Below are 288,358 nucleotides of genomic sequence, written 5' to 3' on the forward strand. Positions count from 1 at the left end.
CACTGAGCCCCCCAGGACTATAGACTCCATGGCTTAGGGAGAGAGTGGTATTAATTGAGAATGATCAAAAAGTACTGCCAATTTGCTCCAGGAAGTCAGAGAACTTGGAAAAAGCTAAAAAGCCTTTTCTCCTTTGTATTGATCCTTATATGAAGCACAATCACAGGTCGCCAGCAATTTTTCCTTCTCTTGTTTAAAATCAGATGTAATTTACTGTTGACAAACAGTGGTGCAAGATGTGTTCGATTTGAGGTCACTTCTCCCTACTCTCCATGTTGATCCCATATTGAGGACCCTAGAAATGTTCAGTTATTTTTAGCTGACTAAGTTTATGCCAGTTAGTTACTGAGGACAGGCAGTTCTACCTGTGACTTCTAACATCTATCTACCTCCGAATCACAAAAGACAACTGCAACCCAATCAGCAACCCAAAGGAAGCAAAAACTTGAGTATGCAGGAAAATAAAAGCTATGTAAGTTCTGGATGGCATAAAAACTAACTTCTACTCTGAAATTTGCATAGAATTAAGTCACATGATGATGATCATCATTTTATAAGAATAAAATAATTGAGAGAAGTTTGTTCTTGTGTAATCATGCATTCTCTGTGCTAAAATAATTAGAAACCCAATTGAAAATTAATTCTAATAATTAAGGTTATTAGTTCATTATAAAATAAGTGAGTGTAATTGGATGAGACAGAAAATAATTAAAATATTTAATTATTTAATATAATAATTAATATAATATAATATAATATAATATAATAATTCTGATTTAACATTATTCTCCAGAATTATCTTCTGCTTATTAAATGGAACTAAAAAAACAAAACAACACCAACAAAAAACCCTCCATCTGCTTAATTTCTATTGAAAGGGACAAAACCAACAATAAAATTATATGTATAATGTTACCAGATATGGGATACCAACATGAGTAGAAATATAATGTCATATATAAACTTAACAAGAAGTCAAAAAGTCCATTGTGAATATCTATGCACTACGAATATGGATACTTTTAAAGAGAGGTGGAAAATCTGTTCATATAGAATATCTATTTAGAACATTACTTTTTAAGTCCCCAAGTTTAAAGAGAAACTAAGAAAGATAAAAAAAAAAAAAAAAAAAAAAAACTACTGAGGAGGAACATTATCTTTATAAAGGGTAGACTTTAGAAGAAGAGAAGTAAATGAAGGGGAATTGATCATATAACATAATCCAAGATCTGAAAGTAATAAGCTGGCTACTGTCAGAGTCCTGGGAGGCGAGCACTGGGACGCGAGAAAAAAATGCATCCTAAGGTAAGTGGGGCTTCCTGGAGGGTTAGTTGGAAAACTGCGGGACTGAGGCTTGAATGATGATGGAGAAGGCGCCATCTTCTGGAGAAGAATACTTAATGCAGCCGCAGGCTTTCCTGAGTCGTCCAGTTCCCATGGGGACAGGAAACGCATCAAATGGATGAGTCTGATTTACCCAGGTAAAAGTAGAGGGTCAGTAGCAAAACAAACAAATAAGCAAAAGTGGAGATATAATCTGAGGCCGAGCATGCATTTTATACACATAACAGAAAGGAAATTTTAGTTTATCTTGAAAGTTTATCTTGAGGGGAGCCATAGAAGACTTTGATTGGGTAATAACATCCAGCCAGTGCTGAACAGCGGTATGAGCAGCACCGTGCTAGGTTTTTTTTTTTTTAATTCATTATCTCATTTAATTCTCACATTAACCTTATGAAGTAGGCATTATGATGGTTCTTATTTGGTAAGGAAGTGAACAAAGAGAGTAAGTAATTAACTTGTCAAGGTCACAGAACTATTAAGTAGCAGAACCAAGATCAGAAACATTTATTCCTGAGACTTCACATTATTAATCCCTTTAACTGCTTCCTAACTGGGGAAATAACATCAGATTCATCTTTCAGAAACATCGCTTTGGAGACAGTACAGTTATTATATTGATGAAGGGAAAATTAATGGCATGATATCAAGTATCAGACATAGGCAATTAAGAAGTTATTGTAATAACACAGGTGAGAAATAATAAGGACTTGAAGCAGAAAAATGACCACCGTAAGTGATAATGCTTAAGTAGAAGCTTGGAAACGACATATAATTGTTATAGGCTGGGTGTGTCTTCCCAAAACCCATATGTTGGTCCCTAACCCACAATGGAACTGTATTTTGAAGGAAGGTCTGTGAGGAAGTGATGAAGGATAAATGGAGTCATTGAGTTGCGCCCTAATTCAGTAGAGCTTGACCATGTATAAGAAGAAGAACAGGAGACGGTGGTGGAGGACTCTGGGTGCCTTGGAGGCGGGTGTGGAGTGATAGCAGACACTTAGAGATTGTGATCGTGCACCTCTGAACCATATCCAGGGTGGCAAACTAGTGTTACCTCAATCAAAAATATATTAAAAAAAAAAAAAAAAGGAAAAGGTACCAGAGAGACCCCTGTCTACCATGTGAGGATGCACTGAGACGGCTGCCCCCTGCAGGCCATTAAGAGACCTCACCGGCACTGAAATGGCTGACACCATGACCTTGAACTCCCCAGATTCTCCAACTCTGTCAAGCCAAATTTCTGTTCTTTGAAGTGCCGCATCCAATGCTGTAGAAGCCTGAGAAAACTAAGAAAACAATCTTTTACACGTGGAAAAGGGGGGCCAGTGACTCAAGTTTCAATCTTGGGGATTTGCCATTTCCTGAGTATGGAACATAAAAAAAAAGTGAAAAGGGAGGTTAAAAAAAAAGGAAGATGTGTAAATGTGAGGGCTGGACAGATGGACACTGGGTTGTGACTGTGGGAGAGGCCCTACTGGTCACAAACTGTTCTCTGAGATGATGACACAGCATCACAGACCAGTGATATGTATGGGAAGTGCCTGAATTTGTAGGATAACTTGGGGGAAATGATCAGTAGGGAGTTGATGGGAATAGAGACATTTGGGTTAGAAAAATAAATTTGTGAATTGTCAGTATGTACAATTAACTATTAAATGATGGTCCTGGGAGAAAGTGTGGTATGTTATAAAATAATTCCAAATTTTATTTAAATAAAAATAACTAAAATCTAATGTAACATACATTTTAGATCACTTAAAATTATATTTAATATTTTGGAATACACTCTGTATATTATTATCCAAATTGTAGATAGAATCACATTTAGAAAAAAATAACTTACTTAAGATGTTTTATGTATGATAGCTTAATTTTATAATTTTATAACTGTTCTAGTAATTTTTCTTTTTTTAAAGATTTATTTATATAAGAACCGGGGTACAAGCCAGATGCGCAGGAGGGTGAGAGGATTCACCAGAGACAGAGTGGGGAACAGAACAGGCAGACTGACTGAAATACACTTCTGAGGGGAGTAGCAGGCGAGACAGGAGAGGTCTGTTGCACCATGTGGGAACCTCACCGGCCGGCTGGGATTGAACCAGTGCTGCAGAGGCTGCAGATAGCTCAATTGCCTGCACCACCAGGGGAGGCCGTTTTAGTAATTTTTCAAATGACATATTTTTATGTCTCAATTTGCTTTGTTTGTATTTTCCAAATATGTAAATAAAACTTACACATCATCAGTTTATCCCTGAGTAAAATGCTGTTTGATTTCTTAACTTCCCAGTAGTATGGATGTCAATAATTTAGAATCACATGATCATACTTTGAAAATTATAGCCTCTCCCTTGCTGTTTCTGTCCCTCTCAAGGTTATCACTGCTCTGTCTAAGAGACCCAGGAATCACTTGCTAATCTCTCAAATTAAGTTCAGCCATTTGTCAATCCACTCATATTTCTTACCCCCCATTCTTCAGGGCGACCCTCCACTTCCCAAGAGAAAAGCCTTTAAATCAATCTTCTGCTAAATCATAAGATTCTGTTGTTGTTTAAATAAGGAATTTCAGTTGCAGACTCGTCTTCAAAAAAAAGCCATGGACATCAAGACTCCATTCGACAGTCCCTTCCCCTGAACTCATTTTGTTTTAATTTTAGGGATAATCAGAGCAAAACAGCATTATTTTTTGACTGAAATAAGAATCGGAGAGAAGGCTGTGGCTTCATGGTTCCCTAATAGCGCGGGACCTAGACTCCCCACAGGTAAACAGCCACCAGAAGGCGGCAGGTGAGCAAGCTGGAGCAGCACGCATCTCATTAGTGTCTGAGAAAAGCATTAACATGTTGCAGTAAACACAATGCTTGACTTATTTGTTTACTCAGGGAGTATAAATATGTAAGAGCTGGGTAGAAGGAAATGAGCCCTCGATGGATAGGGAAAGTTATCGATCAGAATAAAAAGATTGATTGAACAGAGAATAGAGCCCTGAAGGAAATCTGGGGAAGGGATTGGCCAGTGGTGACCACTGCTGCCAAAAGGGCCAGATGAGAGAAAAAGTGAAAAATGCTCATTGACTTAATTAACAAAGAGCCTGTGGAGAGCTGGGAAGTATCACAGAAGGTTAAGGTGCAAAGTGAAATGGACATGAGGAAGAGGAAGGATCAAATGAAAACCTTTCAGAGCGCTACTAAGACAGAAAGGAAAGCAGTTGCTTTGGTAATTAAGGAATTATTTTTTTTTATGTCATACAAACGTTTAAAATTGTGATAGAATAAAATAGTGGAAGAGAAGTTGAAAGTACAGGGGAGCTGAAGCTAATTTAGGGATGAAATATTTAAGATGAGAATGGAAGATAAGCAACATTTGTTATCTGGTCCAAGTCAATTCGATCACACATGATTGAATATTTTGGGAATGTGACAGGTTCAGAAATCATGCATTGGCGAAAGGTTTAGCTATTCTCCCAAGGCTTCACCACTAGCTTATCATAAAAACAAGTCTCAGTCCAAATTCTGCCATACGTACAAACATCTGTTCACACATATTTTAGCAAATTAAAAATGCTTTATTCAACCCATTCTGTAAGTGTGGTGAAGTCTCAGGTTTCTGCCTTCTGTGATGCACCAGCCACTACTTTACCAATAAAATTCACTCAGGATCACTGTGAGGATATTGCAGAAAAGTATTTGCTCATGCTTGGTGTTATCATGTGGCAAGCAGGAATTCTACCTTATGTGACTGGACTCAGCCTGCTTAGGGCGAGGGCTCAGGTGCCATCTTTAATAATAAAAGTTGCAGGGCTCCCTAATTCTTTGACCTTGATCATGCAAGGATTGGGCATTTAGCTACAGTATGTAGCCAATCACAATCTTAAATATCCTCCACTTCACCAGTGAGATCTAAAATTTAATATTGATCATACTAAGAAGACATGGAGCTCACTATTGGAAACCCATTCTAGATTATCACTTGTAATATGATGGTTTTCAATGTGTGACTGCTCAGGATGCAGATAAGAGGGAAATGCAGCCCTTTTGAAGGCTCCTGGTATATACACTTTCCTGACCAACACCGGTCAGTCTAAGATAATTTTCATAAATTAGCACATGTGGGTTGCACAGTCCTTTCAAGTAAATGACAGACTATTATGGCATATGGATTTTGGCAAAAAGTTAAGGAGTCACCTAAACTCAGTACTAATGGAAAACGGAGGAATATTACCATGGATAAAAATGGAGGGCAAATAATGAGGTTTTTTTTTTTAATCATTTGATGATGTCCCCTCAATTGTCAAAGCAGAATGTGAGTGAGCTGCACAGAAGCAGAGGTAAATGTCCTCCAATTAAAAACAGAGCATCCAGTCTTGGAAATATAAAGAAAGCAAAATAAACAGCCTGCTTGGACTCTTTTCTTTCTAAATCCCTCTACAGGCTTTTATTTTCCTATTCCAACATTAGGGAAAACCTGTCTGAAATATTTCTCTCAAGTGAAATTATGAGCAGAGCTGGCTTGGGAGACTGGGATGCACACCAACAGAAGGTTCTCTTCGGCCTTTTTGAGAGAGAGCTGGCTTGGGCACTCCAGGCCAGTCTCCTCCAGCAGATGTAGTCAGTGCCTCAGTCAGTAGCCAGGTGGAGCTGGTGGGTCACAGGGGATAGAATTCCAGAGGTGAGCCTTCTGGCTCTGTGACTTTTCTCTAATTCAGGGCAACATTTGCAGTAACCTGTTCCCTGAAGGTGAGCAGACAGCCTTAGAGAGGTCTGGGAACTATTCTTAGTGAACACTAGCCCAATAAAAAAGTTCAATTTGAGAAACCAAAATCAAATTTATTATGTTGAAGGAGGTCAGTAAAAAAAGGAGCATAACATGTAACAGAGTACAGAAAATGAGCCCAAAGAAGTTTTTGCAAGACGTTATATAAAAGAGAAATATAAAAATGGAAATAAGAAAAAGAAAAGTTTACATATTTCTGCTTAAATAGAAATCAAACTCCACAACTTATCGTTATGATGAAAATTCAAAGAAATGGAGACAGAAAGATGAACATAAAGACAACAGAATAGCAGCACAACCGAGACAAGGACAGAAGTACGTTGCGTGGCAGAAATTCAATTTAAGCAAATGTGGAAGGGGTCCCCAGAGCCAAATACTTTTTGCAGATAAGACCGCTACACCAACCTGGAACCAAAGCGGATGACATTCTCACTCAGGCTTGAGTCTGAGTCTGATGTCTGATATGGCAAAAATAGAATAAGCAAAACAGGTTTTTGTGGGTTATTTTTGTTGTCTTAATTGTTTAGAAAATGTGTACACAGTTCACCATAATGTAATTTTGCTGTCTTCAATTCTTTTTTTCTAAGATTTTTAAATTTTTTTTAAAAAGATTTATTCATTTTTTTATATAAGCACTGGGTACAGTCAGAAGCATGGGAGGGTGAGAGAATCCACCAGAGCCACAGCGGGGAACAGAACAGGCAGACTGACGAAGTACACTGCTGAGGGGAGCAGTGGGCGGCAGGAGAGGTCTGCGCGCCATGTGGGACCCTCTCCCGGTGGCCAGGGATCAAACAGCGCTGCAGAGGCTGCGGGCAGCTTCACAACCCAGCGCTCAACTGCCGCGCCACTGGGAAGGCTCTATTTTTTTTAAAGATTTTTTTATTTTCCCAGGGGCATGGGAGGGTGAAAGCATTCACCAGAGACAGAGCAGAGAGCAGAACAGGCAGACAGGTGGAAGACACTGCCGAGGGGAGGAGCAGGCAAGACAGGAGAGGTCTTCCGGGCCATGTGGGTTTCTCCCTGGCTGGCTGGGAATCGAACTCACACTGCAGAGGCTGCAGACAGCTTCACAGTGTGGTGTTCAACCCGCTGTGCCACCAGGGAGGCCCAACTGCTGTTCAATTCTTAATTATTTCCCTTATAATTACAAATATTATATCTAAATATACATATATATGGTGAGTTATTATTCAGTTGTGAGAAAAATGTACATCTGCCATTTGCAACATTATGGATGAACCTTGAATGCTGTCATTGCTCATCAACCAATTGTATATCTAGGGCTCAGTGGAGAACTGTGAGGTTCCCCTAGGGGATGCAGTTAGGAAGGCTCCTTTTTGTAGGGGAGCAACACTGAAGATGCACCTTAATTGTACTGTACTATGATAATGATTTGACTTACCAAACTGTGCCTGGAAATAAGTGCAATGTGTGAAGAAAAAAATTAGATTAAGAGTCAGAGATTCATGGTCTCATTTCAGCTGCTCACCACGATTTCTCTGGCTGTTTAATGCACTAATAGTCAGAGCCTGCCTCTCATAGCTAAAGTGAGTATCTGAAGTGGTCATGTGTTTTAAACTCATTAACCAATTTTTAAGGAGTAAATTCACATAAAGCGATACTCTTCATGTATATTAAACCTTTAAGAATACACAACTAAGCAATAGGGAAAATAGATAATAGGAAGCTTCTGGGATCAATCCAGGCATCACATCCAAATTTTTCTGTTTCTGAAGATTTTTTTAGCATATTTATGTTAAGTTAAAATTAATAACTTAGAGTCTATGTATAAGTAAAATTTTTTTTGAGCTGGCAGGAATACTTCTTTTACATCTCAAACATGTCCATTACTTTACTCAAACAGAGAGAATTAAAAAGAAAAATAAACAGATAAAATAATCCAATTTTTGCTGATGCCATTAACTCACACAGCTTTGAAGACACAAGGATTCAGCTGAACTTCATATCATATTCAGTGTCAAGGCTGTGTTGCATAATGATTGAAAATATAGACCCAGAAGTCAGACTGCATGAACTTGAATTCTGGAATAGCCACTTATTAGCTACAGGACCATGGACAATTTGCTCTTTCTCTCTTAGTTCCCTGAGGGAAACTCTAATCATAATTTCCATGCAAAGGATTGTTGTGGATTTTAATAAAAGAACAATTCCAAAGGACTTGGGATAGTACCTGTAATACTGTCAGCTTTTGATGTAATTACAAATTATTATAAAATTATTATACATATATATTGTAAATTATTGTAAAACAAATTTTTGGTTATACAACATAGAACTCATGCACAGCTGCCTCCTTCTTTGTTATGTTCTGGCCATTTAATTTTTACCCAAGAAAACCAATCATTTAGGAAAGAATTGGAAACAATATTTTAGAGGGGTTCCAAGATGTGGCTACAACAAATTCGATAAACCTGTATGAAAGCTGAATCATCACAATAAAAGAAAATAAATGTCTTTTAAGATTTATTTATTTATTTATTCACAGAAAAACTGGGTGTAGCCCAGAGGTGTGTGGGGGTGAGATGATTCACCAGAGACACAGTAGCAGATCTACTAAAATACACTGCTCTCCTGACTCGCCTGCTGTACCATATGTGGGCTAAAGTGTCATAGATTTGAGACTTAACCCCTACACCAGCAGGGAGGTTCCCCAAAAAATTCTTCAGTGTCCTTGGTCATTACCAGTACAGTAAAACTAGTTTAAAAAACAATCTATTTTATGAAGGTATAAGCACACAGAGACCAAAAATGGAGTTAACTCGATTCTACATAGTATCACTGATTGAAATGGTTTTTGTTTAACCCCTGCCTGTAATAGGAGGAGCCAGCAAGCTTGAATCAGAATCTGTTTATTAAAACACACAAGCACAGGCGCATACACACACCCACACACAAGTAATCTGTGTAGACCGCTCCAGTGAATCACTCCAGTACATCACAAGTGACCTCAGGAGGATACGAAGGGAAATGAAAGCATTAACAGACTTCAGTGACCTCTGCCTTACAGTGTATATATATAAGAATTGCATTTAGACTTAACTGGCATATTTGAATCAAATCAAAATATTTCCAATCCAAATGATTTTGGTATATTGAGAGGATGATAACTGTGAAATTTTTGAGATTTTATTTTGTGTTCATAATTAATTAATGTCATGTAAATCAGAAAAATATGATTTTCTGTTCACATCTGCCTTGGGCACGATCATATTTCAAAAAATAACTTGGGCTCTCCTGTTGGCACAGGGGGTAGAGACACAGGGCTATCAAGCTATTGCCAGTCACTGCAGCACAAGGTAGATCCCTGCCAGTACGCTAAATCACATGGCACAGCATACCTCTCCAGTCTTGCCTGCTGCTCCCCTCAACAGTGCATTTTAGTAGATATGCCTTTCTTCTCCTGACTCTCTCTGGTGAATCCTCTCTCCTCCACCACCTCTGATCTACACCCCAGTTATTGTATGCATAAATAAATCTTTCTTAAAAATAAAAATATCTTTCATAAGTACGTTGCGCTCAGCACATGTAAAGTTTTAGAAGCAAGATAAATGTGAATGACCTCAGATAATTTTCAAAATTTGTTTCAGAAGTAACTCAGGATTATATCAATTTTTTTTTAACAGCGTGCATATCTGTGCATTAGTTTAATAATTAAAGCACCTATGTTTCCCATAATTTCTATTTTTCCATTTTCTTTTTTTTTAATTTTTTTATTATTTTTTTAATATTAAATTTTATTTTTATATTCCCCCATACAATTGCAAACGCCCCATTCTGACCCCAATCCTTCCCCTCCCGCCCCCCACCCCCAAAAAGTGTCTCTGGTTCATAGTTTTTTGTTGATTTTGATTTTCACTTTCTTATATTCATTTTCCTGGTCCCTTATTTAAGTTTTCTAGAATCTAGGATCATATCAATTTTAACCATTTTGAAAAGTAAGTCCTAAACTTTAACATAGTTTTCAATTGTAGAATCACACATATTTGTATGTTGGTTGAGAGCACACTTAATATTTATTTAGTTTGATTTTAACTTACTGCAGTGAAGTGCATTTGGTAATTACAACTAGAAAATTCTTATTATTTCATTAAATAATCAGACACATATACTTACTTTATAGCTTGCCTTCACAAATCATTATTGAGTACAGACAAGCTCAACATGTCATGGTATCCATGGTTTTATAGTATTTGTGATTTATTTTGTTTCAAATTTATCTCTTCTGATAATAACTGAATATGAAATTCTCACACTGCCACTGTATAACTCTTTTTCTTAAGAGTTTTAGCCAAACAAGCATATAAATATATTTAGCAGAGGAGAAGCTACTTTCTTTATTTGTCTCTAACTCCTTAACAACCTAACAAATCATTTGAAGTATCAGAGAATTGACACCAGAGAATACTCAACTACAATCACTTACATAGTCTTTCAACTCTTATTGTTTTGGAAAAAAAACACAGTGCTTGTTAACGTGTCTGTTCTACAGTAAAAAACCAGTGGAAAATGAGAAAGAGCCTATAAAATGTGGATATCCAAATAAAAATTCAAAATATGGTATTTAAACTAAACTCCAGTAATTATGGCAGTCCCATCTTCCCATGTGACTTTCAGAAGACTCTAAACTAAAAAAGGCTGGGGATCTTTGGCGCTACTCTAGAAGAATTATTTGACCCGATGAGGGAAAAAATGTGCCAAATATGAGATTTGCTTTCTTTTCCCGGTAGCTAAAGTGTGATTAAAATAATCTATTGCATAACCTTTTTAAAATTATTTTTTCTTATTGTTTCACAGGGCTTAACAATCCTGTCTTTCTTACTGTGAGTGGTGGATGTGACAGGTAATGGTAGCTACTGAGGGCTCACTTCTGTTCAATGCATTCAAACGAGGGCAAGATGGCTGCCAGCTGGAGAACAGGAAGGCTTTGTTTCTTGTGATTCTCATGGCACATGTAAGTGGACTTTTTTTGTTGTTGTTGTTGTTCAGCCATGCTTTCTAATTACTGATTTGAATGGTTCTGTAGATTAAAAATAAAGTTCTTAATTGACTATAAATGAGTTTGGAAAATATCCAACTGGCAAAGCTTTTCTCTTCTAACATTTTTTAGAATCAAGATGTTCCCTAATTGAAGAAGCTGTAACATGACTTTATCTTTTAAAATCTTATATGTTCACGTCTTATGGGGAAAAGCACTGGGGTTTCACTTTTGCGTGGTTTGGGAGTTACATTAGGATGTATAAATATATTAAAATGCCCTCAGAACAGATTTTTTATTGAATTAACTACTTCATTTCTAGGAGACTCTTGAGAAACTTCGCACCAGCATGACAACAGCTGCCACAAGCTTTTTGTTCTTAAATACATTTAAGACAAGTAATCATAATACTTTCCATAGCTTGGGGCAATTTGTGCACATGTTTTAAAGAGATGGCGCCACTGAACAGTAAGCATCCAATGTAGACCCAAATAATGCCTCATTATAGGTGCACAGACGCCCCCTACCCACACTGCTCACCCAGCAGAGAATATGCAACTAATTCGTTTTGCTTTCCATACTTTGGGACTTCCCTGGACTGAACTTTCATCAGCTGTGCAAATCATTGCACATATTTCCATGAAAATTGTTGTGAAATGAATTCTTTCATTATTATTTTTTATTATTTAGATTATTTAATGTGAATGTGTATAATATATAAATGTACATACATTTCAATATACTATATATTATCATTTCATTATTTTATATATGTAACATATGCAGTTAGTCTTTTCAAGTACGAAAAGCAAGTTTTAAAGAAATGAGGTTATTTGTCCAAAGTCATATTAGCTAATGACTAATAAGAGAACTAATGAACCAAATAGAACTACAGTCCAGCGCCTGTTGCTACAGGCAACGCTTTCCATGCTGTGCTGCAGCCCCGTGCCCCTTGCACAGAAGCTACTAGGATATTTACTGGCCGGGCATAACTTATGATGGCTCATGTCTCATCTGCAAAATGTGGTGAATTCAAGGCCCTCAGTGAAACTCACATGCTTTTGGTGAATGATTATTTTTTATTTTTTAAAATTTTTTAAAGATTTATTTATTTATACAAGAACTGGGGTACAGGTCAGATGCACAGGAGGGTGAGAGGATTCACCAGAGACAGAGTGGGGAACAGAACAGGCAGACTGATGAAATACACTGCTGAGGGGAGCAGCGGGCGAGACAGAAGAGGTCTGCTGCGCCATGTGGGATCTTCGCTGGCTGGCTGGGAATCGAACTTGCGCTGCAGAGACTGCAGACAGCTTCACAGTGTGGTTCTCAACCGCCTGCGCCACCGGGTGAGGCCCTGATTATTTTTTAACCGTATATTCTTTGCAGGTACATTTTTTTACCCATACTCTGGTTTTTTAACACTCACTCAATGAAATCTAAGATTGATACACAAGAATGACCACAAGAGTGACTGCTTTTCAGATCAAGAAAACATCTCAGAAAATATGGTGAAAAGCAATAGATAATTAACATGGAAAACCTTTGGAGTAGACCACAGGTAGATGGGGGTCACTAAGGACTAGTGAGTTGCTTGGAATGAAGACCTTCAAGTACACGCAGGAACACTGCTTGTCCATACCTGTATTACAAAGTCACACAATATCTGATGTTTTCACTAGATGATTTACAAAATTCCTTCAATTTCTAAATGTCTATCTATTCATATATATATGAATGTTCATGTGTTGCACTTTCCATGTTTATCAATTAAAACGTACAGAGGCATGGGTTTTTGCTATACCACTTTTGCTATTTCATCATTTTTTTCATATTGCTTTTCTTTCAAAGGAATTTTAAAATTTTGGAGAGTGCATGTGTTTATTTTCAAGCATATGAAAACAGAAGCAAAAGCCATACTTAAAAATGTCATGTTATAGAATGAATTGATGAACTGGTTATTCTTTAACTATATCATTTTCTTTTTTAAAACAAAGACAAAACTAATCTGAATATATAGGTTATAATTAAATGTATCACAAGCAAACTAGTGTAATATTTGGAAAACTTAAAATGCAGTTTGTCTTCTGATGACTTCACTGGATTGCATTTTGCCTGCCAGTTCCTCTGCACACCTTGATGCTCTTGGAATGGTCTGTCCCCTGGCAGGTAAACCTGCTCTGTTAAATTTTGGCCAGTTAGTGTGCTAGCTAGGTGGCAGTATGCCATGTTCAAAATGAAATGAGCCCCTGAAGAAGAAACCCCACTAAAAAGCTTTTCTTTTCTTTTCTTTCTTTCTTTTTTTTTTTTTTTTTTTTTTTTTTTTGAGCCTAGCCACAAATCAGAGGCACAAAAATAATGTCTGGCACTGGGCTACCTCCAGAGAGGAAATTCTGGGTAAACATGGCACATAATTAATTCAAGGTTTTCAACTACAAGAGAATCTTTGAAGAGATTCTTATTTCCCTATTTCTATGTAATATCATTAGCATACTGTGACAGTGAAAACCATTACAACTAATAAATGAGGTCTTAACTGTAAATGATATTCTAGCAAAAATTTGAAAAACAAAGTGTTTCTGATCTCACTATTGTGACGTGCATGTTAGCAGCTATATAGACCAAATCAATATTAAGTTGTTACTCAGCAATAGGCTTGAAAATCATCTATACCATTATTATTATTATTTTGTTGTCTCTTGTAGGGACATCAGACATCTGGTTTCAACGATAATGGCAGTAACAATTATTTGCATCATAGCCCCAGCTAACTAGATAGCTGAAAACATCTGTTATGATCCTCAGTTCCCCTAACCTGTCCCTAGAGAGACTTTGCTGAAACATTCCCCTTTTTTCATTTCTTTCTGCAATAATCATTTCTGCAAAATACATATTACTTGATATTTAAGAAAATTGACTCTAATGCTGCCTTTGTTTTCTCATGTCTAAAATTGGAGAAGAGAGGCATTAAGGAAAACTTTTGAAGAATATTATTTTGCCAAAGATAAGATCTTGGAATCTTACTCTCACAGCTATATTATGGTCCCCTGATAAATTACAGTCATTGTTTTACTATGATATACTAAACCCATAAAAAATAGAGGTGCTGCTATTTGAAGTAACACATCAGAGATTCACTCAGCCACTGTCATTATGATCTATTGAAACTCATGGGTAAAATTATTTTTTTTTAAATTGGGGTCACTTTAATCAAATTTAACTAGGAAGCTTGTGTGACAGCATCATGTGTGAGCAGGAAACTAGCACTAGGATCCCCAGTGCACACAGCATGGTCCTCTGGCTTCCCTCAACACCTAGATTCCAACCTCATGGAAGAGATTTAAACCATGAATGAGTGTGACAAAACCCAAATCCTAAACTAAAGAATAGACACAGTGGTGATCAGCAGAAAGAAATCAGTGTGGGCAGAGGAAAGCTGAGGGAAAGATCACAGTTGCTGGGTCAGCACAATTCATGGCAGCGCGTCACGCTGGGTCACCGGACCGGGCGCTCTGTTCATGTTAGTTGACTGACTGAACAAAAGCAGCTTGAATGATGAATGAGACAGGGAGTGTTTTAAAACAGGGAGTATTTTATAGTTTGAGAAGATATGAAAGTGAGAGGAGTGGTGTGGCCAATATCTTTGAGGATGGTAAGAATGAGCAAAGAATGAGAGGGTATAAAGAGGGGCCAGGGGTGTCCCTGAGGCTGGAGGGGCCTGGGGTATAAAGAGAAAACTGCTTAGCTGTGAGACTCATATGCAGCCTAATGAGAAAAATTTTCCATGATAGCCTGAGAGTGGAATATGGAAGACTGTAAATGATGGGTGTAAATGAGGGACTGACAAATTTAACTATAATCCATTTGAAGAATTTTTCTTAAGCAAAAATAAATAAAACATAAGGAACACACTGAGAAAACATGAAGAGAGAGAGTGCTCTGACCAACTGGTAAGAATCATAATGGTTTACACGAGTGTGATTAAAGTAAAACTGAAGAAATAAAATGTCTGAGCAGTCTTAACAAGGTTGATTTAATAAGACTTCATGACTAATTAGATGTTTGGCACAAAGAGGAGAAATAACCAGGGCTGGGAAATGTGGAGACTGTTCATGAAAATAAAGGTGCTATGTAGGAGTATTGTGTTGAAATGAAACTCCCTTCAGTTTTGAACTCTTGGATTCTGACAATTCAGACAAGTATTTGAGTGGAAATATTAAATAAGTCCTGGAAGTACAGGATGGGAATTCTATTGAAAGATCATCTTTAGAACTACTGAATACATTTATCCAATAAAGGTGGATTTTGGAGAAAATATAAAAGGGTCACTTCTTAGAGTGAACAGTGTTTATATTTGCTTGAATCATAAATCACTGTTGGAATGGTTCCTAACATATTTGCCTGATATTATTATTATTATTATTTTTGCTCTAGCAGTGTTCTGGATATTTCTGGATATTTAACTGTAGTCTTATGTGTATGTGATCTCCTTTTTATAGAGACATCCTATACCTGGGATCAAATAGTAAATGTCATAACTCCATTATATTACAGGTAATGAAGCTTAGAATTTAAGGATCAATTTGTGCTAAAGGCTGTATATTAATGTACTGATATGTTTCTTGTAAAATATGCTTTCAGTGTGCATCATAGTAAAATTTACAAATAATTCTTTGATGTAATAAAACTAAAGCTATTTCTCTTTTCATATTTCCCCATCTATATCAGTGTTTCCTGACCAACTTTTCTCATCTTTCAGATCTGTGAGATTTGGATGAAGCTCATTCTCTTTTTATAAATGTTCTTCAGTTGGAAACTTCTGTGAGCCTAGGTTAGTATAATTGAACACAGGAGAATATTTTAAAGTACAAGAAAAAATGAGGACAGCAAGAAAACATATGGTATCCTAATGATGTTGTAGATTTTTTTTTTTTAAAATCTCTTTCTCTCTCATGATTTCTGTGTACAACTGGGCTGTCATGGATAAGTTTTATAGATGGAACATCAGTGTCATACATCTCCTGGGGAGAATGGCCATTCAGTCTTTCAATTGCATCTGTTAGTTAGAAAGTTTGGAATTTGCAGGCCAATATCTGCACAGACATTTTGCTGTCAATTGAAGAATTCAGAGAGTCTCAATATGGAAGGTCGTTTACCATAAAAACCATTGCACTAAAATAACAAGCTTTCACAGTGGACTTTGTAACACTACAGATGTCTATGTGAGGCTCTTTATTACTTTTTAAATTAACTATTTTTATTGAGATAACATTGATAACAGCATTGTGTATGATTTGGAGGTACAGGATCACACCCCTTCAGGTGTATGTTACTACCATACCTCACCCACCCCCAAGGCACCCAATGTCCTCCCCCACAACCCACTGAGACACTCTACTACACTTTGCTCACACACCTGTTCCTCTCCCTCTGGGTGCTCTGATAATGAGAAGGAAGGGGCCTCAATAATTCCCAGGAATATTTAAATGGATAAGAAGTTATCTTCTACTAAAGTGATTTATTGTTGTTCTAAGTCCTCTTCACACTTCTATGGATATTATTAGTGTTTCTCTGTCCCCCATAACTGGCCGACTTTGTCAGACTCTTTGCTGAGTTCCTGGCCTGCAACAGTGAGTAGCACGTGCCCGATGCCCTTTGTGGGCCAACTGACTATTTGTACTTTAGAATATCTCTATAAAAGCAGAGAAGAAAATAAAAACTGAGTGAGAATTTAAGCTTAGATTTAAAATATGTTTACCATAAGAAATATATTCAAAGAGGCTTATTTACGAAAATGAAGTCAGACAAAATTCATTCCCACAAAGAAAACAACACACCTGACATGCTTGGCTCTGACAACATGAAACAAGTGAGGATGGAGGAAGACAACATGAAGACCATCTGCAAATATCATGAAAGTTAATCTCCATGCCTCCTTCTTACCTGTCTCCTAACAGACATAGTAACAGATATTGATAATGGAAATGATCAATTAAATGACTAATTTTACTATAGTAACACTGGTTCACAACACTGTAGTGATTCGAGGTACAGAACCACACCTCTTCAGATACAGGTCACCCTACACCCCCAGCAAGACATCCTGAATCACTAAAATATTCATATCAGAGAAAAACCTGGTAGGTAATAAGCCTTGGTGATCAATCACTTAAATTATTGACCAACTTCTCTTCTAAAACTGAGTATCTGTAAGCAAATTGCAGTATTTAATGATCCAGGTAAATGTTTTACATTTGTTGATCAAAAGTCAGGACTTTCTCACTTAATATCTGGCTATCTATGCTGAAACTTTTCTCCCTCTTCTCCATGGCATAATTTGTTCTTTACATCTTTCTCCTTATGATACTAACTTTTAGTATAGCAGTGCTGTGATGTTTATTTTTTATCCCTCACAATGGCAAGATGTCAGTGTGAAATTTAAATTCTGTGGGGAAAAAAAAACAACAAAACCCTTGACTATTTCTGCTGTTTATGTGTATTGCATAGAGTAAGAATCTGTATGCATATTCTTTTTTTTTTAAAGATTTATTTATTTATTTATTTATTTATACAAGCACTGGGTACAGTCAGAAGTATGGGAGGATGAGAGAATTCACCAGAGCCAGAGCAAGGAACAGAACAGGCAGACTGACTAAATACACTGCTGAGGGGAGCAGCGGGTGGCAGGAGAGGTCTGCGCACCATGTGGGACCCTCGCCGGCGGCCAGGAATCGTACTGGCGCTGCAGAGGCTGCAGGAAGCTTCGCAGCCCAGCACTCAACCGCTGTGCCACCAGGGGAGGCCCCTGTACGTATATTATTATGAAATAAGTAATTTCTTATTTTTGCTTTCTTCTCCATACATGTACTTAGTTTTTTTTATTAACTGCTGAATAATCAAATGTGAAGAGAAATTTAAAGTAAGGTTGTGCTTCATGTAGTTTTGTGGCCACTTAAAATGCTTAACACTATATCGATTTATCTTAGAGAACCATGTTAGGTTCTGTTTAATAGGGGAGAAAAAACACATTTTTCATCATCTCCAACCTTTAGATACTTTACATCTACTTCATCCTCATGATTACACTGAGAGACTGAGATCTCTAAATTACCAAGAAAACCAAGGCCTAGGATGCATCAACAACTTTTCAGTTAAGGAGAGCTTTACTCATTTCTCTTTACTTTCAATGTTCAAATTCTCCCCAAAATATATAGTCCACAAACTTACATCTTTTATGTAATAATAACAATTATTTTGTCATATCCACACTGAATTATGTTATCCACTATTTCTGCACACACCTTACTCTCCTTACCACTGTATTTTAATATCTTCAATAAATGCACTTATTTATAAGTCAAACTTTATCATTCTCATAAATTCAACAAAGATCCTCTTACAGGCTGTAATCCTAACAGCAAATTTAATGTTGAAATGCTGCTGACTGCCAAATGCTTTGAGCCCCAGAGCTTTGTCAAAAATGAAGATTACAAATGATAGAGAAATATTAACAACATATTAGCCCCAAATGGACTTTCATATTTGAATTAATCATAAAAGAATAAGTGAAACTGCTAAAGGAATACCTTTTCCTTAGGTCTTGTTTTTGTAATGATCTTTAATGGCCTTTCCATGTGCTGCCTAAGTTCATCCAGAATCCGTAGTGTTTGTGTCTCACAATTAAGAAATGCAGCACTAAGCCCTAAGCTTCAGGCGGAAACAAAAGACCTTCGAGTACTCCCTTCTGGAGTTCAGAATCAAAATTGCCATCTCTCTTGGTAAAATTATTTGCTACATATCTGCAAGACAGCGATTAGACAATCAATACTTGATATAGAAAGGGCTCATGGCAAGTGCTTCTATCCATTAGCAATTGAGAAAAAATGTTATGCTGTATTGGAGTGACTGCACATATTAATCCAATCCAGTGGATTTTCCAATAGTAGGTGAAATAAGAAATTTTTGATATGTCCCTTCTATTTTCCCATCATAGTTCCATGATAATCTATTAGCCCAAATATGAGGGTCTCAAACAGAGATTCCAGTGTAAAAAGATATTCCTGGAAATTTAAAAGTGATGAAGCTTATAGATTATGTAGTATAATCCCCTGTGAAGAAAGATGTGAAAACTAAGCTATAAATAGATGATGTGATTGTCCAAGGTCACGGGCTAATTAGCAGCATAATGGTAACTGGAGATTAAGCCTCATTATTTATCTAGGTCTTTTCCCTGTATTCTTCAGGACTATGCTTATTCCTTGGATAAAGAATAGATGCAGCTATTACAATAAACAAAATGTTTGGCTTTTTTTAAGGTCAAATTGTCTGATAAAACTTGAGAATTGTCCACGTGTGTCTACCAAATTCCATTTACATAAATAAATATGTTGTTTCTCAAAGTTTCCTTTTATCCTTCAAGATATATATTATATATTCTATTATATATATATTATATATAATATTATATATAATATTATATATTATATTTATATTATATATATTATATATATATATATTATATATAATAGAATATATAATATATAATAGAATATATAATATAATCTATTCTTAAGGTTTTATCATTGAATATGTTGTATTGCTTGTTAATTGCAGGCCCAGGAATGATTAAAGTAACTAAACAGATTTACAAGTGCTAAGCAAATGGGTTTTCCTGCTAAAAGATTTTAAAAATTATCACAAACCATAGGGGTATTGCATACATTTTTGAAATTGCTGTCCAGCACCATTTTGAACCATAACTTGGACTTTAAATGTCATTTGATACTCTGAAGATAACTTTTTCAAATACAGCTTCTTAATTAAGTCATATTTTATACAGAACGTAAAGAGACACAGGCTGAGTGTACACAGAACTGCTGAATTGACTTCCTGGGTACACTGTGGGGAGGGGGTGCTATGTATCATAATAACTGCTTCTTCAGCAGCCCATCAGATTGGCTGCAGGCCATGTTAATTCAAGCACCAAATCAGCTACATTGGTATTAGCCAATAACTGGTGTTAACCAGGCACATTCAGATCCATGTGACCATAAGTTATAGTGATTTTCAATTATGTGATGAGTTTTTCAATACAAGGTTAAGCAAGCACTTCTATAAGTCTTAAATGTGTGTGGAATATCTTAGTAAGCTATTGGTTCTGCTTTTTATTTTATATATATCTACAAATTTAGAATGGTTTCTTAGATAAAATTTCCATTGATTTTTAGTGCATTAGGTATTTATTTCACTTTTAAAATAATTTCCATGTATGTGAAGAAAAAGAGTCAGTGTGAAGAGACTGATAGCATACACTTAACTGGTATGTGTAGAGAAGAATTGGCAATGTTCAAAAGCCAGTAATATTTTTCATGTTTTTTTATTTCTCCATGAGAATGTTTTAGCTTCCCTCACATAATGCTATAATTATGTAATTATATGTAAATTAATTGTAGGTTTAAGCATACTTTATATAAAAGAAGAAGATAAGAGAGGAAATCTTGTTTTGTTTCACTTTTGAATTCTTTTTTTTTTAATTCAACCAGTGTTGACTCCATTCAATGGAGTTAATTCTGGGAAGGTCTTTAAAAGGGCATATGCCTCTGAACCTTTTTTAAAAATGATTTCATTATAACTTATACATAGAAATATATCATATATATTAAAATATTCTAAAATTTACATAATCAAGCATTCATGTGGAATACCCCAATGTGAAATATAAAATATCTCATAATGTATGATGTTGAATCTCTTGATTATCTTCCCTACTTATGTCAAACTTCTGTCTCCCGATGCACTTTTTCTCTTTCCATTATCAAATTCTGAAGCACAGTTCTTAGATAAGATCAAGGCCAAGAAAACAGAATAGGAGTACAAAACAATTAATCTCTTGATAAAAAGAGAGGGCAAAGGTATTAATATAATACCATTGAATATATTTTTATCATTTAAAATTTATTTTAAGAAAAAAAAGGTAGCACTGAGGTTAGTAGCCTAATGTAATTATTACTTAATTTTCTCAGAGGTGTTAGCAAGTTATTTTTGCCTTAATGCCAGCATATTAACATGTCTTAGTCACCTTAGTAAATTAGATAGAACTATGATTTATTTGGGCAGAAATGTTTTGATGCGGCTTTGGAAAAATACGTAGTTATAGTTTTTATAGCTCTTTTTTAAAATGACAGAACACAGTGATCAATCTCTAAACCAGATACAAAGCTTACAATTTGTGTTTTTTAATCTGATATCACATTTCTATCAATTTTATACAACTATGATTCACAACATGTGTTTGATTATCAAAACTCCAAATGTTTCCAATTATCTTATAATGAATACTAAGTGGGGAATTGGATTGCTAACACCTAAATACACTGGGAAAAAATGTAATTATATATAACATTAAATTCAAATTCTTCCAGGCTAATTATATTACATAGGCTCCTAAAGGCAGTAAAATAATTTTATATCTGTTTTATGTAGTATAAGAACATAGAAAATAATTACAAAATGTTTACATGTTACAGAATATAAGAACATTATATCAAGCCAATCATTCTTATTTGTAGCACACTGGATTTGGCTGTCATTAACTCCGGCAATATTTCTTGCAGCAGACACCTAAATAATATCAATATTGTCAGTCCTTGATTCACTGCCTAAAACAAAGATCTAATCATGTCATGTCCCTGATTTCAGAGTAAAATCAAGACCTACCAAGCTCTAATCTGATTAATTCTTCAGCTGCATGCCTGCCTATCATAAATCCTAAAATCCCCATAGCACATGCCTTTCACTGAGCATCTGTTGCACTTTCATACTTCTCAGTCACAATTAACTATTCATTCATGCTCTTATCTCTGCCTCTAATGCCATTATCTGCATCTCTGTTGCTGGGACCTCATCCTCTGCACAATGAACCAACAGCCTTTAATGTATACTTGGAGTGCTTTCCCCAAGTGGTATGGAATTAATCAGTTAATTCTATGTTCCCAGAGTAATTGTTGGCACTGCTACTCTGGCAGGTAAGAAAGACTGCTTTGGATTACAAGTTACATATTTGTCTACTTGGCTAGGTTATCAGGTCCTTAAGGAGAGGAATAACAACAATTTGAATTCCTTAGAAGCTTTGTACATGGTGCTTGGTAAATAATGCATGATAAATGACAATCATTCTTGTTCCTATTTCAAATTCTTCCTCTGTTCTTTATTTCTTCTCCATCTCTTTAAGTACATTACTTATTTACACTATTTTAAGGAAAATTTTGAGTCTATCACACTGTGGGGGAAATATCGAAATTAGTGTCTTCATTTCTTCAGTGAAATTTCTATAAATAAATCTTGATGTGATAATGTATTAAAAATTAAAATTCCACCTTATTATAGTCAACCTTTTTGTTTGTGGAAGATAACATTTGGAAGGAAAAACTATTTTGTTTCCCTAATAAAATAAGCCAACTTCTGATCAATTTATTTAATATAGACAAAGTGTTTATTAAAGATGTGTGAGTTGAATTATTTAATATTCAACCAGTTATCTTTGAACCTTGAAAGGTTGCCCCATTAGCATATGATTTTTATAGTGGATTCTGCATATTTTATTTACTCATGAGTACATTATCTACAGTCCACCATATTCATAATTTATTTTTAATTGCACACTTCTATTTCAAAGATGACCTAAAATGCCTGATATGGAAGATTTGGATATATAACAGAAAGGACAGAAAGTTAACACTAATGGAAGAAAACTAATAGAGAAGGATGAGGAGAGTGAATGGAGAGTGGAGACAGAGGGTCATCATGGACTGTGTTTAACAAAAGACTAAGGCAAGTTTTGAATTATAAACTGACAGAGGTCAAAAAAGTGTTTACAACTGATATGAGGAGTTGGGGATCAATATATGTTGAAGAGAATGTTGTGAAAGGACATGTTTGGTAACACTGATATCTACTTTTAAATGACTTCAAAATGTGGCAGTGATTTAAATTTATTTCCAATGTGTCATGAGCATTGAACTGTAAAGTATTTTCATTGAAATAGTGAACTGAACCATGACTCAGCTTTATACAAGTTACATAAGCTGATTCTGGAATGCCTTCATCTATCTAAGGCTTCTAAAGTTTGGCTTAGTTTAGTTTGTCTATGTGTTTTAGATACCACTGGTCCCACATGAGCACAGATAGGTTGCAGCTAATGGGCAACTATTAGTTTACTGTATACTCAAGTTTACACAATATCTGCTCTTCTACCCTTCTTATAATTTGCTTTCAAGTTACTTTGGAAATCAAACATACATTGGAAATCCTAAAACCACACAACACTGGAATAATGTGCTATGAATATCACAAATTAACAAGAATTGAACCAAGATGGGAGTAAAAGATATATGTTTGCTGTATATTGTATTAGTTTCTTATTACTGCTGGTACAAGTGACCATAAACTTGATGACTTAAAATAGCATGTGTTTATTATTTTAATACTCTGGAGGCCAGAGGGCTGAGAAATGCTTCACTGGTCTAAAATTGACACATCAGCAGGGCTGGTTCTTTCTGTAGATTTTTGGTGAGAATCTGTTTCCTTGCCTGTTCTAATATCCAGAAACTTGCAGAATTTCTTGGTTTATGATCCCTGCCTAGCATCTTTCCAACTTCTATTTCATTATCCCATCTCCTACTTCCTCTTCCGTGATTAAATCTCCCACTCTCTTCCTCTTATAAGGAAGGCATTTTTTGGCATTTATAGTGTTTTATTTTTTATCAGTTAGGATGACCATAACAAAATTCATAAACTGGATAACTTAAACTCCAGAATTTTATTTTTTTCCTCACAGCTCTGGAAGCTTGAAGTCTGAGTTCAAGGTGCCATCAAGTTTAGCTGCTAGTGAGACTTCTCTTCCTAGTGTGTAGGTGGCTGTGTCCTAACATGGTGTCCTCTGTGTGCATGTGGATAGACAGAGAATGAGCACCTTCATGTCTCTTTCTCTTCTTATAAAGACACAGTCAGTCTTATCAAATTAAGACTTTACACTTATGGCATTATTTGATCATTATCCACTCCTTATGTGTCTTATCCCTAATACAGTCACATTGGCAGGTTAGAGCATCAACATATCAATTTTGAGGGGACACAATTCAATTTATAGCAGGGGACAACAGAGAATATTCAGGATAATCTCATTCTCTAAAGATCCTTAAGATAATCACATCTTCAGAATTCTTTTTGCTACATAAGGTAATAATCACAGATTTCACAACAAGACCATTATTAAGTGGACCACATACATCTATGTGTTGACTCAACATGGTGTTAATTGAAGTTCAAATGATCTAATGATATACAAGAAAAAAATTGGTGACTCATTTTTTTCAATGTTGAAATCCCCAATAACAAACAAATGTAGATGCACGCAGATGGCAACAGGATTTCTGCCATTTCAGTCATATTTATATCATGGTTGGATATATTACACAGACTCTTGTTTAATAGATGCCAACATGCTACAGTCCATATGTGTAAATGTAATCATATTTAAAGATGTTTCCAGAAAGGTAATACTTATTTTATTGCATTTTCTTGGGACATTTTCAATACCCTATACAGATCTTGATTCAATAAGGTAATGTTTTCCTTAAAAACTAGCTCATTATTCAATGAAAAAGAGTCATTTTCTTTAAAACCAGACTATCAGATTAATAATAAATGTGACCAAAAAATGAAACAATACTTGCTAACCACATCACTGATAACTTTGTGTCATTGCCATCATATTAATTTTCTTCCTAATTTCTTCTTACATTTAATTTTCAAATTTATTTTGATTTACATTGGTATATAAAAATAGATCTATATGGGTTTTATATTTAAATTTGTCTACACACACATATATTTATAATAAAATAATATCTCAACACTAAGAATCTTTGTGAAACACTACCTTACTGTATACTTTGGCAAAACCAAAACTTAAATAGAATATAGCTATAATTATTTTTAAAGACACATTATTAACTGACAGATTAGGCAGATTGGATCCCAATGATGAACTGATCAGAACCTGGTGATGTTCTGCTCCCACGTGGGTCACACATAGTGGCTGGCCTTAATCAGTCATAGGGACCACACAGCCACTTCTGTACATATGATAATTTATAGGTGGTGAAAAGCAAATGAAAATGTGACTTGGTTACCATTCATGTACTTAACAAAAAAATAAATGAGTAGGCACGGATACCTGCTGAAAATGTTGGTGAATACAGCAAGAGCAGAAAATGAAAGAGAGTGATTTAAAAAAAAAATTATGCCTTACTTTTTACTTTTAACTTTGACCTCAGGAAAAGAAAGATTGGCTGGCTGCCTTAACACCTATGAATAAGAGAAATTCTTTTCATGATCACTTCTCTCAGCACTTATTAGTAATCTTACAGTTAAAATTAAGTCAAAAACATTTTTTGGATTCAGTTGCATGCAGGGTAGTTTGTGTGATAAAACACAATGCTAGTATTTTACATAATTATAAATAATATTCACTGAAATAAATTGAGCCCTAAAATCTCACTTTTCCCCAAAATTGTCCTCACTATCAAGAATATCAGAATGCTTAGTGACATTAGTTTTGCATTATACTAGAACATTGAAGCATTCCAAATATACAGCTGTAAGGAAAAGTTAAAGGAAAATAGATCTCTTATTTTCAACTAAATTGAACAAAATGTCCTGTTTAACCTTCTTAATAGCACCCTCCCATGTTTTAAATTGAATCATTTTGATTACCTGAGTTTCATGTTTTATAGTTTTATAATTTGTAACGTCTGGCAAAGATCAAGGATTCTCACTTTCCACCTCACAGATGTCCTTGCAAACTGGAACAAGATTTAAATGGTTTACATACATATATTACTTCATTAGAGCCTAATTAAAAATACGTCTGACAGCTGGCAGACAATGAGGTGCTTCAGATAATCCAAGTGAACTGATAAAGGATGGAAAATTGTGCTTGTACCACTTATATGCATTCATGCCATTCATTTACCATTTTTAGATAAGTTTTTATTCTGCACTGACTTTATATTTTGTATACATGTTGTTACTGAAATATCCATGCTGCATTCAAATTGAATGACATATTTTACAGATATATGTGAATTATTTTTTCTGTTAGAAGTTCCTCAATTAAGATGAAAAGTCTTTTTGAACAAGTCATGAATTGGATTTTGATTGCTGATAGTTAATATTAGCTACATAAATATGAGTTTTTTTCTATGTTGTTAAGATTTTACGTGATCCAGGTCCTCAAATAGTTGTATAGCTGTGCCATTATTGAACTAAATAGGGAATTATCAATGCACGCTGTATTAGTTACAATTCACGAGAGATTGAGATATTTTCAAGGAGTTGACTCACATAATTATAGGTACTAGAAAGTTTGGTATTACTGGGCTAACAGCTAGAGATCCCAGTAGGAGTTGCTGTTACAACTCAAATCCATAGGTACTGTGGGGCTGAATTCCTTTTCAAAACTCAGGGGATCTTACCTAGTGTCTTCTTTTAATACTTTCAACTAATTAGATGAGGTCCGCCCATATTAAGGAGAGCAATCTGATTTGTTCATAATCTATTGACTTAAATGTTAATCATATGTAGAAACTGACTTCACACAATTTGTACAGGTGTGTATCCAAAATATGCCTACTAAGTTGACACATAAAAATATGTCATTCTAAGTATGTTTTATGTTACAAATTATAACAATTGTATATTTGTAGCATTATTTTACAATATATATCAGTATGTAACAATCACTGACTCATAGAGGTAATAATGACTCAGAGGTAATAAACATATAAAACTCAAAAGTAATATAAATAAAACCTTCAGACTGGAAAAGTTATTTTAGGAAAAAAGCAGATTGGAAAGAGAAAAAGTATAAAGAAATATGTCACAATAATAGAAGAGATTTTGAAAGTAAAACATATTAGAATCATTGTTAGAAAGTTAAGTCAATTTTCTTCTTGGGTCTGGGTTCCTCTTTCTACTCTTTTCTCTAGTAATTACTCTAAATACTGCAATCCAAACTGCCATGATTCCCTGGGGAAGTCATTTGCAGGTAAAAGTCTACCTACTGCACTATTCCTGTAATAGAGGTATGAATGCAAATACTGTAATTGTCAGAGAAAAAAAATATCCTTCAGTGATATGCAGAAACACCAGTAGTAATTAGGAGCTAGAACTCTTGGTTGTTCAGCTTGGCCAGTGTGTTCATGCTGTTTATTGGCTCTATTACTGGGAAGCAGGATATGAAAGTATAACTGATATAATTGGTGAAAATCCAGCTGGATCACAGGCTAACCTTTGGTTTGCAAACTGCTAAGTTTAAATACATGTGAATTATTATCTATTCCACTAAACATTTTGATAGCTAAAACAATGAAAGATAGTAAAATATATTATTCAAATCTGCTATTGTATAACATTCTTAGCCAGTGGTGTGTTGGAACCTGTTCAGACAAACTGGTGAGTTCATAACTTGCTCAATTATCATTCAGTTAAAATGCTACTAATTTGCTTTCCGATGAATGTATGCAGATATAATTACATAAAAGCATTTTTTTTCCTGTTGTATAACAAACAATTTATCTGGCATTTGTCCATGGTTCCAAAAACTTTGAAATTTCCTGAGTAATAAGGGTGTCTCTGTTATTTCTGATGGGCCCTTCAAACCACACCTGAGTTTGTGCTAAGTTCATGCCTCAGAAAGGGCAGAGACTCTATTTGTATAGTGTTGTTGTACGTGACTTATTTTCCCCCTGAAAGATTGAAAAACATGTTATGAATTGTGTTTTCTTAAATAATAGCATGGCTATATTAATAATGGAATGCCTTATAACATTATCTGTCAAATCCTAACACTCCTCAACCTTTACCCTCTACTTCTCAAAATACTGTATTTTTATTTCTAATTCTATTTCCATTTATTAGAGTATTGGGGGATAAATCCATCCTGCTGTGTTCTTCTTAGGCTGGACAAGTAATCTAAACAGCATTAGGTCAATTAGCAAAAGGAAAATCAATTAAATAATATACATATTGAGAATTTATATAACTTTAAATTCTAAAGTAAACTTTAAATTCTAAAGTAAACATGATGTGGAGGGAATAACCATCTTTTACTCTGGGAGTAAAAAGATGAGACTTTCAGAGAGGAAATGTTTACTGATAAACCTATACCTGGATGATACCCGCTGAAATATATTCTTCTAGGCCATAAAGATAATCAGGGGCGGCTTCTTTAGTTGGAAAAAGGGTAAAGGATTGTGACAAGGACAAGAGATATTTTTGCTGGAAAACACCCTTAACTTAAAATAATCTTCATCCTTTAAGTAATGTTAACACTTCTGAAGTCCACTGGGCCTGGATTTACTTAGCTCCCCCCCTCCCGCCCCCCCGCCAAGGTGACACTTATTGGAAGAGGCCTACTCTGGGCATATTGAGAACAGACGATGAGACACTTTTGGGGAGACTAAACTTGCACGTTACTGAGACTTTCTGACTTTCTTTCTGATACATGATTTTCCTCCCACATTTATTACTAGCGATGCATCCTTTTTCTCATTCTATATTTTGCCCTGTTATATTGATCTTATACTGATAAAAGATACAATATATTTTCACAAAACAAGGATATATATATTTAGCATATTATTAGTTAAGTTTGCATTCTCTGTTTTGTTTGTTTTAACTCCCTGAGATATATGCCAATGTTGTGAAAATGGAAGCATCCAGTGACTTTAGCATGGAACATTTATATTTTCCCTTGGACCATGACACTAATTAAAATAATAGATTTTCATTGATGACTTTTAAATTATGCCTATGCTTATTCCTAGATTTTCACTAATGAATAGAACAAAGGAAATTATTTTCAGATTGGCAAATAACAGTAATGATTTTAAACACTCTATTTAGTGCTTGCTGCAACTATTTATCATTTTCTGTGTATACCCTCATACTATTTTACAATTTATTATTTAGAACAGTAGGTTGCCCCCTCCCCTCAACTAGAATAAACTAATTTAAATTTGCCTTCTAACTAGAAACAACTGCTAATAATATGGAAATTTAATGAACACCAGGCAAGAATCTTTCACAGAAATGATTTCCATTATAGTCACATAATATTCTTTAAAAACTACTACATTTCAGAGTTCTTTGGTAATGTAGGAAACAAGTCATCATAATTTCATGTAATCATGCTGTTTTTCTAAATAGTTTGTGATTGTGACAGGTCATTTTTAATCCAGCTAGCTGTTTACATTATATTAATACAAAACCCAAACTACAAATTTGTAAACTCTTCATGCTGAAATAATGTTCTGTCCTTAAATAGCTTATTTCTTGATCCACCAGCAAAACAATTTTAATCAGTTTATTGCCTACATCAATGTTCAATAACAGCAGAACGGAGTCAATTTTAGTAAGTAGAATGAAGTTTTCTTTAGTTTATTTACTGCAATGGCTTCTCTAACACCTATAAAATAGGGTCATGAAAGCTTTGTCATAACATGACTAACCAGGGAGATGGCATGAGAGCTGAGGCATCTACCCAGGACTAGGAACAATTCTGGATATGGATTTGCATTGCCATGGCTGGGAAACTTACTGGATTTACATTGTTCAGGAGGAATTAAAAACAGTGGGGATACTATATTTGCCTTAGTCAAAAATTTTGATAAGACATGTTGACCTCAAACAAAACCTCCCAATCAGTTAATACCACCATAAAATGGGGTTTATTCAGAAATGACAACAAAAATGTGGTTTGGTATATAGTCTTATGATGGGGAGACTCATGTGCCCTTCCCCCTAGATCAGCACTGGTTGTATAGTCCTTGGAGAGGCTCCTGAGTAAAGATGCCTTCTCTTTCCTTCCCTACAGCATGGGAGCAAACCACTTCCTATTGGGATTACAATGCCTATTGAGTCTTGTGGTTTGCTGATTATACATGCATGCAAACTCTCTCCTAGCTCCTTAAATAGGGTTTAACCTCATTTAAGTAAGGTTTCTGTACTTTAATATGTACAGGACAAGCTTGATTCCTGTAAAGTTAAGTTTGAAGTAGGAAAACATGCACACACATGAACATAATTTGATTATTTACCATTGCATTCTAAAATTGTGAAACATATCATGGGTCTTTATAAGCAAACCCAATGAATCTGTCCTCTTGGTGGGTGGGTCTGTGGGTAAAATAAAATAGATTGCCAAGATAGAGTGCATAAGGATAAGTATTTTCTTGTGATAAGAAAAGAAGACAGCTTAACTAGGGTTTCCAAAGAAACTGTCCCATAGAGGGGACAGTGAGTGGAAATTATATAGTATTTAGTGTGGGATGGGGTCTTCAGGAAAGTCTTAGTTCCTGGTGCTGGTGTCTTCTTCCACACCCCTTGTACCCAGTCTTGTCAATCATTCTTTATCTTCAGCTATGGAGATCTGAAAAAACATACCTTCAGGGAAACATAAAACTTTATCATAGATGTGAACCTCATTTCATCTAGTTTTCACTTATGAGCAAGAAGCTTGTGTACAAGGTGACCTATGCCTAGTAACATAGGCCCACAGGGAAGATTCCTTAACTTTTACTGTGCTCACCAATTTCCTCCTTTGAGTATTCCCATACCTCATACTTAAGGGGGCATGGGCCGAGATCTCAACCTTCTATAACTACTTTCTGCTGATTGCATGTAAATACCTTCTACTTGAATTAAAAGAACTTTGGAGGAAGATTGTCTTAGTTTCTATTGCTATTGAAGGGAAGCAAGATATGCCATCCCCAAAGATGACTTCTTAAAATAAAAAATATTTTTGAACTGATTATTTTTAAAAACAGTAGACATAAGGAAAATTCTGCAAACAGTAGAAGTTACCTTTTATAACAGACATTTATATTTGTAAGGGAAAATGAATTTCTAAGAGTCTCTCCTTCTCTGTACCAGGAAGTAAAAGATACCTCTAGATCTCTAGAAACTCTTATCAATGGAGAAGGCACCATTTAAATATGCCTACCACCTTACCCTTGTTTAATGAGCTTTGCCTGGTAACACCCCCAATTTTCCATACCCCATCTTCTTTTGTCTTTAGCTGAAGATGGTATTTAAGGTGGTGGTTTGGACCATTTTACGGAGTTATTCATTTTATCTGTGTATCTCCCATGAGCACATCAGGTATACATGATACTAGGGCAAAGAAAACATTTCTGGGTTCTTTTTGGGCTGGTATAGCAATCAAAACAGCATCAGAAGGGGATAAATACCCTGAACTAAGAAATGGAGTAGTGAAGGAGCTGGGGACATCAAGCAGAGGGGCATGGTCACGTGACAAAGAGAAGGTGATTCATAAAACCAGATGCTTTGCAGATAAGTGTTTGCCCTGCCACAGAGATAGGTTTATTTTCTTTTCTCCTGATAATGTCAACTGTTATGGGGGGAGGGCTCAAAGGGTGGAGATCTCAGTCATGACCTAGAACAGAATAGAGAAAATTATTTTCCCTTTCCTTCACTCTGTCACAAACCACCTGGAAGTTAAGGGGCATCAGATATTCATTGTGCTATACTCTCAAACAATGTGATAGAAATTTTGCACAAAACGTACTAGGAACGGCAGGAGACGTTGTCTGGACTTTAAGATGCTGGGGACTCTAATTGGAAGACTGAAGTCTGAAGGGGAGTCACATGCAGCTTAGGGGCTAAATCATCTGAATGGTTGCTCCTTCATTCACACATGTTGCAGCTGGACAGGCATGATCAAATGGTGCATCAGTCTAGGATGTAAACTGGACACCTATACACAGTTTTCCACATGGCTGTAGCGTGACAGCTGGTTCAAAAAGCATACAGAGTAGAAAGTTGAAGTTGTGTCATCTTTTCTGACCTGTCAGTGAGATTCAAAAAGTGTCATTTCTGTTGGTTATAGTAACAAGCAATATGAAATATTCTGGAGTCCTCTGATTCTGGGTAGTTCAAACAGCAAGGAGACAAAGTTTGGGCCCAAGTAACTTCCACACACATCCACCTCTAGGAAGGAGCTGAAAAAAGCAGTTACCACAGACAACCAACCGAGGAATACTAAACATCACCCAACTAACCTTTCACCCAAGTTGCATGCTATTTGACCAACTGGAACTCAATTGACTTATAGTCGAATTTGAATAGCTGACCTTAGTGAGAATTACTGTGGGGTCAGTCTCCCCAAATTCAGCCAGATCAGTGCTCTCCAAGATGTCCAGAGTGTTTTACAATACATGTGACCTTGATATGTAGAATTAAGGTCAGTGGAGGCCCTGGAGGCTAAAGAGAACCTCTTGCCTTTCTCCTAACCCCTTTGTCCTAAATTAAGAGAAGGAATGCCCACTGCTTCCTCAAATGACCCACAGAATGTAGTTTAGGGGCTATCTTCCAGGTGACATTTACCAGTGAACACATCATCTCTCTCTTAGAAACTTCTATTTTTATCCTTAGTGCGAAAATTAAGTTATCCTCTCCTGGATATGTAAAAACCCCTCCTCTCTTCTCGAAGCTCCAGGTCATTTTGCATAGGAAGTGAATTGTTGGTTCAGCCCATTTTACTTTAGAATTTATAGTCATGTAAATTTTCCATACACATGCTATTAAATTTTGATTCTTTTCTCCTATTAATCTGTCTGATGGTAATTTGTTCATGTTTCCAGTCTCAGAAGAGCCCAGAGGGGTGTGGGAAGTTTCCCCTGTGTTTCAACACAGTCTTTTTATGTGGATATAAGCCTTGCCCATCCAGGCCACTCTGAACACATCCAAAAGTTTCATTAATCATGTCTCCTGGGTTGCGGACCTAATAAAAGACCACATAAAGGCTTATATTTCGCTTCTACCAGGTCTCCTTCATTCCAGGATGACACAAGCAAGTAAGCCTCAAGTTCAAGGACAGGAAATAAGTTTTGGCAGTGGTGAGCTGTTATCCACAGTCAACTAGAACCTTAATTGTCTTGAATTCAAATATAAATATTTATTACTTTAAAACAGAACAAAAGTAAAATTGTGTTAAACACCAATAGCAAATGTTTCTAAACTGAAGTTTAATAAAGAAGGTAAGCTATTTAAAGGTGTTCATTTTCTTTTTATATTATTCTTCTAAGAACTTTTTCAAGAGTAACCTTGCTTCAATCCTGCTCTTAAGCAGCTCTCTAAACTTTGATCCAGTACTTTCTATTAACTCAAAATCTGTGGGGCCATCTCAACAGTAGAATGATCTTCTGAACTAGCTTATGAACAGGTCCAATTCCTTGAACATTAATAACCTCTCTACTTAGAGCTACATTAATAGTCTTTCTAACAGAGTTGTGCCTTTCCACTTACATACTTGAAAAGCTCCAATAATGTTTTTAGGAGCTAAAAGTCAGGTGAGAAGAAATATATCATCAAGCACTAACTGCCTTGAAATCGCTCAGTAGGATACAAAGTTTCTAAGAAAACGTCTGAAGTTAATTGCACATTTTTATTCCCCATTACAAAGAGAGGTAGTGGTACCTACAGTAGGTTAATACTTCCACTTGAGAGCTAAATAAAGGGAAAATCCTTTTGAACTCAGCAAAGCACAGCAATTAATTTTGTCTGTCGGGATATAAATTAAATGTCCAGCTACTAGTTAGGACTTTGAAAGCAAACACTAGCCATCCCTAAACCACAAAAGGATACGCACAAAGGGTCAGATAAAATGAGATCTCTCCATTAACTGACTTAAAATCCATCTTAATCTCTTTCAATCTTATCAACACTACAAAGTCCCATTTAAAAGTCAACTACTGGGCCTCCTCTGGTGGCGCAGCGGTTGAGCGCTGGGCTGCGAGGCTGCCCGCAGCCTCTGCAGCGCAGGTTTGTTCCCGGCGGCCGGCGAAGGTCCCACAAAAATAAATAAATAAATAAATAATAAAAGTCAACTACTATATGATACCTTCCACATTATATCTGGTGGTAACTTTGTTTCTTTTATCTTCATTTTGCATCAGATATATGGGATTTCTTACACAATACCTGTATGGCAGATACTGTGTGTCTAAATAAATTGTATTTCCTTTTAACATTTAAACTGGTACAGCTTTCCCAGTTTTGGAAGGCAACAGCTACACTAGTTAAGTTTAATAAGTGCTTTTGTAATACACTTATATGTAAATTAACAGGTATTATATTTGTTGTACAGAAAAGTAACTGCATTTATGAAAAATAAATAGCATGGAAAGACCACACTTGTCCTGTCTCTCTCATGCCCACACCCATGTTCCCCTACAAAATTTGTATCGAACTCTGTCATGGACTGAAAGTTTATGTCCCTCTCCCCCAACACACATATTGGAGCCCCCATCTCCAGTGTGGTAGTAATGGACATGGGGTATTTGGGGTGTATAGTCATGTGCCATTTAATGATGTTTCAGCCACTATGGACCATCATCAAGCACCTTATAGCCTAGGCGACTACTAGGCTGTCCTGTGGTTTGTGTAATTACTCTCTGATATTAGCACTCGGACAAAATCCCAGTGACGCATTTCTTTTTTCAGAAAGTGTCCCAGTAGATACCAACACATGAATCTCATAAGGTCACGAAGGTGGATTCTTTCCGATGGGATTAATATCCTTCTAAAAGAGAGACACAAGACCTGCCTGATGAGCACAAAGGCCAACCTGAAGAAAGTACTCACCAGACTTCCAGTCCGCAGACACCCTGATTTTGGACTTTTCTGCCTCCATCACTGTGAGAAATCAATGTTTGTTGAAACTACCTAGTGTAGGTTATCCTATAACAACTCACACTAAGATACACACACACACACACACACACACACACACACACACACACACACACTATTGTCGCTTTCTCTCTCCATAGCATAACTATTTCCTCCATTACCACTCATGATAAATAAATTCATGATCATTCCTGGAGTATTTTCTTTAAAATCCCCTCTTCTTTTTTTTTTTTTACTTGTTTTCTAAAACAGCTACAATCTCTGTCAGTCTGTCTGTTTCTCCCCTCCCCCACCTGTTTGTCTAAGTTTCATCTACATTTTCTTTTTGGTTTATAATACTTTCTCTAAAACTGAGTATTGTTACAAATTTCATAACTTCCCTATACCAGAGAGTTTCAATTTTATGCTATTTTCAGTAAACTATATATATGTTCTTTATCAGTTTCTGCCTTATCACATCATTTGTTCCAATTCTTACAGTAGCTTTTTATATTAGTATTATTTGCTAAAAAGTAGATAGAATCTTATATTAGCCGACCACAATCTTATGTGACATTTAACATTTTTATGTTCAATTTTCAACTTTTGTATGTTAGGGAGAATAATATCTAACACAAAAGCTATGGAAAAAAATAAATATGAATATATGTGGGCCTTATTTTTAAAATTTCAAATGATAAATGCCTGAATGTCTATATGTGATAACAGCCTGGCTAACTTGCTTCTTGTATTGTCAATTATTACTTCTCTTCATGCCCTAGTCATATGTTGGAAATTAGCCCCCTAATATCCTATGTGTCACTGTTTATAATCTAAACTTCTCTATAATTTATTTGTGTTTGGTTTATTGAGATCTCATTAATAGTAAGATCCATGTTTTACTGGGACTTTGCCTTCAATTGCCAATGTGAATGAAACCTCAAACTTTCCTAAAATTTCTAAACTATGACTTAAGGTATCCAGCAGTTTGTTCATCTATGTTCATGAAAAATTTTCCTACCAGGAGCCCAGGCTGCATGAGTATCAGCCTGCCAGCCTGGACCCCCAAGTCCAAGTGTGCCCCTGTGTCTGCATTTGCTGCAGCAACCCAGCCCCACTGTGGCTCAAGACTCTCTGCTCACACCCAGCTCTCAGGCAGCGACGCTGCATCCTCCAACAACCGGAATCGGGAAAGGAGGGAATTAATTACTGTTTCAATAATTCAAGTTTTGGTATTTTGAAACAAAGAAGAATATTCAAAAATGAAATATTTACTTGAAATTAAAATTTTAACTGCTTCACTTGTCTTGAGACTATGAAGTCACTTAAAAGATATAACAGTGTATGTACATTTTCTGATAAGACCCCTTTCATTTATTTGTAAGATGTCAAAATACCTGAGAAAATAGTCCATTGATCATATGAATTTTACTGAACTTCAAAAGAATTAAAATAGCATGAAAAATGAAAATTACACTTTAAAGGATAGTAAAAGATAAAAAAATAAGGTTATCAATCTCATATCAGCAAACCAAGTCTGATTCACCCTAGACATGCAGGAAAATGCAAAGACCCCAGATCTCATGCTATTTTGGCTCTGAATTTTTGTTAATAGATGGCAACTTCAGTGCTTCCTACCTCAGGAATACCTTGTCTCAAGAATCCCTGTTATGACCATCAACACAATATATAGTAGTACATTTTTCAGCACATCAACTCTATAATATGATTGTATGGCTTTTGGAAAATTATTTGTTATGCAATCTAAAAAATGAGAATGTTAACTTTTCTTTGTAAGATTACCATAGCAGTTGAAATAGGTTGTCAGAAAACTCATGACACATTTTTGCTTGAAAAACAGAGAAAAAATATGGTATGACTTTTCTGACAACTCAAATATTTGATCCCTTTAAATCTCTATTAGAATATTTCACACGTCTACATGTTGTCTCCCCTTCCCCAACCTGATTTTCTCACAATAAAATTCACCTTAACCCGGTTTTTTTCAGCTTTTTAACACATAAATACATGGTATCGACCATTATTTTAACATATAGTCTCAGGCTGAAGAATCAGGCTCAATTTGGTTAAGGGTTTTTTTTGTTGGCCTAACAACAAAAGACAATTAAACAAAGCAGCATTCAAAATGAGGTCTCTGTGATTCTAAGATATAGTATTAGTATTTAAGTGTTGCAATTCCTACAGCATGTGCTTAATATTTGACTCTAATCATCAGTGATTTCTAACTTCTAGATAGAGTAAGGTCTCATTGCTTTCTAAATTCAGTGATCCTTTGAAAAGGACCTAAGCTAAAATTGACTTAGCCTATTCTTACTTTATAGAGAGATCAGATTAATACTGAAGAAAACTTTTATAGGAATAATTAAGAATATAAGAATATGTCCTTGAGCTATGTGAGCACTTCAAAAGCACATAGTACATGTAACCATAGAAAACTCAATTATAATTTATTTGGATATAATCATAAAGTAACTTCCCCTAGAGGTTTTCTGAAGTAACATTTTTATGGCTTGTACTTTAAATATAATGTAGCTTTTATTTTAAAATAATCATGATCATAGCCATTTTAGTAACTTAGATTATCCTAATTATTGCATATTTCCCTACATTATAGTTCACCTGTGACTTATACAATGTCATCTTATCTGGTAATGCTTACTTCATGCCTACTGAATTTCAGACACACACATGCACACACAAATGCACACACAGACACACTTATTTTTCTTAATATTTAATTAATGTCTGCCTGGTCCTCTAGCACATAACCTTCAGGAGGACAGGGATCATATTTATTGTTGATGTATCCTCAACAACACAAAACTGAAATGTATCGATAATGTGTTTAAAAAACATGATAAATTAATGAAATAAAATAATATCATTGAGATTCCTTTCCATCAAATATACTCCTTCTGAATTTAAATTTAATAAGCATGACTTGAGTTCTTCGCCACTCACTAGACTTATAAGCTTAGAATTTTATCTGGAATTAATTACTAATCACAAGAGTCCTGTTAGGCAAGATGGCTTATAGTCACAACTTTATTCATAAGGGTAAGGACTGAAGACCTAACTGATCCTAGTGCTCTTTCCACTAAACTCCAAATCCTGATTTTCATGGATAATTGAAAGCATGCATAAGTGTTGTTTTAAGTAGCGAGTCAGCATTTACAGTGCATTGCTATTAAGTTATATGCCATGAGGATTAATTTGTCTTCTAGTTAATTATCCCTTTTTAAACCAAAAACACCATTATAGATCACATAGTCCTATGGGATCCTTAATTTACAAAGCAGACAAAGGAAAAGGACTTTGGTTGCAAAGGATTTAGGAGATAGAGCCTAAACAGCTGACTTCTCTTCATTCTCAATTAATCCCTGAGAGATCTTCAAAGAGCTGAAGAACTCTGCAGAATACTGTATGCCAACCATGAATTTTGTCCAAACTCTCAAAGTTTCACAGGTGGCCTAGACTAGAGAAGTCATAGTTAACATTGGCATGAGTGATTTCTTGGAAAAATAGAAAACCTAATATGAGTGGATTCAAGAGAGATGAGCTAGTACAAGCAATGAGAAGTCTTTGATGGGTTGGTCAATATGCCCAGGCCCTCTGTTCACTAATCAATTCTCAGGGGAGGTGGGAGGCTGTTGGTGTCCCACAGAGTCTCTTTCCTTGATGATTACATTTGAAAGGGATAGCTCCCAGGTCCCTGAGGAAGACATTTCTAGGTAACAAAACTGACAAGAGGCTGAGTGACTTACTGTAGGGTAAGGTAAAGTATCAGGCTTTTCGGCCCTCCTGCCATTAGGATTGATGATGGATCTGTGGTCCTGAATGCATGCCTGATGGCGGACACCTGGAGTAGGGTGTGGGCAGTTGTAGGTGGGTACACCTGGGCTGAGAGTCTGAGCTTATAAGGGCGGTGTTTCAGGGATGCCAGCAGAGCAGGGAAAGAGCGAAACAGCAGAGCAAAAGAGAAGAAATGAGGAGAGAAGCAGAAGCCATGAGAGAATGCCGGAAAGCCCAGAAAGAGTGAAGATTTGCTGGGGGTTAGGAGACCTGTCAGCCTCCTGGCCACTCAGCACCCCTGCCTGCCGTGTACCTGGTGAATCCCAATAAAACCCTGAAAAAGCCGGCGAGGGCTCCAGGACTCTCCTTCATCCGTCTGCTCGAATCATATTGATCCTGCTCCGTCCCTTCCTGCCACTACACTTACACTCCAGAGGGACAGAGAACTTCCAATCCCAAGTGTTCTAAAGTAAATGATCTAAGAAAAGGAGATGAGCGGTCTAGTTTCAGAAAGAAACATGTCAGGATGCAGCCAAGCTGAGGGGAACATTGAGGCTCCCTCAGTCATGTGGAATCTGGGCAAGAATGGAAGGATGTCAGGCAACACTGGGCAGATGCATAGTAAACATTATCAGGATCCATGGGTTCAAGACTAATAAAAATGGGTAATGGTGAGCTGGGAAAAATAGAAACTGGTGGTTAGGAAACATTTAAAATTGAGGGATTGTTACAGTAAGAACTATAAGGTTGTAGGCTATAAACATGCAAGCGGGACGCTGAGGTAAGATGGAGAAAAGTTATGTAAAAGATGAGGTGCTTTGGATATCTGTCAATCGGAGGCTTGTCATCACGTTAAAGTAAATAAAAGTGAAGATGGGGATTTTCATTGAGATAAATCGCATGAGTCTAGTGTGAAGGACTTAAAATCTTTGATGTTTAAGAATACCTGGGAAATGTATAAACAACTATAAGGGAGTGCTATGACCTCACCGCCATCAGTGAAAACAAGTTTTCTTTTTTTTTTGTTTGTTTCAGAATGGAGGGGCAGAAATGATCTGGGTGTGGAAAGGAGGCAGAAACCAACTCCAGACTCCAGGCGCTCAAATGGGAGAAGAAAGCAGCCACAAATGAGGGGCTGTTTGTTGTTTTTTTTCTTCCATGTTTCAGTTGGAATAAGTTAATATTTTTTTTTTTTTAGAAAATGATGTCTTCAACTGATTGATTCATCCCTGCAGGAAAGTCTGTTTTCTCCCACACACAAATCTTTTGTATATTATGTTTCGAGTTAGTGTTTAACAGATATATTACATAAGACCTAAAGACATGAATTCTCTAAATCATTTAAATATAATAGAAATCACATTGACAAGTAACATTTTGCTAGCATTTAATCTATGGCAAAAATCCAGACATCCCTCATGCCATATTTATGTTCCTTAAAATATGTTAAACAGATATTTTATTTTGAATGCAAAAAAAAAAAAACAAAAAAGATGAAAAGTATGTTCCAATATATCTTTGAAGTTATGGAAGATTTGGTTGCAAGTTCTAGAAGGTATAAAATTAAAAGTATTCGTGGGGTTTGGATGAGATGGGAGCCTAGATCCAATCAGAGGACAAAAGAAAACATCCAGATGAATGAGCATCTGATGATGGGTCACCTGAAAGTTTTAGACTGAGGGTAAGGGCTGAATAAATAGGGTTTCAATGGATGGTGTTATCAGTACTGTTGTTCACTTAGGGTAATCAAAGTCATCACTGCGAGCATTGCCGTCTTCTAGGAATTAATCTCGGGGGCAGTGTAAGTCATGAAGCAGATGGCGTCTTGGCAAAGGGAAATGATTTGCCAGGAACAAGGGAGGGGGATCTGCGGGCCTCCCTTAAAACTCTCAACAGGCAATGCCTGGCCTAGGGAAGGAGCTTTATCAAGGCCACTTGATTATAGTGATAGTGATTGCTTCCATTAACATGAAAACTTTGAGCATTACAATGAAATGATTCATGATGTCATTATGATAGCATTAAAAACACATAATTGCTTAGTCCTTCACTTACTGTTTAACTAGAAAGACTGACCATTTGTGGATAATCACCACTGGGTAAAACACTCATGCTCACATTTATTCCATGAATCAGATTAAATTGTATTTTGGTGCACTCATTTATTTTTCCACTTGAAGGTGAAAGAAAAGAAAGTCATTCAATAAAGAAAAAAATCTCCTTTATACTATTTACCTATAAATCTATCATTGTGATTTTTTTTTTTTGGTGAACTATCATAGAAGGTGATTTGCTAATACAGAGGTGAGTGATCTGTAGAGCAAATGGCATTTTTCAGAGGCTCTCATTCATTCCTGCTACACTTCCCTTTCTTTCCAAACCCTGTCAGTCCCCAGCCACTGCAGTTACAACTCACTGTGAGACACCTTAGGAAGAAATAGATTTTATGAGATTATTCTGCTCTCCACAAACCTACTATTTAGTCAATGTTGTCAGGTTCTTGCAGCTAACAAGCCACTGTGTCAAAATGACATTTCTTCATAACTCGTATTAATGTTTTACAATTTGCACTCCTGAGGTATAGCCTGCTTAATCAATTTCGCAGAGACCATGCACATTTCTCTAAAAATGCCAACTATGAGCCTGTTTTGTTTGGACTGTACAAAAGGAAATGGAATTTCAAAACAATCTATTAGGTGGTATGTGTGTATGGTGTAAAATTTTAATTATAAAGAAGGGGTCTTAGCTTGGGTTCCTCCAGATGCTGACTCTAAGATAAATATTTGAGTAAATCATTTATTTACGAGAAGAACTAACACAACAGTTTAGATATAAAGTCAGACTCACAGATCTTACACATTATCAAGCATTATGATAATGTTAAAGAATAAAAGCTGTCAAGACCCAGAGGTGAATTAAGGAGATGGTCCAGGTAGCTGAGAGCTGCTCCTCCTGAAAACTGTCTTTCAGATTTTGTACACATGCTGTCTAATCTAGGGCAATAAAGGAAGTCACCTGAGAGATGTTTGGCTTCTACCAAACAGCAGGAAGAGCTTGGATAATGAAATATACCCAATATATCTGTGCAAAATAACATAGGCAATGGAAGATGATGAAAGTGATACAAGGATGCACAAAAGAAATTAATTAATACTCGCCACATAGTACCAAGCATGCAGTAGGATCTTTAGCAATATCATATGTGTGACAAGAGCATTTTCTCTCAGTAGCATAAATGCTACCAATGAAAATAAGCTCTAGCAAGTTTTGGTCTAGATCAATTTATTGCACTCTGATTTTCAGTCAAATTTCTTCTCTTATCCTATAAATTTGAATAATTAGACGGTGGCTGTTGTCTTCCGCCTTATTATTTCTAGAAAGCCTAGAAAAAAACCCAGAATTTTCAGATTTACATTTGTCATGCAGACAAAATGTGCATTTGTTCTTATGCACTCATGAAAGGTGATAGATCCTGCTCTGTATGCCTATTTTTCACATGCGGAGTGACATTGTATATTGATGATGGCTGTCAAAATAAGATGATTTCCATCGGAGTCAATTTTGATGATGTGTTCTCCAAAAAGAGAATGCATTCCTTCAGTGTAAATTGTTAGACTGTGTGTGCAACTTAGAGTATTCCAATATATTACAATAGCTTTTGGCAAAGTAAAACAAAAAACAAAAATAAAAAAAAGGAAAGAAAAAAAGAAAGGAAATACTTTTAGATTTGTTTAAAGAGTGTGAGGTTGCTATTGTTACTTAGCAATTTTTGAGTAATTTCAAGTACAGACATTAAAATGTTGAATATATCCAAAATTTGCTGACTATATTCCCATTCTAGATATTTCTTCCTTATTGCAAAGGTAATTGTTAGCATACTAGAATGACTCTGCAATCACATGTATTGTTTTGTAAGAAAGGAAGGAAGATACTCAGGAAATGTTAGTTTATTTCTTCAGTTGCTAAATGTCACCTTAAATTTAACCCTGTTTAAAAATTATTTGAAAACATACTTGATTATTTTTAAAGGAGTTTGATTTTTTTTCACAGCATAACTTTGCTCAAGTGTTAGTACTGTCATATTCTTAAAATTCATAAAGCAATCTGGTCTCCCAGGTAATAAAACAAAAAGCATATCCAAAAGCTTAAAATTCATAGAAAGAAAGAATGTCTTGAGTTGCAAAACCTGGTGGAAGAAGACATGAAGGTCAATATTCTTTCTCAGTTGAGCCTGCAGCTTACTGCTTTGTCCTCCCAGAGTCCTATCCTGTGCTTGTTGGTCACTTTCTCCCAAGAGAATCTCCACAGCCACCTTCAAAAAAAAATATCCACAAATACACCCAAGAATGAATACATTCAGTAGTTTTAATAGTTGTCATATTTGAAATTAGAAAGGTTAATTTTTCGTTTTCTGGTCATGACTATATTTTCAAAGTAGAATAACAGAAAATGATTTTTTAGCAGTGTTAACTTAGATTCATATGTTAACTTTGACTGGGGATTTTGGAATGTTGTCTGAGCCTCCACAAAAACTAAGGGAAGATTCAAAACAGGTGCATAAGTAATAGAGAGAAGTTAACATTGAAAATGTGCTATTTCATAGATAATGAAAAACTTTCATAAGAAGAAAACCAAATTTTAGATGGCCTCAGCTGTTAACATCTAAAGTAAATTAACAATGCACATCTCCTTCCTGCTTGGATAAATTTGACTCTCAGTAATTCTTTTAGGTGAACAAAATGACTGAAAGACAGGAGACAAGAGAAGGCCACATAAAAACTTGATAAGTTCATAGGAATAATGAAGTCTAAAAAGAACTCTGTGCTTTATGGGTATGACCACTTGCACTTAATTTGAGTGGGATCAAGTAGGAATCAAGCAAGGACTCTGTAATGTTGTGTTCTAAAAAGAACCTGAGACTTGGATCAGAAAGATTCTAATAGTTCAAGAACCAAAAAATACATTTCAGTCTGCAAATCTTCCTGGGTAGGAAAAAAGGACCTCTTCAGATGTGACTCAGGGTAATAACAAAGAAAAGATGTTCCAGTGTGCACATCTTAGAGTTATGGAGAAGAGACCTCAGAGTTTATATCAGTAGAACTGTATTCTATCAAAGAACACATCCTCTTTCTGTAAAGGGGAATCACAGAATACTTGTCCTTAAGTATTTCAGAATTGCTGTTAAGTAGTAGTTGCTATGTGACTTTCATTCTTTTTCATTCCAAATAGTATTTGCTACAGGATATCCTGTTCCATTTTCACCATCATATGCTATTTGTTTCTATTTCATTCACGGCCTCTAAATAAAGGGGATCACATCTGATGATGAATAGCCAACATAGGATCCTAGATTTCAAATCTAATCCATGTATGTGTAAAACCAAAGCAATACCATCATTGCAGAGGAGAAAGTGTTTTTGCATGCAGAGGGGAACAATCAGCATTACCAAGGAATGTACTTATTACTCTGTTATTGTCAACATCCTTCACTGCCTCCTCTTAAATACATTTTATAACCAAACCCTATGCCTTACGGCTTCCTGCCACATGGACTTTGCTATATGATCTTCATTAGCCAATAGACTGTGAACAAAAATGTCAATGAGTCAGTCCAAACAGGTTTTAAGAGGCACTCCATGTACTCATCAGTCCTTTTTGTTCTCCCATGCCCTGCCATGAAAACAGTACAACCCAGGTAGTGATCTTTTCCTGCATTCTGTGTCCCACAATGAAAAGATCACCACACCCTCCTGCACCAGTCCAAGGCAGTGAAGCCCAGAAAATGTACAGCTGCAACCTTGGAGTTGCTTGTTGCTCTAGCAAAAGTTGAGTAATAGAATATATATTTAAACTTAATCAAGCAGGAAACACATTTGAACATGCAAAATATGAATCCAGCAATATGTGTTCAATAAGTCTCTGAAAATAAATTTGCAATTTGGAATCTTCAGTTGAATCTTCAGGTGAATTGAGAAATTAAAGCATAATAATTTGTGAAATGCATTTCAATGCATTTAATAAAAAATCTGCAACAAAACAGAATGTGATGTAAATGCAATCAACCCTGAAAACCCATAAGTAATGCAGTTAATAATATTTAAAAGAGAAAGGGGAAGAAAAGTTTTGAGGTTGTGAAATCACATTGATTATCTCATTTGAAACTGGTAAACAATTCTTAAAAATGAGAACATTCGAAAGTTTAAGAAGAGTAGCTTAAAAATAATGGAAAAATATTAGAAAAAATAACCATCAAAAATAGGAGGTAGGGCCTCCCAGGTGGCACAGCAGGTTGAGCGCAGCACTGTGAAGCTGTCTGCAGCCTCTTCAGTGCAGGTTCGATTCCCGGCTGGCCAGGGAGATTCCCACATGGTGTGGCAGACCTCTCCTGTTGCACCTGCTGCTCCCCTCAGCAGTGTATTTCAGTTTATCTGCCTGTTCTGCTCCCTGCTCTGTCTCTGATGAATCCTCTCACCCTCCCACAGCTCTGACCGGTACCCCAGGTCTTGTATAAAAATAAATCTTTAAAACAACCAACCAAACAAACAAACAAACAAACAAACAAACAAACAAACAAACAAACAAACAAACAAACAAACAAACAGGAGGTATCTGATGATTGTAATATGCTGCCTGGAACCCCTTTCAATGAAGGACATGTGACATTTGATTAAAAGCTGAGAATATTTTAGATACTGTTAGCTGTTTGCATCTTCAAAGGTGGCCTCAATGGCAGTCACTTAGTCCATCACACTCTACCGCTTAGCAGAGTACAAATAATTGGCCATTCCAGCTCAAATCATGTGCTCTCTGAGGGATCTCTGTTCCTCCAGAGCTCCTAGACCATCTATCTCAATTATTGTTGAGCTTACATTCCAGATCAATTTCTTCCTCTGTCCAAATATGCTTCCTGTTCCTCCAACCCACAAATGTGTATACAAAGTGCACTTCTTAATAAATTTCTTACAGTATATGCGCCCCAGAGACCAATTTCCAACACGAATATGTGGAGGTTGGCTTTCCTGCACCAAGCAGCAGTTCTTGGACAAGTGTCCAAGATTCCAACATAATTCTAATGCTATCTACCTTGAGATAGTGTCAGATTCCACAGCTTACAAGACTCAGTGTCCCAAGGCCACTTTCTACTTCATATCCCAACTTCAAGTCGCAAACAAGTCCTCAGTGGCTGCCAGTGCTTCTGGCCAACAAATTACAGATCAGAGATTCCCGGGATACCCTCCTCAGTCTTGATCAATTTGCTAGAAAAGCACACAGAACTCAAGAAATGAGTTTACTCACCAGATCATGGATTAATTAGAAAAGATATAACTCAGAAACAGCCAGATGGAAGAGATGCAAAGGGCCAGGTATGGGGAAAAGACAGAGATTCCATGCCTTCTTCAGTTACCCCACTCTCACCAAATCTCCACATTTTCACAAACCCAGAAGGTCTCTGAAGCTTCTTTTGGATTTTCATGAAGGCTTCACTTCACAGACATAGTTTATTTATTAACTCTTTAGCCCTTGGCAATTGAACTGAACCACCATTCTACCTCCCCCGCCAGGAGGATGGTGAGGACTGGATATTCAGACCAGCTAATCACTTGGTTGATTCCTCTAGCAACCAGTTATCATCCAAAGGCACCTCCCCAAAACTCACCTGATTAACATAAGAGACACTTATCACTCCCCACAGGTAGGAAATTCCAAGGCTGTTGGGAGCTGTAATGGACGAAAACCAAATATATTTTGGCATCTAAATGACTAAATAGATTATCTCCTATAAATCACAACATCACACATGCCAACTTTATCACAGAACTTCCTTGCTGGGAACTCAAGCTACAACAGAAGGTAAAGGGAAATGAAAGTGTCTTAACCCAGGTTCCTCCAAATGCTCACTCTAGACAAATATTTGAGTCAGTAGTTTATTTAGTTGGAGAATTAACACAAAAGTTCAGATGTAAAGCCAGAGGCACAAGAAATAGAGATCTTATCCATTATCAATCTTTATGAAAATTTTAAGAATATAAGCAATCAATACCCTGAAGTGAATTAGGGAGAGGTTGTGGCAACTGAAAGCTGCTCCCCAGTGATCCAATCTAGGTAAGAGAAATTATGAGCTGGTAGAATGAGCTGTCCCAAGTCCTATTTGAACAGGTGAACCTGAAACTGAGCAGGGAAGATATCAAGACTGGTGGGTTCTCATCTGTACACTCACAATTCCAAGTCATGACTCAGGCTCAGGATGCAGCAACAGAAGTGTTTATTTACAGAGGGGTGACTGAGATAAGGAAAGAGTTCTTCACGTTGCAAATGATCGACTGTCCTACCCCAGACAATGACCGTGGTGTCCAGCAGTCCACACCAGAGGCTGCTTGTGTAAGATGGTGTTGTCCCTTTGACCAGAGCCTGGAACTGGTAGTATACCAGTAAATGGACCAGGAGCCAACTAATCTGTGGGGACTGGAGGTAGTCACAGCAGCAATCAAAGGTGGGGCTGAGCAGTGCCAGGCGCCCAACTGGACAAGTCTTTGGAGGTGCTGAGCATAGGCAAGTGCACTCCTGATGAAGGAAGGTGAAGTGAAGGTGTCTATGAAGGTCTTCCCAGAACGGAGTCCAGATGAGTCTGTCCTGAAGTCTTTCCCAAGCTCACTTAAGCCTTGACTTAGACCTCCCCTCACCACCCAGACTACCTGCCTTTCAAACCTGATTGGTCCATTTTCCCAAACAGCTGTTTCCAAGACTAGATTGTTGAGCCTAATTGGCCCCATTGGGAGCCTGAACTTGAACCTGAGCCTGGGATGTGCTGTACCCAGCTGAACGGTGCCGACAGGTTTAACCCCGAACAGTGCATCTCCAAAACTGCATTAGCTTTTCTGTCTCTCTTTTTTTTTTTTCTTTCTAAAATCCAAACTGGGCTATAGTGGGGTTTCCATCAATCCTGGCTGCTTTGACATAGCCCATGCTTAAGCCACTCAGCTGTGGGCCCCAGAACCTTCAGAGAACCAAGAGGTGAGAGGGATAATCTTATAGATTGACTCATGGCCTGGTCCAAAAATTTGGCCCACCACATTGACCATGAAGCACTGTAATATATAAAAAAAAGTTAGATCCTAACTTTGTGATTATCTCACAATTCCCTGAAGGGAGAATGTGACCCACTTACGTATGTCCAGGTGTAACACAACACAACCTAGAACAAGCTACTTTGCTGCTCTCCTTCCCCTCACCTCGCCCCCCACCATGGATGTATCCTTTAAATATCCCCTTCTAATTCCTTTAAAGAGGCCAGTCTTATTGTTTCTTGTCCTGGTTTCCTCACACATGAATCTCTAATAAAGTCTTCCCTGTTTCAATGACAACTGTTCTTTTTGGTGACTTATTTCCCTAGTGGGCAAAGGACCCACGCTTTTGGGTCAGAGTCAGTGACACCCCTACTTTATTTCATATTTTGTACACATGCTATGTAGTTACATTAATAAAGGAGGTCTCCTATGAGATATTTGGATTATATTACACAGTAGGAAGTGTTTTGTTTATGAAAAAAATTTAATAACCTATATCATTATGTAGCTTATGGTGCATTTTTCAGGGAGTTATAACATCCAAAACCCATTGATTGTAGGTTTGTTCACTGTAAATAAATATAAGCCAGGGACTTTTCTGCTTAAAGAATTCTCCAAGCACATGTTATTAGTATAGTTTGTAAAGACAAGAGTTCTGGTTATCATCACATTTATAAGGGGATAAGTTTGGTGGAGCTGTGTTCTTCCTTTTGCTGGGAGTTTTCCCATTCAAATATCTGTTGCTTTAATTCCTTCCTCCTTAATAAAACTTGGTAGAGGGTGTGACAAAGTAGGAAGTTAATAAGGGAAGTAAAGAAAATCAATAACAAGCCTACCAACCAGAGGGGCACTAGCAATTTATTCAGTTAAGGAACCTCTGAGAAACTATGAAACAAATCTCAGCACTGTTTCAATAAATAAGAAAGTGAGATAATTTCCCATCCATTCTATTTGCCTCTCTCTGGTTGACTGGTATTCCAGGAGGTCTTAATTGGACACTTGGATGCAGAATGTTCAAGTAAACCAAGAATATCCTCAGATATTAAGAAACAGATTCATGGTGTTGAACCTCAGGGTATGAGAATGGTCTCCTGGCCCCCTGCCACTAGGCTAACTTACACAATTAGTGAAGAGGGTATGGAAAGAACAATGACACCACCTGTTATGCAATACAAAGACAAGGATATTAATATGCATTAATGTGATTTCCATAGTTAAAAGTCAATGTAAACTTTTCTAAATAAAAAAAGCACAGTATATAACCAGTGAAACAAAAATGAAATCTTCCTAAATGTTGGAAGAAGCTATAATATCAAGTAAAATAGAGAACACGATGTGACAAATTAAGAAGCGATACTAAAAAGGAAACTGAACCTAAATTCACATCATGGAACTAAAAATCAAAACACACTTGCCACATCAATCAATGCAAAAGGATCACAACTCCACCATGAATTGTATGTGGAAGACAAACTGTAAGGTTAGATATAAAAGTGGGATCTATAAGACAGAATACAAACAAAAAGAAAGTAGGTGCTCCAGTTTATATTTAGACAAGTATATTTTATATGAGAAGCATTAAATGAGATAAAAAGGAAACGATCAATAGTTAATTCTTCAAATGAAAATTCTAACAATTATAAATATCTACACACCCAACAAAGCACACATTCTTTAAAATCACACACAAAGCAGTCAACCTATACTAGGCTATTTTCAAAGTAATTAAATCATTCATAGTGCGCTCACTGAGCAGAGTAGAATTAAGTTTGAAATCAATAATAAAAGCATAAAAGAAATTCCAACTTCAAGCAAGTTAAACAATAGTGTTAACTTATACTTGAGTCAAATAAGAATCTTTAAGATTTTAAAAATGCATTTAATTTAATGATAATGAAAATATTTATGTCACAACTGAAAATCGGTGTACCCAATCTGATCTATGAATTTAATGGAATACAAATAAAATATCACAGCAGATTCCCCCCCCCTTTTTTTTTGGTCAAATTAAAGAAGCTTATTCTTCAACTTTATGGATATTCAAAGGACAAAGAGCAGTCAAGTGATTTGAAAAAGAAAAAAAGTAGAGGATTTATTCAGCCAGATATTAAAAATACCAGATATTAAAGCCGCAGTAGTTAAGACAGTTTTGTATTGATGCAAGGAAAGGGAAATAACAAAAGAAACAAAAGACAGATGAGAATAGGCTTGAAACTCGTACATCGATGGTCAGCTAGCTCACTTAGGTAGTCTTTGCAATGCAGTGATACAAAGATAGTCTCCTTAGTAAATAGTTTGAGTGAAAACTTCGGAAAATATTTTCATTCCCTTGAAATCAGCAAACATTTCATAACATGATGCACAATGAATTAACCACTATAGGAGTGGAAACTTTTTTCCCTTCTCTTCCAGGTTCTTTAACTGGTCTAATAATTAAAATGAACAAAAGATATCGATAGATGCAAAATCATACCTATGGGAGCCTTATATAAATAAGGGACATGAAGGCAGTTAGAAATTGAAAATTATATGCCTTCAGAGCTAAAGAGAAATGAGTATCTGGAATTCAAAAGGGCAAGAGACAGTTCACAGGAAAATAAGATAGAAAATGTTTGGTGAGCAACTTTGCCCTGCCATACCGATAAGTCTTTCTGATATACAAAGTTATCTGTGGTAATAACTCTCTTGCTGGTATAGATTCTATATCTAAATTCTTTTAGGAACTTAAAAGAGAAGTAAAAAGTTTTTCCTAAGTCTTTTTTGACTTTAGCTCAAAACAATTTACATACCAAAATGACATATTTTGTAGGTGTATATTTTGCTCTTTCTTACCACAAAAGGAATAATTGATAAATTAGTCTTCATTAAAATTAAGGAAACCCTGCTCATCAAAATACATTATGACAAGAATGCTATTGAGTATAATTTTATTACTTAATTACCAAATTTGTTGGGGTGTTCAGCTTCTATAATTTGATTTGCTTTATTTGTTGTATGTGTCATAAAAACATAAATCACAGTTTTGTTTTGTTACTTACAGTGTGGTTGAAAAATCCTTCTGATTTGTAAAAATCCAATGTCTTGGGCCAAAATTAATAAGCTACTGTGTGGGGCTCTTGACATGAATAGAGAGATTTTACACTGAAATATGGAAAAGATTATGGGAAAATTAAATATTGGAAAGACAAAATTGTCAAGAGGAAAGTGCAGGAAAAGAGAAAAACTTAGAAGGAGAAGGAACCCTAAGAATATATCTTGATCTTAAAATTTGGAAAGGAAATTTTCTAAAATTGACAACATATTTCTGATATATAAAATGTTGGAAGACAGTACTCTCTAAATCTTGGCTGCTTTTATAAACTTTGAAAATAAGCCTCAGGGCCAGAGTCCACAGCTGCCCTGAGTTTCATGTTGTAGTATTTTAAGCACATTGATAGTTCAAAACATGGCCTCTCACTTCCCAGAGAGCATGAGCAGTATGTGTGCTTACCCGCACCTGACTTAGCCTTTCCAATACGATGTTAAGACTGACTTTCATTGTGGCATCTTAATATAATTAGTGCCTTATTTATGTATCCATAGATTTCTATTTTTTCTTCTAATTCTTATTTTCTTCTTCCTTCCCATAGTCAGTTTGTGTAATGATTTATTTAACCAAAATATAGTAAATGTTAAATATAACAATTTAATAAATTTCTGAGGTCATAAATGGCCATCTATTTAACCTCAATGGCAGTTTAGATATAGTGTAGGTGTAACTGAAGTGTTCAGTAATTCCTGAAAAAAAATTAAAAAAACAAACTAAGGCAGTCTTGCCTAACCGTTACCATAGACTTTTCTCAGTAGGCCCAGAGAAGACCGCTTGTCACCTTGTATGGGAATGAGAGGTCAATCAAGGCCCTTTGGCCCTCAGGAGATATATTACCATTGATAAAAGAATGCAAACCAGTTTGAGTAAGGGCCCAGAAGGCTAGTAGAAGCTTCTGTTCTTGCTGAAGTCATTTACTACTCCCTAATCAGAGAAGAGATCAGTTTTTCCTAAATATCTCACTCATCCTTACTCTCAAAGTAAGGATGCAGTCACCCCCACATTGCCTGTCATGTGAGCCTCCCCACTCTGGACTTGAGGCCCAAGGTCCCAAAACATAGGATAAATACTCCTGCCCTGCTCCATTATTTTTTAAAATTTGCAACCATGAAATTTTCCCATAGGTATGCTATTGATTATTTTTCCTTTGCTAATCTATCTGTTTTGATGACTCATCCAGCCTTAGAAGAACCCAGAGGGGTATAAGATGATTTCTTTTGCACTACTGGCTCAAACAATAAAAAAAAAAATCAGGAATCTAACTATTCCTCAAATTATTTCAAAGTAAAAAACAATGAAATCCTTAGCACTTACGTTACTTTTGATCTTTTGAAAACTCATATCCTATCTATTGTTCCTTGTGAAATGCATTTATCAATTGAAATAAGAATGAACACAAAATTTTTCTGAAGATTCTGAGTAGTTTCTTCTGAAAAGCATCATAACACACAGATATTCAAGGTAATATACATGTAAAAACAAAAACAAAAACAAAACAAAGGTAGCAGGATTGGCACAGTTGAAACGTGGTTGAACAAATGCAGTAAGTCTATGAAAAAATGTAGTCAGTTTTGCCCAAGGTCATGTAAGTCCCAAAGTGTATGAACTAAAATACCCTAAAGTATCTTATATTATCAATAGAAATAGTAATAGTAATTCCTATGTACCATCACCAGAGTTTATGTTGCAGGACATTTGGGATTTGTCCCAAGAATCTGTGCTTTCAACATAGCCCACCAAGGTGACTTGCACTGCAGGTGATTCAAGAATTGCACTTTAGTCACGTGGATAAACCTTGGGCATATGACTGAAACCACTGAGTTCTAATCAGAGACAAGGAGCTGAGACACTGTCAAGAACAACAAATGTTATCAATAATAAAACCTTACATATCTGAATTCAAACATTTAGAAGTGGAAAACTGAGTCAAACTGCAGTATCATAAGCACTGTATCTGCTTTGTTGTCCTGCAGAAGGCAGGATCTGTTCCCTATTGCTTTGAAAGTCAATATTGATGTAGCCACAAAAGCAATGAGGGACTTTTGTGTACACCAATGAAGCCAACATGATGTCAATAAAAATTAATAAATAATAGTAAGACTTAGTAAGTTCTGAGATATGATTTTGGCTGCCTATAATCAGTAGGAATATCTATTTTCCTTTATAGTTACCTGAAGTTTTAAATAGAGGAGTCAGCAATTTCTTAGCTTTAATGATGCTCACAGTATTATCTCAAACAATTTCCAATGCATAAAGTGTTTATTTTTAAGATAAAAGTATTATTTGGAAAATACTATTCTATACTAACCACTTTAATTGTATTACTTGAGTTCTGTCAGCTGAATAAAATAAATTTCAATTGAAAATTCAATAAGAGGGCCTCCCCGGTGGTGCAGCGGTTGAGCGCTGGGTTGCGAAGCTGCCCGCAGCCTCTCCAGCGCAGGTTCGATCCCCGTCTGCTCCCCTGTCCCCGGAGGAGGGTCCCACATGGCGCGCAGACCTCTCCTGCCGCCCGCTGCTCCCCTCAGCAGTGTACTTCGGTCCTTCTGCCGGTTCTGCTCCCTGCTCTGGCTCTGGTGAATTCTCTCACCCTCCCGCGCTTCTGACTATACCCAGTGATTGAATGAATAAATAAAAATAAATCTATAAAAAAAATTCTTAAAAAAAAAGAAAATTCAATAAGAAAAAGTTCATGATTAACTCTATCACATAGCAAAATGATATAACACTCATTACCATTAAATATATATCAATCTTGTAAATCTATTTAAAACAAATCAAAGGCAGTTTTTGTAATGTGGTTATTATATTATGGAAATACTCTGTTGTAGCCAAACTCCTTCAGAAAGTGGATTCCACAGCAAGACTTCAGAAATTGGCTCAACAATAAAAAGCCAAGTAATGACTTTCACTTTCATGTATTTTTGTAATTTTGAAGGCATTAGGGTAACATGTAGAAGATGAGAAAAAACTATTGGCATATAAATATCCAACCAAGTACTAAAGTTTAGCAAAACCAAAGTGAACACAAAGATAAATACCCAGAAATTGCTGTTAAAAATATTTTGTGAAGATTATAATTCTAAATATGGGAAAAGCAAAAATGATTTCTTTTAAAGAGTAAAGTAAGTTATAGCTGACACTGAAATAAAGCCTTCCCACCTACCTGTGAGAACAACTTTTAGCTGCAGGTGAGTAAGTAAACAAGTCCTAAAAAGCTTTCAGAGGAATAAAACAACAAGGAGTAGAAATGGACAAAAACATATTCCAGGGAACAAAGAAGCCGGTCATTTCTGTAACTTTGCAGAGATGGCTGGTGAGCTATGTCTGAGAACACAGCAGCCGGGAAAAGCAAGACCTTCTCCTCAGCTTTTCAGGTACAAGGAGTATTTTGGTGACTATTCTGACCAGTGCTTTTTAAAATATTTTTTTAAAAATTTATTTGTTATTTTAATTTCTATTTATTTATTTGTATTTTTTTATTGAGGTAACATTGGTTAACCCCATTGTATGTGATTCAGAATTGCAGGGTCAGACCTCCTTAGATGTATGTCACTACACCAAAAATGATTAGATGATACTGCCTTTTGTTAATCAGAAATAATTTTATAGAGAGTTTTTGCTGGCACATCATAGCACCAGATAGGCAATAAAGTATTGATATTTGAGTCCCAATTTGAAAGAATAAATGTATCTACTGAGCTATAGAGAGACCATTTATCTTCTGAGTTATTAAAATCTCCTATTTCAGCTTGATACAAGAAGAATAAATTCAATGAACCAGTAAATTAGAGGTTTAAGTAAGCCCAAAAGGAAGAGATGACAAGTGATACCACAGAAAAATTATGGGCTTTGAAGTCACACAGATCTGGATTCAATATTTAGTTAGGAACTTAATCACCTCATAACCTTGTAAAAGACACTGTGTCTAGATCGTCATGCTCTTTATATAAAAAACTTACAAAATGATGGTCATGATTTGAATTAGTACATGTGAACCACAATGCCCAGGAACAGCATCTGTCATGGAGTCTGTTCAAAAGTCAATATCTAATATGTAACAACTATAGGATGATTTAAATATAAAATAACAGCATTTCCTAAAGCAAGTTGTGCTTAATTCTGGTCCCTTGAGGTCCACAAGAAAAAGAAGAGTCTTCATTGTCAAGATAAGATCAAATAGCAATGTATCAGAACAGAACACTCAGCCATTGTTTTATAGATGATGAATTGAACAGATTCATGAATAGCATGATAGATTACATTTGTGTACAGTCTAAAGTACAGAACATGGCAGTCACCTCTGCTAATGCCATTTTGGAAAATCAAAATGATGATTAGCATACCATAAGATGTAAAACAAATTACCAAAGCTCTGCGTGTTTGTGTGTGTAATTACACATAGCTATGTGTTACAGAACTGTATTTCTTAAATCAACATTTAGAAAAAGAATAAATATTAACATAATTATCAGGCACATTGAAGAGGATTGGTTATGTTAATCTTCAGGTAGAAATGGACTAAGATTTTACCCCCAAATACCACAGATTGGTAGGCTTAAACAACAGGAATTCATCCCCCACATTCTTGGAGCTGGAAGTCTAAGATCAGGGTGTCTGCTGGTAGTGTTCAGGTGAAAGTACCCTGGTTTGCAAGGCTGTGTTCCTATACAGCTACACATAGTGGATAATAAAAAGGTCTCTTCTTATAGGGACATTAATCTCACTGTGAGGACTCCATGCACTTGACCTCATTTGAGAACTTCCAAAGGTCCTGTTTCCAAATATCATCACATTGGGAATTGGAGTTTTAACATAAATTTGGGGGAAGGGACAAACTTTTAGTCCATAATGTTAGGGTGAAAATAATTGAATATTATACCTGCTTAACTTAACTTGTATGAACCTCAGTTTGTTTATGTGTAAATGGAAATATCTACTATTCATGACCATGGTGAAGGTCTGAGATACTATACATAGAATATCTATTTCTGTGATCATTAGAAGGTAAACCCTTAATACATGATAGTGAATGATAATGATGATAATGGTAATTAATATTTTGATATGGCTGTAATTAAATATTTCATTATTTATCCCCTATTTTAAGTAACTTTGGAGTTGCTCTAATGTATTCATTTTAAAGATTTATTTTTAGCGACATTTAACTTCTTCAGTTCCATTTACTAAATGATACATCCATCTTTTCTTCCCCAAAGGATTATAAATCCCACTGTCTCCCACTCTAAAACACACATTCTTCTTTTTTCCTTATCTTCATCAGCTAATCTCTTCTCTACCTTCTTTCATAGCCCAAATTCCTAAAAGAGTTGCCTATACTGTCTCAACTTCAATTTACTTTTACCCTATTGCATTTCAGTTTCTGTCCATCCCACTTCACTATAAAGTGTGTGCTTTTTTTGTTTGTTTTAAGATTACCAATGAGCTAAAATTTTCTGAAGGAAAGAAATTTATTTTATTCACTAACTCAGAGAGTTATGATTTCGTTGATACTTTTCCTTCTAGAAAAAGTTCATTTAGTTGGCTCAGAACACCCACAATTTCTCTCTTACTGATTCATTTGATAGTCCCTTCTCTGCTGTACATCTACATAATGGACAACCCTGTAGCCTCCTCACTTACATGTGATCTTACTTGTCCATGACTTTAAAAATGCTCCATATGCTATTGGCTTCTCAATGTATTTCTGTAGCTCAAACTCTGCTCTGACATTCAAACTTATACTTCCAGTGCCTGTGTGATCCTCCTTTGTAAACCCAAGAGGAATTTCAAAATTCACAGGGTGAAATGGAACTTTTGAGTCTGCCCTACCAACACCATCACAACTGTACATATTTACAGCCTCCCCATACCTACCAACAAGTTATCATCTTGAGAAGTGTTGCCAGCATCCACCTGCACCCTTTGGTTACTGCCTCACTCTCATTCACTTTGACCAGTATTTTTCACCATAAGGTTCTGTAATTTCTATTTCTATGTATCTGTGATCTGCCTATATTTTTTCTTTACTTCTATTACCTCCACACAATTCAGAGGTTCTATATATGGGGTCCAAGGACAGCCAAAAGATCCATGAATACAACTATTTTTAAATATAACTGGTTTCCTTTAAACTCTTAAGGGTATGTGTCACAGATTTACCATGATATTATATTGTTTATAGGAGGCAGTCTTTTATATTAGGATAGAGGTTCAACATATTTTGTATCCAGAGGGTTGGATCCCTATTCAAAAACCACTCAACTCAATCTCCTTGAAACAAACTAAGGATCTACAATATTAATTCCTCACCAGAGTAAGAATGCAGTCATAGGTGGATCTCTGAAAGCAGCTGTCATTGGAAACAAACTTTATGTTCACTTCCTGAGGAAGAGATTCATGTAGGCAAATTTATTGCTAAAGCTGCTAGTTACTGCAGTAACTAGATTTATAACATATGACTTTGTCTGCATGTATGTTGCAAATACTACTTCCTTGTAGTTGGAATAAACCTTTAGATATGATACAAAGAGTAGATATTTTAGGTTAATCATTTTAAAATCTGGACTATTCTTCCTCAAAATCTATGTGCATATCTCACAGATTTCCACAATTCTCCCACTAATTAGATTCTGAAAAAGCACAATTAAAAATTAATCTAATGGCAATAGTTTGAAGAGAGTTACTAATTATATAAAGTCATATTTGGGATACATAAATGATTTTTGTAATTAAGAAAACGGGTATTACACCCTCAATTTCCTATCACATTGGCTTCTGGGATATTTCTGATAAAATGAAAAGAGATTCAGTCAGAAATTTATTTCTCACATACAGGAATAAAAAGTATGGTCTTAGCTTCATAGTGGGTCCCACACAATATTGTGATTGACTCTATTAACTTTGTGATTATATATTTCAACTTTCTTGGATATCTTTAGTGAAAGTCACAATTTCTGATCATTATAATATCTGTTCTATAAGTCAGTCAATTTATATTTTCAAAATCATCTAAAATATTAAGACCCTTCTTAGGTGTGTGATATTTGAGTGAGAAAGTAACAACATCTGAATATACTGTGGTAAAATAACCTTTACGTTTCTGTTCCAATTCCTCAAGTCAAACTTAAGGATTTGACTGAGTGATGTTTCTTTTACTGCAAGTATTTTTAAGTTTAAAGAAAATATCTCTTTAATCCAACAAGGATGGCCTTCAAGAAATCTTGTTTACATATGCTAATATGAATGCTAATGATGCAAGCCAATACTTTAGCATGCCAAGTGTTCTTCCACCTTCTCTATTCCTATATTCACACAACACATCTTTGATAGCGACCATTCTGTTTTCACATCCAACATTGGCTTGACTTGAAGCCCCTAGTGTAACTCTTCTCAAAAGCCCTAATGGTTTTTAGAACAGGAATCATTCCAGCTCAGAGTGATCTTAGAACTATGGATTTTGGTTTCTTATATTAATGAGACAGATCATTAGTCAGTGGAAGCATCATTCCAGATGGTAGGTGATAATAGTGCATTTAGGGAGATGTGCTGAGTTAGTAGAAAAGTTTACTTGACTCATGGCCAAGACTTTCTTTTTATCAAAGAAAATGTTTTCATACTCTGAATTCATGTTTGCTGCCACTTATAAGAACAAGGCCTCAAGGAAGACAGAATCCTTGGTGGTGGGTGTGGTGTGGTAGCATATACCTGAAAGGTGTGGTTCCATATTTTTAAATCATATAGAGTGTTGTAAATCAACACTACCTCAATAACAACGACAATAAAAATAGAGCAGGAATCTTTAACAATATATTTATAATTTTCTTGTCAGCCTATTATTTTTCTTGTTTTTAATACTGTGTTTTCCTGGTTATTATGAAACTGAATGATTTTATCACTCTCTGTCATGATATATGTCACTTAAAATTAACTATGTCGTAATCTGTATAGTCAATTTCTGATGAATTGTTGCTACAGAGATCATGTACAATGGTTCTTAAACTGTATGTCTTGATTTTAAGAGGAAGTATGATCTAAAACTTTAATTGCATGAATATAACATCCCACCATAGCCTTATATCAGCTTTTTCATGTGTGGTGGTTGATTTGCTTTCCATGCCTGTGTTGATCATTTTATGCCAAAAGCATAACTCTCTCCAGGATTAGCGTATTTAGGATGAATAGGTCAAGCTGAGTATGAAAGCCAGAACAATAAAATTCCTTATCATCAGTGGCACAGAAGGCCGCAAATCCTTCCAAAAAATAGGTGCTTACAGATATTTTGTGAGCATCTTCCATGGCCTTAAAAAGTGCTTTTTAGTGCATGACAGTGAAATTCAAACAAGGACGTTCTATGTTACACTCCAATGTGAATTTTAATTAAATTAATCATTTAATCTCAGTTTCAATAATTCTTGGGAGGAAAAGATACAAATCAATGAAATGTCAAGTATTTTTTTTTTTGCTTCAACTTTACAGGAAATCAGAGGAACTGTAAATTATGAAGAGGGATTCAATTTTTTTACAAATACAAATACCTACATTTTGTTTCTCCATGATAAGTTGTTTTTTTAAAACTTTTCTGATGCTGTGAAATTTGTCCCTTTCTGTGTATTTTATTAGATTTATAAATTTAATTTACAGATCAATGGCATTTTTTAGCAAAATATACTGATATGTTTATGTGTATATAAAGGCATTTCTAAACAAATATTATGCATCTGTCAATATATAAATATGTCAAAAGCAGAAGTGTTCTAATTAACATTTAATAGCACTGTATTCTTAAGTATTCTTTAATAGCACTATATTCTTATTTACATTAAGTTATGTCATGGAAAGAAACAAAATACAAGTGCTGTTTCTTAATTTCAAAATTAAGTTGCATTATCTTCATATGTGCCTTAAATAAGATTTTTAAAAATGCTCTTTTTAAAAATTTCATTCCATTATTTTAAGGAAATTTTTTTGATAAAATGAGTGGGTATATTTACAATTTATATGAGTTGATTTTCTTTTGCTAAGTGTAATTCTAATAGCATTTTTTTGTAAAATTATCTCCATTTAATTATCAATTTTAAATATGGAACAGTATGTTTAAATAAACATATACTTTTAAGTTACACTTAAATAATGTATATGCTATAAGACCAGTTCTCTAGTAGTTTGCAAACTATTTGGAGAAAAAAAAAACAAATCTAACAACATTACAATAATTAGAAAACAATACAGGCTCATTCAATCAATGAATTGAGAGAGGATGTTAGGGTATCTCCGAACTGAAAGTAACCAGCCATCTGAGGCTAATTTTAACACCAAACAAGATGGGCGACTGATCACAATCATGCTGGTCTTCTGTTTCCACATTTTGTTATCAGCAGTGGGACAAGAATCGAACTACTACCTGAATTCCAAAGTTCTGTGATTGAATTATAAGTGAAAAGAGCATTGTGATTTGAAATTATCAGGAAGGTCTTCATGTAGGAAATCTGAGGAACCATAATAGTTGCCCATGGATGGTTAGGCAAAGAGAACAAAAGGGGCACTGTTCACAGAGCTGGATAAGCAGAGAAGGGGGCAGGAAAGAAGGGAAGAGAGGATGGGGAGGGGCCTGCCTTACTGGGAAAAAGGCCTCACAATCTAGACAGCAGGTGCTTGGCTTACCGAGTGACTTACTGACAACATGAATTTTGGGATGAAAACCGTAACCCACACTTGATGTGAAATAAGAAACTTATGGAGCAGCCGAAGTGCAGAAATGTTTTATTGAAATACACCTTTATGACTTGCCATTCTGAATGAACTGGAAGGTGGAGATAAGGATGCTCATGAGGAGGTTAATGCATTATCCAAGTAGCAAGCTCTGCAATCTTAGCGTGTTGGCAGCTGACAGCAAAGAACATGAGTAGCAGCAGTCATTTCAAAGAAAAACTGAGGAAATTTGAAGATGGTTAAACTTAACAAGAGGTGCTAAATCGTGAAATCTATTTGGACTCCTTGAATTCTATAGTTTATTATTGCCCCTAACTCTGTAATATTTATATTTCATCTTTGTAAATGTCCTTACATTTGAAGAAAATTTTCTTTAAAATTTTTATCTTTCTGCAACATGATTCCCTGGCGATCTGCCATTGAGGACATGAACCAGCATTGAATTCATTAAGTTCACCAATGTGAACTTTACCTGAGCCCACAAATTATTGATTGTGAGTCTTTGTAAGTCTGAACTCTTCACACTTACATTCATGCTCCCGAGAAGATTTTCCAGCACTATGTGTGTGTGTGTGTGTGTGTATACACACACACTTAATTTTCCAGCACAAAAATATATACCAATAACAACTGCCTGAATTGTTCAGTAGATTTAGTTTATGTGTTAAACCTAAATTTTCCATCTATAAATAATAGGGGACAGAAGAAAAGCTGCAACACACATACACATACACACACGGCTAATCCCTGACTATTGTTAAAAATCCTTTAGCCATCGGCCTCCCCAGTGGCACAGCGGGTTGAGTGCAGTGCTGTGAAGCTGTCCATATCCTCTCCAGCGCGGGTTCGATTCCTGGCTGGCCAGGAAGAAACCCACATGGTGCTGCAGACCTCTCCTGCCTCATCCCCTGGCTCCCTCAGCAGTGTCTTCGGTCCGTCTGCCTCTTCTGCTCCCTGCTCTGTCTCTGGTGAATTCTCTCACCCTCCCATGCCTCTGACTGTACCCCAGTTCTTGTATAAATAAATAAATCTTAAAAAAAATCCTTTAGCCATTTCTGAAAGGGAAGATTGACTTTTTAACCTGTTTTCCAAAACCAGGTAATGTGATTGTTTTATTTCTTTCTTGTGATATTGCCTCCTCCTTCTAAATTAATCTTGATACCTACTGTTCCTTCCCAAACCAACAAAATAGCTATCAATTTATCCACAAACTAGAATAGCCATCATTTTCAATTCTATTCAATTCTATTATATCTATACCTCAATATCTTCACCTACATTAAACCAAATACAACTGCTGAAAAGAATACGAAAAATAGAGACATTTTTTTCTAAGACCATATGTTAGAAACTGGAGTTTAGGAAATGAAGAATGTGTTGTGGGATAAGGGCATAAGAATGTGTAAAGATTTGAGAAACAAGGAAAAACACACTTCACTCAAATGAGCAGGAAAAGGAGTCAATATTCTCAACTTAATTCTGTCGAGATGCATTTAAGTTTGGGGAAACACCAGCTTGGACGAGGTTACTAGAGGACATGACCACCAGCTGACAACAGGACCTGGGCCCCAAACTGGAGACTATTTATTCCCATCCCCGTCCATAGAATTTACATTCTGCCCTCTGTTCCCACACTAGGAACCACTTCAAGGATGTGATCTCAAGAAAAAGCTTTCACCAAGACCCTCTGGACAGTCCACTAGACCAGACTCAGGATGGTCTTTCTACAAACATATGATTCTGGTGGGGCAGTGTAGAGGTGCCCAAGATAAGCCTCCTGTGTGAGCTCCCATGGTTATTAAAGTCACCTGCCAAATAGAGAGAAACCAAACGAAGAGTCAGATAAAGACAAATTTAAAAACTAAACCATGAAAACTGACTATGAAATTGAAACATACTGGGGCCTCGCTGGTGGCACAAGGGGTTAAATCTCAGCACTATGAAGCAATACTCAGCGTCTGCAGCATGGCCAGTGAGGTGACCCTCATGGCGCAGCAGACCTCTCCTGACTCACCCACTGCTCCCCTCAGCAATGTATTTCAGTAGATCCGCCTGTTCTGCTCCTAACTCTGTCTCTGGTGAATCCTCTCACTCCCTGCAACTCTGGCCTATACACCAGTTCTTGTACAATAAATAAAAATAAATCTTAAAAAGAAAACAAACTGAAACATACAGAGTGGGGGAGAGGGCAGAGGAGGGTAAGACAAAGAGGGGGAAAAAGGCACAAAGAACTATGGTGGTGGACTATTTGGTTGGTGGGTCCACTACTGTGGTGATACCTGATGGAGGATCCTAATATCACCTCAATTTAAAAACTTAATTAATTAATTAAATAAAATCTCCACCTGCCAATCTTGAATTATCTGTCAATTTTTTTTTTTTTGGTCTGTATTTGCCTTCTCTGTATAAGGGCCAATTTCAAATTTCACCAGGGAACTCCTGAAGCACAGGAGAAAACACATCAAGAGAAAAGTTGACCTGTACAAAATGTTACCGAACAACCTTAAAGGAAAAGCACAGAAAGGAGAAAATAAAATATTTCAAACATACAAATTAGTTATTAAGAGGTATAGAATCAGATTTTATAGTTCACTAGTTACTGAGGATAAGAGAGATGAAAACTGGCTGGCAACATGTGTGGCCAAGGATGTATTTATCAGGACTGGGGCTTCAATGTGGTGAACATAGAAAAATCATCAATCAGAATATAAAGTGCCAATAATGAGAGAAATGATTTATCTCTGTTAACAGTAGGGAGTCTTGACTCATAGAGGCAGCTGACATAATAAATGCCAGGTGTAAACAAGATGCTAAACAGGATATAGATGTATCAACATCTGACAAAGATAAACTTAGTCTTGTTGACATCTTGGTATAAATTATATTCGAAAGAGGAAAGCAGCCTGGGACATCTGGGAGCGAGCTTGGCACTATCAGCTCTCGGTGTTACAACAAGCTAGTCTGACACTCACAGATGGGCTGTGCTTTTCTTGAACATTTTCACAAAGAACCAACATCAGACAAGGAGACAAGGAAAATCTGTGATTATGATGAATTGAGGCAAAAATAAAACCACTTATTCATAATCATTTCTGAACACAGGATAAAGGAACACTCTAGTCCCATCCCTATGAATGACCAGACATGTCCCCTGTCTGGTTAATATATATGACTGTCGCATAAAAAAATATATATCAGAAGTATTATCCTCACTCTATTTTTACCTTCTCTTAAAGAATAATTATTAATTATAAGACTCAGTCAGAATTATCTGTTTCTTGACAACATCCAGTTCAGAGTTAAGTCCTCCATCAACATCCTTCCCCAAATCACCAAATACAAATTCAAATCTTAAAAGAAATTTTCCACATTCCTTCTAGTGAGCCTTCCCTTGGTTCTGCAGGGTATACCCTTGCTTTTGTGAGTAAATAGCCCTCATTGTGTTTAACTACAGACGTGTTCCTCATTGTTTGGGCTATAAGACACATACATAGTAAGTGGTGCGCACACACACAGAGAATATATCCTTATAGAATATATATGTGTGTGTATATATATGTATATATATATATATATGTATATGTGTGTGTATATATGTGTGCCTATATACACACACACACAGAGAATATATTACTTAGTAAGCATCAACATCATGTTGAGTCTAGAATGTCCACAGAAAGTTCAACTTTTTCATTTAACAATGGTGGAAATCTCCAGTGAGAAAACTTGTGAGATGGCCAGGGTCCAGGATTGTGAGCAACAAAATCCTGCTGAGCATAGATAGTTTCACAAGGTCACTGAGGACAGAACATGTGGCTGTGCAAAGACACGCTTAGCAGTTCCTTGCTGAGGTGTGCTCAAAAAGTTTAGCTCTGATGATCTAGCTGAACCACGTGAATTTACAAAAAATGTGTCTTGCCAAGACATGTAGGCCGAAGAATAAGAACTAAAACATCATGTAGTTTCCATTTCTGCAGTTTCTCCTAAGCAGAAATGTATATATATATTTTTCCTTTACTATTTGAACTTCAGGAAAAGGAACACTGAAGAAAAAAGAAGGATACCCCCTTAAAAATGTACAGGATATGTTCTAATGTAGTCATTCTATGCCCCAAAATAGGATAGAGTCAATTATTGTCCAATTTCCGTCACAGCCTCATCTTCAATTATAAACACTTCTTTGACTGCGTGTTAATGGGGATGTGGCAGGTCTTTGTAGGGAGTTTTTTTTATTTCTCTAACATAATTTTTGTTGATATTAGCTGCCTAAAAGAATTTTTAAAAACACACTACAGCACTACAGCAATGAATGTGGGGGGAGGGGAAAAGGTATTAGGGTCAAAATAAGGGGGGGTGGGAATTGTATGGGGAATATAACCAAGATGAAAATGCATACATTGTGTAAAAATGAAAAATGATGTAAAAATATATTAAAAATACTGCTATAACATTTGTACACACACACACACACACACACACACAATGTCAATGCTCTGAGACTAAATGAATTATACTCTCAGTGACCAAGTTCTGGGCACTGTTCTTTTAAAAGAACTCTCCCGTGAAGGAAAGTTGATAAACAATGAGGACACAATGGACTTTTCTCACATTAATCAGCAGAGCTGTTACTTTGCTTGAAGGAGGTCAAAGGAATATCCATCAGAAAAACTCGCCTCACCCTTTTATGGGGCCATCCCATAATCTGTGCCAATACTATATAACTCTCCAGGACCAAGAAAAGACTAGGAGTTAAAGCTCCCAATATTTATAATAATAAATGTTAGTTACAAAAATCCCTCCAAACCTCTGAAAAAGTCAACACATTATTTCAATTACATTTACCTAAAATTAATGCTAAACTTCAAGCCAACAGTTTCTCACTATTCCATTTCATATTTCAATTTTGCCTCATCTACTATGTTGTCTATTTAAGCTTACTAGCACAAAATAACATCACATAAATAAAAAAAAATAAGTAGATAAGTAGCAATAACATAAAATGCACTAGATTTTCTTTCACTGTCAAATAACTATTTAAAACACTCAATAAGAGCTGCAAAAGTGGCAGAGTAAGGACCTTCAAAATTTCCTCTCCCCATAAAAGAAATGAAAAAATGGGCAACAATTGTTGGATTCAGCTTTTTCACGTCTCTGGAAATTAATGGCTTGCAAGGATTCAAAAAGCATTTATTCAAGAAAAATGACTAAATCGTCAGTAAGCTTTGTGGCTTGACATTCCACTCTCAGTTGTGGTAGTCTTAAAAACCAGCAGTTCCTGATCCTTCTCCCTCCTCCTCCCTTACAGAATGTCTCTGGTCTGTGGTTGCCTGCTGATTTTGATTTTTACCTTATTATAATTTTTTCCTTGATCCCTGTAAGTGATCAGGACAGGGGAGGGAAGAGCACAGGGTCTATAGTGATGGTGCAGGGGTGAACTGCTAATGGGAATTTCACAGGGAAATCATACATTGTACAAAAATGAAGGATGATGTAATAAACATATATATATGTGTGTGTGTGTGTATACATATATGTGAAATGGAACTTGAAAGAAAATATGCAGTGGAATGATTCAATAAAACCCCACTTCATAAAAAAAGCAGCAGTTCCAACATACAGTGAAAACCAGAAACCAGCAGAGTGGCAGCTACTAGAAGGGAAAGAACCATTTGGAGCTCCTTCAGAGATGTACTCCCAAGCAGAGTCATTATTTGTCATGTCTGGCAGTTCCCTGCAAGACCATGACTTAAAGGGCAGTCTTAAATATCTCAACTCCAAGTTCACCCATTATAGAAAACCCATTACTTAAGGAAATTCACATAAAGAAATAAATAGTTCTAGTGAAGTTAAAACCATGTACATATACAGAATGATACCCATGTATTTTCTGTTAGTAATTCTTTTTTTTTTCTTCCTACTTAACTTTTTCTTTGGTCCCCTGCAGCTCTTTGAGCCTTATAATTTCCACTCATGGCAGGCTAGAATCCTTTGGTAATTACAAAATGACATCAGAGGTGCACAAATTCAGGACCAGCCCACAAAGTGAAAGGGTGATGTTTGTATCTATTGGACCAGACACTAGTGGTTTATAAATATGTATGTATGTTGAATGCATTTGTTGCCTTTTTGAACTTTTTTTTATTATTACTAGTTTAAATTTATTATCCTGTTTAAACAGAAATGTGAAGCTAAAAATAACAGAAAATATGAAACTACATATGCCCTGAAGATTTTTTTTATCTACAGAGTTTTGGAAGTAAAAAGAAAAATGAAAAAGTTAACGGTCACCTTGTGGACTGCAGAAAACATAAGTAGGAAAGATGGCATTGGATTCTAAGTTCTCTGTAGCCCCATTACATTTTTTTATTTTTATTTTTTTTCACCACCAGCTAAAGAGGATAGATAACTCTAAAGCACTACAAGAACAGTTACCAAATATGAATTACTGAATCTTCAGCTATTTCTTTTCCTCTGCAAAATATTTCTGCATAATAAGAATACCAGTAAGATCAAATATCACAAAGATAAAAAGTGTAGCTTTCCTCATATGTTTATTCATTCATTTCAGTAAAAATGTATTGAATCCCTCCTAGGTGCCTAACACTATAACAGGCATTGGAGAGCAATTGCAATTACGGTTTGGGCCACCTTCATCACTCAGGTAGCTTACAGATCAGCGGGGGGAATTAATCCATATTATAAAGTGGTAAGTTCATTGTAGAGCAGTTTTGCACACAGAACAAGTTAGGTTTTTCACCTTGGTTTCCACACATCACTTGTAAGACTGGTGTATTTAATTTTTATATTGATATTTTTTCCTTACCCCATATCCCTGAAGTCATATCCACCACAGTCAACTTATAAATCTGATGCTAACTATCATATGATTTGACCTTAACAGCATAGTTACCCCAGGCCTCCCGGGTGGTGCAGCAGTTGAGCGCTGGGTTGTGAAGCTGCCCACAGCCTCTGCAGCACCAGTTCTATCCCAGGCCACCGGGCGAGGGTCTCACGTGGTGCACAGACCTCTCCTGCCGCCCGCTGCTCCCCTCAGCAGTGTACTTCGTCAGTCTGCCTGCTCTGCTCTCCCCTCTAGCTCAGGTGAATTCTCTCACCCTCCAGAGCTTCTGACTGTACCCAGTGCTTGTATAAATAAATAAATAAATAAATCTTTTTTAAAAATACCATAGTTACCCCTTATAATTCCTATACATATTTCTATTATTTGTGTTCTTTTCTTTATATTCTGCCTTAATTCCCTTCATTTTCCAGATTTAATTTTTAAAATACCTCTATTGAGTATTTATTCATTGCTTATATGTGGGGATGTTTATATTTCCCCTTGCAATTTCAAATTTCATAATTATTTTCAGCGGTTCAGTGGTTCAAATTTCACATATTTTACATGATATGTGAAATATGAAAGTCATTAAGTTATTAAACCCACTATCACTGGGCTTAGATGTATTTACAAGTAGTAATGAAAACAAAGGTATTCTGAGTTGTGTATTTAGACTTTTCAATAGTTTCTTTACTTTTCAGCATTCAATACGTCCAGTTGCAAACACACCCAAAACTTCTTTAGAAACTTTTCCCAGATTACCTTCTACATGCAGTGATATGATACCATTAATGGAGATGAATGAAATGTTAGTTCATTCCATTTCTTTCCCTGAGGAAAAAGAAAATCCAATAAGTAGTTTTAAATAAGTTCAACTAAAAATCTTTTGAAAAATGTTCTAGTATATGTTGTTGGAATTTTTGACAGAGTGACATAATCATGTTTAACAAGCCCATGGAAGTATGTAGAAAAAGGAAGAAAAGAAAACAAAGTTTTGATTAAAAATTATAAGCCTATATGTTCCTTGTTGGCAGTGGTGAGTGTAATCAAATATTAGTATTAAATTTTATTTGGTAAAATATTTTTCTATATTTACAGAACTAACATGGTAGATAGAATATTAGCTTTCTTTCTCACAGGAAAAATATGCTTTGTATTTTTATGATAAAATCTTGTGAAAGTTTGCAATGCTTAGTTAACCAAATAGCTTCTGTATTTTTATGTAAAGAGTAATGAAAATATTTTTATAGAAACACAAATTTATAAAAAATCTTGATTAATTTATACCCATGAGGGAACAATTATAAATATTACTATTTGTCTCCCTGCTTATGAGAAAAGTACAATATTTTTTTTAAATTTATGGTAAAACTTGATTATTAAAAATCTGTCTTTTATTGTGCTCATATTATTTGCGGCATACATTTTCTTAGAAACATAGTCAACACAGTATGCAAAGGTACATTAAGAAGACAATACCTGAATATATTTCTGAAAGTAATTTTCTAGTAATAGATGTATTACATGCTGGTTGGTAAAGAAATTTAAAGGCACACCCTGATGTGTTTCTCCATAACTATCATGTGTAGTTGAAATTTAAATATTTCTCAAATTCTATAATATATTTTAAATAATATCACTAAGTTTTAAAGCAAAGGATCCTATTTCAATTGAAATAACTATATTTCAATTATTTCTTATGACTTTTTTGGTGGAATAGAGAGAATGCTATAATTTGAGGATTTCTGGTACTTAGCAATTATTTCTGAAATGAATGCATTAGATCACCAAAATATTAAACATTATATATAATTATTAATACTGGATTTATACATCTTAACATATCTTATATTACTTTAAGTGTAACCATGTACTCAGCAACACTATAATGTATAAAATGTATATTTAGCAAATAGTTAAAGAGTTGGAATCATTCTTCATGCAGATATAACTTTTCCTTAATAATATGTATCAAATATTGTACTAAAATATATCTAATATCAATGGATATCATTTGGATAAATAGATGTATTTTATGTAAGTGCAGACTACTTGTTAAACCGTGTGCACATGTCAGTAGTAGTTAATAGTAAATAACAATGCTCCTTCGAGATTGCATGGCCTAGAAACACACTATTGCAGCTGCTGCTGAGGATGGACCCTTGATCTATGGACTCTGAGAGCTAATTGGGCTTGCATTTAAGACTCCCACAACTGTACCAAAGAAGCAATTCTAATGGGTTTATGTACACTTGCAAGAGGACAGCAATCTCCCCCACTCCAAGTCTTCAGCACAGAAGAGTGCAGACAAAAATGCCCATCCCCCATTCTTTGTCTGGAAGGATTTTGATATCTTATTTACAAAAGCTGCTGCCTGAGGGTTTGGATCTTAATTAGCATGCATGGGGTAGCCCAAAGAGCCTTCCTCCCAAAAGGGAGGACACCTTGCTTCCTTTTGTTCCCCATGACTTGTTTCACCAATAAAGCCAAATTCCCAGTACTTCCCTCAAAGGAGTATGTCCACATATTAGTGTCCCATCTTTTAAGGCTGTGATCAAAGAATGGGTTCCTAAAATACCTTGCTACGATAGTCAATGGGGATTGCATCCATGAATCCTGGAGGATGACATAAAACAGAGGCATTTATTAAGTGGGTACAGGAATATCCCCACCCCATGGCTAGATACCTGAGGGACCAGAAGAAAATGCCCATCTCCAGTATCTCCCTGGTGGGCCCTTAACTACATATTCTTCCAGCTGCTCCCTGGGTTTTAATCAGTCTGTATCTAGGTGCTGACTGTGACTCTCCTTTGGGACACTGATGGATCTTGGCACACCCTCAACTATCGACAATCACCAAGAAAAAGTTGAGAGACAACTCACAGCTGAGATCAAGATGGTGGGCGAGGTTCATCTCCTACACAAGACCAATGCATCAGAGGGGAGGAGGTAAATGATTTTGCTGGCCAGAAAACAATACAGAGCACTGTGTATAATTATAGTGTACTAGAGAGTAAAACATAAATATTTTCACCAAAAAATTAAAAGGTAAATATGTGAGGTGCTGGATGTGTTAATGAATTTGATAGTGGGAATCCTTTCACAACATATACACATATCAAATCATCACATTGTACACTTTACATATCTTACAATTTTATTTGGTTATTATATCTCAATAAAACTGAAAAAAAGCTTCCCTTAAGGGATGTAGCTTTTCCTCACTTGAGAATTGTGCTAACCATAGGCATTTTATTTTCCATATGCAAGTAAAAATGCAAATTTTAAATTTGTATGTTAGTATGCTACAAAAAGTAAATGTAAAGACTTTAGATTTTAGATATTAATTTTTATTAAGAATTTTCAAATACAGGGCCTCCCTGGTGGCGCAGGCAGTTGAGCACAGCACTGTGAAGCTGTACGCAGACTGCAGTGCCGGTTCAATCCCCACCGGCCTCAGAGCAACCCACATGGCAAGCAGACCTCTCCTGTCTTGCCTGCTGCTCCTCTCAGCAGTGTGTTTCATCAGTCTGCCTGTTTTGTTCCTCACTTTGTCTCTGGTGAGTCCTCTCACCCTCCCATGCATCTGGCCTGTACCTGGTTCTTGTATAAATAACTCTTAAAAAAAAAAAATTTCAAATACAAAAGAATGTTCCCTGTCATTCAGAACAGATTACAATAGTAACCTAAATTAAAAGGAGGCTTAAAGTGACAGGGGAGTGTTGCCGATGTTGCTATCAACAAAGAGATAAAATAGTAGAATTTGTATTTTCAGTGCAGTTTATATTTCAAAAGCACTTTACATTCTACCAATACTTTTTTCCATTCAATTTTTCAAATTCAAGTTAATAAGCATGAAGAAGGGTATCTTGCCAACATTTGAATTTAATTACTATAAAGATTTGTGTGCAAAGTCATATTGTCATGTTTTGCTGTCCTCTGTTTCAGTGGTCTCAAGCCTACTTATTACTGTCTGTTTATCTCCTCCCTCAGTGCTTCCACTCTCATTTATTCTACTTAGTCTCCCTGGACTTCAGTTTCTCTGTTAATACCTATGCCTCACAATTTCATATTCGTTGAGCTATATATGCCAAATGTTGAGATTTGTGATCTGGTTATTATAAACACTGAACAATGGGCATCAATGGCAGTTACAAAGAGGGGGGAGGCTAATAACAATGGCATCTGGTTGAATCCATAGATTAACCATTGCTTTAATCATTTAGGCATTGAATTGTCTAAAAATACTCATTTCACTATTATTTCAAAATCAGTTGTCTGAAACCCAAAGCAGACTCTTAGAAATAGAAGTGAAATGTGTTTCTGTCTTGAAGAATACCGCCTGCTCATAAGTGTGTACAGTAGTCAAGAATTCAACAATAACACACTCTAAGCAACAAATGATAAATTGCATAGTGTTTTCTGAAAGTACAATAGCTCAGAGAAAGAAGAAATTTGAGTTCACTGCAGAATTGAAAAAAGACTTCTTAAGTTACTAGGACCTAGAGAAGTCTAAGTAGGTAGAATGGAACATGAAGTTACTATGAATGGAGGGAACAAAAAGTAAGGTCAAGGATTTGAAGTCAGAAAGAAGTGTGTATGCTTTCTGTCTCAACCATTTAGTAGCTGCAACAACAGAAGAAGTAATCAAAACTCTGTTTTAAAGTTACATGGATAATTGCACTATGCAGTGGTGTCAAATGGTACCAAATGTTGTTTGTACTGTGGACAATTTGGATAGACTGAGAACACAAAAAATTTTATATCATGTCCAGAGCAGGAATTTGACTTATAAAAGCATGTCTTTAAATATTAATGTGGCTCCGTTCCCATCTTAATTGTGCAGAAGTAGAGGAATCCAGGGTTCCTTACCTGTCCCAAATGAGTGAATTTCTCACTCTTATTAAAAATGAACATAAGGGGGGAAAGTCAGTTTTCTATGACTATGCAGGTGCCTTCCTCTTTTCCGTTCTCTTCCTAATATACCTGTCCTAAAATGAAGGGGGAAGAATGAACATAATGAGTATCTTGACGAGAAATTAGGAAGGCAGTGGAGGTGAAGGTGCTTTCTCATTTGCATATTTAGTCACACTTTATTTTTTTACGTTGCATCTGTTTTGTTATGAAGTAGTAGATTTCTTTTTATCCAGTTTCTAAGCATGTCATCAACTAGAATTATCTGTGGGTGTTGTTTGTATTCTCTTTCTTTATTCTTATAACTAATTTTGATAGGATATAAACTTGATCATTTTTGGTTGCTCATTTTTTTTTAATATTAGTTTCCTCTACTTTAAGAAGAAACTGTACTTTCAGAGCTTATCTAAGTTTATACTATTCCCTCTTCTGTGTTTTGGGGTTGTGCTTAAATTATGGTGACTTACTTTGTGATTATTCTCTGTTTCTCCCCCTACTTTTAAATGAGTCTTCTCTTTCCTTCCCTTCAATTAGTCCTTCTCAGCTCCAATTTTAAACTAGTCTTTGAAGTTACTTCTTAATTAGGTGCCTCTTCATAAAAGGGAACTGGGAATGGTCAAAAAATTCATCAGGGATAGACTGCCTCGGAATTTTCTGATCTTACTATAGAGCACTTGAGTTCATTTACTTTATCTGGGAAAAGAAAGTCTTCCCAGTTCAGGTCGTGTTCTCAAGCTGACCTTCAACCCCATCTAATAAATCCTTGAGAACTTTCTTGAGCTTCTCTTGTTCTCAGAGCCGGCAGTGTCTCTACTGCTTTCCTCTGTCTCTTCCCACATCAGTGCTGACATCATGTAATATATTGTGTTGCTTTTAGCCCTTGTAGGGATTCAGGGGACATCCCATCAATAAGTTTTGTTGCAAGTGTACATAGTTTTCCTTCAGTTTTTATATGGTAATTCACTCCCTTGCTCCCAGAATCTCCTCTGTCACATCTTGTTCTGGCCAATCCAAAGTCAGGATGCTTAAGTGCTGTAATTGGGGAATGAACACGGTTCTGGCATAGGACTGCAAGTAAGGAAACATTCTTACAGATTTATAACAGCTGCTGACAGAAATATTAGAAGTGGCTGTCACCAAGATAAAGAAATGAATGTGGGAACATATATCAGCTGTAATTAAACTCTGAAAATTCTCATTCTGGTGGTTCCCACTATAGGAATATGCAGGATTGAATCTTAATGCCCAACCTGAGCAAATCACAGCCAGTAGTACGCTGACTCCACGCGGGAGATAAGGATAGTGTAACTTAGTCCTCCTCTCTGATCTGAGGGGTTAAAGATGAAGATGGGACAAGTCGTTGTTATGGAGAAGTGATTGTAACGTCTGAATTATTACCACATGAGAAACCAAGAGATAGGGTGAGGTTAATATGATAGCTTCTCCTGTAGAAACTTGCTGTAGGAACGATTTAATAACTAACTTCTTCTACATAGTTCCCTGAATTAGCATATGTTGATGGGAGAAGGATGGTACTGGCTATTCTGGGCATGCAACATGCAATAGACTGAATGTTTGTACACCCCCCTCTACCCTCCCTGTTGAAATATTAATCCTCACTGTGGAAACATCACAGAAAGAGCCTTGGGAGATGACTAGGTCATAAGGCTGGAGCCCTAATTAATTGGATTAGTGCCTTTATATCCTCTCTGGATATCCCAAAGAGAGCCTTTGCCTCTTCTCACATGGGAGAATACAGAGGAAGAAATTCAGCCATCTATGAACCATGAAAGGGGTCCTCAGGAGACACTGAATCTGCTGGCACCTTAATCTTGGACTTCCCAGCCTTCAGAACAGTGGGAAATAAATTTCTGGTGTTTATGGGCTTCCCAGTATATGGCATTTGTTTTCGAAGCCTATACTGATTTACACAGGGCTAAGACTTTTTGTTGCTATCCACAATTTATTACCATTCTGAGGAACATGACAAATCTCTACAGAATAAAGTCTGAAAGAACTGAAAGAACTGCAGATTAAGGAAACTCTGACATCCAAAAAACCAGAAGAGTCAACTGGAGGTTTGTATTATTGATAAGCTAATCAAGGTGGAAGTTTGCCTCGTGATTTGTACCACCTGTTTATTATGGCAACTGTGTGCCAGGTTAAACATTTACATCTGTTCTCATTGTCCAGAATTATTAAGTATTTACTAAATAAGGAATGGTCCCAGGAACGAAAGAATAGATTATGGTGAACAATGTCCAGATTTGCTCTATGCCTAAGGCTCTTGCAAAAAACTGAAGCAAGGACTAAGTGTGTAGAGTAGCTTAGGACATTTATTTATTTACCATGTGCAGATGATAATTTGTCACTTCCTAAAATATAATAGTATAATAGGAATAAGTTCATAGGTCTCATGGTCATTCAACCTTGACTAAGTGGATTAACTGGAGTAACTAGAGAAATAGTGGGTGCTATTTTGCTATTTTCATATTTTTATTTGGCTTCTTGTATCACGAGTTCTTTACTGTTTTGTTTTCATGCAAGAAAGTAAAACAAAGCAAGAGCTGCCCAATTTGATTCTGAGTCACCATTCTTGCCAGGATCTGAACGTTGTCCTTTGCAGTGTAACCTTGTATAGTTGGCATCAACTGTTTACTTGCCTATATATCCTACTGTCCAAATTTCAATCAGGAATGACTTTTATTTGTCACTGTAGCTTGCCAGATTGGCATCATCCTCAAGTGTGGAGTAAACTTATGAATGAGTCTCTCAGATGTATATGAAATGGATTTACAAATGAAGAACCCCATATGCTTGATATTAATCCAATATTAAATCCAATGATACACTTTCAATAAAATAATAATGAAATGCATATTGAATAAGATTCCTATTGAAGGAGGAAGCTAGGAAATGGGTATAGGCATCAGTTAGGAACAGGGTGCCCCAAACCCCCAAGTCCATTTACCAGCCTGATTGAGAAGCAATCAGTTGGAGCCAGGAGGGTGTGCTACACCCCCTTTGCCCAAGCCCAGATGCTGTAGGTCCATTTATCGGTCTGATTGGAAAACAATCCAGAACCAGGAAGCTGCTCCCCACAACCCAGTAAAGAGTGGAATGCCCAGAACACCGACATAATAGCATAGCTCTAAATCAACAGCCAAAGAAATTAGTTTCAGAAAGGTAGGCCAAGTAACCTGGGCAAACTCAGTGGACCTCATTAACCTAGGAGCCCCCACAGATCCAGCCAATTAGCAAGCGACATAACTCAGAGACTTCCAACAACCAAACTCCTATTCCTTGCCCACTAAATCCATATAAACACCTGCTTGTAGGCCCCTCAGTGACTACCCACTCAGGACCCCTCTCTGTTTGGAGATTTTCCTGTCCTTCTGCTTTGCTACCTTTCAATAAATCTCTTTCTTGTCTGTAATTTTGGTTTTGACAATGAATTCTTTCCTCGCCAAGGACTAGAAGCAAGAAATTGCCTATGTGGGGTCCTCAGACTCTGAGCCAGCTCCCCAAATCTTGATTCACTCTAAATGGAATTTGAAAGGTATTTCCACAAAAAAAGTTTATCTATAAAATTTGTATGCAGCATAGAAAGTCATGAAATCAAGAAAGTTGTGAATCAGAAATGACTTTGGAAATAGGGCATCAGTATAATTTCTCCATACAAGATAGAGGCGCATTTCCCCTTAGTGCCTATAATAGTACACATGAGAAGAGAGAAATCCCTCTCTCTAGATTTCTAATTTAGATGAATTAGTGAGAACATTTAGTATACAAAAGCTGTATTTTTACTGAAGAGATGAACTCAACCTACAATATTCACAGTGAGTGGATGACACACATCGATTTTAAAAGGTCTTCATGATAATCATTATTATGCAATTATAGTAGAAGAGACAAAGTGAACTTCAGCTGCATTAATTAATTTAGCAACCTGTCTAAAGTTCTTGAATGATGCAAGGACAATATTGGGATTTTTGTTTTTTTTTCTTTTTTAAGATTTATTTATGCACACAAGAACTGGGGTACAGGCCAGAGGTGAGGGGAGGAGGTGAGAGGATTCACCAGAGACAGAGTTGGGGAGAATAACAGGCAGATTGACTGAAGTACACTGCTGAGGGGAGCAGCAGGCAAGACAGGAGAGGTCTGCTGCGCCATGTGGGTCAGCTCCCTGGCCAGCCAGGGATGGAACACCTGCTGCAGTGGTTGGTGATAGCTTGATAGCCTGCCTTTAACCCCTGTGCCACCAGGGAGGCCCTGGGGTTTTGTTCTTAGAGGTGCAGATATACCACTGGTCAGGCCAGATGCTTTCATACAAGCTTCCCACTACAGGAATTGTTTCCTTTATTTTTTCTCTGCTGGTACTCTCTGTGTGTAGGTCTCAGCTCATTATTTTTTACTTCACTCCCCCCAAATTATTTGCGATTATTCTCCTTCTGAGTTTTGTAACATTTCATCAATTTGGGGTATAGATATGTGAAAATCGTTTGGAGAAATTCAGAAGAAATACTCAAGTGAATTTTATACCCACAACAAAACCAGCAATGATATGTCAAAATTTATACTAGGCCAAATGCTCTTAATTACCCTCCAGATGTAATTGTGCATATACACAGATGGCAGGTAAAGCAGCTCAGTTACATAAAAGAAGGTACATGAATAATTGCTGCAGTTTGAACAACAAAAGTTAAGTTGTTTTACATGTAAAATGATAGCATTAAAGATGTAGTGAATTCTTTATCTACCTTAGAAGGAAGGGATCTGATGGACATGATAGTATAAATAACACAAAATGATGATGAATGACAGAGAATTAATGGTGGAAAACAAGTCCAAATAACTGCTTGTAATTGCAGAATGATGCAACCTGTCTCCTTGAAGGTCTTGGGGACAGCTGAAATATTCAGATAAAAAAAAAATATATGAAGGAGGGCTGGCTAGAAAGCCCTACTGAACACTTAGGATATCATAAGAGGGCAGGCATTCAGGAATGGCTATTGTGTTCTAACAAGAACAGCCAATGAAACAAGTAGTTAAAGCTACCTAGTCATTTGTCATCTATTTTCTTAGGACACAGAAGACCACAGAATGTAATTGTGGATGCTTTATATTTTTCTATTAAGTACATTGCTTATTCTTTTTTCTCTTCAAAGCTGCAGGAGTTCTGACTGCCTTTAATTATCAAACCATAGGGAAGAACTTAATTTCAATTACAGTAGAAATAACAATCCAGTTAAAAAGAACAACTGGGTTAAACTTCATAACTCAAGCAAGTAGAATAGGACTATTCCTTCTTGAGACTCACTTTATACAGTGTCTAATAATTAAATAGTTGTTGGGATATTAATGAATATTGATGCAGGAGCATATTGGCAATATGCTGTGTGGCTCCTTTCTAGTAGGCTTATAATGTCAAGATGCTGTTGTTCTAGGGCCTCCCCTGGTGGCGCAGCGGTTGAGCGCTGGGCTGCGAAGCTGCCCGCATCCTCTGCAGCACCGGTTCGATCCCCGGCCACCGGTGAGGGGATCTCTCCTCTCCTGCCACACCTGCTGCTCCCCTCAGCAGTATATTTCGTCAGTCTGCCTGTTCTGTTCCCCGCTCTGGCTCTGGTGAATTCTCTTACCCTCCCACGCTTCTGACTGTACCCAGTGCTTGTATAAATAAATAAATGAATCTTTAAAAAAAAAAAAAAAGATGCTGTTGTTCTAGTCTCCCAGTCCCTTTAGACAAATTTATTGTTGTTTGTTTCCTTTTTATGAATGGACAAAATAATCTTCCCTATGACATGTTTTAGTTGTCACTTGGATTATTACTGAGCAAGAGACTTGAAATTTTTTTTAAAATATTGATTTATTATATTATGAAAGGTAGAAAAATTAATTCTATTTCAAATTTTTCATACATTTTACATTCTTTTTTAAAATTTAATTTTATTTACTTAAGCATAAACGAATGGGGTGAAGGCCAGAGGTGCAGGTGGTCAGAGGATTCACCAGAGACAGAGTGGGGAGCAGAACTGGAAGATCTACTGAAATACACTGCTGAGGGGAGTAGCTGGAGAGGCAGGAGAAGTCTGCTATGCCACGTGGGTTAGCTCCCTGGCCAGGGATCAAAATCCTGGCAGCAGCTGGCCATAGCTTGATAGTGCTGACACTTTAACCCCTGTGCCGCCAGGTAGGCCCACATTTTACATTCTAACTATATCTCCAGGTACTAAAACAAGATTAAAAAATCAATTAAAAACTTATTTTCATAATAAGAACTTTACTTAACAGCATTTTTAAAGGCTGAGAATGTACAATCTTGATGAGACAAAATATTTTCTTGATTGTTTAAAAACATTTCCAAATTTTCACAAATGTGCCTGAATTTGAATTATGTAGGAAAAAGTTTGCTTCTTGAATGTGATTTGGTTTTTGCCTCTACTTGCTTAACAAACAAAACATATACTATTGTAAATAGATATTTAGTGACAACAGTCAAATATTTTAACTTAAATCACTAGGAATAGTGATTTTAAACTTAAATAATTGACTCAAATAATTTTAAACTTAAATGTATAGTTTCTGATAAGGTTTTAGAAATCTTATAGAAAGCTTAGAAAGAATGTTTCCTCCTCTAGAATCAGAACAGAGACTATTAACTATGTCTTCTCATGTAAACAGCATACAGACTATCTCCCAGTTTTAATAATTTTCTGAATAAGATAAGCACCTCTGAAGTTTGTACTTCTGGGTCAAACATTCTAAATTAACAGTTTTGTCAAGGTAGAACTTTAGACTATGCTATAAGAAATGACTCCAATAATTTCAGTTGGTAATTAATGACATAATTTTTATGTGTTAAAGGTGTATAAGGAGGATACATTTATTTCTTTTAAGATTTATTTATTTATTTATACAAGCACTGGGTACAGTCAGAAGCACGGGAGGGTGAGAGAATTCACCAGAGCCAGAGCGGGGAGCAGAGCAGGCAGAAGGACCAAAGCACACTGCTGAGGGGCGCAGCGGGCGGCAGGAGAGGTCTGAGCGCATGCGGGACCCTCTTCCGGTGGCCGGGGAGCAACCGGGGATTGAACCAGTGCCGCAGAGGCTTTGGGCAGCTTCGCAACCCAGCGCTTAACCGCTGCGCCACCGGGGAGGCCCAAGGAGGATACATTTCTAACTTATTATTACGACAGTAGTGGCTTTTAAGTTCAACTTAACATAACTTTCTTGATCCTCAAGTGTTCCCAATCATATTTCCATATTTCTCCTTCTTTTTAAATTACTCCAGCATTCCTGACATTTTTTTAAGATTTATTTATTTATGCATACAAGAACTAGGGCATAGGCCAGAGGTGCAGAGAGTGAGAGGATTCACCAGAGAGAGGGTGGGGAGCAGAAGAAACAGATTGACTGAAATACCCTGCTGAGGGGAGCAACAGGAGAGACAGGAGAGGTCTGCTGCACTGTGTGGGTTAGCTCCCTGGCCTGGGATGGAACTCGGGCAGCAGTGGCAGGTGATAGTTTGATAGCGCTGAAACTTTAACCCTTGTGTCACCAGGGAGGCCCCCCCAACTTTTTTTTTTTTAATGGTAAAGGGCCAGACCATCAAGACTTTAGGTTTTGCAGGCCACAAGGCCTCAATTGCAATCATAGTCAAGCTTCACTATTTGCCAATTCTGTATTTAAGAATTTGCCTGCATGCTAAAATCTATTTGCAACCCCCACTCCCAGTGAATATTTCTCACACCCGCTATCCTTCATAGGCACATGCAGAGCAGCAAAATGGTGTCCTTCAAAACACGCCATCCTGCTGAGGTTGAACAAGGTGACCTTCTGCGTTCTGGTTTAAGTCCTTACACTGTAAATGTGCTATTTGGGGGGCATACTTGGTGCCATATTTTTGGCATGTTTATGCTTTGGGGTGGTTATTTTGCTATTTAAAATGCCCAACTCCCCCTGCATGTTGTTGAAGTACCTCTCACTTTTTCTAAGCACAAGAAGACTGTGAAGGACCTTAGGGAGAAATTGCATGTGTTAGACAAGCTTCTTCAAGCATGAGCTACCGTGCTGCTGGCCATGAATCTAACATTCATGAATCAATACTATATATTAAGTAAAGTGTCTTTAAGCTCAAACACACATAAAAAAGGTTTATACATTGATTAAGTTGAAGAAAACGTGTAACCAGAGGCTTGCAGGAACCTAATTCTACATTTCTTCTATGAGAAATGGTCTCGAATTCACTAATTCTGGGCTTTAGGTGATTTTATAGAACAAAAATACCAAAATAATGAGAAGCGACTGCACTCAGTTCTGCCTTGGTCATGCAGAACAGCCTCAGACATTCCTTACATGAAATGTCTATAAATGCAGACAGCCTGCTGAATTTATTCATTGGCGCTAATTTACTCACCCCGATTGAGTACAATGAACTTCTGAAGATAATTATATAAGGTATCATACTAGGCACAATGAATTTAATAACACTTAAGCAGATATGTATTTACGAATGAATGAAAAACAACAAGCCACATAACTGTCATATCTCTAGAGCAATGCATTGAGTTAAAGTCCCATGAGGATGGTGCACATCAATTATCAGCAGACTTCAGAGGAAGATGACATAGTTGTTGACTGAAGGAGACTATGGTAGATTCTCTTCGAAGATGCTACTTAAGCAAGAAAGAAGGGTATATGATAAATTAAACATGTAGAAGATAGAAATGTCAGACATCTCACATAAGGTCAGCAAGTGAAAGCAGACTACAGGCCCAGGCCATCAATAATTGCTTTCATTAAGTGAATAGCTTATATGTTAGTTGAGTGGCATATATGCTAGTCTTTGTACTCCCAGCAGAATATGCCAAGACAGAATTAAGTGTGCAATGACTGTATTATGGAAAACTCAAATGGGAGAACATGTGGAGGTGTCTGGAAAAAGCAGGGAGGGAAACTGACCCTGAATAATGGAGGAAAGGAACATCAGGTTGCGGTATACAACCAGTATTAACCTCAGAGTTTTGTCTCTCTAAAAAAAAGTTGTCATGATCAATGATTAGCCAAAACAGGCATAGGATTTTGATCTGGTGAGGACGAGTGATGCACTTGAGTTCAGCTGGAGGCCCATCTGTACCTTGTTCAATTAGAGTCCTGCAAGGAGCACTCTAGAGCTGTCTCCTGACCACCAAAATTATGAGCCATCTTAAATCAGTCTTAATGACTGTGTTAAAAATACTCATTTCTGGGTATTTCAAAATTTAGATACATTAGTTGTCACCAGTAGTCTGACTAAACTTTTGAGTTTGATGAAACAGAGTATGAGTTCTAGATATCCTATAAATAAGGTCTGATGTAAGATATTGACCCAATGTGCCTCTGATTCACTTTCTGAATTTGTATAAAGATGACGTCTATTTCAAACTCATATCTTTGTTGTGAGGAATAAACATGAGAATGCAAGTAAATTGTTCAGTACTATACTGAGCACATAGAGGGACCAAAAAATGGTAAAATATTCTCCTGGATTTAAATTGAACAAAACGTGCATTTTAAAGACTTAGAAAGATTATTCTATTCTCAATTGAGGAAATATATTTAACTTTACATAATTAATCATGGCTGTTTTTTCTAATAGCAGTATCTTGAAAAATTACATACTTATCTCTCCATGTTATTATTTACTGAATGATTTGTAAAAGTTATTTAAAAGGCAAGCAATTATAAAGTCACCTGCCAAGAAGTTCATTTTTTCTACATAACTTGTGAAAGTCAGTACAGTTTCATTTATGGAATTGTTCCACAGGCAATAGGAAAGCATTTTCATATTGTCAACAAAATAACTATTGCATGACAAATTATTACTTTGTATACCTATCCATTAACTAAAGTGTACACCTAGAAACCATTAGGAAATGAAGGAAATGTAACAAAGTCTCACTAAATTGATTTTTAATCTGGTTAGATCCTTTGGTTATTCTTCTTTACAATTACAGTTAGTAAGTTGCACATTCCAATAATTTTTCATTAGTATATTCAAAACGTGCTGTGAATGAAAATACTTTTGGTGCATGTACATACAATTTAAATGATATATAAATGATATCTGGAAAATAATGAAACCTCTCAGATTTCCATTGGTTATTAAAAAAATATCTTTACATAGTGAAAGCAAAGTAATGAGAAAAGAACCTATTCAATTGAATGTAATCTGAGAAGTTTCTTTTACTTATCTACTTGAATAAAATGTAATAAAACTCTGTACCCAGAATTAAGACCTTGATAATTTAATGTTTACCATCCTCTTTATTTGGGGAATATGCACAGAGCCAATTCTAAGTCTTGTTAAGATATATTGCCTGAGGCCTCCCCTAGTGGCACAGGTGGTTGAGCACCACGCTGTGAAGCTGCCCGCAGCCTCTGCAGTGCCAGTTCAATCCCGGCCGGCCGGGGAGGGTCCCACATGGCACAGCAGACCTCTCCTGCCGTGCCCGCTGCTCCGCTCAGCAGTGTATTTCATCAGTCTGCCTGTTCTGTTACCCACTCTGTCTCTGGTGAATCCTCTCACCCTCCCACATATCTGGTCTGTACCCCAGTTCTTGTATAAATAAATAAATAAATAAATATTTTTTAAAAAAAGATATATTGCTTCCCTGGTGGCATAAGGAATTAAGATGCAACCTATGAAGCAACCCGCAGCCACTGCAGCACAAGTTTGATGCCCGGCCAGGAAGCTACCCACATGGAGCAGCAGACCTCTCCTGATTCGCCCGCTGCTCCCCTCAGCAGTGTATTTCAGTCACTCTGCCTGTTCTGCTCCCCACTCTGTCTCTGGTGAATCCTCTCATCCCCCACACCTCTGGCCTGTTCCCCGGTTCATAAATAAATATTTTTTTTAAAAAAGATGTTTTGTTACAGACACATTTCAGCATCCTGAATAGTATCTTTTTTGTGTGTGTGTGGGACCCTCGCCGGCGGCTGGGGAACGAACCGGCGCTTCAGAGGCTGCGGGCAGCCTCGCAGCCCAGCGCTCAACCACTGCACCACCAGGGGAGGCCCGTGAATAGTATCTTATGATAAATTTATCCATTCAGATCTAGAATAAGATCAACTGATATAGCATGTGAAAAGATTTGTAATAACACAGAATATCCGTAATGTCTTCAGTTTCAAAGTTCTGACCATGTAGAAGAGGATGGAACTAACATTCAAGCTGGACTTAACCAGGTGTGTAGGCAAAGCCTATTTTGGGTAGAAGAAAGGGTGAATGGTGACACAGAATAATTCACCAACAAATATTGATTGAGCATCCCTTGTTGGACAGGAATTTTCTAAGAACTGGGAAATGATAGTGTGAAAAATAATAAATCTTTGCCTTCATTCTTGCAGAACACACATAATCAACATATCAAAGAAATACCTATCATGCAAGAAGCTATATAACATATTATACAAAAACACACACACTGGAGGCAAACTGCAAGGGCTGTGAATCTTGGATTTGCCACTTATAGCTCTGTAGTTTAGCTCATTCTTAACATCACTATGCCTGAGGCTCCAAAAGTCCAAAATGAAACAATCTCTTAGCATAGCTATGAGTATTAAATGACTTAATATAGGTAAAAGTGTTAGAATAGCATAGAACACATCATAGAAATATCTTCACTGATTGTTATTAACATCATTTATCAGAAAAACTTTAAATGCTATGGGTGAAGGGGAATAAAGCAGTTTAAGGAGAACAAGGGAGTGTTTGTTTGATAGAGAATGGTCAGGGAAGGGATCTCTGATTACACGACCCTTGAGGAGAGATGAAAAGTCATGTAAGAAGCTATGCCAACACCTGGCAGCAGTGTGTGAGGTGGAGGGGTGTAGTGTGAAGGCCTATTGGCCATGGGAACAAATTTGGCTTTTATTGTCATTGTTATAGGAAGCAGTAGAAGGATTTTGGCAGACCATGCCATGACCTGACATATTTAAAACAGATATTGGTGACTTTTCTATGGAGAATAAGGTAGAATTAGATAGAAAAAGAGATCTTTTTAGGAGGCAAATGCAATCTTTGGGAAAGAGGGCCAGGGTGGTACTAATGATGATATTAAAAAAAAAGAGAGAAAAGCAAAATCAAAGTCTAAACATATTTTGACAGACAGGATCTGGATTATGCAAGAGATGTCAAGATGTCTCCCAGGTTTTAATTCTGAGAAACAGGAGAAGGATTTCCATTTACCAAGAGGGCCCACAGAAAATTAAATAAAGAACAAGAGTTTACTTCAGGTTAGCAGAAACATGGAATGGAAAAATATAGAAGCCAAGAGTAGCTACTTTCACAGAAGTCTTGAAGGGTAACGCAAGGATTTTATTTTGCAGATTGGAAGCTTTTCAAACCTCACTTCCTCTCTCCCTCCCCCTCCTTCCCTTTCTTTTTCCTTTCTTTGAGTAGAGGTTGGTTTTTGTTAAATTTTTCTCAGAACTTAGTAGGCTGGTTCCCTTCAGCTTATTGCTAAATTGAGTACAACTTTCTAGCTAAAGTAAAATTTGCCACTTGAACAAAGCAGAAGCTATTATAAAAAGATAGGCTTTATAAGAACCCACTTGGGCTTTCTTCTCCCTTCTCCTCTAACAAGATTGTGTAAAACACAGTGAAGAGTCTGTCTGTTGCCACTTGCATCTTTTCCCCACATCTAGCCACTACTTCTGATCTTTTAGAGTGTCACAGACAGCATCTTAAAAATTTGTAAAGTATACTCATTTCAATTCTCCATAAACTATCTGCTCAGAAATATGTCATTATTGAGTTTGGGGAATTTCTTTTTATTTAACTTTACATTAAAATAATGTCAAGGCATTTCAGTGAAACTTATTTGCATTTTAATGTATCAAATAGTTTCCTTTTGACTTTACATTAGAAAGATCTTTAAAAGCTATTGCTAAAATCCATGGAAACATAATTTTAAAAATTAAAAGGCATCATTTGAAAAAACAAAATTAGTTTATCATCAAGTAAAAAAGGACATAATAAAAAATTGCTATCATATTTTTAGAAAATATGTGTGAGCTAGTTCTAACTTTTGAGAAAAATTGACCTTAGAAACAGAGACAAATGTTTTGTAAAAAGAGTAACAATAGTGACAAATAGTATAAAAATTTAGCATTATAAATAGATGGACAGCACCATATTGCAAGTTCATGTAAGAGTAGAGTAAAATAAAATCCTAATTGATGCAGTCCGTTATTTTGTGAAAGAATTTTTTTTTTTATTTCTGATAGCCTTTAAAAGTAAAATTTAAAATAACAGAGCTATGCATTTTATTTTAAATGAGTATTTTTTGCTCTACTCTTTACAAAACCTTTCTTCCTCTTACATGTTGTGCTTTATCTTTATCTTAAATGCTCAGTGAAAATAAGTGGAATGATTGTATGACAGAGAGATCTCAATATCAGTAAATCTATAAAATTAAAGGTTAAATTAATTGGCAAAATATAAGGCCAGAGTACATGCAATGATGTTTACAGCAAATATAATTGGTTTGTATATAGTTAAAACATGGTTTGAATTTGTACACAATTTTAATTTTGAGGTTAAATAGATTCAAGTTCCTCCCTACCACCACTCTAAGCCAAAACAAAAAGGCCCCCAGGTAGGAAGAATCAGAAGAAGGATATAACATTTTGTAGTTTACAAATGATGCCATTCCTAAGATAACACAAAACTGGCTTTAGGATGTTACAAGGAGAAGACCGATTTAGAAAAATCGTAACTACAATGGTTAATGACTATCACAGATTCAGCTATTCATAAGGAATCCCAAAGGATCAGAAAATGTAACATTTTGATTTATTTGTTGTGTAGTGAACCAAATTCAAATAACTGCAAAGAAATTGCAATGAATAATTTCATGAAATAACATCAGCGAATAGATTGACAGTGATACATGGAAACTGGGGTTTGAAGCACTGAAGAGTGAAAATACCAGTAGGTCACTCTGAAGTGAGAAAAAGAAACAGATCTGACCCTTTGTGACTTATTTATGTATTTACATAACAATCATCTCATCCCCCTTGTGATTATAGTTATATTAGGCATGTGTTTGCACATTATATATACATTTACTATATATTATATGTAATATAGATTGTGTATTATATATAATGCAAAATATATAATTACCTGGGTGATGGGAAAGGATAAAAGTGGCAGGACAAATGATCATGTCACATTAATTTCCTGGTTACCCTCCCTGTATATTTCACTCAAACTCTAGATTGTGGGTTAGAGGACAGAGGGAGGCAGTTTTGGAAAGATCTAAATGTTTTTATCAGAGGTGGAGAGAAAATGCAGTTGCTTGATCATCTTACTTTCCTAACAAAAAACAAAAGCATAAACCATGTCTGTTGGAGAATCTTGGGTAGAAGTGGAATAGTGACTGACTACCCTAAGCTCTTGATGGCAGATCATGTGGTTGGGCGCCAGTATGATCTAAGACAGAAATTCTTATATTTCCAGACCAGTGGCTGGTGCAGGTAACACAAGAAATGTAGACATTTCCAATGGAGTCTTAGGGGCAAATGTAAAGCCAGTGAGAACTGAGCTAGCCTGTCTCCAGAGATCTGGGCTGGTGAGAGGCAAGAAGATATTAGCCCAGGGTGGACACCCCCAACAGACGAATGCCTGATTTTCTGTGGGTGAGAAACTAAGTAAAATCTCAGGAGGGGACTCTGGCCAACAGGATTGCTGAACCAATAGCATTGCCTGTACTGAGAGAACAGTTTGGGAACTGTGGAGGCAGAAAAAATAACAAAGATAAGCACTTGCCTTCAAAGATCAGCAAGGTGTTGGCAGCAGTTAGCAAAGAAGCTACCAGAAAGCCAAGCACCAGGATTATACACAAACTTTCCTTTGAGAAAAGATGCTACTTGAGGATTGAGGTGTGTTGAAAAAAACCCTGAAGAATAGAGCAATTGTAAAACAAAAGGTGTAAAAAATGAGATGGAATTTATAAGGGGTGAAAGACACCATTTCAACAGAAAGAGCAGTGTTACTTTTTTTAAAAAAGATTTATTTATTTATCCATACAAGAACCGGGGTACAGGCCAGATACACGGGAGGGAGAGAGGATTCACCAGAGACAGAGTGGGGAGCAGAACAGGCAAACTGACTGAAATACACTGCTGAGGGGAGCAGCAGCATGACAGGAGAGGTCTGCTGCACCATGTGGGACCCTAGCCAGCCGGCTGGGATCAAACTGGCACTTAAGTGGCTGCGGATTGCTTCATAGTGATGTTCTTAACCCCTTGTGCCACCAGGGAGGCCCAGAGCAGAGTTACTTTGAGGGGACATTATTAAGTGTTTTCCCTACCTCCAACTGCATCAGTAGGAATGGGGCTCCAGTGCCTTATGCAAGCAGTTCTAAAAGTAAAGGAAGTGGCATTTTTGGCACATTTTAGTTGCAAGACTCTGACAACTCTCTGCATGTACCAAACTCTTTCAGAAAATTGCAGTCAACTGAAAAATAAATTCTGACATGATGTTATATTTTACAACCTTAATAGTTGCCAATAGCCTTACTTATTTAGTTCAAGGATAGTTTAGTATTCAAAATAAGTTTCTTCAAACTTTGTTTCTTAACTACATTCTGTGTCAACAGCTGTCATATCATTTTTGGCAGCAGAGTTGCTACTGAAAATTGACCTTCAGTGAGTCATATTACCTTATCTAAGTCAACTAAAGGCTTCAAACAAGTGACACTACTTTGATAGCGAATACCTTAGGTTCAAAAGCAACAGGTATTTTTTTTTCCATCATAGCATAGAGCACTGAGTTTTTTCTGTAGAGTCACTTTTCATACAGTTTATTTAAACAACAAGATAGATTTACATTCGACATTGGACTATTTGTTTTAAACTACACATTAAGTTTATATTCAGACGATTGGTGGTGATATGGAATTATTGAGGTTTGATATTTTAAGAATTTGAATTTTCCAAGTTTTTCCTTATTAAGATTTTGTCCAGAACTTTGCCATTTTTTCTCCATTTGCCAGAGTTACAATAAAAATCAAAATGAGGGGGCCTCCCTGGTGGCACAAGGGGTTAAGACGCAACCTATGCAGCAATCCGCAGCCACTGCAGCATGAGTTCTATCCCCAGCCAGGGAGCTAGCCACATGGCATAGCAGACCTCTCCTGACTCACCTGCTGCTCCCCTCAGCAGTATATTTCAGTCAGTATGCCTGTTCTGTTCTCCACTCTGTCTCTGGTGAATCCTCTCACCCCCAACACCTCTGGCCTGCATGTACGCCAGTGCTTGTATGCATAAATAAATAAACCATTAAAAAAATCAAATTGAGGGTAGGAAAGAATTTCAATATTTCTCAAGTGGAATAAAATATTTCAATATATGACTCATTTACTGCACAGGAGAAGTAGAGTTCACATTCTTTAATTTGCCTTAAACAGGATCCTAATAAGAGCCTTAATTTTATGACTTATAGTGTATTTAAAAGATCTGAAGTTTATGAATGATATTTATAGTTTCTTATATAAATACAGATTACATTTATAAGGCAGAACTAGACAAATTTTATCTGACTCAACACATTAACAGTTTGGTTACAATGTCCTAGAATGTTGTAATGTTACACTAAACTTTCCTGTATGGCAGTTGCCCTCACAGCATTCCACTACTGATGTACTGTTTGCTGATCTAGCAGAATCTTTAAATAAAATTCTTCAATGTTAATATTTTGAGCAGCAGTTGTGGCTGAAAAATAATACTGGGCACTTACTATTTGGTAGGTATTGTGGTGTATTATAGTGTACATCTCATTTTATCTCAAAATAAAATCTGTACTTGATATGAAATAAAGAAAGCAACTTTGAGTACTTTGAAAACTCAATCACTGTACAAATTAGACCGAATTCTGGTCTGCTGAACACACAAAGGTAAATCAGTTGACCACAGAATATTTTAGAGTTTTCGAACAAATGCCACTGGATATTATCTTGAACATGCAGTTCAAGAACATATTTCAAGTCAACCAATATTTTTGACAGTTATCCTTCATGAAGTCTGTGAGTATACCAATAAGATCTGCAAAAGCAGAAAGCACAGAAAATGGAAAAAAAGAGATTAATTTTTATGGTTCAAATATATTATAAAACCGTGACCAGAAGCTCTCAAGAAAGTAAGATGGGATTTGCAATTTTAGAGTCTATTACCCAATTGAGAATCTTGTGTAGAGTACTTGATTAAAGAGATAAGACTATTTAGGAAAGACAGAGGGTTTAGTTAAACAAGCAGTAGGCTTCCAATGCCATGATATCATTGTAAATAATACTCTTTCTTAGATTCTTGTATGACTCAGAAGATTAAGCTTTTATCTTGTAAAGTAACCACCATGTCTCTATGATATCAGCAATTACTTTAATCTGAATTTCTAACAATTAACCTCTCATGGTAAAGTTAAAGTATATATATTTGGCATGAAAATATATTAGTGATATTTTAGTGCCTACCTACATTAGTGTAGCAAATCTGAAACATTTTATCTATTAACTACCAAGCCTACAAATGGAAAACTTGACTTTTTCAATATAAATTTAATATTTCATCAATTATTAGAACATACTCTTTAAATGGATTAAAAGAATAATTTTGGAAGCGATTCAAAATAAGATATAACTTTTTTTAAACAATGGGTACAGACATGCCCTCTTACTCAGAATATTAAGTAGTAAAAAATCTAAAATGTTCATATAATGAAAGGACAAACTTATTTTGTTTTTTGAATATTTCTCTACTATACATGCCCCTCAAATCCAATCAATGTTATTTTAAGTTTGATGATTTTGTTAGAGAAAATAAAATTTGTAAAAAAATGCAGTCTTCAATCAGCATTTTTCCTTAAGGGATTTACAATCTTTAGCCATTAACTTTAAATACCAAAACACAATTGGTTCAGCATGCCAAACAAGGCAGACCAGCGTGATGCCTGTTCCTCACTCTGTGAGAAGCAGTGTGCTTACCAACTAATTGTATAATCAGTTTACATTTTACATAAATCAATTATCTTAAGTTAAAGACTCTAGAATTCTATTGTGTGCTCCCTGCATGCTACATCCTACACTCATGTTACCTTGGAAGATCATCTTATCAAAACATTTAATTCAATTGACATTGTTGACATCGACTTCAAATATAAATGTCTTCCACTGACTAATAAGATGTGAAGAAGTGTGCATGCTTTTCTGAGTACAGGCAGTTGTATCTTTGTCCATGGATAGATACTGGGGAAAACACAGGTTCATAAATAACCCTAACAAAATGAGTATCTTTTATAGTTGTTTTATTTAATATATTTAAATTATGTTCAATAATCCTAAAGCTACATTTTAAAGAAAATATAATCTTGGTTCAGTTAAGTGGGAGTAAGTGTATACTATTAGGCATTTTTACATTCTTTTGTCTTCTAATTCCTCAAGTGTCTGATGAATTTCATTTCAGAATGTAAAAGGTAAATGTCATTATTGAGGTTCATTGAACAAATAGATGTCCCTAAGACTTTTGTTGAAATAATAATTACTTTAGCTACGATGCAATAGAAAAAAAAGAACTGAACAGTTAGTATAATAGGGAACAATAATTGAAATGCATATAGAAAAATATTGCTTAAATGTATATACATTTCCTCTGTCAGCTGAGAGGACCTTTAAATGACACCCCAGTAATGGGAGCACATCTAGGGCTCAGCTCTTGGACTATAACACTATTCTTTTTTTTTTTTTAAGATATATTTGTTTGTTTGTTTGTTTATTTATTTATATAAGCACTGGGTACAGTCAGAAGCGTGGGAGGGTGAGAGAGTTCACCAGAGCCAGAGCAGGGAGCATAACAGGCAGACTGATGAAATACACTGCTGAGGGGTGCAGTGGGTGCGACAGGAGAGGTCTGTCACGCCATGTGGGACCCTCTCTGGTGGCTGGGGATCAAACCGGCACTGCAGAGGTTTGGGGCAGCTTTGCAGCCTAGCGCTCAACTGCTGCACCACCAGGGGAGGCCCTATAACACTATTCTTTATCAAATTGAATCAAGCTCCTCAGAAAACTTGATGATTCTAGACCTGGTAAATCTATAAAATGAGTCTGAAGCATCCTATAGACAGTGTCAGAAAGTAAGGAAATATTTAAAAACAAACAAGTATTTCAATGATGGGATATGTTGATGTGACATGGAGACCATCCTTAAGCTCCAAACCTGGAAAAAACTGGGCTACAAACTAAAGTATTACTGAGCTATAACCGAAAGTATGAAATAAATACCAAGCCCACAATGATTTAAACAAGTGATTGAATAAGTAAGTGTATAAAAGCATAAATAAATAGATAAGGGCAATTAATATATAATATATTTATAATGTAATATATAATAATATATACTATATAATAATAGATAATATAATATATAGTAATATATATACTCCCTACTTCTTAACCGTGGCATGCAAAGTGACTTCCTTCTAAGGACAACAATATGGGCCTCCCTAGTGTCACAGGGGTTAAAGACAGTACTATCAAGCTATCGCCAGCCACTGCAGCATGAGTTCGATCCCTGGCCAGCCAGGTCGCTGACCCACATGGTGTAGCAGACCTCTCCTGCCTCACCCACTGCTCCTCTCAGCAATGTATTTCACTAGGTCTGCCTGTTGTGCTCCCCATTCACTCTGGTGTATCCTCTCACCACCCACACCTCTGGCTTACACCCTAGTTCTTGTATGCATAAATAAATAAATCTTTAAAAAATAAAGACTACAGTATGAAAAGGGGAAAGAAAAGATTGTAGTTGACAAACCAGACCAAAGCCACCTCACTGGGGGTCCAATGTCAACACCAACATGGCCAGTGGGGTTGAGTCTGCACCCTCCACAAGATGTGATGAGAGCAGCCCAGCACCTCTGCACTTTTCTTCCCCAAACTGGGACAACCCCAGGCGACGGACAGGAAGACATCATACCGATGCCCAGTGAGGGGTATTCACATAATTCTTGGCCACTGCTCCTCAAAAACTCCACAATTGTCAAAAAAAGACAATTTTGACAACCTGTCAGTAAAGAGGGCTCTAAGGAGACATAATAGCAAAATGGAATATGGGACAGAGAAATGGTAGTAGGTAAAATTAAGAAAATTTTAATTAGAGGCTTCCCTGGTAGCACATGGGGTTAAAAAGCAGCACTGTGAAGCAATCTGCAGTTACTTCAGCACAAGTTAGATCCCTGATCAAGGAGGTGACCCACATGGCACAGCAGAACTCTCCTCCCTGGCCCTCTGCTCCTCTCAGCAGTGCATTTCAGCCAATCCGCCACAACAAACATAAAATGTAATTTAAAACAATACTATCTATGCATAGTTCCTTACCCTTTCAGTCTATGCTGAACAAAGTGGTTCATTTCAAAAAGTATATTATAAAAAAGGTAACCAAAAAAAAAAAATAATGTTAACGGTGGAGAAACTTGACAAATACTACCTGAAATCAAGCAATCCAGATTAACATCAACAATGATAGACAAATTGCTAGTATGTACCCTTTCACTTTTGAAGGGACCTTTGAAAACTGAAAGTATCCATTCAACCAGAATTTCCTAGACACCATCTCTCATTGAGTTAGAAAAGTGAATATATCAACCTTTCACAGAATTACCTCTACAGAGTGATGTTTTAAAGTTTTGACTTGACTGTAAGAATATTGGATTTTCTTACACTGTTGTGCCAATTGTTAAACACTGTCCCAGTTTCAAACCCACTTTTCTCTTTTATTGACCTTGTGATAAGGGGGCTAGGATTCAAACCACATCTTTCCTTTGCCAGCCAACTGCCTCTCAGCTCAGGAGCAGACCAGAAGTAAAGAGAAACAGTACCTCTATTGCTTCCTTTTACTGGAAGCATCTTCCTCAGATTATTTGTCTTCTGTTCACTTCCTCCCTCCTCAAATTTGCTGTAGTAGTTGATTGAAATAGCCAGCAGTTGCAGCCTCCTGTTTGCACTGGGAGATCACAGCATGGGTCAGCAGGCGCCCTCCTGTTTGCACTGGGAGATCACAGCATGGGTCAGCAGGCGCCCTCCAGCAAGACCCTGGCTCCAGGGTCTTCCCACAATGTTTCCACATCAGAAATGCTCACACTCCCTTTGGGTAGCTGCCTCCCTTCATTTTTACCTCCCTTCATTTTGCCTTCCTTCATTTTGAATTATCTCAGTTAAAATAACTGGGGTTGTTTTCCTTTCTGTATCTTTACTAGTTTGAGAGGTTAATTTTAAAGTTTGCTTTGGTTTTAACAATATTTTTCTTATATATATTCATATTTCTTTTTCTGTTTTTAGAAAATTAAAACCATATAAAATACCCATTTCTGTTTTGATCTTAGTAACCTAAAAATGTGATGGGACTTTTATATATTGTATAAATAAACATTTATTGAGTCAACTTATTGTCCATGATCTAAACTGATGCTCATATGAAGCTTCTGTCAAAGAAGAGGTATATGGATCTGGAAATAAAGAAGCAAGTTCCATATTGTTACCAATGAAGTTTGACTAGTTAACACATAATTGAATCCAAATATACTATCAAACACTTTCACATTGCACGTTATATATTTAGGACCTTTGCAACATAGATTTTTATTAGTTTGTGAGAAGATATGATTTGTTAAGTTGTATATTTCAGAAATGGTTTTAAGACCACTTGTGAAATGATTATATTGATTTCTTGATTTTCCTTCTAGTGCTAATTAAATTTTAGCTTTTCAGCCATGTGTTATAATTTAGTGCAGTAGCATATAAAATTTTATATAGGATTCCCTATTCATAAAACTCTCATAGGATCCACTGCACCACCAAAATTAAACTAATAATGCTGAAAAGGATGTTTACCTTCTAGATCTCTGTGGCACTTTAAAAGATCAATCAACTTGGCACTTTTGAAAATTTAAATTAAATTGATGATGTCTCATCACACACTCTTTGATGATTATGATTGCATAGAAGAGGAATATAAATCTTAAGGAAACTAATTCTGAAAGGCTAACTAATAGAAAACAAGATAGATGCTGAATGCAGACATTGTAACTTTTGTTCATCACTGATACTTATTAATAATTTCAATTTTCTTTTCATTAATATCTAAAAAAAACATAAAAATGAGATGAAAAGAAATGCAACTGAGTTGCATATAAATCATGTTTACTTACAGTACTCACTCTTCAAATAACAATTTTTAAAATAAGTCCAAATTGTTTTTAACTTTTTGTGATATGATAAACAATATAGCCACATTGTTTTTATATCAAGTACAAGATGTTTATAAAATGGTACTTTTTAAGCAAAACAATTATTAAGTAATAATTACACATTAAACAACCAATATTTTATAGATATTATTTAATGTTTTTTAAATGTTATGTACAGTTAGCAGAAGAATAAAGTAATCATCTTATGTGATGCAAAAGGATATTTTCTCTTTTTTTTTTAAAGATTTATTTATTTATACAGGAACCAGGGTACAGTCCAGATGTGTGGGAGGGTGAGAGGATTCACCAGAGACAGAGCAGGGAACAGAACAGACAGACTGACGAAATACACTGTTGAGGGGAGAAGTGGGCGAGACAGGAGAGGTCTGCCTCACTACGTGGGCATCTCCGAGGCTGGTGGGGGGATGGAACGGGCACTGTAGAGGCTGGGATAGCTTCACAGTGCTGCTCTCAACCAACCACCTGGACCACCAGGGAGGCCCTAAAAGGATATTTTCTAAGAGTCAAAAGGATATTATCTAAGAGTCAATTTTCTAAGAGTTATTGATTTTTAAACCTTAATGAGTTCAGATTAGAATGACATTTTCTTTACTTCAGTATATACACTATTTTCTTTTTTTTTTTTTTTTTTTTTAATAGAGGCATGTTTTTCTTTATTTATTTGTTTGCTTGTTTGTTTGTTTTGTTTATACATGCACTGGGTACAGTCAGAAGTGCGGGAGGGTGAGAGAATTCACCAGAGCCAGAGCGGGGAGCAGAGCAGGCAGAAGGACCGAAGCACACCGCTGAGGGAAGCAGCGGGCGGCAGGAGAGGTCTGCGCGCCATGTGGGACCCTCCACTGGTGGCCGGGGAGCAGCCGGGGATTGAACCGGCGCTGCAGAGGCCGCGGGCAGCTTCGCAACCCAGCGCTCTACCGCTGCGCCACCGGGGAGGCCCTATACACTATTTTCAATTCAAATCTGTCTTAATCACTATGTGTAAGTTGACAGCTCTATAATGATAAATATGATGCCTTTTTTACATAGTTTTAACAGGCTATTGCCAGAATATACACAATAGGTACTAGATTTAAATGATTGTATTGCCTTCTGAATTCAATTTTATGTAATTATTTTGTCTTCTTTTATCTAGTTTCTAGAATTTCACATTATAGTTCTAGTTGTTTATTATAGGATGGAAAAATCTGGTTCCTATTGCCACATCATGGCTAGAAATTTGAAAATGAGGTTATTTCTTTTTTTTTTTTTAAATAAAGATTTATTTATTTATTTATTTATTTATTTATTTATTTATTTAGACAAGCACTGGATACAGTCAGAAGGGCGGGAGTGTGAGAGAATTCACCAGAGCCAGAGCAGGGAACAGAGCAGGCAGACCGACGAAATACACTGCTGAGGGGAGCAGTGGGTGCGGCAGGAGAGGTCTGCTTGCCATGTGAGACCCTTGCCCAGAGGCAGGGGATGGAACCAACACTGCAGAGGCTGTGGGAAGCTTCACAGCCCAGCACTCAACCGCTGCACCACCATGGGAGGCCCGAGGTTATTTCCTTTACGTTATATTTTTTTTTCTGGATTTCTATGAATTAATTAAGGTTCATATAAAAGAATAAATGCTCAGAATAAGAAATGATAAATGAATCAAAACATGCCAAAATTATGAAAAAAGTTGTTCAAGACAGGCTTAAAACTTACTAGAGAATCTCAGAACAAAGGAAGAGCACAAATGAGCTTGCATTAGTGTAGAACCAGACCAATGTATTATTCCCTTAATCTCAATATAGAATGCAGGATGTGATCAAAATATTTATGAGAATTTGGTGGATGATAAAGGCAGGAATTTGTTAATGGGAGAGAATAAAATACTTAACATACTTAACATTGATACAACTAAATATACAATGAAATAAAATAAAGTTAGACTTCTTAGACCTTCCTTATAAAACTAAATTTAAAATAGTAAATAATTATAATGTCTTTAAAACTATAGAAAATTGGGGCCTCCTTGGGGGTGCAAGGGTTAAGTCTCAGCACTATGATGCAATCTGCAGTCACTGCAGCAGGAGTTCCACCCCAGACCAGGGAGCTACCCACATGGTGCAGCAGACCTCTCCTGTCTTGCCTGCTGCTCCCCTTTGCAGTGTATTTCAGTAGATCTGCCTGTTCTGCTCCCCACTCTGTCTCTGGTGAATCCTCTCAACCCCTCCCACCCCTACCCCGCTGCACCTCTGGCCTGCACCTCAGCTCTTGTATGCATAAATAAATAAATCTTTAAAAAATAATAAAACAATAAAATTATAGAAAATCTCAGGGAATTTAAGAACTAATGTAAACTAGAGGTTGGAGGAATGTTTGTAATTCTGTTAATTCAGATAGGCTAGGTTTGTATACTGTAATAGTCCCAAACCTTCAGTGGATAGTAAAAACAAAGGACTGTATCTTATCATGCTACATATCCACTGTGGGTTCTATAGAGTCTTCTGACATGTCACCACTCTCAACATCAAAACTGATATAAAAATCATCCTCATAACTATGCTGCTTTCTATGCTACACCAATTCCAAACACTTCTGCAAGTGAGACTTGCCTTTTGTTTTCACATTGTATTGGCCAAGACAAGACATATGCCAAACCTAACTATAAAAGAAAGGAAATAAAGTCTGAAGAGATGCCAAAATGCCATTAAAGTGCACTGTGCAATACTTCTAGTGAATACTGTACATCTTGGAATTAAAAAAAATATTAAGTAAATATTCTTTTGACTGGAGAAATTACACACACACACAACTTGTATCACCATAGATACATTTGACCTTAAACAAATTCAGAGATCTGAAAAAATATGTGAAATACATGATTGGTCATTATTATTACCTCTAATATATTAAAATTAAGCTGACAACAAAATGATACAAATCTCACAACCCCAGTAAAATTGGACACAAGATAACTATAGAAAATTCACAGTGATTGAATGCAAATAATAAGTGTAAGGACATTCAAATTTACTTTTAAATAAGACGATGCATACTAAGTTATCAATGTGACATATCATTCTTCTGGGAAAAAATTAAACTAAAAGAATTATGTACCTTTGTCTACTAGAGATTTGAAGAAAATTTACTGACATAAAAATGAAATGTATGCATTTCTTTCAGAAAGCAGCATCTACCTATTAAAATTAAACATATTGCACACCTGAAGTGTGGGATTCTTTGCCTCTAGATTATGTACAGCATATAAACCAACATTATTCACTAAAAACAGAGCAAAAAAGTAAAAAAAAAAAAGTCAGAAAAATATGAAGTAAGCAAAACCTTTCAATTAAAAAAAGAAACATAAACATAACATATTGCACGTGAAACAGAATTTCAAGGAGACTTTTCCACAAAACTAAAGAGAATGATCAAGAAAGACCTGTTGCTATGGAATGAACTGGGTGCCTTAAAAATTTGTATGTTGAAGGAAGCCCTGGACACAGTATCTTAGCACATGACTGTATTTAGAGAGTTATTTAAGGGTCAATGAGGTAATGAGACTAGGGCCCTCAATCAACATAATTCATGTCTTTTTGAAGAAGGGGAAGAGACAATAGGCCCACACAGAGAAAAGACCTAGTGAAGACAAAGAAGGAAGTCAGAGAACTTTTGCCACAGGGAGCTGCCTCCTGGGAAACCAGACCCTTGAATTTCAGCCTCCAGAACTATGTGAAAGACTTCTGTCTTGTTTAAACCCACCCAGCCTGTGGTATATTATTATGGAAGCCCTACTCTCTAATACACCTACGTAAATGTACAAAGATGTTTCTTGTAATACTGTTCATATTAGCAATAAACTTAAAAAGGAACACACATCTACAGGGAAGCGGCTGAAAATATTATATTATGGCATATTCACTTTCCAAGATGACGTGGCCTCACAAGGGATAATTATGTCCACACACGGGTGACATGATTAGGGTACAATAAGTCCATTTTTGAATGACAAATGTAGATATAGAACAGTTTCCAGAATTCAATCTATTCTGATTTTTGTGAGCTTTGTCTATATTAAATGTTGCTTTTGGTGAGAAGTCTTTCTTTATTCCACAGTTATGGATCAGTTTCTGTATCTTTATTTCCTGGATTTTTATCCAAAGACCAGATATTTAGAGGGTTTTTTGTTTGTTTTTGTCTGCACTTGGTAGCATTTCCAGGAGTCAGTTTTCCACAACTCTGGATAGATGAGGTGAAATAAATAAATAAATAAAATCAGAGAGAGGATTCAGATCCACATAAGTCCTCAGGTATTGGGAGCCTTTACTGATGCGTGTTCTCTCTACCTTTCAATTTTTCTTATGTTTGCATTATATATATATATATGGTGTCCAGGGGCTTTTATTGTAATGAAATGGGGGAATAAGAAAACATCTAGAAACTGAAATAATACTATTTTTCTAAAGAGTCATTCTCTCCTCTTAAGTTTGTAAGGACATAGGAGAAGAAATTTATCAAGAAAACTGAAAACTAGACTGTAGAATTTTTGTTAGTTTATCTTCCTGCTGAGGATTTGCAATCTACTTAGAAATTGCATAAGGGGCTGTTGCTGTAGTTGCATCGCGGCTGCTTGCATGACCGTCACTGCAGTCTCCAGCATTAGACCAAGGGCAAAATGAATAGGCTGTATCCAGGCCAGAGGCAGTCTCAGCAAAATCAGATGGTTGGCAATTTTTTTTTTGTTTGAATCTGTGCCAACTCCATTCATTTGTTACTATATTTTTATTTCTGTAGATTTCTCTTCAGCAGATTCTGTATGCATCTCTGTGGCCCCTGCTTTCTGTGCAATCCTAGTACAGATGGTGGCATGGCTGTGAAATGTGAAAATCCTTCCATTCCATTTTTCTTCTGCTCAATTAAATGTACTTAACCTATGTTTCTCTCTCCAGGGGCTCTTTTTGACAGCTAATTATCTAATTCAAACTGATAAGACACCGCACTATTAAACATTCTAAGTTATATACTTTGATTTAACAGTGAGCTTTTTCTAAAGGCCACATCATAACTCCGAAAAATTTCTAGAACATGAATGTCAGACACAGTACTGGACCCATGAGGGTGGATGGGTTATTGGACAGGCTGATTTGGTGCTGAAGGTGTCTGGAACCTCATAACTCACAACTTACATGTGGTACTCAAGCTCTGATATGAGGATCCACACCAGATACCAGGTACCATAGACCAGGATGCTTTGGGAAGAAATCCGTATTCATGTTCCCATCTTATGTCATTTTTTTACATGATCATAGAGTAATTGATCAAAAGGACTCCAAATGTGAGCTAACACATTTAAGAATTTAATGTTTAAAAAGGTAAAAAATGCATATTTATATATTTTTCAAGAAAAATACATCTATAGGACAAGTCTCACATCACTATTTTATCACATATTATTTCTAACTCAAAGATTTTTTTTGACAATAGACTATGAACAAACACCTTTAAAATAATCATAAGTGAGAGGCTGATTAAATCTAGAAAAATAGTACTGTTGTTTTGATGAATTATTTTACATAATATTAATTTTAAAGAGAACAATACAAACATTTCTTTATTTTCAGTCACAAATTTGTTCATATAAACACCTGCTGGAATAAAGTACTACCATTTAGTTTACAGATCAAATTAAATTCTGAACATATTGCTGTCCAGGGATCCGGTCTATTAAAAAAAATCTACATGTACTGTCAGCCTTCTCTGTAAGAGCACTTTGTGGGCAGGTCACTTACACACTCTGAACTTCTGCTTCCACTCCCGTAACAATGAAGATAAGCACCCAATTGCTTTATCTCAAGGGCACTTTCAGGACTAAAGATGCTGACAAAAATAAAAACCCCTCAAAGAATGACAGAACATTATGCAAGTGAGGGCCACTATAATAAATGTTCAAATTGAATTAGTCATGTACAATTTCTTGATGGTCAGTAGAAAAAAATTCAAATAACTTATTGCATTTCTTTAGTAACACTTCAGCCATTTAAATATATCACACATTGTCATATGCATTTCTATAAAAAAGTAATAAGTAGTGCTGGAATTACTTGATATGGTGATAAATGAAAGTATAATATATACCTTTCTATTGATAACAATCAGGAGCATAGAAATCAATATCTTAATGAAAAATAACAAGTGATTCCTGGGGGGATGGAATTGACCAATGTGGGTAAAATAGCTATGGACATATTTTCTTTATATTTATGAACAAAACAAAAACATCACCTCTTAATTGTATATGAAGGTATAATGTATCAGAATGAAAGAAGTATTAAATAAGCATAGTCTATATCATTTGCAATATTTTCTTATCTGTAATATTTAACAATATTGAAACATAACAAAGATTTATTTCTGAGAAAATAAAACTAGCAAGAGATTTACTAAGACATACTGATTTTAGCTGCTATTTTATTTTATAGGTGTATAGATATGTTATAGCTTTTTAAAATATCAAATTACTTGACATATGACAACTTAGATATTTGTATATATTATACAGTATACATACATATATGTTACATATATAACTGCATTATACATATTTATAGGCATAGTACATAAGTAGAACTCTGAGACATTTTACCAGACACACAAACATTTAGGCAAGGACTTTATTAGTTAATTGCTATCTTTAACTGAATGATTTTCATTCTTCTTCAGTCACCTTTCATTAGTATGAAAATGTGAGCACTTTGAAGCTTGATTAATGGGTTGAAAGAAAATAAAGTTACCTTTTTAATCTTAGAATTAACTGTGAGGCAGAATGACTGTTCTAATTACCTGAGGAGTTGAAATTATTCATGTAAAGCAAAGATTTGATTGATCCAGATGCATTCTATAAGTAGAAGACAAAGCTGCATCAAAAGGAGTATTTCCTCAGAAGAGGAATGGAATTCTATGTCAATAGGTAAAATAAAGAACATTTACTCTATTTATCATTCCCTTATAGGTTCAGTAAATTGCATCTCTCTTGAAGGGTTGACTGTAAAGTCTCACCTTATTGTTATGAACCTAGATATTATATCTTCACATATTTAGATTTGCATTCTATGAATCAACAGACTTTTTCTATAAAGATGAGGATAGCAAGTATTTTAGTATCTGTGGACCACATAGTCTCTGTTGCAATTACTTAATTTTGAGGTTGCACAGAAAGCAGTCATAGACAGACTGAAAAGAATAGGCTGGCTGTGTTTCATAAAACTTTATTTAAAACAGGAAACTTGCCTGCAAGACTTAAGGGACAACCCCCTGGGTGAAAGCAGGGTTCTGGTAATATAACTAAAAAGTCTAATATCTGAAATAATTTTATCTTTTAGTCATTCACATTTTTCTTTTTCAACATCAAAGATATAAAGTCTGAATGAAATTGTATTCATAGGCTTTATATATGTTCAGCATTGAATCTATTTTCATGATTTTTCATAATAGCAAATATTAGTTTTAAAAAGCATAGATATTTGGTAAGATTGTTCTGTAATCCATGTAATTTCCAAGTCAACCAGATTTTCTGAATACATTGCATATTTTCAAGCTAAAATTCAGAAGCATGTTGTCAGTCATTTTGAACAAATAATGAATGCCTTAAAAATGTCATGCAATCTAAAAACGCTAGATTCCATTAAGACTCTGGATAAAGTGATTCATTTTAGCTTGTTGAGAGACTGAATATACAATGGAACAATGGCCAGACCATATGGAATAACAGAACTCTGACCCACAATCTCTGCAACAACGAACCCTCGGAAGTTCAGCCATAACCTCTGCAGTGCATAGCACAGAGTGGTCAGAACTTTGTCAGTGACTACCAGTTTCCCTATTCCTTGCCTTCCTTCTAACACAGGACTAACCAGAGAAAATCAAATATGCTTCACAACTCAATCAAATAAGATGTCCCACTTCCAGTAAGTCTACTTCCAGCTTCCCCAGGCCAACAACTTCCAATTAGAACAAGCCTAAAATCTTCCTATCTTTTGTCCATAAAACTTTTCTACTCCAGGGGCCTCCCCTGGTGGCACAGCGGTTGAGCGCTGGGCTGCGAGGCTGCCCGCAGTCTCTGCAGTGCGGGTTCATTCCCCGGCCACCAGCGAGGGTCCCACAAAAAAAAAAAAAAATTTCTACTCCACTGCCTGGCTTATTAATTAATTAATTATACAAACTGTTCTGTGTATTCTATTTGGACTCACAGTAGAGGTGAATATAGGGAGAACTAGAATTAATTTGTACTAATATATTGAAATTGTTGTGTTTTGTGTGCTCTTGCATTACCCACCTAATGGACAAGCATGTGGCTATACTAGAACAGAATTGACTACCCTAAAAGCAGGTGAAGACCAGAGTCTTCACATTATCATATTAAATCACTACCTGAGCATCTGTTTTGTTCTTTCATTCCCCCACCACTACCTCTGTGACCCCTTGTCCCTTCCCTCCACCCTCCCTTTTAACCTCAGATCCTTCAGGATGTTTATTAATACCCACTAGTTTTGGAAAGGGTTTTACATTATTGATTTGCCTGCTATGTAGATGTCCATTATTTGTTTTTATAATTCTGACTTTGCTATACATAATTCTCTCAAATTTCCTCCATTCTGTTGAAAACAGCTTCATTTCATCCTTTCTTATGGCTAAATAATACTGCATGAAGTGAATATACCACATCTCATGGATCCAGGCACCGCCACCCCGCCCAGGGGGCATTTAGGCTGCATCCATGTGCTGGGGATTGTAAATGATGCTGCTATGAACACTGTGGAGCAATGGAATTTTTACTGATGGCTTCATATTCTGTGGCTACATGTCCAAAAGTTGGAAAGGCTGGGTTGTTTGGTATTTTATTTTTTTTTGTTTTTTAAGGTAAATCCAGATTTTTTAAATTGCACTTTTTTTTTTTTTTTTAATTGAGCTAACAGTTTACAACCCTGATTTCAATTTAGGGGTATAGATTCACACTTATTTTTTTTTAAATAATAAATTTTATTTTTATATTCCCCCATACAATTGCAAAAGCCCCATTCTGACCCCAATCCTTCCCTTCCCGCCCCCCACCCCCCAAAAAGTGTCTCTGGTTCATAGTTTTTTGTTGATTTTGATTTTCACTTTCTTATATTCATTTTCCTGGTCCCTTATTTAAGTTTTCTAGATTCCTGCTATGAGTGAGACCATCCGGTATTTTTCTTTTTCTTTTTGGCTTATTTCACTGAGCATGATCCCTTCCAGCGCCATCCATGTTGCTGCAAAAGATTTATTTATTTATGCATACAACAACTGGGGTGTTAAGCCAGAGATGCTGGGGGAGAGGATTCACCAGAGACAGAGTGGGGAGCAGAGCAGGCAGACTGACTGAAATACACTCCTGAGGGTTAGTAGCGGGTGAGACAGGAGAGGTCTGCTGTGCCATGTGGGTCAGCTCCCTGGTGAGCTGGGGATCAAAGTCATGCTGCAGAGGCTGCGGATTGCTTCATAGTAAGGTGCTTAACCCCTTGTGCCACCAGGAAGGCCTCTAAATCCAGATTTTTTTCATAATGTTTGCACTAGTTCACATTCCCACCAACAGTGTAATAGGAATCCTTTTTTTCCACATCCTCTCCAACATTTGTCATTTTTATACATGCTATTCTCATAGTTTTCTTGTATTTTTAATCTGAATCTCTCTTATTAGACGTGACAATGAACAGTTTTTTCATATGTCTTTTGGCCTCTGTATATCCACTTTGATGAATTGTCTGTTCATATATGTGGCCTAATTTGGTTATTTGGGTTTTTAATTGCTTAATTAATGAGTTTTTATGTATCTTGGATATTAATCCCTTATTATTTACTGGCTGAATGTTTTTATCCACTCATGGTGTCTGTTTAATCATTTTGTATTTCCTTTAGCTGAACAGAGCTTTTTGAGATAATCCCAACTGTTTATTTTTGTTTTTATTTCCCTTGCCATAGGGGTTGAGTCACCAAAGCAATCTTTATTGTTGATATCATGCAACATATCGCTAATGTGTCTTCTATATATTTCATTACTGCAGTTATTTTATCTAAGTCTTCAATTCAGTAGGAATTAATTTTGTGTATGATTTTAACATGTAATCCACCTTCATTTTTGCCTTGGGTCAGAAAACAGGAAAGCATGTGGTTAATTCCCAAATACTACATGTTCCTAGATGAAACCCTTCATCTCTCTGCTTGATTTCCTTATTTGAAAGGAGAAAAAAAGCAGCTATTTCATTATTATTCTTGAAATTACTTGCATTTCTAAATGTGCTTAGAATTGAGCTAGATATGCTAGGACTTTGAATAAAATTTATATTTAAAATAATTACTAGTTATCCCAAATTCATCACATCAGACGCTTATTTTCAAAGTCATCAAGACCCTTGATAAGAGAGTTTACCTTTTGGAAATATATCAGTTATTTTATTTCTGTAAAAGAGCAAGATCTGCTGTGGCAGCCTTGGTACTTTCTTCAGTCTAATGTTTACTGACTGAAAAAGAGCTACCTTTTATAATGGATTTGGTGTCTACCCCTTGGGACTCAGAACTGTGACTTGGGCAATAATACTGTATTTCTAGAAGAGCATCTGAACCACAATATTAACCCTTAGATATTCTACCCCACATCTGATATCTTTACTACTAAATATAGTTGAAAACTGAAAATTTCAAGCAAATAACTTGAGCTTATTTCTTAAAGATGTACCATATCAAATATCTATTTTGGCTTTAAAAAATATTTGGGCTGTACTTGTGCTTGATAAGATTGGTTTTGGCATTTCTGAATATGTTTACAGGAGAAGGGAGAGTGAGTGACAGGGTGTCCTAAAATTTATTTAACTCAGTGAAATGGCAGCAAAAGTTTATTGTACTGGGATGGCTCCAGGTCAGATCTTGTGCTCCTAGAATTGTTCTTTGGCCTCTTCCCTACACCCAGGGGCATGTACTATCAGCCTGGACACCAAAGAATTGAACACTTTCAGAAATTATGTATTAAAATATCTAGAAACTTAGCAAAAGACAGGATTTCTGACCTGATAATTAAGAGGTAATGGGAGGAAAGCTTAATTTTCTCATTCGAGTAAAGACTATACAGATCAACTCAGTGGCTAGTAGGCACTGACTGAGAAGCATCAAAAGCAAATGGAACAGCAAAGGAAACTTCTGACCAGGAAATTGGATGTCTGCTCTTTGAAGGAAGAAAACTCCACAGATGGGCCTCCCCAGTGGCATAGCAGTTGAGTGCTGCAGTCTCGGCAGTGCCGGTTTGATCCCCAGCCGCTGGCGAGGGTCCCACATGGCGCGCAGACCTCCCCTGCCGCCCGCTGCTCCCCTCAGCAGTGTACTTCATCAGTCTGCCTGCTCTGCTCTCCCCTCTGGCTCTGGTGAATCATCTTACCCTCCCGCGCTTCTGACTGTACCCAGTGCTTGTATAAATAAATAAATCTTCAAAAAAAAAAAGAACACTCCACAGATACTACAACAAGAGCAGGGAAGGAGCAGTCCATGTGTATGAGAAAAAATCTGTCCCAGGAAATGGCCATAGGCTAGCCAAGAGATACAATTCTCAACCACATTTTATTTCCTTTTTCTCACCAAGAACCTAATCTGCTGAATCTTCACTCTTCCAGAACTGTGAAAAGCAAATGTCTGTTGTTTAGGCTTCCCAGTCTATGGTATTTTGCCATTGCAGCCAGAGCTGACTAAGACATTCACTAATACAGTCTCTGGATTGAATCACTAGATTTGGTTTTTGTTTTCACAAATATTACCTCTCCCCCTGGGTTTTGCTACGAGGGAAAGGGACATGCATGAGAAGGAATATTCACAGTGTCAGAATCATCTTGAGAGTTCTTTGCTCTTGGTCACTAAACTGCTCTAATCTCTGACCTCTGAGTTTAGTCACCCCTGGTTTGTATGGGATTATATGTGGGTATCCATTATCAGAGCTCACAGTCCTGGCCTTGCTATAGGTGTCCAAACACCAATGCCCTGAGCTCTGTTTGTGCAAACTCAATGATCTAACGAAGTTACTTACACTTCATGCCTCTCACTAGACACCAGGAGTCATCCCCATCTTCTTTTACACATACAGACCTTGGGTATCCAGGAAACTTCTACAAATAGGACTGCTTAGCTACAGCAACTGGCTACACACCACTTACAAGAGTGGTAAACACCCAGATCTCTACATGAAAGTTTTAATTACACCACTGGAGAAGCATGTAGCAAAATCACATATACTTTGGCTCCATCTTCTCTATCCAGACTAGTATCTCCCTTACCACTTGGACCTATGGATCCAGAGGGCAGAAAAATTCCTCATTAAAAAACAAAGGCCTCAATTTAGAAAGGACAGGTCTTTCTTCTATGTACGTCCCCCATGTAATACTGAAACAACATCCAAAGGATATGAGCATAGTAATGTTTCTCTCAATGCTCTATCTTTCTGGAATGATTATATTGCTACAAAATCCTTTTTTTTTTCCTTTCAGAATCTATCTAAATTTTAATTGGACAGTTTATATTAACATTCTTTCTAGATCAATTGTAAATACTTGCCCCTACCCCCACCACAAGAAGTCTAGCGCTACAGAAAGAGCCTTATTTAAGAGGAATGGAATTGTATGAACATTTCAGGAAAATACAAAGTCAATTACAAAACCTATTTCTTAGCTATCAAGTACTGCCTGATCCTTCCTTCTAAATGCTCTCCAGAGTGCTGTGTGTTCTATACCATAGTGACTTTGCTTTGTTCTCCTACCGAGAAATGACACAACCTGGAGCATTTTCTTTTACTTACATAACCTGTTTATATTTCTGAATGTTCAGTATAAATCTTAAGTCCTGTATGAAATTGTCTTCAATACCTTTAGTATGAAATTTATTTCTTATTTAATAAATATTGGCAAGCACTCAGATGAGGAAGGGAAGGTCTGAACACTATATTTAACAGGTTTTTGACAAACTAAAGCAGGCAATCTTTGACTAGAAAGGACCAGATAGCAGATGCTTTTATTTCTTAGTCACATATAGACTCTCTTACATCTCTCTTATTCCTCCTCCCTTTTTCCCCAGGATGTAAAAATGTATGTTAAAACCATACTCAGGGGTCTTTCATGGTTGCCTGGGGTTAGATAGCATATCACTGCTATGGCCTGAGTTTGATCCCTGGCCAGGATGCTAACCTATGCATGGTGTAGCAGACCTCTCCTGGCTCATCCCCTGCTCCCCTCAGCAGTGTATTTCAGTAGATCTGCCTGTTCTGCTCCCCACTATGTCTCTGGTGAATTCTCTCATCCCTGGAAAAATAAAAGAGGCTTCATGAGGAAGAAACAGATCAACCTGATTGAACACTGTTGTATTGTCAGGATGAAGAGGACTGAAGATGGTCTTAGACTGGTAAGTATTAGGGATTAGAAACCTTGACAAAGGTAGATTCAGGTATGTGGGGAGGAAGGGACTGAGTGAGAGCAGGTTGAATAGAGAGTGATTACCACAGCATAAACAATGGAGAAGTATAATTCTATTGAGAAGTTGGTTTTTTTTTAAAAGATTTATTTATTTATTTATACAAGCACTGGGTGCAGTCAGAAGCGCAGGAGGGTGAGAGAAGCCAGAGTGGGGAGCAGAACAGGCAGAGTGATGAAATACACTGCTGAGGGAGAGCAGTGGGCGGCAGGAGAGGTCTGCGTGCCATGTGGGACCCTCACAGGTGGTCGGGGATCGAACTGGTGCTGTAGAGGCTGCGGGCAGCTTCGCAGCCCAGCGTTCAACTGCTACGCCACCAGGGGAGGCCCCTCTATTGAGAAGTTTTGCAACACAAATAAGCAGAGAAATAACAGAAGGGAAGTATATTTTTTTAAGAAGTGCAATATTGAACCAAGCTTATATGCTCATAGTCCATTACAAGGGTAGAAATTAAGAATGCAGGCAATGGCTCTGGTGAATTCTCTCGCCCTCCCGCGCTTCTGACTGTACCCAGTGCATGTATAAACAAAACAAACAAAGAAACCAGCAAACAAATAAATAAAGCATGCCTCTATAAAAAAAAAAAAAAAAAAAAAAAAAAAAAAAGAATGCAGGCAAGAGAGAAAAGGCTGGGTGGACAAAGTCCTGATCTGGTGAGAGGAGAGAGGATCTTGTTTTCATTTCATTTCATTTTTACTTACTTGCCACCTTCTGCAACAGTATCTGGACAATTTTTTAATGTCCTTAACAACACATTTCTTTTTTCTTCTAGCACAGTATCCAGTATAGGAATGGGCATTATATTCAGTTGCCATGTTTCCTTTTATCTAGATTAATAAAAACTACATTTATAATTAATTTCTTTGATAAGTGATGCATCTATATATGGCTGGCTAATGCATTTATAAGTCAAGAAACAGCACAAGAACAACCAACTGTAACGTATCTGGACATTTCAATAGCATCTACTGCCCTCCAGCAATCATTCTAAACTCATTACCCAGCTTTCCAGTCCTCTAGTATACTCTCACTCTAATTACCTGTGCACAGCTCCCTGTGTGGAGGCAGCAACTTGTCACTGGAACAACATAAGCTCGGTCCGAGAATCGTAGGGAGTGAACTCAGTTCTGCTACTTGTGACAATATGACCTATAGAAAGTTCATTTTTTCTCTCTCTCCTTCCTTCCTACTTTCTTTCCTCCCTCCAGCTTTCCTTTCTTCCTTCTAATTACACTGCTAGTTTTTCATGGATTATGATTCTCATTTGGCCTTTTTTTTTTAAATGACAATTTACCTTTTTAGATGACTTAATTCTCACACTCAATTAGGAAATTATGGAATAACCAGAGCCCATTGTGTTGAGCAACCTGAGCTATGAATATTTTTTCACTTCTTTCTTCTTTATAATATAATTTACCTTCTTAGAGTCAGTCATAATTACTAGTAGTTTAATGTTTTTCAAATACATTAAAATAAATATGTTTCATAATCAGAATATTTGTCAAGTGGCATAAGAAGGCAATGGTTAAGATAATTTTCCTGTAGGTGTTTTCTAATAAGCTTAGGAATGTCTTAGCTGCAGACTCAACTTTTGAAGCCAGTTCTTACTGTTTAAATATGTGCAGTGAGTTGGTTGTTCTATTAAGGAAAAGGAGTTCAAATGCTTAAAACAAGTGTTTGATTAGGATTCAAAAGTAATTCATTGGGGCCTGAGTATAGAGTTTAATAATGGCAAACTGATTTGCATTTAAATATTGCAAACTCATTGCATTATGAGTAAGTCAGTTCAGGCATAAAATACCTTTTTGAAGAAACATGTCTTTTTGATTAATAACTGGAAATAATCCCAATGTTATACAGGTAAGCTATTGACATTGCTTCAAGTAAAATTATACAGTTATTTTGTCAATGAAATTTTAACCTACCAAACACATAATTCAGAAAAGTTCACAACTACAACATCAATAATATTTAACAGAATAATAAAAAGTCATGCATGAAAATATCTCTATTACCTAAATATTAAAAATAATATAAATAAAAAGGAAAACCATGCTAGTCAAAACAGAATCAGAAACATTCTTTATTTAAGTCTTCCAGTAGGCATTGCTTATCTGTAACATAGCAAAGGAGACATAATACATTTTACTCTTTAATCTTTGCTTGCAATACAAACAGCCTAAGTTCTTTGTTTAAAACTAAGAAAGTGGATAAACTAATTTACTTCATTGATGATTATAATTGATGTTTCCTACTCATTTCAGACGTTCTATAAGTACAATACATGCCTATAATTTTCTTGAGGCTATCTACAACTCACAGCAATGAAAAGCCATATTTAAATCAGCAGAAGCAAAGATTGTGATTTGTGCAGTCCAGTGATTCCCATACCATGAATATAGACTTGTAAAACAGTTTCCTGAGTTCTGAGTAGTAGTTACAAGTTGTTGATTAAAAAAACAAAATTTACATGGCATTATAAAAAATCTTGATGTTATTATGGACAAAAGTCTAGTGATCTATAGCTAAGGCTAGTGATTTTATTAATGAGAAACATGACATTTATTTTCCACTTAAACTCAATCATCAGTTTTATTCTTGCTTCCAAATCCTATCACTAAAACTTAAAGCACTTTCCTCTTATTCTACTGAAAATGGAATTAGAATTGAGGTAATTGTAAAAATTAAGGAAAGAAACATAAAATAGAGCAGAATTTAGGGAAAAGAATAATTTCTAACTCTATAGTCATTTTTTGGGGAAAAAAAGTACGATTTTCCTGTTTTAAGGATATGTTACTTGCATGAAAGTAATGTGCATATACTTATATATTATATACTTAGATGATACTTATACATACATATAAATATCTATATCCTTAAGATAATATATATAATTTAAAAAGTAGACTCTAAATATAAGTCTTTTGTATTACATGGCATTCAAATTACTTTTAATTTACTAATAACTTTTCTCTATTTTTTTTTTTAAATAAAGATTTCTTTTATTTATTTATGCATACAAGAAGTGAGGTGCAGGTCAGAGGTGCAGGGTGGGGGTGAGAGGATTCACCAGAGACAGTGGGGAGCAGAACAGGCAGATCCACTGAAATACACTGGAGGGAGCAGTGGACTCCTGCTGCAGTGGTTCCTGATAGCTTCATAGTGCTGAGACTTAACCCCTTTGCCAGCAGGGAGGCCCCTCTTTCTCTTTTTTATTTATTTTTATTTTTTAAAGATTTATTTATTTATGCATACAAGAACTGGGGTATAGGCCAGAGATGTGGGAGGTGAGAAGATTCATCAGAGACAGAGTGGGGAACAGAACAGGCAGACTGACTGAAGTACACTGTTGAGGGGAGCAGCAGGCAAGTCAGGAGAGGTCTGCTGCGCCATGTGGGTTGCTCCCTAGCCTGGGATCGAACTCGTGCTGCAGAGGCTGCGGACAGCTTCACAGCCCTGTGCTCAACCCCTTGTGCCACAAGGGAAGCCCTTTCTCTTTTTTAAAAGTATTGGGCCAAACGCTTTATTAAGACCTAACTTTTGGGATTGTTTCAAAGAGATTTTTAAATTTGGGGTGAAAAATATATTTTTGATTATATAAATAATGAAATATTATAAATTGTTGAAAATATAAAAAAAGATGGTTATTAATGTCACCTCATAATTTTCAATTTTTCAGTACTCCACTAAATAAAAAAAAATTACATAATTATCGGGTCACTGAGAGTTGGTCATTACTCTGAAATATTTTTGTAGGCCAGTTAATATATAAACAATCACACTTGAAAGGTCAAATGCCTTATCCTTTGATTTCTATAGTGATTTTAAATGTTATATAATTTTAAATAAATTCCTTTTGTTTCCAACTTGAATATTTTATTTTTTTTTAATTGAGGAAACACTGGTCTCTAGCACTATACGATTTAGGGGAACAGGTTCACAGCTCCTCAGGTATACATCACCACACTGCACCCACCACCCAAAGATTGCTGTGTAGCAGAACAAAATCTTCAGAGAATAATTCAGCAACGCCAGTAAGATTTTAATTCAGAATAAATAATTGAGAGCTTGTCATCTAATTTTATAGGTTAAAATCTGAAAAGGCAACATCTGAAAATAAACTGATAAAAAATTACAGAATTTTAGTTGAGAGTTGGATTGCTGGTTTCATAAAACAAATTGAGTATGTGACCTGGATTTCACAAAGTGCAAAGAACAAAGAAGAGTTAGTTAAGAGCTAGAAGCCACTTTAGTCCAAGGAATCATGAAACAGTGGATGGATATGATCAAGGTCACCTATGGCACACTGTGAACAGTCAGGGAGGCGGTGAAGACATGAAACAAATTAAATTCTGGTTTTCTAGTTATGAGGAATGGATATTGGGGGCATTCAGGTCTTTCAGAGCAAAAGTCAAATAACAAGGTTAAGCCCATGAACTGACTGACTATAACATGGTATATAAAATGTATTTCTGTGCAGTAATAAGTGATAAGTAGTCTTATTTCTATTTTTATCCTGTTTTGAAAACTTGCTCAGCAACTAATAAGAAAAGTGTAAACCAGAGTCCAGATTTTTTCCATCTCAAATGGATTATTTATAAATTACTTCTGAAAAATTGCCATTTTAGTTTGTATATCATAGTTTGTATACAAAGAATATTTTCTAATAAAAATCCTGTATTTTCACATCCACATGTATTGTCAATGAAAGAAAGTTTTATACATTAATTGCAATTAGCAATGACTTTTTTCATCTATAATAAGGGCATAAAAGCTAATAAGTTAATCTCAATAAAGCACCAAATATCTGTATGTGCACATGAAAATGCATGAATACTTATGACTTAATATTTAAAACAGTATTCTGATACATTCCCCAGAATGAGATATCATTTAATGTAATTTATATTTGCATTTAAATTCTAAACTGGACAAAAGTTACAACAACCAACAAGCAAGTAAATACATAGAAACTAGAGTTATACAACAATTGTATCATATAATGCTTAACTTTATGCTTATTTCCAAATTTAGTGTTTGAAATAGTTACATTCAATTTCTATCACTAGTAACGATTATGAAGTACACCAGTGCCCCAATATCTATTTCTCATAACCACAATTTCTCATAACTGTTACTTCAATAATAAAATAATTTTTAAAAATAAATCAAGTAAAAATTAAAGACAAGGTTACTACAACAATGAATGTTTTGCTGACTGATTTAATATTTAATAGTGCCCTTCTACTTTATGTGCATAAAATGATCCTTTAGATAGCTGTCCATTTCTGCAAGACTCTGCTAAATCACATCATTTTGTTTTTAACTTTGAGGTCGAATTAAAATGACATGACAATATAGAAATTATGTCATTTAGCAAGTACAATGAATATGCATCTCAGCACACAAATCATTGTATAAAAACGAAAGTATTGTTTTAGAAAAAAAGATCTTAGCATCTTTCACCAGATGGCAAAAATAAAGTATTTGTCTTGCAGACATCCTCTTTGCTCTTAGATTGCAAGTAGAAAATCCAAGATTGCAAGGCATGTGGGCTATTGAGGGGTGTGGAGATGTATCTTGCCCTCTTGTTGTCTTTCCCAAATGGATGCCCAGTATCAAGTGTGGTCACCGAGCTTCTATGTTAGCTGGACTCAGGTTGTGTCTGAGGCAGGACTCGTTCATGCATTTCTGCTCTATTTCAGACCTTGATCCATGAAACCAATCCTAGACTATAGAACAGTCTGGGTTTTTAGAGTGCATGCCATAATAAGGGAGAGAGATTGAGACAGAATGTGATTACATTTAATTATTATTTAATTGCTATGCATTTAATTATTATTAGAAAATAGTCGCTAATAAAATGGGATCTCACTACACAATTATAATTATAACCACTGTTAGTAATGAGATACTATAAAAACGTCAAAATCTATAACAACTCAAACACAAGAGGTTTGTTCTTATTTTTGTGTTTCTTTATAATAGTCCAAAGAAATTGTCTCATAGTCAGGTTTCCTCTGTACAATAACCCAAGACTCCATCACTGACAGGGCACCATGAGCATTCACCTGGCAAGTAGCAAAAGTCAAGTATTGAAATATCTTCTCATTAAAAGACTTTTCTTGGAAATGTCATATATTGCTTCTCACCTTTTTATTTGCTCAAGCTCAGTCATAAAAGCTACGTAATTTCAAGGAAGATGGAAATAGAATCTAGCTAAGTGTCTTGCAGGTCAAAACAATTTTTAGAAGATAACTAACATTTTCTGCAATGGTCAGCACTTCTGCTTATCAATTATTCCCATGTCCCAGCGTACACATCGAACATATTTATCCACTTTCCCAAACAGGCAATGGACCTGGGTATGTCAGTCACATCTTGCCCACTGTCCAGACATCTTGGAGCACAGACCCTTTAGACTGGATCTCTATAAGATACCAGAAAACACATGTACACCTACTCCCATATCTCACTATGTTGGTCGGGGAAAGATAATAACCACCACCACCAACAAAAAAAAAACACTCCCTATTTGGAAAAGGTGAGACTGGGAAACATAACAGGGATGGAATCTGGCTGTGCAAGCACCAAAAAGATCAAGTGTTTATACAATTGAGGCTATTCTCTGGTCAGAACCCTGACGAGCTGATGAAGAAAATAAAAGAATAAAAACTCCCTCCTTTGTTTTATACAATCGTTTGGCTCTGCCTTCCTAGTGTAGTATTATTCACAATGACATCTAGTGTTGTTTTGGCTAAATATGTCCCAGTGGACTTCCTTTTACAGCCCATTTTCTGTTTGTACATGTTTGATGGCTCTAGAATTGTTTTATAGTTACAAGTCTGGTGATTTCCTTGGCAATGAATCACTTAAAAATCTAGTAGAATTCTAATCTATTAATGACAAATGTTTATCCTACGAATTATCTTAGACACCGATAAGGACCCTGTATCCTTAGTTTTCCCTCTCTTTTCATTCTATTTCTCTCCTGGTAGCTTCCATTCCCCTTGGGAAAAAAAGATTAAAAAAAAAAAAAAAAACTCTGGTAAGGAAAAAAAGTCCTTTTTGATGTGCAGTGTTGACTTGTGTTAAACTGAGGTCTTAAAAATCATTGTAACTCAAAACATACCTATATCTACTACAATTTTGGATCCACAGACAGATTGGTTTTGTAATAAATACTGTGAGAGCCTGAATAAAGGTAGTGCATTCCCTTTTATTTATGCTTTTAAACCAATCAATTCTAATCTGAACTCATTTCTGTTGCTTATATTTATATACTCTAAGGAGCAACAAAGTAGTGTTTTAGCATTTCCTGTCATTTTCCCCACAAGAGTGGTCCTTCAATGGGAGCAATTTTGTCCTCCAAGAGCCTTTGGTAATGTTCAAAAACACACTTAAGTGTCAGTATTCTGAGAGGGGAGAGTGGCACCTAGTGGGTGAAGGCCAGCGATGCTGCTGGACACGTGAGGATGCACAGGGCAGCCTCTCACAAAACATAACTATCCTACCCAGATTATCAATAGAGTCACTTGAGAAAATTCACCTTGGACTTACTAGGGCAAATTGAGTAGGTACTTGCATTTGCTCTAAATGACTCCATTGGATATCTCTGGATTTTGCCAATGTGCAATATAAATACCCATCTCTCTTGCCCAGAACCTAACAAGTGAGGCCAGTATCAGGACCTGCCACCTAACAACTGATGCCAATACTATGTTCAATTTATTTTGCTATGGTACCATCCCACTTCAACTAAAATTTTCTGTATTACTCAGGGTGAAATTACCTACAGGAAAAAATAGAAACTCACAACATGAAAGACATAGATCAAACACAAAAGCACCTGATGTCTCACTTAGCTTCTGCAGCTCTGCCATCTCCTGATGCCTCTGGCATCCTTTGTACACAAGTAGAAAGAAAAAAGAGACTGTGGAAGAGGCACACCTTTTCAAATTCAGTGTAAGAACTCTGTTCATGTTCCACTTCCAGACTTAGTTATGGGACCTTAACTTCTACTACAGGGAAGATAGGAAGGGTTGTCAAATTTTGCTCTCAGAAAGAAGAGAAAATGGATATTTGGAGAAGAGATAACAGCTTCTATTGAAATGATCACAGCTGATTTTATCACTTTCCAAGAATGGAAACTGCAGGGCAGTATTAGAATATAACTCTGCAATACTTTCTAATAACTATTGTACAAGTTGCCATAATTTGACTTAAAGCAATAAAAATTTATGATCTTATAACTTTGGAGGTAAGAAGTCCAAAATAAATCTCAGTGAGATGAAGTTCAGGTGTCAGCAGGTCTGTGAGCTCCAGGGGGAGACCTCATGTCCTTAACTTGACAGCTTCTATAGTCTACCTGCCTCAGGCGGCTCACAGGCCCTGACCGCTCTTTCAGTTCATTGTCACATCTCCTTGCTTCCTAAGCTTCCACCATCTCATCACCTTTTCTAACTTAGACTCCCTGAATCCCTTTCCATGGTCTCTTAGGCTTACAGTGTGCCCAGCCAGGTAGCCCAGGGGGCGGTCATCCAGTGTAAAATATATAAAATGTTTATACAATCTCACAACAAAATAATAAACAATCCAATCAAAATCTGGGCAAAAGACTTATATAAACACATTTCTAAAGAAGACATCCAGATGGTCTATAGGTACCTGAAAAAATGTTCAATGTCACTAAAATGAAAAACAAATCCACAAAGATATATCACTTCTCCCCTGTGAAATATCCCATTTCAAAAAGAATGGAAATAACAAATGTTGGTGAGGGTGTGGAGAAAAGGAAACACTCATCCATTGTTGGTACGGATGCGATTAGGTGCAGCCTCTCTAGAAATAGATATGGAGATACATTAAAAAAATAAAAATTGGAAATCCCATATGATCCAGCAATACCTCTGCTTGGTATCTACCAAAAGAAGATGAAAACACAAAACAAAAAGCCTTACGCATGTGGTATGTTCATAGCAGCTCTTTCCGCTTGCCACGTCACAGAACCAACCTTAGTACATGACGATGGGCAACTGTGTAAAGAAACTGTGGAATAAATACTAAAGGAATTCTACTCAGCTCGTAAAAAGATGAAATAATGCCTTTTGTGACAAAATGGATGGATCTTGACATGATTATACTAAGTGAAATAAGTCAGAAAGTGAAAGATGTTGGGTTTCACTTATCTGTGGGATAAAAATAACCAACTATATACTGGCAAATGACAATCAAAACAATTCTTAGATTTTGTGAAAAATTTACTGGTTACCAGAGGGAGGGAGGAGGATACAGGGGAAGGAAGGAGACAGGGCATTGGCACAGGAGGTCTGGTGGAGGGTGAGAAAAGCAGGGGCACATATGAAGGAGCAAAAATGTAACCCCCCAGAGCCTCCCTGGTGGGGCAAGGGTTAACGTCTCAGCGCTATCAAGCTCTTGCCAGCCACTGCAGCACAGGTTCGATCCCTGGCCAGGGAGCTAACCCACATGGCACAGCAGATCTCTCCTGTCTCTCCTACTGCTCCCCTGGGCAGTGTATTTCAGTAGACCTGCCTCTTCTGCCCCCCACTCTGTCACTGGTGAATCCTCTCAACACTCCCACCTATGGCCTATATCCCAGTTCTTGTATGCATAAATAAATAAAGATAAATCTTCCAAAAAATGTAACCCCACAGTAATACAGACATGCAAATGACTAACATTAATTTTTTAAATATTGTTAATCACATCTTCAAGTTTTCTGTTGCATGTAAAATACTATAGTCACAGGGTTGGGGAAAGAAGGCATTTGGGGAGGGGAACATTACTCATCCTACCACACAAGTGGAGGAAGTATCTGCTTCCTTCATGGCTGTATTCTCAGAGGTAAGCACTGTATTTTGAAAAGTTTCTATCTATTTGATGTCTTTATGTGAATGAATTAATTGGTTCATCTTTTTAAGTGATATATAGTTTAGCAGGCCTTATGCAGTCCTTAGTCCGTTGTTATATACTAGTGACTAAAAACCTGTCAATTTTTATCAAAATATAGCAGGAGGAATATAAATAATCGAATATGTGGCTTTCTGGAAACACCAGAGTCTGCTTGGATTGTAGCCAGCCAGTACAACCAAAAAAATAATAAAGAATGTAATTCTGAAGAAATGCACAAGTAGATTTATGTAAGTTAATTTATTTTTGTAAGTATCAATATAGATCCCAAAACAAACTTTAAGGTCAAAAAGTATTCTGACAATAAATATATATATAATACAAAACACGGCAATTTAATCATGACAACCAGGAAAATAAAAGAATAATGTCTAGAAATAAAATGTTAATTTTCTGATCTTGTATGCTATTAAAAAGATGTTGCTTCAATCTTAATGCCGATAATGAGAAAAAAAAATTTTTTTCTTAACATAGCTATCAAATTGAAATTTAACTGTACAGTTGAAAATTACTGAAGAAAAATATGGAAACAGGCTTTTTTAGAAAAAGAGTAAAATAGAAAAGAGTTTATATATTATGATGATAAAACTATGATTTACAACTAAGCTCATGTACTATATTTAAAGCAAAGTTTTATAAACTCCTCAAAAATTTATAATTGTATGGGCATAAAATAGATGAAAAGAAAACTAAAAAGAGAACAGACTGAGAGATGAGAAAGGGCAGAGGAAGAGGAGAGTTAAAATTTTTGTGTTCTCAATATAACTTAGGCATTTTTAAAATATAAGCAACAGCTCTGAGCTATAATAGTCATGCACCTCTCTGCACAAATAGCAACAAGTGACAACTGGAAGAAATTCTTGAATTAAAATATATGAGTAAAACAATAGCAGAAAATGGGGGACCTCCCTGGTGGCACAGGGGATTAAGACACAACCTATAAAGCTAACTGCAGCCACTGCAGCAAATGGCAAAGCAGACCTCTCCTGACTCACCCACTGCTCCCCTCAGCAGTGTATTTCAGTCAATTTGTCTGTTCTATTCCCCACTCTCTCTTTGGTGGATCCCCTCACCGACTGTACCTCTGGCCTGTATCCCTGTCCTTGTATGCATAAATAAATAAATATTAAAAAAAAAGTAGAAAATATAAAGGTAACTTAGACTATGACAAATCGAGTTGAGAAGAAATAAGTGAATATATAATGGTTGTAAACAGCATGGGATATAGTCGGCTTAATAAATAATAAAGAGGGTTACAGCATGGATTCTTACTGAACTTTCACTTGTTTATATTATATTTAAAAATCAAACTATAGGGACATAAAAGAATTATAAATAGGGCCTCCCTGGTGGCACAAGGGGATAAGCACGGCACTATGAAGCAATCTGCACCTTCTGTAGCCAGGTTCGATCCCCAGCCAGCCAAAGAGGCATATGGCCAGGCAGACCTCTCCTGACTCACCTGCTGTTCCCCTCAGCAGTGTATTTCAGTCAATCTACCTGTTCTGTTCTCCACCCTGTCTCTGGTGAATCCTCTCACCCCCTGCATCTCTGGTCTGTACCACAGCTCTTGTATGTACAAATAAATGAATCTTTTAAAAAATTATAAATAGCCAATGACAAAGAATATACCAGCCTGTTGTGAACATACACATATAAAAGAAAAATATTCTAATTTTATATTTTTAAAGTAAAGAGAATTATGTTGTCTATAGTCTCTTGGACACTGTATATAGAAAACTTAAAAGGTTAGCAAAGTAATAATCACCAAGAGACTTACTATTCTAAATGCATACTGTGTATTGCAAAGAATCAAATTGAAATGGATGTCATTTAATTATTTAATGAAAAGAAACATAAACATGAATAGAAAGGGGACATGAACACAGAAGTAGAAGGACCTAAAACCCAGTGCCATATTATGTGCTATTTTGTGACTATGCGTATTAAAGTCTTGATATAATCAGAAATCTTGCAGAGTAATGCAAGTTATAAAACTTTTCTTTGCAAAAATGAGCAATTATGGATAAACTTATAAATGTAACATAATTTAATAAAACTCTATGCCAGAATATTCCAAGCAATTTTATCAATGAAATGGTAGATTAAACCACAAAATAAAAGACTGGAGGGTAGAAAATAGGATATGAATTATATCAATGATATTCTGAGGAAAAAGAAAAGATGTGGCAATTGACTTCACCCATTAAAAAAGAAGTTGAAGCACAACCCTTACAGAAAGAATAATGTGTCAGAAATTTCACTACTACAAGCCCTAGAAAGAAACAAAAGTCAGCATATCTCAGCATCTGATTATGAAAACATGAAATGAAAAGAGGGAAGAAAGGAATGAGAAAGAATTGACAAATAGAAAGGAAGCAAACGCATAAGAAAAATCTAGAACTATTTCCCACACATTAGTGTATTGATGAACCAATGTGCTCACATGTGCCCTGCATAAAGAAGCATATGCATGCACACACACACATGAAATTTTTATAAAATGTTAGAGTACTTTGTTTAAAAGGAAAAATCTTAAAACATTTTTTTAATTGAAGAATTACATCCATCTTCTCAGCAACAACAAATCTGAATATTAGAAAACCATGGGGTGATATTGTTAAAATTTTAAGGAAAAATATTTATTTTTTAAAGTTTTTTTTTTAAATATTTATTTATTTTTATACAAGAACTGGGGTACAGGCCAGATGCGTGGGAGGGTGAGATGATTCACCGGAGACAGAGCAGGGAACAGAACAGGCAGACTGAAGAAATACACTGCTGAGGGGAGCAGCAGGCGAGACAGGAGAGCTCTGCTTCACCATGTGGGATTCTTGCCGGCCGGCTGGGATTGAACCAGCACTGCAGAGGCTGCGGACAGCTTCACAGTGTGGCACTCAATCGCCTGTGCCACCAGGGAGGCCCAGGAAAAATATTTCTTAGCCTAACAATTCTATGACCAATCAAACTATTATTCAAGGATGAGGATAAAGATATTTTTAGCAATTAGTTGTATGAAACATTAATTTTTGTCATAGTTTCCTTTCTTGCAAAGATACAAAGAGGGGCACCACCAAAATGAGGAAGTAAAGCAAAAAAATAATGTTACAGGATATAAGACCAAAAAGAAGGGAAGACCTCAAATGGTAATATATATAGGTCTTTAAAGCTAATCATTCCATATTGCAGTGGAAGTGCATTGTGCAGAGCAGGTCTTTAAAAGAAAATGGAGAAGAAATTGCAGTAGGAGAGGAAGAAATAAAAAGACAAATAATTTTTAAAAATAATTGACAGAACATTTGAGTGTTTGAAAAGATGTTTGATCATTTGGAAAAAGTATCTCTGTCACACATTTATAAGAACACTTGAAATAAGGAGAAAACTAAACAAATAAAAATTGAGGCAATTATGAAATCCAGGCAAAACAAACGTTTGAAAGTAGTTGTAATTGATATATTACTTAGCTTATAGCTGCACAACATTTACACAATCATAGCAGAGTATAAGATTTTGTGAATTGTCTATATAGCAATATAAAGATAATAGAAGACATGAGTGCAGAAGAGCTAATGTCTCAACTGAAAAGGATGCATTAATAGATGACATCAAAATATTTGAGTTTTTCAAACATAAATAATAAATATAAGATTTTTTTAAAAGATCTTTATGGTGAGGTGATACACTTTTTGGAAATTCTAATAAAATTGTCAAAACATTCATTTTGTGTGAATTGAAACAAACCTGGTTGTAGAAATTAAATTAAAATGTACCTCAAGCCCTGACAGCTGAGCCTCAAATTCTCGAAGGCATTTGTTTCCTTTTGTCAAAATATAGTCAGATTTCTACTTTTGATAAGGTTTGAAAATTAAGTTTTCAAAACATTTTATGATAGTGTTTTGTGTGTCCACATAATAAGTATGTGATAAAATACTAGATTTTATAAAATAAAGATCTTAATCTTTACTATTGTCACCACCACCTGTATCAATATCCCCACAGTCATAATTTAATATTGTGCCAGAAAATACTGCACAAGAACAGACATCCATTAAACTGCTGGCTATTCCCTTTTAGCAGCTGCAAAAAGGAATATTTGGCTGGTTGAAGCTCAGTCAAACAAACATGGCATTTATTTAAAATTAAATTTAGCCATCCTTGAGTGCTTTCAAATCAATATAGTTATCATTTAACAATCATTGCTTTAAATAATATCTCCTTCATATAGCCGGAGGGAGTGAGTAGCAATAATTGAAATTCAACCAAAGACTTTAAAAGAGATATGCAATGACAGTCTTTCTTGAGAATAAATTATACTCTACTTAGGTAGATACTGGAAGAGCTTATGTACTTAGTAACTATGAAGACACTCATTTAGGTTAAGCAATAACTGCCTACATCTAAGAAATGTCACAATATTACCTAAAAGCCTCAATGTTTGTTTCTTTCAATGAATGAGCAAGTACATTAATGACCAGCAAAGTTCAGTTCCATCTTGAAAGAGCTTCTCTTCAGCAGTTTTTCTTTCTTCAGCTCATTCACAATTGTCCAGCTCAGACTTAGCAGCAGTATGAGATTTGTTGCCTTGAGCAACATTTTTAATCAGATAAATAGATCAGTATTATGATGAATGAAATTTATTAGAAAATGACTGCAACTTTAGAAAAAAGCATGCTGTGTTTTAGATACCCACTAAAAGCAGTTTAAAAGAATCAAACAATTTTAAATATTTAGTGCGTGATTTAAAAATTAATAAATTTAATATATGCCTTACATAATTCAGATAAATGTATCAAAATTTCAGAAGAAAACAGATTTTCTATTTGTGGGTCAATAAGACATATGTTTAAAAGCAAAAGATATCTTCAAAATTTTATTGTGTTTTCTAAACTCAGGAATAATATTTTATGTCACTACTTGAATAATCATTTTTTAATTTTTTTTAAAGATTTATTTATTTATGTATACAAGAACTAGGGTGTAAGCCAGAGGTGCAGGGGGTGAGAGGATTAACCAGAGAGTGGGGAGCAGAACAGGCAGATCTACTGCAATACACTGCTGAGGGGAGCAGCAGGTGAGACAGGAGAGGTCTGAAGCGCCATATGGGTTGCTCTTGGGATGGCCGGGGATGGAACTTGTGTTGCAGTGGCTGGTGACAGATAGGCCCCCATATTTTTAATATTAAACATCATCCACATTTCAACTAGTAAGGTATTATAGCATGCATGGTTATTTACATAGTCATATTTAATCTGACTTGTGTGTTAATTTTTTATCCTTAGATAACATTTTAACATCATACTATATGACAAAAATATTTTGGTAGGCATTTTTATAACACTTCAGAGTTTTCTAAGGTTTTCAGTAGCATACAGTTTTTGCTCCTGCAGTTGGCACCTCTTTAAGATTATCAAGATGGAATTCATTAACATATAAAAGCAAATCTACACCTTTTATTGAAATACTATAAACCTTGCATTCCTTGATGGATTAAGGAAAGCTGTATCATAAATTGTATAAATTGTGCCTCTATTACATAGCTTACCCAAATCATAGCTCTGCCATTTGCCTCTTAGGATAAAAGTAAAAATCTCATAAAAACAAAATAAAGAAGACAGTCTATCATTCTTTCCTAAGTAAACATTTGTCAAGATCTTTTCAAAAATAATTGGGAACAAAATGTATTATTCTCTGCAACCCCCTGAGTCATTTCAAGGTGCGTGTGAGCATGCTAAAGAATACTGCTTCTGAAATCGACTTAGTTGTGCAATTCTGCATCCTCAGAATTTTCTCAAACTTGCTTTAAAATAATCATTTTCCTGATTTTAAGCTTAAGCATTTATTCCATTAAAAATCTGTTAAATTTTCCATAGACTGACTCCTAGTACACATTTTACTACTAAATTCATCAGGCTGTGATTTACTCTGATAAATAATAATTGGAATCCAATTCTATTTTTAGAAAAATATAGTCTCGATTTTAATTTTTAATTTTTCTGCTAAGTAAATTAATATTTTCCTCTGAGAAGGTGATGCTAATATGCATAATTTGTCAGGAAAAGGAATGATAATATTCCAATTAAATAACATCACTCATCAGTATTTTGCTTCTAGACCTGCTAGTTTCATTAATCATTTCTGATCCATAGCATTGCAGAGGCACATCTTTTCATCTTTCTATTTCCTATAATACCTTATGCATATCTTGATGTGTCTACTAAATGTAAATATGTACCTAAAATTATTTTCACAAGGCTGTTGTTTTAATATAAGATTAGCAACAGCTAACATTCATATTCTATTAGGGTTATGGTAGCTTGTTTGTTATGTTCTAGCAGTCCTCTCTGATCTATATATGACAATTACCTTTAGATGTGAAATTTTATTAACAAGAAAGCTAATTTTGTTAAATGAAAAGCACTTCCAAGATTAAAGACCTTTATTTGATGTCATCTAATTTTAAAACTCTCTACCTTCAACTGGTGTGGATAACTTCAAGTAGAAAGCCTCCAGGAGTGACAATGTGTCTCCCTGCTCAGGAGCCCAGCCTGCTCAATTCCATTACTATCTTCCCCAGTTCTAACTCTGTCCCAGCAGGGAGTCCTATTCCTTCAACAACACCTATAAACATATATAAATATATATATATGTAAATACGTATATATATATATATATATATATATATATATATATAAAGTAACTCTACTTAGCAGAAGTAAAGGGATATAAAAGAACAAATCAGACAGGTCTTTCTTAGTAACCTTTTTTATATCACTCAGTACATGAAGCAACATTCCCACAAAATCAATTTTGAAAGCAAGAGTTCACACCAACCTAATTTGTCAAAACCAATCTGACAAATTTGATCATCTGTTCATTTGAATGGCATACTCAATAGTATACAACAGTTATTTAATGAGTATTCATTCAAAGTCTAGATGACTTTATTTATTTTACCATAACTTCCTAAAAATAAGGTTGTATTACAGTAACATAAGTACTAGACTGGTAGCCAAATTTTCTGATTGTGCAACTCAAATTATGAAAAACTGAATTGCATTTTCAAATTCGACAGTTTTCTCAGAATTGTTATTGATCTGCAAAAATCTTTCAAAACATTGATATCCAGATAGTAGCTTAAACAGGACAAATTCCTACATTTTGTTCATGTAGCAGTCCAGAGGCAAACATCCCAGCTAAAATAAAGATGTGTTGATGTAAATGTGATGCATATTTTTTTTCCTGATCTCTGTAACCAAGGTACTTTGTAAGGCATAAAAATCCTTCCAAGCTCTCACAGTTGCTTACCTCTACAACCTTATTTCTAGGAGCTCATTAATTCCTAATTAGGATCTCAGAACACTTGCCTTTTGGGATAAACCATTTAATACCCTTACATTTTGTTTCCCCTGTCTTTTCATCTCACTGCCTAAAGACTATTCATTATTCACAGAACACCTTTTTTTGTAAGATTTATTTACTTATGCATACAAGAGCTGGGGTGTAGTCCGGAAGTGTGGTGAGGTGAGAGGATTCATCAGAGATAGAGAAGGGAACAGAATAGGCAAGTCTACTGAAATACACTGCTGAGGGGCACAGCAGGTGAGACAGGAAAGGTCTGCTGCACCATGTGGGTTATCTCCCTGGCCAGGGATCAAACTCGTGCTGCAGTGACTGTGAATAGCTTCATGGTGCAGAGACTTAGCCCTGTGCGTCACCAGGGAGGTCCCTGACAGAACCCCTTCTTATCCCAAGGTATTCTATGCTTTATTTACGTTTTTATTCTCAATAGTAAATTTTGCGCCAGTAAAATGTTGAAGACAAAATGCAAAATTGTGGAATGTGGGATTAATGCTTGGGATGGTGAAGCATTTTTAATTCCAGAGGTGATAACAGTTTGTATGACTATTTTACAGAAGTAAGAAAAAAGACAGTTAAAATATCAATAGAATAAAATACTTACCAAATCTGCTTTGAATTTAAGGCTACATTTAATATGTAACAAGTATTTACTATGTTTCTTCAAGTGTTACAGATGGCTACGCTCCTCTATACTTCATCTTTCTAGAATTAGCTCTCACTAGTAAATGATGGAAAAATTAGTTGTGTGTATGTATACAAAAACAGAATACATACACAATCTGTTCTAAATACCAATGGTTGAAAAGGGGGTTTATTCAACTTACAGAAAGTTATATTATTTTGTTCTGTTTATAATGGAATAAAGTCTTAATATTGAGAATATTTTGCGTAGCTCAAAGTAGAATGGTGTAAGAGAAAAATAAGTTAGGATGTTGAATACAAGTCACTTTCTGGAACTAGAAAATGACCAATGCCAAACCCTAGCTAGAATATTTATTAGAGGGTTTACAACAGCCCTTGGAATAGAAAATGATCCCTAATCTTGACATCACAAACTATGAAACTTTAACTTGAACTATGAAACATTTATGGTTTGGGGCTTAGAGACATAGAGGTAACAGAGACCATGTAAAAATCCCAAAACCAGTTTAGGAGATCATTACTGTATTAGGGAACTGCAAAACAAGAAAACTGGTAGAGAGACATAATTGCCTGGCATTTTTCTTCAAAGTCACTTAGTGAAGTGAAACATAAAGACAAGGCAGAAGTGGAATGAACATATAATAAAAATACGGTAACTACTTTTTTTTTAAGATTTATTTATTTTATTTATACAAGCACTGGGTACAGTCAGAAGCGTAGGAGGGTGAGAAAATTCACCAGAACCAGAGTTGGGGAACAGAACAGGCAGAACGAGGGGAGCACAGGGCGCGGCAGGAGAGGTCTGGGCATCATGTGGGACCCTCGCCTGGGCTGGGGATCGAATCGGCACTGCAGAGGCTGCGGGCAGCTTTGCAGCCCAGCGTTCAGCTGCTGCACCACCAGGGGAGGCCCTATGGTAACTACTTTTATAAGAAAAAGCAGTTTTTGATTTTTTAAAAAGTACAAAGAGTCACGGGATTATATCAGATAGCTACTCTATAAATTGTTTTATTATCTTCAGAATAGTGAATATAAGTCACAAATCACAAGCCCTCAAACACATGCTAAATAGAGAAATTCAGTCACCCTCAAACACATGCTAAATAGATAAATTCAGCCAGAGGTAACCAGGTGTCAAGGAAGATTCCAAAAATCCTTAGGTAATAAAAATAGCACTTACTCAATGTGTCAGAGAAACATAACTCTCATCGTTATCCCCAATAAGAACAATGTTGAAATAATAAATCATAAATCAACAAAATAAGGGAACCACTTATGTATTGTTGGCAAATATAACATTGAAAATATTAACAGAAAGTACAGTTTAGAAGATTTGTTTCAGGAAATCTATCAGTCTTTTAAAAATAAAGCAATGCTTTGCATCTAGGAAAACAGTGAGGTTACAAATTTTAGGTAAGATGATATAAAAAAAACATGATAAACATTAGAATAAAATTAAGAAACAAAGATAGTAAACTTTAGCTTTTAACTGATGCATCCAGAGGTGGAGGGGCTGCGGGAGCACTGAGAACAAAGCAGAGAGCCCAATCAACTAAGGTGATAGACTATGAGAGATTTGGTGGTGGGTAAAATACACTGTGGTGGTGATACCTGAGGGATCTTATACATCCAAAATATCAACAATAATGTAAGCCACATTACCTCAATTAAAAAAAGAGAGACAGAGATGTTAGTTTCTATGTGGTCCTTTCACGGGTACCCTTATTCTAAATTAATTTCTTTTGATATTTGTTTTTGGAAACTAATTACATATGTAAGTATGTAATGATTTGCTCATCCTGTTCCTCTTTCATTATATTACAAACTTGAAGAACAACTCCAAAGTGCTTTGCTTATGGCTCAATAAAAGGAATATTTGTTATCATATAGTAGGTGTTCTATAAATACTAATTTAATACATGATTAATGTAGAGAAGAGTTGGCATTTCTAAGATACAGCTGTTGGTTTTGATATTTATGAGAAAAGAAAGACAATTAGCAGCATTGCAGATGTAAGATCAAGTACAATATTTGATTGTCCTCTCTCCCTAAATATTAGTGAAATTATAGAAGAGTTAATCAATAGAAAAAATATCATAAGAGCAAAAATACAAGCAATATCCTTAAATCAGCCTGAGTCAGCTCTGGATTCTGAATTGGTGAAGGCAAAGACTGGGGATGGCAGGTAGGGGAGGAGCTAAACAGATGTAATTATTTGATGAAATAATTTCTGAAGGGCTATTCCACATGACAAATTTTACAAATCAAAGGGAGAGCAGGATGCATAAAGAATGGGAAATACAGACAGAAGGAGACAATTTTGGGTCATTACTTTAAGAACAAATGTCAAATACACAGGTACATAACTGGTGATTAAAATCCTACTACCAGATTATGGGGTGAATCATGTATAGTTAACCTTATACAGTACACAATAGTTGTTTCTTCTTCAAATTATATGATGCAGCCATAGACCCAGGAAAATAATCCCAGTTGGGATTCAGTATAGGGAACAGAAATTACTGTAAATAATTTTTGCAATAAAGAACTTTAACCATGGTATTCAATACAATGGAATGATAACTGGAGGAGTGATCCTAAGTCTGCACATACAAAAATGACTTCTAGCACCTCCTCTGGTGGCGCAGGCAGTTGAGCACAACACTGTGAAGTTGGCCACAGCCTCTGCAGCACGAGTTTGATCCCTCAGCCAGCCAGGGAGCAACCAACATGATACGGTTGCTTGTCTCGCCTACTGCTCCCCTCAGCAGTGTATTTTAGTTGGTCTTGCCTGTTCTGTTCCCCGCTCTGTCTCTGATGAATCCTCTCACCCCCTGCACATCTGGCCTGTACCTGGTTCTTGAATGCATGGATAAATAAATCTTTAAGAAAAAAAAATGACTTCTAAAACATGACTCAAGTCAGTTAGCTGGCTACTCTTACACTGCATGTAAGCAGCAACATGTACAGTGGCTCATACCAATAGAAAAGATAAATGGAAGGGCAGATAGATAGATGTTCTAATTTTATATAAACAAAAAACATTGTTCAAACTTGATGGAACAAGAAATAAAACTTGTCCTTTTATTTAAAGTTAAAAAAGGTAACAAGAACCACACATATTAACAAAATTTAACAATCATAAAAAAGAGAGTAGAAGTAGAATAAAAAATAAAAATTCTAATTTTCATATTTCATGATAGGGAAAATTATACAAATAATTGATACAAATTAATTGAGCCATCAAACTAAAAATAATAGAAATTGTTATTTGGTTTGTAAAAAAGTCACTTAAGGACAAAATCCAAACAGTCACAAACCATTGCCTCTTGAAACTAGAAGTATAGGAAGTAGGGCCTATGATTTCTGTTCTCCTGCTGGACAAACTATGATAGTTGATGTATGTTTTGTTTTTTTAAGATTTATTTTATTTATTCATACAAGCACTGGGTACAATCAGAAGCACGGGAGGGTGAGAGAATTCACCAGAGCCAGAGGGGAGAGCAGAGCAGGCAGACTGACGAAGTACACTGCTGAGGGGGGAAGTGGGTGGCAGGAGAGGTCTGTGCGCCATGTGGGACCTTCGCCTGGCAGCCAGGGATTGAACTGGCACTGCAGAGGCTGTGGGCAGGTTTGCAATCCAGCGCTCAACCGCTGCACCACCGGGGAGGCCCTGATGTATATTTATTATATTCACATTGAGTTTTGATTATTTTGAGTACCTATGCTAAAATAATAAACAAAAATGACAACACACTACAATGTTTCAGGAATATGTCTAAAATGTAGCTATATTTGGACACTTGCTGTAATATTTTCTTCATTTAGTCAAAGCTCACACTGTACTATTACTCATCGTTTTAAGAAAAAAAATTATTCAGGGTGTGACATGTGACATCTCTATGCTAAACTGTTAGCTCAAACTTGAGGATGAGAGATTCTTGTCAATGATAAATAAATTAAAGCTCACATGTTTTGGGTAAATATTAAATAAGTAACCACATGCTGTATTAAAATGAACTGCCGAGTTTCTCTACTAGAAAATGAGTCAGAGTAACACTTTATTTTTTTTTCCTATTTATTTATTTATTTATACAAGCACTGGGTACAGCCAGAAGTGCGGGAGGATGAGAGAATTCACCAGAGCCAGAGCGGGGAGCAGAGCAGGCAGACTGATGAAGTACACTGCTGAGGGGAGCAGCGGGCACAGCAGGAGAGGTTTGTGCGCCATGTGGGACCCTCGCCCGGTGGCCAGGGATTGAACCGGCACTGCATAGGCTGCAGGCAGCTTCGCAGCCCAGCGCTCAACCGCTGCGCCACCAGTGGAGGCCCAACACTTCATTTTTGACTTTGATCTCCAACTAGTTTAGAGAAGGCTTCATGTAGTTCAACAGAACTGCATGTCTTATTGATGCCAGAGTTGTCCTGAACGTGCTCTCATATTTGTGCACACTAATGGCCATTGCCTCTAACACTATGGATGTGACAGGTATGTTAACAAAAAAATCTGAAAAATTTCAGCAAAAGGTTTTCTCCCTCTTCACATTAGCATTTAGATAGTAGAAACTGTAAAACCATTTTTCTTTAGACTATTATAATTACAGTGTAAACATATATTTAAAAAGAGAAATAACTTGTTAAAAAAGGAAGTGAAAAAATAAGGTAAGAAAAAAAACATCTATAATACTTCTAACACATTTTTTTTTATTTTTATAGAGGCATATTTTTATTTATTTATTTATTTATTTATTTATTTATTTATTTATTTATTTATTTGTTTGTTTGTTTGTTTGTTTGTTTTGTTTATACATGCACTAGGTACAGTCAGAAGCGCGGGAGGGTGAGAGAATTCACCAGAGCCAGAGCAGGGAGCAGAGCAGGCAGAGGGACCGAAGTACACTGCTGAGGGGAGCAGCGGGCGGCAGGAGAGGCCTGCGCGCCATGTGGGACCCTCCTCAGGTGGCCGGGGAGCAGCCGTGGGGATCGAACCGGTGCCACAGAGGCTGCGGGCAGCTTTGCACCCAGCGCTCAACCGCTGCGCCACCGGGGAGCCCCTACTTCTAACACATTTTTAGATGCTGTGTGTAATCATATAGAACATCATAATCCTGGAAAACCTGGAGAAAGTGATTTAAACATGGATTATTACTGAGTAATTCTGGTAAATTTTTTTCAGTCTTTTTTAAAATATATTTTATTTTATATAATTCTTACATCATTTTTCATTTTTGCACAATATATGCATTTTCATTTTGGTTATATTCCCCATGCAATTCCCACCCCGCTTATTTTGACCCTAATCCCACTAATTATAATAAAGAAAAAATGAAAATCAACAAGCAACTATTAAAGATTTACTTATGCATAGAAGAACTGGAGTGGAGGCCAGAGATATGGGGGGGAGGGGTGTGAGAGGACTCATCTGAGGCAGAGGGGGGTAGAACAGGCAGACTGACTGAAATACACTGCTGAAGGTAGTGGCAATGAGACAAGAGAGGTCTGCTGTGCCATGTGGGCTAGCTCCCCCACTTATTGAGCGAGGCTACCAGGGAGGCCCCAAGTTTTGGTAAATATTAAAATATATCTACAAATCTTATAGACAGGTTATTTCAGTGACATTATGCAAAAATAAATCAGGACATAGGGCTCAAATAATTATAATTGTCAACGTATAAATTATATATAAATATATTTTAGTTTTTATTCATGAAAAAATGCATGCTACTTTTCATAGAAACACCAGGTATATTGCATGAAATAATTTGGCAACCACAGACCTTCAGTACTAATGTTGTTAATCAATAGTTTTCTTTCAAATCCCCCAGCCCCTGTGCTATTGATAGACATCTTTAAATATAAAACTTGAAAATTCTATATATAACAATATTATGTCTATGGAGAAACATATATAATAGATTTTGCTCATCTCATTGAAAACATTTCTTACAAAGCAAGTTCAAATATAGTTAAATCTCAATAGTTACTAAGAATGAGCTTGGTAATTGCAGGGAAAGGCCATAAAGCCCATTTTTGCAGTTGCTTCACTGTGATTTTCTATATCTGATAGGCTATATGTCTCAGTCGATAGCTACAGGCAAGTCAGGCAATTGCAAATGTATATCAATTGTGAGATAAGACCCATGGTTGACATGCTTGACAAGGAGGAAATAGTGGCACACTGCAGATTATGCTTAAAAGAAAATGATGTAAGCTTCATTAGTTATTAAGAAATCAAAATGATGTCTTGCCAATGTATTGTGATATCCAAAAGCAGATAAGAACAAGCTCTTCAGACATGAGAAAATCTCCCTTTTTGACCATGCACAAATACATGCTTTGTTTTGTTGGTTTTGTTTAAATGTTTTTAAAGATTTATCTATCCATGCATGCAAGAATGGGGGTACAGGCCAGAGGTGTGGGGGGTGAGAGGATTCACCAGAGATAGAGGGGAACACAACAGGCAGATCGACTGAAATACACCGCCGAGGGGAGCAGCGGGAGAGCCAGGAGACGTATGCTGTGCCATGTGGGTTGCTCCCTGGCTGGGGATTGAAACTTTGCTGCAGTGGCTGAGGTCAGCTCATAGGTTGCGTCCCAACCCCCTGCACCACCAGGGAGGCCCCCACAAATACGTTTTGTTCCCACCAAACCCTTAGAATAAGTCTCCATCTGATGCCCTGTGACCTCATACACTTGGCAGAAAGTTTCAAAGCTCTGAAATGTACACATATATTCAAAGTAATATATGCATTATATGAGAATTCATAGTTTCTTGACATAGCAAAATCCTGAATAGTATCAGCTTTGTAATCATAAATATATGTAAATTTTTCCTATTCAAAAATATTCAGAAATTAATTATAATAAAGTTTAGTATTGCAATCCTAACTTCCATAATGGCATATTATGGTATTTTCCATGAGTTATAATATGGCTCATTAATAGTTCAATAATATTTTTATTTTTATTTCCAAATAAAAACTATAACATAGTATGGTGGTGGACTCTGGGTATCTTGGTGGAGGGGAAACACTAGGATAACTCCACTAATGGGGGGATAGTATACTTCCAAAATAGAAAAAATGTAAACCAACATTATTTCAATACAAGAGGGAAAAGGAAGCAAAATATATTGACACACTATTGAACATAATTTACTTTTAATATTTGATAGGATTATAAGAGAAATCAATGACTGCCCGAATTAAAACCAAAAAATAGACAGACATATAAATAACAAAATATCTCAGGGGCCTCCCAGGTGGTGCAGTGGGTTGAGTGCAGCCCTGTGAAGCTGTCCACAGACTCCACGGTGCCAGCTCTATGCCCACCCAGGGAGATTCCCACATGGCGCCGCAGACCTCTCTTGTCTTGCCAGCTGCTCCTCTCAGCAGTGTATTTCGGTCCTTCTGCCTGTTCTGCTCCCTGCTCTGTCTCTGGTGGATTCTCTCACCCTTCCATGCCTCTGGCCTGTACCCCAGTGCTCGTACAAATAAATAAATCTTAAAAAAAAATCTCAGAATATATTAATTGTGGTTCTGAAATTAAAATAAAACTAAAAATATTTACTGATGGGACAAAATATGCATTGGGCTTAATTTTTCACACACTAGTATTGAATAAAAATAGCAAGCAAGGGCCTCCCTGGTGACACAGGCGGTTGAGCGCTGCACTGTGAAGCTGTCCGCAGCCTCTGCAGCGCAGGTTCAATCCCAGTAGGCCAGTGAGACTCCCACATGGCACAGCAGACCTCTCCTGTCTTGCCCACTGCTCCCCTCAGCAGCGTATTTCGTCAGTCTGTCTGTTCTGTTGCCTGCTCTGTCTCCTGTGAATCCTGTCACCCTCCTGTGCATCTGGCCTGTACCCCGGTTCTTGTGTAAAAATAAATAAATCTTTAAAAAAATAAAAATAGAAATAGCAAGCAATGGTAACATACTGTAGTTTTTCAAAAAAAAAAGATCTAAAATGTAGCTGTATGTGGACACTTGTTATAACTTTGTTTCTTCATTTAGTCAAATATTACACTGTGTACTATTACTCATCTCTTAAGAAAATTTCAGAATGTGACAAGCACTGTTCTAATCTGTGGAAACAGAATCATGATAAAGACATAATTTTGGCCCTCCCTGGTGGTGCAGGGGGTTAAGACGCAACCTATGAAGTTATCCACAGCCACTGCAGCGCAAGATCAATCCCTGGCCAAGGAGCTACACTCACAGTGCTCTAGACCTCTCCTGACTCACCTGCTGCTCCCCTCAGCAGTTATTTCAGTCAATCCACCTGTTCCTCTCCCAACTCTGTCTCTAGTGAATCCTCTCACCCCCACACCTCTCACTGTACCCCAGTTCTTGTATGCATAAATAAGTCTTTCAAAAAAGACATAATTTCTGCTCACAGTTGCTTTCTCCTGAGGAAGACAATATATAAAAACATAGATACATAGTGTGAAAGAGTGATCAATACTATGAAAACAAATAAGGCAGAGTAAGAGCCTAAACAATAGATATATAACCATAGGTGATTCACCACTTTTCTGAAAAGATGATATTGGGGACAATAACTTGATATTAACATCATGAGAATGGAGGATATGACAAATACATTGAAAAGGGGTTGAGCAGATGAGGATTTTCAGGAATGAAATAGATGCATTAGCATAGAAGTTCAGGAAAGGACATTCCAGGAAATGGAAATTTGGAATCATACCATAGTATAACAATTATGTATGTGACTGGAAAAAGTTTACCACTCTGTGTGCCTAAGTATAGGATGTAGAATTTTCAGAAAGAACATTCTTGCTATTCTTTTTTTTTTTTAAAGATTTATTTACTTATGCATACAAGAGCTGGGGTACAGGCCAGAGATGCAGGGGGTAAGAGGATTCACCAAAGACAGAGTGGGGAACAGAACAGGCAGATTGACTGAAGTACACTGCTAAGGGGAGCAGCGGGCGAGTCAGGAGAGGTCTGCTGTGCCATGTGGGTTGTTCCCTGGCTGGCCAGGGATCAAACAATCTGCAGAGGCTGCAGATTGCTTCATAGTGCAGTGCTTAACCCCGTGTGCCACCAGGGAGGCCCACAACTCATATTATTTTATAAGTATCATGTTGGTTGCAAGGTTGGCAAACAAATGAAGAGTGAGCAGAGTTAGGAAACCTAGGGAAATATTAACATAAAGAGCTGAGTCCACACACTTTTTTACCTTCTGTATATAAAAAAATTCCATCAAAAAGAAGTTATTAGATAGTGTGTAAAGGATTAAACTAATATGAGTAATCAATAAACAAAAACAGAAATGAACAAGCAATGTCCAAATGAAGAATAAAAATAATAAATATAAAAGAATAATCCCACCTTTATTTTCAGGGATGCAATAAAAGAAGTATGAAAAAGGTCTCCCTGGTGGTGCAAGGGGTTAAGTCTCAGCACTATGAAGCTATCCACAGTCTTTGCAGCATGTATTCCATCCCCCGACCTGGGAGCTAAACCACATGGTGCAGCAGATCTCTTCTGTCTCGCCCACTGCTCCCCTCAGCAATGTTTTTCAATAGATCCACCTGTTCTGTTCCCCACTCTGTGTCTGGTGAATACTCTCACCCTGCCCCTGCACCTCTAGACTAGACCCCAGCTCTTGTATGCATAAATATATTTTTAAATGTATAAAAATTAACAAATGAATACCCTATATGCATTGAGACTTAGCATTTCTTTTCAACACAAATGGAAAAATTCATGCTAATAGTTTAAATTTTTAATTTTTCTTTGTGTACAGCTATAGTATGAAAGGTCAAGAGAAAGATAAATACTATGAAAGGTCAAGAGAAAGACTGCAAGAAAAGGAAAATCTCCATATCTTAGTATTTTAATCACATTTGCCATCTCCATCTCCATTTGAAATAAGAAATAACTGTACAAATAAGAGAAGAGGTGGAAGAGATAGTAGAGGGAAGTATTACTTCATTGTGTAAGGTGCCTAGGTTGGAGAGGACGAACTTAACACAGAGGCAGAAAGGAAGGTTAACATAAGCCCCTGAACTAAAGAGTGGGCCTCCCTGGTGGCACAAGGGGTTAAGCACAGCACTATGAAGCAATCTGCAGCCTCTGCAGCATGAGTTCAATCCCAGGCTGGCCAGGGAGCTACCCACATGGCGCAGCAGACCTCTCCTGACTCGCCTGCTGCTCCCCTCAGCAGTGTATTTCATTCAATCTGCCTGCTCTGTTCCCCACTCTGTCTCTGGTGAATCCTCTCACCCCCCTGAACCTCTGGCCTGTACCCCTCAACTCCTGTATGCATAAATAAATAAATATTTTAAAAAAAGAGTGGAGCCAGGGGCCAGATTTAGTGAGTTCCCATGGAAGTCACACTGTAAATAAAATCTAAGACATAAAATAAAAAGGAAATTATTATTGTTAAAAAAAAAACAAAGGAGGGCCTCCCCGGTGGCGCAGCGGTTGAGCGCTGGGTTGCGAGGCTGCCCGCGGCCTCTGCGGCGCCGGTTCAATCCCCGGCTGCTCCCCGGCCACCAGAGGAGGATCCCACATGGTGCGCAGACCTCTCCTGCCACCCGCTGCTCCCCTCAGCAGTGTACTTCAGTCCTTCTGCCTGCTCTGCTCCCCACTCTGGCTCTGGTGAATTCTCTCACCCTCCCGCGCTTCTGACTGTACCCAGTGCATGTATAAACAAAACAAACAAACAAATATAATAAATAAATAAATAAACATGCCTCTATTTAAAAAAAAAAAAAAAAAAACAAAGGAATATAATTTGTTTATTAGAAAACTGAAGCAGGGAATTCAATCTTCTTAAGAGTTAAAAGTTATTCTTCCATTAATAGGAGAGAATTTAATAAACAAAGTATTTACTCACATTCACCTATCTATCTTTAATTGGGCAATGTTTCACAAAATTAAAAATAGCTTAAAATAAAACAATTAGCAATGCAAAAGAACAAAGAGAATCTAGAAGGAACTTAGGGATTACACTTTACAAGACATTTGGATGGACTAATTACTCATTAGCTTACTCTATTTAAGTTAGATAGATGGAACATTCCCAAGAGTTAGATTCATTAATTACTAAAATTAGATATTATCAAATGAGGTAAAATTTGTTTTAATCCAGATAGTCTCAAAGGGAATAGATATACTCTCATCTGACTGGGATGATTTCGTTTTACACGATTCCATCAAATTGAATCTCCGGGCCATTACTTACTGAATGTCTGTGCTTGTTTTGGTTACCAGCTGATTTTTAAATCCACAATCTGAGGGAGGCTTTTTACCCAATGGCTGTCCCATTTATGCCTCTGACTTTGTGATGAAGGCCCTGTTAATGGCTTTTGGAAGTCTCACTGATAAAATATAGTAAATCAGATGACCAAATCTTGTTATTCTATTGCAACATAGCTCCATTTTAAGTTTAAAACCATAGATGTTCTTTTATTTGAGATTCAAGTTAGTGTATTTGGATAGAGAGCCAGGAAAGTGCATTTAACAAGCATGGCAGATGACTGCAAGCCACATGCAAACTTTTTTTTAAGCTGTATTGTGACAAACATTCCCATTTGGTGTTTATTAATCTAAGCTTAAATATTTTTTTTTTTCATTGTGGACTCCCTTGGGCAAATATTTCTCGGTTTGCAGGTAGCGGGCTTGTTGGGCAAAGATAAATGACTTGTAAACTTGATCCATTTTTACCGCTATAGACAACACACACAGAACATGTGTACCACAAATAATCAACTTAAATTAGGATAATTTTGATAGGTTCCATGAACAGATATTTGTAGAGTATGCATATGTAAAATATGTGATAGAGTTTGTAATAAAAGTGTGTTCACCTACATAGAAATAATTTAAATATAGAGCGATGCACAATGAGAGGGACCTATTCTTTCTGGATATACATGAAAATTCCAGTTTGTGTAGTTGCTTGACTAACAGTAGGATATGTTCAAATGGCAGCCATGTGCTCTCTTGTCTGTTTTCACAAATTGTCTGCTTAGAGCTGACCTTACAGTTACATTTAGACTGAAATTCTATTGTCACAGAGGAGCTGCCGCTGATGTAACTGCTTATCAATCATTTCTATTTCAGGACAAACCATTCATTCATCTACTATGTTCTAGACAAAAGGGGATAAAAATGTTTCTCTCCCCACAGAACTAACATTCTATTGGGGGGTATATACAGTAAACTAGTAAATACTTGACAAACCTAAGTACCTTGTAGAAAGCAAAACATTGGCAAGCAGTAGAGAACAACAAGAATGTAGACTAAGTGATATTAGTTCTTGGGGATAAAATGGCATTCATTTGAGCAAAGACCTGACTGAAATGAAGCAGGATGTCATCTAAGTAGAATCACATAGGAGATAACATTTTGAGTTCAGTTTATTTCATTACCATTATGCATTTCAAATCCATCCATGTGATTAAGTGTATTGATAATTCATTTCATTTTTATGACTGTTGGATATTATTCTATTGAGTAGAGATTTCATAGTTTGTTTTTTCTTTCCCTAACCATGGGACATTTAGGTTTTTACTTGTTTGGGTAATTATGAATAAAGTTACTAGTGCTAGTGAACAACCACAGAGAGGTTTTTGGGTGATGTAAATCTTCACTTGACTTTCCCAATATCTGAGAGGGAATTGCTGGGTTATTGGTAAGCCTATGTGTAATTGGACAGTGACATGCCATCCAATGTGTGATACCACATTTGTGATGACATGTTTTTGCATACTCACCAACAGTATGTGAGGATTCTAGTTGTTCTATCAGCTCTTTTCATTTTTGCTTTTATTGATTCTAAGGAATGTGTGGTACTATCCCTTGGTATTTTCAGTAGTGTCATATCATTTTTGGTGAAGGGTCTTCTTAAGTCCATACTTATTTTTAGTTGAGTGGTTTGTGTCTTATTAATGAGTTTTCTTCTAAATCTTTTAATAAACCTGTTGAAGGTTTTCCATTTCTATAAATTCTATTTTATTTTTTCTTATGTTTTCTATCTCTCTGTTCACTTTTTACACTAATGCACATAGCATACAAGTCATAAAGATTCCACATCCATTATCTAATTGTTCCAAATTCTGGGTATTTTTGAGACTAATGCTGTTGATGATTACTTTGCTTCTTGAGAGTGTTTTGCTTTTTCTTGTTGAAAGCTGGTTTCTAATATGGAGCAGTGTAGATTGAGACAAATAGTAATTGTTTCTGTGGGCACACCTCATTTATGGTAGGCCTTGCGGGTGGCTGGTTGATTAGTTTAAGCAGGAGTTGAAATACTTTGAGAATAGTTGTTCCTATGGTTATTTATCAGTGGCCTGCGAAGTTTTTATTCTTCAAAGTTTACATTGTTCTTCGACTGGGGGCTGTTTGTGCCAAATTCATTTTAGGATGCACTGTGTTCTTATGTTTGGTGTGCAGATTTTTCCTTACCTTTTCCCCCACCCAGAAGTTGAGGTTCTGAGCCCAAAATATTTTCCTCTCCCTCCCCTTCCCTGAAATCCATCTTTTTCTTAGCCTATGTCCTAATGTTGACTAAATGTGCTGCTATTTTCCCATGTTGAAAACTTTAAGAGGAGACAATGGAGAATGATCCTTGTTTCTGCTGTGATGGCTGCTCACTTCCACCACACCTGAAAAAGATGAGGGACACTTTTTCGGGTCTCTCTCTTGCTGTGCCCCAGATCCCTCTCATAACCACTGAATTTGTTCACCAGGTAAGAGTATAAATGTCTCTAGAAATTTCCGCGGTGAGTGAGGTTTCCCATGGGCTCCATCTTCTCACATTAACCACCTTCAGCTTATAGTAAGTTTTTGAAAAAAAATAGCTGAGTTGTCTCTACTGCTTCATAGAGTGCCTGCCTCTTGCTTGCCACCTGTCTTTCATTGGTGTCAACATCTTTGATTACATTTGAAATTCGATGTCTTGCAATTTCATAAATTTTATAACAAAAGTTGTAATTCTGTAGATTATCTAGATTGTTTAGTACTGGAAAGGTGATTATAATGCACTTTCCAGTTTATTACATCTGTATTTGTTTTCTAGAGCTACTGCAACAAATTGTACATTTGGTGGAATAAAATAAGCAGATAATTTTTCTGACTCAGATCTGGGGAACAAAGTTCAAATCCAGGGTTAGCATGGTCATGCTCCCTCTGAAGTCTGTAGAGGGATCCTTGACTTTCAGCCTCTGGCCATCTTGGTGTCCTTGGTTCATGGCACTGTCACTCTGGCAGCTTTGCCTTTGTACCTCTGTGTCCTGTTGTTAAGGATACCAGTCATAGAATTTAGACCCTGACCTAAATCCAGGATGATATTATATTGAGGGACTTAATTTTATCTTCAAAGATACCCTATTTCCAAATAGAATCACATTCTGATGTTCTAAAGGCCATGAATTTTGGGGAGACACTAGTCAATCCACATTATAAACAGAAATTTGATGGGTGTGGTAGGGTAATGTACATCTGAAGAGGTGTGTAGTTGTATCCCTAAATTGTAAACTGTATGGTAAACCAATGTTATCTCAATAAAAAAATAAAAATAATCCCCAATCCCTGGAAGTTTGAAATGGATACTGAATATTAGTGATGATAAATTCTTCAGAAGAACAGATTTTATACATTTGAAGCTAATAAGTGCCATGATAAAAATTTTTATGTAAAAAATCTCTGGTGTTGCCTGGTTTTACATGGTGTTACATGGCAGAATCTACACCAGATATTTTGTTTACTAGCACTAGACAATGACAAAATCCCTGTCCCAGAGAGCTTAATTTTTCTCCTTAAAATTATCTGGGTTTTTCTTATCAAATTACATTTATTTTCTGTGACTTCTTTTTGTTTATTTTCCTAATCAAGAGGGGCCTATCCTTTTGTAATAACCATAGAAAATATTAATCTTTCTCAATTTTTGTTATTCAAATTTCAGAAATGGATAACTGATTTAAATTACTTAACAGAGCAATAGAATGAAACTTTTCTTTTCACCCATTTGAAATTAAATAACCTTAAATAATTGACTGTTTTATAATAACATGTTTCCTTGTGAACTTGTCATTCTAATTATCTTCGCATTGCCTTGATTCCCAATCAATTTTAAGAGTGTCTTTTTTTTCTTATATGTAAAATATCTACAAGATAATACATTATGCTGAAACATATTATGAAAAAAATTACAATCTGCAATGGAAAATATGAAAGCAAAGGCATAACTAGTTTTTGACAAGTAGAATATAAATAAAATATTGATCTTGGCTTGTGACTATGGGTAAATTTTCAAAACCAGAATGTTTTATATCATCCTATGCACAATACATAAAGAAAACATTATGATATATAAAAACATTCAAATCCATTTAAAATGTGATTAGGTTTATATTTATCAAGTAAGTTAAAGCATAATTGTTTCTACCTGTATAACAAATATTTTCTTATAATAGTGAAAATGAAACAAGGTTAACATAGTAAATGTCTGAGTAAAACCAATGTGTAAAAGAGAAGTACAAATTAGATAACTGACTTTTAATTAAATTTTAATTTCCAGATTAGGTTTTAAAATATGTTATGCCTTTCTGCCAGATACCAATCTTAGAGTAGGTTTTTAAAGGAGAAAATAGTTGTCTATCTTATTGAAGGAACTCTTTTCTTTTCTACTGGAATGGACTAGGAAAACTGTAGTCTATCATACTATACATGACTGGATTTTCCTCTTGTAGCCTTAGAGATAGTACACTAAGCCTTCTTAATGTAGTCAGCGCAGGTTTAATAATAAATATGGTAACACATAATTCAAAATTCAAAGGACAAAAAGTACATTTCTTTTTTAACAGTAAAGATACTACCAACTTTATCTCATAATGTTTAAACTGCCCTTACAGACTGTGACAGCAGGAAGAATTGCAGGCATATTTTCTTTGACTCTTTTAGGTAAATCCTGATATTATCTACTAAGTAATCAATTTTAGATTAATAAAATAAAATATACATCATTCTCTTCTCTAGTATTTTAGATGATTAAAATCCATTTGAAAGATTTCTGAATTCATTCTCTGACAATAGCCATTGGCTAGGATATTGACATTGAAGCTATGTCAAAGATGTACAAATCTGTTCTTCAGAAGGCAAAGAATGAACTATTTTATGGGGATTTGTTGGAACTTTCTTGAATGAATCAAAGGAAGCACCTGGTCGTACTCATGGATTACCAGGAAATTAAGATATTAAATTATCATATATTAAAAATTCAGGAGATAATTAAATAAATCTTTCAGTGGAAGTATTTACTGACACATGGATAATGGTGGAAATCTGACATTATTAGTTTTAAAATAATCAAATTTTTGGCATTATTATTTACCTGCAGCAAAAACCAATTTTATAGGTGTGACACATGAATTTTAGATGACCTGAAATTATCAATATTGAAATGCTGAAGAATTTATAAAATGATTTCTATACTTCAATATTCAATACATTGCTGAACTTATTACATATTATTTTATACATTACATGTAATAGTAAAAGCTGAGAAATATTTAAATACTAAACAGAAGATGGGCAAATAAATTTTAGAGCAAAGATAAAATTCTGTATAATTATAAAAGTAATATTTTATGATTTAGTGGACTATGGAAGGAATCAATGGTGAATTTCATATGAATGATGAGGAACAGTTACGAGTGATTCTTTTTTTTTTTAGATTTATTTATGCATACAAGAGCTGGGGTACAGGCCAGAGATGTGGGGGGTGAGAGGATTCACCAGAGACAGAGTGGGGAACAGAAAAGGCAGATTGACTGAAGTACACTGCTGAGAGGAGCAGTGGGTGAGTCATGAAATGTTGGCTACACCATGTTGGTTGCTCCCTGGCCGGCTGGGGGATTGAACTCATGCTGCATAGGCTGAGGACAGCTTCATAGGTTGTCTCTTAACCCCTTTCACCACCAGGGAGGCCCCACCAGAGTGATTCTTAACTTACTGATTTTCAAACTAAGCAAATTTGGATTGGAAATCAAGTGTTAATTTGAACATACTGTAACAACAAAGTTGAATAAATTACTCAGGAACAAAAGAAAATATCTGGCTGGGGGAGAAAAGTCACATCATCAGCATATGAATAACTAAAACCATAGGTTTTACAGAAGACAATCTAGGAAAGTAAATTTTGGCTCAGCTTGAGAAGAAGGCAAAAGAAGGTTTGAAGAAATTCAACATATAGAAAAGTTAAAATGTCAAATACATTTATTTTTATTAAATTGACATGTTATCATTCATAAAATAAAATGTATAATGTTGCACTGGATATACAATTTCTATAGTATTTTTACTGCCCCTTTCTGACATTAGTACAATAGTTTGCATCATATTGGAATCTGTGAATTATTGCTACATTTCCTACCTGCCTTTTACACCTTCTTCCCCAACCATGGCAATACTCCAGGTAGTACATTAAAAAATAAGCAAATACATGCCAGATACCAAGGTCTCAAGTTCTCTACAAGCTTTGCACAGTTTGAAATGGCTTGCCCAGGACTGGTCATTCAAGTTTCCAATCTGTTGAGTTATGCACAGTATCTGACATGAATTGAAGCTTTCCTTAAATTCACTGTCATTGTTGCTGACTAGCCTATACACCAAATACTCCAGAAATTTTCCAGATGATTTCCTATCTTCAAAATGGTCTCTCATGTCAAACATTTCACTTTTTAATCTTCTTGCTCTTTATGAAATTTATTTTAAAAAGCTGAAGAGAATACATTGCGATCCTAAAAACACTATTGAAGGCAAGGAAGAGCAACGCAGAGAGAGGTCCCCTGTGGTACAGACTGCCTTCACATCTGTCTGTATTCATTCTTCTCACTTAGCATGCAGTCTTGCTTTCTCCTGTGAGACTTAATTAAGCTTTAGGCTCCCTCTGGCTGCCACCTCCCATATTTTCACACTCCCATTTCTCTAAGGAACACAGAAATTTTCAGTTTTTCTATTTCATTCTCCAAGAAATCTCAAAGATTCTTGATGATTTATAAGGATATGTTTTCCATTAATTGCAAGAAAAAAAAATGTTAAAAAGAAAAAAAAAATAAAGACACTCTTGGGAAATATTACCAAAGTACTTAAGTAGCAACAGAGTATTTTGTCTGTTTTGTTTGTTTATTCTTCCCTTTTTTCCTTCAGTATTGAATCTATTTATTTTGTCAAGGAAGTGTTACCCTCTAGACTAGTGATCTTTGTTTTTCAGTCCACTGGATTCCCTACTCTTCCCCTATAAATTTAGAATGTTTAAAGAAGAGAACTGATATTACCAGTTACATTTATTATGTGCATACTATATATCTATGTAAATAAAACTTTACATTTATCAACTAATTTCATTTTCATAAGCATATTCTTCATTTGCAAAATAAAGGAAATGTCTTCAGATGAAACTGCCCCCATCACACAGCTAGTGGTGATAAAAACAGGACTCAGCTACTAGCCTCTGACACCTGGAAACTAAAATTTCTGGTTGTAAAAGCAACCTTAGGCAGTAAAAGTTAGTAATCTTGCACAACAGTCTCACAAGAAGCCCAAATTCACTTCAGCATAAATTATAGCCAACATTTCCAAGGTGTTCCTGAGAGCACAGTCCCATGGGATATTACCAGGTTTTACAAGGGGAAAGGATTGCCTTGTAAAATAAATTTGAAAAACATGAGATTAATAAATACAGTTTATTTTCAGTTCTTTCAACACATTTAATGTGATAAAGTGCATTGTGGCTGTAGGCGTAGGATAATTTATGAATTACTTTCCAACTATCTTTGACAATGAAATACACTTTTGAAAGAACATATTATTTAGTAAGAGTTTAGGCATCCACTTTCAAAAACTTTGATATAAATTGTTCTTTCCTTTTTGACTCTCTCAATAACTACTGCTTCACCCTGGAATAAATTCTCCTTTAAATCATTTTCTCATTTTAAGAAATTTGATCCAAGTATAAGATTTGTCTAGCTTGAATAAGAATAAAAACTTAACTTTCAATGCTTCCTAGAGTACAAAGCCTGTTCCATGTAGACAGAGGTAGACAGAGAGCACCTTAATTTTGGTAACTTGGGTGCCAGTCTTTCTCTCTTGGGGTCACATATAATGTAATTTCAGCTAGTGAAAAGGAAAAGGTGAGGAATAAAAGTCAATTTCTTAGGAATCTAGGGCTGGAAATGACATATGTTACTTATGTTCATATTTAATTGGCAATGAAAAACTGCTGTATGTCCACCTCCAGATGGTCAAAGGCTGGGAAATATTTGTCAGGGCCACTTTTATAGCATATAAGTGGACATGAAAAACAGTGTATATAGTTAGTTGTCTCTACCATCAAGATTGCAAATTCTGGCCAACACTACTTCAATTTCTACATTCCTTTTAAACATGAAAGATGTCTAAAGCAGTGCTACAATTCACAAAATTGACTAAAAAAATTTCCAAATTCTTACCACATAGGAAATGCCAGTCATTGCCACTACTGTAGTACTTTTGTGAATAATGGATTATGAAAAGGATATTTCCAATGAATAGGATTCCCTGATGCATTTTAGCCAACATAGCTTGTAAAAGTATGTATTTTAGGAAAGTTTAAGAAAAATGTCCAAAAGAAGATACACATACGCCTGCGCGCGCACACACACGCATTTATTGCCATTATCTTTAGCTATGTTTAATCTTCCCAAAACCTGTGCTCTTTCAAACTTATTTTTCACTATTTAAAGACTGAAAAAACTCTACTTCTAGAGTCATTGTGCCAGGTGTTATGTATCATGTTGACAAACTAAAAAGAGGAAAAGAAGAAGGATTAAGTAGAGACTCAGAAGAGCTGTTGTGTATCAGAGGAGGGGACTTAGACCTAAGACTTGGGAGCAGTTATCAGGACCCAGGACCCAGCTCTAGAGTCAACCTGATGCTCAGACCCAATGGTAGAGCAGAGGCTTCTGAAGTTCTTTTTTTTTAAGATTTATTTATTTATACAAGAACTGGGGTACAGGCCAGATGTGCGGGAGGGTGAGAGAATTCACCAGAGGCAGAGCAGGGAACAGAAATGGCAGACTGATGAAATGCACTGCTGAGGGGAGCAGCGGGTGAGACAGGAGGGTCTGCCATACCATGTGGGGTTCTCGCCGGCCGGTCAGGATCGAACCTGCTCTGCAGCAGCTGTGGACAGCTTCACAGTGCGGTGCTCAACCGCCTGTGCCACCAGGGAGGCCCTGCTGAAGTTCTCATTCAGTCAAAATTGCTCGAGATCTGAAAGTGTAGCTAGATCTGAATGTATGCTCAAGTAGTCTTTATCTCTAGGTCTTGAATTTTAAATGATATGAACATATACAGATCCTGTCACATAGCATTATTCATTTATTTTATTAATCACATAGTGTCAACTAGTTAATACATTTTATTTTTGGAGTGTTGGCTTGGTTCAGAATACATTGTCTCCCTAGATGCCAAAGTTGATAGGGTGAAGGTAATTACCAAGAGACTTAAATGGAGCTACTTTAACCAAACTATACATTAGGAAGCATGTCTAGAAATCCAAAGGAATAAAAATGAAAGCAAAAGATAGTACATATAAAAATCTTGATCCACAATTAGGGGTTAAGATTAGTCCAGAGAAGGTAGATAGGTTTGCCATCTCCATGAGCTGGAGACAACTGCTCCATCAATACTCCAGATTAGAGAACACAGTTTAGAAATCACATGTCTGGCACTTTCTTTCCCAGGTAACCAAACACCTCAAAGTTCATTCACCTAAGGCTGTAGATTAAAAATGTTGTAAGAGAAAATGGGGAGGGACATTGCATAAAGGACAAAAATGAGCAAGCTATTTAGCCACTCAGAGCTCAAAATTCCCATCAGTGACAATTATTTGGATTTTAAAGCAGCCTGAGGACTCATTCTTTCTTTGCCTTGTTTCTGAACACATTAGAATATTTTTTTTAAATCTTCTTATTACTAAATTATTTTTTTTGACATTATAAAATTAGTTCTCATAGTCAAATGAACTTGGTAAAACTGATGTCCAGAATTAGGTGGTGTGAAGCCAACAGCCGCAGACCATGCCAGACCAAGGTGTGACCCCAGCTTCCTGTAGGCATCTGGCCCCCTTATTCTTTGCTTGAAATTACAGGAATTCTCATTCAACTAGTTTTCACATCTCCTCATTTTGTATCTATAGTGTACACTGTTATTTTGTCAAATGCTAACTGCTTTGTGTAGATATTTTTAATTAGCAAAGCAATTTTATAACCATTATATCTTTTGGAATAGTAGCATGATGACTGCATTCTAGATGTGAGAAGTATTAGCTCATGTAAAACTTGGAGAATCACATAATTTTATTTCATAATTGTGCTTTTGTTAATGAAGTATTTATCATCTTTTTAATTTTTGTCCTTGGCTAATGGAATTTAAAAATTACTGATGCATCATGGTATCATTAGCCTCTAGGTGCTTCCTAGATCATTGCCTTATTGATGAAATCACCTTAGGCCAAGGTCTCCATCACTATACCTCATTGGGCTCCTACAGGATAGGTCTGCTTTGATCCAAATTCCAATACAGCAGATTGTTTAATAACACATCTCCTGCCTTATCTCATTAAGGTTAAGTATTCTTTTATACCAAGCCAATTTTACAACATATTTTGGCTTATGTTGTATCACAGAAATAACTTTACTGCTTGGCAATGAGTGTTCTCCATTCTTTCAATGCATTGTGCCTTTTCTAAATTCCCTTATGTTGAAAAGTGAAATGCTACAAATTTGTCATCGCCTCAGCAATCATATATTGATCTATTTGTTCTCCCTCTGTTCATTTTCTGTGAGTCCAAATTGCTTAAGTACTGAAAGCTCTCAAGGTAGTGACCTGAAATATTAACAGGTTACATTACCTCATTAAGCAAAAGAAACTGCTCTTATTCAAAGTCTAGAGATGCTGACATTGCATTTATCCAAAAAATTATTAATGTTTTCAGGGAAGTGTTAGGAAGGGGAACTCTAAGCTGTACAGAGGCTTCTCTAACTTTTCACGGGTTATAATGATTTCACCCATTACTTATTGCCTTTTCTTTGAAAAGTAAAGATTAATGATGCTAAAATGATACATTTTAATACAATCAAGTACACTTCTTTCTGACTCTACCTCAGCTGTTGATGATCAGGCACATTTTTTTCAGACTAGCACAAGATCATTTGAAGGAGAAAGACAACCCTTAAATAACAGGGCAATTATTATTTTAATCAATAGCAGTATTATATTTTAAATTAATCTTCAAAAGTCCCTGAAGCTAAAATTTCAAAAGTCATTAATCAATTAAGCAAAATAACAGTCTTTCAGCACGATCTATTTCCTGAAGGTGGTTCAAACTCTCTTCTGAGAATGAAAACTTAGCACTTTCTCTTAACTTCCACTGAGTTGTTTTTTCTTTTACCTAGTGTAATTGTCCATTACTTAAAAATAATGTGATGGTGTATTTGAAAGGTTCTACTTTGTTCAGAACAAAATCACAAGTCTGTAAAACTGCTTTTGTTTATAAACATGAAGGACATGTGCTAAAATTCATTGCTTCCTAGCATCACAGACATTCAGATTATAACTATGTTCCTGACAATTTCATCTGGCGGGCTTTGTGAACATATTTTAAGTGTTCCCTGCAGTTTGCAAAAAAACCCTGAAAATGACAAATATCAAGCACAAGAAAGAAAGAAGCAATTTAAGTTTAAGTAGATGAGATTGGTGTACATACACAATAAATATCAATTTCTGTCACTTACATTTTGAATCTTATCAAGGGTTATTAGATGCTACATAGTAAGTTTCCAAGTGCTGCATTGTTCTGACTTCACCAAACTATTTGATACCTGCTTCCCATTTGGCTGTTTCTTTAGTGTGGCTAAGGCTGCCTTTGAATCTTGTTTTCATAGCACATCTCATGACCCTGCTCCCCTCAGAGAGCGCATTTGCTTAAATCTTTTTCCAACCCTCTTCAATTTCAAATATGCCTATATTATCTCATTCTTCCAGAATACTCTTTGTAACACAAATTAAATCAGTTGGTGTTTTCAATTTGGAACATTTTAAGTGTCACAAAGCAAGCAGTCTGCATTGTTCATTATAAAGAGAATCTTTTACCAAGAGAGAAATCATTTAATTCTAGTTCCTCTCTGAATATCATGATGTCCTTTCAGACACATTTGAGATAAAAATATAGGGTTTTAAGTACTTTCTAATATTCCTTGGAAAAATTATGTGCAAACACGGAGGCAAGAAACAGTTGTCACTTAAAGTTACTGAAATGTGTGTGTGTGTAGGGAAGAAGTAGCTAGTGGGTAGATCAAAGTATAGAAAATGCCAAAGAATTTAAGGGAAATTCTACTCATAGGGAAATAGGGAAATTCTAACCATATCTGTAATGTAGATGATGATGTGACTCTATTTCACGCTGTTGCAATGAGTATGACTAACAGATACCAGATATACATGGATTTCTGTTCAATTATAAGAAGCACTTTTCTAAAAACTAGAATTGCCCAGAAAATGGGATGAGCAAATTTGACTGAGGGCCTCCTACTTTCTAAATGCAATCAAGCAAATACTAAGTGTTCATGTCTCAGGAATGCCTTCAAACTAATTTCTGTTTTAACAGAAGATGATACAACTTCCACTTCTATGATATTCTCTGTTGGACATCTAGTGAACTAATCAGTGTGAGGATAGGATGAACACAATTATGCTGCCTTCACTAAACAATGAATTAACAGAAGCAATTTTGACTTACACATAATAATGACTGTGAGGATATCTGCTAGTATCCATTGTGGCAGGACACTGGGAATAGGATTTAAAAGCAGAGAGAATTTTAAGAGGTGACATTGCATCCCATAGATGTCTTATTCTATCTATTCTTGGAAAAAAGATAAATTATGTCATATCATAATATCATAATAAATGATATGATAATAACTACCATATTATTATCTAGTCCTAGATTAGTCAATATTTCCTATAGTATCACCTACAATAATCCTTTTGAATGCCTCCTAAGAAATGGGCACTCCAAGATATCTGCACATGTTATCTGTAATTCACCAACCAGACTTAAAGACAGACATTATCTTCATTTTAAAGATCATGAAATCAAGACTAAAAAGGCTCAAGATCATCTCTGAGCTCATACAATATTAATGCTCAATAAAATAATTTTTGAAATTTAACTTGATTTTTACACACTGTCCTAGACTACTCTTTATCTTTTATTTTAAAGATTTATTTATTTATGCATACAAGAACTGGGGTACAGGCCAGAGGTGCGGGGGTTGAGAGGATTCACTAGAGACAGAGTGGGGAACAGAGCAGGCAGACTGACTGAAATAAACTGCTGAGGGGAGCAGCAGGTGAGACAGGAGAGGTCTGCTCCGCCATGTGGGTCATCTCCCTGGCCGGGGATCGAACTCATGCTGCAGAGGCTGCGGATAGCTTCATAGTGCTATGGTTAATTAAGCCTCTGCACCACCAGAAATGCCTCTACTCTTTCTTTAGAAATAAATTTCAAATCCCTCCAGTAATGTCTCTTTATTTCTTTATTATATTTGTTATTTGTAGTATTAACATATAGAAATTTTCCACTTGGACATCCATGGAAGAGAATGATCTATATTTTTCTTCCCTCATCCCTACCAATCCACTTTCTACAATGTAGCCAGACAAATGCTGCTAAAACACAGAAATCATATGTTCCTTCCCTACTTGTCCTCTGCCAATAGATGCCCATTGGAACAGTCCAAATGTGCATATGGCTTGTAGACTCGTCATCACCTGGCCCTATCTCATGCTTTCAATGTATCCTTCCCCACTACTTATTCTTCTCACACTCCATTTCATTTTCTGAAGCCAGCCAGGCACAGGCTGGGCTCCTGACCTTGACACATGCAGTGTACCTGGCAGGAACTGTTCACGTCCTCACTGGGCTGCCTAATGCTCTGTAACCTAGTGGCTTGCTCAGTTATACCTCTGCCAGCAGCCTCATCTGTTTTATTACCCATCTTTTTCCCCTTGCTACCAACATGCCCAGGAAAAGCAGGGAGTCAGTGAACCAAAATAGCGACATTTTATAAATCTTTCAAACATAGGATTTTAATCTATCCTCAAGTCAGGAATAGGATAAGTGCCTCCATAGTACAGATAATAATTAATTTTAATTTTATAGATTAAAATAATAAAAATTAATGTTTTTCTCGGAATGTTACTAGGTTTGAAGAATCTAAAGGACTGTTATTTAGACGTCTCCTGTCAAACATTTTAAAAAAGTATGGCCTGAAGAAGTTAATAGTAACTTAATTTTAAAATAGGGCTTCAAATCTAAACCATTCATCACTAAGTAGAAAAATAATAATCAAGAGTCTCATGAGTTTCTTATTTTTATTTAAAAAAATCATGATAAACATAATAAATGTATACAATTGACAAAGGAGAAAAATATTTGAAATAGTAATAAAAACAATAGCTAGGAAGCCTCTTTACCTTACTGGAGCTATGGCAAATGTATAACTAGCCATTTACTTTGTTAGTGGAACTAAAAGCTCTTGACCTAAAGATTGTTCCCTTCCACGGATGTCCAAGTGGGAAATTTCTGTGTTTATAACCAACACTGGGTTTCTGGTTCTTCTGCTAATAGAGGCCACACAGGTTGCAGATTTTATCAGGCCTGGGGAACTTCCTTGCTCACACACCCAGTGAGGCAGCATCACTCCCAAAGGGGCTAATTGCTTGTCCCATAACTCAGGAGCCACAGACTCTCCTGTAGGTGGTGGTTGATTCCAGGCACTTCTCTTTCTGTCCACAGCCACAATGAGCTCTAGCCTGGGCATCTACAGTGGCTTTGGAAGTGGTACTTCCTGACCTATTCTTAACACCCCTTTGTCTATAATCTACAGGAAAGAAATGGTAGTATTTTAGAAACACAAATATTTTCTATTTAGCTATTTTTCTCCAGTCAAAGATGTGTTTATTTTGTTTGGTGCCTCATGAAGTACACCATAATTTTTAGCTTTGAGTGACATAACATGAATGTTGAATTATCCCAAGATTGACATTTACTATAACTATGACATAGAGTTTATACGATCTACAGTTCTGTTAAGTAATGTTTGGAAATAGTCACAGTTGACCTAACCATAACATTACAGATTAGATCATTTATCACTCACAGACAACTTACATTGCACATATAATGTGACATAGGTTAATCAGTGGTAAAAGCATTAGTATTTAGTGTTTGAGGAACATAGCAAGAGATTATAAGACATGTTACATATTCTGGCACTTAATTTTCAGCCTAATTGCATATATTTTTCAGTAAATATGCTGCCTTACAGCTGTGTATTCTTTATTAACTTAATTAAATGGCAAGTTATGATATGTCCATAACTACTTGAGCTAATCTCTCTTTCTCTTGGGGTCATAGCTCCACTGCTATGGAGGATTGTTTCACTTTAAAAGGTTACTCTAACATTTTCCTGTTTCACAGCATTTGTCTTACTCGTTGTAGTATCACACTTCCATAACCTTGCAAATAGTGTCTTTCAGCAGAAACACTGAACTCCTCTGTGTGGCCTTATCCATAAAGCAGCTAAGGTCTTTTATAAGACTGTCTTTTACTTTTTTTGCTTAGGAGAGTAATTTACTAATGCAATGAATTGCTCTAAATTCCTTATTTTATGGAGAATTGTCCAGCAGCCCAAATTTTCTTCTCTCTCCACCTTAGTTCCCAGCCAGTGAGTACTTGCTCAAGACATTCGGGAGATATATTTTACAAATCTTAAATCTAATGTATATTATTTTTTAGGATATCATTAAAATTTTAAGAGGCACAATGAATTATTTAGAATGTGAACTTTGGAGTCAGGAGACCTACATTCAAATCCTCCCTCTGCCATTTTTTTTTTCTTTTAATTATTGTGGGATCTGGAGCAAGTCACCCAATCCCACAATGACTCAACCTTCTCATCTATAAAAAAAGTTAGACAATTAGTAATACCTAATTCACACCTTATTGAGATTATTAAATGAATTACTATAGTGATGCATTTAGAAGAATAGGTGGTGTATGTAAATACTCAATATGTGTTAATTATTTTAGTGTTGCTTTTATTATTTTTATTCTTGGAGCACCTCACTGGGGTAATAAATGTAAGAAAGAAACCAGATTAATAATACACAGTTTTTAAATCTAATCTCTATTTTGTTTACCTAATTTTATAGAAGAGTATAAGATAGGAGAAAGAATATCATTTTGTCAGGAATCCCAGCAGCCACCCAAGTACACAGTTTTTTATGCCCTGATCCAGATGAGGTTTGTATGGCCCTCATGGACAGAAATCTTTGGACAGAAACTGAATCCTCTGCTTCCCACCAATCCTTAATCCAGTCCTCCTCATGCAGCCCTAAGGCCAAGACAACAAATCATATTCTCCCCAATGCAAATACCGCTTTATGTGATGAATGAGGCCAACACAACATTCTCATTTTTATTAGCTCTCTTGTTGCCAAGGAAACAGTCCTATGGGAGTCTGAGAGTATTCTAGAAAGACCTTCATCAGTCCCAACCAGCCCGGGAATTAATCATTTGCTCACAATGTATTATTTAATTTTGAAAGAAATTTTGGTTAACAAAGAAAATAATTTTTGCCAGAGGTGGAGTAAATGTTGTTAAAATTTAGTGAAAAACCAAACCTTCATGTGTATCATTTTAGACCTAAATTGGTCTGTTCATGGGTTCACTAAAAAGAATCTTCTGCCCTTGACCTTTCTCTACTTCCCTCGTTCTGTTGGCTATAATATTGTCAGTAAAAGAACATGATTAGGTCATTGGCTACAGGTATACAGGTGATTTTGTGTAAAGGAAACTATGACAATTCTGTCAGCTATTGATATCTGATTCCATGCTTTATGGTATGGATATGCAAATAGCATTCTTCCAAGTAAAGAGCCAGGATGGGAAGTCAAGGAAGATTTGATGAGAGAGGTTCCAATGATCTAAGGCAAAACTTAGTGGTTTAAAACAATGATCACCTTATTATGTCATGTAAATTTTCAAATCAGAGTTAATAGAAAGCTAGGTTAGATAATCCATCCGATCCATGTGGCACTGAAGGGCAGGGTCTAAGGTAGCTTCACTAACAAGTCTGGTGCCCTTGCCAAGGATGAATGAAGGCTGTTTGTATTAGCCATCAGAATTTTAGTAAATAATAAATAAATTATACTTGTTTTTAGTAAGACTTCTTATATGAAAGCTCTGGACTTCAATTACAAGTGTTTCTCCAAAAAAAATGGAAGCTATCTGGTTTATAACCTAACCTCAGAAAGTACACTGAATGTCTCTGCCATGTACTTTTGGTTGAAGCAGTCATAGGCCCACCTATATTTAAGGGGAAAGCAGACAGACATCTTCTCCAAGACATTTGGATATTTTTTTAAAAAAATTAACTGAGGGATTTTTGTAGAACTATCTAGTCCAAGTCAGACAATTTGGGGGAGTACATGTGAGGACAATGTCCCTGGCTTGGAAAGAAGAAACACAAGGGTACTTTTGCAAGTAGATATTCATCCTACAAGGCAGAAGTATATGATTGACAAATTGCCAAACCAAACTTTAACTAACGTAAAACATAACCCAACAGAAATGCCTATGCATATTAACAAAACCCAAGTCAGATTCCAGAACTGGATAAAGTGAGATAGAATTTTAAAAAGAGGTAAGCAAATAATTCTAATAACAGAATATTTTATTAACTCATCCATCTAAAAGGCAGATTAAAATGATTATGCTACTTGTTTTGAGATTTTTGGTTATCTCTCCTGAAATTGATACCCCTTAACAAAAGTAACTTCTATCTAGGCACAGATACAATAATGAATCTAAACTTTTGTGGACTAATACTATAAAGTATGATTTTATAAAGAGACAAAGACTAGTCTTTAAAAATGAGAGTGAGTTTCAAGAACACCCAAGGACAAGGACAGATCCCAAAATAGTTAGGGGGGATAATCCTCTGTGGATCTATCAATTTATCAACAAGTTAATTAAATAGTTTCCTTTCAGTGATACCCACAGCTAATAATATCCAAAGCAGTAATATAATTTCCAAACTCTCAACATTTTCTGAGTTGTTAAAGTGAAAAATTAATGCTAGTATTAAAATAATTTGGTAAAAAAACCCTTGGAATTTTGAATACTCAGATAATCCAAGTTAATATTTTTAATGGAAACTAATATAATTGTATATAAACACGTTTATGTACATATATTATGGAGCAATTATAATGGAATTTAATTTTATAAATTTATAATTACATATTTAATATCACTAAAATATAAGGGTTGTAAAAGCTTAACTTTTTTTTATATTGTTCTATGCTATTCTAGTAATGAAAGCAGTATCTAGCACATGCTAGGACTTGATATGATTGCGTTAAAATTAAATCTGAATTAATTGAATTAAATCTGATTCCACCAGTGTACCAGGTTCTGGTCATAAACACTTTCAGTCTGTTTGCTCTGTAGGAAATTCATTATCTCAATCAATGTGCACGTGTATGTGTGTGTCCACAAAACTATTGTTTCTCTTTCCCCAATCACCTCCTTTTCATGTAATGTCATTTCTTATTGTGTTAATATCTAGTAACGCCATACATGGATTTTTTTCTGCTATTTTTATTGTAGCTATACCAGAATTAATATAGATTTCCAAGTATTAGAAATTGGCCAAACCACTTAATTTACTATTTTATTCTATTGCATCAGTATAGAACAATCTTCTGGATCAATAAAGGAGAATCATTTGTGTTTTGCCTGACATTTTAAGGATGAGGGTAGATAGCCTCTGAAGAAGAAACACGTTAAAAGGTTGTATCATAACCTACACTCACTCAGTTATTAGTTTGATATTCCAAGGCCATTTAAACACTTGATGAAGCACGTCTTTACTGAGTAGCAAAGATGGATTCAACACTGCTTTAATCATTATGGCAAATAAAAACATATAACACAGTTTTGGAAATGAAATTTCCAGGCACATAACAATTAGAGCACAGTGTGTGACATAGACATGGTTAACCCACAGGAGTTCTGGGGGTGGGGACAGGAGAGGACAATCAGGAAAGACTCAGAGAGGAAAGCACAGAACACCACATAGAGAGAAAGTGGCAGAGAGGATAACAAAGGAATATTTCAGCTTAAGATCTTATCAAAATGATGTGAAAAATATGTAAAATAAAATAAAAAATCTTATCACAATAACAATATTTTGTGGCTCAAGATATTTTAGCTCCTTTAAACATTAAAGCAATTATAGATAAAAAAGTTTTGTTTCAAGACATGAAGTCAGGAAAATCCAGTTATGATTTTCTGTTCATCTTCTTCTGTCAACAACGAATTTTTAAGTCGATCTGACTGCAATCTTCAGTAACGTTCTAATTGTCCTCCCAAGCACTATTATGCTCCTGATTCCTCCCACTGGGGCAATGTCCTATATATTTTTGCTCTAAGTGTCAAGATGTATACACAGAATCTCCATTTACGTCCCATGCAGTCCTCACATGGAGGATTTCTACATACTAGCAGGGAAGAACAGATAGAACAGAATTACCCTCACTCCTACCACTATTTGAAGACCATGTAAATTCTGGAGAAAAACCTGTTCTTTGTGCTTGTATCACCTGGCTACTCCATGTCCATCTCCCTCACAACCTTGTACATCCCAGGAGCAAATAGGCTCTCCCTTAGTCTTTTTCCACATGTGAATTCCCAGTATCATCACATCATCTATGCTGCTGAGATAAAAGAGGAGCATATCAGGGCCTCCCCGGTGGTGCAGCGGTTGAGCACTGGGTTGCGAAGATGCCCGCAGCCTCTGCAGCGCCAGTTCGATCCCCGGCTGCTCCCCCGGCCACCGGAGGAGGGTCCCACATGGCGCGCAGACCTCTCCGGCCGCCCGCTGCTCCCCTCAGCAGTGTACTTCGGTCCTTCTGCCTGCTCTGCTCCCCGCTCTGGCTCTGGTGAATTCTCTCACCCTCCCGCGCTTCTGACTGTGCCCCCAGTGCATGTATAAATAAATAAATAAATCTTTAAAAAAAAAAAAGCAGGAGCATATCAACCTCCCAATGTCTGCCTCCCTCCCCAGTTGACCATATTCATATAAACACATAACCACCTGGTACTGTTTTAAATTCAGTATTCTATTCTTTTGCCACAATTATATTTCCTTTCCATTCCTTTACTTATTCACTAAACTTGATACACATATCCTACTGCAAATGCTTCTCAAAATGATTTCCCTCCTATCTAACACTGAATCAAACTCTTATTCGAACATTAAATAATGCAAATGTTTGCTTCTCTGTAAATTCTTTGACAGTACTAGTAACTCAAAATGTTTTATGAAATCTTGAATGCGGATTCAATATGCTGAGTTCTTTTGTTTCTGGCTATGATTTTGACATTTTCATGGATGAAAAAAGTAGTTCCATCAGTTGATATTATCTTTATCATTCATTACATGGCTTGATAATAATTTTATACCGATTGTAAGACTCATATTCTTATTAGGTATCAGTGCTGGCTTCTTTCAAATACAAACAATATAGCATATGGGATTAAAGTTCTCTGTTCCCTTGTTTGTTAATATCCTTGCTAGGGAATATTAAAATCGTCTTTTTAGAGTTAAAATTCCCCTCCCTGGATATCAGAGGAATAGAGGAAAAATTCCATCAATTACATAATTAATGTATTTTAGTCTTTCTTTACTTTTTTCCTTTCCATGGAGAGGAATCAGCCCCTTTATCCCAAACAGATGTTTTACACAAGCTTTTGAAATCACATTCTAATAATTCCTCTCTTGGGTCTTATTCCCTAATGTCTGAGGCAAAATAAATTTCCAGATTGCTAAGTAGGAATATCAAAATGATTGAAGTTGGGTAATTTTCATTTTCTCTTTATTTCCTCCTGTCATCACATTTCATTTTCTATTTCTAAAATTTCTTACTTCCTTGGACGTTCGTGTGTGTATACATACATACATATATATATATATATATCCACATAACCCAAATAAAGGAATATCATAATTTTTGGCCTGTACCCCAGCTCTTGTATAAAAATAAATAAATCTTTTTAAAAAACATAATTTTAAAACATAGTTTGCAAAAAAAATTAATAAAGTTCTGGGTACCAGCATTTAACATTGAATAAGAAATGTACCAAATGGTGCACTAGTGGGTTAATACATACATTACATTTTCTATTTAAGGAACTATGTAAAAGTCTCCTAACAATGGGATTTAAACATAGAACCAATTGTGTTGCATCAAGTCTTTGACCAAACTTTTTCCTACATCTAGTTTCTTTAACATAAAATACAACTTTGTTAATGAGAAAATCTTTATTCTAAATAAACACCAAATATTTCATATTTCTTAATTTATGTGACATGAAGAAATTGTTTCTCTGCCCACCTACTAAAATCTTGACTCATTTCCTTTTCATGCACTGGCAAGTCGAAAATTTAAATCACTAAAATTTTGTTTTTATTTTTCTTTGGTGATATTTTAACTTCCTCCAATGATACACCCCACAGATTTCTACTCAGGTAGGAGTCAAGCCCTCTGTAATCAGTATTCTGTTTTATTTTTGCAGAGATCATCTACTTATGGAGACTCATTAAAGCATGATGAGTCAGATATGTTCTAGGGTATATTTTAAGTTAATTATGCTCTGAACTCTTACCTTTGCTGCTTTGGGCATAAATTAAAACAGTCTAAAGTGAGTTCATTTTTATTTTTTAAAAAGTCTTTGGAAACCAACTTTTAAAAAGGTTCCTCCTCCAGGGAAAATGCATCTGATTTGACATCTCAAAGAGAAATACTGCATCTTGGCAAACTCTACCACAGGAAAAACAACCATGATTTTATTATGACAAAGGGCACATTTCAAAGTCATTGCCTTGCTTTGTTTCTAAGGTTTGTTGAGCAGGTAGGAGAATATACAAAGATTCAAATCCTGGCTTCTTTTAAGAAGCAATCGGTATAAAAGTATTTGATCAGAGAGAGAAGTATAGATTCTGCAAGGAACTCATATAATCTGAATTTGTAATGCTTGACAACAAAATAATTTACTGTAGTGTAAATAATATTATATGTGCAGACTTTCATTTTAATGTCAAAGAATATATTTTCTATTTCATAAAGAACAATCAGTTAAATTCCAAGTCCACATTAAAATTCAAACCCCTTGCTCTATTTGGGAAACTTGTAGATTTGCTTTCTTGTGCTCTTTTGAGTTCGTAACCCCAGACAGTTAAGGTTCAGGAAATAAAACAGTTTAATATTTAGTCAAATGGTTAGAAAATCTATCTCAACTCTACTTTTAATTCAATTGCATTATGAAGATATCAAATTAAATAAATCCATTAATACTGAAGTATAGCATTCCAGCAATTCAATAACCCAAATGAGGGCAGTATTCTAAGCTCTTAGTGGAGTCACTCAGAATGGGAAAAACTAATTAAATTAACATAACACCCTTCTGACATTTCATGGCAGGAGGGCAGGAAGATTTTCCTTTGTGTTGTGATTTTAAAGGCTGTTTTAGTAAAAAATATTTTTTTTTCTTTTGCAAACCCCCTCCAAATCACTATGTTGTCTAAACTCTCCTTAGAAAGCTCTTTTGGTTTAAGAATTTAAAGACCTCTTATGACCAATAAATTTAATTTAATTGATTGTCCAAAGACCTGGTAACTGAGATCCAGGTTTTGTCCTGCTACCAAGTGACCTTAGGAAAGGCACTAAAAACCACATTGTCTCTGCTTGTAGGCAGGGGTTGTACTGGATGACAATCTAAGTGTTAGCAGCCACTTTAAAATGCTGTGGGTCCATCGTAAACTATAGAGGACAGTTAGGTAACAGATCAGAATTGCCTCATTCCTTAACATCACAGATTAAATTATTGTGTAGATGAGCTGCAGTTAGTTGTCTAGTTATGCAGCAGGCAAAAGCAATTAGTGACAGATAACATGAAACAACTGGCATCATATAACGAATATATGTTTTACAATGTGGTTACAAAATGGTTTAGAAATGTAGAACCTTTTTGTTTTATTGAATTCTATTATCTTGAAAATCTTTTTCTCTGAATATATTTTGATGTGATGTGGGAACAGTATTTATTCTTTTTTCCCCTAAAGCACAGACTGGATCAAAGTGTCTTTGTGTATAATGGAATCAATCAGTCAATTAACATGAAAACTTAGATGCACAGATGAGCCTGAATGAGAAACCTAAGAGACACACTTGTTGGTCACTTAACTGCTTAGTCCTTGAAATAACATGACTTTCAAGTAAGGAGCTTGTAGAAATACAGTTAATTTCAAAAGGGAGAAAAAAAAATCTGACATTGATTATGAGTTAGAGAGCAGAGAGTTATATAAATCTCTAAAGGTGAATGATGCATTCTTTAATGAGAATAAATAGAGATGAGGGAATATTGGCAACTAAACCAGTGCCAATTAAAAGTGTGAGGAACTGGGGCTCCATACCTCTCCAAACACACCTACTATCCTTTCTATGCTGTGGTTCTTTTTCAATTTTTCTAGAGTCTTCTAGAAGACTCATGACATACTCATTAAAGTCCTAGCATATTAAAATATTTAGTGATATGTTTTAATGCACTAGGAAGAGGGGAACCTCTCACAGACTTAAAACAGTTCAATCTGGAATGAATGACTCTTTGATTTCAGGGTCTGCAGAGCACCTCTGATAGAGATATTTGGTGCAGGGAATCTGTCTATGATCCTGAAGACCACTGTACATTAAAGTGTGCATTCACACATAAGTGTCCACTCGCTAGGGTTAAATTTTATTTGATTCATCCACGTGGATATTGGAGGCTCCTAACTACAGGGCAGGCAGCATAATGCATTTCTTTAATGCCGACAGAACATAGCACATACTAGACATTCAATTAACGATTGATTCCTCTTGCACCCATGGTGCAATCTGGTAGAGAAATAGAGACCAAAAGTGTGATAAGGGACTGGGTTCTATTTTATGTGCATTTATTAACTAATTGGAGGCTCTGCTGGGCTATCACTTTATAGTCAATAGTGTTAAGTTTTAATAGTTTTCTTCACCAAAAGTATTTATCAGAGAATTATAAGAAACAAATAACATAATGCATACCAAAGTTCCTTTTTTAATATAAAGATATTAGCAAGAGAGCTAACTTTATTTAAAGTATCCCAGAAGAATAATTATATTTTAAAACAAATTAAATCTGCAAGCATTTTCTATACTATTTCTGCTTATAGTTTAAACTGACAGAGAAACTGTAAGGTCTCAGAGATTATGCCAGCAGAATGGAAAGGTAAAATGGAGGAGACAAAACAGAAGAAAACATTAAATACGATAATAGGGAAGAAGGGAGAGAAGAACAGGGAGAGCAGAAGAAAGAAGGGCATGTCAATAAAAGCATGCAGCAGTTTCTACTGCAGCAGATGTGTTCCTCTAGAGTTTTTTAAAGGTCCCCTGTGTAGCAAAGACCAGGCCCATAGAATAGTCATAAAACCCTCAGAGTTACACGGAGATCTCCATCTCCTAGATATACTGCTTAAAAGAGATGTTTTTCTTTCTTATTCCCCAAAGGATATCTATCAAAAGTTAGAAATTTACCTACTTTGAGTTCACAGCAACATTGTGTAGAAAAATGCCTTGACAATATATATAAATAATCCAATCAATGATTTCTTTTAAAATATCTGATCCCATTGGAAAATAATGAAAGACAAATGTGAAGAATTTCTGCAGTTTGCCTTACGGTGCTAATATTTAATACTTGATTAAAATGAAAATAGGAAATCCATGGTAAAGATGTACATGTCAATATTTGTTGAGTGTAAAAAAAAAAAATCACTGCTGTAATATTTGGAGACTAATCCTGTACAGTGGTTACAACAGGGTAGCACAGAGGCTGGAATGCAATTTCTGGAGCCAAGGTTTTTGTCAGCAACATTTGCTCACTGTGTAATCTTGGCAAATATTTAGACTCTGTTCTTTATGCTTCTCATTTTTTTTTTAATTTTAAGACCATTATAGTGATGTTTTGAAATTTATGATGTCAATTCATGCAATTTTTTAAGAACATTCAATTAATAGCATTAGTTTTTGTTTTCAAATTATTCTAAAATGAGTACATGTTAGAGTATGTTATGGTTAATATCTATTTTATTTTGATACTTTGTTCTTTTAAGATCACTTCCTTCCAAATAAAATTTAAAAGTCTAGAATATGAGAAACTAATTACTTTTCAGGTACATCATAGCTTCCACCAAGAAAGATTAAAATATGATGTAGTTATGTCTTTGTTTCTTTATTAATGTTTTTATTTATGTACAGTTAATATATCTTTAAGCTGAGACATTTTATCATCTGTGTGTTGACAGCTTCTTACCCATCTAGTATTTTGAGTTAGTACATTTTCTAAATCAATTTTCTTTTAAAAGTTAAACTACAATTAGTGTTACATCAAAGTCTGTCGTATCATCAGATTTCATTTGACACAGAAGGTTAATATGTAAATATTGCAATATATTAAAAAATAACCTTAAAAAGTATGTATGTTATGTATGCTGCTGGCTAAATTAATGAGAATGCATAAGCGTCTCAGAATAGAGGATAAATCTTTTTGTTTGCTATTTAAAAATGTTCAACAGAACCAAAATTCAAAATTGCTGGAAGAATTCATTTAAAGTCAATGCAAAACTCTCTCAATAAGTTATCAAAGACACAAACAAGCAAAGGAAGTTTGTTTACTCTTCCCATCCATTAAATCACAAATCATGAGGTAGCAATATTCTCACAGGATCATTAAGGATTATAGATTAAAGAAGTACTAATTACAGATATCTGTACGTATGTGAAATAACTGATTTCTGAAATGAGAGCTCTTTACTGATGAAACAGATGCTGCTGATTTTCTTCTCTTCAGTAAACTTTTTTTGATCTTGTGCTGTGACTGACTATCCAATTATTCTATACTACTAATCTATAATCAAAAGAAAGCAAACTAAAAGTAAATTTCAAATAAAGTTCTTTAGAAAACATATTTCAAAAATGTGTAAGAGAAGACAGAAAAATTAAATATTGTATAAAGAACCTGATTTTCCATTTCATCCCTTCTTAGTTCCTTAATACCCAACTACATTTGTCCAAATATAAAGTTCAGATCCCAAGGAGCAACTGCAGCACAAAGTCAGCTTTGCCAACATATGCTTCCCTAGCAACTGATGTTAAAAGTTTTAAAGAAAGACAGCGAAAAATCTTAAATCTGACCCTGAGTGAGTGTTCAACTGTGCTCCCTGTTCTTGAACTATCTGCTATAGTCACAATGGAAAGTAATATTGCCTACCTTCTGTTGAACATCAGGATGTTTCCTGCTTGAGCAACAATGGAGATTCTTCTGTAGAGCTACCTACGAATAAAAGAGAGAAGAATAAAAAAATTATCCAGAAGAGTTCATCATGAGTTTTCAATTGCCATACCAAAGCTTTTATCTACACATGTAAATAAGACTCTGCAAAAAAAAAGAAAAAAAGAAAATCAAAATGATTCAATCAAATGTCTATATTTTCAGTAATGCATTTCCTAAGTTCTAGCACCTCTGAGTAGGCTATCAGAGTGTACACTACAGAACGGTGCCTGCCAAGGGGTCAAGAGCAAGAATATAAAATGGCCTTTGCCCCTCTTGCCAACTTTGTTCTCTGTGATGTGGCTACATCTGCCCAGAAGAAAAAACAACTTTCATCTTGATATATCTAGAAGTGGTGTCTAATTTGCATATAGGTATCAACTGTGTGAGATAACACTCTCTGAAAAAAGGCTAATTAAAATAAGAGGAATTTCTCTTCTAAAAGCAGCTTCTAGCTTAATGTCTAAAATACATATTTGTTAAAACAGAAGGTGAATCAATTAATAAGTGAAATGGATTAAATAAGACATATACTCCTTAATTTATGAAATATTTTATCTTGTGTGTCTAATTTTCTAATTAATTTTATTTCTAATAATTGCATAGGATATTTGCCTAGAATTTCATATAAGTTATTTCTAATTTTTGGCTAATAACTTAGCTGAAATAAACATATTTTTATACTTGCTTTGAATATATGAATAGGGGACATTCCTAGCTATGAAGCCAGTGGGCAAGAAGTATATGAAATTTTAATTTTCAAATACTTTAATTATTCTGATAATTTTCTTTTACAAAGGTTGAACTAGTAATTATTACTATTTTTAAGTGTTGGCTAAATTGTTTAATGCTGTTTTGACTTGCATGCATTTAATTATGCATGAATTTATGCATCATTATGTTAATTTGTATGAAAACTGCTTATTCATTTCTATGCTTATTAGATTATTCACACTTTTCAAATACCCTCCCCCAAACCTAGAAATTTTATAGGAAAAATAGGAAGATTATGGGCACTTAGATCCTTGTTCAGCAACTAATAAAACTGTTGTAACTCTTGGAAGAAAGATATGGTAGATCTTGGCATTAAGAGTGAAAGCTCTGGTAATGTGGTGATATGAAATGAGAGGTCATTAGTACTTAGCTCATTCTTCAGTTAGCTTAAAAATATAACAGGGTAAAACCAATATAAGTTAAATTAAAATGCAATGGAATGGAATAAATTACAAAGGACAGCAATCCTTTCTGTACTTAAAAGGAGACAAAGTCAGAATAAAATCCCCATTTTTTCTATATATATTTATATTATCATTTATATTATTAAAATTCACTTATATTATTTTACTTATATCATTTTTTGTTATTTACATTGCAGGCATATCATGGTTAGTGTTTTAACTTAGTATATGAGAGCTTAAAAAACTATAGATATTTAAGCTTTTCTGTGCTAACCGGAGGAGGATCCATACAGAGTTATTCTGGTTCCCCATCATAACTTAAAGGGAAACTTGGTTCACAATGTCCACAACCCTTGTAGTTCTACAGATGAAGGAGAATGTCCTTTAATTTCTTGCAGCAAGAACCCACTTAGGTGTCTCCAACCTTGATTTCCAGTTTGAACAGTCATCTACAAAAAGGAAAAGTGGTGGTATGATCCCATAAATTCAAAGGGGACCTCAGAGAAGCATCTGTGGGTGGTAGTTTGTGTCACTGAAATCCAGCTGACATTAGTGTCACCTCCTCCTGGAACACTGTCCAGTGAGTTGCGCAGAGGTTTTCTGCTGGCCCTGTTGCCACTCCCAGTCCTGGCTGCTTCACTCCTGCCACCTCCCCAGTGAGAGCCGGGTAGCCGCTGGGAGCTGGAACTTCTGGCCATTAGTGATCCCAGGGCCAACCGCCGGCCTCTCACAGAGGAGTCATGTTAACCCATTACCACTACTCTGCCGACATGGCCATCCCTGTAACAGCAAGGAGCTCACGCACTCACGTGGCACATAGCCCCATGAGCACCTGCGACATTGGCACCTGAACCTCACTTCTGCAGGGACCTACACAGGTGCAGAAGGAGGAGCAGGCTTCTGCTGAAAGGCCATGACCAAGGAGGAATTTCAGGGTGCACAGACTGCTCCAGCTCCCGAATTTATTGCTACTCAGCCTGAGGCTGCAACCTGCTCTTGATGATCAGGTGCCCTCTGTATGGATTCAGCAGCTCCCCAAAGCAGCCTGGAGCCCCAGAGTGACCCCCAGATTGGTCTGCTCCTCTCTTATCACAGGTCACGGAAAGGGCAGAAACCACCACTGAGTGGTCTTAACCTGTTGTTCTACAGAAAATGAATAGAAAGTGACAGAAAATAAAGATGTTAGAGATTTGGTCCAAAGAAAACAAATACAGACCCATGCTCACATAATATGTGCAGTGAGTTCAGCTACACTAGAAACCAACTTCGCTCCCCAGTTGCCAGTAGAAAGAAGTCCACTTTTTCATCGACTAGATGGCTGATAATATTTTGCCAGATATTAAAGTCACTAATGACAAATGTCAATTTTCATAAAAATTCAATATTTATATATATATATTATTGTAGCTTTTGTTTTACTTTGTTTTCTCCATATTTAAGAAAAATAACAGATCTTACTAATATTTCACATATGATATCTAATCACTCTATACAAACAGGGACCTCTTCAAAATATAAAGGCTACAAGGCTAGCTGGAAGTATATTTCTTATTATATAAAAGCTGCAAAAGCTTTCTATTTTCTAGTTTCTTTACACAATATTCCATATGGAAATAGTAGCAAAGGACTTTGTTTTCTCTTGTGACTTTGTTTTATCTCTTTAAAGGAAATTAACTGAATTAGTTCCCTTCTCCCCTTTCAACAATGTGCTGCCTTTTTGTGGTTGTAGTCAGAGCTGTACTTTTTCTTGGGTTTTGCATACTGAGCATATAACTTCATGTAAGTTGCACCTTTTGTTCTTCTTCTTTTCTTTTTTTTTTTTTTTTGGTGGCTTTCATGCATTGTTATTCCATTAGTACAAGGCTAGCTATTGCTGCAAATGTCCCACAGGGAGAATATTCAGTAACTTTCTTGACAATGCTGAAAAGTCTTTGTTTAGCATCATTCTGCCTTCTAATTCTGTGTTCTTAATGTCACTCTCTGTGTTGCAGTTTAATTCAGGTTGGGTATTATTCTTTCAGTTTCTAATCATTAGCTCTTACATCTTTCAATTACAGAAATGTGAGCACAGCTTTGGTCTGGGCTCATGAGTTTGGTCTGTCACTTCATTTCAGGGCCAAAATAGTTTTTATTTGTTACAACCACTACCTCTTTATTAGCCCCAGGTAAAGTTGGGAGAAATTTACTGTATCATTTATAGAATTTAACTTAGACTAAAAGGAAATTTGTTGAGAACAGACATGTGGAAAAACACACCTTTTAAAATAGCTAATTTGATAGAACGCAGAAGTACCGGAATATGTCTACCTATTCATGTTAATGTTCATTCAATAAGAAATAATCTGCATAGGTCTTGCCGAGATGTAGCTAAGCTACCTGATGATATTACTGCCTTGGCATCTACTTTGTTTGGTGAAGTGACCTGCAGTGAGAAATTGACATAGTCCCTCATGTAGTCTCAGACCTGAGGTAGTACTCCACAGAGTCACAATTAGCCCTAATATTAGCCCCCAATAGCCCTTGGGACCAGCAGTCTTCCCTGTCTACCTAAGCCTGCTTCCCTTTTGTGTCCCTTAGATAAGACCCTCAAGAAGTTTACTTAAACCTTGCTTTTTTTGTGTGAATTCACTAATCTGGTCTTAGTCCAGGAACCTTAAAACACTCTGTATATGTAACCTCAGAAAGGCATGTACCCCAGAAGAAATAAATTAAATTATTTAAGTATACTGTGCATTTATTGTTTCACTAATTTAAATTTTGTAAAAATATGCACTTTAAGATTTGTATAATTTCCTGAGAAATTTAGCAACACAAGAACATTTAATAAAATGTTTTCAAAGCTTATCCAATTAAAATTTGTAGTGAAACTTTTCTAATTATTGAATCAAACTTTGAAATTGCTATTAGTCTTTATTTTATCATATTTATTTGAAATTATCAAATGTGTTTCTTTTAAAAGATGCAGTTTGTGAACTCTAGAACAATGACAAAAAGAAAAACAAAGATATTATTATTAAATTGGTATTAGCAATAAAATTACATTTTGAAAAGTTTTAGGTGAATACAAATAAAGGCAAGAAAAGAACAAAAGCTGAAGCAAAAATAGGGGGAAAAAGATCAGAAGCTTTATTTAAATCATGGTGATAAGAGTATTCTATATAAATGGTTTAAACTCAGGGAGCAAGGCAGCAAAAATAATGAGGGAAAAGACTAGAAAAATGACTTCTAAAATGAATACATCGTTTTAATTTAAAAGTATGGAAAAGATACAGTATGCACATACTATTCAGGAGATACCTAGAGAAGTAACATAAATATGTAAGCTATAATAGGCTTTCTAACAAGAAAAAATGCCATGGATACAGAGGAAAATGTTACAATAGCAAAGGGAACAATTTATAAAAAGGACCTAACAGGGCCTCCCCTGGTGGCACAGGAGGTTGAGTGCAGTGCTGTGAAGCTGTCCGCAGCCCCTGCAGCAAGGGTTCGATTCTGGCCGGCCAGGGAGATTCCCACATGGTGAGGCAGACCTCTCCTGTCTCGCCCGCTGCTCCCCTCAGCAGTGTGTTTCAGTCAGCCTGCCTGTTCTGTTCCCCACTGTCTCTGGTGAATCCTCTCACCCTCCCGCGCATTTGGCCTGTACCCTCGTTTTGTATGCATGAATAAATAAATCTTAAAAAAGGACATAACAATCTTAATTTTTATGCACTATTTTATACAAATCAAAAAGTGATAGAATCTACAGGGTAAATCGCTAAAATCACAATTATGGATAAAGTTTTCAAAACTTCTCTCGTGGCCCACTTACTAAAAATGTTATACCACTACACTTACACTATAGAATCTTGTAAGAACATACTATAATGTCCACCTTCCTGTCCTTTGGATAATAATTATCATATATTCTATGGCTCCTTATATTATAAACTACATAATACATTTTAAGTGATTTTTTTATATACTTGAAAAAGTTGAATAATTCTATGGAATGACATTTCCTTAAATGAAGAATGGTAAATGTTACAAAACCATTCATCCAGAAGAGTCACTCAAAGTGTAAGATAGAATAATGAATTTTAATGTAACAAATTACAAAAAATACATTGATATGGTTTCAGATTCCTTATTAAAATTAATCTTTAAGAAGATACCAGTTGTCAAGTTTTGACATTATATCAAGTACAAATATCCACAGTTATCTGAAAAGACCTTAAACTACTCCTAACTTTTTAAATTACTTGTCTGTGTTAACCAGATTTTCTTCCTATACTTGAAGCCATTATTACGCACTGAATGAAAGTAAATGTGAGGACTCGGCTCTTATATTTACATAAGCAATACAGAGAATTTCAAAATTTAAAACATTACCACATTCTTCCTTACTGTCATGTACATGTATACGTGTACACACACATGTGCATGCATACTGATTAAAATTAAAATATTTGCACCAAAATATAGCAAGGTAATAAATTTTATTATTTGCATTTTTAAATATTTATTTATTTATGCATACAAGAGCTGGGGTGTAGGCCAGAAGTACAAAGGGTGAGAGGATTCACCAGAAACAGAGTGGGGAGTAGAACAGGTAGATATATCGAAATACAATGCTGAGGGGAACAGCAGTCAAGATAGGAGAGAGAGGTCTGCTGTGTCATGTGGGTCACCTCCCTGGCCAGGGATATAACTCCTGCTGCAGTGGCTGCAGTTAGCTTCATACTGCTGTGACTTAACCCCTTGCACCACCACGGAGGTCCCGTGTGCAGTTTAAAAGATAAGATTTTTAAGTTTATTATGGTAAGAATGGTAACTTAATAGCTACACTTTTATCTAATTATTAACTACACAATTAGTATCATTATGTATAGGCATAAAGGTTTACAATGGATCTCTAGAAATTATTCATCTTAACTGAAACTTTAAACTTACTGAGCAGTACTTTGAATTGTCCCAATCTCCCAGGCTCTGACAACCACCACGCTACTCTCCCTTTCTATGAGTCTGAATTTTGAAACTACATTTGAGAAGTGAAATCAATGGAATCCTTCATGTCTGGCTCATTTCACTTAGCACAGTGTATTCCGAGCCTTCCACGTTGTTATATATGACAGGAATTTTTTTTCCAAAGATTTATTTATGCATGCATAAAAAAGCTGGGGTGTAGGCCAGAGGTGCAGGAGGTGAGAGGATTCACCAGAAACAGAGTGGGGAACAGAACAGGTGGATCCAATGAAATACACTGCTGAGGGGAGCAGTGAGTGAGATAGGAGAGGTCTGCTATGCCATGTGGGTTAGCTACCTGGATGGGGATTGAACTCGTGCTGCAGTGGCTGCGGATAGCTTCATCGTGCTGAAACTTCATCGTGCCACGAGGGAGGCCCCAGGGTTTCCTTCTTTTTTAAAAGAATATTTTCTGTACATTCCACATTTTCTATGATCTTTAATAAAAAACATGCGAGTTGTTTCCATATCTTGGCCATTATGAATGAGCAAGCAATGACCTTGGTGATGCAGTTATCTATTTGAGATCCTGTTTTCATTTCTTTGGGATATATAGTCAGAAGTCAGACTGTTAGATCATAACTTAGATCTATTTTTAGTTTTTTTTTTTTTTTTTTTGAGAAGCCTACATAATGTTTTCCATAACAGCTGCACCAATTTACATTTCCACTAACACAAGTGTTCAAATTTCTGCATATCCTTCCCAACACATTTTTTGTTACTTTTTTTTGTAATAATGCCATACTATATATGGGGATATGTCCTGAGAAACAACAATTGTGAGACTCACTGGTATATACATATTTGATTTGTCTTAGATGTAATACATTTTCTGCCCAAAGTCATTCCTTTAACATTTTTTTTTTTGAGTAAAGTGCTTGCAGATCAAGCAGATTCTTTGATGCCCTTTTAAAAACATCTTTTTTAATTTGGATCTCATGTGCCTTTATTTTAGAGATAATGGAACCCAACTACAAAGATGTAACCATTTGAGACCACTGTTCATTTCCCCAAATATTGACGAAATGTTTGACATTGGCTCATGAAAATCCCAATTCTCAGCCCAACTGTATGGATCTTTGCTGTGTAAATTCTTAGTAATTGTTCTTTGCTTGCTCCTTTCAGTAGTATCTAGAAAGCACTTCCAGGCAGAAAGCTGGGGCAAAATTGTAGCAATAACCTAATACGACTTTTCTGTTACAAAGCTTTGCATTGCCTCTAGTCCTGTGTTTGCAAACAGTTGTTTCATTTATGTTTTCCATTATTTAATCATTTATGGTTAAAGAAAAAAACCTGGTACCTGTGAACAGTTTGTCTATTGTCAAAAGCAAAAATCCTCTCTGTTTTACCCTGTCCTTTCATTGTTGTACCCTTTGGTTTTCCCTTTGTAATACCCATTGTTTCCTTTCATTGTTTTACCCTTTCCTTTCATTCTAATTTAAACATGAAATTTTCTCCTGAATTTAATTTTAGCCTTGTCCTTATTTTCTATTTAGTAACATTTAGACAAACAGGAAAAACAATGCATTGTGAAGTTTTGTTGCATAACAATCTAAAATATCAGTGGTTTAAAATAATAAATGTGTATTTTTCTCACTTAGAAACTGCAGCTTAAGTGAGATTGGCTGCCTCAGGCTAAAGATCTACTGCTCTTAGTTTTACATTTCTGTTGGATTCAGATCTGTTCCATGTGTTTCCATATTTTTCTTGGGCAGATGGATACTTGATCCTTGTTTTTCTCAGGGAAGACCACAGGGGAATAAGAGGGCTGGTCATCTATATGTAAGCTATGGAAACAACCCAAATGCACAAAAGTAGATGACTGGATCAAGAAGATGTGGTACATATACACAATGGAATATTACTCAGCAATCAAGAAAGATAAACTCATGCAATTTGCAGCAACATGGATGGAGCCGGAAGGGCTCATGCTCAGTGAAATAAGCCAGAAAGAAAAAGAAAAATACCAGATGGTCTCACTCATAGCAGGAATTTAGAAATCCTAAATAAGGGACCAGAAAAAAGACTAATTATAATAAAGTGAAATCAAAATTCCCAAGGCATATTTAACAACTCTTTTCTCATCATGCCTGATAGCTTTTCACTGGCCCAAACATAACACACAGTCAACTTATAATGTTGACTTATAATCCCAAAGTCAACTTATAGTATATTCCTCCAATCATGGGCCCAGTGAAATATGATGCTTACACAAGTGAAAAACTGGAAATAATATTTCCAAAGATGTTGGAGAGTATCTGTACCATTTAGCAAAGTTCAGCTAGCTAGCACTCATACCATCTTGCTATATTTAATTTAATGTATATAATACTATCAAAAGGATCTGAAAAATGTTTCACCAATAATTTCATGTTTAATGGAGAAATCCAGAGTATTTAAATACTTTTGTGAATTTGTGTAATAAGTCATTGATAGCTGATTTGGAGATATCTGGTTTGACACTGTCCCTAAATTCAAAGTTTTATTTACTTTCTTTTGCTATTCATTATTCCAATTATTCCATTGTTCCAATACATTTCTATCAGACAGGATTCAGGCAGGAAACAGATGGTGATCTCAAAAGGATTTAACAGAAAGTTAAACAAGTTTAAAGAGTTTAACAAAAAGATTGTTAGCAGTTTAAAAGAACTCCCATGAAATGAGGAAGAAAACATGTTAAACAAGTGTAGGAAGTTATCACTTCCAGGTCTGAAAGGGTAAAGGGAGAACAGTGTTCTAGAGCCTAAAAAGTTGAAGTCATAAATGGGGGGGTGGGCTTGTGTCTTACAAAAATGCAATCACAGAAACATCCTGGAATCCCCATGGCAACACCCGGAACCCAAAGGAGCAAATGCATAAAATCCTCTCTCCCTATTTCTCCCCTTTGCTTTCCTGCCAGTGCCTCCCACTATCTGAATCCCACCAAATGGCAGCAGGTAAAGGTACTTGTAAGGCCATTGGAGGTGAGCACTCCCACTCAAATCAGAGGAGGAAAGGACAGGTAAGTGGCAGAGGCTAATCAGTACAGCTTTAATGCTTAAGTTCATGCCATTCACAGAATATTAATCATTATGTATTAAGCAAATGTTTATTGAAGCCCTACTAGATGTCAAATTGATGATTCAGCATTGAGAGTACAGTCTGAAGACAACAGATTAAAAAAGATTTTTCTGGGGCTTGCAATCTAGAGATATACAATTTCTGGTCTCTGTGTATGTTCCAGGGAAATGTAAACTTCTTGAAGGTAGGAAGTGGACCTTTTCCATTTACTCTAATAGATAGTGTGTTGTATATAATATATTGTGTACATACAGTGGGTATAGTCTCTATATTTATTCTATCTATTTATATGTTCTATAGAATATATATGTTCTATATATGTGTATGTAGACAGTATGTATAGTGTATATTCATATCCTATGTACATATAGATATTCAACACATATATAATTGCTTAAAATAAAGTATAATCTTCAGACCACTAAACTGGTTAAATCACCCAAATCATTGAATTTTACAGATGAAAAGGTAATACCTAGTCTCCTTAAATCACAGATACATAAACACAAGTCCCCACAATTAAAATTATTGTTTGAAATTAACTGTGGGTTCCTTGGGTGTGGTGTGGTACCATGCATATGAAGAGGTTGGATCCTATATTTGAGAATCATTTACAGTGTTGTAAAACAATGTTAACTTAATAATAATTTAAAAAATAGAAAATAAGTAAATAAAGTTAATAACAGCTTGAAGCCTCAGCCTTAAGCCCTTATTCCGGTTTGATTGTCTTTCTACCTCACTATCCCTTTTTCTTCCCAAAGATTCTAACAGACCATTCCTGAAAATTCCAAAATCTAACATCTTTAATCTAAGTAAACCGTCTATTAGTTATATTTGTAAAGTCCTCACTTTTTGTTTGACATATCACCTAAGACAAATGATTTCATCCTGGAGTTACATAGGAAATAATGAATGCTATAAAATGTGTTTATGTGTTGATATATTATACTAAATTTAAAAATGTGAGTATTAAATTGCTCAATTGCTTTTGCATTTTTAATCATTCTGGCTTTTTAAATATAAATGCACTGCTTCACCATCACTGCAGTCCCATGCTAGGCTGGAAATAAACACAGTGGAGTGAATATCCTGATGATGAAAATGTATTTTAGAATCTTTCATTTAGCACATGGTTATTGAGTACCTATTTCTTGCCAGGCCCATATAAAATGGCATAATATGACAAAATTAGTATTTCTAATATTCCTCTAAAATTATCACTACTATAACTTTCAAACGCATTTTACTTATTAGTTTGTAGAAAGCAGCACTATATATAGCTTGTTGTTTTCCTCTCAGTTACTAAGGAGACTTAAATTTATTAACAAAAATAAATTAAGCCTTTTAAAATGCATTAAATGCCTGAGGAGTTGAAATCAGATTCTCTGAAATGTGATCTATAAAAGAGAATTCTGACATTTTACATCTATCATTATAAAATCAAATCCTTCACACTTATTATAATATAAAACATATTGGCAAAATAGATACAAAACTCCTTTTACAGTCTTGTTTTTTTAACATGGACATATTATTTTATATTAACATTACAGAAGAGTAAATATCAAAATATAAGAAGTGACATTGGAAAAAAAATGCTATGGTTCTTAGCCTCTGAGGTAACTAGAAGAAAAATAAGGCCTTTCAAAAGCTCAACAATTTCCACAGTATTGTTTATTCTAATCCCTCATGTTTTAATTCTTTTCTCTATGAACATGATATCTTTGCAAATTTGTATTTTTCCTTATAATCCAATAACAGATATTTTTAAATCTCATTCAACAATATTTACTATTCACTAACAAAATAGGATCCACTTACTTAACATTTTTATACTACTTCAGATCTGCATAAACTGAAACCTTATTCATGGGACCCAGACTATTTCTTCACAAACTCTGACTTGATTGTTTTAAATGACTTTTAATCTAAGTCTCCTAAATTGTCATAAAAATTAGGCTGATTCACTGTCCCTCTGAGACTGTGCTATAAAAGCCCATCCATCACAGTGTATCTAATTAAGAAACTAAGTTAAGAGGTGTTTGAACAAGATATTTGAAAATCTCAAGGGACCAGACAATTGAATTGGTATTTCAGACATATCAAATTAGTTAATGATTTGGGAATCTTTATTCTGCAAGAGTATGTAAATTAAAAAAGAATAATGAAATTCATTAAAGCTTGGTATCAGGGAGGAAGGAGGACCCTGTGCACCCCTGCATGTAATTATAAGTACCTGCTTCATTCAGATAGAAGGACAGGAGGCCGGGAAAACAAAAAAGGCAATTTGAACAGATTAATTTTCATATTGAATACAGATAATTACAATTATTTTTCTTTATATTTTAGGGTATCTTTCTCATAATTGACAAATCCATATTTGGTAGTCAGGCTTGTTTTCCATTTTCACTTCCCCATATGAACTTGTAAGATAAATGTCTTGCCATTCAAATGACAAAAGATATTGAATTTTCTCTTGAAATTTAACAAAGTATTTTATTTAGTCTGTCAGCTAATTTTGATACTGAAAGAAGCAGAAGAGTAAACCCATACTGCTTTATCCCAAAGCATGGGGTGAATGGAATATTAAATCTCACCTAAAAAAATAACTGGATAGGATATATATTCAAATACAAACAAAAATATTTGTAATGTTCCATTGCAGTGTACTTATGGTTGTTTTAAAGCATACCAGAATATAACAAATGATAATATTGCATTATTAAATATAATAAAAATAATAATTTCTTCCATTTTGTGTCATTTCTGGTGTGTTCATCAAAACCATCCATTTTTATGTATCATTTAGGAACTTAAACTCTGACAGATTTATAAAAAGTGTTTTCAAAACTTGGATGTTGATAGTATATGTCCTTGTTATAAAAATGATATATATTTTTTCTAGGCTTTTATGATTAAGAAACATTGAAATATAAAAAAAGTATGTTTGAACCAGTAATAAGCCAGGGAATATATAATAGTAGTACATTCCCTCCTCCAAGATTACTTCCCCCAGTCTATTTCCCTGTCATTCCTTCCAACCACATATGTTCTATGGTATATATTTGACTTTTATTAGATGTCTTCTTTAGTTTTTCACTCAGAAAATTGCAAACACTGCAAAGCAACATTTATTGTGCTTACAAGATGAACATCAGTGTTACGTATTTTTTTATTTTTTTTAAAGATTTTATTTATACAAGAACCGGGGTACAGGCCAGATGTGCAGGAGGGTGAGAGGATTCACCAGAGACAGAGTGGGGAACAGAACAAGCAGACTGAGGAAATACAATGCTGAGGGGAGCAGTGGGGGAGACAGGAGAGGTCTGCCACGCCATATGGGATCCTTGCCTGCTGGCCAGGATCAAGCTGTCACTGCAGAGGCTGAAAACAGCTTCACAGTGCTGAGCTCAACCACCTGCACCACCAGGGAAGGCCCAACATTGGTGTTATTTAATTGCTATTGACCAAAATCAAAAGAGGTGAGAACTGAGTAGCTAAAGTATTTATCCTCTAGGGAATTCTCATTAAGGGTGGGACACATTCAGAGTAACACATTAACAACTGAACTGGAAACATTTTTTTCTCAAATAGTAGTATTAACATTTATAATGAAGACATCCTAAAATAAGAATAAAGAATGTGAACAGAGCCTTATGAGTATGGATAGTCATTGTATTATTCCCAGAAGTGAAAATGATGTACAAAAAATTTTAGGAGAGAAAGTTAAATACAAATGGTGGATCCATCAACTACAATATGCAATAAATAAACAGATTTAGAAAATTATTTAAATGAGAAAATTCCCATGAATTAATATTATAAGTGAAGACAGCACATTTCAGAAAAATATATAGTATGCAGTGTGATTCAAAATTTAGTTTTTAAATTTTATGATATTTATATGCTGAAAAAACCTGAAATTAAACACACCATCTTGAGTTGAGCTCTAAGAAACTGAATTAAATATTGTATTAATTTAACTTTTTACTGGTATCACATTCCCACATTATTTTTTAAAATATTTATTTATTTATTTATACAAGCACTGGGTACAGTCAGAAGCACGGGAGGGTGAGAGAATTCACCAGAGCCAGAGTGGGGAGCAGAACAGACAGACCGACGAAATACACTGCTGAGGGGAGTAGCAGGCACAGCAGGAGAGGTCTGCGCGCCATGTGGGACCCTCGCCACTGGCCGGGTATCGAACCGGTGCTGCAGAGGCTGCGGGCAGCTTCGCAGCCAGCACTCAACTGCTGCGCCACTGGGGAGGCCCCCCACCTTGTTTTAAATGAACTTAAATTATCAGGAAAAAATAAATATTATCCCTATAGGAATGTGTCTATTTGAAATAAAAATATTCAGAAATTTTATTTTAATAAAACCAGTCATGTAAAGTTATCATGCTATAACATCATGTTAACCTATCTTCTAGCAAATTCATAGGCCTATTATATGGATATGGTAAATATGTGTCTTTAATATTATAATACTAACATCAAATTTTTGCAGTGAGAATTTCCCATAAGTAGCAAATGAAGCTAGTTCAGAAATGAGTGTAACCAGGTGAACACAGTTTTTAAAAACTAAAAATGACTGGGGATCATTTTATTTCAGGGTGTATTTTGCAGAGCCGCAGTTACCAAAAAGAGAAGCAAAAAGTATAGAAGGTGCAATTTGTTCCAAATTCTGGTATTGTGCCTGAAAAAAATTAAGATTCAATATCCAGTGCTACCTTGATACTTGGGAAAACAAGGGACTTCAAATGGCCAAACCATCAGTTCCCCTCCCTACTGTGCTTCTTTGGATAAAATACCTTAATTTAACAGCCCTCCTTATTAGGGGACGAGCACAGACTTTCCTTTTCCTTATGTAATGGGTGTAAGTTCCCTGCCAGTCTGCAAAATAATTCAAATAAACCTGTGGCAGCCACCTCATGCTCCTGTTCCTACACTGACCCCTCCATAGCTCCTTTCACTTTGTTCCAGAGTCCGAAGCCTTGTGGCCCATGTGACAAGCAGGGTCTGCCTTTCCCAGGCTTGCTAATAAATGCTTGCTATAGGTGCTAATAAACTTCCGTCCATCATCTGCCTAGTGACAGGTGTCACAGGGTCCTCCATCTTGGAGGATGATCCCTCCCTTGCCTATGGCATGATAAGTAGGCTTTTGGAACAAAAGATTCAAAATCTTAAAATATAGCCATCATTCAAACGACGAGACTGCTTTCCCATGGCGTAAAAAACACCACTAGGCCATCTTTCAGATGAAACTTTCTTATTGTCTGTGCAAATCACAAATTAGAAATTCCCAGTTGTCATGGTCTTCACGCTTTCTCACTGAACATATATGCATGTTGTTGGTAATTTAGAGTGGCTGATGCCCCAATGATAGAGCTGGATGGAAATCTATGCCTTTCGATCTTCAAGACAAGTAAATATTCCTGTTCTGATTGGGTTGATTACCCTGCACTTTGCATTCAGTGAAATGTATGCATCTGTGTATTGTGTATGATAGCAGAGTGATGGTGTGCCAGCATTAGATGTCTGCTGCATTGCTCATGCTCCCTGAAAACACTAGAAGTTGTGTTTACCTCTCAAAGACGTTATTTTCTTTGCATTTCTCTGAACGGGTAATATTTTTTTTCTAAGAGGGCAACAACACTATGAGATGAGGTAATATGATAAACCTTTGTAAGAAGAATCTCTTTATTGGATAAGGTTAGCAAACTAATGCTGTCAGAGATTGTATTACACTATCCCTTGTGTATGCTTGTAGTGCGATTTTCAGAAAAGATCATTTCAGAGAAGTAAAGAACAAATCATTGCATTCTCTCCCCAAAATCCTTTTCAAAATAGATTTGACAGGTGAGTGATTACATCTCTAATGGAGACAGTGATAGAGTATGTGAGATTAAAAACTCAGCAGCTTCACCCCACAAGACACTGAACAAAAGGGGTCAACAAAAAACATAGAGCCCCCCAAATCAAACCCAGGTAACTAATCAACTTAATTTTGCCCTCAATACACAGAGGTTAAGATCCATGCCTTCTACAACCTTTGTTGTTCAGGTTTCAAAGCACTATTTTTCCTTACTATAAAGATCTTATCAGTTTATTCAGTAATTTTAACCTAAAATTAGTAACAACAGAATGTAGGAATATAGTCCTATAAAAATAAAACTTTCTGATTCTCTATAAACTTCCAGAATAGTTGTTAGAGGGAAATGTGTGAGGAATATCTACCTAGTTGTTTAATTTAGACTTTTGTGTTTAGCACCTTAAAGAAGATAACTGGAAAAATGATGATATACCAAACACTAATATTGTGTTCTATTAGAATTTTCATATGCATGGACCCATCTTGTATTTTACTCATATTGTGTTATTTGTAATCAAAATAATGAGACAGATATATCACATGAGTAAATAAAAAGATCATCTATCAGTTATCTACTGATAAGATAGCTCAAAACTTTACTTCCTATCTAAAGTTTTCTCTAATCAGTTATCTTGCGAAGATAGATTGCTAATAAATATAGCTAAACAAAGAAATAGAGATGTATGGTCAATTATAGCACTCGAAATATTAAAAATATTGCAATCTCTTTATTATGGTTGAACTCCAGATATCTTTATGTGCATCTTGGTATTCTGATTGTGCATAATGTTGAAGAAGTAGAGCTGTAATTTGTTCTAACCATTACTTTTCTGACCACCCTCCAAAGTTTATTCTGAGAAAGATGAATGCACACAAATTACTCCCCATCTTGTCTTGTAGGCATAAACCAAATATAGAATAATATCACCCTTCCCATCCTTGTCTCCAAAAATAAAAATAAAAAAATCTTTTCTTTCATGGTAGCAGTATGTCTAAACAAAGCACATTCATCAGAATCATGTTGACACGTTTGTTTATGTATACATTATAAGTGTCCAAGCACTAACTCAGACCTTCCAAATTAGCATGTTGGAGGGACTGGGGTCCAGCAGGTGTCTTTTCCAACAATCCTTGGTTGAGAAATCATGCTCCAGAAATGAGTAATAATTTACGCAAGCCTCTTGGCTGGTGAAGTTTCCCTGCTTCTGTGGTCTCGCTGCTCGTGCTCTGCTGACCAAGCACCTTTAGGTGTGGGCAGGTCCCAGCACCGGGAGCAGCGGAGACCAAAGCCAGCATCCAGGAACTGCCTCTTAATTGATGTTTTTTCTCTCCTCATACCATTCATTCTAGACAGAGGCCAAAGAAGAAATACCTTTGAAAGGCGGGGTAACTGCCAATACCAAAACTATCAAACTTTCAGTAGCAACTTAGAGTCTAAAATTATAGTAAATAAAACTCCACAGCAGATGAGCTGCCTGCTTGTAGTCCCTGCTTCTACTAGAGTCAGACAAGCTTCCAGCAAATGTGCAAAAAACTGAATCCTGAAGCCAAGAGCCCAGGTGAGGTCAGTCAGAAGACAGACCTGTGGTGACAGGTGGTCCTAAAAGTGGAACAAACACAAATGTTCCTCAAAAACCAAAATGGGTAAGTACAAGAGTGGGTCCACTAGTAGCAACTGGTGACTGTACTCAACTTGTCAATTTATGATCACCTCTCGAATAGTGTTTCTATTTCTGCAGGAATCTCCATGAATCCTGTCTCTCAGAAATAGAAACTACAATGTGAATGCTCACACTTACTAGCAAGTAAAAGATGGATGATATGAGACTTAAATTCTGCCAATCAGACACACCAGAGTTCAGTTCATAGTGACTGGTGGCCAGGACTTTGTACAAACCAGTAGAATATTTTGAGGACATTGATGAACTGCTGAAAGCATATATGCAAGCCCAATGGCCCAGAACTACCATATCAATATTGAAAATGAAGTTAGAGGAATGAAACTACCTATCTTCAAGACTGACTAATGCTACATTAACCAAGGCGGCATGTGCTGGTGAAACAATAGCCATATCAATCAATGGAATAGAATAGAGTTTTGAGCTGAGCCACAAAAATGTAGCCAACCAATTAAAGATGCAAAGGGAACTCAACAGATCAAAAACAAACTTTCTGATAAACCATGTTGTAAAAGCTGGATGTGCATATGCCACAACCCAAAATAAATAAGAATCTAGAAATAAACCTTACACCTTCGAAAGATAATTAACTCAGAAGTGAGAGAAGACCTATCTGGGAAATGCAAAATTAAAACTTTTGTAGATAATATCATAGTAGAAGATCTAGGAGTGTTTTGATTAAGCAATGAGGGTTTTTTTTAAAGATTTATTTATTTATACAAGAACTGGGGTACAGTCAGAGGCGCAGGAGGGTGAGAGAATTCACCAGAGACAGCAGGGAGCAGAGCAGGCAGACGGACTGAAGACACTGCCGGATTAAGCAATGAGTTTTAGAAAAAGAAAAACACCAAAATCATCATCCATGAAAGAAAAATTAATATGTTGAATTTATTAAAATTAGTGATTACTGTCAAAGACAATGCTAAAGGACATTTTATAAAACAGCTTTGTCACTTTTTATAAATCATACTCTTTTTGTTTTACTCTTCAACAAATTTATTTTAATTTTTAAATTCTATTTGACTTATTTTTTGTCTTTTTATTTTATTTTTATATATGTATTACATCATCCTTCATTTTTGTACAATGTATGATTTCCCTATGAAGTTCCCATCATCAACTCACACGTGCACCATCACCATAGTCCTTTGTGCTCTTCCCACCCTGTCCTGATCCTTCTCCCTCCTCCTCCCCTACAGAATGTCTCTGGTCTGTGGTTGCCTGTTGATGTTCATTTTTACTTTATTAATTTATTTTCCTGACCCCTTATTTGGTTCCTCTATACTCCTCATACCCCCATCAGCTATCACCACTGTAATGCAACCACCACCAAATCGCAAATCACCTACAGTTCACACCATAGTCCTTTGTGCTTCCTTCCCTCTCTGTTCCAACCCCTTCACACCCTCCCCCTGCCTGGTGTTTCAGTTCTGTGGTCCAGTAACCATATTCCCTGACATTCACTCAAATGATTTGAAAACTTGTGTCACAAGACACTCGTCATGCCTGGGTGGGTTGGTAAGATTACTCACATCTAAAGAGGAGTGTCCCGGGCCTCCCCGGTGGCGCAGCGGTTGAGCTTTGGGTTGCGAAGCTGCCCGCAGCCTCTGCAGCGCCAGTTCTGATCCCCAGCTGCTCCCTGGCCACCAGAGGAGGGTCCCGCATGGCGCGCAGACCTCTCCTGCCGCCCGCTGCTCCCCTCAGCAGTGTCCTTCGGTCCTTCTGCCTGCTCTGCTCCCCGCTCTGGCTCTGGTGAATTCTCTCACCCTCCCGCGCTTCTGACTCTACCCAGTGCTTGTATAAATAAATAAATAAATAAATAATAAATCTTAAAAAAAAAAAAAAAAAAATAAAGAGGAGTGTCCCTAAACCCCTAAATCATATACAGTGTTGTAAACCAATGTTACCTCAATAAAACATGATACAATTAAAACATTTTAAATTAAGAAAAAATAATACAGTAGTTATCAGAGGGAGAGAGGGTGGAGGGAAGCGTATCAATCTGATAGAACCACGAGTTCCAGAGCTCGCTGGTAGGTGAGGTGAGGCTTAGACATACACACAGGTTAAGGTGTGACATCCAAAGTTATAGAGTTTTGTAAATAAATAATAAATACATTTTTTTTGTTAAATAAAAAAAGAATCTAGACTTTGACAAGAGAATTTAACTGTATTACAAAAGTATGAAATAATCTCACTGGAGGAGGTGGGTGAAAAGGTGGCTGATCTCAGTAATCTTGGAAATAAATTGAGTCTGTAACTTAAAAGCAAAAGGTACAGAACATAAGCACTTTACTCTAGCTGTAAAAAGCCCCAAGGATGTTCGGATTAATAATATTGATACTGCTATATGTGTGTGTGTGTGTGTGTGTGTGTGTGTGTGTATAATGGAAATGAAAAGTTAAGAAAATTGATGACAGGCATGGGAGCCAGATTTCTTACTTTTAAAGCAGGAGTTTACAGATAAAAGGAGAAGGCTAGAATGATCCAAGTGGTAATGGGTTACATTTGGACACATCAGTATGAACTTGTTTAATATAAACACTGATGCATAGATCTAGATGTTTGCAGATATGTGTACATACATAGGTCAGCATGCACACAAATTCTTTCTCAAGAAACTAAGAGGACCTAAAAGAAGTAACACCCCAGTAGCAATGAACACACCTAAGATGAAAGTTGGGTAAGTCAATAAGGAATTCATGAGATACTCCCTACTGCTTGATTTTAGTTTATGTTAAGTTACACTACTTATTCAAATAAAGTCTGAGAAATAATTTCAATCTAAAATATTTGATATGGATTAATTTTTTCACAAGATAGGCTTTGAAACATGGATTATGATGCCAAAAGAATACCTCACATCAATAATAATGTGAGCCTCAATGAAACAAACTATGGCTAAATAATTTAATGCACCCAGTGCTGCTACTCATCTTGAGGATGGGGATGTAGGAGGACTCACCTAGTTTAAAATACACAGAGAAGGCAAGATGCAAACATAAAATTAATACAGTAAAAGTTAAGTGTTAGGGCCTTCCCGGTGGCACAGCGGTTGAGCGCTGGGCTGCGAAGCTGCCCGCAGCCTCTGCAGCGCCGGTTCGATCCCCGGCTGTTCCCCGGGCACCGGAGGAGGGTCCCACATGGCACGCAGTCCTCTCCTGCCGCCCGCTGCTCCCCTCAGCAGTGTACTTCGGTCCTTCTGCCTGCTCTGCTCCCCGCTCTGGCTCTGGCGAATTCTCTCACCCTCCCACGTTTCTGACTGTAACCAGTGTTTGTGTAAATAAATAAATAAATCTTAAAAAAAAAAAGTTAAGTGTTAAATTAAATGTCTTAAGAGAAAAATATTTTTAAAATTATGGATGAACAAAATATACATAAATTAACTTCAGATAAAGGAATCAGGGAAGTCTTCCTAAAGGTATCTATTGTCGCATTTGATCTGGCTTTTCATGTAAGTTAAGAATGAATAATGCCAAGCTTTAGGATTGATTTTCCATCTTCAATGTGAGTGCATCATTATTTTAATTTAGCTTTGTCTCCTTTTTAAGTGTATTTATTTTTCATTATATTTTTTATAAATTAATGTAACATTGCTTTACAACACTATATGATTCAGACATACAGGGTCCCACCTCTTCAGCCATATGTTACCACACCACACCCACCACCAAGGCATTGCTAGCATCCATCATAGTCCATTTTTTTAAGATGTATTTATTTATGCATATAAGAACTGGGGTACAGGCCAGAGGTGCAGGGGGTGAAAAGAATCACCAGAGACAGAGTGGGAAACAGAACAGGCAGACTGACTGAAATATACTGCTGAGCAGCAGGCGAGACAAGAGAAGTCTATTGTGCCATGTGGGTAGCTCCCTGGCTGCCCGGGGAGGGCTTGTTGCAGAGGCTGCAGACAGCTCTGTGCTTAACCCCTTGTGCCACCAGGAAGTCCACTGTTGTTTGGTCTTCTGACCTGAACCAACTCGAGTGGTGTGCTGAGCTGTCTCATGTATTTGTAGTCAGCTGATAAGTGGAGGTAACTGAGTGATGCAGGAGGCCTTATGTCCAGTGTCTGGCAGGCTATCAACCAGGGCATTCTACTTCTCTCCCATCTTTTCTCTTTACTATACCTGTTGGCTACTTTGACCTGATCCATATGATGGTCTTAGGACTGTAGCAACAGAAGGAGAATGGCTTAATTGCACAGATACATTTTCAGCCTCCTCTTGCATCATATTTGCTGATGTCTCATTGGCCAAAACAATTCATTTGAACAAGCTAAAACTTAAGAGTTGAAAAAATAAACTTTTAGATTGGAAAAGATGTCACACTACAAAGAGCATGAGTATATAATTAGAAGAATTTATGCCATTTTTGTATTGTTATCACACCTGATTTCTTGAAAAAATAATTACTAAAGAGAATATTAAAAATCTGGACCTATATAAACTTCATATACTTCATATATATAAACTTCATATACTTCATAAACTTCACATACTTCATATATATAAACTTCATATACTTTAAAATATAAAATACTGAAATTTTTAGAGGCATTATAGAAACTAAGTATAATAAACTTCAGATGGGGTGTGATCCTATATCTCTGAATCATATACAATGTTATAAACAAATATCACCTCAACAAAAAAGCAAATCTCTATATAACAAATGAAATAACATTCTATGTGTGTGAAAAATTACTTAAAAATTATTAATAAAAATCATGGAAACATTGAAATTAAAGACAAATATGATTTCTATGTTAATACATATTCAATCACTTAAACTGTGTTGCTCCTGCTCTCTGTGCCTGTGGTAATCATGCTAGTGAAATAGAATTGTTATCTGTGAATTCCAGAAAGTCATATGCTCACTGTATTTTACCCTAATTTGGGCACAAGAATCTTCACCCTGATCATCAGCTGTAAATGCCTGCATTTAACAGTCTGTCTAAAGAATTCTTTAACTTAATATTTGATGAAAACAGAAGGCTTTGCTGGCTGTGAAAGAACCCAATCTATCAAAAATTCGTAGCTCATAATAGGGTTCTATATGATAAAACCCAGATATGCAGTACATTGAGATAATCACCTCTAATTCCTCTTGTTGAAGTGTGGCTGTGGGAATAGTGTCTCCTCTTGAGTCTGAGTTCAGTTACTGTGTCCCATATTGCTCTAATCCATGCAGCTGTTCTAGGATATGAGTGTATCTGCAGACTTAGCCTTAATCTTTTTTTTAATTTTTATTTTTTCCTGTCTATGTGTTTGGGGGAAAGCATGTCCTGAGCAAACTCCATACAGGCTTTGCAGACTCCAGCCCCACTGCATCAAGACACTGGGAACTACAAATCCCATGATCACCAAAGGGAGGGTTGCAAGGATCTGAAAGTTAAGCAGCTATGTTCTCTGAGTATTTAACCAGGCATGTGGCCAGGGGGATGCTCTCTTGGCCTGAGGTTGCATCGTTTTTCGCCAGCTCTGTGGGTCATTGGGATTCCAGGTCAGCGGAATGGGTAGGACACATTTACAAACTTACCTCTCTCTTTTTCTCCCCGAGTTATTCATTTCCCCATTTCCCCTTCCCTTGTAAATAAACCTTTTATTAACCTTTTGTGTGTGTCTGCAGTGTAGCATTAATAAGTCCCCTTTAAGCGCAAGGGTGAGAACCCACAGTCAGCCAACCCGTGTTATATCAGGATTGCTCTGTAACATATGCATTTATTCAAAGTATATACTTTGAGAAGAAGTGGGTATTGATCATCTTCAGGCTAAGAAAGAGTTTATTTCCTTCCAACATGCCCTGTGCAATGTTGGCAGTGACCTTCAGGTGCACTATGTTGCTCTGTGAACACACTGCTGAACACACTCCCTTGTCAGAAAAAGTTTCTAGTCTGTTACAATTTATTTATTTTTAAATTACATGTATTTTCTGTTAGTTGCTAATATTTCTAGGAATAGTATAAACTAGAATGGTTCTATAATCATGATTTTAAATATATATATATATACATTTTTCATATAATCTTGCTATTTGGGGGGCCTGTTTTGACTTATTGATGTCATTGTGTGTTATAATCAGTGAAACACTTGTAGTAGGTATCAGTTTATATGTTTATAACTGAAGATATTATTTCTTTCCATTAATCTTTTCAAGCCACAAATTTATCTGCTTGAAATCATTTTATCTGAAATGTTTTTTAAAAAAATTATTATGGTGTTTAAATCTTTCTGGGAATATCAGCTCCTGCTTGGCATTTCAGTTGACATTAGAAAAAGTACCAATTATTATGGCGTACCTACCATATGCCTCTTATATTTTATCTTGTTTGAATCTAAGTTCAACCCTATCTAGAAAGAATGTCACAATTTATAATGAGCAAATATAACTTGCAAATAGATCATTAACTTCTTCAAAATATACAAGTGCATAATGCAGAAGAGCTAGCAGTCAAATTTGGATCTATTTCAATAAGAAAATCACAATTCCTTATACTATACTGACAATGATTTGTGTGATGTCTTTAAATATTTTCAACATTATTACCTTAGGCATCTTCATTCCAAGATATAGATTTAGAAAGGTGAGACATTACAAGCTACAGAAAAAAATATAACCCCAGACTTTAAGAAGCTGAGTAAGGACTCAGACAAAAATATATGTAAAGTATAATAAACTTTTTAAAAAGACAAGTTCTAGGTAAAATAAAAACCCCAAGATTCATATTTAATTCAACTGAGAGAAAATGTTCCAGGAATATGGGAAACAAGGGATCCAAGCAGACAGAAGAGAATAGCAATAGCAATGAGGGCCTGGAGGGCACTGGACAGTATTGATCAACTTCAAATATCAGTATGATAGATTTGATTCAAGGTGAACAGAGGCAAAGATAAATTTGCAGAATAGAGGACTGTTCATAAAGAACCTTCCCCGGCATACTAAGGATGCCAGATTTTATCTTGAATTGTCCTAAAAGCTGTTGAAGGATTTCAAGAACTTATCCCATGAGATTTTTTTCTTTTAGAAAGATTACTATGTATAGTAATGGGAAGATTTTATCAGAGCAGAAAAGTTAGGAGTTATTTTAGAAAGCTAGGCTAAATGTATTATAAGGCTCAATCTAAAAAAAAAAAAAATGGGAAAGTAGACTAAATTACGGAGAGAGTTATTTTACCAACCTTATTTAGATTTAAAAAATTATGGATGTAGGGAGGGCAACAGGATGTACATGGGAAAGAGTAGAATTTGATTAGATTTTAAATTTATTATGTGAAATGTTACATTTGAAGTGTCTTCAATTCATCAAAATATGAAATAAGAATTGAAGAATAAAGGAATAAGTGAATGAATAAGATACTCAGCAGGCAATCAGACATATGCACCAGGATTCTCCACAGAATGTTCTGAACTTCAAAACTGGTTGGTTGTTACTAACATATTAAAGGCATTTCAATTAATTGGAGTAGGAGAAAGAGGAAGATAATTGAGTTATTTCTGTGTGTGCTTTATATGTCTCCTTATTTAATTCTTATGACAAAGCTGGCAATTTTACAAATGAAAAACTTGAACAAATACTTACATAGACACAAGTCACCGAGGTAATTATTTGCTTCTTTTCTTACCTAAGTAAATTTAGCTTCCTGGACATAACAACTGTCATTACTATCTTGGATATCTTGGAAGGAATTGTGCTCAGCTTCTTCAGTGACACTAACTCTTTGATAAAGGAATCAATATATGGGAATTGTGAAACTGGAAAAAAAAGAATATTTGGCCCTGGAAATCATTATTAATGAGTCCTGTATAATTTTTTTACTTGCTTTATTTTATTTTACTACTAATAGTTTGCTCAAAAATTCTATAAATGTGTTTCCACTTATCGATATAGAAATGAGTAGGCTAACAAATTTAATCATGATAAATATAGTTGTTGGCACTGCCATTATTTTAACTTCTAAGAATATAAGTGATGTAATTCTGTGACTTAACTCTTAATACTCAGTTCACCAAACCTGTATAATTATAGAATTAGTAGGAAGGTGGAAGAGAAAGCAAGAGGCAAAGATTGATGATGGAAATCAACTTAAGAGCAGTACGTGTCACATCTGAGGAGTATAAAGTTAGAAATAAGAGGAACAGGATAGCAGACTCTGTGGCCTCACAGAGATGAGTTTGCTGTCAGTATAAAATTACTACATGATAACAGAAATGAAAATGCTGCACAGTTCCATGGTTCTCAATCTGGGGTGAGGTGCTCCCACAGGGGTATTTGTCAAAGACTGGGGATATTTTTCTTTGTCATGATTATGGAAGAGAATCCTACCAATATCTATGAGGAAAAGTCCAGAGATGGCCCCTCCTACAGACACACAGGGCCGCTCCCACAACAATCTGTCCATCCAAAATGCCAGTAATTCCACTGTTGATAAACCCTACTCTAACCCGAAGGTTTGATTTGAAAATCATTTAAATAAATGTTTAGTTCAAAATAAATAAATGATTATCATCAAGAATCTTTCAGCCAGAAAATATAGTTGTTTTGAAAGTTTGCTTAGTCACTTGTGAATACCCAAAAAAAAAAGATTAGAAACTAACAAATTAAATCATCAGAGATATCCTAATAGTGAAAATATGTGCTGCTTGCAGTAAAAAAAAAAATTTATTATTTTAGAAATAAAATTTTGAACTGAAGTATAGAAAATAAGTTTGCAGAAGATAAAGTCAGGAATTATTCATATTTTCTTTTATTGAGAAATAAAATGATCACAAAGGACCAAAATTCAATAAGCAGCATGTGTATGAGAAATAATTACAATAAACCTACTTGTAAATCAATAAAGTAATTATATTCAGAAAGTTTCATTTTTGCTTTTCTTCCAGAGTCAGTTATTATTTTTCCAATTTTAAAGAAACTATCTCTCTTCCAATCCCCTAGACAGATCTCAAACAAGCAAAAATTTTGCAGGAAACTACCTTTTGTTTAAAGATTTTTTTTTTTTCTGTAGTCTGGAAATAATGGGATGTGAACAGAAGGATTGCTTTTTTGTATGTGCCTAGTTATTGGATTATTTTAAATGATTGTGAAACAGCTGTTCCTGGGATGGAAACTTTGGGCTGAGGGAATGATTACTGCCAGGAAACCCACAATGAAGTAAGTATAAAAGCATGTGACTCTTCAGGCAGGACCACTGTGGTGTAACAAAGTATGCCAAGTTTGGGGGTCGGCAGCAAGGGAGCAGTCAGAGAACAGATTTGTATTTTTCCTTTCCAATCTTTAATTTCGTTTATTAGGAGCAAGTTAAGCATTGCAGAGAGAGGATTTCCTAAATATATTCTTCAAAGTAAAAAACATCTGAGCTACGAACATATTTAAAAACTAGATATTCTTATTATCTGTTCCTTATTAACTGTTCCTCCTCCTATTGATCCATCCATCCAACCAGCCAGCCAGACAGACAGACATATATTTTTGCCACACAAATAAGAAACTCTGCCATTACTACAGACTCATTACTACTTTTTTTTTAATTATTATTTTAGTACCACTTTGCTTATTACTTGCCATGCATTCCATCTGGGCTATCAGGGTTTACATGACTGGGGAAGTACAAACACCTTCGCATAGGTCAATAGAAAAAAAAAGGATCATCTTCTATAAACATAGGGGTGCAGGTGCCATACCAATGGAATATCATTCAGCAATCAAAAAAGATAAACTCGTGCAATTTGCAGCAACATGGATGGGGCTGGAAGGGATCATGCTCAGTGAAATAAGCCAGAAAGAAAAAGAAAAATACCAGATGGTCTCATAGCAGGAATTTAGAAAACCTAAATAAGGGACCAGGAAAAAGACTAATTATAGTAAAGTAAAAATCAAATCAAAATCAACAAGCAATTATATGTACAGGGCAGGGTGGGGGGTAGGGGAGGAGGGATTACAGTCAAAATAAAGGGGGTGGGAATTGTATGGGGAATATAACCAAGATGCAAATGTATACACTGTGCAAAAATGAAAAATGATGTAAAAATTATATAAGATTAAAAAAAAGAAAAAAAGATCATCTGAAAGAGATTTATCTGGGGGGAAAATGATCTTTTCAAATGACACATTTGTTCCTAATTAAATTTATATGTACTTTCAAAAGTAGTGATAATTAAGAATTAATCACTTCCTTAATGATTAAGGTCATGTCATATTTTATATACTCTTTACCAAAAATATATACTGCATTTTGGATCTTTGAAGTCAAATCATCTATGACAAGTGCTGTGGATAGAAGGCTGACTCCTAATAGTTGAATTTGTATCTGTTTATTCAGTGCTTTGCAGAATGAAAAACAGAATTGGAAATCAGAAAAACAGGCTTATTTGTTCAGAATGGGTGCTTAGTATCACCTTGTAGGGTAAGGTAAAAGGTATCAGGCTTTTCTGCCCTCCCGCCATTAGGATAGATGACGGAACCCTGCGGTCCTGAATGCATGCCTGATGGCGTGCACCTGGAATAGGGTGTGGGCCTAGGTAGATGGGATTAGACTGGGCTTTTAAGGGCGGGGTCACGGGGATGCCAGCAGAAGCCGAGAGAAGGCTGGAGAGCTCAGAGTGAAGACCTGCTAGGGGCTGGGAGGCCTGCCAGCCTGCTGGCCCCCCAGCGCCCCTGCCTGCCGCGTACCTGGTAATCTAAATAAAAAGACCTGCAAAAAGCCACTAAGGACTCTGACTCCTCCTTTACCCGTTCTGCATGGGATCCTAGAAAACCTGCCCTGTGTCCATTCCTGTCCTTACACACCTTGATGTTCATGACAGGATTTTTCGAATGAGGTGTGCAGGAACTTTGGAGTTTGAAGTGGCAAGCATGACTTTCATTGCTAAGCTTTGGGGAGAACTGGATATTCATCTCAGCAGTCTGGTCCTTCTCAAGACCAGAAGTATGTTCCTTGAGGAAAGTGAAAGTAACCTTTGACAAAATGCATGTAACTGTAGCACCCTTTTTGGCAACTGTACTCACATTTCTCTAGATAACTAAAATTATAAAAGTCAGATTAAAAATCAAAGAGGCTAAAGTAAATGCCTATAATAAAAGTTGGTGCTAAGTTCCATTTTATTAAGTTAGATTTTAATTTTTTTCTGATGAACATCTTTGTTTAGCTCTGTGAAAAGATAATCTTGCTGTCAAGAGACCAGTGTTCCACTTTTGGCATTGCTTTTCTGCATAATTATTCTGCTGCTTCTCAGTTTTCCCTTTGGTAAAAATAGGAATAAATGTTACCTAACAATAATCTTGGGATCTTGCATATTTAGGTATTAAAAGACGGGGAAGTAGAAAAGAGAGTGTAAAATAAAACTTTATTTAAGGGAATGGAAACTTATTTTTAAAATATATTAAACAACAATCTTTGGTTAGAGTCTAAAAATAATTATATGAGTCAATACCTTCTGCTTTTCTTCACAGAACTCAACTTCCCTATTATCCCAATTTTCCCACTGTCCATTTTATAGCTCAGATGTTGAAAAGATTCATCAGGCACTTTTAGCATATCATTTTCTGTTCATCACACTGGAAGTAAAATGTGTTACAAATATATAGCACCACAGAATTATTTTTTAAAAAATGAAGTCATTGAAAAACTTTATATGAGTTTTATCCATATCATTAAAATGGATTCTTTCAACTAACTTAAGCCTCAGTGATCTTGTAATATAGTTGTGTTTCCGTGTAAATAGGGACAGTAGATGGGTGACAAGTCTTTCCTGGCTCTATTCCTAGAGTTAAAAAGGGCAGTTAAAATTATAACATTTTAAACCTTATGATCTGCATAAACTTTTCTATTAAAAATATCTGGTCATCTTTAAATCATCCGGTTTCTTTCATCATTTATAAATAAAACGGTAACAAAAGAGGTTTTGCCAAGGACAAATATTGCCTCAAGAAGAATTTAGCTATCATGCGTCGAGGAGTTAGTTTATGAACTATCTGTAGAATTTCCATTTCCAAAGGTACATTACACAAATCTCCAAGGTTACATGCTCTCCAAGGCACATTAGCAAATATCTGCAAGGTTTCCATTTTCCTGACAGAAACAATTACAAATGCCATGCAAGAATAATTTCACACAGAGAGTTGAGGCAGCTATCAGAATTCTCTTAGGTAACAGTTGCAAATGTTTATGCTAATATTATTTAGCTTTTCACTTTTAACTTTAAAAAATCAGGTTACTGAATTCAATGTATTTCTCTTGTTGTCTGTATAAAGAACAAACATAAAAAAAGGTGGAAGCAAGCTTATGTTCATTTCAAAACTATATGTTTTAAAACAAAATACTGCAGTATGTTTTCAGCAGGGAGCTCTTGTATTCTGTATTTCATTTCAGTAATGAAGAGAAGGGCTGCCATCTGGCCATTTCGAATGTATGGAGTTTGTGCTTCTATATATAAATGACAGCATATGGAAAGAGAGACTTGCAATTGAGCACATATTCCTAGAAATACTTAAAGTATTTATTCCTCTCAAAAATGTGTACTATTGGCCTCATCCTACAAATTACTCCTAACTTCTAAAATAATCAAAGAAATATGAAGACATTTTTATCTATCAAAACCCCAAAATAGTGCTGGTGTATTTTTTTTAAATTTAGTTTATTTCAATTCTTTTAAAGATAACTATAAATATGCAAGTATTTTAAGCTGTCCTGTCCTAGATCCAATGATACTATGTTAAAAATTTTTAAATGCATTAATGTAGAAGTATAAAAAGAATAGTAGATGAAAATTTTCAAGGGATTTTTAAAAGGCAGAGACAGAACAGTGGAAAGTGACTTAATAGTGTAAAGGAAGCTGCAATGAAAACATAAGAACAGTTAATGTTGAAATGAGAGGCTATTCACCCTGAAGAAACCTAAAATCAAGCTAGCAAAAATCCAAATAAGCAGACCTTGACCTTGACCTCAGAACTAGAGAAAGCAGAATAATGGGGAATTATTCTTCAGACAAATTAGAGGGAGAGAATTTGAACGCTAAAATGGTCAGATCTAGCCTCTCACCCCATATGTATATCCTTCCTAGTCAGCCAAGCAAAACATAAATTTTAAAAATGTATGTGAAAATAGGCAAAATGTAAAAAAAAAAATACAAGTCTTAAAGACTCCATTTAAACCCCTCTGCAAAATACAATGAGACATTACAGTCATTGAAATTAGCAAATGATAAGAGTACAAAAGGACCTATAGTCATAAAAGAAATAACCTCTTTGAAATTAAAGATAAATGATAATTTTTAAAAGCAGTGTAGAAAACATGTTGCAAATCATAGAAAGACAAATGAAAAGTAAAGGAAATTGATATCATTAGGAAAATATATTCAAAACATTAAAAAAAATCCAACCTGTCCTTGCTAGCAATTTCAGACAGAGAAAACAGAGGAAATATTAGGGAAATATTTTTCAAATAAAATAATACAAAATGTGGGATAATTTCAGAAAAAAAAGATTTTCCAGCTTGAAAGTTTCTATCAAGCACCTAGTTGAATGAACTACAGGTCACCAACCAGTGTACACCATTTAGTAATTCAGAACACAATAGATAACCATCTAAAGAGAGAAATACAAAATAGAAATTTACAAACACATGGTAATTAATAAGTACATAGTAATGAAAACCACAATGATGTTAATCTTTTCAAACACTAAAAAGTACAACTATTAGAAGAGCATCTTCAAAGACATCACTTTCAACCTAGAATTCAATATCTATCCAGACTGTTGCGTAGGCGATACCACACTGATAAAAGGGAGTCGTAGAGCCGGCTGCACAATGCAGGATGCAGCTCAAACAACAAGACCCTAGCTTTTTTATTGACAGAATAATCATACAGCACCAGTTACATGGGGTAGGAGAAAAAATTGGATGGAACTAAAAATGTGCTTATGTCATCTAGGGCTTCAGGGGGACATGAGTCTGCTGACTAGATAATTCTTATTTGCTTGATGACCAAGTGTTGTAATCAAAACCATACCCCAGAACCATGGCCATGGTTCCAATTTTATCAACAAGGTGTTCCACTGATCAGCTTCTGGGGTCCCTTGTTATACATCAATCAACAGCCCCCTCTCCCTAGGCATCCCAGTCATACATTGTGATGCATACCCTTCCGAGGGTGTTCAAGTTTTTTGCTCTTGATTGATTTGCAAGGCACCTTGTAAAGTTTGATTCCTACGACTGATTGACAGAGCAGTTCTGACCTTGTATAGGAATGCAGAACTGTAGGTAAGAAAAATGCTGCTGAACAGGACACTTAGGATTGGTAGACCCTAAGGTAAGCCCATCATCACAAGACTCAAAATGTATTTATGCTCCATCTAGAGAGAAATTTCTGGGGCTGTCACAGCAGCACAGCACCCTGAACTAGTGTTTTATTATGAGTAACATTACTTCCCACTTTCTGGAAAGCTCTGTTTTGATGCTTTCTCTTTTTCTATCCAGCAACTTAATCTCTCATTCTGCACTAATATTTATTGTAGAATGACTTCATTCCATAAACAAGTAGAATTCAGAAAGAATGCATTCCCAGAATTGTTCTGTAAAAAAACTGATCAGGGCCTCCCCTGGTGGTACAGCAGTTGAGCGCTGGGCTGCGAGGCTGCCCACAGCCTCTGCAGCGCCGGTTCATTTCCTGGCCACCAGCGAGGGTCCCACAACAACAACAACAACAACAACAAAAAAAAAAAAACCTGATCAAACTCTAAAATAACTCTTTACCCATGTAAGTCATGAATACCTAGAGTGGACATACACCAAATACTTAAAAAATGCATTCTACTAACCACTAATAATCAAAATACTCTCACCCTGATTCTTTGATCACCAAAAGTTCTTAGATAAAAATGTAGCCTTGTCTATAACCTTACAAAGCTCTGATATTGTCATATGCTTTATATTAGTTCTTTAATAAGTTAATACAATGGATACTTTAAAATATATATTAATAATAACATTCTCACTAGCTATAGATAATTTTTTCAAGTTTTATTTTATTTTCTCAAATTTTATTTTAAAATCCTTTAAGGGAATGGCTTAAACACATTGGATCTGCATTTTTTTTAATTATCCACTGGTCATTAACTCAACAGCATATTTATTTTCAAGACCTAAATTAAATTGTGGAGTCCTGTGCATTATTATTTTGTAGCAATTTATATATAATGAATAATTTTTGTATATACACCAAATGTTACTATATATTTTATATATATATATATATATATATATATATATTTGATTTTACCAGCAACAAACCTTACCATGAATCTCATTTACTGAGAACCTCACTTACCCAGTTTGTCTCTGAAGCCTAAGAAGGGAGTCTAATACGGTGTTATATAGTCCTAGATTTGGGGGCATTTTTTTAAAATACAAGGTAGTTTAGCTGCCATTTGGTAAGACCATTCATTCTTTCCAAACTGAATTATCATCTGACAAAGTCAGCCTGTGTGTGCAGTAGTAATAGAGTGGCCTGGGCTTCCTAATCATCCAGCTGAGGAAAACGGAGCTGGGAATCCTTCAGTTTACATCACCTTCTTTATATAGATAAGTCACTGTTAGTTGCCTGTGCTGGAGCAGTGAAAGCTTCCAGGGATGCTCCTGCTGTCTGCTGTCCCCTCTCCAGCTGCACTGTGATACGAGGACCTCAAGACAAATATTAGGCTAAGGGCAGAGGGAGAGCAAGAAACAAGGCTGTATGTGTAACAGGCCAGATGGTGCTCTATGGAAAATTCTTCCAAATCTTGTAGACTAATAACAACTTGATAGAAGTTTCCTATATTTAATAATACAAATTATATACATATTATCAAGGGAAAGGTATGAATATGAAAAAAAGACTAAATCATTAAGAATGAAATTTGGCAATCCATTCCTGAAGATAAACCAAATTGTCTTTCCATTTTCTCTCTACAAAATACTACAAAGAGCCTCCCTGATAGTTCAGGTGTTAAGTCTCAGCACTATCAAGCTGACCCTCATGGTGCAGCAGACCTCTCCTGTCTCGCCCATTGCTTCCCTCAGCATTGTATTTCAATAGATCTGCCTGTGCTCCCCACTCTGTCTCTGGTGAATCCTCTCACCCGCTCCCCACCTCTGGCCTACACCCAAGTTCTTATATGCATAAATAAAAATAAATCTTTAGAAAATAAAAATAAAAATACTAAAAAACCCTGGCTATTTTAAGAAATAGTATAAATTGGGGCCTCCCTGGTGGTGCAAGGATTTAAGACGCAGCACTATGAAGCTATCTGCAGCCACTGCAGCACGAGTTTTTTCATGGTCAGGAAGGTGACACACATGGCACAGGAGACATCTGTCTCGCCCACTGCTCCCCTCAGCAGTGTATTTCAGTACATCTGACTGTTCTGCTCCTCACTCTGTCTCTGGTGGATCCTCTTACCCCCATATCTCTGGCCTGCACCCCAGCTATCGTATACATAAATATATAAATCTTTAAAGAAAGAAATAATATAAATACATAAAATCAAACTATGAAAGAAAAACCCTAAAGAGGTGCGACAGTTTTAATTCTATTTTTTCAGACGTGATGAAATATTTGAGTTTTTTAAATTTCCAGTTTGATATCATTTCTGATCTAAATATAATAAAGTTGAGTATTTAATTCTATATTTACAGGTTTCTGTTCTTTTTTAAAAAGGAGGTCTCCAAAATGCTGTATGCTTCAGGCTCAGATCTGAACCTACCTTTGTAAGGTAAGTTTTATGTTACTATTATATTATTTTTGCTTTAAGGATGAAATTGTAGTCTCAGAGTTATAATGTAATTTATAATGTTATATGTAATGTAATTCCTTCCTTCCACAGAGCAAATGGTAAAAATAGGACATAAGCCAAGGTCAGTCTCATTACATAGCCTATTGTAACCATTACATGAAATACATCTTACTGTATTTTCAAGTCAGACTGAAGAGGTCATACCTGGAAGTTTTCTCCCCATCCTTAGGTCTCTCCAATATTGTGCAGCACAACTCAGTCCAATTAAATAATTGAATATTTTCTATATGTCAGAAAATATAAATAAAGCATATAAAACTAGTGAAACAGCTATATCAAAAAATAAATTATAATTAAACCTTATTTTCTAGGAGCAGACATTCTTGTGTAGCAAAGAAAAATATAATAAGTATTAGATAGAGAGATGCATGATCCCTGTTTGAAGTGCATTGGAGGTATAGTTGACTAAGTCTGAGTGAAGGCTTATGACAGGGGTGGAGCTGCACTTAGTAAAAGATTCTTACAGTGTGTGACATTTGAACTTAATTTTAAAATACAAATAGGCACCAGTCAGGAAGAAGAAAGACAAGATATCACAGGCAGATGAAGTATTAAGTCTAAGGGCACTGAGGTATAATACAGCATGCCATACTTGAAGAGGTATATGTAGTTTCACATTCCTGGAGCAGAACTTTAGAGAGTTAGTGCTGGAGAGAATTATACTAGAGAAGTGCCAGCTCATTAAAAGTTTTATATACTTTATTACAAAGCTCAATTTTTTTTTCTTATTTTATTTTTTGAGGTAACATTGGTTTACAGCTCTCTATGATTTAGGGACATTGTCCATACCTCTTATATGTATGTAACCATACCACACCCACCAAGGAAGCCTCAGTAATCTTCCACAACAACCCATTGCAAAATCTGGAGTTTTTGAAGCATTTAAAGTATCAGGCTGATTTAGATTGAGTCATGATGAGCTTCAACATTGTGGTCAACAAGTTCAAGGTGAATTTGAGGTGCATAGAAGACCCAGTCTGGTGAAACAGAATCCAGGTGAGAAGGAGAAGTTCTAGATGTGAACAGGACAATGAGAATGGATGACAGAGGATGGATTTAACATTATATAAAAGTGATGATCAATTTGAGAAGTTTTTAAGGTGCTATGATGATTCCTGTGGTTGGTAAATAATCAGATGTTATACCAACATTTGAAGGAAAGAAATAAAAGTCAAACATGAAAGAGAATATAAGTTTCATTTAGACTTGTCAAATGTGAAGGCATTTCGAGATTAGAAATGTTAAACAGACAATGAAAAATGACCTTTGGATATACTACAGGTTTGAGATTTGTGAGTATTATCGTAGCAGGTTAAACCATAATTGTAGATGAATTCACCAAAGGGAAACTCAAAACAAGAAAGGAATCACTGAAAATAGACACTTATATTGTAAAGTATAAGAGAAACATAAAGGATGATCAACCAGAGTAATCATGGAAAAACACTAATTTGAAAGCTGGCAGAATCAATATCTCATGCAAAAGAGAAACTTAGAAAAGTCAGGAGTGTGTATCTGTGGAATCTATGTTCAGGAGACCAGAACTTGACTGTCAAGTGAATTATGGTGGTGCACCCGATTCTCATGAGACAATGAATGAAAGAGTTGAAGGTTATAAATTCTCAATCCAAGAAATTTACCTGAAGAGACAAGAGGGGAAATGTAGGGCAAGAATATGTATGGAGAGCTCAAATAATGCTTAAAATAAGAGCATAGGTAATACCTACCTTCTAGGCTCCAGCTGCTATACAGCCACACTTATTATGAATTAACTAGCTAACAGAGAAATATATAGTCAGGAAAGTAGGCATATAGTCAGAAAAGTAGACATATATACACATGCATACACAAACACCCATGATATAAAATATCCATGCATAAAAATACAGAGATGAATAAGTTTATACATGCACATGTACACATGCATATATATGTATATATGCATCACATATATAATTCCATTTCCTTTAATTTTATTGATTGATTTAGATGCCACCACAAAGACCTAATATTTTCAAATTCAATTTAATTCTAGCATATGTATATAGGCAATTTTTTCACTCTCATTAACAAATATGTCCTATGTGTTTATTATTTTTCAGGCAATAGATTATAAGTTCTTCAAACATTATTGTTCTTTGTTAGAAGCAATACACATGAAAAGTGCTGATTCGGGGCCTCCCCCATAGCGCAGTGGTTGAGCGCTGGTATGCAAAGCTGCCGGCAGCCTCTGTAGTGCCAGTTCCATCCCAGGCAGCCAGGGGAGAGTCCCAGGAGGCGCGCAGACCTCTCCTACTGCCCACTGCTCCCCTCAGCAGTGTACTTCGTCAGTCTGTCTGTTCTGCTCTCCGCTCTGTCTCTGGTGAATTCTCTCACCCTCCCGCGCTTCTGACTGTACCCAGTGCTTGTATAAATAAATAAATTGGAAAAAAAAAGTGCTGATCCCAGTCTAGATACTGTGCAGTCTTTGTTTTGAGAAATGTGTAAAGAGAAAACCCAAGAAGATAAATCCATAGTGAATCTTAAAACATTAATATTTTAAAAGATATCTCTATCTTGGTGCCTGTGTTCATCCCACCAGTAAAGCTTTTTTTTTCTCTCTTTTTCAAAAACTACAGCTACCCCAAGTTAAGTTATATATTTTCCCTCTGATTTTGCCTGGGAACTTTCTTAGGTGTAACTTTTTTCATTTCACTTTTGGTCTTGTGCCCAGATGTTAACTTCTAAAAGTTAAACAAATCAATACCAGGCTTCCCTTGAATAGTCATCAGGAGAAAAATCACTAATATAAGAGCTTCCTCTTGGCCCCACGGAAAACAAAATATTTTTTGCTTAGGTTTCTGTCTTTTCAGTGGTTTATATATTTTTTATAGAATCTACCTAAAGATTCTTTCAAAGATCAAAGCTACTAGATTTCTTTAACAGTATAATTGAAATTATCCCAGCAGACATAAAAATTGACCGCACACCTATTTCCCTTCACTTCTCTTATGTTTACTCCCCAGTCTAAGTGTCTTGCTCTTGTGTTCACTTTTCAAGACACTCCTGCTAGAGTCATAATACATCAAAAAAATAGGTTAAAGATTTTAATAGCAATCCTCTTGTTACTATTGAATTTTGCATTATTCTATCAAGAGTTAAATGAAAAAATAAAGTTTTGATGCTCATAGTTGGAAGGATAATGGTTTTATCTTCCAATGGCCTCCTGCAGAACACACTTAAATGAATGCATTTGTAATATGAAGCGGAACTTCATCTGTTCTCTGCATAACTGCATCTTGGCTGTAGATGATTGCACTGTGGGACGTGAGAAGGAATTTTGAATGAGCAGCCTGTTTCCTGCAGATAAGTTTGTGTCCTCCTTATCATCATGAAAAGAAGTTAAAATAATAGCTACCCTATAAACAAAATGCAAAATTTCAAATCCACTCTTGATTCTAATGACTTTCAAGGCTAGTTCAGGATTATAACAGCGTACGGTGTAAATCTGTGCTGCATGAAGCTCAGGAAAATTTCCTGAAAGGTATTAAGGACAAGTTATTACTTGTAGCATGCTTTTAAATGTTTTCATGATGCTGACATATGTGTATTAATACTTAAGTATTCAGTGTTGCTATAGGGGGTAGGTAGGATTGCCTAAAAATATTAAATTTGAGAATGTACACAAAATACTTTTTCACCCAAGAACTTTCCTTAGTGAAATAGCTAAAAAAAAAAAAAAGTTATGTCCTTTTTCTTAACAATGTGGATTGTATGTGTGTGTACGTGTATGCAATGGAAGGATATTAATAGGCAAAAATCAAGAACTATAGTTCTCAGATTCACCCTCACTTCCATCATCTCTATCTCCTGTCTAGTTGCATTCAGACATTCACCTGCTTTTATCCTCATTAGTTCCCTCTAAGTCAGTCATGTCTGAGAAAGGTTATTGGTTTTTGTTTTGTTTTTTTTCCCCTAAAGGAAGGAGTAAGGGCCTCCCCGGTGGCGCAGCAGTTGAGCGCTGGGTTGCGAAGCTGCCCGCGGCCTCTGCGGCGCAGGTTCGATCCCCGGCTGCTCCCCGGCCACTGGAGGAGGGTCCCACATGGCACGCAGTCCTCTCCTGCCGCCCGCTGCTCCCCTCAGCAGTGTACATCGGTCCTTCTGCCTGCTCTGCTCCCCGCTCTGGCTCTGGTGAATTCTCCCACCCTCCCGCGCTTCTGACTGTACCCAGTGCTTGTATAAACAAAACAAACAAACAAATAAATAAATAAAAGCATGCCTCTATAAAAAAAAATTAAAATAAAGGAAGGAGTAAAATAGAAGTTTTTAGCAAGACCAGTAATTGTCTTGATATGAAATCTGTATATCAAGATTCATTTCCCCTTTTGATTCCCTTCTGCTGGTAACTATTGTTGAGTACCTGCTAAAGTCTGAAATTGATGTCCTCTCTACCAGACTGAGCTCTGGCCCCACTTTAATCGTGTTCTGCCCTTAGTTTCCAGGTGGAAAAATGGCAAGTTGGAACTATTCCTTTTCTACTCCCTTAGGTTTATTCTGCTATTGGTTTTCTAATGCACCTTAACCATCAAGATTTAGATCTAAATCCTGATTTATGGATCTTTTAACCAATTATTTCCCTTAATGTAATGACTGATGGATACTTTTATTTTGTAGCATTGATTCAAACAGATTCAGAAATTTCTCCCACAGCATTTCTAAATAATATTCACCTTCTATCTACTTTAGCACATCAGATGATTAGGAGTTCACTATATGTTAAGGGGACTCATTCCTATTTTGAATAGTATCTGCTTAATATAAGTTTAATGGTTGGATTATCTAAATGTGTCCACTGTTATGTTAAATAGTTACATTCTATGTATAGCCAACCATCATCAATTTGCTTATGTGTCCTATCATGAAAATAGAATGCATAGATGAGCTGCTTATATGCTGATGTTATGGGAATCTTGACAGATGCCAGCTTTTAGGTGAAAAAATGAATATACTAAGGGGAAAAAATGACTAGAAGTTGGGAAAAGTAAAGAGAAATAAGCATAATTGCAGGACTGGAAGGACAGGGTGCACGGTGTTAGGAACAGCATGAGACTACAGTGAACTGCACAGACATAGCCCCAGGATCCTGCCCATAAATTCTGGGAAAGAGAGAGTTGTGTGATAAATAGTCTACATGAACCACACCATCAGAGATCCACACAACTACGATGATGACTCATCTCCCAAGGAAAAGTCTTGGAAAAGAAGACGATGTCCTGAAATGGCCAGAGGGAGTGTATATTTTATTTTTTTTAGGATTTATTTATTTATGCATACAAGAACTGGGGTGTAAGCCAGAGGTGCGGTGGTGAGAGGATTCACCAGAGAGAGTGGGGAGCAGAACAGGCAGATGTACTGAAATACACTGCTGAGGGGAGCAGCAGGCAAGACAAGAGAGGTCTGCCACGTCATGTGGGTTGCTCCCTGGCCAGCTGGAGATCAAACTTGTGCTGTAGTGGCTAGCAGTAGTTTGACAGCACTGTCTTTAATCCCTGTGCCACCAGGGAGGCCCAAAAGTGTATATTTTAAAAGCCAGGGCAGAGCAACATCTACTGCGCAGGCAACTCAAGTATAATATCTGCCACAGCACATTTGACTTTTTAAATTTAAAATGATAGGTCTGTGCAGGTAGATGTTTAAGTCTTCTCAAACATGAAGGCACGCCCTTGCTTCTGATGGGTAACTAAGAAAAATAGAATCACTCAGAGTTTTGGTATAGGCAGTGATGTTGTGTGGTTGTGACCAGTAGAAATCAGATAAGATGACCAGCAAGAGCAACAGCCAGGACAGATAGTAGAGTCAGTTGCAAAGTGTGAATTTGAATTCTTGTCAACCCTATGTACAATAACATTTGGAATCCAAGTAAAGCAGATGAAATCAGAAAGACTGCAGTCCCAGCTCAGGGAATTATGAGTTACTTATTCAGTAGAACTCTGCACACACATACTCACTTTTTATTCCATACCACATCATTCCTGTAAAATCTTGCAATAACGTCCCATTTCAGCTGCACTCAAATCCAAGATACTTATGATATTCCAATTAAATATTTTACTTAGAAGAATAAGCACTATTATGAAGAAAAACATTTAGAAATTATTCCTATTTTCATTTTGCAAAACAAAAATAACCCTATACCCACCCAAGGACACATATGCACACATGTGCACACACACATATATGCACACACACATACACACACACGCACACACACATACACACACACATATACACACACATCCCACTTCTGAAGTTATTATTATCCCAACATGTTTTCCAAGTTGAATCACAACATATTTCAGTGCAGGAAGTCAAAGGAGAAAATGAGGAATTTTAATCTCTCTTCCCTCAGTGTAACATAAGATGTGAATATCTGGAGCGACATAGAATATCATCCCAGACAGTTTTGAGAAAAGACCTGGGGGCTGTACTGTCTTAAGGAAACTACATGATTGTTATTAAAGAAATGTTGATTAACACAAATAGCTCGGTGCCTGTTCAGGCAAATGCTTTCTCTGTGGAGACAGAGTGAAATAAATCAGATCCTATTTAGATATAGATGAAGTATCACCTTTTGGTAAAATGCATTGAAACAGTGTGCTGTTCATGTTGTTTTTGGTTACTGTCAAGGAAGCTAGGAATTTCAGAGCTGGATTTAAGGATTTGGTATTACAAGACCTGATAGATAAAGAGTCAAAGAAAAGACATTATAGTATATTTATCATGAGGTACTTTATCTCTTTGAAACTAGGAGGTCTTGAAAATTCACAGCAGTGTCTAAAAGGGTAGTTTTAAAAATTAATTATGTAGAGGTACTTGTTGTTGAGATAGCTTCATAGGTTTTGATTAAACTTTTGAGGCGCATTAACAAAAAGGTTCCAAAGTGCTGTTTTTTCTAGATCTCTGTAGCAGAAATTGGCTATTTATTTATCAAACTCTTTTTTCTTCCCTCCTGGGAAACTTACTGCACAATGTGACTACATTCCCTACACTCCTTGTGGCTAGGTGCAGGGGAATGGTTGAGTTTTAATCAGCATAGTGAAGGTGAATGCAGTGTTATCCATTTCCAGACTTGGCCCACAAAAACCTTCCAGGGGTTACTCCACAATCTTTTACCCCTCCTCCCCATAAAACCCTTAAGAGAACACCGACCTCTGTGCTACAACAGAGTCACAAGTTGAAAGGGTTAGGCTGCTGAAATCACCCACTCTGATGCATGATTATATGAGCTATAAAATAAGATTCTAATTGGTTAGAGCATTTGGAAACTGCTTTCTTCAGTATTGGCCTAACACAAGAAATCAGTTGTCCACTGAACTCTGTCCTATCTGCTGGTACCATTAACCCAAAATAGGCAATTAAAACAAGTGGACAAAAAAAGACCTTTCCTTATATTAGTTAGTCAAATCTTCAAAAGACAAATATGGGGTCTCCCTGGTGGTGCAAAGGGTTAAGCACAGCACTGTGAAACTATCTGCAACCATTGCAGCATGAGTTTGATCCCCAGTCAGGGAGCTACCCACATGGCACAATAGACCTCTCCTGTCTCTCCCCGGTGCTCCCCTCAGCAGTATATTTCAGTCAGTCTGTCTGTTCTGTTCCCCACTCTATCTCTGGTGAATCTTTTCACCCCCTGCACCTCTGGCCTATACCCCAGCTCCTGTATGCATAAATAAATAAATCTTTTTTTAAAAGACAAATAATATTAAATGAAATAATTCATTGGGAGAAGGCATGTGCTATAACAGACTTGTGATGAGCTAGCCCATGGGGACAAAAAGACATAGTAATACATTCAAAAACTCTGGAAGTTTAAGTGCTCTCTGAATGGTGACTCAAGCATTCGCAATTTTGTGTTGTCCAGGAGCTGAAGCTAGTGATCTCCCTTCATTGGCCACCTGCATGCTGTAACTTGGGGCTTGGGTGCTAAAAAAAGGGCAGAAGAACTTAGAAGAATGTTTATGAGCACCCTGATGTCTGTTTGATTGCCACACACAAATTTGGTACCTTATATATGGTATTATTCAAAGAGTAAAATGACCTTCTCCATCATGATTATTTGGGGACAAATAAGGCCAAATGACAGAGTACAGGCATTGGATTGCTTACAGTATGGGCCAAGAATTAGCAAATATATTATCTCATTCTTGATTTAAATACCAGATAATGAATAAACTAGGGAACACCAAGGAGTTGGTGGAATGCAGAATTTCATATTACAGGTATGACAGATGTGGTGACTCAGTTTGTGACTCTGGAAAAATTTGTATCATATCTCAAGTTAGTAAATCCAAGTTTATCAAGTAGAGAAGATTAGTGTTTCCTCCAGGGACATGACAATTTGTTCTTCAGTTGAAAATAATGTGTAGTGACATAGGGAATGGACACAGTTTCATAGGGACTTTTGTTTTGTTTTACTATTGATTATTTAAATACCTTCTTGTGTTAATCATAAAATCTCCCTTTGAAGGAAATTCCCAACATCTGTACCAAAGAGCCAAATAAAAGGCCAAAGACTTCCTCTGCTTCCCATAGAGGATACCCAACTTGAGTTAATATTTTACATCAAATCAGTGTCACACACACTTTGGTGATGTCTGGTATTCAGATGTCTGGACACAGCACATCACAAATCTGACTGTTCTGTGATAATGTTAACTCTACTCTGGGTTCTCAAGCCTCAGAACAGCCTTGACATTTGTCCATCTGCTGGTCCAGCCTCCAGTCCATCAACTTCTAATCTCTTTGTAATTATTCTGGTCTTAGTATCAACTTTGTTTTTGTTTAAGGTAGACAGTTTCTGTTATGAGACCTTGACTTACACTTTAAAATAACATGCTATCAGACTGTGTATCACACTGTGAGGGAAGTGACAACTGCTGACATTTTCCCTGTTCCTAAAGGCATTCATTGTATATATTACATTTGGCCTTCTGAAGAAGAATGAGCTGATGGCCTGGTAGGGGCATAGGTTTATTTGCTTTGTTTTGTTAATTTGGGTCCACGAAGACCAACGGCATTGCATCCAAATGTGAAATATTTGCGCACGACATTCAGAAGGAAATTATGCCAACTCTGAAAGTTCATCTGCAAGTGACTGTAGAATACAGTTTTTGGAACTGCAGTGACTTTTTCTTGTCTTGAGAGCCATGTAGCAGAAACTTTGGATGCACAATTTTGGTGGCAATATGTCTGATCAGATAAACTGAAGTTTTTCCCACCATAGAGAAGAAAGTGTTGATTTCTATGCATCACTGTGATTAGCTGATTCCATTCATTTTTTGCCTTCCGACGTGATAAAGTTTGCCTCATCACATGGCCACAGGTTGTATTTCCAGCTTTCTTTTCAATGTGAAGAGGTTTTCTCGAATGAGAAGAAATGATGCATGATATTTCCAACGATGTCCTTAAAATACTAAAGTATCTTTCATTTGTATGGAATGGAGACATGATGGCAGGAGCCAAAACAACCACTCTAATCTCAGAAATGAAGTGCATCATGTGTTACAAAATCACTTAATGCAGATGCAGTTCTTATCTCAGGTCTATTACTTGAGAGATAGAGAAGTTGACTCCATTATTTTAAACATTTGTATTTTGGGGTCTCAGGAGTTTATTAGTTTAGCATATACTCTTAAGCCGAAGTGAAGGAAGGCTATTCAAGATTATTGTAATTGAGACATTTCAAGTTTATTTTTAAATAATGTTTAAATGTAAGTCAATAAATTAAGAAAAAAAAAACTTATCTAAAATAAAAGGACACGGGGCCTCTCCTGTGGCACAATGGGTTGAGCACAGCGCTGTGAAGCTGTCCACAGCCTCTGCAGGACCAGTTCAATTCCCGGCCAGCCAGGGAGATTCCCACATGGCGAGGCAGACCTCTCCTGCCGCCCGCTGCTCCCCTCAGCAGTGTACTTCGGTCCTTCTGCCTGTTCTGCTCCCTGCTCTGTCTCTGGTGAATTCTCTCACCCTCCCATGCCCTTGGCCTGTACCCCAGTGCTTGTGTAAATAAATGAATCTTAAAAAAAAAAAAAATGAAAGGACATGGTAATACAAATTCAGAGAACATATTGGAGAAATTTTTCATTTCATTTTAAATATTCTATATCTGTACACCAAAATATTGTGCCTAGTCCATAAAGACAAGTGTACTATGAAAAATGTAAAAGAATCAAAATATATTGTCTTAAAAAAAAAAAACAAAACTGTGTTGTTTAGAGCATACCCTTCAAGGTTATCTGAATCTATGTTTTCTTTTTTCTTGTCAATATATTTCAGGTTAGTTTTCAACTAATAAGTTGTCAGAAAATCTAAACCAATACTCATAGTAAAGCAAATCTTGCCCATGGTCTAGTGGAATGCAAGTGGTTATTGCCTTGTGGACATAGATCACTTTCCCCTGTTTGTCATTTATTTGTAAATTCACTTCAGCACCAGATTATAGAAATGTGGTATTTTGGGGGCCCCCTGGTGGTGCAAGGGTTTAAGAAACAACCTATGAAGCAATCTGCAACCACTGCAGCACGAGTTCAATCCACAGCCAGGGAGCTACCCACATGGCACAGCAGACCTCTCCTGTCTCACCTGCTGCTCCCCTCAGCAGTGTATTTCAGTCAGTCTGCCTGTTCTGTTTCCCATTCTATCTCTGGTGAATCTTCTTACCCCCCACACCTCTGGCCTGTACCCCAGTTCTTGTATGCATAATAAAAAAAAAGATTTTAAAAAATGTGGTATTTTGAGTCGTTTTTGGAACATCTTGCTGGGTGTTCCATTCATTGACTTACTTAAAATCCACATAAAATCTTTCATATATGTTTATTTGACACTTGTGTTTTTTTGAAAGTTATCTTTATCTCCAAATATTTTCCACCCCTAATGAACCTGAATTGTAAGTTGCAATAACTTACCAGAGTGTGTTCTACAGATTATATAATTTTAGGTCCATGTGTGACTTAGTGGAGCCCACATTCTTGTGAAGCACATGTTAGAAAGAAAAAGACTTATCTTGAAAGTGATTTATTCTAATGTAATAGCAGAATTTCCAAAAAATCACCACCACAGCTTTCAAAACATATAATATGTACATTGTGTTTTTTTTTTTTCTGCTGCTATGTAGCAAATTATCTTTCCCTTTTACTACAATATGTTCTTTGAAAAATTCCAAATACCTGAGGCAAAAATCCTAGTGGTTGAACCTACATCATACACATTCATCTTTTACCTCTGGGTAGAATTATGCATTTTTCCAGGCCTGTATTGGTTTAATAATACATTGTGTGATTTTTAGAAGCAAACAACATTAGTAGCTGCAAACTACTATCAAAGTGATTGAGTATATGTGATAGTTTCTGCAAATATACTAGCAGAAACAAAGGTCATCACTTGTTGGGGATATTCCTTTTATTTGAACAAGGTGCTGAAATTGTAGGACTATAAATTATTAAATAAGTGTAGCAAATGTAAAGAGTTTTATATTTTATCATTCAGGAATCTCATAATTCTTAAAAATTCTTTCATCAAAATAAAAAAAAATGCATGATCGTTATATTTGTTGACAGAAATATATATTTAAATATTTAAAACATGCTTCACTAGAGTTCTTATATTCTAAATACAAATGTGATTTAGAGCATGCAAATATCAGCCTTTTTCTCAGACAGTTTTCAAAGGTTTTCTAAGTAACTGTGTATTAATGAAGCCATCCCATGTAAACTGTCAGGTATAAGAGGTTTCAGAAATATTTATATAATCAAAGATAGTATGTACTACATGCTGTCTATGAAATATCATAAAATATACTTTAAAAAATGAATATGGGGGCTCCCTGGTGGCGCAGGCAGTTGAACGTAGAGCTGTGAAACTGTCTGAAGCCTCTGCAGTGCAGGTTCGATCCCGGCCAGCCAGCGAGATACCTACATGTCATGGCAGACCTCTCCTGTCTCATCTGCTGCTCTCCTCAACAGTGTATTTTGGTCAGTCTGTCTGTTCTGCTCCCCACTCTCTCTGGTGAATCTTCTCACTCTCCTGCACATCTAGCCTGTACCCTTGTTCTTGTATGCATGAATAAATAAATCTTTTTAAAAAATGAATATGAAAGTAAGAGAGAAAAAGACCAATCTTGCGTAAGGGTTGACAGAGTCCATGTCATCAAGGAAGGGTCTAATACTGCCCTAGGAGTTGGTGGAAGGCTTCCAGAGGAAGTGAGTCCAGAACAGAGACTCTGAATTTGTTTGAGAGGCATGAAAGCATGGATGCTTCAGCCACTGACTAATATGGAAATAGGGGAGAAGGAAACAACCACAAGAAAATCAAATATGGGAATATGATGCAAACAGGTTGAGCTGTTAACAGGAGCCAGAATGTTCAGACTCACAGCCACAAGGATTTTATCTGGCAATTAATGCTTAGCATGGACTGATTATTCTTTCTGAACAATGTATATCCAGTAACTCTCTTCAAAATACATCCCATGTCGTGGGAGCTGACGTGTTCTCACAGTTCTGGAATCCCAAACCCAGATCTCCCAGCTGGATGCCTACAACAGCACACTCACTAGCTGCCCTGCTTCCACGTCTGTGCCCTGATAATGTTCACTCTCCAAGGCCAGCACTAGAGATGTCCTTTAACTCTGTGTGGGATTTGGTCATTCCTTTGTTCAAAACCACAGGTGGTTTTTCTTGACACACACAGTAGAACTGGTATTTCCCAACAGCCTCATGGCTCTTCCCAAATTATCAGGCCACTCATCACCTCTCAAACTTAGTATTCATGCTCGTCCCCATAATCCCTCTGTTCCAACTGTAGAATCCAGGCCGCTACTCCAGGACATCCAAGCCAATGTCTATCTGGAACTTGATGCTGGTGGCCCCTTCTGCAAAAAGAATGCTCTTTGGCCAGATGTTTTCCTGGTCCCTGTGCTTCATCTAGGCTGCCCAACTCACCTCCTTGAGAGACCACCTCTACCTCCTCTAGATCAGCAGTCACCTGGGTGCTCTTAATCACCTTATTTTTTTCCCTTTAAACTACTTTTTCACTACCTGAAATAGTTCATATATACTGTATACCTATAATGGCTACAATTTAGTATATTATATAGCATACTTTATAGAAAGTAACTGAAGATCACTAGGATGATATAAAGATAGCCAATATCTGGAAGTAGTAATTTGTCAAGTAGCAGGCAAAGAATATTCCAGATCATTTAATTTTCAAGTTAACTAAAAGGAAACAAGGCCAAATGGATATTATGATTTACACTACCATTATCTGAAATGAAAATGGTCTCTCTATTTTACTTTTAGTTTCTTCCAAAGCATTTTAATCATAGCATCAAAGTGATCTGAAATATATAAAATTTTAAACATATAACACAGATAAAAATCTTTAACACATTCAGAGTTCTTCCATGGCTTTCTACTACATTGAAGCTAAAATCTATGGTCCTTAATTTAAAACATAAGGTCCTATAACAGACTTCTTTCCCACATTCAGCACTCTGGTCTCCTTTCAACACACCAAGGTGATATTTGAACCTATATATTTTTTCCCTGATGTACTTTTCCCTGACTTTTTGCCAATATCTACTCAACCTGCAAATTTGACTTTAAATGCAGCATTTAATCAAAGTAAATTTCCTATCCTACTGTAGGGTGGAATCCAAAACCCTCAAGCTGGACTAGCAATCAAATTAACTTCAGACAGATTAGTTAGAGAAAAGTTTTAATAATATAGCTACCACATGGTCTACATTAAATATCCTAAACTAAGGATTAGGGTCGCAGCCTGGCTTCTGGAGGGAAAAAGGGGACTCATGACAAGGAGAACGTAAATCCTTCACATGATGAAGAGTAGATGATCTGTAATTAGCTGTTTAAGAATTAAATTAAAATCCTAATTCTGGGTAATGACTTAAATTTCATTTTCAAACAGTTAAGGGAGTGGTAAAGATTTCTCAGGAGACTTCACACCTCAGCTTTAAATAACTGACATGCAAAGTGACACATATTGGGAAGATCTGTTCTAAACCCTTAATTCATAGGAATCCCACTAATAATACCCTTTATTGTTTCAGAGATTTTATCAGATTTTATAATTATATATTGATTTGTATAAGCAGAGGAACAAAAACTTACCACTCCAAAAAACATCTTTGACAAAGGTTTATTTCGTTGAAAGGGCTCTGAAGCTTTAAAGCAGAAATTAAATATGCCCAATAGTCATACCTTTCTTAACAGTGCCTTCCCTGGCAAACTTACATAAGTGAACTTCTCCTCTGTCCCCTGCAAAACCCTTTGTCTTAGCTGAGATTATTTAATATGGTCTCTGAAGCCACATAGGTGAGTTAGTCTTCCTGGGTTTCTCCCATCTATAGTTATTTTTTAGCTTTTTTTCTCTTATCAGTCTGTCTGGAATTTGTTTCATTATTTCAGAGCCTAGAAGAACCCAGAGGTAGGTAAGCTATGATTTTCTTTGAGCTCCAATGTGTTTCTTCCATTAATCTCCTTTCCAAAAATGCAAGTTCAAGCAGGCAGGGTGTTTGAGGGTGTAAATATAAACTCACAGAGTTCAACAGATGCACACAAGTGCCAAACTTCACAGGTATTCATTAATGGATACCACATATTGAAATGGATAGAAATTTATGATTGTAGCCCCTCAAATGTTGGTTCTTTCATTTTTTGTGTGTTTGAAAGGGAGCAGGATTTGCCATTATGAAATACGCCTCATTGGCATAAGGATTATTTTAGGCTGGTTATTTTTAAGGCACTGCAGACAAGGAAGCTCTGAAAACTGAGAAGTTAATTTTTATCAGATATGTATATTTATAAAGGAAATCTTTTATAAGTGTGTCTTCCTTTCTACAGCAGAAAATGCAGATGACAAAATCTCTAGAAACTTGTGTTTATAGCAAAGGTATAGACTTTAATCTGCATAACAATCATACCCATCCCTTATTTGCTCTCCCCACCTCCAATTTCCAACATTTTCCCCTTATTTGACATGGTGGTTTGAGCCATCTGGGGAAGCCACTCAGTTTTTCCTAGGACTTTCAAATATGTGTCAGAGGTATATAAGTTATTAAAATTTTGCTTGTTTTTCTCCTGTTAATCTATCTTTATTGCAGGGTATGTTTCAGCCAAGAACTTAAAAAGGTAGAGGAAAATTATTTTTCCTCCCCTACATTTATATAAAGCTTTTTAGACTGGGTACCCATGAATTGATAAATAAAATAATTGAAAGCATCATGATTTTGCGCCCATGTTCACTATCTCCACTATAATATTGCACTAAGACTAGATTTTAAGCAATTAATAATGAGTTTATTTAACCATTGACTAGAAATATTGCTCCAGCATCATTAGTATCATCTGGGAATTTTCTAGAAAAATAGCTACTTGTGTTCCACATAAGATGTAATGAAACACTGACTCTAAGGGTGAAACCTGGAAATATGCGTTTTAGCCAAGCCATTTGAATGGTTCTTCTGGACACTAATTTTTAAGAAGCACTGCTATAAACAAATTTAAGTCTTTATGAATCAACTTATTCATGTTCATTTATTAATTAAGCCATGTCTATAATGTCAAGTCATGGTCCATAAGCTTTAGAGTGTAGTGTAGATGATACTTTTCAGCAAATTAAAGTATGGGGACATTTTGTTATCTGGACTCTATCCATGTTCAAATGAGTGAAGGCACCAGCAAAAATGGAAAAGATAATTATCATGCTTAATATCTTCGTGTTGCTGGTTGATAGCAACTTTATCATTTCTACATGAGCTCTGTCATGTGACTGAGCTTTGATTTTTTTTTTCCTTCTGGGAGTTATCCAGATGATTAAATAATGAATAGAAAAATTAATGCTTTTTCAGAATTCTATTGGTAAAAGCTATTCATAATCATGCCTCCTTTGTTGATTTTACTTGTTCCTGTTAATTATTTGGCATTGTGACTTAGAAATTAGAAAACAATATGGACAATTGATGCTAGAAATATATCACTAAATGGTTCTTCAGTGTTGTAATTCCCAACAAGTTCTAGAAAAATGAAATGATAATTCCTGTAATAACTATGTTTGGGGATTGAAGGTTTCCCAGATGGTTATTTTTCTTATATGAAATAAATAATTTCACCCTGCCTTTCCATCTAACTGACATAAGGGACAAAAAAGAGTGTGCAGGTATTTTGTATTATTTTGTGAGGTAGTAAGTCAGATGTGGCCATCGAGAAGACAGAGAGATTCACAAAAAAAAGCAAAATATATTTATGCCTAGAGAGAAGAAACACAGCCTGTCTGGCAGGGTCACTCAAAGAAGCCTCCAGAGTTAGTCAGAAGTGTTAAAAAAAATCCACAAATTTAGAGATCTGTCTTTATGAAGTGATTCATGAATCAGGCAGCATCTTGTTCAAGGTCTACAGGGTGTCACACAAAATGGAGGGTATTTAAGACAAAAAGAGGGTAGGACAATATTATTAGCAAGACAAAGGATAATTTTAGGTAAACCTACCTCTCCTCAGGGCAAGGCAGGGATTCTGAACATGTAGAGTCCTTCTCTCTTGCTGATTTGGAAAGTCCAGACAGAGTGGTTTAGGTTTATACTTTGGGGAGAGGTGGAACCTGCAATGAGATTAGGTATTAAATGTGGGTGCGGACTAGGAATGAAGGATTCCATTTTGGGCTTGTATTTTTCTGTGTTTAATAGACATTAAACAGGATAGGGAGAGGTTAGGTTATGACCCTTGTGTGTCAAGGTTCCATAGAAAATGGATGACACGGCAGGGTGAACAGTTGGTTTAGGTTTGGCTAGTTTGAATAATTTGGGAACTACAGTAGTCTAGTGCCTGCTCCTGGGGCAACTGAGGAGGAGGAATAGCACCTCTCAGAGCCCATGCACTAGCTGAGAAGGTTTGGCTCTGGAGTGGTTACTTTGCATATCAAAACAGGCTCCTGCCTGGGCACTCTGCCATCTCCAAGAATCGCCTGGTTCTGGGAGGAGCAGTCTGCCCTCAGCCAGAAAGGACTTTTAGAATGTCAGACCATCATTATATACAAAAGACTAAAAATATTTACAATACAGTGAGTGTCTGTGTGTATAAGAATACCTATATTTTTACCCAAGTCTTAACTATGGAAATAACATGAAAACTTTTCTTTTTTTGCCAGAAAAGAAATGGCACAAACCAATCACAAAATTTATTTTTGATGTAATAATAGTATGAAAGTGTATATAATGGGAATTTATTCAAAAATACTTTTCAAAGGAAGAAGGATAAATCTAACTGCAATAAGCACCAGTAACATAAAAGTAAGACACAGTTTGCTCAAAATATATTAGAAAAGTTCAATATTGGCTATAAATTCCAATATAAATGTGTGTTAGGGGAAGGAATATGAACTTGTTTAGTCCCCAGAATCTTGACTAGGTTTATAAACCTCATTAACCTGTTAAAACATTAATATTTCAACTGCTCCTTACCCTCATTCCTATTCCATGCTCAAGCCTCTATGCGAGTAAAATTATCAACATAATTAGAGAAAAGGTGTTTCATTGATGACATGTCAGAGAAGAAAATTTCTCAGCAGATATTTATAATGAAATGTTAATTGATGAATGAAAGAGAAATCATAAATTTAAAAAGACCACAGATTCATTCTCCACTAGTAAAGTATTCTGTATCTATTTAAATATCATTTTTCACCTACCATGGAAGTAAATTGTGAAACAAGCAATTTATTATTAAATGCTGTGTATTTGGTGTCTAACTTATTCTCTGATAGTTTTTTTTTTTTTTTTTAAGATTTATTTATTTATTTATACAAGCACTGGGTACAGTCAGAAGCACGAGAGGGTGAGGGGATTCACCAGAGACAGAGCAGGGAACAGAACAGGCAGACTGACGAGGTACACTGCTGAGGGGAGCAGTGGTTGAGACAGAGAGGTCTGTCGCACCATGTGGGACCCTTGCCCGGCGGCCTGGGATCGAACTGGTGCTGCAGAGGCTGTGGGCAGCTTTGCAGCCCAGCGCTCAATCGCTGCTCCACCGGGAGGCCCCTGATAGTTTTTCTTTTGAAGTGTATTTTTATGACCCTCTAATCTTTAAATTCTGTGCCACTGTCAGTATTTCAACAATTTTTTTTTTCCATATAAGGTAAGGAAATGTGAGTATGGAGTATTGACAATATGGAGATGGAAGAATGAAAACTTGACCCTCACATTTTTTCATGCTGTTAGTCCTTGGGCCTATTATCATCCAGTAATTATACAACTTATAGCAGAGATTCAAATTCCTTGTCTTTTACCTTCCTGCAACCTCCTAAGTAAAAACAAATGACATTTATAAAGCGTAATGTAGCAAAAATTATTACATAAAAGCAATTTTTGGCATACCATATCAAGAAATTTTATATTGTATTTACAAATCTATGTAAATTTGTCAACTGCAACCATCATTAGACATTATATTAATTTTTTAAAGAAAAATTTAAGCTAACACATTGCCAAATAGATTGGTCAACATACTTTAACATTGGTGATTCAAAATGCTCACCGATAATCTACCCTAAAATTCTCTAAAAGAATACTTCATTATCTAGTGTATTTTATCAGATAAATGTTCTAGTAATAATGTTTAAAAGAGCAGTTTTATAAAAGTAATTTAACTGGTTCTTAATATTATATTTTTTAGAAAGAGGTCTTTAAGTATAAATTAATTTCCAAATCACACTGCATTTATAAAAAATATATTGGTATAAAAATTTAAATACTATATCTGCCTACCTTTTAAAAGTGTGCTGTGTAAAATAAACTATGTGGCATGCAATAGCTAAAAATATTTGATATCATATCAATTATTGTAAGGTATCACACAAAAGCCTTAGTGCTGGTGTACAATTCCCATATATATTGGAAAACAAATCAGAGATTGATTTGCCATATTGCAAAAATCTGAACTATTACCTAAATTTAAAAATCAGAACAAGTAAGGGCCTCCCCGGTGGCGCAGCGGTTGAGCGCTGGGTTGCGAAGCTGCCCGCGGCTTCTGCAGCGCCGGTTCGATCCCCGGCTGCTCCCCGGCCACCGGAGGAGGGTCCCACATGGCACGCAGACCTCTCCTGCCGCCCGCTGCTCCCCTCAGCAGTGTACTTCGGTCCTTCTGCCTGCTCTGCTCCCTGCTCTGGCTCTGGTGAATTCTCTCACCCTCCCGCGCTTCTGACTGTACCCAGTGCTTGTATAAATAAATAAATAAATCTTTAAAAAAAAAAAAAAATCAGAACAAGTAAATTGCTACTTTAACCTTTTGGAATTACAATTTAATTATTCTCCACATGCCAGTTCACATTTATGCACGTTTTTCTTCTAAATTAATAAGTTGTTTAATTCAATTGCCCAAATGGTATTCAGTTTTGATTTTTGCAAGCATACTAATATCAGTTTATTTTAAGAAAATGGATATCCATTAAATTTTTCCTTATTAAAAGACATACATGGCATTTGCCAAAATCTTTAAAAGATCTAAAAATAAATGCATTATGGTATTTTACAATTTGTCCTAGACATACAATTTGTCGAAGACATAAAGTATATGATATAGTAAGCAGCTATCTCTAAGAATTATGCCCTCTGGTCTTAAATTTCATACTATTTCAATTAAAGATTTGAAACAATTACTTGTTATATCACCCTTGTCATAGTACAGTCATGCATGTCATGCCAAAAACAACCTGTGTTTGAACTGCTTGAATTTTGTCACATTTTTTCATTCATATTGTTAATATGTAAGTATAATTTAATTTCCAAATCACACATATATACACTTATCTCTATATATAGACATAGCAAATCCAGTGTCATTGGCTGTACTGACAATATGTCTTGGTCCCAAAAAATTCTATCTGCCTGAGTATTGACCACGATTTATATTTTCATTATTCACATGTATTTCACTGTTCACTGAAAAATCTCTCTCTCACACATACACACACACTTGCATACACAAATACACAAACACATACACCAATATGAGATTAAGACACATAGCCTTCTTTAAATTATCTTGGCTACATTGTTTCCTCTATCTGTGGCATCCATCTAAGTTATAGCAGGAGGTACATTTGGTGTAGAGTTAAACTTACTCAAGTTTGAATCTTATTCCTGACTACTAAAGGGTTCGAAGGTCCTAGCTAATCATTATCTTCCTTGAGATTTAATTTATTCATTATAACACAGGGATTAGAATATTCCTCCTCATAGAGTTACTGTAATTTAAACTTGATCCACCTGAGAGTCCTTTGTCCTTTGAGATGTTTTATAAGGAATGCTCAGGGCTTTTTGTTGATTTCCATGAGTTTCCAGGGATCTTTATTACTTCTGCCTCAAAATTCATGGGCACTCACTACACACAAATCATTCTCTTCTCTTTTTCTTGGCATATTTTAAACCTGATTTTTTTTTCTTATTCCCCTAAAATATCATTTGCCAAATATTCAATGGATTTAAAGTTAAACTTAGTATGGCATATTGTGATTTAATCTTGGACACTATCTAAAACATGTGTATAAGAGATTTTGCAAAAAACTAAGGAGATTTGTATCCTTAGTTTTGAAAATCCTTGAGCATTCAAATATCTCAGGGCATACTGACAAATTTTGTGCTCTCCTTTGTTTTTATCAGTCTGTTTGTAGCCCTCTCTCTTCTCTTTAGTCATGCAGTCTACCCAACATTTTTATATCCTAGGCAAAGCAGCTATTTATATATACTTTTGTTTGCTTATGCAGGGATATATGTATATATGTGTATTTATTTATTTGATTCCTTCTAAGTTATAGCTTCAATCTCAACATTCAGCAGTAGGTACTTCCGGGACTAAACCAACACAGCTTGTTTATTAAAATAACCATTGGTGCTAGGCGTTAAAAATTAAGTTATATAATATCAACATTGATTAAATGAGCCAAACACTAGTCAAGAATCTTGAGAGAATCATCACACATAATAGTCAAATATCGAGAAGAACCCACGTGCCCAAGGCACTTGGTCACGGGTCCGTTTCTACAAGAAGCTAATGCTGACTCCTTCCTGGTGCTTATGTGACTGCTTCAGAAGGTCCTGAGGGGGTTCCCCTCAGCAGAGCTTCCTGATGTGAGGAAATCTTTCCCTAAAACACCAGTGGAAGAGTTGCCTTTCTCTTCTCTTCTACTGTAGACCAGTAAGTGGAGAAATGGAGGACCACCATGATTTTTATTAGCATAGGCCATTCCACCTCCACGGAAGCCCAGGGGCAGGGGCCTCGCATAGCTCCACAGCTATCAAGAGAAAGGGTCATGCAGTAGTCCTCACTCAAGGAAGACTTTGCCGCCACAGGACATATGGCAATGTCTAAAAATATCTTTGATTTTCACAACCAATATAAAGGGTGTTGCTGGTATGTGGTAAAGAGAGAGAAAAAGATGTCACCAAACACACTACACATATCGTGATACCCTCAAAAATCAATCAATCAATCAATCAATCAATCTAAACAGAATTTTCCTGTTGAAGGTGTAGAGGTTGATAAAGTCTGAGTTACAGGAACTAACTTTGGACTTTATATAGGAACCATAAATCTAGGAGAGGTTTAGAAAACAATACCCAGGAATATGGCACCCCTTGTAGGGATGAGCTTATGTAAGATAAACATGCCATGTGATCACCTGGGGTTATTTACAGTGATATAGTCGGCATTGTCTTCTCAACCTTCACACATCAAGTCATTTCAATAAGACTGTAAGGGGTTTTGTGGGAAGTAATTACAACCAGAAATGATAGCAAAACCATATTCTCAAAGGACAGTGTTGTACGGGAACCTAATGATGCAGATAGAATATCATTTAGTACATTTTAAAAGAATTACGAAGAACACTGCCAATGACATTGTTGTCCTTTAACATGTAACAGTATTTTAAATGTTTAAGAAATATGGTGCCTTTAAATGATGCAAAGATAAATCTATTTTCAAAGTTAATTTATACTCAGGAAATTAAAATATTTATTTGTGCCATGATTTACAAAAATTTATTTCAAAAAGACATGTGTAGTTTGTATTTTCACTAGCAATAAGTGATGTTTTAAAAAAGAATATAACCTCCTGATACACCCAACTCTGTCCACATCATGAACCATATTTAGTGAATTTGCCTTACTGAACAGGCTGTATATAAAGAATTTTTATAGTGACAGAGTTAGAGAATGTTATTTAAGATATGTGTCGATTCATTTATTTGACAAATACTTATTAAACCTACAATTAAACAAACACTATGCTATGTGCTGAAGACACAGTAATGAATATAATGTCCTTCCCCAAATGGATTAAGTGGTTTATATACTGTCTTATTGAATGCTAGGCCATAATGAACTACCATCCTTAAATCCATTAATTACATTATGTACATTGACTGCCAATTTAAAAAGATCCTTAAGAAAAGCAAATTTTCAAATGTGTATGTTTCATATTAAACAATTGGTCCTTATATTTTTTAGTTTATTATAGAAATTGGAAATATATTTCAAAACTTAGGGGTGTATGTGTATGTTTATATGTTATAAATATTATGCATATTATACATAACTTCATGTATTTTGTATATCAAAACCAAAAAGGTGGTATTTTAATAACAAAACTTCCTTAGTAATCTTCCACACTTATAACATATATCAATACTTTAAGCAGTTCTAGTAAACAACAGATATTAAGTAAATAAAATAAAAGGATAGAGATTTTGACATTATAGTCATTAATTGATTTATAGCCTCAATTTGAATAGAGTAAAAATTATTATCATCTGTTCACTATTTTTGGTCAACCTTTAGTGAATCAGTAGTCTCAGTGTGGCTTATTTCTCACTAAATCAGGTCATATTAAAAAAGAGATTGGTGGTGGTCTGAGTAACAGACTAAGATTGTTGGGTCACATTTATTCAATAATCAGGGTGGTTGATGAGTCACTTTGAAAGTTGAGTACCAAGGAAATAGCATACAATTTGCTTGGTAATTTTAGCATCTTTTTAGAAAATAAATTTTCAAAATATGCATGGTAAAGGGACATAAATACTTGAAAATTTCACATACTTGAAGCTTGAATGTGCAATTCATTCCAGCCTATGAAGGTATAGTGCATTCAAAGATGTAATTCTAATACAAGTTGCTCAGGTCACAAGGAGAAACCCAGAATCTTTTGCATGTTAGATTTTATAAATTGGTAGGAGGAATAAGATGATTAAGTACAGAAAATTGGCAGCTCAAAGCTATACTTAACCGAGAAGACATGTTGTTATACAGTATCTCCTTTATTCAGTCACTCAATGAGGTTTTAAAAAAAGATATTCTACTATGCCCACCATCATCAGTGGTTCACTTATAATACCATCTTTCTCTGAAATATTTTCCAGGAATTGTAAAATTATATATGTAATTTTAAGAACTATATATTTGAGTATATAATATATTGATATAATTTTGTGTGTGTATATGTAGAGGTGATAATTAAACTATGTCTTTAAAATGACATATATACATATATATGTACATAGATACACATGCATACACATGTATATGCATGTGTGTGTGCCTGAAACGAATGAAATGGCACTATATATTTCTCTTCATTCTCTGAGCACTATTACATGCTGCCTGTCAATAAGTGCTAGTCTGAAATTTCACTGCATAAATTATTCAAGAAGTGTTTGGAGTGGATGCTGCTATGAATCACCTAGTTCCCCTCCCAGAACTGAGAGATTGAGGGAGCCCTGCTGGTAGGAACAACTCAGCTGTTAGTGGCCATCTGGGACTAGTCAGAGTCTCCAGTCACTGCTCAGATATGAGGACACAGGCCCCCCGGCCCTTGCCCAGGCTGATTGCAATTCAGAGGCTCTTGGTGGTTCGGCTGAAGCTGCCATCTGGATGCATCATGGCTGACAATGTCTCCCTTTGCCTACACCTGCTTCCTTCTCTTTTCTCCTCCATCTGAATTCCAAAAATGCTCTCTAATAGGCCCTCTGTGATAATTTCCATCTCAAAGTCATCTTCCTGTGGAGACTACGACCATTTTAGTGACATAATAGTCTTTGCTCTTAGTGGTCTGCCATGCTGTCTTGCATTGAATGAGTGACCAGGCTTGGGTTATAGCCTCTTTAAAGTCATTTATGTATGTGTTTCTTAGAGAATTTAGATCAACTGGTAGCAAGGATACATAGGAAAGAGGAAGATGTATCACAGTGCATATGAAAATCAAGTTTATAGGGTCTGAATCCTTCAATAAAATCTTAGAATAAACAGTAAATAAAGAAAAACTGAAGTTGTCTAGGATCTGTGGGAGTTCTTTGACAATATGAGGAATTTTATGAACATCAGGCAGTTTAGAGGATTCTCTGGTGGTTCTACTTAGGAGAACTGGAAGAAACTCCTGTGGAGTTACCACAGGGCCTCAGGCATTTCGAATAGGAGTTCAATGCATGGCACTGAGACAGGATTTCAACAAGACTAGACAATAGTAACCCCCAATGGCACTGATTCAGTTATTGCTCTCATTTTTTCTAGACTGGACCAGCTTCCTTAAAGAGTATTTAGCTATGTCAGAAAACTAAAAAAAGAAACTTAAATTTCAGGACACAATGATCAATATAACAAAGATTGTGCCTTCGCAATATTCAATGCATTTCATAGAAAACAGTGATTGCATTTCAATACTAATGCTTACATATTAATTTTTCTTAGAAAGTGGTTTCGTCTCAAATATACATGTTCATGTTTTTATAGTTTCAATGTGATAAAAATATATTAAAACTTTTGCTATAACACAATCTACTCAATTTATGAAGTTTTCTTCACTAATGATGGAATTAAATGATGCCAAATTACTGAAAATGTGTTCTTCCAAAAGCACCATCTGGATTCTTGACAGTATTGGCAGCTGGAAACAGTTCTTAAATCTAACAGTACTCTTGGGTCTCTAATCTGGTTAGTCCATCAAAAGCTACGTTAACTAATGCAAAGACTTGCTATGCTCTGATAATGTAACATTATTATTACTTTCATCTTTAGAAAACAATGTTGTTTTAAAGTGCAGTTGATGAAATTCTCATTCACCATATTCTTTTTAATATTGTTGGCTCCAAATATTTTCACATAGAAAAGATGTACTCATATTACTTCATTTAACTCTACTTATTTATCAAAATCCCTAAGTCCATGAAATCTCAGACCACTTGAATGTTATTCAACATTGTACAACTACCTCGAGCAGTTTCTGGAACTAATGCAATATTCTATAAACATTGTTGACTGAACAAACTCACAACTAAGTGAATACATGAATATATGAGTGATTTATTTTGTATTTCCTAAAATACACTCTTATCACATGTACCTAATGTATATTTCTTTCAATTAACCAATTAACTTAAAAAGTAAGCATGGTTTTGGAATCATACAGTGTTGTAAATCAATGTTACAAAAAATTATTTAAAAAATAAATTAAAAGAAAAAAATGCACAATAAATTTTCAGCTATTAAAAAGAACAAACAAAAATAGGCATGAGCTAAAAAATAATAATGGCAAAGTAACACTTCTCTACTAGATATAAAGAATTTTGTTGATAGAATTTCATTTGATTACATGATGCATCACAACTGTTTCATCCTGAATGACTAGCAAGTTTCCAGTTTCAGTTAGACATATTTAGAACAACCTTGACCAGGGTCCATCGTAATGTCTCCACATTTTATTTATGTACCAGGAGTTTTCTTCCATAGGAAGAGGTCTCATTATCTAGCAAGAGCAGTTTCTACTTTGTTCCCTTGTTAATCCACACAATTTATTTCTGCATGTTTTATGGCACTCATCTTATTCTTCCATGAATTTTTTGTTATTTTCAGCTTTGATTCTATATGTTAATTGCTAATTTTATGTGGGTAGAGACATTGTTTCATATTATGCACCTAAGCACTACACAGAAGATCCTACTACCTAATACAGAGTCAACGAAATGTACAACAGAATTAATGTTTTCACCAAAGTCATCTGTTGCTTTGATGCATAAGAGAATCTAAATTGCATTTTCCTAAATACAAACAAAAAAGTCAGTTGCACATGTCTTACAATTCTAGATGGGAAAGTGTATTTTAATGAACAATTTAAATCATTGAAGCAAATTGTTCCAACTAAATCTATGTAAATAATGCATGTCAACACGCTATTGCCCCCATTGCAGGGAATAGACTGAAAGTGATTCTGTTCCCCTGTTTCATAGTACATGAGTTTTTAATCATTCAATAATTTCCATGTTTGGGCATCCCTGGTGGCACAAGGGGTTAAGCAAAGCACTATGAAGCTATCAGCAGCCTCTGCAGCACAAATTCAATCCCCGGCAAGCCAGGAAGCTACCCACAGAGTGCAGCAGGCCTCTCCTGTCTCACCCCCTGCTTCCCTCAGCAGTGTATTTCAGTCAGTCTGCCTGTTCTGTTCCCCACTCTGGTGAATCCTCTCACCCCCTACACCTCTGGACTGTACCCCAATTTTTGTATACACAAATAAATAAATAAAAATCTTTTTAAAAATTCTAATTTCAATGTTTATTATGTAAGGATATCAATTCTTATATTTAAATAAATCTATAAACACAGACTGGGTTTGAAAAGTCAAGAGAAAATTAAAACATAACTTTGTAAGTAGATTTTTTAAGTGTCAAGTCTTCTTTTCTGATCACAGGTATACAAATGCAGAGAAACCAATTTTCTACTTTATTGCAAAGGAAGAGCAAATTGAAATTCAGAACTGGCTGAAAAGAGCAAGCAGTTGGTCAATCAGGCCTCTTGGTTACAGGCATCCAAACAGAAGTCAGTGGGTACAATTAAGATCATTGAAATTTCCAGGGGATTGGGTATACCTCTAACTAAACAAATCAATAAATGGTCTTTTTTCTGTGAGTGTGAATTGGTTCTAACTGAGCTGAGATGATCTAAGATATCAGATTGCTTAACTATATATTTTAAACAATTTTATTTTGTAATTCAAACTGAGCTATATATCTACAAAACTCATATTTTATAACAGTTCAGTATACACTTAAATAGTGAGCTTTCAAGAACATTTAATTTGGCATATACATTAAAGTATCACTTACACAGGAAGCATCATAGATTATGAATATCATAATATATAAAGCCCCATATCCTTGTACTTTAAGAATTTCACTCCAACACAACAACCAGATAATTATATGTGTAAGTCCACAGTGACTTATACGCTTAAAGTTCAGATACTATAGTAATCTTCTCATATCTAGTTCAGTGATATCCTAGACTTGACCTTTGAAAGCACAGCATAAATTAAGTTGATAGTCCTTATGTACTTATTAGCTTGTTTTTTTTTTTTTTTATATTTGGTATTTAACCATATTCTGTTACATATGCTTATTGAAAGGGACATTTTTCTGTTCAAATATGATTTTAGACATGAAAAATAATCTGTAATAAAATTAAGATTCAAACATAAAGTAATATTTTCAAAAATTTCCATTTTGAAATTAAGGAATAAGTCTGCTAAACACTGTCATGAAGTAGATATAGCTATAAAGGAGGAAGAGTTAACCTCTTGCATTTTAGCTAACAGTAGCTTCTTAACTTCGTATTGATTTTCTACAGAGCACAAGAAAATGGAAGTTTGAAGGGAAAACCTATTAAGTGGCTCCAGTAATACTGAAATTGAAACAAGTTCACATATATCTATTAGTGTGAAATCCTTGTAAGGAAATTTGGATTAAAGTCTAGAAAGGGTTAGATTGTTCATAAAATCAATACAATAGACATAAAGTCAGGTGGGGAAAATATAAAGTCTGTGATTAAAACATGTATGAAAGCTCAAACATAAAATGCTAGTGAATCTGGAGTAATTACTAAAATTATACATTCTTCACTGTATGATATCTATATAATAGACTAATGCCCTTTATGTGCCCTTTCTTAAATTTTATATTAGTTTTCTCATCCAGAAAAAGAGAGACTCATATAATAAATGCTTCTATACCTACCATCTTATGTATACTGGCTAATAGTTATAATTAGTCATACTTATTCATCCATCATTTCCTGAAATATTGGAAAATATATTACAAATCTGATGTTTCATTCCTTGATATTTCAGCATTCAATTCAACAAAAGATAATACAAAAGAGTCATGATGTAATTTTATAACCAACAAATTTAAAAACAGTCCCAAAATATCTTATATACCCAATTCATATTCAAACTTGTCCTAAAAATATTTTTAATAGCTATCTTGTTCTAGCTGGTATCCCATCAAGAATTCAATTTATTGTATGTGTTTCTCATTAATATATTTTTTCTCATCTTCTTCTTTTTTTCCCCTAAATATTGGTAATACATAACTCCTCACTCTGTGAGCATTGAGTTTTGGTCTTTTAATTGGATTATGTGTATTTTTAAAATTTTAGGGGAAAAGGCAAAATCATGCATCCTCCTATTCTATAGCATATTATGAGGTATTAATATATAATGCCTCATTATCCCAACAGCTTCGCTAAAAAGATCACACTAAAGTTATGACAGCCTTAAGTCTTCTTTATAAAGTTACGTTTTTCCACTTCAGGTCAGTTAGTTTGTGTAGTCCAGCTTTGGTGTTTTGAAAATATTCACTTAGTCATTAGTCTTCTATCTAGCAATCTTAGTGAACGTCGATGTTCCCTGCCTAAACCTATAAAATTCCTTCATAGAGCATTAAAAAAAATAGTGCTGTACCTCCTATAGTTTTTCAAAGTTCATATACAAATACAAAGGCAACAACTATAAGTTACTACTGCATGTATCAAAAAGGCTGCATTATATATGTATATATATGTACACTGACAAATGACTGTTTTAATTTCTACATTATAATATCCGTTATATTATAAACATAGTTGCATCTTGCATTTCTCCTTCAACAGTTCTTTGTGAAAATCCCTAAAAATATAATGGGATACAGAGATCCAATCATCCTTTTTTAATGAGTCTGAAACTGTACGTATATATTTACAATCAGTTCTCCAAATATTTGTTTTTATAAAGATTTATTTATTTATGCATTTTGCAACCATGTACATTTCCTCTCTCAGTGTTTGAGAAATTTTTAAAATGTGATATCAACCAGTACAAAATGATATTTTATCATTATCTTAACTAACTAGTTGAGAAGCTTTTTGTTTATTTACAGAAAATTCCAATATCTGTTTTTGACTGGCTTGGACATATTCTTGTTTTTCATTACTTTGATTTCTTTAACACCTTTCTGTTTACTTGATAGAAAATTTCTGCAAATCTATCACTAACAAGGCAAGTATTGTTGTGAAATCTACATTTTCCTCATCAAACTGTGTCTGGAGTGGCATCAATTTTCTTCCTAAGTGTAATATTTCAGGAATATTACTCTAACTTCTGATTCTGTTCTGCAATACTGCTTCTTTCAGTCACTGGGCTTCTGTCACAATGAGTGTCTTATTTCAAAGTTTTGTTTAGTAATTGCATTCTTCTATACAATCTATCTCTTCCATGTTCTTGGATTTTTGAAACATATTTTAATGGAGTACGTTTTTCAATCTTTTTCTTAAAAAACGTCTTGCATGTGCAATTTTTTAAAAATTTTTAAAAAATAATTTTTCTTTAAATATGTTTCTAAGAATTCATTTTAACAGTAAGAAATTAATGACCCTCTAATTTCTGTACTGTTTTATTCCATGTAGTTATTTTTCTTTCTGGATTCATTTAGAAATCTAACTTTATAGTTGGAGTTCAGAAATTTCACAAAAGTAAAGATGATAATAAAAACAATGATGCTGTTACGATGATAAATTCTATTCAATATTTGACTACTGTCTTAATTTTGAAAACCCTTGACTCTGATGACTTCTTTTTTTCATTCTTTTGTTTTTAATCTCTAGAATTTCTGCATGGCTTATTTCTTAATTCCTGAAATTTTTGCTTTTTTACCTCCCTCCATTAGAATATGAATTCCAAGGTGGTGAAAGCTTTGCTTATTCACGGTTATATCCTTAAACTTCTGTAATATCTGGCATCTAGTGGGTGCAAGGTAAGTATTTATCAAATGAATACTTGAATGCAAGGAAGAATGGATCAAACCGTACACTTTTTTGCTTTTGGCAAAAAGTAACATGGACTTTATTTAGTACTCAATGGGGAGTTCTCATAGGTTTTTTAATATATTGACATACTGGAGCACTGCTTTAGAAAGATTAATGTGGAATGCTACAAAACTGAATGACAAGCAACAAGGCTGAAGGAATAGGAAGCAGTAAGAAAGCTTTGCAATTTTTTGTTGACTAAGTGGGAATAATAAATAGGTAGATTATTCAAATATTTATATATAGGCAGATATTATTTAAAATCATTAATAGACTTGATAACTGCACAAAAACATGTGTTTTGATGGATTTTTCAAAACTGTTTTACTTTTGAGATCAACATTCAGAGCTGATTTTTTTTTTTTTTTTTTTTTTTTTTGCGGAGATTAAGATCTTGCTGAATCCCATCTGGTTTAGGAGTTTCGATAAAAGTATCTATGGATTAGTTTCCTTAACAGATCTGCCAATGTAGCACAAAATCTCTGCTTTCTACCCACCCATCTTCTGCTCACACCAGCTCTAGCTGACCCACTCTCTTCTTTTCACCTCCATGCCCTCCATTTTAATTGGGTTTTCAGCCCTGACAATGGACATCTGGTTCTCAGCCTCCCCATGAATCTGAGAGCTGTACTCTTTAAACTGATAAAATCGAAAGCTCATCAGAGGGCAACATTTAGATGAACCAACAGAAAAGCTTTTATTAAATAAGGGCTAGAGGAATACAATTTAAAACGATAATAGAGCTGTCAATTTTCTCAATAATTAATGTACTTTTCTATAAAAATCCAAATAAGGATATAGTCTCTTTTATTGATTTATTTTTGAAAATGTAAAGTAGGTGCTTTTGTGTTCTCAATATTTAATTTTGTGACCTATAATATTACATCAGTGGATGTCCAATTATTTTATTAAATAATTTGAATAAAAATAAAGTAAAAAATGCTTAGTTTATTCCTATGATACTAGACATGAGTAATATTTAAAGTTACATCCTACTTGTTTCTATATACAGTCACACAAATTACCTGCAGGATAAAGTTTCCAAAGTGACTGTGGACAAGGACAAAGAAACAAACACTTTTGGGCCTTGGCTTCCTCTCAGGACATGTGCTATTATTCTTACTCTGTCCCATTTCTTCTTTTAGTATTGACCACTTTCTCAGGCTTTACCCAATATTTGTTTCCTACCTAGTTACCTACATAGAATATTAGTTCCAGCAGGCTTGAAATCCAGAACAGATTTCCAGAACTTGCAACAGTCAGAATGAGATCCATTCTGGAATTCAGTGACTACCGGTTGCAGGAATTAATGAATGAAAACATACTTATCTTTAAACATTCCCGCTTCAAAATCAAATATTCTATAGATACCTTAATTGCTCTTTTTCACACACATAATGCTTTGTCTCCAGTGTCTTTCTCTAACTAAAAATGATTAAGTTATTTTTTTAAAAGATTTATTTTATTTTTATGCACACAAGAGCTGGGGTACAAACCAGAGGTACGCGGGGCGGGGCGGGCGGGGGGGGGGGGGCGGTGAGGGGCGTCACCAGAGACAAAGCTGGGAATAGAACAGGCAGATTGACCAAAACATACTGCTGAGGGGAACAGTGGCTGAATCAGGAGAGGTCTGCTGCGCCATGTGGGTCATCTCCCTGGCCAGGGATTGAACTCATGCTGTAGTGATTGTGGTCAGCTTCACGGTTGCCGTCCTAACCCCTTACACCATCAGGGAAGTCCAATTGAGTTATTTGATTTTAAATTTTAATCGTTTGAAAAGGGGAAAACTGGAATCAATAATATCCAAGTCAACTCATCTCTCTTCTCCCTCCTGTGCGATAAGTCTGTATTAACGAAGTTCCCTACAGGACACCAGATATTTTTCCATAACCTTAAATCAGAAACTATTTCTTCCTACATTTTAGCAATAAAGTAAATACATTTAAGTAAAATATAATTGTACTTCAACCTAAGAAATGGAAAAATGTTTTTTTTTTTTTTTTTAAATAATAAATTTTATTTTTATATTCCCCCATACAACTGCACATGCCCCATTCTGGAAAAATGTTTTTGATTAAAAAAATGAATGTTCTTAAGATAGATTAGGGTATTTTGCTTCTATATCTGCCTCACACAAATAGCTCCTTTGACCTGAAATATTTAGAATATAATAGTGACATAATAGTCACAGCAACAGAAAATTAGCTACAGGCAAGATGCAGGGAGGTAGTAGTACAGATAAAAAAGTTACTACGAAAACATCTTATAATTTATTGAATGTTACCAAACATAATAAAGATTTTCAGAGAGTATCTTACAAGCCTTTTATTCCATAATACCTTTGTAAGGTACATTTGTAAGGTGCTAGCAGTAGGAGTAGTCAGAGTGGAAGCATGTAGCTGAAGGGATACCCCATGTTCAAAAGGGGTTCAGCCATCCATGTGCACAAAGGCAAAGCAGACTCTTAGTGGGAAAGAACTTTAATAGAATTGGTATGCACAGAGAGGAAAGAGAGTATATTACTAAAAGTTTTCCAATAAACACCCAAAATTTCCCATCCCCTCACGGGTAAATAACTTAGCTAAACAGAGTCAATCCAAAGTGGGGTCACTGAAGCCTGAAAACTTGCCACGTTTAAGGAACCTTTTGCAAGGAACCATAGAAAAGGGATTCTGAGACAATTCTCAAAAAATCTGGGACAAAGGGATACAGCACATCAAAAGAACAGCTGCCATTGTCAGTCCCCCCACGTCTCTCACCCACATGACTCTTTCAAGTGTGTCTACATGTGTCTCTACCATGTGTCTCTTTCCATGTCTCCTTCCCAACAGCACCAGGGTACAAGCTGGGCCGCAGAAGCAAGCATCCTCCTTGAGCCCAGCTGCCTTCTGTGTTACAGCTTCACCTGGTCGCTCAACTCAGGCCTATAATTCCCAGCAGGAAGCATGGTAGCTCCCCTATTAAGTGAACAGAGCAAGACCCTATGGATTCCCCATAAGGCAAATCAGAGCTCCATCTTTCTACCAGGTTCTGATTTCCATGGCCTGTTACCTGCTGTTTTAAATAGTTCTGGGACTATTTAACCTCAAACCTCTGGGACTATGAACCTCAAACAAGTAAGACTCAGAAATGACTGGGAGGCTAAATGATACAAGAGTAGTTCCAAATGTTTAGTATCTTCTTGCGGAGGGATGAAAATGATTAAAACATTAATTCATGTTGGTGAGGTGATTAAACTTTCAGACTGAAGTTGCCCAAGAAAGTTTATTTCATAACTATATCCTATTATAGTTTCTGATAATTAAATATTTTCAAGTAATTTGGTTTCCAAGAGTGCTTAGATTGGATTCTATCAGGGATGGTAGATAAGAGGAGTTGTCCAATAGGCAATTTTCTCAAATTTCAAGAAAGCAATTGCCTGAGGAGACCCATGAAATTTTTCACAGATTATTAGTTATCAAGAACTTGTACCAGAAAGAAATGAATCCACTTCTTAAACATGTCTTAAATTGGAAACATACGAAATATCATTTATATGCACTTATGTTTATTAAATAGAATAGATAATTATATTGCATTGTTACTAATAATATCAAGCTTAATTGAAAATACAGTAGAATTTAGTCATATTTGAATAAAATTTAATAAAAACCTAAGATATGCTATAAATTGGTTTTGAAAATTATTTGACTAAGTTATTTACCCTGTAGGAACTCCTGTGTTAATGCATATCTAAAACAATAAGGTACTAACCTTAACCTCATTAGTCAAGAATATGTCTACCACTCAGACATGATACCAATTTTTCAGAAAATTAAAGAACATTTTGAAATCAACTGTAAGTGTATCTCAAGTGGTAGTGATCTTGTATTCCAATAAGGACAATCCTTTCCTGAGTGATCATATCAGAAATGAACCTTAATCCAAAGATGAATCAAAAAATAATATGAAATTCTGACAATCATACTTCATCTTATTTTATCTGAATTTATCTAAAGGCAGAATTACAGGGTTACCCGGAAAACTGCATGTCTATTATATTTTAGCTAATTGATTTAAAAAATCACTGCTTCTTCCCCATATTTTTTTGATTGTAAATTTTCTTGCCTCTGAAAGAAACTTAGACAATCTACTCATTCATATAAACAAGAAAGCTTGGGATCTGAAAGGTCAGATGCCCCTATTGGTTCTTGGAAGGCTGAGATAGTTCAAAGTTCTGACAGTTCTTTGATTTGACAAGTAACCAGCCACCATATTCCCCATTGGTGTTTCAAGTTTCCTTCATGCATTCACTCAAGGTACATCTATTTAGCATTTGTCATATAATAAACACAGACAGTTCTGAGCAGAAGCTAAGCAAAACAGACCAAAACTTAGACATTTCCTAACCTTCATGAAGTTTTCAGGCCACTTGAGGAGGAAAATATTAATCAAAGATCTCATGAGTTAACAATAATTAGAAAATAGCAATTTCATTAAGTGAAGAAGAGGTGATTTGGTCCAAATAGAATTGTGTAGACAGCAAGAGCCTTTATGAGACTGATGAATGAGCTGTAATGTATTTGTAAAGCAGTAGAATAGAGGTGACTTGGGAAGCTTAGAAGCTTATAAAAAAAAAAACCTACTTCTCTCTGAAAAACTCACAGAGTTCTGAATTGGGGTAAAACTTTGCTTTCATGGCATATTGGATTTCATCAACCAATAAAATCTATCAAAATAGGTGCCTTCTACTTTGCACCAGGAACCACAAGGTCCGCAATTACAGAGACTGTAGATTAAAAAAACGTAAGACTTAGGCTCAGTGAGCACTAGAGGCCAAGCAAGTCTCCTCCTAATCCCACAAATTATTGTCTAGAGCACACAGTTAGCAGTCTGTCCCCCTCTCCAGCATCTGCCTTCCATTAATTTGTAATCCACTCTGACCTTCTTGCTGTTTATTTAGCACTCTAGGTATCTACTGCCTCAGGAACTTTGCACTTGCTGGTTCCTCTCTTGGAAAGCCCTTCTGCTGAATGTACATATACTATATTCCTTTATCCCCCTTTTTTTCAAAAAGATTTATTTATTTATTTATACAAGTACTGGGTACAGTCAGAAGCATGGGAGGGTGAGAGAATTCACCAGAGTCAGAGCAGAGAGCAGAGCAGGCAGGCCGATGAAGAAACACACTGCTAAGAGGAGCAGAGGGTGGCAGGAGAGGTCTGCGCAGCATGTGGGACCCTCACCCGGTGGTTGGGGATTGAACTAGTGCTGCAGAGGCTGCAGGCAGCTTCACAACCCAGTGCTCAACGGCTGCTCCACCGGGGAGGCCCTCCTTTACCCCTTTTTAATGCTTGATCAAAGACCACCTTGTCATGGAGGCATTCTCTGCCTGTTCTAAAATTGCAACTCTCCTTAACATCCTCACATTCTTGCTTTACTTTTCCCAAAACATTTATCACATGGTAATAGATTACATCATTTCTTTACATTTGTTATCATTTATTATCTGTACCATAGAGGTCTATAAAGTGAGCTTTATAAGAGCAAAATTTTAAAACCATCTTCCCCAGTATATCACTGGAGCTTTGAATATTGGGAGCACAGAATAGGTGCTCAATAAATGCTTCTCAAAGAAATGAATAAATGGAAGAAAAAGATCCCTAAAAATAAATACAATATTTTTTGTATCAGGCTGTGATTTCTAATGTCTGCCACTTTAGCTGGTGCTAGAAAAAAAGTTAAAAGTAAATAAAAGCAATTCTATTGGAAGTCAACGCATCCCAAATATTTATTTTTTATAATGAACTGGCCTAATTCAGTGATTAAATTTAAGAACATGGGTTCTCAATTTATATGCATCTACTTGGACCTTTAAGGATGAAATTGAGAGGTCACAAAAAAAGCCAGCCAGCTAAATAAGGAACCAGGAAAAACACTAATTATAATAATGAAAAATCAAAATCAACAAGCAACTATAAACCAGAGACACACTACGTGGAGGGGGAGAGGAGGAAATAGGATCAAAACAAGGGCAGGTAGGAATTGTATGGGGACTATCAACAAGAAAAAAATGCATACATTATGCAAAAATGAAAAATGATGTAAAAATATATAAAATTATTTTTAAAGATTTATTTATGCATACAAGAGCTGGGGTACAGGCCAGAGATTAGGGGGGTGAGAGGATTCACCAGAGACAGAGCGGGGAACAGAACAGGTGGACTGACTGAAATACACTGCTGAAGGGAGCAGCGGGCGAGACAGGAGAGGTCTGCTTCGCCATGTAGGTTGCTCCCTGGCTGGCCAGGGATCAAACTCGTGCTGCAGAGGCTGCGGATTGCTTCATAGTGTGGTGCTTAACCCCTTGCACCACCAGGGAGGCCCCAAATATATAAAATTAAAAAAAATAATAATAAAGAAATAATAAAAATTTCAAAAAATCCATCTATAAAAATACAAGAGTGATTTTTAACACACTTCATCCATGCCTTCCTCCCTAGAAGCACAACTGTTGGGACTGACCTGGCTATAGCAAAAATGGACATGCTCTCTGCCCTGCTCAAAATGATACCATTCATATTTACAAAAACCAATCCTACTATGGTTAGATTTTAATATGAATAAAATAGGCAATATAAGCATTTCAGTGGTTTACTGAATATTGTTCTTAAGAACGCTTTTTAAATATTGAAATTCCACAACTAGTTTAGTGTTTGGTGCACATATTAAATCTGATTTAGTCAGTGTGACTATTTTGAATTGGAGGGAAATTGGTATTAGGCTGCAATATAAAAATAGAATGCAGTTGTCTCTTTTAAAAATATAGTCCAAGGATAATTTAAATAGTTTTCATGTGGAGCATCCTTTATTTCCCCCAGGTTTTTCTGAATTCTCAGTTATTATTATCAGCACAATGAAGATTAAGATAGAGCTCCAGAGTCTTGGTCAGAATGGCATATTAAGTGGATAATTTTCATAGAATTAGGATTCATAACTCTACGGACTGGGCTATTTTGAGTAATCTGACATGTCACTCTTCATAAGTGAAATAAGTCACACTGCCTACCTGGCATAATTCTTGTACTTATCTATATATGATATATTACACTGAGATTGGAATAATCAGATTTTAAAATAAATAGAATACACTAGAAGCATTTCATAAATATTGACAGTATATCAATATTGAAGAAATAGATGATAAGATAAATATAGCTTATGGTGTTTTGCCATGATGTTTCCCAAGAGGGATGGTCTTGAGTGCTGACCCTGGTGGACTTAGAGGATGTAATTTAAGCGAGTGATGTAAGGATGGTGCAGTCCATGGGAGGCCCCACCGCAGGTGCAGGGAGGGGACCAACACAAGCAGCTGATAGTGGAGGACCCCAACTGCCAGAGGTCCTGGAAGACCAGGAAGAGCTACATCCTTCAGAGGAAGCATATGGAGAGCCTGTGGCTGAGGTCAGGAATCATGTGGTGAGGCAGCATTTGCAGGACCATCTGCATCCATATGTTTCAAGAATATGTCCCTGTGATTGTGTTCTATGGAGAGGTCCCGGGAAATTAAACAGGAAAGCTCGGGGACTGAAAAATCTACACGGTATGGTTTCTTTCCAAATCTCTGTCTTACAAGGCTATGTGTTTTTGTTGTGTTTGGGGGTTATTGGTGCCCCTTTGTCCCTTTCGGTGTGAGAACAATCATATATAGGTAAATCAAATATTATTTGTTTGAATTAAATTTTTTAAGAGTGCAGAAGATACTTCCTTGTAAGGAAAAATACCATGAAAATCCTAAATGAATTTATTAGACTTGATAAATTCCAACTTTAAAAAGTATTGACCTATTTCAAGGATTTTCAAACCACAAGCAAAAGGTAAAATAATTGTGAATCATGTATAGGAAAGTATTAATGTCAACAACCAGTCTTAACTCCATTTCCACATTCCCTAAATATGACCTGTGGCTTCATACCCATGATTGATATTTTTTAAAAAAGTAATACATGTTCTCCATTATCATTTCAGGACTAGCTCACATTTTCAGAGGTCATAGTTTGTAAGATCTGGCTCTTCTGAATCTTACAGGGTAATTCAGCATTTTTTTCCCCCAGTGCTTAAACATTTACCACAGTTTTTCTTTATAGATAATGAAGGCAATAGAGTTGAGTTAAAGTACATTTTCTATATCCCCATTTTCTGAAATGACATAATGTAGGAACCAACACTGATGATGAGTGTTGCAATCTTTTTTCACTTTTATGACACATCACTTAAGAAGGGCAAGAACACCAAAAGCATTGTAGAAAGACTTCAAACAAAAAATGGTTAAGATTTAATAAATGAAGTAATGCTTTATGTCATTTACTGAACTTTCAAACTAATGCAGTCTTTCTGTTGAGGCTTTAGGAAGACAGCTGATGCAAAGGGAGTAACTGGCCAATTACTACCTGCCCAGTCGAAAGTTCCAAGCCTATATGTAGCCAGGACCCTGTCCTGAGCATTAATATCTTCTTCAAAATTGGTATATACGTTGGGTTAGCTAATTTCTTTGTTTCCTTTTTGGCCCAAATTTTCTAAAATTGTCTAACTTAAAGAATAAAAACATTTCAGTTGCTTAAATAAAGCGTTGGCATAAAGTACTTTGAACAAATACATCTTTGAAAATTGTCATTCCAAAAATTCAATATAAAATAAAATTTTTTAAGAATAATCTACTTTTGCAAAGTAATCAACATTAAAAAAAATTATTGATTTGGGACTCTCTGGTGGTTCAAGGGGTTAAGCACAGCACTGTGAAGCTATCCGCAGCCTCTGCAGCAGGAGTTCAATCCCTGGCCAGGGAGATGACCCATATGGTGCATCAGACCTCTCCTGTCTCACCCTGCTGCTCCCCTCAGCATGTATTTCAGTCAGTCTGCCTGTTCTATTCCTCACTCTGTCTCTGGTGAGTCCTCAAACACCCAGGAACCTCTGTCCTGTACTCCAGTTCTTGTATGCATAAATAAATCTTTTAAAAATTATCAATTTAACCTGTAATTATAAAATGGAGATTATTCAACTTTGGACCCCTTGAAGAAAAAAGACAAGTAAATGTGATCTTTAACACAACAGAGAAATTCTTTGTCCTTTTATATAATGTCAATAACAGTAAGAATGGTAACCAGTAAAATCCAATTCTATTAAGTATCATGCTATTGCCCAATTCCGCTAGACCACCTGAGATATTCAAAATAAGCCCGAGGCAAGGAAGGAGCAAAATTAAATCATTCATCTTTGGCCTAATTTGTTATGAAACAGACGGGTACATGCAGGACTCGTTTCAGATAAAATATACCAAATGTTTGCCTGGTGTCCAAAGTCATTTTAATCTACATATTTCTGGTTCATAATTAACTGTCAAATTATAATATTTTATTTAAAAGAACCCCTATTGAGGAAGAATCTCACGTTAGAAATTTGTGTACTTTCAAACTTAATTTCTATGATGCTTATGAACGATCAGAGCATAGCATCTTTGAAGTCAGATCTACATGTTGGCTGTGTTTAGTGCCCACTAGTAGAGAGTGGTTCACTGCCAGGGAAATTATGGCCCAATTGTGATCATATAGATTTCCAAAACTCCAGCTGTAGACAAGTATGTCTGCAAACATCAAGCTGAGGGTGATAACACATGAAGACAGGCTTAGCGCTTTGGTTGTTGTCTGTTCTTGCCAGTTAGTTGTTCTTTGTAAATCCTACTAAACAGGAAAAGTGCGACTACAATAAGTTACCAATTCATACCCACTAGGGATGCTAATATTTTAAAAAGACCATCAAATTATAAGATTTGGTGAAGATATGGAGCAATTAGAACTTTGTGTATTGCTGATGGGAATGTAAAATGATGCAGTACCTTTGGAAGACAGTATGATGGGTCCTCAAAAAGCCAAAAACAGGAGCCTCCCTGTTGGCCCAGGAGTTAAGTATCAGGCTTCCACTGCTGTGGCCTGAGTTCAATCCCCATGGAGCTAACCCATGTATGGCACAGCAGACCTCTCCTGTTTCACCCGTTGCTCCCCTCAGCAGTGTATTTCAGGTGATCTGCCTGTTCTGCTCCCCACTCTGTCTCTGGTGAATCCTCTCACCCCTGACACCTCTGGCCTATACTCCAGTTCTTCAATAAATAAAAAAAAAATAGGTAAATAAATCTTAAAAAAAAAAAAGTCAAACACAGAGTTGTCCCATGATCCAGCAATCAGTCTATACCCAAATGAAGTGAAATCAGAGGCTCAAACAGATATGCATTCACATTTATAGCAACATTATTCACACTAATCCAAAGAAGAAAGCAATCCATGCCCATTAACAGGAGACTGGGTAAATAAAATGTGTTATGGACATACCAGGAATATTACACAGCCTTCAAAAGGGTATCACATTCTCCAACTGGGTATTACAACACGGCAGAATCTTAAAAATGTTATGCTAAGTGAAATAAGTCATTTACTAAAAATCTTTGCATGAGGAGAAATGATGGGTTTTCCAGGAGTGGAGTAGAGAAGAATGGAGAATTATTTTTAAAGTGTCGAGTTTCAATTGGGAAATAAGGAAAAACTTTGGAGGTGGATGGTGATGGCTGCACAATAATGTGAATATACTTACTGCCACTGAACTGTACCCATAAATATAGTTCAAATGGTAAATTTTATGATGTATATATATTTTATTTTTTTTAATAGAGGCATGTTTTATTTATTTATTTGTTTGTTTGTTTTGTTTTTGTTTATACAAGCACTGGGTACAGTCAGAAGCACGGGAGGGTGAGAGAATTCACCAGAGCCAGAGCGGGGAGCAGAACAGGCAGACTGATGAAGAAGTACACTGCTGAGGGGAGCAGCGGGTGGCAGGAGAGGTCTGCGCACCATGTGGGACCCTCCTCCGGTGGCCGGTGAGCAGCCAGGGATCAAACCGGTGCCGCAGAGGCCGCCGGCAGCTTCGCAACCCAGCGCTCAACCGCTGCGCCACCGGGGAGGCCCTATGATGTATATATTTTATCACATTTTTTAGGGGAGAAAAATAGGACCAGGGAATTATGAAGTGTTAAAAGAAGAACAAATGTCCACAACATAAATTGACTTTGGTACATATTTTGTTTCACTATCTTAGAAAACTAAAATTATTATAGGTCTTGCAGGTTCTTTTAAAAAGAGACTTTTTTTGTTTTATTCTTTTTAGGCAACAAATAGAACTTCAAGCTGCTCTTAACATTTACTAATCTCCCCAGATTATTTTGTTCTGCTTATTACAGGCTGTGACCATCTCTCACTAAGCAATGCATAACTGAAATATCTGGTTTATTCAAATAACATGCCTGGAGGGTTTCCTCTACGAATGTATTAACTGTCTGCACCCAGATTAGTTTCTGCATGTAAACTCTTACCCTCTTCCCCAAATTTATCCTCTGATTTGCAAAGTAGATAATTTCACCTGATTCATGTCAGAAAGTGTTGGATATCTCTTTAATATATAATTTGAAAAAACGTAAAAAAATATTACAAGGTATGAAATATTTTCCCTGAAAGCATAGTTTGTTGCCTACAAGATAAAAGGGAAAACCACCATTTTCCTGCCAGCAAGGCAGATTTTCCTACATATTATGAATAACTAAATCTAGATAAGTAAGCATGTTCTAAAATAATTGGTTTTATCCTTTGCCCACCAGATATAAACTATGCTTTTAATTTTCTTTATTCTTTATTCATTTTTGATATAAATGTTCAATAGGGGCTTAAATCCTTTCCCCAAGCTTCTCTTTTATCATGTTTCTAATTACCTAGCCTAATTGCTCAGAACCTTTAAGAGCTTATAAAGTTTTTTTTTTTTAAATGGTTTTCTTTAATTATGATTCTTAGGTAAAGAAAAGGCAGCTAAATAAAAGTTAAAACACAACACCGGATGTTTGTGTTACAAGAATAAAAACAAGGACATTAAATGTTCACTTTTAAAATAGACTTAAAAAATTACTTTTTAGGGCCTCCCTGGTGGCACAAGGGGTTAAGATGCAACCTATGAAGCTATCCACAGCCACTGCAGCATGAGTTCGATCTCTGGCCTGCCAAGGAGCTACCCACATGGTGCAGCAGACCTCTCCTGACTCATTCGCTGCTCTCCTCAGCAGTGTATTTCAGTTAATCTGCCTTCTCTGTTCCCCACTCTGTCTCTGGTGAATCCTCTCACCCTCCACACCTCTGGCCTGTACCCCAGTTCTTGTATGCATAAATAAATAAATCTTTAAAAAATTACTTTTTAAAATGACCTTTATCCAGCCCTTATGGAAAGCTGTATGGAAACATCTCCAAAATTAAAATAGATCTGCCATATGAACCAGTAATTCCTATTGTAGGCATCTACCCCAAAATTAAAAAGTACAAATATGAACAGAAACTTGTCCCCCATGTTTATTGTGGCACTATTTACAACAGCCAAATTATGCAAACAACCTCAGTGAAAGGAAAAAAACAAAAGATGAGTAGATCAAAAATATGTGGAATATTACTCAGCAATCAAAAAGATAAACATGCTATTTTTGGTAACATGTTTGAAGCTGGAGGGGATAATTCTCAGTGAAATAACTCAGAAGGAGAAGATAAAAACTGAATGGTATCATTTATATGTAGGGTCAAACCAGAAACCAAACTAAGGGTCAGATAAAACAAAATCTTAAAAATTACTCTTGCAAGCTGACTATAGAACTGAAGCATGGGGTGGCAGAAGAAGCTTAAAAAAAGGGAAGGGAACACAATGAGTACATTGGAGGACTATGGGTGATCAGATGGTGTATGCACTACAGTGGTGATACCTGATGAGGCATCCTAATTTACCTCAATTAAAAAAAATATTTCAGGGCCTCCCCGGTGGCACAGTGGTTGAGCGCTGGGTTGCAAAGCTGCCCGCAGCCTCTGCAACACTGGTTCGATCCCCAGCCACCCGCGAGGGTCCCACATGGCGTGACAGCCTTCTCCTGCTGCCCACTGCTCCCCTCAGCAGTGTACTTCGTCAGTCTGCCTGTTCTGCTCTCTGCTCTGGCTCTGGTGAATTCTCTCACCCTCCCACACTTCTGACTGTACCCAGTGCTTATATAAATAAATAAATAAATCTTAAAAATAAAGAAGAAACTTTCCTTTAAAAAAATATTTCAGTAAGATACACATATATGCATATACATAGATATAGGCAGATAATGACCTTTTGGAGTCTACTAAAAGACACTATAAAAAAACTCAAAATTCATGCTGATAGAAGTGATCCAATGGGAAGGTTAATAAAACATATAAATACTTCACTATACATACATCTGAAAGTCTGATCCTTTCATGTGTCCAGTCCTTTCCATTGTGTCAGACCAATCAGAAAGAATTACTGATATTTCAGATAAACATTATCGACCCAGCATTAAAATTTGGAACATTAACTCAGATCTCAGGACAAAGACAGTTATGGCAGCAACAACAGCATGGTTGATACCTTCTCAGTAGTTCAATTTCTGTGTAACTGAGTTCAAAATGATTAAAAAAATAAATTAATTGAAACCTCTGTCTACAGATAGTGTTCTGGGAGAACATGCTTATGTGTTTCCTTCAAGATTTTAGTGAAGAAAACTGTATTTAAAAATATAGTATACCCATAATGCAAAACTGGATAGAGATAGACCAGGAATTTGAATCGGAATTTGGTTGACCATGGAATAGCATTGACTGGAAGATTTATATCTAGAGGTTTTAATGATTGCTGGAGGATCAGGAAGAGGAGCAGGGAGGCACCGGAGGAGAAGGACAAGGCAGTGTTCCTTTGAAACTCAGCCTTTGTGCCTAAAAAGGTAGAGAGAAGTAGAGTGTGAACTTTGGCAGAAAAACAGAATTAAACAACTAGACATAATACCTGAAACCATAAAATATATAGAAGGAAATATAGGTGAAACACTACATGACATGCACCTCAAAGACATCTTTACAGACACATCACCCAAAGCAGTGATAGTGAAGGCAAAGATAAACAGCTGGGACTACATCAAATTAAAGAGCTTCTGCTCAGCAAAAGAGACAACAACCAAAACAAAGAGAAACCCCACCAACTGGGAGAAAAATTTTGCACACAACGCTAATGATAAAGGACTGATCACAGAAATCTACAAAGAGCTGACGAGACTCAACAAAAACAAAGAAAATAATCCAATCAAAAAATGGGCAGAAGAGCTAAAAAGAAACTTCCCCAAAGAGGAAATTAAAGATTATTTTTTTAAAAGAAAAGAATTCACTATGGCAACAGTGCCTGAAGGGAGAATCCTATATTTCTATTTTGGAAACAATATAAGCCAAAATTAACTCAATAAAAACATTTAAATAGTGCTGCTATAAACAATGGGGTGCAGGTGCCCTTTTGAATTAATGTTTCTGTGTCCTTTGGGTAAATATCTAGGAGTGGAATTGCTGGATCATATGGAAGCTCCATCTTCAGCAGGTTAAGGAATCTCCACACAGCTTTCCATAGTGGTTGGACCAGTTTGCACTCCCACCAGCAGTGCAGCAGAGTTCCTTTTTCTCCACATCCTCTCAAATGCCCAAAATAGATGACTAGATCAAGAAGGGGAGGAGGGAGTAGGATCAAAACAAGGGGGGTGGGAATTGTATGGGGAATATAACCAAGATGAAAATGCATACATTGTGCAAAAATGAAAAATGATGTAAAAATACATAAAATTAAAAATAAATAAATAAAAATAAACTTTACAGCAAGCGTAAAAAAATATTTAAAAAAAGAAGAAAAGAATGGCGGCACGAGGTGTTGGGGCAGTACAGGTCCAACAAGGCAGTGTGTGAGAAAGTTTGATAAGGACCAGAGAGGTGATGTGGTTTGGATGGAACCAGCACTGGTTAAGGTACAGTGGGAAGATTCAACTGATGAACCAAATGGAATGAGGACTGAGGCCAAGGCACAAAAACAGGGTTAACTAGTAATTAATTAGCTAACAATCAAGGCCCATATAGCTATTGGCAAATAGACACACTGGAGTCGAAAATGTCTACTGACAAGCATTGATTGCCTACACACCGATTGGAAGGCAGCTGGCAAGGCTGGCAACAAGGACAGACACAACCACGCCAGACCCTGAGCCCAGGGGGCTCTGATATGATCACTAGCAGAAAGACGCTTCCATAGGGCATAGCCAAATGGGCCTCCTTTTGGTAGACACAGTGCCACAGATGCATCACTGGAGTGGAAATTTCATGCAAACATAAAGCAAAATGGCACATCCTCAGGGTAAGCCATCTTCACAGTGGTGAGATCAACCTACTTTCAGACCCACGTGGGTCCTCATCCTTGTCTTTGTGCAATGCCCACCCACTGTCCAGCTGGTGCAGCACCCTGGGCCCATGGTCAGTTCCTAAAAGTGAACTAGAAGAGTCATCAGCAGCAGAAGAGCTTGATTCTTCCTTATGTGTCTTTATTCAAAAAGATAGCTGTTGAACACCTGACCTGTTTCAGGCACATGCTTGATGCTGACCCAGACTTTAACCAGGCAAAGCCCCATTTCATGAACAAGGTGGGTCAGGCTGAACCTAGAAAGGAGGACATCTGATAGAATAGCACCATCAGGACATTTCTAGACTCCTATAGACAAATGCACTGTGAGAAAAAATGTAAAACTTATCTCTTAAGGAATGAAAAGTTTTAACCTTAAAACTGGAGTAGAATTTTTAAAACATGGACTCTTGGCATCCCTACATTAAAGTCATACGCACTTTATCCTCTTCTTGGTGACTATGATATTTTTGATTAACATAAATTACTTTAAAATTATTGAGGATCAAGATTCTAATATTATTTCAGCTACTGCTTTGCCATGCAAACATAAACACTGTATATAATGCTGTCAGATCTCCAGCTATGCGAGAACCTTCTCATGTAATTTTCTTAGGTTACAAACTCTCAGTCTCTCTAATGTTGAGATGAGAGTTAGTGTTTATACACCACTTATCATTATTCCAACACTGCTGTAGTCATATTACATAGAGTCACAACATATTAACCCCCTCAAAACTCTAGGAAAGGCTGCTTCATTATCCCCATAATAATTAATGAATTGGTTATCAAACAGCTGTAAATTGACAGATTTGCACAAAGGCAACCTGTCACTCATCACTGCTCTTATCCAAGACACACTTGCCCATCAGCCATCCTACGGAGCAAAAATTTTACCCCAATATCCAACAAGTTAAAACATAATGTGTAAAATAAATCAGTGACTGAGACATTTCAGCAGAAGAAAGGAACCGGGGATGGACCCGGCAGAAGCAAGACCACTTGCCTCTCTCCTCTCCAAACTTATTTTAAATTAGAAAAACTTAAAAAAAATCTTGATTTCTTTTCAAGTTGCAATGTTTTCACTCTGTGACTTTAGAGAACACACCTGTTCACTTTTGTTTAAAAGATACTTATTGCTTTATCTAGCAGAAAGTAAAAAATAATAAATCCTCTTTTATAAAAAAGATATTTTTGCAGATTCTCCTTGTCAGCATGAAAGATGAATATCATCCTGCCGTTGTGCTTGCTACATTGCAATTACTTTCTCAGCAGTATATTAATTAGTCAACTCCAGAAGTCTAGAACTCTTTGATGTTAGGTAATGAGATTAATAATAGATTCCTAGCAATTCTCCCAAAGCTACAACAGGCATCAAGGGCTTCTAGTCGGCATTGCCTGTGTGTGACATGGAAATGCTCTTCAGGTGTCCACAGCTAAACGGGGGTGTTGTGTTGAGCAAACCACACCATCTAGACTTCAGAGTCAGTCTCTGAGAGCAGAGTTCCCTGAGATCTCACTCCACATCTGATGCCCAGTGCTCTGGCTTCCTTAGTACAAACACAAAGTTGCTCACACCGATGTGTGGAGGAAAGATGGGCAACCTGAGCAACCTCAAAGAAGCTAAAGGAGTTCTAGCCAGAATTCATTACTATCTGTTCTTTCCCAGGTGAGACTATAAGAAGGTTCAGAAGATGCTCCTTCTTGGAAGTAAGTAGTCATGTAGTTCAGGCAAGGACTGGTGTGGCAATTGGCTCTAATCGCCATGGACAATGACCCATGAGAAATACATGTGGATGAATGGGCGGCAGCATGACAGGCTTGGTGAATGAGAGAGAGAGAGAGAGAGAGAGAGAGAGAGAGAGAGAGAGAGAGAGAGAATAGGTAATGGACTGAGAACAATGTAAAAGATAAATTTTCTATTATTTCTTCTAGAAATAGCATTGGTTTATAGCATATGCTTCATATGTACAGCATTATAAATTACCCTAGATACTGCATATATTATGTCATTCATTTGGTTTCTTTATATACATTTGAACAATTTCATGCAGTGTTCATATTCCCCTGCCTGGTTTATCTCACTAGGCATAATCGTCTCTAGGTCCTTCCATTGTGAAAGACAGGATTTTATCCATGTTTATAGCTGAGTAGTATTCCACTGTGTATAGGCCCCACACTCCCCTTAGCTAGTCGTCTGTGAGAGGACACTTAGGTTATTTCCAGGTCTTGGTTGCTGTGAACAATGCTGGGATGAAAATGGGGGCACAAGTAACTCTTCAAATTAGTAGAAAAGTCTAGTTTTTAGAAGGAGATGGTCAAAACTGCCTTTTCTTTCCTCTAGTCCCTCCCTTTCCCACAGCAGTCAATTATTGTCCTGAAAGATTAGCTTGATAGAGTTAAATTAATGAGAAAACTGAGGCCACTATCTTTCACAAGTGACGTTTTAGTGTACTTTGGTTTTATTATTATGTTAGTTTATTGTTTAAATTTTAATTTGGCACATTAAATTGATACTATTAAGTGCACTAGAGTGTTCTAAATATCTGCTAGGTTGCCAAGTGACAAGTGATAGAAAGGGACATAAGAAATTTTCCAACCTGTGAAATTGTCAGTGTATTCCCAGGGAGATCAGATTTTATTTTCAAGTCACACTCCTGGATGTAACAAAGATCCTCTTTAATTGCAACTGTTATCTAATCTAGAAGTTACTCTCATAAAGTTTATTTTGTTAAATTCTCAGCATGGAGATGTTCCCTTGATATCAGGTATACTCCTTGGTCTCCTCTTATCATAACATGAAGGGCCTTTATTCACCTGCCTGAATGCCTTCTGTGTATTGCCTGGCATTGCAAGAATCTTATATAAGGTTTCCGGCCAAGGGACAGTGCTGTTTCCTCCATCCCTTGACTACTGATTGTGGATGTTCCTCCATCTTATTTAATTTAATACAAGGTTAAGAAAAAAATTGAATTATTAAAAGCTTAAATACATAATCATGCTTTAAAAGGCTCTAAAATATATACATATATTTTGTTCAGTTTTCTACAGTTCATTATTTTAACTAGTTTGTGCACAATCCTCTTTTTGGTGTTATTTTAATGCAGAAACCTCTTTTTAAAGAATATATAGATTAATAGCTCTTGAAATGTTGGTATTCTCACACAAAATTTTTATATAAGGCTATGTCCCCTATTGGAATGCAAATGAGAAAACATATTAAGCTTTATCTTTTTTACTAAGTATAAGTTTCATCTAGCAAATCTCTTCCTAGCAGATTTCAAAAAAGAGAGAATATGAATATTGGCAGAAAGTTAAACCTTGGTTTAATGCATAGGTCTGTTTGAGCACATTCTAGAACATATGGTGGTCAGAAGAAAAATGTGGGGGTGCTTATAAACTTTTTACTCTAAAACATAAAAATAATATGTTAACATGGGATAACTTTTTTTTTTAAATTTTTCATGGGAAAGGCACAATGCCCTGCTTTAATCCTCATGATTTGCTACCTGATTGCGTGCAATGAATTTTTAACCGTGGCTATGACCACATTATTCCCAAATATCAGTAAAATTATCCAGTGTTCGTTTTTTCTCATTCTGAGTTCAGAAGATTATATTTTATATCATGATACAAAGCAAAGATTATGGGAACTTAGAAACATGTTTGAACACACCATTGGTATATTGAAATAAAAAAAATCAGTGGTTTTCTCGATGAATTAGTACTTGTATTAATCCCTTTCTGTGTAGTCATAATTTTATATGTTTATATAATAAGTACATAAAAGTAAAAAAATTTAAAGGTAAGATTTAAGGACTTTTTTACATTATGATGTTTAGTCATGATTTTTATAATTTTAATTTCTGTGTTATGGTTACAATTGCCAGCATTGTCTCCTCAGCACCATCACAGGCAAAAATTTTCCTTGGATTTTCTGTGATAAGCTTGTTGATGGTTATGGGATAAATTTTGTCTTCCCAAATTCACATGTTGAAGTTTTGGAAGTTTTAAACTCCACTAACTCGGAATATGGCTGTTTATGGAAATCAGGTCTTTAAAGAGATTAAGATTAAATGAGGTCATTGGGTGAGCTCTAATCCACTATGGCTGGTTTATATAAGTGGAAATTAGGACACAGGGAGGGATGGCCAAGAGGACATGGTCAGAATGCAACTTTCTTCAAGGCAAGAAGAAAGGCTTCAGGAGAAACTCTACTTATTGACACCTTGATCTTGGACTTGTGCCTCGGGAATTATAAATTAAAAAAAAAATTCAATTCTGGTCTATAGTAATTTATTTATTTATTTATTTATTTATTTATTTTTTTTAAAGATTTATTTATTTATTATTTATACAAGCACTGGATACAGTCAGAAGCACGGGAGGGTGAGAGAATTCACCGGAGCCAGAGCAGGGAACAGAACAGGCAGACTGACGAAATACACAGCTGAGGGGAGCAGCGGGTGGCAGGAGAGGTCTGCACACCATGTGGGACACTCATCCGGTGACCGGGGATCGAACCGGTGCTGCAGAGGCTGTGGGAAGCTTCGAAACCCAGCGCTCAACCGCTGTGCCACCAAGGAGGCCCTATAGTAATTTAATATGGAAACCCCAGCAAATGAATGCAGTGGTTATACAAGATATTTTCTATTTTGCATTGAAATCCAGTCTCTGACCTGCCCCTTCTCTGTAGAATCAGACCTTTCTGAACCCTGAGCATGGGCTAGCCCTCCTCTTTGCTCCAGGCTGGGTTCAGCTAAGGGGAAGCACCAGCAGGGGCTGTGTGTGGCCAGAAAGAGAACAAGATATGGACATTATTCTCCTGGGGTCTTTGGTTTTCTGGTGTTAAAAAAAATCAAAATGTTTTTCAAATAAATTCAGAGATCTACCTAGCTTTATGAAAGGATTGATGAATCAGATATCATTTGATCTAATATAGCACTGCAAGATGTGGTTAAAAAAAATGGATGGATATTGTAGTCAGAAAAGGGAGGGACAAATTATTAGCAAAAGAAAAGAAAGATTACTTCAGGCAAAGTTGCCTTCCTCTAAGGCAGCATTAGCTTAGGCTGATGACTTTTTTTGTGCTGAACAGAAATTCAAGGTTAATAAGTTTAAATTTTCACTTTGGGGAGAGGCTAATACAGCAATGAGGTCAGGTATTAAGTGTTGGAGGGACGTGGTCTATTTGGGGGCTTATTTTTACATATTTTTTAATTCTGACTAAATGTTGTCAGATACCTTGGCCCTGTTAAAACCACACTTCCTGACCAACAGCCCCTTTTTCCAACCCTCCACTTGTCCCTTTGAGACTAAGTCTGGGAAGGTTTCCAGGCATTGCTCTCCTGACTGCCTATGGGCATTTCCCATTGAAGCTCACCCTAATCAGAACTGATCTCCTCAAGACCTTGCTCTTGCATGCAGAGTTCTGAGCTGAGAGCAGTGAAATCCCTTAAGTTTAGGAGAAGCTTTAGTCTTTGCCTAGGTCCTCCCTCATTCCCTAATCTAAGAAGAAATCACCAGCTCTGTCCTTTTTGTAATTGAAGGAGCAGCAAGCACTGCTCCCGTTTTTATGACCTACAAGAATGTAGTTTTGGGGTGTCATGTAGTGTAGGTTTATCTCTAAAACATGCCCTTTTCGGGCCTCCCTGGTGGCGCAGCGGTTGAGCGCTGGGTTGCGAAGCTGCCCACAGCCTCTGCAGCGCCGGTTCGATCCCCGGTTGCTCCCCGGCCACTGGAGGAAGGTCCCACATGGCGCGCAGACCTCTCCTGCTACCCACTGCTCCCCTCAGCACTGTACTTCAGTCCTTCTGCCTGCTCTGCTCCCCGCTCTGGCTCTGGTAAATTCTCTCACCCCCCCCCCCGCACTTCTGATTGTACCCAGTGCTTGTATAAATAAATAAATAAATCTTTAAGAAAAAATAAAATAAAATAAAACAGACATAGCTTACTGAGTCATATCAAAAATAAAGGACCACAATTTTAAAAAAATAAAACATGCCCTTTTCTGTCTGAGAATCTCATCTTTATTCTCAGAGTAAAAGATGAAGTCATTTCTCCTCCATGTTATATGTAAGGATTAAGTTCTCCTCTTCCCTCCCTTATGTTCCCCAGGCCCCTCAACACAGAATTTACATCTTTTTCTCCCTGACAGATCACTGGCTCTGCGTAATCAGTGGAGTTTGCCCATGAAAGTTATTAAATTGATTTTCCTTTGTTAACCCATCTGATACAGTTATGACTACTTGTCCAGCCCAAGAAGAACCCCATGGGGTATGGGAATTCCCCCTTTGCCCTAACACCTTCACTGTGTCCCCATCGTTGTACATAGCCCCCTAGTATCCTTCTTCAGTCCCCCCATTTGCTGGCTGCTTCTCCCAGGACACTAATGCAGTGATTTAGTGGATGGGAAGGAAGAGTCTACTCTTAGTAAGACCAAAACAAAAAGTCAACCTCACCTGATTGGAATATGTACTTTATGCTGATACATTGTCTCTTTTCCCCCATTCCTTTATATAAAATCTGATAGTGCCTTAAATGGATGGTATAATCAATGAATAATTAGTGAATAGCTATCTTACAATTCCTTTTAAAGATGTTCCTCTGCTAGAGTTGATGCTTTTAATCTCCGAAACGTAATTGCAGGTTACTCTAAGGACTCAGAGAAGCAGAATTAATGTTAGCATTTCTTAATTCACATGGTCTCAAAACGTTTTTTCATGCAACCTCACCCTATTTATCTCTCTGTTTTCTGTAGAATTTAAAAGTATTCACAAGTCTAGAAATAGGGAAAAGTGAAAAAATTAGCTCAGTACATGTAATGTATACTAAATATCATTATACCTTATTTATATTGAGGAACAGTACCTTGAAATTAAAACTATGTTAAAAGTAGTATACCATAGAGATATGAAATAATTACCAAATGCACTCTAATAAACAAATAAGTAGTTTATCAATTTTAACCTTGTATAGTTTCTTCACTAGATTTCAAGATTTTTAAAGTTTTCTTTTTCATGAGCATACTTGTCTACATAGAGTGCTAAATAGTTATAATAATTGTACTTCTGCTGCCATCTAGACTTTAAGGGAAAGCATTGCATGCAGACTTCTCAGTATTAGATGAGCTGATGCATAAGAAAATGATGCATAAGAAAATTATCTGATAATGTTTTGTTGCATTAATTTTAATATACTGTCACAAAAATTTTCCTAAGAAACTTACAAATACATTCAATTATTATATAATAAACCCAAACTTAGTTTATATATGTGTGTGTGTGTAAGGCAACTTTTTAAAGTAATTTTAAGTAAAATAAAGAAATCTATTAGTTAACACGATCAATTAAGGTTTATACCACAGGCATGCCCTCTTTTAAAATTGATCTCTGCAATTAAAATCAATCTACAACCATTTATTTTTATTTTTATAATATATCCTCCTCAAGCCATTAAATATTCATCAGTTTCACTGGAAAGCATAGAGTGAAACTCTTAGAGGCTCTGGAGCGAGTCTGTACCAGGTTCAAATTTCAGTTTCCACATTGACAGGCCATGTGAACTTGGGCAAGTTGTTCAACCTGGCCAAGTATCACATTACTCACTAGAAACAAAGAGATAATAGCACCTGCCAGGTAGATTTGTTTCAGAATAAAATCAGATGACATAATACCTGTGCTAGCCACAATGTTCAAGATTCATCTTAATAGATTAGATACCATCCCTCTTGAAATCAGGACACTCACTGGTAACCAAAAGGATGTGCTTAATATTTACCATGCACTATCTTTCTTGCAATTAAGATTAAAAAACTTAATTCATATTTAACTTATGAAAAAAAAACAGTAAAAATAAAGATAATAGAGAAATTATAGATAGGTAGATAGATAGATGATAGATAGATAGATAGATAGATAGATAGATAGATAGATAGATAGATAGAAATATTTTGTTTCTGACAATTCTACCCTCTCCTCCTAAACCAGAGATCCACCACCAAAGTTATGATGAGTAGTGATTTTTATATTTTCTTTTTCTATGCATCCGCAGGCATAGATTTTACTACTTTTACACTAATGAGATTACTTTATGCATTCATTCTACTGTAAACTAACTTTTAGCTATAACTTCCTGATCAGATTTCCACTCAGCTTGACACCCATTCCCAGCTGTTTTCACATCTGAGAATTCGATTTGATTCAAGAAACATTACTAAATAATGCAAAACGTTGCTAGAGATTTCTTAGAGAAATAAAGGTGTCCCCAAAGTACCACTCCTCACTTCCAATTTCAAATGCCAGCTCTCTTCTTTTGCTTTCTCTGGTTCCTTCAAGCCCTACACACCGCAGGCTTTAGCTGCCCCCCTCCACTCACTAGTAACCCTGCTGCCTGTCACCTACATGCTTCCTTGAGCAATGTGGTTCTCTCATCCTGTCTCACAAATAAGAGATTTCCTATAGATCTTCCTCAAAATGCCCCAGAAGGCTTGAAGAGTGGAAGGAGGAGAAGTATAAATAATTATGCTTTTCATTTTTATTACATTGCTTTTCAACAAATGTTTGCACTTAAAAATATTTCTTTGGTATTGTGTCAACCAAGGTCTCAATAGCAAAAAGTTGACAGACTCAGAGGGTTTAATAGAAGAACTATGTATAATGAAAGGTATTGTTACAGCAGTCTGGAGAGGACTGATGGAACATTCGGGGATGTTAATGCAACCAGGGGACAGTACAGCAGGAGGTTGCTAGCAGCCCCGGGTCACATGGCCTTATGCCCATGCAGTTATAGATGTCCAGAGAAAGTTTCTAGGCGAGTCTATCTTATATATTAACCTCGGAACTTAGTCAGGGATGAGGCTAGAGCCAGGTGGGAATAAATTCGCTGGACTTCCTTGCATTGTCCCTGCCCTTGAACAGAATCTAGCTGGACAATGGAGCACAAGGGAGTGTGAGAGAAAAGGTAATTAGAAAAGACGTGGAAAAGGAGAGAGCAGGATGCAGCAAATACAGAATATAACAGAGACTTTTCCTCAATATTCATAGGATTTCTTCTCAGTCACTTGTTCTCCTGGGACTCAGAGGCAAAAAATATGACCTCTGTCTTCTGCTTATCTTCTCTTCCTAAATTTTCCTCTTTAGTGAGCTCTAGATTATTTTGAAGCAAATGAGTCTGCTTCTTAATAGCATGAATTTAATTAGTCTGTATCCACTAACATTGGCTAGGTAGAACCTCAATGCTTGATAAACTTAATTGAATTGAAATTTATACAATATTGCTTCATAAAGAATTCTTATATGCTTTTTTAACATTTATTTATTTATACGTACAGGAATTGGGGTACAGGCCAGAGTTGTGGAGGATGAGAGGATTCACCAGAGACAGAGTGGGAAGTAGAACAGGCAGATTGACAGAAATACAGTGCTAAGGGGAGCAGTGGGTGAGCCAGGAGAGGTCTGCTGCATCCTGTGGGTCACCTCCCTGCCCAGGGATGGAACTCTTGCTGCAATGGTTGCGGCTAGCTTCATAGGTTGCATCTTAACCCCTTGCGCCACCAGGGAGGCTTAATTCTTACATTCTTTTTTTTTTTTTTTTAGATTTTTATTTATTTATTTATACAAGCATTGGGTACACTCAGAAGCTCGGGAGGGTGAGAGAATTCACCAGAGCCAGATCGGGGAGCAGAGCAGGCAGAAGGACGGAAGTACACTGCTGAGGGGAGCAGTGGACGCGGCAGGAGAGGTCTGCGTGCCATGTGGGACCCTCTTCCGGTGGCCGGGGAGCAGCCGGGGATCGAACTGGTGCTGCAGAGGCTGCGGGCAGCTTCGCAACACAGCGCTCAACCACTGCGCCACCAGGGAGGCCCAATTCTTATATTCTTAATGAAAGCAAAGATTAAGCAAGGTGCTATCTCAAGTTCTTTAACATTTACGCATGCTAGTTGCTATTGAATGTGCATAACGTGGCTGTATGCTACATGGAACCCCTTTTCATTGTATTAGTAGATGAAAGAAAATCATTTTAGATGAAAATCTGCTTTCACTGAATTCTTTTTATGAATGAATCAGGTTAACTATTGTTAGAGCTCAAAGCCCATTCAAACTTAGGGATTTAAAGTAAACACTCCGGGATTTAAAGTAAAATCTACTGTGTCTTATAACTCAGATTGTTCATCTGAGAATTCATTTACCTGGGTTTTCTTGGAATTACTCATGTGCCTGAGTTCTCACTTACACGTCTGGAAGTTGCCATTGGCTCTCATTTTAGGTGTCTTTATTTCCTTCACAGACCCTCTTATCCTACAACAGATTAGACTAGAATCCTATACAGCAGTAAGGTCTTGGTTTCCAATAGGGTAAAAATACTTACCCTGGAGGTAGGACATGGTTTCTTCTTCCACATTCTATTAGTCAAAGTAAACCAACAAGGCTAAAGGGGAGAAGAAACGGACTCCACTTTTTATGCAATTAGTGAAGTGACAATATCACATTGAAGACAAACATGCTTTACAGAGCCGTTGTATTCATCTTTGCAAACATTGCACCACACACACTTTACTGATCATTTGGCAATGTCACCAAATTTACTGGTTCCAGTCTGTTTTTGTATAAAACTTTTATCGTTCTTTGCTTCTGTGAGTTTACAATTGTTACAGAATATATCTTCCTTGAAAGAGGGGGGAGCATTGCAGTACACTGACCACAGATCGAGGGCCATTATCCCCACTCCCACTTACATGCAGTTTCCTTGTACTAAAAATCCCAGCATGTTATGAACCAGACGTCCTGAAATGGGGGGAGGCAGCTGGGAAGGAAGATGGAGCAAAATGGATATATATGGAAGAGGGGAAAGACTTGCAGAAGAGATACATGGTTGAGACATGTGGAGATGTTGTGTCTGGTCCTCGGACCTGGTGGCTTTCATGTTTTTGGCAGCAACACTGGCAGTGTTCTCTTAACCTCAAAGAAGATTATATAGTACGTTTTAAATTTTTGGGCTCTCCCTCTCCAGCTATATGGGACCTGCCTAAGCATTTTCTTGTGCCAGTATGTACCTTGGACTTGTGCTGGTGCTTTCAAGCCTCAGCCATCCTGCTTTGGGCTGAGTGTCCATGGCTGGGCATTTGAATACAGGGGATGGGTAATTTTCAAAGTTCGTTTGGAAATCTGTTATTTGAAATCCTTTTTTTTTCTCTCTCTGCCCTTTGATTTTCACATCAATTAAAGATTTTTGAGCACATTCTTTCTTTGCCTTTGTGCACACAGAGGGCCAGGCCCTTTTTAGAAAGTGCAAAATAGTTTTTTTTTTCTTTTAACTCTTTGGATTCCCTGGGTTCCCTTGGTTTGATTCATTTTCACAGTGATCTGTGCTTATAGATAAATTCTTGATGAATGATGAAATGACTTTATCTTCATAATAAAGAATCTGACTCCATTTTTTTCTCTAGTATTTGACTGTTCATAGAATTCTTCTGTCCCACATAGGAGAAAACTGATATGAAAGCCAAAGAAGACAAATATACCACCCCAAAACATGCCTCTTGGTCATATGGATCATTTTTGAAAATTATTTTTTACAAATTGCCAACATGGGAGAAGTTTTAAATATCCTTTGTAAAAGACACTCCCACACACATATATCACTATATTTATAAGGGAAATCTCCATTTCGAAGTGACTATCCCTTTCTGTACCAGGAGGAGTTTGACCAGGTCCCGTGAAACTCCTTTCATGCAAAAGGCAGGACTAATCTACATTACAGCCTGACCCCTGTTTACAGTGCCCTTCCTGGTAATCTACAGCTGGCTTCCCTCACCCCCCCAACATCTTTTGACTTCAGCTGTAACGGCTTTTAAATTGTATATATTGAGCTACTAAGTTTTCTTCCCCTGGGTCTCTCCCATGGATGTGGGAGATTATTATGTTATTAAACTTCTGTTTATGTATCATTCTATCCTTTATTGAAGAGCATGTTTTTTTCAAAATCCTGGTTGAGTTTGTTTCTGTCAAGAACCTAGAAGAGTAGAGGTGTAACCAGAAAAGGAAGGCCTCACCCTGGCAACGTGAGTGCTGTCTCAGCCTGCTGGGAACTAGAAGCCCTAGTGCTCCCTGTCCTGCAACAGAAACTTGACCTCTGAGTACCTCAAAACTAGGATTAGAATAAGGAACTCCAGGTGCTGGTCAAAGGAAAGATTTAGTCAAAAGAAACAGAGAAAGAAAGAGAGTTTCACAGAGACTCCTTTAAACAAAGAGGTTCCCTGGAGTTTGATATAGGACTGGGGTCAAGATAGGCATTAGTGCTACAGTTTGAGAGCAAAGGAATTAAACCTTATTGGCTGAGAAGACAAGGAGGGTGGACTTGGCTGAAATACAGGTATCCGTCACAGTGGGGCTCATTTCTTATTTGCTAGTTGTGGGTGCATTTTGGTGGTCATGCAGGATTCATGACCATTTCATGGGTGAACATCTCCTGGAAACTGGGAGCCTGCAGCTCCATTTTGACCTCAGGGTCTATAGTTTCCTTCTTTCACAGTGGCCAACTTGGTTAGCTACAAAGAGATTGTTCAGGAGACAAAGGTTGGAGGGGAAATAGTAAAAATAAAACACTATAGGCCAAGGAAATTTATGGCAGCAGGTGTCTGGGCCTACAGTCAGGTTATGTAAACTTTTATTTAAACAAGGGAAAAATAAAAACTAAACAAGGGGAACAGCAAAATTTTGTCTGGAACCCTGTCTCTCTGTCTCTGTTCCAGGATACTCCCTGCCTCAAAAGGGAAACTATTTTTCTCTCCCTACAGTGCTTTATACTTTGGTGCCAATAGGAGGTTCAAACCACCAAGTTTCTACTGATAAAAGAAAAAGCCTAAGGGCCTCCCTGGTGGCACAAGGAGTTAAGTCTCAACAGCCACTGCAGCACTAGTTTCATCATCCAGCCAGGTTGCTGACCCACATGGCTCAGCAGACCTCTCCTGTCTCACCCGCTGATCCCCTCAGCAGTGTATTTCAGTCACTCTGACTGTTCTGCTCTCTACTCTATCTCTGGTGAATCCTCTCACCCCCCCCCCCACCTCTGGCCTAGGCCTCAGCTCTTGTATGAGAAGAAGAAGAAAGAGGAAGAAGAGGAAGAAGGGGGAGGGGGAGGGGAGGAGAAGGGGAAGGGGAGGAGGAGGAGGAGGAGGAGGAGGAGGAGGAGGAGAAGGAGAAGGAGAAGAAGAAGAAGCCTCCCTGGTGGTGCAGGAGGTTGAGCGCAGCACTGTGAAACTGTCTGCAGCCTCTGCAGTGCAGATTTGATCCTGGCCAGCTGCTGAGATACCCACATGGCACGGCAGACCTCTCCTGTTTTGCCTGCTGCTCCCCTCAGCAGTGTATTTCAGTCAGTCTGCCTGTTCTGCTCCCTGCTCTGTCTCTGGTGAATGCTCTCACCTCTCCACACCTCTGGCCTGTACCCCAGCTCTTGTATGTATAAATAAATAAATGTTCAAAAAAGAAGAAGAAAGCCTAACCCCATGCTCCAAACACCATTAAAAAAAAAAATCAGTCATTCCCTATTTTCTTAAACTCTTTTGATCAGATTTGGAGGACTGACTTGTTTTATCTTAAGTTTTCATTATATACCTAAGCAATGAGCCCTTTCAAACCTACTTGGTGTGTATCTATGACATTATGAGTTTTGACAGCTAAACCCAGTTTTCAGTGGCAGTTCATCCTCTGTCTGAGTGGCCACAGTAATCGACATTTTAGATTATTGTAGAGATAATGGTCATTGCCCTCAGGGATCTTTTTCTCTTGCTTTAGCTTATTAGCTGGCCTACTACCTGCTCACTAGCAAGCAATTTCACCGATTTCTCTGGATTTTCTGAGTTCTACAAAGCCTCTATCAATTTAACTGACTTATGTTGAAAGTTTTATAAATGACATTTAAAGACAGGAATCTGGAATTGCATCTCCTCTATGTGACTCTAGATCACCCCAGCCCTATCTGGGAGATTAAGGTTGAATCCTGTGTTTTGATTTCAGCACATTGTGACTGACACTGGACCTGAGGGAAAGTCCCAAAACTTGTTACCAACTGGCCACGCATCTCACCAGGCGCTGACCCTGTTACAGAACACTCTGGCCAATACTCAGATCCACTGGGCAGTCGCTTATGTGAAGAAGAATCCAATTTGAAGAGCAGTCATAATTTGAAGATTTTAATTGCTGAGGTTCACAATCCTAAAAGGAGGTCTCTCATCAGGAACCCACAAAATGTCTTTGCTGAGGCTGTTGCTGTAGCCTGTGTGTCTATCTCCAGGGAACAGCCTGATACTCAGAATTATGAGGAAAAACACTGATGACAGCCCTGTGGCACCACCAACGGGTTAAACTTTTCCATGAGACTCTTAAACCTGATGATATTATTTGGCACTCTCTGGAAGCAGAAACTGATATAAAATAATGGCACATTAGAAGGACTCCTCTCTGAGTACATCATCAGCAGAAAGAAGGAAAGAAAAGAGAGAGAAAAGGGGATGGGGGAACATGCCAAGAAGAGAAAGTGGAAGTTGTTTTTTTTTTTTTAATTTAAACAGAGGTCACAATAAGAACATCAGAAATCCAGGATTTTCTAAAAGAACTCACACAACAAAAAGATGAAAGAATAATGATTGACTTGTGCAGAAGAACAAAATAGATCTTAAATTATCCTTAACATCTGCTAAACTATCCCAACTATCCCAACTTGCCCCTTAATCATTAGCACAAATTGCAGTTATATCTGGGATTCCACTAAATTTATACAAGGTACTCTCTAAAATCTTAGGGGAGTTACTAAATATAAAATCGAGGACAAATAAGCATAGCTCATCTTAACTATTGCAACTATTGTATTGCCTAAATTCCCATGATCTTAATAATCATAACCCTTAAATATTGCATAGTAGACATGGATAATGTGATGCAGTAAGTAATTGATAAAATTTAAATTCTCTTTGGCACATACAAACTGACTTCACATAATCAGACTCTATGATCCTGTTCCCTAGGCCACTGTTAAAATGGTTTACAAACCAGTATAAAGGAAAACAGGATTTTCTAGCTTTGAAATCCATTATACAACATCTATTTAAAAAAAAAAAAAAACAGGGAGTTGGGGGCTGCCCTGGTGGCAGAAGGCATTAAGTCGCAGCACTGAGCTTGATCCCCTGCCAGAGAGCAACCCACATGGCGCAGCAGACCTCTCCTATTCCACCCGCTGCTCCCCTCAGCAGTGTATTTCACTAGATCTGCCTGTTATGCTCCCCACTCTGTCTCTAGTGAATCTTCTCACCCCCTGCACTTCTGGCCTGTACCCCAGTTCTTGTATGCATAAATAAATCTTCAAAAAAATAAATGACAAGTAGTTATTCCACTAATTCTCCTTTTAAAAGTCCAATGTGACCAGTTCTTTAAGTTGGAAAGAATGAACAGTGTCTCATGGTGAATTACTGCAAAACTAATGTTTTTTTTTCCCCCCACTCAATAAGTTCCCTATACCTTATGCTAGAGGTATGGGCTGACAATGTTCCCTAATCCCTTAGTACCTGGGGTGTCCCTGGGAATAAGCTGAGTGAACAGTAATGAGAGATTATACATTTTACCAGCGACATCACCACCACATCCACTGGAGAGATGCTGCCTTTTGTTCCTTAAGTGGGATGACCCCCAAAAAGGGGAATGCAAGGGTCAACCTAATTGGCCAAATTTCAGGTGATCATCTTGATGCCCCAGCCAACAACCAATTTCATCTGCACATTTCTATTGACTCTTGAGTCTTTGCCATTAACCGTGCTGTTGAACTGGTCAATGGCCACAAGAACAATTGCTTGTCCAACATATCCCACTTTGGGGTTAAGAACGCTAGGAACTTCTTGCCTTATAAATATTCAAAAGATAAGGCAAGGTCACACATATCTCTGCACACACTGAAGTCACAATACATCAAGACACTACTTATTCTCAGTGGAGTTCTTTTTTTAAAATTTATTTGTACTGGGCCTCCCCGATGGCGCAGCGGTTGAGCGCTGGGTTGCGACGCTGCCCGCAGCCTCTGCTGCTCGTTCAATCCCCGGCTGCTCCCCAGACACCGGAGGAGGGTCCCACATGGCTCGCAGACCTCTCCTGCCGCCCGCTGCTCCCCTCAGCGGTGTATTTCGGTCCTTCTGCCTGCTCTGCTCCCCGCTCTGGCTCTGGTGAATTCTCTCACCCTCGCGCTTCTGACTGTACCCAGTGCATGTATAAACAAAAAAAACAAACAAACAAATAAATAAATAAAACATGCCTCTATAAAAAAAAAAAAAATCTTTAAAAAAAAAAAAATTTATTTGTACAAGCACTGGGTACAGTCAGAAGTGCAGGAGGGTGAGAGAATTCACCAGAGCCAGAGCAGGGAACAGAACAGGCAGACCGAGGAAATACACTGCTGAGGGGAGCAGTGGGCACAGCAGGTGAGGTCTGTGCGCCATGTGGGACCCTCGCCGGCGGCTGGGGATCAAACCGGTGCTGCAGAGGCTGTGGACAGCTTTGCAGCCCAGCACTCAACCGCTGAGCCACCAGGGGAGGGTTCTCAGTGGAGTTCTAGCCATGATTGATAGTGACTCATTTCACTTCTTCAACTACCCAATGTTGGGCCCGTATTCAAAAGAACTTCCACTTCTATTAACCTGGTTGAATGCCTCATAAGCATAATCATGGCTTACTTTAACAAGTTCACACGCAACTAAATAAAATATGGCTCATTATTGTCATCAATCATAGATCAGGAGTGAGTAGTAATAAAGAATCTGATTGTTTTATGTTCAAGCCTCAACCTTTCCTCTTCCCCTTCTGCTGAACACCTTGGCATGTCAAAAGAATCATCGATGCTCCCTCTTTTACAGGAGTTTCAAGTCACACAAGCCTCTGGCAGTGTAGGAATTCTCACTGCATCTTCATACACTAAACGCCATGATAATTCCAGATCAGTCTCTTCTCCCTGTTCACTAGTCATGCTCCCATTAATCTGGGAGGTCTGCCTACTCTCCCATGAAATTATCATTATATAATAAACCTTTCCATATCCTCTCAGTGTGGGTATACAAGATGTCATTAGTCTTGACAACCAGATTAATTTGGGGGTAGAAGAAGGGTCCATCCTTATGCTTCAGAATGACTACAACAATCTTTTAATCTTATTTTTAGGAAGACAATGTGATATGGTGAAACAACATAGACTTTGAAGTTAAATGAACATAAGTTTTATTTCTGAATCTGCTCCTTCTTAGCTAAGGAGCCTTTGTGCAAGCTGCTTAATGTGTCTCAGACTCAGCTTGCAAGGCATGAATAAGTATTTCCAAGATCAAAGAATGCAGAGTCTATGAAAAGTGTACTTTTATGTAAATAAGGAAGAACTCAAATGAGATTTTCCTATTTATGTTTTTCATATTTATTTGATGCCTACATCTGAAACCTCATGCAAATGTAGATAAATTCCCAATGCCAGGTTCAGAAAGATCCCACAAAGCTGATATTTACCTTCATATGGTCACCAGCCTGGAAATGTTTTCCTTTTTCTGGGCTTTGTATTATGTGTTCTACTCTCTTTCCTTGTTGTCGGGATGAATCAATCCTTAGTTGAGACAATAGTATATTTTATTTTATTTTTTAAAAGATTTATTTATTTATACAATAACTGGGGTACAGTCAGAGGTGTTGGAGGGTGACAGAATTCACCAGAGACAGAGTGGGGAACAGAACAGTCAGACAGACCGAAGACACTGCTGAGGGGAGCAGCGGGCAAGGCAGGAGAGGTCTGCCGTACAATATGGGTTTCTCCCTGTCCAACCAGGAATTGAACAGGCACTGCAGAGGCTGCGGAGAGCTCCACGGTGCTGCACTCAACCCGCTGCACTAACGGGGAGGCCCCAAGACAACAGTGTAATAGTATATTTTAATCCTGTGTCTTTCATTAATTCAAGACTTAAGCTAATTTATTTGGTTATTTTAAACCTACTTTTATTCATATATATAATAGGGACTAAAACAGAGTCTACTTAGGGATGATTTGAGAATTAAGTACAGTAAAGTAATAGATAGGAAGAAGAAAGTAAATATAAGTTGTCATTGCTTTATATTAGAAGAATAATCTCCCACCCACCAAAGAAAAATTAACTATGTGCTTTCTCAGCTCTCCTGGTATATGCTGTATTTGAATAAAGAAGTGGTTGATTCCTTCATATCCACACATCTGTTGTATCAGAAATACAAGGTTAAAGCTATTTTCTTTCTCTGATATGGATGATGCACAGCTTTTGTAGGCATAGGTAAGATTTGATATCCTAATAAAATAAGATGATGTATTCAAAGCAGTATCATTTAAGAATAAATTTGGGGACTATAACACATAGAATGGATACTGTGGTTTTAAAAACATGCCTACAAACACACATTAACCTGACTCCCTTCAGAAGTTGAGATGAATTTCCCATTTCTTAAGCATGGCCTGGTTGCAGTGGCTTACTTATCATGAATAGAACACAGCAGAAGTGATGGTATGTCCTTTCTGAGATTCACAGATAGAAATATTGCAGCTTTAGTGTTGGGTTCACATATTTTTTTTATCAGATCACTTGCTTCATTAACCTTTTGGGGAGTTCACAAGGAACTGAAGTCTCCAAGAAAAAGCTAGGAAAGCAGTGAAACTTAAGAACAACTTTGAGAGTGAGTTTGAATAGGGATCCTCCCTCAGATGAGCCTTCAGATGAAACAACAGCCCTAGTTGCCTGCTTTGCCATAACTTCATGATAAGTCTCATGTCAGAGGCACCCAGTTCAGCTGCTCCCTGATGCTTGTCTCATGAAACTGTGAAATAATAAATCCTTGTTGTTTTACTCTGCTAAAATTTATAGGAAATTCACTACATATCATTAGATCATTAATTAAATAGTTTGCTATATTAATTTAATCCAATAAAATAGGAAATTAGACCAAAAAGAAGCAGTGAGAATGGATAGAAAATACCTTTTATGGAAGATTAGAAACAATCACTCTCTATATCATATTTGTTATCAGAAAATTATTAGTAAACAAATTATTTTAGTGTCTTGCTATGTGAAGTATGTGCATGAATGCCGAAGCGTTGAGTCTAGGGGAGATTGTAATTAGACAAGTTGTTGAACCAACTTGAATTTAAGACTCACAGCAGTTCTCACTTTCACATTGTGCTGAAACAGTGGCTCCAATGACATGGGCAGCAACCTCAGTAATTTGCACTAAGAATAACAATATATAACAAATTACACCATGAACTTTGAATAAATAAACCTTGGATGCTAATGAAAGTTCGCTATGGACTCATAGATAGGCAAGATTTTCAAGGTCACAAAAATATAAATTTTATCCACCTATTTTTTTTTTTATCTATGTGCTTTTAAAGAAAAAAAGTCCTGGATATTTGATGACAACATTTTTCCATGTTTGGAAGTTAATAGAAAATTTGGAGGATAATGGGTGTAGTGCAAAAATTTAGGTTCTGTCAGAACATGTATGGTAAGTTGACACCATAAAACTATAAAATGAACTACAAAACTTTAAAAGGAGTAACTCCTAATGAGGAATGGAATGATCAGTTCATAAATTTTATAGTTCTGCAATTAAGCTGTGGTTGATAGAACAGGCTCAAGTTTAAAACTAAGGACCCCTGACATCTAAAAACATGAGCAAGTGCAACTAGTGATTAGAAAATCCCCCCAAACACACACACGCAAGCATCAATTGCCCTCATTCAGAATTTGGGTCACCATATTTTCATGTACTAGATAATCCATAATCTAGGAAACCTAGTATTTGGACATAAGTATTGGGAAAGATTCATACCCCTATAGTTTCATTTTCTAAGGAGAGATTTTACTATTCTAGGCTTTGGGTGGCACAATCCTGTGCACAGAGCATTGTAGATTCTGCCAACATAACCCTACCTTTGATGACAAAGAAGAAGTTAAAGGTACTGAAGGAAATATCCATTTATCTACACATAATAGCCCATAATATTTTAAACCATTCTATAGTTATTGTTCCAATGTACAATTTTTATGTAAATGCTAATTTCTGAAATTTAATTTTTTCCATAATGTTAGCAGTCCACATGTAATCCAGATGTAGATTTCCTTTTGGTAAGTTTTGGAAATCATGTCACCATGTTTTTGAAAGACTTTGTGGAGTCACAGAAATCATAAATAAGACTTGCTGATGAGGCATTTGTAGAGACTTCACATATTAGAAGGCCTTCTTAAGAGTCTAGGAAATTAAAAATTCACACTATGTTTTCTTTTTCTTTTTCTTAAAAGACTATATTTTTTTAAGATTTATTTTTATTTATTTATACAAGCACTGGGTACAGGCAGAAGCACGGGAGGGTGAGAGAATTCACCAGAGCCAGAGCAGGGAGCAGAGCAGGCAGAAGGACTGAAGTACACTGCTGAGGGGAGCAGCGGGCGGCAGGAGAGGTCTGCGTGCCATGTGGGACCCTCCTCCAGTGGACGGGGAGCAGCTGGGGATCGAACCGGCGCTGCAGAGCCTGCGGGCAGCTTCGCCACCCAGCGTTCAACTGCTGCGCCACCGGGGAGGCCCTGTTTTTTTTTTTTTTTTTCTTTTAAAACATGTTTCCCATGAAAAAATATAATAATATCCCTACAATGAAAAATAATTTTTTACTAGTCTTCTTGGGCATCTTAGGTACTACTTTGATTCTGTTAAATTTTTAAAGTACGTGTTAAGGGAAGAAAAATGACAGAAGATAAAAGAAATGGGGGCAGTTACTGACCAAGAATAAACCGGATTGGTCCTTATGAATGTATTAAAAAATATAAAGGATCTGTGGAAGGTGGAAGAATTTAGCCTTTTTTTCTTCAGACCAAGCTTTGAATTTCAGTTTCTCAGCTAAATACTCACATAATCTTAAGTGTGATCATAGATACTATTAATCACAATTTCTTCATATATAAAATGGGTGTATGAAGAATACTCAACTCAAAGAAAAAAATACATATTATTAGATATATATTAAAATAACTAACATGCTATACATTACCATATGTATTATCACCATTATTAGTGACAAAATTAGTATTCTCATAGTCATCAATACTACAAATAGTGTGTTTATTTTGAATTTATAAGTAAGCTGAGATGCTGAGAATTTAAGCAATTTGTTGTATTTCTACAGCCAGCTAGTGGCATAACTGTGGTGTAATTTTAAGTTTTCTTGACACAAACTCATGCTATTTTAATGCACCATAATATTTCAGTTTCCCTTTTCAAGGCATAATGTAAACCATTAATTCCTCGGTATTGTATAGACTCACTAGTTTGAAGGTAAAGTTGTAAGAATAGATATAAATGACTCTTATAGTTATCTTTTAAGTAGGTAATACTTTAAACTACTCTGAAGAGTGACCAGAAATTTAAGGTAGGATTATACATAATATCTATATATATTTTTAATATTTTTTAAAGGCAGGCTGAATGACAAGCAAGATATGCCAATTGTTGCACTGACAAAATAGACAGTTTTATGGCAGCTTAAGAAATCCAGAATATATATTTATAATAGTCTTTTTCACCATCTGTCTCACAAGTGTCAAACCTGCTTAAGTTTCTGACATGCACAGCTGGTGATAGGCTGCTGTGATCCATCTGCATTTATACCACATGCCAGTTGCTTGACTGGGACTAATTTGGGGAGCCTATTCTCTAAAAATATTCATTCGGTGGCTAATAAGTATTTATTCCCTAATGTGTGTTGTGTGTGTGTACACATATGTTGTGTTCAAAATGCCACCTATGAAACAGTGTCATTAGGAGAACAAGAAGGACTAGGATTTGAATCTCCATTCTTCTTAGAATGTAAGGTTCTGAGCATTGTAAATACAATTTGTTTACTTTTCAAATGGTGATAATAAACTTCTCTGTGGACTGAGAGATTCAGTGAAGTAACACAAGTAACTCATTTAGTCCTATGCATTGCATAAAGATATGAACTAAATACCATAACTATTATTCCTACTACTATGATTATTGCAATTAGTACATGTGGGCCTCCTTGGTGGCACAAGGGGTTAAGAACAGCACTGTGAAGCTATCTGCAGCCTCTGCAGCATGAATTCTATCCCCTGCAGGCCAGGGAGCTACCCACATGGTGCAGCAGATCTCTCCTATTTTGCCCACTGCTCCCCTCAGCAGTGTATTTCAGTCAGTCTGCCTATTCTGTTCCCCGTTCTGTCTCTGATGAATCCTCTCACTGCCCCCACCTCTGGCCTATACCTCAGTTCTTGCATGCATATATAAATAAAACTTCAAAAAAATTAGTGCATGATGCAGGGAAAATTAATTACTTGTGACAGAAAAATTAGATATGACAAAATCAGAGGTAGATTAAAGTTTTTCATAAATGAAATGGAGCTAGAAAAAAATAAAGGTAAAGCAAGCTAAAGCCTCTGAAGCACAAAACAATAGAAGAAATTGCAAGGAAATCAAGGCAGAAGAGACAAAACTGCACATCAAGCATTATCAAAAATTAATTTAAAAATTAAACAAATTATTGGCCACAGTAAAATAAATTATTAATATTTTTAGCATGTAAAGATATTTTCAACAAGTAAAACATTGGCCAACAAGTAAAACTGGCCAACAAAACTCTGTTACATAAATAGAAATATACAGAAATGTTAAAAATAGTAAATCTTATCAAGGAAAGGTATCAAGTTAGTGCAATGATAAAAATTTATTTTTATTTTTCCAATTAGAAGCTATTATCAATGGTGTTCATATTGAGAGTGCAGTAAACTAGATTGCTAGTATTTGCAGGATGTGAGTATAAAGCCGGCAATATGTGTCAAGGAATTTAAAGAAATTAAACTAGTAATTCAATTGCTAGTGATTTACACTAATTTAATAACAATTTAGACAAATGTCTGTGTCCAAACTGTTTATCTCGGGATTTTTATGTCAAACATTGAAAACAACATCCCTGAGTAAGGCATTCCCTTAATAAGTTATTTCATAAAATTTATATCATTATATTATTCCATGATAAAATATAATTGCTAATAATCATGAAAAGTTATGAGTGAAATAATACTGCAGTACAAAATTGCTGAAAAGATTGGGAAAGGTAAAGGCAGGGTTAATTCTATGCTTTTCCAATGATAGGAACACTTGGCCCAGCACAGCTGACACACAGTGTGAATCGTAGCTGTCTGCAAATGCTTTGCTTCAGAGTCCCCTGACTTCCCTGAAATCTGCAGCAGGAGACTTAGCTCGCAGGGACTAGGATGCTGTATGAGAGTCAAAGTTTAGTTCAGAAGCCACAAGGTGACCTTAGTGCTTTATGTGAACCAAACCTGCCTTGCCAAACACTGAGGTGTTGTGGAATCCCTTAGAATTCCTTGGAATGGCTGCAATGTTTGCTTTCAGAAATGGCTCTGTGTTTCCACAAGAGGGTAGCTTTGCTTGTAGACTATCTTCTTCATAACATCCTCACTGTGACATAACACAGACTTTGGACTCAGGAGACCCGGGTTTTGGTTTTAGATCTGCACTCACTAGCTGTGAGTCCTTTATAAAATGACTTAAATTCCCAGAGTCTTCCTTTCTTCATCTGTGGAAAGGGGATAATGTTCATCAGAGTATTGTTGAAGCAAAATGATGACCAAGCCTCATAAACGCTGTATGAAGAATGAAAGAAAAACAGTAACTCTCTGCAGAAGTGCTGTTTGGGTAAATGACAGGATGCAGGTGCTGGGTAGAGACACAGCTGGGCTCTTCAGGAACCTGGAGGCCGAGTCACCAGACTCCAGGCTCGCCAGTCAGCCTCCACAAGCCCTTTTGGCCCTTAGCAAGCTGGACTCTGTGTGTTCAATCCTAGTGACATTTCCCCAGCTTCTCTTGCACTCGACCCTTGCTGCTTACAGCAGGTGCTGGGTACCGTGTGAGTTCACTCTTGTTCACCACTGAGTTATGAACCATTTTCTTTTCTTACTTTACCTTTGTATATTTTAGATTTCATAAAAGGATCACCAAACTTTTAAAAATTATATCCCATGACTTATTTATTTAACAGCTGGAAAATTGTTTGGCCTATACCTTCTCCACTCTGGTGACCACCATTTATGAATTCATTTTTGTTTTGTTGTTTCTTGAGATTCCATATATAAGTAAGATCACATGGTATTTGTTTTCTTCTCACTGACATTTCACTTAGCATAATCCCCTCCACTTCCATCTATGTTTCCACAAATGGCAAGGCTTCCTTTTTATTTATATTGAATAAAATCCCATTTTATATATGTATTGAAATATACCATTATAAATAAATATATATCCATATATATCCCTTCTTCTCACTGACATTTCACTTAGCATAATCCCCTCCACCTCCATCTATGTTTCCACAGATGGCAAGATTTCCTTTTTATTTACATTGAATAAAATCCTATTTTATATATGTAATAAAATATACCATTATAAATATATATATATCCTTATTCATACATGAGAGATTTCACATCTTCTTTATCCACTCACCCATTGATGGACATTTAGGTTGTTTCCATGTCTTGGATATTGCAAATATTGCTTCAATGAACATGGGGGTACATATAGCTCATTGAATTAGTATTTTCATTTACTTTGGATAAATAGAGTGTAATTCCTTGGTCATGTGGTAGTCCTATATTTAATTTTTTTGAGAAATCTCAATACTGTTTGAGATTTCTATGGATACTGGTGTATCCATAGCAGATACACCAACTTACATTCCCCCCAACAGTGCACAAGAGTTTTCTTTCCCCCACAGTTTCATCAACACTTTCTATTTCCTATCTTTCTAATAATTGCCATTAGAATAGGTAGGTGCAAACTGATAAATTATTGTGGTTTGGCTAGTGTTTCCCTGGTGATTAAGCACTATTGGATGTTAAGCATTTCCATGTACCTGTATGGTCATCTGTATGTCTTTGATTGAGTTTTATGAGTTACTTTTAAAATATTTTGGATATTAACAAATATCAGATACATGATTCACAAATATTTTCTCCCATTGGGTGAGTTTTCTTTTTACTTGTTGACATTTCCTTTTATGTGCAGAAGTTTTTAGTTTGATGTAGTCCCACTGGTTTATTTTGCTTTGTGTTGCTTTTTGGTGTCCAAACCAAAATATCCTCATCAAGACTGATGTCAAGGAGTTACCACCTGTGTTTTCTTGTATGTATTTTATGCTCTCAAGTTCTACTTTCAATCTTTAATCCAATTTGAGTAATTTTTTTTGTATGTGGCAATAAGAGCATGGCTCTGTTTCATTCTTTTGTGTGAAATTTTCCTTTTTAAAAATTGAAAAAAATTTCCTTTTAAATTAGAGTACAATTAGATAAAATGTTATTTTTACGTACATAGAAACTATTCAAAGTCAGAGCGTCAGATAAACTCAGTACTGATTTTTTTTTTTTTTAAATCCTGTTGATGACTTCTTGTCCAAGTTTTGAGTAAGACTTTCTAGCCCTAGTAGAATGAATAGTTTAAAAGTGGTGGAACGAGAACAATTCTGTAAGGCCTCATTTGTCTCCAGTGAGAGTCAATGCCTTGCCAGCTTGAAGGAACAGGGCACAGTGAGGTCCTTACAGAGAGAAAAGAAAGGAAATCTTTAATTGTTTGTTTGTTTGTTTCTGATACACTGTGTAGTTGCACACAGTGGCAATTTTTTTTTTAAGATTTATTTATTTATGATTATAAGCACTGGGGTACAGGCCAGAGGTGTGGAGGATGAGAGGATTCACCAGAGACAGAGTGGGGAACAGAACAGGCAGACTGACTGAAATACACTGCTGAGGGCAGCAGCAGGCGAGACAGGAGAGGTCTGCTGTGCCATGTGGGTAGCTCCCTGGCAGGGGATCGAACTCATGCTGCAGTGGCTGCTGATAGCTTCATAGTTTGTGTCTTAACCCCTTACGCCACCAGGGAGGCCCCGACAAATTATTTCTTGAGACTGATTCCAGGTGTTGCATCTGATGCATAATACAGGAACACAGAGGAAAATGAACAGTTTTCATTTTTCACAAGGGTTATGTGAACCAAATGATTATAACATCTTAAGTCCGTCACCCTCTTCTCTTGCTATCTCTATCACTCTTGCTCTCTCTTCAATTAAGGTAGTTTAGTTATGACATTTTTTTCCATGAAATAAATGTGTTTTCAAAAATAACAAAAGAAAACTATTTTAAAACTGCCATTTTTAAAAAGACAACAGTAAATGACACTATGCATACATAAATAAATCTTTAAAACAGTAATAAAAGCATGGCAATGGAAGAACAAGCTCTTGAAAGCAGATTATATAACTATGCTCAATGATGGAAATGCAAATGCACAAAAATCAATAAAATATTTCTTCACAGAAAAAAACATGCATGTGAATATGAAAATAAAGGAAATTTTCAAACTGAAAAATATAGAACTGAAGAAAATTTCATTTGATAGTCTTAATTTTTTTAAAAAAATGATAAGGGACAGGGAAAGAACTAGTGAATTTGAAAAATAAATCAATAGGAATACTGCAACTAGGAAAAAGGTGGAGCAGAAAATGTTTTTAAATTGAACAAAGCCTTAAGAATTAATGGAAAAATACCAAACAGGTCTAAACTATGAGTATTTGGAGACTCAAAAGGAAAGTAAAAGGAAAAATGTGAGATAAATAAATATTTTAAAAAGTAATGAAATAAATTTACAGGTTCAGGAAGCCCAGGTAAGCCCAAACAGAATAAATATGAAAAAGACATGTCTATATTTGAAAAAGCCACTGTGAGAATACATCTTAAAATTCCTCACCACAAGAAAAAAAAAAAGGTTGCAACTACATATGATGATTGATGTTAACCAGATTGATTGGGATGATCATCTCATAATGTGTACAAAGATCAAATTATACCTGGGGGAAGGAGCTGCTCTTACAATAGAGTTTAAACCTCCCTATGGAGAGAAATCACTCTCATTATACAAGCATCACTGTGATGTGATTACTGATAGCTTTTATTTTCTTCTTTGTGTTTTTCTATATTTTTAAATTTTTATGTTATCTGTGCAATTTATTTAATAATAAAACTGTTACAAACTGTTCTCTGTACAAGCTTATCAATCTACCAAATAATATTTAACTTTCAAATACTGGGAGTAAAATATGCAACACTTGTGTATATAATTCACTCCTTAATGTTGTCTATTGTACTTCAAGTTCATATTAACACAAATTAACATTTGTATTAATGCTTTCAGATGTATTAATTAGTAAAAAGAATCCTGATATGATGCCAGAAAAATAAACTTTTTTAATGTGCTATCTCATTCTTGTCTTGAAGACTGAAGAAAATTTAGTGTAAATATCAGGATTATTATCCATATTTCCAACATCTTATAGCTACAACAAATTGCTCTGCACAGGCTGATCTGCTTGAAATTATTAGACAATAAAATTACCTCACAATACAGAAAAAATACATGCCTAGAGACACCACAGTAAAACTGCTGAAAGCCAAAGATAAACATAAAATTTAAAGTAACAAGAGAAAAATGGCACATTACATAAAGGGAACACTGATGCAAACATGTTTGAAGTTTTAATTAGCAACCATGGTAGCCAGAATTCAGAAATTGCAGAAAAATAATTTTAATAAATTCACATCTATTCAAAAATCAAAATGTGAAAACAAATAAATATAAGGGAAGGTCTGTAATCTGATAAATGGCACTTACTAAAAACACATTAACTATTGAACACTGTCCTTTCCCCATAGACTTGGAACAAGGCATGCATGTCTGACATCACCTGTCCTACTCAACATCATAACGCAAGTCCTAGATGTAGATAGCACAATTGATTTTCAACAAATGTGCCAAGATGATTCAGTAGGAAAATGAAACTTTATGATTTGCTTAAAGTGAAACTTGAAGATATATCTTACCCTATACATAAAGATGGGCAGATAATACTGATACTGCATATTTGTATGGAGAGAAATTAACACTAACCCTTGCTGCATGCTTTACATAAGTTAACTCAATTACAACTGAAAAATTAATTTAATTTTCAGATAATTTTAAAATAGAGAGATTATCTTGGATTAAACGGGTTAGTGTGGACACAAGAGTTATTAAATGTAGAAGACGGAAGCAGAATGTTAGCATCAGACAGATATGATAGGAGAAAGAGTTGACTCGCCATTACTTGCTGTGAACACAGGAGAAGGACATGACTAAGCAATGCTGGCAGCTTCCAAAAACTGGAAAGGTAACAAAGTAGATTGTTCAGTGGAGCATCCACAAAGAAATGAATCCTAATAACACTTTGGTTTTAGCCCAATGAGACCAATTTTGAATTCTGGTGTCTAAAACTTTATGATAGTAATGTGTTGCTTAAAAAAAAAAATCATAAGCCTATATGGAAATACTAATGATACACAACTTCTACAACTTCTAGAAGAAAATGTAAGAAAATCTTTCCGAACATGGGGTAGAAATTCCTTCTCAGTGATCCTTAGGAACTATGTGTTCTTTTTTGAAACCCAGAAATTGAAAAAACTGTGAAAAAATATTATAATTATATAAATATTAAAGCTTTCTATTCAACAGAAATAGTAAATTTAAGGAAATCTACCAACTTCAAATGGAGAGAAAGAACAGAAATATTAGCACATGGTTGTAAGTTGAAGGCCAACATTTTGCATGAACTGGGTCCAGAGCATACTGGGAAGAAGCTGTCAAGCTTTCAGCCATTACCATGAGTTATATGTGTGTTTGCGGTCCAGTCTGCTGCTAATAGAGAACCATTCTTAGGAATAAAATAGTTTTAATAATTTCAAGTGCATCATGTACTTTTTGAACACCATACAAGCGGTGTTCCAAGAAATAATATACTACCTAATACCCACTGGTATCTTTGGTGTTTGAATATTCACTATAAGTTTCAATTCTTTGTAACAACTTCAAAGGAAAACAGTGCAAAGAGAATATGTAGATGTTATTGAGGAATAGTCCCAGATGAAATTAGAAACTATTCTGAATTCTAAATCAGAAAAAAACAATATTAATTTTAATGGCAAAGCCAAATCATGCCAAGCAGACAACACAGTTTCATTATTTAGAAATGAAATAAGTTTATATGCTTGGAGACAAATTTCCATTGATTTCTCATGTGTCTGCATGTGTAAGTATTAACAGCTAATTTACTCCAGATGACATTTTCAAGTCTTGTATGAGCAAGCTGTTAGGAAAGATAGGATGTCTCCCTCCCCAAAGATTTGCTTACATTTCAGGGTATTAAAGGTAAAGATCTCTCTCTCCCTACCCCACCCCTGACTCTTCCAGGATAGAAAAACATGTGTCTCCCTGAAGAGTTGCATATATGTTCACATTACAGGATAATAAAGATAATGTGTCTCTGTAGAGGTGAGTATGGGCTGATTTTGCATTTGCCAATAACCTCCCATGTAATAATCAGGATTTCTGAGTATCAGTGTTCATTTTATATAACACACTCCAGCATAGACAGACATCAGTTCTTATCACATCATCCATGAGAATACAGGTTAAGGTTGATTGAACAGTGTTATTCTGGCTACCGCTATTCATGCAACTAAAAAATTGTCTTTTGTCTCTGACCCAGGATCTTGTGTCTTCTGCTAAAGCTAGAACCAGCTAACTTATTAGATTGCAAGCAGTGAAAAATCAGCTTCTTTGAACGTTCTCAAAATATAAAGCAACATGCATCCTAACAGTCGACTTGAAGATTCTTTCATAAATTTATTTTAGAAAAAAAAAGAATTTGAAAAGGAGATTGAAAAAGAATAGCCAATGAAGTCAGAATTCTACCAAGAGAGGTGATGCCCTTAGAAAACAAGTTAAGTAGATATACTGGGAAAAAATGTTGCTGATAAACAAAATGTGGATGGAGACCCAAACATCATATCCCGGTCTACAGAGGTCATGAGTGGCCCTGGCAAGGGCTCCTCAGGGAGTGATAGAAATAAAAGATCAACTACCATGGGTTCAGGAGAAGAATGGGAGATGGATGCACTGGCAACTATAGATGTTCCCATTTTAGAGCTGAGGGAACTGAGGATCAGGAAATTCAAAGAACTTTTATTCCCTCCAGTGCCCCTAGTAACTGATGATACTGAGAGAATCTAATTGTGTCAGATTCTCTTTCCATTGCAGCATGCAGCCTACCCAACAGAATGCCAGTGTTGTTCGGGTCTTGATTCTCTTGACGGATGAGAATTTAGAAGTCATTTGTGAATTAATAGCAGTATTCTGAATTATGATTGAGATGCACTGTGCATTGCCTAGCTATACTTTTAGGTTAATGAAGATATATTAGATTTAAAATGATGGCTAGGTAATTTACATTTCAATTGACTCTGAGAATTTAGGGTTTATTGCCTGGGGAAAACTTTAATTCTCCTATATTATGATTGACTATTCCACTGTGGTGGGCATATAATTTGATTTTAGCCAGGTCTCACAATGCAATTTAGCTTCTTTCCTCTTTAAGTTCCCTTCTTTCTTCCTCAACATAGGTAGCATCAATTTTGGTCTGCATAAAATTATGTGCCAGAGTGGCCATCTCAAACCATACAACTGCTCTCCTATTCCAGTGAGTTTTGGTTAATGCAACATCTGCCTTGTCTGTCTTCTGCTTGCCCATGTATTAATACCCAGCTTTGTGAAGCTCAAAGAATCTCTCGAGCATATAATAAATAAGTTCCAATGAATTAGAACTGTCTGCTTCAGCTAATAGTAGGAGACTTTTTGTCGTTTTTTTGTATTTCTCTGTTAGCTAGTTAAAAATTTCTCCTGTTCTCTCGGGACAACTCAAATAGTCAATGTTTAAAACCTGCTTTTAAAAACGTTTTGAGTTTTCACACATACACCCCACACACACTGCCAAGATAAGTCAGTATCTTCTTTCTAGGTAAAGATAACTGACTTCAAAACTTTTTTTTTTTTTTTAATGAGGTAACTTTGGTTTATAACACTGTGTATGATTTAGAAGTGTAGGACCAGGCCCTCTAGGCCTATGTTACCCACCAAGGAACCCATAGTCCTCCAATATAGTCCACTGGACCCCCTTCCCACTTTGCTGTCCCCTCTACCCATCTCTAACCTCAATTCTAGTGATATTTCTGAGGTCTGTTAAAGGTTTGTTTTATGCTGACACATCGTTTTTTCTTTTTTTTAACTCTATATTTCACATGTAAGTGACACCATCTTATATTTCTTTCTCCTTCTGACTTATTGTACTGAACATAATCCCATCCAATTGCACTCATGTTTTCACAAATGGCAAGAGTTTATCTTATTTATAGCTGAGTAGTAATTCATTTGTTTCTTACCACATCTTCTTAATCTACTTATCTGGTTTTGGGCACTTAGGTCGTTTCCAAATGTTGGCTACTGTAAATAGTGCTGCAGTGAACCAGGAAGTGCAGATACCCCTTTGAATTAGTGTTTTTGCATTCTTTGGGTAGATGCCTAGGAGTGAAATTTCTAGATCATAGGTAGATCTACTTTTAATATCCTGAGAAATCTCCACACTATTTCCATAGGAGCTGGAAAAATTACATAAGCTAAATATCAGAAAATGGGTTTTTGGCAATTCACTTCAAATGTTTCCATTTCATTTCTGAAATATACTATACTGAAGTAATTCAAAATTCAGGATTAGAATTTTTAATTTAATTATAGTTTGATAAGCATTATTTTCTTATTATACACTTTACAATAAAAATTAAATCTTTAAAATATGACTTTTCCTTAATGATATCTCTACCCAAAGAAGAACAAAGAAATGGAAGAGAAATACAGCACTGAATTTCACCTTCTATAAGACAGATTCCATGTGAGTATTATCTTTTCAAATAAATAGGAAGAATATATAGAATATTATGAGGCCAGGATAATCTGTGGATAATAAACTTCTACTTTGTTTTCATTTTACTTCTCAATCATACATCTGCCCTTCCTGTTTTAAGAGTTCAGTGAAGCACAAGGAAGCCCTCTGCAGAAAGCTTTTTGCTGAAATCCAAAGTCAGAGTTACCAACAGATAATCTTTCAACCTGGCCTTTGCATTTCAATTGGCTCTATCAATGGAACAAATTCTGGAAACATACATTCCATTAGAGGGTGATGGGATGGCCCAGAGTGCCCTGATCAAGCTCAAAGGTCAATTCAGGGGTCATATTCTTTTGACCACCTTCCCCAATGACATGTAGCCATTTCTTTCTTCCTCCACTGGTGCCCCATAAATTATTGTCTGAGGCTTTCCTATTTTATCATTAGATCTAATCTCTCCCATGTAAATCACAAATGTACAGGATACAGCATAAACTAAGTGATATCTTCAGTTATGCATGAATATGTGGAAAGGGATATAGAAGATAGAATGGGAGAAAATTATAAATGTTTTTAAATTTTTTGGATTAAAACTTTATTGGATTTAAAATTTATTAGATTTACTGGAAAGCAGTAGCTCCGTAGGTAATAATAACTCAATTTAGTAGATGAGTCAATTTATGTTAATATCAAGTAGACAAAATACCTCATGAGTCACCAGCTTCCTAGTAAGAGTATATTCTCTTATTATTTTGATCAAGTTTAAACTGACAGTGAAAGTATTATAATTGTTTTAAATATAAATTTCACTCTTGACTAAGAGATGAAGGCATTATATACTTAATGGATGATTTCAGTGGCTAATAAGAAACTACTAATTTTTTTGTTTGACATGTCTTTTTTCTTACATAATTATTTTGTGATTAGTACTGATTTATAGTAGTGAAATGTCTTACTAATGAAGAAAATACTGAATAATATATTGACTAATAGCACATGTTGAATAATGACAGTGTAATTTGAGAGTAATAATTAAATTTGTGTTATTGTGATATTCACAGTGAAATACATCATGGTCAAAAATTTGAGGGGTACATAGTATTTTTTCCAAAGAAAATGTGCATTTGCATTTCAAAAAAGTAGAGGTAGAAATGTTCCAACTATGTTATAAAAAAGATCCACTTTTCTGTCTATTTACTCTACATTTCGGTCATATGAAACTAATTAGTTAGACATTTCAACCATTCACGCTAGTTAATGTTATTAACTAGTTGTGTATTATACAACTCAAAAATACATTTAAAGTTGAAAAGTTAATACTATACTAGTACTACTAATAGTTATATTAACCATCCAAATTCAATAATCACAATGTCCCAAGTTAGGCCATGAGTAAAGGGCTGCCCAGAAAATTCTGTCCTAGATTTATTTTAGTGTTGGTAGACAGAAATAGGTTGCCTTTATAGATCCTATCATTTCAATCCATGGATTTTCGGAATTTGTATTATCATGAAATATATAAAAGCCAAAAGGGTGGACTAAAATATGGCAATTTAAAATAAGTCAAAAGCCTCCCTGGTGGCACAAGGGGTTAGGACACAACCTATGGAGCTATTTGCAGCCATTATAACATGAGTGAGAACCCTGGCCAGGGAGCTACCCACATGGTGCAGAGACCTCTCCTGTCTCACCCGCTGCTCCCCTCAGCAGTGTACATCAGTTGATCTGCCTGTTCTGCTCCCCACTGTGTCTCTGGTGAATCCTCTTACACCCCCGCACCTCTGGCCTGTACCCCAGTTCTTATATGCATAAATAAATATTTAAAAAAAATAAGTCAAGAAGAACTATGTGTATAATAAATTAAAGAATGATATAGCACATTCGTAATCACGTCGTAGCGTGACAAGGCATTTAGATAAATGGAGAATCACTGGTTTGATCTACTGATGGTAGCGGCAAGGACTGGCGGTTGTTACCTTGGGTCCAGTGGTTAAGTAAGACTCACAGGGAAAGCAGGACCATTCCAGATGTTGTGAAAACCATGAATAGAGTGAAATAAGCACAGCCTCATAGAAATATAACTGGCTAGTAGAAATACAACATAAGTCACATAGTTTTACAATTTCTATTGGTCACAGTTAAAGCAAACAAGTGATATTAAGCTTAATATATTTTATAATACATTCCAAATGGATTGAAAAATTAGATATAAGGCCTGTAACAATAAAATGCATAAAAGAAGTCATCAGCAATACTTTCCATCATGAGAACAGTAAATGTCTCTTTGGTGACTTGACCCTTATGACTAGGGAATTGAAAACAGAAATAAATAATTGGGATTACCTCATTTAAAAAGCTTTGTAGAGCAAAAGAAAATAGAAGATAATTAAAAAGATACCTTATTGAATGGGAGAAAATATTTACACAATATGTAGCTGCTAAGGGATTAACATCCAAGATATTTTCAAAAATTCATATACTTCAACAATTAAAAAAAAAGCCCAATAAATAAATGGCCAACAGATGTGAATAGACAAGTCACCAAAGAGGATATACTAAAGATGAAAAGACATAAAAAAAAAGTGCATCACCATTTCTAATAAGAGAAATGCAAGTTAAAACCACAATGAGATACCATCTCACATCCATGAGAATGGCACATATTACAAAGATCCCCAATAATAAGTGTCGGAGAGGTTGCATGGACAAAGGAACTGCAAACCACATTACACTATTGTCGGGAATGTAACTGGTACAATCATAATGGACAGCAATCTGGATTTACCTTAAAATAAAATTGGAAATACTGTATAACCCAGACATCCTACTCTGGGGCGTCTATCCACAGAATACTGAAATCTTCAACACAAAAGTCCCAATGTTCCACAGTGTCCACAGCAGCACTATTTACAATAGCTAGGACTGGAAACAGCCTAAATGTCCATCAACAGATGGTTATATCAGGCCTCCCTGCTGGCATAGGGGCTAAAGTCTCAGCCATCAAGCTATCACCAGTCAATGCAGCTTAAATTCCTTCCCTGGCCAGGGAGCTACCCACATGGTGCAGCAGACCTCTCCTGACTCACCCACTGCTCCCCTCAGCAGTGTATTTCAGTCAGTCTGCCTGTTCTGCTCTCCACTGTCTCTGGGAAACCTCTCACCACCCCCCCCCCCCCCCCCCACTTCTGGTCTATACCTCAGTTCTTCTGTGCATAAATGAAAATAAATCTTTTTTTAAAAAAAAAACAATGCTTAGATCATAGCCACACCATGAAACATTGAAAGTCATCAGACAGGATGATCACATGCAGTCATTTTCAACAAAATGAAGTGAACTTGAAAGAAGTACATGCAGCAAAGAAAGAACAAAAAACAAATTCTGGACATTTATGTAACAGACAATGTAATAATATACAACACTCAAAAAATCAAGTGGACATCAGTAAATATCCTGAGGGTTCAGAGATTAAAAGGAAGAGGGAGGAAAAAGGACAGAGCAACATAAGGGATGGTGATGTGGAGGAAAGATAATAAAATAAAAATAAATAAATAAAAGTCCATTCTAAAGGATGAGGCTTACTGGGTCAAGACCACCTAAGGTGACCAGAACTCAAATGGGTCACAGGATTGATACACACCAAAACTCAGAGAAATATGCAGAGAAACACACACACACACACACACAGGCATTTTACATAGCCCAGTACTGTCAAAATGATGTGACCAGAATATGTAATATTAAAAAACTATATTTTACTTTTCAAAATTAAGTTCCAAAATCCAATGTATATTTTACACTGACAGCACATCTCAACTTGGACTAACAACATTTCAAGGGCCTAGGGATTAAGTCTCAATGCCATCACCTCAACAGCCCTCTGGTCCTCTGTACCACTGGCCTGTACCCCAGCTCTTCTATGCAAAAATAAATAAAAGTCTTAAAAAGACAAATGGGCTGGTGGGTGCAGAAAAGTCATTCATAAAATCTCTCCACCCATCAGACAGACTCCATTCTCATTGCACTGTCACTTTCCATATTTTATGTTGTCTATTCATTTTTTTTTAATACAGAGGAATACAAGAAATAGAAAAATCAAAGACTCTGCTGTTACTTCTTTACTAGGAGATAAAATCCCTGCACAACTAATATATTTATCTCAGTGGTGCTTGTTATAAGCTCAATATTTGTGTCTCACAAAATTCAAATGCTGAAACCCTAAACCACAATATGGTGGGTGTTAGGAAGTTGGACCTGTCCTCACATATGACCCTGCCTGGAAGAGAAGTCAGAAAACTTGCATGTTAACTTTCTCCATGCAGTGTAAGACTATTTAGATGCAGGGACCTCCCTGGTGGTGCAAGGGATTAAGACACAACCCATGTAGCTATCCACAGCCACTGCAGCACAAGTTCAATCCCTGGCCAGACTGCTAACCATATGGTGCAGCAGAACTCTCCTGACTTACCTGCTGCTCTCCTCAGCAGTGTATTTCAGTCAATCTGCCTGTTCTGCTCCTCACTCTGTCTCTGGTGAATCCTCTCACCACCCACACCTGTGGCCTGTACCCCAGTTCTTAAATACATAAATAAATCTTAAAAAAAAAAGATTATTTAGATGCAGGTGACCAGCCCTGGTAGGGAAGGGTCTACAGGAAAGGGGGAGAGAGGTCTTCTATAGAGAGGAACACTTCTTCAAGGCAGAGATGTGAGTGAGCCAACTCATTTTTCTGCATCTGGGTGTTCACTGTGATCCACTTCTGCCACCTCATGGCTTTTTCTCTCTCAGTCTCCCTAACAGTACATAGTCCTCAGGCAGACCCCGCACCTGCGGTGCCCCTGCACCGCCGAGTCACCTGCAAGGCACAGGACAGCAGGAGGTAGACCCCCTGTTACTCCCCCTCTCAGGAGTCTTAGACTTAGCATTTTGTGGGGCCTGCAGCAATTCATTCTGCATACCCCTCTGTCCCACAGCTGGGGCCTATCTCCATGGAGGTCTCCCACAACCCGGGTCAGCTCAGGGTCATCAGGTCCAAAGGAGAGCAAGCAAGAGCAAGAGCCCGCAGGGCCAGAGCATGTGGGTCAGGGCAGCATGGCCCTATATGGTGCCCCTTGCTGGCCAGTCCCAGGTGGGGTGTGCGCATGTCCACTGCCTAAATCTGGCCACTGTCACCCACACCAAGCTCTGCCCCCCGCATTTTATATGGTATATTTCACTGCACTGAAAAGATAGTGAAACCATATTAATGCAACATTACTGTGTTTTCATAGATTTCAGCCTTCTGAATATGAATGCAGCTGTTTAAATCCCCAAAGTTGCCATTTTACGTGGAATCAGATATTCTCACAATATGTGTGAAACTCAAAATCTTGTTATTCCTAAATAACCAGCATTGGCAGGGATGAAACACAACATAGCCTCAAAATCCTTCTTTAAACATGTCTTTTCCGAGGTAGTTTGACTCTGTGAAACTGACCAGGAACTCTGATATCTACAATTTGATGTTTTTAAATACATTAATATTTAGTCTTTAGGCTGGGAAAAAAAATCATTGTGAAAGATAATTCCAAAATCAGCCTGTGAACCATCACACCTCAGTGGATTTGGCGCCTGATTTTTTCTCATTCTGGTATAACCCCAGTATCCTCGGTTCATTTAATTCTTTAAACTTTAATTAAAAAACAGCAGGAAAAGCCAAGAAGATAAAGCAGATGAAAATCCCTTTATAGCCTGTAGTACAGTGAATAACAGTTTGAGAGGATGAGGAAATTTTTGTTCAAATATGAATATGATCCATGAAAATTTATTTCTTGTGGGCTATCATTTTGCAGAGGAAAACCATGTTAATCCATTGTTTTGCACCAGAAATACCGGAATGGAGGCATCTGAAAAATCTGTGTATCTGATGCGTAATGTTCTTTGACCTCCCTTTCTCCCCCCTTTGGCAGTATTATTTAATCTTGTTGGTAAATCTGCTCTAATGTGGTATCAGATTAGTAATCTTGCAAAGCATTCTGCAGTGAATAATGTAGCCGTTTCAATATTGTTGCAAATGTGAGAATCAAACTGTGCTTTTGTTGAAGGGCAAATTAACCTCCTAGCAATGGTCTATGCTATGGAAGTGATTTGTTTGCAACATAGTTATAAGCTGAATTGGGAATCCAGCTGCTAATAAAAATGGGACATAGTTCCTTGTCTCAGGCCCTGAACATAAAGCACATTCAGTAAATGTTTTTTCCATGAACAAAGGTGTACATAAATGAGGAAGGTATTTGCAGAGGTGGAAATGAAACTAAAATGAATGGATTCTTTTTTTTTGTACTGGAGAGATATATATGTGAAAAATAATGTGAATAAATAATATTTAATAATTTCCATCTTTTCCACTACATACATTTAGTGTATTTTAAATTCAAATTGCCTAACTGGGAAAGAATAATTGAATATTCAGGTTCACAGATTTGATTATATTAAATGATTTCCCTGGGCTGAGTACAATTATAGACTATTCTAAAGACGTCCTTTGACACTGTTTTACAGGGAGGATTTCTAGAAGAACTGCAGATTTCCAGGCCAGGCCTTCCTACGATGTGTCACTTTGGTATATGAATTATTTAGAGCTAAAGTCAACTGAGGCCCTTTAGTTTCATAATGAACTTTTTACAACTCCCTTAATTACCTAGAAAAATGAAAATCGCGGGGGGGGGGTTACCAAGAATTAGGGTTATTATCAAAAGTCACCTGTGAGCCAAACCTATCTCCATGGCAGGGCAAACATAAGTACGAAGCATTTGCTCTTTTCTCAAGTGACTCATCAACTCCTCATCACATGAGGATGCTCTCTCCACGAAGCCCAGGCCCCTCTTCCACTCTGAGCTCAGGATATAAGCAGCCTCAGTTGCCCCCTTTACTTTAGAATCCATATCCATGCAGATTTTCCATACATATGTAGAAAATTTTTTTTCTCTCCAGCTAATTTTCATGATGCTAATTTGGCAACTTGACAAGCCTAATGAGATTCCATGGGGCAAAGGCAATTTCTCTTCCAACCCTAAGGAAGCAAGTTTTCCCTTAAAGTTTGCAAACTAAAGACTAAAGGCAGAACTTAAAATCACAAAGGGATGAATATGTTCACCCAGGACATGCACTGTGATTTTTGTTTGTTTTTGTTCTTCTTTTTAAACCACAAGGAAGTGGATTTTTTCTTTACCTAATGCTGGTATTGTTATTCTCCCTAAAAGCCTATCACAGAACTTAAAGCCCCCTCTTTTTTTTTTTTCAAGCCTTCTTTTCTCTCTTTTTTTGTGTGTAGAAGAACTGGCGTGTAGGCCAAATATATAGGGTAGGTGGGGGAGAGGATTCACCAGAAAGAGTGGGGAGCAGAACAGGCAGGCTGACTGAAATACACTGCTGAGGGGAGCAGCGGGCGAGACAGGAGAGGTCTGCTGCGCCATGTGTGGGTTAACTCCTTTAGGTTTAGGGCATGAATAAAAGAAAGCATTCACCAATGCAGTAGACCAAATAATGGCTTCCAAAGCTATCAGTTCCAAATTGTTAGAAACAATGATATCACTCTACTTAACAAAAAGTGTCATTTCAGATGTGATTAAATTATGGGTTTTGAGATGGAGGGATTATCCTGGGTGATCTGGACCTGAAATATCATCACAAGCATCTTTGTAAGAACAAAGCAAGTCCTCCCTGATGGTACAGCAGTTTAAAGTCTCAGTGCTATGAAACTGTTGCCAGCCACTCATGTATGAGTTCAATCCTTGGTCAGGGAGCTAAACCTCATGGCTCAGCAGTCCTCTCCTCACCTGCTGCTGCCCTGAGCAGTGTACTTCAGTAGATCTGCCTGTTCTGGTCCCCACTCTGTCTCTGATGAATCCTCTCACCATTTGCACCTCGGGTCTACACCCCAGTTCCTGTATGCATAAATAAATAGATCTTTAAAAAAAAGAACAAAGCAGAGGAGATTTAACAGATACCCCAAGGACAAGAGGATCCAAAGATGAAGCTAGACTTAAAGGTGCTTGACTTGAAGCTGAGAACGATGTGGTTGTTTATGAATGAAGGCTGGCAGCCTCCAAAAACTGGGCAGACAGGGAAAGGGACCCTCAAACCTCCACGCCTCCAGGGGAAGCACAGCCCTGCCTGCACCTTGACTTTGACCCAACAACATTGACTTTAGACTTCTGGTCTCCTGAATGGTGCGAGAATAATTTTCTTTTGTTTTAAGCCACCTAAAGTGTAGTATTTTTTCACAGCAGCCACAGGAAACGATTATGTGACAAAACTTGTCTTGGGCGTCTCTTTTCCCTTTGCCTATAATTTATATTTAATTGGCTCTTCTCTATATACAATTCCACACATGCTCATGTAAATTTTATTTTAATTTGTAGCAGTATCCCTTTCAAATTCAGCTCTGTTCTCCGTCAATTCACAGTATCATCATAGAAAATAAAAAAGAATGAGGAGCATCTTTTATCAAAGAGCAGCTACCCACATTAGAAACTAAAACACCAAATTGTGTTCTCCTTTCTAGAAATAAAACTTCTGTTTTTCTTAAATTTTAAGGTTACTTACATGAAATAAAATTTAACTCTTCTTCAGAGGGAAAATTATTTGCTCTCAAGTTTTCAGGTATTATTTTAGAGTGTATGACTCTCCCCAGGGGAAATGGATTTGTGTTCATGAATTATGACAGCCAGCCAGGATGTCACCAATGACAGATACCCGTGTGACAAGATCAATGATATCTGTCAAATATTTTAATCCTCCCCCCTACACACACACTTCCTGCATCCTTTCAATGCTGGTCAATGAAATATGATCAGAAGTGACTTGTCAATTCTTGCCCATGACAGATTTCCAAGAGCTGTGCTTTAGAAGTTCTCAGCAGTGACAAAGGAGACTGTGTGTAACAGACACTGCAGCTGCAACGTGGAGCCTCGTTCAACGTGAGTGTGGGGCCTGCTGACCCTGAGGGGCCTGTACTGTGAGACAGTAAATGTTTGTTGTATTAAACCATTGAGATTTTGTGGTGTTTGTTGAACCAGTTCCTAGGTTAGTATGAGAAAATGCAGGTTATTTTCTGGTCACTCCATTTTTTTTTTTTTTTTTTTAGACTAACAGTGTTCAAACCAAGAACTGGTAAAGAATTTGAACTTAATAATTATTCCTTAATAACTCCCCATGAAAGAAACTCAGATTCAAAAGACAGTCTTAGCCTAACTTGAAACTTAGAGCAATTTGACATCAGAAATTATTCATTTTTAAGACTAGAATTGTACCATCTATGTGCTCTAGCATTTAACTCTTCATAAGTAAGTTAAAATGTTGATACAAAATGTATACTTTTCATTGTCTTTGATTAATTTTTATCAATACAAATTGTTAATCTCTTGCCAAAATAATAGCTGGAAAACATTATTTTATGGAACTATAATACAAACTTTTTTTGCTTCAAGTAACTAATTTGGTAAAATTTTTAAAATTCTAGGAAATTTTATTTTCCTCAAACAGAGGAAGCCTTAGGACCTTGATGAAGTATTTTAGTATAAACTATAATATTTTAATTATGGCCTTATGGAGAGGAAAGCATGCTTTAAATAAAGACATACATGGTAACGGTTAGTAATACAGACATTGTAAAACAATTGTTATGGGCCCTCCCTGGTGACACAAAGGGGTTAAGTACCACACTATGAAGCAATCCACAGCCTCTGCAGCATGAGTCAATCCCCAGCCACTGAGGGAGCAACCCACATGGTGCAGCAGACCTCTCCTGTCTCACCCGCTGCTCCCCTCAGCAGTATATTTCAGTCAGTCTGCCTGTTCTGTTCCACACTCTGTCTCTGGTGAATCCCTCACCCCCCTGCCTCTCAGTCCTGTGCCCCAACTCTTGTATACATAAATAAATAAATCTTAAAAAAATAATTGTTATGTCGGACCTCCCAGGTGGCGCAAGGGGTTAAGACACAACCTATGAAGCTGTCCGCAGCCTCTTCAGCACGAGTTCGATTCCCCGCTGGTTCGATCCCCGGCGTGACAGACCTCTCCTGACTCGCCTGCTACTCCCCTCAGCAGTGTATTTCAGTCAATCTGCCTGTTCTGTACCCCACTCTGTTTCTGGTGAATCCGCTCACCCCCCACACCTCTGGTCTATACCCTGGGTATTGTATGCATAAATAAATAAATCTTAAAAAACAAACAAACAATTGTTATGTCGAGATATTAGAAACAAAAATAGCTAATAAAACTGAAACATTTGATTTAATATTAATCAATTAATATTAATATTAAATCAAGCACTTTGAATATTAAATTAAAACAATGGATTGGTTGGAAATCTTCATTTTCTGAAGCAAGAAATTGACTTCCTAAGTAAGGACAGGTATTCACAGTCCTGTCTTGTGAAAAGTAGATAATCTGTAATTTCTTGTTCCAGGAATTCCTCATTAAAGGTGTTGTCTTTGGAGTTTTCCACGAGATGTGAAAGCACAGAGAATACTCCTGGGAGTTTTATCACAATCAAACCTGCATCCACTCAGAGACGCGTCATTATTCAAATCTTTAACAGTAAATATAAAATTCACACAATTGAAACAGAAAATAACAAGCCGAGGTCCCTCAGGAACTTGACTACTGGGATCTCTGCAGGAATAGAAAAACGTAATGATCCATAGAAACAGAACAATAATCAAATTTGTAGATATAGGAAGACATTAATTACAGCTTAGGTACTTAGGAGACTATGGTGCTGTGAAGAAAGGTCAGTTGTGCTAAGAAGCCAGTGAAATGATTATTTTAAAACTGATAAAAATTCTTATTTTGTCTTATCTGAAAAGCACATCTATCTAAAATTTCCTTCTATTGAAATGTGACAGGGCCTCCCCGGTGGCGCAGAGGTTGAGCGCTGGGTTGCGAAGCTGCCCTCAACCTCTGCAGTGCCGGTTCGATCCCAGCTGCTCCCCGGCCACCGAAGGAGGGTCCCACATGGCGCGCAGACCTCTCCTGCCGCCCGCTGCTCCCCTCAGCAGTGTACTTCGGTCCTTCTGCCTGCTCTGCTCTCCCCTCTGGCTCTGGTGAATTCTCTCACCCTCCCGCGCTTCTGACTGTACCCAGTGCTTGTATAAATAAATAAACAAATCTTTTTAAAAATAAATAAATAAATAAAGCTTTAGTTTAAAAAAAAAATGTGACAGGAATCGTGATCTGCGATTGCTTCTGTGACGGTTGGCATCAGTTTCCCATCTGGTATATTGTAATGAATATTTTTAACAGCATTTCAAAGTCAAGACATTCATTTTAAATAACGCTTAATTGATTTAAGGGCCAAAATGAAACATCAAAAGGGATGTTGAAAGATAAAATAACTTGTGCAAATGGTACAAATTGATGTGAGAACAAGGTATCCCCTTGACTCCTTCTTATACTTAAAATTAACAAATCTAAAGTCATTTAGTAAAACACATTTCCAGTTCAACAAAATTCATACCCAATTTTCACTTCCCTATGAAGCATCTTATATTCTGTCAGTTTAATTATCCCAAACCCTTGAAGGACATTTCTTTAATCCTTTGTGGTTCACTGAAAAACTGTAAAATATAACCAAGTGGTGTGTTCACTGAAATGTCAGAAGTATTTTCAAGTCCAAATAGAACAACATATTTTTCCTAAGTGTAGTGATAACACATTAACTATGCCAGGAGGGTGTAATTAGCAACCATTTAAAAGAACAATTGTCTTAAATTATTTAGGATCTTCATGCATAGCATCTTAATTAAGAAACAAAATTATTTTAAGTTCATCCATAGGAAAAATAGAAAAATGAAAATAAAGTTAATGAAAAAATACAAGTTGCTTATTAAATATATTTTACACATAACATAGCTGCAACTGTTTTGACAGGACACTTCAAATGCCATTAACATCGACAGAATGTTATAGTTTACAGTGAATTTCAAGAAGCATCACAGTGATTGTATTCCATTTGGATCTTTGTGCTAGGGGTGGGGAATACAGAAATTGAGAGCCCCAGGTGTAGCCATATTCTTTTTAATCTGTTTTAATTTATATCAGAGGTTTAACCAAGTCCCTGGGTGATAACCATGGACCTCTTTATGCCTAGGTACTGCTCAGGTTTTGTCACAGGGGCACTAGGAACTATTCTCACACTTACACAGAGGTGCAGGTGGCTGGACTTCCTCAGATGCACACGGACAGTCCAAGCCACCATAATGAGGATGCCCTGCCTCTGTCGGCAGAGGGAAACTAGGCTGATGGCCTCTGTTTACTCTGTCCTAGCACTAGTCTATCCATCGGGAAATTTCTTTATGCCCATAATCATGTTTCTATTGTGAAATGAAAGCAGTGAACAGAACAGCACTAAGATGTTCCATATGTGGAGTAGACACTACAAGAAGGCAGAGAATGTCAAACCAGAAATCTTAAAAAAAGGAAGCTTCAACTCTATATTGTAAATAGAATGTAAGTTAAAGATATCAGTAAGTTGGAAATAAAGAGTATTAAAAAAAAAATTAAAGGATGCAAACAAGAATAAGAAAGTGGATGAGGTCATAACATGACGGACTTCAAAGTGAAGGAAAAAGAGAGATTTTAGTTTTTCAATATGTCTGACAGTATTTTTTTTTTTTTAGTACCAGCATACATTATACTCCTTTGCCCTCTTTTCCCTCCTCCTCTTTTTTTAGCCTCAGAATCATAACATCCTTTATTCGTGTCCCCTATTTTGCTTTGCCAAATCATCTGCTATGTAAACATTCAACATTTGTCTTTGCCATTCTGACTTGCTCTACTACACATAATTCCCTCAAACTTCCATTTTGCAGTAAATGGCAACAGTCTAGCTTAGCTTATGGCTGAATAATGCCTCTGAGTGTGGCCATACCCCAACTTGATCCAATCTCTGCCAATTGGCATAAGTTACTTCTATGTACTTGTTACTATAAATAGTGCTGCAATAAATATTATAAAGCATATCAGTTTTTGAGGGCCTCCCTGGTGGCGCAGCGGGTTGAGCGCAGCAATGTGAAGCTGTCCACAGTCTCTGCAGCATGGGTTCGATTCCCAGCCAGCCAGGGAGATTCCCACATGGAGAGGCAGACCTCTCCTGTCTCACCTGCTGCTCCCCTTAGCAGTACTTTTGGTCTGTCTGCCTGTTCTGCTCCCCACTCTGTCTCTGGTGAATCCTCTCACTCTCCCACACCTCTGACCTGTACCCCAGTTCTTGTATAAAAATAAATAAATCTTCAAAATAAATAAATAAATATTTTTAAAGCATAATAAATCTTTAAAATAAATAAATAAATATTAAAAAAATATATATAGGTTTTTGAGTTGATGGTTTCATGTTCTCTAGATAGATGCCCCAGAGTGGGATTCCTGGGTCATATGGTATTTCCATTTTTAGTTTAAGGTAAATCCAGCCTACTTCCCAAAATGGCCACATTGATTTACATTCCCATAAATGGTGCAATAACACAGTTATAAAAAAGTTGTACTTCCAAATGCTTATAGACCTCCAGAGATGCAAAAGCAAAATCTGACAGAATTTAAGAAACAGACAAATCAGTAGTCAGAATTGAAGATTTTAGCACCTTTCTCAGGACTGAGAGAGTAAGTAGAATATTTGAAAACCACAATCAACTAACTTGACCTAATTGATACTGATAGAAA

General features: G+C 36.2%; 2 long non-coding RNA genes across 2 annotated transcripts; one reads left to right on the forward strand and one right to left on the reverse strand.

Annotated features, from left to right (window-relative positions):
* Nucleotides 1–42,703: 42,703 nt before the first annotated feature.
* On the reverse strand, nt 42,704–228,524 carry LOC129145027 (uncharacterized). The gene is made up of 4 exons (XR_008550013.1): nt 228,435–228,524; nt 213,741–213,854; nt 163,516–163,574; nt 42,704–42,992 (listed from the first exon to the last, which is right to left on the reverse strand). It is a non-coding gene; the product is annotated as an uncharacterized LOC129145027 (long non-coding RNA).
* LOC119234290 (uncharacterized) lies at nt 172,585–224,189 on the forward strand. Its single transcript, XR_008550012.1, has 3 exons — nt 172,585–172,755; nt 197,044–197,120; nt 223,982–224,189. It is a non-coding gene; the product is annotated as an uncharacterized LOC119234290 (long non-coding RNA).
* Nucleotides 228,525–288,358: the final 59,834 nt, after the last annotated feature.

The sequence above is a fragment of the Talpa occidentalis genome, unplaced genomic scaffold (assembly GCF_014898055.3).
Source record: "Talpa occidentalis isolate TD23 unplaced genomic scaffold, MPIMG_talOcc4v2.1 talOcc4.8, whole genome shotgun sequence".
Classification (NCBI taxonomy): domain Eukaryota; kingdom Metazoa; phylum Chordata; class Mammalia; order Eulipotyphla; family Talpidae; genus Talpa; species Talpa occidentalis.